The following is a 266,265-nucleotide window of genomic DNA, read 5'->3' on the forward strand; positions in this document are numbered from 1 at the left end:
CCTATCTAATATATTACTTCCTTCTCTAGTTCTATGCAACACTTTCATTCCTTTATGCACCTTATTTATCTTTTCTACTTCTATATGCTGGTGTCTGCCCCTTGTCAATTTAGTTTGAACACTTCCCAACAACCCTAGTGAACACCCCCCTACCCCCAAATGGACATTGGTCCCAGTTCTGTATGGTACAACCCATACCTGTTGAATAGGTGCCTTCTGCCCCAGAACTGGTCCCAATGCCCCAAGAATTTGAAGCCTCCCTCCTGCACCATGCCTCAAACTACAACTGATCCCACCTATTTTCAACCTCCTACTCTTGCTGGCACGTGGCACCAGGAGTAATCTCAACTATTACTACTTTTAAGATCTTACTTTTAAACTTCCTCCCTAGCTCCTGAAAATATGACCATAGGACTTCAATAACTGCCCTTCCTATGTTGTTAGTACCAATGTATGCCACACTTCTGAATCACTCCCTTCCTCCTGTTGAATATTCTGCACTCTCTATGTGATATCATTTACCCTGGCACCAATGAGGTAATCTACCATGTGGGACTCAGAATTATAGTTACAGAAATGCCTGTCTGTAACCCTAACTGTGGACCCTCCTATATCAACCATATTTCTACTCTTTGCCATTCCCTCCTGTGCAGACCCTTGTCCATTGGTGATATGGTCTCAACTGAACCCCTTCAAGGTTTTGTCTGTCTCAGCAATGCTGAGTACTGGATTAAGAGTGGCATGCACCCCGAGGACTCATGCCTCTTCCTATTCTTCCAGATGGTTACCCATCTATTTTCTTGACCGCCGACTGTCTGCAGCATGACCACCTCCTGGAACACATTCCAGGAAACACATCCTCCCTGATGTTCTGTGGTGATTCTAGTTGCCTCTCAAGCTCAGAGCTCGAGCTCAATCAGCTGGAGGCACTTCCTACACACGTGGTCCCCAAGACACATGAAGTGTCCTGAAGTTCCCACATGGTGTAGGAATTGCAAGCAACAGGTCTCAGCTACTCATCTACGATCTAAGAAATCTCTACTCCCTGTTTTAGAATCTGGATAGCACCTTCTTTAATTTAATGCCTCTGGACCTGTTTTGTGCTAATATTTTTATTATTAATTCACTTACTGTTATACTTAACACCCTTCTGCTGGTGTTTTATAACCTTGCTCCCCAACATTCATGCACACTTCGCTGTTGTCCTGTGCCCGAACACCTTTTGCTATGCCCTTCTCATCTTGGGATTCTCCGAACAACCATTCACCTACCTGCTGCCCTGTGTCATCACTGCTCCCTGACTCTTGCTGACTTCCACAGGTTTGTTCTCTCTCTCTCTCTCCCTCTGCTGTTGACTCTCTGTTGCCTCTTTTATCTGTTGGTCTCCGGCATTGTTTTCCCTCAGGCTTGTTCTTTCTAATCTTATTTGAACCCTCCCAATCAGGTTTCTGCCCTTGTCAAGGTAACAAACAGTTCTTACAAAAGTCACAAATAACATCCTAATTGATTATCACATAATTATTGATTCCCCCTCAATTCTCTGCAGTCTTTGGCATGATTGACCACAAAATCCAACACCTCTCCATCACTGGCTGGCTGGTTAGGGCCAAACGTGACTGGATTCATTCTTATCTATCCTGTCACTCTGCAATGGCTTCTCTTCTCGCTCCCACACCATTTTCTCTGATGGGCAATAAATGCTGGCCTAGCCAGTGAAGACCACATCCCTTGAATGAATAATAAAAAAATAGGATCTATCCTTGGACAAAAACAGAATTACCTGGAAAAACTCAGCAGGTCTGGCAGCAGTGGTGGAGAAGAAAAGAGTCGACGTTTCGAGTCCACATCACCCTTCAACAGAACTGAGTATAGTTAGGAGAGGGGTGAAATATAAGCTGGTTTAAGGTGGGGGGCGGGGGGAGAGAAGTTGAGGGTGGGGTGGTTGTAGGGACAAGCAAGCAGTGATAGGAGCAGATAATCAAAAGATGTCACAGACAAAAGGATCAAAGAGGTGTTGAAGGTGGTGATATTATCTAAGAAAATGTGTTAATTAAGAATGGATGGCAGGACACTCAAGGTACAGCTCTAGTGGGGGTGGGGTGGAAAGACTGACAAGGTATTAGTTGTTTATTTAAAAATAATGGAAATAGGTGGGAAAAGAAAAATCTATATAAATTATTGAAAAAAACAAAAGGGAGGGGGAAGAAACGGGGTGGGGATGGGGGGAGGGAGTTTAAGATCTAAAGTTGTTGAATTCAATATTCAGCCCGGAAGGCTGTAAAGTGCCTAGTCGGAAGATGAGGTGCTGTTCCTCCAGTTTGCGTTGGGCTTCACTGGAACAATGCAGCAAGCCAAGGACAGACATGTGGGCAAGAGAGCAGGGTGGAGTGTTAAAATGGCGACAGGGAGGTTTGGGTCTTTCTTGCGGACAGACCGCAGGTGTTCTGCAAAGCGGTCGCCCAGTTTGCGTTTGGTCTCTCCAATGTAGAGGAGACCGCATTGGGAGCAACGAATGCAGTAGACTAAGTTAGGGGAAATGCAAGTGAAATGCTGCTTCACTTGAAAGGAGTGCTTGGGCCCTTGGACGGTGAGGAGAGAGGAAGTAAAGGGGCAGGTGTTGCATTTTCTGCGTGGGCATGGGGAGGTGCCATAGGTGGGGGTTGAGGAGTAGGGGGTGATGGAGGAGTGGACCAGGGTGTCCCGGAGGGAACGATCCCTACGGAATGCCACCAGGGGGGGTGAAGGGAAGATGTGTTTGGTGGTGGCATCATGCTGGAGTTGGCGGAAATGGGGAGGATGATCCTTTGAATGCGGAGGCTGGTGGGGTGATAAGTGAGGACAAGGGGGACCCTATCATGTTTCTGGGAGGGAGAAGAAGGCGTGAGGGCGGATGCGCGGGAGATGGGCCGGACACGGTTGAGGGCCCTGTCAACGACCGTGGGTGGAAAACCTTGGTTAAGGAAGAAGGAGGACATGTCAGAGGAACTGTTTTTGAAGGTAGCATCATCAGAACAGATGCGACGGAGGCAAAGGAACTGAGAGAATGGGATGGAGTCCTTACAGGAAGCGGGGTGTGAGGAGCTGTAGTCGAGGTAGTTGTGGGAGTCGGTAGGCTTGTAGCGGATATTGGTGGACAGTCTGTCATCAGAAATTGAGACAGAGAGGTCAAGGAAGGGAAGAGAAGTGTCAGAGATGGATCATGTGAAAATGATGGAGGGGTGGAGATTGGAAGCAAAATTAATAAATTTTTCCAGGTCCCGACGAGAGCATGAAGCAGCACCGAAGTAATCATCGATGTACCGGAGAAAGAGTTGTGGGAGGGGGCCGGAGTAGGACTGGAACAAGGAATGTTCCACATACCCCATAAAGAGACAGGCATAGCTGGGGCCCATGCGGGTACCCATAGCCACACCTTTTATTTGGAGGAAGTGAGAGGAGTTAAAGGAGAAATTGTTCAGTGTGAGAACAAGTTCAGCCAGACGGAGGAGAGTAGTGGTGGATGGGGATTGCTCGGGCCTCTGTTCAAGGAAGAAGCTAAGGGCCCTCAGACCATCCTGGTGGGGGATGGAGGTGTAGAGGGATTGGACGTCCATGGTGAAGAGGAAGCGGTTGGGGCCAGAGAACTGGAAATTGTTGATGTGACGTAAGGTGTCAGAGGAATCACGGATATAGGTGGGAAGGGACTGGACAAGGGGAGAGAGAAGGGAGTCAGATAACGAGAAATGAGTTCCGTGGGGCAGGAACAGGCTGACACGATCGGTCTGCCGGGACAGTTCTGTTTGTGGATTTTGGGTAGGAGGTAGAAGCGGGCAGTCCGAGGTTGGGCGACTATCAGGTTGGAAGCTGTGGGAGGAAGATCTCCAGAGGAGATGAGGTCAGTAACAGTCCTGGAAACAATGGCTTGATGGTCAGTGGTGGGGTCATGGTCCAGGGAGAGGTAGGAGGAAGTGTCTGCGAGTTGACGCTCAGCCTCCGCGAGGTAGAGGTCAGTGCGCCAGACAACAACAGCGCTACCCTTGTCAGCGGGTTTGATGACAATGTTGGGGTTGGACCTGAGAGAACGGAGTGCAGTAAGTTCAGAGAGAGACAGATTAGAATGGGTGAGAGGAGCAGAGAAATTGAGACGGCTAATGTCACGCCAACAGTTCTCAATGAAAAGATCAAGAGAAGGTAAGAATCCAGAGGGAGGGGTCCAGGTGGAGGGAGAATATTGGAGGTATCCAATTTCTCTATCCTTGGATCCCTCCTTTTATCATCTATATGCTGCCCCTTGGTGACATCATCCAAAATCTTGGCTTCAGTTCCCACATGTACGTAAATTATACCCTGCTCTACCTCTCCTTTGTCTCTGAATTGTCTGACTGCTTGTCTGACATCCAGCATTAGATGAGCAGAAATATCCTCCATTAAAAATATAGAAAAGGTAGAAGACATCGTCTGCAATCCACGCCACAAATTCTGTTCCCTTGCCACCAATGTTGTCCCTCTCCCTGAGGCTTAACTGTACAGTTTGCAACCTTGATATTATTATATTTGACCGCAGGATGAGCTTCCTACATCACTAAGATGGCGCATTGCTATTTTTTTAACATTGTCTGATTTCAACCTTGCCTCAGCTTATCTGCTGCCAAAACCTTCATTCAAACCTTTGTTACCTTTAGACTTAGTTATTCCAATGCACTCCTAGCCAGCCTCTCACATTCTACCATCCACAAACTTGAGGTCACACTGTGTCCTAACTTGTCACAAATCCTGTTCATCCATTGCAGCTTTGCTTGCCAATCTATATTTGATCCCAGTCAAGGAATGCATCAATTTTAAAATTCTCGTCCTTTTTTTCAAATCCCTTCATGACCTCACATGTCCCTATATCTGTAATCTTCTTCAGCCTTACCTCCACCGCCGCACCACCCCCATCCTGATATCTGTGTACCCCCAATTCCAGCCTCTTGTGCATTCTTAATTTTAATCATTCCACCATTAGCGGCACTGCCTTCAAGTGCCTAGGCTGGAGTTCTGGAATTCCATTCCTATATCTCTCTGCCTCTGTTTCTGTTTCTCCTCTTTTAAGAGACTCCAAAAACTTTATCATTTTAACTAAGCTTTTGGTCATCTGGCCTTATAATCTCCAAATAGGGATCAGGAGAAATATGAGTTCTGTCAAATATTGTTCTGCATCACTCCTGTTAAGCACCTCGAGATGGTTTATTACATTAAAGGCATTGCATAAATGTAGGTGGTTTTGTGATAATGCTGGTTGACGGATAAATATTAACCAAGACACCAGGTAAAACTCCTCTTGCTCTTCTTCAAAATAATGCTATGAAATTTTTAACATTCATCAGAGTGGCCAAGCATCAGTTTAACATTTCATCTGAAAGACAGCACCTCTGATAGTGCAACAGTCACTCAGTGGCAGGCTAGATATTGTACCTAAGGGCTGGATTTTATGGGGGAGGGAAAGTTGGTCATGAAGCAAACAACTTTCAAAAAGGCTGCCCACGGCGATAATACGCTGGGGGCAGCCTTAACGAGGTGAAAGCGGGACTTCCATCCCTCAGGGAAAGGAAGTCCCACTCTCAAGAGCTGCTAGCCAATCTGATTGACCGGCAGCTGAGTAGTCCTGGCAGCGCCAGAACTCAGTAGTGGGCGCTGCTCAGACTAAACTGAATCCCAAGAAGAAGATCATGGCGACCGGACTCAAAGGTGAGTCCCAAGAAGGTTCATGGGCGGGGAATGATCGTGGACCCTAGAAAGTGGGGAAGGGTCGGGTTTAGGAGGCCGGGGGGGTGGGGTGGGATAGGCACATAATGGAGGCTACCATCTTGGGGTCGCTGCCCCCCGATGCGCACAAGATAACACCCCCCAAAAGGTGGTAACCCCATTCCTTCCTGCCTCTTCACCAGAGTTGGTGAAAAAGTGGGCTGGCCACTTTCCCCAGCCTTCTACCGCCCACTATATTTTGGCGGAGGAGATGGAATTAGGAGGCCTAAGGGTGAGCAACACACAGGTTGGTAGAGGAATTAGGAGGCCTAAGGGTGAGCAACACACAGGTCGGTAGTGGGTAGGACACTACCCAACACACAGGTTGGTCGTGGGCAGGAAGAAGCGTTGTTGTCACCCGTCCTATTTCATGTGTTCCCCTGCATTAAACATGCCTGGCGGGGGTTGGGAGGGGGGCAAAATATTCCCCATGTCTCTGGGATGGTACTTCAATCTGTGAATTTCTGACTCATAGACAAAAGCCATGGTTAACAAAAAGACCAGAGCCATTGGGCAGAATCATCCCAGATTTTTAAAAATTCATCCATGGGATGTGGGCTTCACTGGCTGGACTGGCATTTATTGCCCATCCCTGGTTGCCCTTAAGAAGGCGGTGGTGAGCTGCCTTCTTGAACCGCTGCAGTCCATGTGGTGTAGGTACATCCACAGAGCTGTTAGGAAGGGAGTTCCAGGATTTGACCCAGCGACAGTGAAGGAACAGCGATATATTTCCAAGTCAGGATGGTGAGTGACTTGAAGGGGAACTTCCAGTTGGTGGTATTCCCATCTATCTGCTGCCCTTGTCCTTCTAAATGGTAGTGGCGTGGGTTTGGAGGGTGCTTTCGAAGGTGCCTTGGTGAATTCCTGCAGTGCATTTTGTAGATAGTACACACTGCTGCCACTGTGCGTCGGTGGTGGAGGGAGTGAAGGTTTGTGGATGTGGTGCAATAAAGCGGGCTGCTTTGTCCTGGATGGTGTCAAACTTCTTGAGTGTTGTGGCAGCTGCATTCATCCATGCAAGTGGGGAGTATTCCATCACATTCCAGACTTGTGCCTTGTAGATGGTGGACAGGCTTTGGTGAGTCAGGAGGTGAGTTACTCGTCACATGATTCCTAGCCTCTGACCTGCTCTTGATTTATTTATATGTATTTATATGGCTAATCCAGTTCAGTTTCTGGTCAATGGTAACCCCCAGGATGTTGATAGTGGGGAATTCAGTGATGGTAATGCCATTGAACATCAAGGGGCGATGGTTGGATTCTCTCTTGTTGGAGATGGTCATTGCCTGACACTTGTGTGGTGCGAATGTTACTTGCCACTTGTCATGCAAGACAAGCTGGCACACAACAACAAGGAGAGGTCACAGACCAGTGGAGGAATGCTTGAAATCAAGGTCCTCATGGACTTTGAAAACAGAGCCATCCAACTGGCCGGCATGGATCTGGACCATTCCTGTGCTGACAGCAAGGTCGGTGGTATTCTACCAAGCGAAGATCCAGCAGTGGAACATCCATCAGACACCCATGCCGTGAGTGATGTGTCCTGTTTCACAGGCCACTGCCATGCACTTATTATCCCTCCTTGTTTTTGCAGGCACATCTGGGAAACTGCCAAGGGAGTCCGCGACCCAGGGCCTCCAATCAAGCCCCGAGGGAAGCTCAGAAGAGGAATCCGTTGAAACCCTCCCTGAAGACCCGTCACAGTGCTCACCCACACCCTCCACTGGCACAGAGACACAGACCCCTGTAGGACCTAGCTTTAGAGTAGCCTCAGGATCACAATCTGGTGAGCACATCACACTGTCTGATCCACAGCAGGCGGCTGCAGGGACGTTCCAGGTATCTGGCACTCGGAGGCCTGCTGGAGGCCAGAAATTTGCTGAGTCCAAATCAGATGATGAGCCTCTGGACTCGGTCATGTCACAGTTGCTGGTGCTGCAAAGGCAAGCTCGTGAACATCTGGAAGGAATATCCACGGCACTCCTCAGATTGCAAGGCTGAGGTGATAGCGCTGGCATGCCAACACACCGAGGTCAACACTGGTGAATTCCTGCCATGGAGGCCTTGATGCAGGACATCACTCCGACACTGCAGAGTGGGCTCAACTTCATCGCTGACACCATAGCTGGTCTCCAAAAGTGTGTATCCGAGAGGGGTGTGGGGAAGCCCGATCTCACTCCAGCTACCCCTCCTCTACAAGGAGTCAGCCAGGGCTCTTGGGCACCCATAGGGAGGAGGATCAGCAGTTGTACCCCTCAAGGCCATCCATGCAGGTGACTCCAGGAGTGTCCAGTCCATCCAAATCCCCTATTCCTGTGACCTCAGCAACTCGAGCTCCACTGGCCAAGAAGGGTGCCACTGTTGCACAGCTGGACCTCGAAAGCAGGCCAGGTCCCTCCAGGTCTCAGCCATCCAGAGGAAGCCCGCCAAGGTCATCACAGACAGGGTGTAGCGGTCAGCAGGCTGCCTCCACTTGATGTTCAGGGAGCACCAAAACGTAGTGGCAGCATTAGGAAGGTTAAGAAGATGTATTTGCACAGCCTTGGTGTTAATCACTTGTCTGTAATCTTCACTATTGTCAATAAACTATCAGGAATGTTTCCCTGCTTATGGTTCCTTGTTCGATGAGCAGTGTTCATGTCACTCAGGTGTGAAACTTTTCTGCACAAGATAAAGGCAGGTGTCTCAGTCCACAGCCTCTGCCGTGGGCCTTATGCAGTCTTCAGACTGAAATGATGGTCCGGCCTCACACTCCCTGGACACATTACTGATGCCTGCACCTTGATGCTGCTTGTCCTTGCTGCCAGAATGTTGTGGGCAGGTGTCACAGAGTTCCGTCATTCTCTCTGTGTGCTCTCAGCATCTTTAAGGTGAGGCTGGCTCCTATCTCTTCAGCTTCTGTGACCAGTGATGCTGTGCTCCTGTAGGACTCTGATGCTGACAGCAGGGAAAGGAATAGATACTTTTAATGTTTCATGGCTGCATCTCTCTGATATGACCCTGGTCACAGAGCGCAAGCGAGCTGCCCTCGGCCAGACAGGAGTCAGACATCCTCAGAGGCTATATGAAGATCTATGGAGTGTTCTCACTGCATATGTCGTCATCATCCTCTTGCAATCGAGCGACTATTAGGCCCTCCACTGCATCTCCATGACAGGAGCATTATCACAGATGGTGTGCGCGCTGCCAAGAGCTAGACTGGAGTCAAACATTCATCAATACAGGTGAGGGTCTTATGGTGTCCCCTCACTGCATGTCGTCATCATCCTCCACCAATCTAGCAGCTCTGAGGGCCTCCCAAGTACGCCTGCCTCATCTGGCCAGTGCGAGGGCCTCATCACTGTCATCATCGCCTTCAAGGACCTCCTCAAGTTCATCAGCATCGACATCCTCTTCATCAGAGGAGACCTCTGGCTCTAGCATCTCCTCCTCAGCCAGCTCCTTTCCCCGTTGAAGCGGCAGGCTGTAAAGAGCGCAGCAGGCAACAATGACGCGTGATGCCCTCTATGGACTATATTGCAGGGCTCCCCCAGACCGGTCCAGGCAGTGGAACCTCATTTTCAGCATCCCGATGGTTTGCTCCAACAAGTTGTGAGTTGCAGCATAAGCCTCGTTATACCTTTGCTCTGCTGCAGTCTGAGACCGCTGCATGGGTGTCATAAGCCATGTTCTGTAGGTAGTCCTTGTCTCTGAGGAGCCATCCCTGCAGTCTCTGTGGGACCCTGGAAGACGTAAGGTATCTGTGACTGTCTGAAAATGTAGGACTCATGCACAATCCCTGGAAACCGTGCACAGACCTGCAGGATGCATTTGTGGTGGTTGCACACCAGCTGAACATTCAGCCAATGGAATCTCTTGAGGTTGACACAGTTGGCCGCGTGTTGCGATGGAGATTTGAGCACCATGTGAGTGCATTCTATGGCACCCTGCACCTGTGGGAAACCTGCGATCTGGGCAAATCCAATCACTCTTGAATCCTGATCCCAGATGAAATGCACAAAGTTGTATGCCCTTGTGAAGGTGGCATCTTTGACATCATGGATGCATTTGTAGGTGGAGGCTTGTGATATCCCACAGAGGTCATCTGTGGAGCCCTGAAAGGAGCCACTGGCGTAAAAATTGAGCATTGCTGTCACTTTCACGGCCACTGGCAGTGGATGCCCTCCATGTCCACATGGCGCTAAATCCTGCAGTAGCTAGCAGATGTGAACAAGCAGTTCCCTGCTTGTGTCGGTGACACTGGTTCTTGGTCATCTGCAGGGATGAAAGGTGGCATCTATCGACCCTGGGACTAGCTAGGCACTGATCAGTGATGGCTTGCCGGGCAGGTGAAAAGGCCAAGCGGCCTTTGCACTTTTTAGGAAACCTCATCCATGGGCGAGATGAGGCTTCCTAAAGCAAATAAAAGTAAAATGAAAGTTTTAAAATTTAATTAATACATGTCCCTGCTCATGTGACAGAGTCACATGAAGGGAGATGTTTTGTTACATTTTTCAATTCTATTTTTTCTTGAAAATTCTTCATCTCCCTGAGGCAGCTCTGTGCCTCAGGGAGATTCTGAAGCGCACACTTGTGCGCATGTGCGAAGTTCACGGTCGCTCCACTCACCCTCCTCCCTCCGCCTGCACAGGCAGTGCTGAGCGCTGCCGCTCATGTTTCACGCTGGGCGGGCCTTAATTGGCCCGCCAGGGCAAAATCGCCTTCCAGCTTTGATCGCCAGCTTCCTGACCACCCCCGCCCGCCCCCTCCAAGCCCGCTCGACAGGGCTAAGTTCTGCCCCATGATCCTGATGTACTCCTCCTGCAGGATGAAAGAGAGAAACGCATGGGTTAGCATGGGTGTACTAAGAACCTCTCTTGGTCAAGTCTGAAGGCCCCTTAACGCATCCCACTTGGATGGCCGGAAATTCGTGCATGGCATGGCTCCCCGAAACGCCACCTTCCTCCACCTCACTCCACCTGACCGATTGGTCGTAGCTTTGCGCATTGGACTGCATGCTGTACGCTCAGCCCAGGAGCAGGCATTCTCCTAACCTGCGCTGCAAGGCTGCACTGTTAGCTTGAACCATGGGGGAGACTGGTCCAAAACGGGATGATGACATTGCAAGGGGCTGTGAGCGCCTCCGCCACTGATTGCTCCATGGCCAGCTTTAGCAGGAGATTGTACAACATGTCCAGCTGTCCAACTGTTCTGCAGTCCACTAAAATGCTCATTAGTTTGCAGTCTGTGCCTGAGGGGTGAAAAGCTCTAGAACACTTGGTGGCGCTTTCAGGGCCCTGCGTTGTTTGAGTGGGCAGATAAGCTAGAGGCCCGACTCCAATCATATCAATGCGGCTGCACCTGAGCTGTCTCAGCTGCAGAGGAATTGTTAATTTATACAAGGGGCAGAAATTTTCGCACGGCGTGCCGTGCCCGTCCCGCTTGAGCGTGAAATAGTGCATGATCACCTCTGGCAAGCGCCATGACGTCATCGCGAACTTGTGCGATATTTCGGTCGGTGGGCACACACATGAGTCAGAAGCACACCCGCCTACAATTAAGAGGCCTTTAAAGGCCTTTAAAGGTGTGATTAACGGAGACTTTTCTTTGTCCGTCCAACATTACGGTTAACGGCCGGGTGAATTGGCCAGGCGGCCTTTGCATTTTTCAGGAAACCTCATCCACGGGCGAGATGTGTCTTCCGTTACCAAATTTTAAAAAAATGTATGGAAAGGATTTTCATCTTGTATATGTTCAGGTGACTGATTCTGATATGTGAGCATTTTTTCCAGATTTAAAATTTTTTTTATTACGTTTAAATGCGTCAGCTCCCTGAGGCAGCTCTCTGCTTTCAGTGAACTTTCATTCTGCGCTCCCCCACGCGTGCGCTGACTTCAGCACTCGCCCTCCACCCACCTCACCCCGACAGCACTGAGCATTTCAGCGCGCGCTTCATGCTGGCTGGCCGGCAATTGGCCAGCCAACGTGAAATCGCAATCGGGGGCCGATTGCCGGCGGCGGCGGCCTGTTTCCCAGCCGCTGCCGGGCCCACTGATCATGCCTGCACACCAACCTAAAAATCCTGCTTCCTTCACCCACCACCCCCAACACCTCGCACGAGTTTGTGCGCTACCTTCAACCACATGGTAGCCTTTGGCCCGCCCCCCCCACAAAGTTGCCTCAACCGCAGGGTAGCCTTTGCCCCCCATAACATGCCTCAATCTTGAAGTCCAACAGACGTCCTTCATGAGCGCTCCACAATGTTACTGTGCATTCACCTCTGACTTCCCCTCAAGGTGCAGCCCGCCAAGTGCGCGCCTTTTACATGCTGTTGTGAAACATGCAGTGTGCGTGGGTGGACAATCCAGTGGGGGGGGGCAGCGGGGGTAAGTCCATAGGGGCTAGCCTTATAATGATATGCTGATGTATCACAATGAGTTTCCCAGGGTCCAATGGCAGGAACTGCGACTCACCAATGACAGGCTGAACTGATGATTGCAAACTGGTTTCACAATGTCATGAAACCAATTTTTGGCCTTCCTGCCATATTGTCTGCTCACGCCACCGAACATGCCCGATGCCAGCAGGCACGGACGATTCCACCCAATGTCTTTTGTACTGCCACAGAAGGCACAATTTTATTGCAATTGAACATCAGTATCATCAAAGCCACTGCCTTCAACGTTCACCACAAACTTCATTCCCTAATCACTGCTTCCTCTCTGTTAGGGGGAAATAAAGGGATACAGTAATTATTAGGGGAAAATATAGGGATTCAGTAAGAATTTACTGAAGGGAATGGATACTTAGAATATCCAAGCATGCAAAACCTGTTTGCATAAGCAGTTAACAGTTAAAGGCCAGGCTGGACAGAGAGAAATCTGAACCTTGCACATTCTCAGGGCTTGTGAGTATCAGCAAGGCCATACTGGACGAAGAAGAATGCAAATATGATAGATTGGGTGTTTTGGGAGTCAGACCGGAGCCTTAGGTTGAAAAACAACTAAGATTGAGCCTGTTTACAGCAGATAGGGAAAGAACAGATGGTCCTAGTTTAGGTAGGAGGGAAGGTCTCTGCCTGGGTGAAAAACAAATAGGGACATATGGTGCATGTACTTGTTACCAGACTTGTCTGTTTAATGTAAACCTATATGTTGACAAGATCGGAATCTGGAAACTGTTCTTGTACGTGACCAATAATGTATAAATATGATGAACACTTGTAGTTTAGCAGAGTACTGTCTCAAGCTGTATTGAGATGGTGCTCTCCTTGCAATTGCTCAAATAAATGATCGAAACCTGTACCTGAGACTCCTGTGGTCCGTTTATCAAAGACAACACAACACACTCCCTCCCTTGCTGTGATCTCAGTCTCAACCAGACTGTTTGCTACCTTGGTGCTTTATTTAATAATAAACTGAGTTTTCATTTCCATATCCTCTCGATCACCATGACTTATACTTCCACATTTATAATGTCACCCATCTTCAACCCTTTGTCAACCTATCTGCTGTTGAATCCCTCATTCATGTTTTATTTAACTCCCGACTCAACTTGTCTTCTACCTTTCACCCTCTATAAATGTAATCTCATCCATAAATTTGCTGTCAGTATCCTAACACGCACTATCCACTTTACCCATCATATCTGTGCTCACTAACCTCACTGAGCTGCCAATGCCTCAATTTCTCTCATGTTTAAATCCCTCATGGCCTCACCTCTACTCATCTCTGCAGTCCCAGCTACACCACCTAGACCCAAAGCTCTAGAATTCTTTCCCTAAACCCCTTTGCCTCACCATCTCCAAGCTTTTGGTTGCCTGTCCCACTGTTTCCTCCTTTGGTTTAATGTCAATTTTTCTCTGATTAGAATCCCCTGAAGCTTTGGGATGTTTTATTACATTAAAGGCACTTGGTAAATACAATCTGATTTGTTGTAAAGCACAGTTCATTGCTCCTCAGTGAAATTCATGTTGGAGAACTGCTCTCTGATTACCGACTGAGTGTAATCCATTGTGCAGTGCCCTCCTCCTCTCTGTTTTTTAAAAATTCATTCACGGGATGTGGTCAATGGTAACCCCCAGGATGTTGATAGTGGGGGATTCAGTGATGGTAATGCCACTGAATGACAAGGAGCGATGGTTAGATTCTCTCTTGTTGGAAATGGTCATTACCTGGCACTTGTGTGGCACAAATGTTACTTGCCACTTGTCAGCCCAAGCCTGGATATTGTCCAGGTCTTGCTGCATTTGGACATGGACTGCTTCAGTATCTGAGGAATCGTGAATGGTGCTGAACATTGTGCAATCATTGGCGAACATTCGTACTTCTGACCTTATGATGGAAGGAAGGTCATTGATGAAGCAGTTGAAGATGGTTGGGCCAAGGACACCGCCCTGAGGAACTCCTACAGCCATGTCCTGGAGCTGAGCTGACTGACCTCCAACAACCACAGCCATCTTCCTTTGTGCTAGGTATGACTCTAACCAGTGAAGAGTTTCCCCTCTGATTCCTGTTGACACCAGTTTTGCTAGGGCTCCTTGATGCCACACTCAGTCAAATGCGGCCTTGATGTCAAGGGCAGTTACTCTCACCTCCCCTTTTGGAGTTCAGCTCTTTTGTCCATGTTTGAACCAAGGCTGTAATGAGGTCAGGAGCTGAGTGACCCTGGCAGAACCTAAACCGTAACTTGTTAAGCTTGCATCTGGTTTCTCCTGTCTTGCTTGCTGCTCCCCAAAATCCTTCAGTGGAAGGCAGTCCTACCATAAACCACCATGATTGTAACAAAACTGCTTGTAATGATGCAAGAAACAGTGCAACACCAACAAAATCTTTTTCACAGCAGACAAACTGAATATTGCAGAGTAAGAAAACAGGCTAAGAAATGCTCAGGAGTTAACAAGCAGCCTGAAATGACAAACCAGCAACTAGATTGTGAGTAGTGGATGACTCCTTCAAACTGCACCGGTGTCGGGCCCTTCCTGCTGGTTAGAATCTAGAATTTCTAGGTTTTAGTAAGTCTCAAAGTCAATTAGGGATTGGCAATAAATACTGGCTTTGCCAGAGACACCCACATCCCAGTAAGGAATAAAAAAATGATAAGTCAGGCACTGGGGCATATCAAAGCTGAAACAGGGCCCTCCCTTGAGCCCAGGGCACCAATTTGAATAAGTTATTCATTGTTTTCAATCGTTCTGGCTTACGCTATGGATGCCTACAGAAACACCTGATCCAATATGTTGGGTAGTGCAGTTTGCAGTTCAGTCTTGAAATGAGCTGCTTGACAACATATTGGATTATGCACCCATTATATATGAAAAGGGAACATGGTGCAATTAAATTTCCAGGCCTTTGTGCACAAGCTATCTTTATGGAACAATATTCACCAAGAATTTTATAGCAAATACATTTTCACTGTTGATTAAAAATGAGTGTGACAAACAAGTGCCCTCTGATATAAGGTTGACAATGTATTAGATATTTCTTTGCATAAAATACTCTAGTCAGTTACATTAAATTAAAATTTTTACTCTGCAGATTATAAATACACACTTTATACAACATATTCCATAAATACGTACATTAAGGTAACTTTATACATTTTATACTATATTTAACTCATAAACTTAACTCAACTCTCACTTATAAAAGTCTACAATTATAGAAAACCATCCACTTTACAATTACGTATATTTTTTCAATTATTTTTGCTTCAACTTGTATAGAATTTCTCTTCACCATTTAATCCAAATGTCAACAATTTCGAACACATTTTCTGCCACCTACACTGTGCCAACTTGTTCATGTTTCTAATCTACTACTGCTATGAGGTGCTCCCTGAATGAGATAAAGTTGAGAAGTAAGTGGTGAGGATGGTACCCCAAGTGCCTTAAAGGCCTTAGATGACTCTAATCTTAGGGAAGCAACTGTCCCAGACTGACCTGATTCCATCAGCCTTCTGTTACAGTAGTAAGGTGTGAAAGGACCATACCTCATGTATCGGCATTGTAGGGTACCTTAAGGCAGCAGACTAATTGCCACTCACAAGAGTGACCATTTCTTGTAGCCCACTGGTTCTGAACATAGGCTCAAATGAGCTACTAGTCAGTGTTGGTACACATCAAATAGTCCTGACCAAATCTTGGAAACCTTGTGAAAGTGTCCTGCTTAAAATGGTTGACTGATAACCCAGATACTACCAATGCCCTTAGCTGTTCCTAATACCTTAATACCATAGAAATCCCCTGACCTTCCAGCGTCTCCAGACTATTCTGCAGATCATGCTACAAGGTTTTGTAACTCCTTATAACCCTCTACTTTCAGTTTCAACAAATGTCAGGTTTTCTCGGCACATATATATCTCCCTCTGCCACCAATCTCCCATAACCATGTTGTTGTGGTGCCAAATATTTGAGCATAGACAGTCCCTGGAATCAGTGGGAATAGAAATACAGCACATGGAAACTGGCTGGCTTCTTGCCCCTTTATGTGTAACAGGGCATGTAAGAGTTGGGTAGCTGAATTCCATGTGATGAGAGAAGGCAAGATACCAAGGTCCTGACAAGGGTGGTGATGTGACAATAGCCAATAATGTTCAAGTAGGTTGGACCAAGTCCTAAGCTCAAAGTAACCATGTCATTACATGGAAAGAAAGTAGGGTGGGGAGGAAGGAGATAGACTGTGGTTAAGGCGTAAAACAGTTACTGGGGGGGGGGTACAAACATCATGGAAATCATGTAGAATCACAAAGAATCAACTAAAATACCAGAAAATTAAATGAACATCAAACTACAAGCAAACCTGCACAACTCATGCAACAGTGCCATCTAGTGACAGAAGGCCTGCATTAAAAAGTGTGACAAGTCAATCCTGATATCTTAATACTACAGAAGCTTTTCCATTGATATAATATTGATGTTGGGCTTTTTCATTATTGTTATCGACTGGAGGGAGGGGGGTTAATTTAAATAGCCTTGATTTCTCCTCTCATCATTCATCCGTAAATAGAAAGGCCTTTTGATTTGCTCCCCACTTTATAAGCAGTGGCATATTTCCTGACCCTTCGGTTTTGGTGTGATCCAATTTCTATTGATAACATTACAGCAAACTTGTGGTAGGATGAACTCAGAGGGTTAATTTATTTGCACACACTCAAATGCAGGAGGAGGGTAGCAACATTGCCTCCTTTTCACTCAGACAGTAAAGAAGGATAGAGAAAAAAAGATTTACAGGGCAAAGAAAATAATTATTGTTTCACGAGTGTCCAGAGTCCAGGATCAAAGTCCAGTATTTCTTCACAGAGGTCAGCAGGCTGAACTGATGCTGGATAATTCACTTTTCCAGTAGAGTTGACTTCCATGATGAGATAGGCACAGAGAGAAGAATCAGTCTTGTAGGCCATGGTACAGAAATTCCAGTTGGAACAGTGTAGATGGGGCCAGGTATTCCACCTGGACATAGCCCCTTTTCTGTGCTGCTGCTAGGTAGATGGAAAGTGGGCAGATTGAGTTTTGCAGCTCCACAAGGCAATATTACTGGTTTCCCCCAGCTAGGGGGTTCATGTCACATGACTCCCACCTCTCCACTTTGACTTTGACACAGGGTGTGTATCCCTTTGTTTGGGTTCCTGAGATTGTTAATGTTCCAACCATTAAGTCTTAAAGGGAGGTTGCAGAGTCCTTTGTTGTAGCAGGCAAATCGGCTCCAGTTGACCAGGCCTGGCTTATGAAGTGTAGATGGCCTCTGAATAGCTCTTTTTGAATTTGGTCTCTGCAGCCCACAGGGAGTCGTTATCTCTTCAGAGATAATGAGGTGCAAATTTATTTGATACTGTCAAATAGCCCTTTTTAGTTCAGGGTCACAGACAGACATAGCTTCAGCCATTTTAAAAAGGGTCTTTGTCCAGTTTTTAAAATGTTAGAAATTAGTCATGAGGATATAGACATATATAATTATAAAAATATACAGTGTGAGGTCTTAGCCCCCTCGCGACCTTGGAGAAAAAAAGAATTCTATTTCATTTTTTCATACATGTGGTCTATTGAAGGCAGAATAGGAAGAAAGAAGAATGCATGCATTCGCTCATTCACACTGGCAAGTCAGACACACAGCTAGCAGAGGCAATGGCAGTTCCCTGCCGCATTTTCTTTTTGAGGTTTAAACCTGGGTTAGAGCATCAGCAAGGGCATTGTCTGGTCCTGGGATGTGAATGTTTAGAATACTTGGGGAAGACCCAAAATCTATCTTTTGGCGATGTCTATTTAGGGCTAGAGTTCTGAATTTTTCTCTGTTGGAGATCAGGCTTAAGCAAAGCGGCTAGTTTCAGAACTCTGCCTGCTCAACTCCTGATATGTGTCCTCCAAAGGGTCTGAGGGCTTTACAGGGTAGTTAGCATTCAGGGGCGTGAATGATGGTCATGTTGCTCGGGGCTATCTGCAGGGGAATGCTGGGTATCTAACTCTGAGTGCCAGGCCCTTTGAGCTTAGAACTGAGCTGCTCTTGTCCAGCTTAGCTCCTCCCTATTCACCTTGATAATCCGTGGTTCAACTGTTCAAACCCAGGGACCATGGGTAGACTGAAGATCAGGGGATTTGGGTATTTTAAAGGGACTTTGGCCTCTTTCAGGGATACCAGTTCAGCGTCCAGCTTGAGTACAAGCACAACTGGGGTGTTCCAGCTTCTGTTGCTAGGTGCTTTCGGTTAGCTGAACTTGAGCCAGGCTTTCTGGGCCCGGATAATAGGAATATGGCCTTTTGAAAGGGGCCTCTCCTACATCCATACTAGATAAGGCTGCAGTGCTGTAGTTTGGTGGGTTGTTATGGATCATTTTAACCGCAGGGGGCACCCTTGTCAGGCTTGCAATTCTGCATTAAGGTGGGTGGGTATGGGATCCAGTCTTGTTGGGATCCCTCAATTTCTCAGTTGGGTGGTAGGTTCCAGGTCTTTTGGGACACTACTGCCCTCTAGTGAATAGTCAGTTCTCATTGTACCTCCTGGTGGCTTTTCAACCAAGTGAGACATCACCCTCAATCTTTCTGGGCTAATCTGGAAATTTTCCTGGTCCACATTTAAATTCTCCATAGAGCAGTCAGCTAAACCAGTCATTGGTTTTCTACCTGGGGCCTTTGGCTTTGGAATGGACACTCTCTTAACTTGTTCCAAGTGCCCTAGAACACTTCTGCCCTCAAGTGGAGGCACAGCTCCAGCTACACTCCAGTTATAGAATTCTTCTTTTCTCCAAGGTCGCGAGGGGGCTAAGACCTCACACTGCATATTTTTTATAATATATGTCTATATCCTCATGGCTAATTTCCCTTGTGGCTTTTCAACTGGGGCGGCATCTCCCTCACTATCCGCTCATCCATTTGGGAACTCCCTTTGTCCCTGTTTAATGTCGGAAAGAAGGTTTCTGCCAGGCATTTTTCAGGCAATTCCTTAACCTTTGTCTTTCCTGGTGTAATAGCTTGCCTTCCTTCCGGGTCTTTGACTACATGGGGCATCTCCCTCACAATCTCTTTCCCTGCTTCAGGACTTCTCTGGTCCCTATTTAATTCTGGGGTACTCTGTGAATCTATTTTAAATTCTAGTGGCCTTTCCGAGACCTCTTTTAACTTTACTGGCCTACCTTCAGCCTTGCTACATTCGAGCAGCCCTTGCTCAATGCTTATGGATGCTATTTCACCTTTTTGGGCCTCTTCCCCAGCTTTCTGCTCTCCTACAGATTTCTGCTGGTGGGCGTTGGCCTCTTATTTTTGCTGGCTAACACTTTGCTGCCAGCCAAATTTTTACCAAGGAGGAAATTAATTCCTGCTACTAGTTCAGGGACAATTCCTACTGTGACAGGGCCTGAAACAAGGTCACACACTAGGTGGACCTTATGGAGGCGTGCAAACACAGATCCTTCTCCCACACCACTGATCAGCGTTTTGGCCTTCATGGAATACTCAGGGGGGGGTAGGTTTAAGTTTCCCTCCAACATTAAGGACTGAGTGGCCTGCATCCCGAAGCAGTTGAATGGACTTGCTCACATTTTAGGAGGGGTGGGGGGGGACACTAGTCCTGAAGGACAGAAGCTCTCTGGGAGTTTGTCCGGCTCTCTGAGCGTACGTTTCAGTAGCAAGAGTCTCTGCCTGCTCTGCTGCACTATCCATTGGAGCATCCTTTGGGGGACTACTCATTGGAGCCCTATTAGCCCAACAGGCATCCCTTGCAATCTCCGGCACTCATGTCTGGAATGGCCTATTTTATTGCAATGAGAACACACCGGTCTTCAGGGGTTCTCCTTTCAGGCTGCAGTAGGGCTTCTTGCACTTCTTTTGTGTTTTCTTTTCTGAGTGGGGGGGCCTTTATTATCTAGATAGCCCTGCTTACCTTTCCAATCCTCATGGGAATAGTTTGGAAAGGGTCTATGAGTTTCCAGGCCTATGAGTGAGATCATAGCTGCCTGCTCTGATGCTGCATCCCTAGCTGTGAGGATTCTCTGCTCCTCCAAGTCTATTTGCAGGTTGGAGGATAGGCAATTTTTGAATTCCAAAACAATACCCAACTCTTGCAATCCCTTATAAGTACATGGGAGTCTTAGGGATCTTACCGATCGGTCGAATGTGATTTGCTTCAGCCATTCAAACTCGATATAGGTTTTTGTGGGGTTTGTACGAGCGTTCTGGAATTACTGTTGAGATGCCTCTGGCACTGACTCATAGGCACCTAGGATGACACCTTGGTCTGCTCATAATTCATGGACACGTCAGGGGTCAGTGTAGACTAGTCCTCTTGGGCTCTCCTGAACAGCTGCCCTTGAATTAAAAATGTCCAAATATCCAATGGCCATTTTAACTGTCCTGCTATTTTCTCAAAAGTGGCAAAAAATGACTCCACGTCACTCTCTTAAAATTTGTGAATGACCTAGCATACTTGAGGGTCTCAGATAGTGGTTCGGGGTTAGAGAGTTAGGGGGTGCAACAGGGTAAAGAGAAGTTTTCCCTTGCAGTTTCCAGTTGTCTGGTCTCCCTTTGAGCTGCCAGCTTCATTTCCCAATTTTCAAAGCTGGAATTCTCATTCCTGTTCCCTTGCTCTCTCTCTTTCTCTCGTTCCTGAGTTTCCCTTTCTCTCTCTCTTATCCTCTCTTGAAATTCTAGCTGCAATCAGCTTTTCCAAATCTAAATTGGCTAGGGGAGGGGATTCAGAGAAATGGTTGAGCTCTACATCTATCTGCTCTACCGGTAACGTGAGATCCAAATGTTCTACCAACAACTGGATCAGTTCACTTCTCTTCACTTTGCTGGGCAATTTTAACTGTACCTCCCTAGCTACAGCTTTTAACTGTTCTGAGCCAAGGGCCGCTAACATTTCACCATTCAAATTTCCTTGTTTAACCCATTTTCTTAGCGTTAGGGAAAAGGAATTTGCTGTGGTAAATTACTTGTGTTTTAAAATTCATTCCAGCCATTGAATTTTCCCCTTTTGGCTTCCAACTGGCTCTTTTATGTCAGATTTGGCTCATCTCTTAACTTGGAATCACGTTATCCTGGATTTAAGCTCCCAATTTCTGTTATGGACAGGAGGGGTGGGGGTTAATTTAAACGGCCCTGATTTCTCCTCTCATCACCTGTCCGTAAACAGAGAGGTGTTTTGATTTGCTTCCCCCTTTATAAGCGGCAGCGTATTTCCCAACCCCTCGGTTTCAGTGTGATCTAATTTCCATTAATAACCCCACAGCAAATGTCTAATGTTTAATCTTGTACAACAGAAATTTCAGTGAATAAAATGATACAAATCATTGTGAGTATACTACAGAAATTTTAGTAAACAGCAGGTGCAACGTGACAAGTAGAAGCTATGTGAAAGGCAATGAGTTACAATTTTAGTCTAGTGAATGCAACAACTTCAGTCATAAAAGGTACAACCGGAAATGAGGACACTTTTCTGTTGGGAAATCCACTAGAACAGGATGACTTAATGGAACCTGTGCCAATGGGACACATTTATTATTGATGAACTTCTCAGTAAAGGTTGTTAAAAATATTAGAAACAAATAAAGATATTTTACCAAAAAGTAGCAGGACTAAACAAAGAACAAAGGCAAAAGAATTGGAGGCATCAGCAGTTTTATTTTTTGTTCAGTTTGAGTCCCTGCAGATTATTCATTTATATATTGGGCATGGGAAATGTCCGAAAACATTAAAAAATAACCTCATTAAGGAAGATGACTGATGAAAATGCTAGGCATAAAAGCACCTGCAGTTTTTCTGGGCATTAATTAAGGTCAGGATTTTAATAAAAGAGAGCTCTTGCAAAATATTTATTTACACACTGCACATTGTAAATCTCTGAAAATATTAAAAGTTACACAGATATACTAAAGACAAAATATATTTAATAAAATTGCTAAATTATGAAAACTTCTCAAAATCGCTAAGCAGAGTGAGGGGTTATAACGAAGAGAGCAGTAAGAAGAGGCAGGAAGATCCAAAATACACGTACAACAGGACCTTGTGGTGGGAAGGCCTGAAATTATATTGCAACAGAGTATTTAACTTGTGTAGATGTTGATATAAAAACAGTATTCAAAAATCATGACACAGGAAAGGTTAACGTGGACAGAACATGTACACCATATACAACATTTTTAGCATGTTACAGATATAATTATTATTCTATTTGGATTAGTAAAGACAGTTATTATTTGTGCTATTGTGCCTCACATCAAAAATTGTAATACTGACTATAAGTAAACCAAATTGGGATCCTTCACGCTGTCACATAAGATCACTGTATTTGAATTTGAAGATTTTTTTTACAGCTTGGTATCAAAAAAAATTGTGCAGAATTTCTCATATTCTCTTGCTGAGCAGCAATGCAAATAAAACTAATGTGTTCCTTAATCACATGATATGACACCACCTTTACAATATTGTATTCAAAATCAGTCAGTAAAGCAAATCTGATTTTTACATTAAATGCATTCATACATTATTGTTTTACGTTCTTACTAATCTTGCAAATGCAAAATCATTGAAGGGGACGAGCACCATCATTAAAAATCTGCAATTAGTCATATTTTGAAGTCTGTATAAAAATTGGAAGATAATACAGCTTGCACATTCTATTATCTAATCCATGATATTGCGGGCCTGAACTTGCTTGAACTGGCAATCAGGGCGGTCAGAGAGAGATCGGGGTGGTGGTCAGAAGTCAGGTGGTTGGTTGGAGGTGGGGGAGTGGTTGGAGGTTGGTGAGGTCAGAGTTGGGGGGTGGTTGGAGATGGGGGAGCAACGTTGGGGGGGTTCAGTGGTCAGGAGGGGTTGGGCCTTGGGTGCGGCAGGGAGGGGTGTTGGGCCAGGTCAGGCTTTGGATTGAGAGTCGCATGGGGGTGGGGGAATCCCGTGGGTTAGGGGGTTTTCATGTTGGGGGTTGTAGTCTCTTGGGGGTTGGGGGTGTCCCGTGGGTGGGGTAGTTGGGGATGGGGGTGGGAGGAGTCCCCTGGGGAGGCTGTGGGGGGTGGAGAAGACCCATGGAGGGGAGTAGTCAGGTGTGTGTGAGGAGTGCCCAGGCTCTGTACAATAGTTGCCCAGAAGTTAAAAGTGGTTTTAATCCTTCCATCTTGTTCTGGGTAACTACTGATGTAACCCAGTCAGAACCATTGGAGTTTGCAATTTAAATCACATTTTTGGATGGTTCCCAGTGCAAGGCAATTGCCCTAAGGGGAGTTTGCAATTCTGGGCAAATGCCGTGCAAACCTTAACTGATAACTTCTGAAGGGGATTCTTTTTCTAATCCATTCATGAAATGTTGACATTGAGGGCTAGGCCAGCATTTTTTGCTCATCCCTAATTAACCTTGAGAAGGTGGTGGTGAGCTGCCTTCTTGAACCGCTGCAGTCCATGTAGTGTAGGCACACCCACAGTGCTACTAAGGATGGAGTTCCACGACTTTGACCCAGTGACAGTGAAGGAACAGTGACATATTTCCAATTCAGGATGGTGAATGGCTTGGAGGGAAACTTCCAGGTGGTGGTGTTCCCATGTGTCAGCTACCCTTGTCCTTCCAGGTGGTAGCGGTTGTGGGTTTGGAAGGTGCTGTGTAAGGAACCTTCCTGAGTTCCTGCGATGCATCTTGTAGGTGCTACACACTACCTCCAACCGCACCCCCAACCTCTGATCCCTCCTGACCCCTGACTTCCAAGCCCCCCACCTTCGACCATCCCCGACCCCTGACCCCCATTTCCACTGGCACATAGATTTGAAGAATTAGCTAATCAAGACTGTAGTTTAAATTGGAATATCAATGATCAGGCTTGTTTGTCTTGTCAAGTGAAGCTGAGACTGCATATATTATTTACCTTTTCTGATGTGAATCAATATTACTTAGACTATTTATCAATTAAAAGATCATTTTCTTTTGATTTCAGAAATAGAAATAATGTAATGGCAAGTTAACAGAATCATATACCTTTGAAAATAAATAGCCAGTACCTTTTTTCCTTCAGCATGCGGGGAAGAACAGCATGGAGACTTTGATGCACAAGCAAATGGTAACGGTTTTAAACAAACATCTGAACTTCGACTTTGTTTGAAAACACGATGGTGTTTTCTGCAAATTAGCAAGAGAAGGAGAATGGCAATATTATTTGTACTAGTTACTGGTATATTTACATTACCAGTGATTTTCTAAAACAGGATACATAATGCACAGGAAAATCTCATACCTTTCTCTATGACAAAGGCAGAAGATGGCATAGCATAAAGCAATAATGAGAATCAGTATAACGAAAACTCCAACAAGTGAAACTGCGGTAAACCATTCTGCAGGGTAAAAAAGAACATAAGAAAGCATGGATAAGAATAGGCCATTTGCTCTTCAAGGTTGATCCTACGCACACCATGTAGAATTTACCTATAATTTATTTTAACCCACTTAGTGAATCGATTGAGGGAAAGCGCTGCAAATGACTCGCTTCCTTCTCTCCCTTCAAAAAAATTAAAGAGTCCCTGATGGGGTGTGTGTGTGTGTCTGTGTTTCCGTACATGCTTCATCTGCATGTTCTTTATGATAAAAATATAAACTCACTTATCAAAATAAATGTATAATTTTGCAACACAGTACACAAGTCTTTAAACCATCAAAAAAGTATTTCAGTGCCTGCAAGCCCATTCCCTGTAAACCATTGAAACTTTAGACTACAGAAAGGTCCAAAAGTGCATAAGATTGCTACATAGTTTCAACAGTCCACAGGGAATGGCCTGGTTGATACTGAAGTGCTTTTCTAATGGTTTAATGGCTTGTGCCGAAACAAGTTGCTTCCAGACATGGGTGGCTGGGTAAGCCTTCCTCTTGGAATTGAACAGGACAGGGAGAATGAAGACAGACCACTCAGAGCACGACATGCTTCTAGAACAGGGAGTAAGGTGGTGTGAGGTTGAGGGGAGAAGGGTTGTCAGCAGGAGGCCCCATCTGCCCATGGTCTTTGGAGAACAATTCTCTTTTCTGAACATTAGCATGAACCAATGCTAATGGACAAGGCATCTTCACTTCACTAAAAAGGCTATGGTTGAAATCTGCCAATTGCTGCAGTTACAACTAAAACCTCAATGCAGGGCAAGTACCGCATTGGCAGCGACTGCCAAGGTGACCCTGCTCTCAAACTTTATGCGCTGGCTCCTTCCAAGTTGCTTCTGAAGATACAAGCAACGTTTTGCAGTTTGCGCTACACCGCTGCATAAAGGAGGTTTCTAAGGGTCTCTATATAAAAATAGAAACAACTTCATCTCATTTCCTTTTGCCAGAGGCAAGCAGGTAGCGTGAGCGCAAGGGTTTGCTCAGATTGCATTCGTCTACACGATGTAGGGTACCACTGACTGCAAACACATTGCTTTGCAAGTGCCTTGTGAGCTCTACCATTTTTGTAAGAACAGAGAAATTAGAGGAATACGTCATACAACCCCTTGAGCCTGCTCCTCCATTCAATAAGATCATGGCTGATCTGACCTTAGCTTCAAATTCACTTGCCTGCCTGTTCGCCAGAACCCTTGACTCCTCTATAGTTCAAAATCTCTCAGTCTTGAATATGTTCAATGACTCAGCCTCCGCTGCTCTCTGAGTTAGAGAATTCCAAAGATTCACAACTCTCAGAGAAGAAATTTCTCCTTATATCAGTCTTGAAAGAACAACCCCTTATTCTGAAACTGTGCCACCTAGTTCTACATTCCCCACAAGGGGAAACATCTTCTTATCCCCTATCCTGTCAAGCTTCCTCAGAATCTTACATGTTTCAATAAGATTACCTTTCATTCTTCTAAACTCCAAAGAGTATAGGCCCAACCTGCTCCACCTTTCCTCATAAGGCAACCCCTTCATTTCAGGAATCAACCAAGGCCAGGATTTTTAGGATGGCAGGGTTTTCCTTTCCACCATCCGAAGAGTCAGCAGGGAACACATCCCCACTGATATTGCCTACCGCAAAACCATTTAACGCTCCAACAAATGTTAATTGGCTGGAGGCTGGACTTCTGCCTCTCACGCAGGAAGAAGACCTGCCTCAGATCTGATTAGCCGGCAACTCTATAGCCCCTGCAGCGCCAGAAACTGCAGTGGGCAAGACTGGGATTGCAAGCAGTCCCCAGAGCCTAAGTCTTGGGAACCCAGGACCAGGTAAATGTGAAAGTCTCAGGGTGGGGGAGGGGAGGTGCATGAGGCCTAGGGGAGTGGGCAGACGGCAGTGGGGAGAGAGAGAAGAGAGGTGGGGAGGAAGGACCTGCAGGAGCCACACCTGGTTGTGGGGTGGGGGGCAGATGTTAAAAAGCAGCTGCTGATGGAGGCACACCCCCCCAACGCCAAGGGCTTCCCCTCTGCCCCTGAGCTCCTTCCGCCACCCTGAACATTGAGGTTGGACAAGAAATGACCCTTAAGTGGTCAATAATTGGCCACTTAAGGGTCTCAATTGGGGCCAGGGTGGGCCTAGGCCCCGCCCGTCCAAGCTTAAAATTACAGAGGTCAGGGTGGACAGGAGCCCAGTGGGAAGGCCATCTGAGAAATTTTACAGTTTACCCTCCACCTACAAACCCACCAGCAGAGGGAATGTAAAATTCTTCCCCTAGTGAACCTTCTCTGAACTGCCTCCAATCTAATTATAGCTCTTCTTAAGTAAGGAGTCCAAAACTGCAAACTGTACTCTAGGTATGGACTCACTAATAACTTGGACAATTATAGCAAAGCTTCGCTACTATTATATGCCATTCCCCTTGCAATATAGGCAAACATTCTATTTGTATTCCTAATTACCTGCTGTACTTTCACGCTAACTTTTGTGTTTCATGGACAAAGACACCCAGATTCATCTGTACTGCAGCATTCTGTATTCTATTTCCATTTAAATGATGTTTTGCTTCTCTATTTTTCCTATCAAAGTGGATAACCTCATATTTTCCCACACTATACTCCTGAACCAAAAGATATTCCATACCTTCAATGAGCAGCTGATTTGCAGCAAGGGGCAGTGCATCATGCAGGTGAGGGCCCATTACCCTGGTAGTAGTCATGACTCCTTCATTTTGTGCAGTCCTCTGTGCCAACTGCATTTGACTCACCACAGCAAGTTGCCCAGTAGCTGACCTTTGGCAAGGATTGTCGAGGCTTGTGACTCCGGTCCAGACCCTACACACATATGCACAACAGGCATACATTGATAGGCATACTGCCACAAGGAACATTATAGAGCACACCACTGGTGCTCTCAAGCAATGCTTCTACTGTCTGGGTTGCTCTGGAGGAGCCTCAGCTGAGTGATTAGCAAGATTTGTGATAATAAGCTGCATGTTATGCAACCTGGCAATTATGAGCGAACAGCCCTGGCCAATTCCTATATTAGTTTCTTTTTGTTTGCAATATGTCATGACCTAGTTTATAAATTTGGACTCGAATTTGCATTTTCCTGTAGTATAAAAAGTCAGGTAAGAAGCTGTGGAGCAGTAGTACGAGGAGGAGGAAGAGGAGAAGTGGAGAAACAGGAAGAAAGAGGAAGAGTTGGCCTGTGGTCAAAATAATTTATTTTGAGGGCTCTTTTTGAGATTTTCACAAGGGCCATTTTTTGACTTTCAAGGGCTACTCTTTGGTTTCAGGGGCTCCATGACGGTAAAGCCTTCATTAGAGGGTATTAAATAAACAAAATACTTTGTGCTGGACAGACGGCCAAAAATCAAACAACTAATCAGTTTTCCTTCAATCACCACCCTCGCCCCCATCATCAAAATTTTGTTTCACAAAAGAAAACATATGAACAGCAGCTGCCAAAAAAAGTTTGTAACAGACTTCTATAGCAGAAACATTTAAAGAAAAACCTAAAAGCAACAAAACAAAACCCTGGATTTCCCCAACAATGGGCGGAATTTTCCATTTTGAAACTAAGTGCCGTGGCAGGCGGGTTCCATGGCATGTTTCCCGCTGGGCGGCGTGGCAAGAAATTGCGCCCGATTTCACGCTTGGAAGCTAATTAATTATGCATAGGTGAGTAACTCTCTGAATAATGTAGTGGATCGGGAACTGATTCGTCTGTCCCACCTTCACCTAATGGGGTCTAAAATCTGGGTGCCACCTGAACACATATACACTCTCCAGCCCAGCTTTGTGAAGGAGGCATCTCCAGATGGCTGCAACCAAGAAGAAAGCTGCACCTAGAAACGCCATACGGTGCAGGAAGAGGATGTATGATCTCACCTGCTCTGTTAGGGAAGTCAACCTTCAGCTCACTCCAATCTCACACTCTCATAACGACATCATGCACTCAAAGGGTTACAATGCACAGAGATCTCACAATAATAGCGTAGCACACATCAGCATTGATTATCTCACGGGCACTTTAACGTCACCAGAATCTCATCCATCATGCTGCAGAAACACCATCCTCAGCCCTTACTGGGAAGGGCTCAGCACAAACAGCAAGCATGCATGCTTCTCAGCCTCTCCTCCATCTCTTCTCATCACATTCCATCCATGTGTCTTCGTGCAGGCCAAGCTTGTCCACAACAAGAGGGAGAGATTCCAGGCTGGAGGAGGGAGGGCCGACATCCTGGAGGTGACCAAATTCGAAAAAGATGTAGCCAAGTTGGTGGGCAAGGGCAGAGATCGCTCCTGTGGGGAAGGCAAGATCAGCCTTCCCAGCAAGTCAGTCCGAATGAGCTCTCCATGAGTTGATCACATCCTGACATTCTCAGTAAGTGCTATGGCACAGTGGATGGTAAATACTGAGCTGCTCAAATCCCAGAGGGAAACTTGAAACAGCTGTCACAACTGTTTTTGCAATTTGTACTTCTATTTCGATATGTGTGCCTTGAATTCAATAATAATACCACCGAGTCTTCGAAGTTTTATACAAAACTAAGTTAAACATTTATTAATAGAGGAAAAGATTTTAAGCAAATTGATAGGTCTATAAATTACTACTAAGATAACTTCTAGCTTCCCTAATTAATCTGACTCCCAGTTACACCCGTTAAGACAACTATAAAACAACATAGATTTCAACAGACCCAGGCAAAGCACACAATACCCTGGAGAGTGATATTTAAAAAGAATTCTCTGAGCTTCAGTTTCTGGAGACAGCAGCTTGGGACATAGGGGCTGGAGGATTTCCACTCCTGTTAGATCTTAGAATTCCTTCTTCCTTACAGAATACCTCATCGCCTTTATACATGTTTCTCCCTTTTTAATATAAATCCCATTGTTCCAATATGTCTTTGCAACTTTCCTTTTCCCATAATATATATCTTTCATAGTACTCATATTATCAGTAATCTCTGAGTAAAATAAACACACTGTTTGGCTTAACCTCTGTTGGGTAGGTGTAACACCATACCATCTCTTTGAAATTCACTACTTGGGCTTATCTAAAAATGCAAATTCTTCATACCTCCCATTCTAAAACTTCAACCAGGTTTACATATTTAGCATTTCAAACCTAGTTTCCCTTCTGATACATCAAAGCACCCAGGCCAGCTGTCTCTAATTCAATTAAAACCCATACACACACACTAATCCAAGCTCCACTATTAACCTATCTTTATAATAAACTACAATAATATTATGAAAATTATTATATTTTCATGACACATCTCTCCTTACTGGAAAATGAACCATCATAATTTAAAAAGACAGCTTAATTTTCTTAACCCATCTTACATTACCTCATATACTTATATACCCACACAATTACATTACCAGCTGCATGTATTAAACATAACAATAAACATACAAATCCTTGGTATCAAAAGAATCCAGGCTTTTAAATGTCCAATTTTCCATTTCAGCTTCAAACTCTTTCAAATGCGAATCAGACTCTTCAAACGCAATCAGGTTTTTTCGGCCAGCCACATGTATAATCTGTAGATTTGGTTGCACTAATAAACTCCATCTGAATAGCCTTGCACTTTTGTCTCGAAATTTGTCCAGAAACTTTAAAGGATTGTGGTTTGTATAAAGAATTGTTTCTGATGAATTGTTTGCAACGTAAATCTCAAAATGCTGCAATGCTAACACCAGACCCAGAATCTCTTTTTCGATCGTTGAATATCTTCTCTGTTGTACATTCAGCTTCCAGAAAAAATACCCTATCGGCTTCTCAATTCCAGTGTCATCTTCTTGTAACAATACGGGCCCAATGCCTATACCACTTACGTCAACGACCGAATTAAATTGCTTGGCATAATTGGGTACTGCCAAAACTGGGGTCGTAGTCAATACAGTTTTCAAACTGTCAAATGCCTTCTGACACTTCTGTCTGAATTGAAACTTCTTGTTCTTTTTTAATAGTTGTCAATGGAGCAACCACGCGGCTAAAATTTGGTACAAATTTCCAGTAAAACCCACTCATGCCCAGAAATCTCAAAACTTCTCATTTTGTTATAGACACTGGGAAATCCATGATAGCTTTGACTTTCACATCTCTTGAAGCCACATTACCATGTCCAATGGTATAGCCTAGATATGTAACTTGTGCTTTCGCTAATTCACTTTTAGCCAAGTTCATCACCAAATTAGCTTCTTATAATCGATTAAATAATTCTTCCAGATGTTGTAAATGCTCTTCCCACGTTTGACTGAAAACTATCAAGTCGTCAATATAAACAGTACAATTGCTCAGTCCTGCAATAACTTTATTTGTCAGTCTTTGAAATGTTACAGGTACATTTTTCATAGCAAATGGCATAACTTTAAACTGATATAGTACATCTGGCGTCACCAAAACCGATATCTCCTTTGCTTTCTCAGATAATAGTACTTGCCAATATCCTCTTAGCAAGTCAATCTTTATGATAAATTTTGACTGTCCCACTTTCTCAATACAATCTTCCAGCCGTGGTATAGGATATGAATCTGCTTTTGTCACCGCATTCACCTTTTGATAGTCCACAGTCTTTGTGTTCCATCCAGTTTCGGTACCAGTACATTAGGTGAACTCCAGTTACTGCGACTAGATTCAATGATGTCATTTTGAAGCATGAATTCAATTTCTTTCTGTACTTGTGATAACTTTGCTGGATTTAATCTATAAGGACGTTGCCTTCTTGAAGATAGAACTTCTACACACACATCATGTACAGCTAAATTTGTCTTCCCCAGCTTATTCCCACAAATAGCTTTGTGTGACTTGCAATAGCTTTTCCAAATTACTTTGACACTGGTCTGGAAGGTAACCTAATATTGCATTTAAGTTTTCAAGTACCCCCTCATTTTCCAATTTGATTAGAGGAAAATCAATTTCAAAATCCTGCATTTCTAACTTTTCTCTTTATTTACCATCACTAACGCTTCCTTTTGGCTCTTTTCCCTGTCAAAGTACTTTTTAAGCATATTTACGTGGCACACCTCTGCTTCTGTTTGGAGTATTTATTAAATAATTTGTTTCACTCAGTTTCTTTTCAATCTTGTAAGGCCCACTAAATCTTGCCTTTAACGAGTCACCCAGTACTGGTAACAGAACTAGCACTTTTCCCCCAGCAACAAAACTATGAGCTGTAGCTTTCCTGTCTGTCTTTACTTTCATCACTTGCAGTGATATCTTTAAACGTTCCCTAGCGAATTCACATCCTCAGTCCAATCTTTCTCTGAAATTTGATACATAATCCAGGGGAGTAGTTTCTGAATTTTGACCCACCAATTTCTCATGAATCAATTTCAGTGGTCCTCTTACCTCGTGACCATAAACTAGTTCAGAAGGACTAAAACCAGTTGATACATTAGGAGCATCCCTAATAGCAAATAACAGGAATGGAATTCCTCTGCTCTAATCCTGTGGATAATCCTGACCATATGCCCTCATCATAGTTTTTAAAATTTGATGCCATCTTTCCAAAGCCCCTTGTGATTCAGGACGGTAAGCTGTTGGCTGAAACTGTTTTATCCCCAAACTGTTCATTACTTCCGTAAACGGCTGTGACATGAAATTTGAACCCTGATCTAATTGTATTTTTTTTGATAAATGATATCTTGTAAAAACTTCAGTCAATTCATCCATAATTCTCTTTGCTATAATATTTCTCAAAGGTATCGCTTCAGGAAACCTTGTAGACACATCCACTATTGTCAGCAAGTACTGATTTCCACTTTTAGTCTTAGGGAGGGGTCCTACACAATCAATCATGACCCTAGTAAAAAGTTCTTCAAATGCTGGAATTGGAATTAAAGGCGCCGGCGTAATCACTGCTTGTGGTTTCCCTATCACATGTGACAAGTGTGACATGCTCTACAGAATTTGACTACATCTCTATACAATCCAGGCCAATAAAAATGTTTTTGTATTTTCGCCTATGTCTTTCTAATTCCTAAACATGCCCCCATTGGAACTTCATGAGCAATCCTAAGGGTCTCATTTTTATATCCAAATGGCATAACAATCTGATGCAATTCCCTCCAGCTTTCATTTGCTGAAGCCATATAAGGCCGTAATTTTCTCTTTAAAATGTTATCATTAAGGTAATAACATTCTGGAATACATTCTGCCTCTGTTTCAGAGTAAGCTGTTTGATATAACTGTCTTATTTGCGTATCCTTTTTCTGTAACTCTACCAACTGCCTTGAGTTAAACAACTCAGCTGCACTGTCCTCCAGTCTTTCTTCCTGAACAATGTTATCAAAACCAGTGCCAGCTAATTGGACTTCCACACCTTCTCCCTGCCTTTTAACATCCTGTTCTTCCTGTTTCAACCTGTGAGCCAGTGATCTTCTTATCACACAATCTGGAAACTATTCAGGATGCTCTTTCTGTAACACTTCTGTTGAAGACACCTCTATAGGCTGCTCAACTACCATAGGCATCGCCCACATCTGTGGCCCAGCTATATCATTACCTAAAATAAATTAAACCCCTGCAATGGCCATTTTTTCCGCTACTCCAACAACCACCTCATCTGTTTTCCACTTACTCTTTAAATTTATCTTCCATAATGGAATAAGTTTAGCATCTCCATGAACCCCCACTTATTATCACCTGTCCCTCTGAACAACAAATGTCACTATCCCACAACACTGAGGATTTATTAGCCCTGTGTCTCTTAAAATTTTAATATCTTTACCTACTCTGCCCTGTATACATGGAAAGACTTTCCTTTCACATACAAAATCTTTAAACATTTTTGCAACCTGTTCCTCAGAACTCCCTTGGGTAAATTGTAAACACATTCCTACATCTTTACCTATCACTGCTTCTTCCTGCCTTATCTGTATGTAAACCACTGGTTTTTCCTGTGCCTGAACCTCAGAACCCACAGTACTTTTACTTCCAGAAGTTTTCTGCACCCCAATAATCCCAAAAGATTTTCCCTGTAATTTCCAACACACTGACTTTGTGTCCAACTTCATTACAATGAAACAGCTCAATTTTCGAGTGTCACTTCTACCCTCAGCACCTTCCTTTTTATTCTGAGAAACAACTTCCTGGGAATTTCCACCTACTCCTTCTCTTCCCTGACTACTCACCTTCCTTTCACCTTCCTACTTTCTATCCTTCCCTGATTTAAAAGGGTGATGAAAAAAAAGTTTAGCTTGATGAACTAACTCATAATCATCAGCTATCTCTGCTGGTGTCTTACAGAAGCAACCCTTTGTTCCTCAATATGAGCTTTAACTACCAAAGGAATTGAATCTTTAAATACTGCCAAAAGAATTCTCTAAGAGCTGCATATGTTAACCATATCTTTAAAGGCCATATCCACTGGTCAAAATTACTTTGTTTTACTCTTTCAAACTCAATATAAGTTTGCCCAGGTTGTTTTCTCATATTCCTAAATTTCTGCCTGTATGCCTCAGGAACCAATTCATGCACTCATAATAGCCTTTTTCAGTTCACATCATAGGTCACTGACATTTCTTCTGACAGTGAAGCATAAAACTCATGTGTTCTACCCACCAACCTGGATTATAACAACAGTGTCCAATTTTCCTGTGGTCATTTCATCTGTTTATCTATCTTCTCAAATGAAATCAAGAATGCTTCAACATCTCTTTCCTCAATCTTTGGAAGAGCTTGTACAGTCTCACACCAACTCCTGAATTCAAAGTACTTCTCGTACTCGTAATTAAGATTCAACAGCTCCAAACCAATCAAGGAATTTCAAATATATCCTGCAAAGAGGCCCCAGTTTTGTTATGTCACAGCAGATGGTAAATGCCGAGCTGCTCAAATCCCAGGGGGAAACTTGAAACAGCTGCCACAACTGTTTTTGCAGTTTGTGTTTTTATTTTGAGATGTGTGCCTTGAATTCAGTAGTAATAAGACCACCAAGTCTTAGTTTTTTAACAAAACTAAATTGAACATTTATTAATAGAAGATAAGATTTTAAGCACTTAAATAAGTCTAGAAATTACTATTATGATAACTCCTAGCTCCCCTAATTAATTTGACTCCCAGTTACAACTTCGTTAAGGCAACTGTAAAACAGCACAGGTTTCTATAAACCCGGGCAAAGCACACAGCACCCTGGAGAGTGATATTTAAAATTAATTCTCTGAACTTCGGTTTCTGGAGACAGCATCTCCTTCCTCAATCTTTAGAAAAGCTTGTGCAAATTTAAACATCTCCCCACTAGCTTTTAGGTTAAAGGTTTTCTCATCATCAGAACTTTCTGCAACATCTGATGACTCCTTTTTAAAATCCAGCTTTTTAAGCCAGTACATAGAGGCTGAAGACTTTTCACACCTGTTAGATCATAGAATTCCTTTTTCCTTACACATAACCTCATCTCCTTTATACATGTTTCTCCCCTTTTAATGTAAATCCCATTGTTCCAATATGTCTTTGCAACTTTCCTTTTCCCATAATATATATCTTTCATAATACTCATATTATCAGTAATCTCTGGGTAAAATAAACACACTGTTTGGCTTAACCTTTGTTGGGTAGGTGTAATACCTTACCATTTCTTTGAAATTCACTACTTGGGTTTATCTAAAAATGCAAATGTTCTTCATACCTCCCGTTCTAAAACTTCAACCAGGTTTACATATTTAGCATTTCAAACCTAGTTTCCCTTCTGATACATCAAAGCACCCAGGCCAGCTGTCTGCAATTCAATTAAAACCCATACACAGACACCTACACACAGAGAAGCTAATCCAAACCCCACTATTAACCTACCTTTACAATAAATTACAATGATATTTTGAAAATGATTATATGAGTGACATGTTGTATTCAGTCTGTTCATGAACTAAATATATCTGCTCTCTCTTACAGGCATCAGCAGCCCCAAACAGACCTCCAGAGCCAACATAAGCCCTAGGCCACCTCAGAGGAGGAAGCTGAGGAGTCATTGGCAGGAGACCCATCATTGCATTTGCCTCCACCAGCTCAGAGAGACACACCCCAGTCCTAGACATGCAAGCGTCTCGATGTCTCCAAGGGAAGGCTGGCGACCGTCTTGGAGACCTTGGCCCAGCAGGACCTGCCAGATTTGCGCTCAGACTGGCACTCCATTGCTATAGGCATTGGTGGGATCCATCACTGGCTAGGCGAGAGGGAGCAGGGCACCTTGACCTCCCTCCAGATGCCCCTTCTCCTCAGAGAGTCAGGCAGAGGCCCTCAGGCACCCACAGGGAGGAGGACCAGCAGCTGGAGACCCTGGGACCATCCACCCAGGTGACACTGTGTTATGATGTGGCAGATGATGTGTGCCAGGCAGTCCAACTCCACAAGGGAAACTTGCCAAGCTATACAATGCTTTTGCAATTTGTATTTATTACGAAAAGATGTGTGCACTGAATTCAGAAGTAATGAGTCCACTAAGATCGTTAGGGAATTTAAAAATTATATTAAAATATTTATTAACAAAAGAAAAGATTTCAAGCAAATACATAAGAATACAATTACTTAATACTATACAAATCCTAAAATTCCTAATTAATCTGACAGTGGAATTCCTAAAAGCTTTTCTCCAGCTTTAGTTACTGGACACAGCAGACTTATGCAGGCATGGCTGGAAGTTTTCTGAAAGCTGTTTCACACACTCCTGTTAGACCTTACATCCACCTTCAACATAGCCTTTCATTCTTCTTTATATATATTTCTCTCTCTTTAATATGTAAATTCCAGGTGGTGCTTCTTTGATGGCATCGTCACGTGGAAGCATAACCTCACCACCCAATTCAGGTTCCTGTCCATCCTGCTCTTCATTGTCCAAGGAGCTCTCAGCCTCCTCCATGTCTCCCTCTGGCAAGGGGCCCTCCCTTTGAAGGGCCAGGTTGTGAAGGGCACAACAGACCATGATGAAGCGGGACACCCTCTGTGGAGAGTACTGCAGAGCCCCACCCAAGTGGTCCAAACATCAGAAGCGCATCTTCAGGATGACAATGATCTGCTCGATGATAGTTCATCTTGCTTATGTGCCTTGTTGTATCTCTCCTTCAAGTGACTCAGAGGATGACACACAGGTGTCATGAGTCATCATTTGAGTGAATACTGCTTAGCCCAAGCAACCAGCCTTGTAATGGCTGAGGCCTTTCAAAAATGTGAGGCACGTGGGAGTCACTCAGGCTGTATTAGTCATGGGAACTCCCAGGGAAGTCATGGGAACTCCCAAGAAGGCAGCATTGAGCACATGCTCCCTAACCCTAACCCTAATCCTTCTTCTTCCTGGGTACTGATAGATGCTAGAGCTGTGTCTGCGCAACTAGATTTTCGCTGACACAGCTTTGCAGCTGAGGCACACACTCACATTTCTAGGCGACCAAGTTGCCAACCCTGATACTTGACATCTTAATCCTACAGAGCTTGGGAGAGGCTTGGACACATTCATGAAATGTGCCACTTTACCAAAGGTACTCCTGCAATTTTAATCATGTATGCTGATCAAACTCAACTTACACTTCAGCAATCATAGGATGCCCATTGGCCCGTCATCCATGCTAATTGGAGAAAGCACGTTGGAAGCCATTGATGATCTGACAGACATGCAGCAGCTGTACTTCCTTCATAGTTACCTGCATTTTCCATTCTCATGTATCTCGCTGAATCATGCACTATCAACATCCTGGGGGTTACTATTGACCAGAAACTGAACACTAGCCATATAAACATTGTAGCTACAAGAGCAGGTCAGAGACTAGGAATCCTGCGGCGAGTAACTCACCTCCTGACTCCCCAAAGCCTGTCCACCATCTACAAGGCACAAGTCAGGAGTGTGATGGAATACTCTCCACTTCTCTGGATGAATGCAGCTCCAACAACATTCAAGAAGCTTGACACTATCTAGGACAAAGCAGCCCGGTTGATTGGCACCACATCCACAAACATTCACTCCCTCCACCACCGATGCACAGTGGCAGCATGCACTGCAGGGACTCACCAAGGCTCCCAAACCCACGAGCACTACCATCTAGAAGGACAAGGGCAGCTGACACATGAGAACACTACCACCTGAAAGTTCCCCTCCAAGTGATTCACCATCCTGACTTGGAAATATATCACCATTTCTTCACTGTCGCTGCTTCAAAATCCTGGAACTCCCTCCCTAACAACAGCGTGTGTATACCTACACCACATGGAATGCAGCATTTCAAGAAGGCAGCTCATCACCACCTTCTCAAGGTTAATTAAGGATGGGCAATAAATGCTGGCCTAGCCAGCTATGCCCACATTCCATGAATAAATAAAGTAAAAGGCTCGAATGGGAACGACTGTATTGTGAAGCCAATGACTCCTGCAGTCTCTCATTAAAGCACAACAAAAGGCAAGTCTTCAACTGCACCTTCTCAAGGAAGTCTTCCTATTTTCTCTCAGCTCTGACTCCATTTCAACGTTGAGACTCCAAACAGTTAAAGGGTTCCAACTGAAAGGGCCCCTGAGTGCAGCCCTGGGCTCCTCCCACACCGACTCAGACCCCTCCCGTACATATTCTTTTCCAGTTTCAATTTCAAACCACGCAACAACTTCAGGCTTGCAAGATTGTCGTGATGCATTTTTATTTTGAGAGCAGCTTTGACCGTCCCCCTGTGGGTGTTCAGGTCCCTCCAATCTTCCTTGAATTCCATGTTTTCCAGGTAGAGCTCCCTCCCATTATTCTTCCACCTCACCCAGTAATCCTGGATCCCACTGTAATTGTTGTCGATATTCCAACCCTCCCACCTGAACCCATCCCTGTTGTTATCCCCTTGCCCATTGTGGTCCTCACCCCTCCACATCTTGAGGCTGTGTGCACGCTCACATATAGAGGATACGCCCCCAGGAGTGTTTTGAATTACGTATTCTGTATTATGTATTCTCCCTTTACAGTCTGCATATGCCTCCCCTAACCATGGCCATCCCATCTGCAGTCCAACATCAAGCCAGACAAGTCCATGGCCACGCCTTGCAGACGAAGCTTTGCCATATCCCAATTGAGCACATAACCCTTGCCCCTCCCTGGAGTGGGACTAGGACGTGTGTGCCAAGCAGAGCCCTGTAGCATAGTCCACAAAGCCCCAGGACTGCCTCTGTCCCTCACCTTGACTATGAGGTGCACTAAGCCGACTTGGCCCCAGACCAAAGACATTAACATTTTTCAATAAGTTCTCCCATTCCTTCTTTACTGGTGACAACACAGTCTCCCTTCCCCAACTCCCTCTGTGAAACCCGTCCCCCATATGCAAGCCTTTCACCTCCTCCACCTCCATGAGTCTCTGTGCAACCCATCCCTCTTGTACCACACTAACACAACTGCCCCCCCACCCACCCCTTCGTATTCTGGAGCATGCTTGCATCCCCTCCCATTCATACAGTTCGATTCCCATCGGCCCCCTTTTGTGTCTGCATTCTAGTCTTCCATGTCAGGCTCCAGCTTCCCCAACCTTGATCTCCCCTCTGCCTGCCATTGTCTCTCCCCCAACCTCTCCAACCCCACTATTGCCCATTGTCCCCCGTCTCCTTCCCCACCCTCTCCAGCCCCACCATAGTCCATTGTCAGTGTCTCCTTCCTCCTCCTCCCTGCAACCCCACCATAGCCTACTGTCCCCTGTGTCTCCTTCCTCCAACTGCACCATTTCCCATTGTCACCCATGTCTCCATCTTCCTTCCCCCCCACTCCAAACCCATCATTGCCCATTGTCACCTATATCTCCGTCTTCATCCCCCTTACCACCCCCCACCCCGGTCACGATGCTGGTCTCTGTCTCGTATGCAACCCTGCCTGAGCCCTATAGAAAATACGCTCCCAGAGAACGAAGGAAGCCAGTGAGCAAACCAACTCTACACCCCCGCCAGTAGAGCGTCTCACTGACATTGGTGAGAACCCAGAGTAGCGCTGTTGCAGGTAGGCTTTGAATGTTGCACTCACCTCAAAGTTATGATGAAAGTGAGGGCCAACAGCTGGACATCATTCATTTCCAAAAGTGATTCAGACTGGTCTAATTTCCTGCTGATGTGGCTCTAGATTGGGAGGAGGAATGCGATTCCGGCGAGTAGTGTTTTTAATGAGCATTCATGAGATGGTAAGGCATGTAAATGGCGTTCCTGCCATGGTTCAGAGGGAAACCCGACCCGGCATAAAAGTGGTGAGGGAAAAATTCCAAACTGTCTTCCATCAGCAGGAATCCTATTTTTGGCATTGCTCCAAATTTTCCGCTCCTACCTGTCTTGAAACAGGCAAGAGGGGAAAATTCTGCCCACGGGTGGAATTTTACGTCAGTGGGATTTTACGGCCCCACCAAGTCAATGGACTTTTGAATGGCTCGCCACATCTCATGACCTCGCCCCTGCCGCGTCGGGGTCATAAAATTTCCCATCTGTCTCTGGAAGAGCAGCAAGAGTTGGGAGGCAAGGAGATTGCGATTGGAGGAGCTGCAGCATCAGCACAGGACAGACAGAATCTGTGACTGAAGGAGCAGTCGCTCACGGATTCTGTCTTTCCCACGCTCACTGCTCCTCCAAACAAACTCTGCATTGTTTTCTTGCTCTTAATGAGATGCCTATGCCTGTAATTGTTCAGCCACGTAGAAGCCATAATGGAAGTAATATTGCACGGGGGTGACCTTTCTTGAATTTTTTGCCCCACCTTTGCATTTTAGGTGGCTACTTGTGACACTGAGGGTGAATTCACCCGCTGCCCCTGTGTATTTTGAGCCCTATAGATAGACCCTTTCTGCCCAGCCTCTATGTTATCAAATAATTCTAGTGATATCAGTAACTTCAACCACAATGCTCCATTCACCAACATCCCACACTCCTACCTTTCCTCTTTCACTAACTATCACATCATCCACTTTGACAGCACAAAAATAAAAGCCAAAAGGAAATGCACATTCCAATCCAAATTTATAAATTAAATCATGACATAATACATACAAAAATAAACTGCCTCTCCTAATGCTCCTAAAAGGTGCTTCCCCAGTGGCTGAAGCAGAGGTGGCAGAAGGCTGCTGACCTTCAATTGAGGAGACTACAGGTGGCCTTGGAGGGCAACCTTGAAGATCGCCTAGAAGGCCTACACTATCTTGCTTGGTCAAGGCTGGCTGACTGACATGCAACAGCAAGGGCACTGGCAAAGTAGCAGGGATGGAAATCACAACTGCTATCACCTTGAGAGGACAAGTTTGTATGCCATGTAGACACTCCAATGCTCTCGGAGTGGTGTGTCAGAATCCATGGGCTATTGTGCCTCCTCTGAACACTGGCATCCAAATCCATAATGGCAGCAGTCTGAGCTTGCATGGTAGCAGTGAAAGCTGCTTGTGCTGCAACGGAAGCTGACATTGGCCATCAGATGCTAAATTATGATGCTAGAGGGGGGCAGCTGTTTTTGGTTGGTAAGGATGGGCGGCAAGCTCTGTGTAAAGCCCTATACCACGTTAGTGTTGGACTCCTCCATGCTCTTTGACATTGAGTGCAGGCTTTCCAGGGCACCAAACATTTGGGTGTGTACACCCATCAGCCTTCTTCTGTAGTCTGGTCCATCAATGTCCTTATCTGTAGCAGTACTAGTGTGCAAGCTTTGGGTTGTGGTGAGTGGAGAGGAGAAAATAATAAATGTGTGCTCACATTCTCTTGCAGCCTCTTACTCAGAAGGATGGAAGGATGAGGGAGAACTGGAATGAGAGAAGGGCAATTAGGCATGCTGAGACCCTAATCATCAAATTGCTTCAGTACTGCCAGTGATTTCAGCCTCAGTGATGTCCCTTCCCACAATTGCAAGCACTGTCTCCTCCACGGGGATAAAATATATTGGCACACTTGTCCTCATCCAGTAATTTCTGTTGCCTGCTGTTATGCATTATCTTCTTCTGCATGAAAGAGTGAAGTGTGTCAGTTTTTGTTGTGCAATATGTTTGGCTGTCATGGTTGAAGAGCTGTGTTCAAGTTGTGAGTGTGTGAAGGTGAGGTAAAGTATATGAATGTTTGGATTGAGTCCTGATTGATAAGATGTTGCTGGCAGGTATGTAATGGAGATGGAGTGAATTAAGCAGCGGATGAGGGTATTGAAGTAGTTGGTATGATATGTCATTTGAAGATGAAGTCACTCACCTTGGCAACTCATGTGAGATCATTAAACTTCTTTCTGCAGTGCCTCCATGTTCAATGAGCAACATTCCTGGATTGAGAACATTCATTGTTCCCACTATCTCCTGAAATAATTTAATACAGCAGGCAACATAAATTTAATGTACTGCCTACAACAGTATGAATGGGCGGGCATGGATTGATCATGTCTCCTTTCAAGTTTTTTCCTCTACGAAAACAAGTTCAGTTCTGCAAGCTGTAAAAAGAGAAAAGCTAAATCTACAAACCTGAAAAGGACCTTCATTATAATCCACTAGATGTTTCTTACTGCTCCTTGATAAAGAAACCCTAGGGGGTTAACATCCACATTTAAAGATAACCGTGTGCCATGCTCACTGGAAAGTGATATAAATTCAAAATATAATGTGAGGTACTGAGGACCTGTGCACCAATATAGTTTGCTGACAGGGTTGTTGTTGATCAGGATTTGTGCCAGGATAGGATGCAGGAAAGACATTTGGATGAACTGAAGCTTACAGAAGGTGGATGATTGAAGACAGCCTGGAAAGTACTGGATAGCCAAATTTGGAGGTGACAAGAACATATGTGAGAGTTTCAACAGCAGAAGAGCTGGGTCAGGGAAGAGGTGGGCCATGTAAAGGATGTGAAATAGACTGTCTTTATGATGGAAAGGACATGGGGTCAGAAGCTTACAAAGGTTGAAAAACATCATGTACTGTGTTATCACAATCAATACTTCAACAATTTGTATTGCAAAAATTTATTATGGGGATAAAGGGTATTTACTCTGGCTGATGGGATGTGACAAGTGCTGTTCCCCAGAAATCTGCTCTGGGGCCTCAATTTTTCATAAGGCTTAACGAAGACTTAATGATGCACTTAATGACTTAGTAGAGGGTGATATGTTCAAGTTCTCAGATGGTACTAAGTTAAAACGGACAGTAAGTAGTGCAGATGGGAATAGGAAGTTGCAGAAGGACACAGGCAGATTGGGCTGCGTTTTTTTCAAATGCCCATAGGGCGAGTTCAGGTGCAGGAAGGCCTGGAAAATAATGCACCCGAGAAATGTAACTGGTTCCCAGTGCCTCAATGTGGTGTTTTGAGATATTCAAAGGGAGGGTGCGGGGGAACCAGCAATTCGCAGGCCTCCAATTAGTTGCCCGTTAAGCTTATTGTCGAGTTATTTGGGAGCATAGGGAGCAACAGTTAACAACTTTCAAAGGACCAGAACAGGGAACATGGAAGATCTGGGACATGTTTCATTATAGCTGTTGTGAACACAGCAGGGAGTCATCAGTGCTCATGAATACAATGTGAAAAAGTTGCGATCAGTAGAACTGAGAGGCCTTATTTTGCAAGAAGAGTGTGCTTGGTCTCTTGAGGTGTGTGAGGCTTCTGGCATCACTTGTGCATTAGAGGTGGGTTGAGGAAGCCCTGTTAAACCAAACAGCAGCAGATGAAACTGTTAAGATAGGAGCAGCCTACATTGGAGAGGCCAGCAGGGAGAAGTATGAGCAGATACAGGAGGAGAGGAGACCAGAGAAGCAGAGCGCGGGGCCACTCACAATATCAGGTGTACCACCCAAGAGTCAGCTACCTGGAAATGACAGATTGCCAGTGTTGTAGGAGACTGCGCCTATTCAGGCAGTTGGTCTGACAACTGACCTTAGGCCTCACAGTATCCCTCGCAGTTCCCTACCTACAGCCATCAAGGTGACCATAGCGCTGAATTTCTATGTATTCAGGTAATTCCAGGAATCAGCTGCCAACCTGGTTGCATCTCACAGTCAGCAGCTCATCATTCCATTTAGTGAGTGATGAATGCCCTCTTTCAAAGGGCGAGGACTACATCTATTTTCAGACAGATGGGCCAGCACTGGAACAGAGGGCATTGGATTTTGCCACCATTGTTGCTTTCCATCAGGTTCAGGGGTCACCAATTGCACCCACATAGCTATCAAGGCACTGATTGACCAGCCAGCCAGATTACTGAACAGGAAAGGCTTCCACTCAATGAATGTCCAGCTGATCTGTGATCAATGAAAGTGCATCTTGCACATGTGCGCATGCCTCCTTTACCCTCGGATAGTCCCAAGTGTCCAACATCTTCAGATCCTTGGGTGGCTGCTAGAGGACAACTGTCCAGTATCCAGCCACAAATGCAGTTAAGTACTACAAGCAATGCTTCTGTTAACATGTACCTGCATTGAACAACCATTGGCATCTTGAAGAGGCCTTTCCAGTCCCTTGATTGGTCGGGTAGTGTTGTCCAGTATGAACTTGCTCGGGTCTCTTATTGTGGCTATCTGCTGCACACTACACAACATGATACTACAGAGAGGGAAGGAGTTGGATGAAGAGGAGGACCTGCAATACCACTCTTCCCCAGAGGATGAAGGGATAGAATGAAGAGGGGGAGGAAGGGGGGCCAGCAGAGGAGCCCAGTATCCAGGCATTAGAGGAAGTCCACCAAGGCTATCCCAGAGCACTCGGTGATCAGCAGGTTTTCAGGTTTGCAAGGACAGTGATTCATCACAGTGGCTTTCAGGTGTTATGGTAGATGGCTCTGTCAGTTGCCTTCCATGAGTGAGAAAAATAATTCCTCAAGTATTCACCTCTGATTCACCCCAGCAGGACCGAGACCAATGTCCATGCTAGTACTGTGGGGGGAGGATTTTAAATAGATTGGCAGGGGGATGGGAACCTGAGTGAGGAGGCACAAGAGAGGGAAACAAAGATAGGAATGAAAGACAGAAAAGTAGAAAGCAAAAGTGGAAGACAGAAGAAACAAGGGCTAGCAGCAAATAGGGTCATAGTACAAAAAATGTGTAAAAATGTTAAAAAGACAAGTCTAAAGGCACTGTATCTGAGTGCACGGAGCATTCACAATGATCAATGAATTAACAGCACAAATAAATATAAATGGGTGTGATATGGGTACTTGATATTTAGGAAGGACAGGCAAAAAGGAAAAGGAGGTGGTGTGGTGTTGTTAGTTAAGGATGAAATCAGTGCAATAGTGAGAGAGGATAATGGCTCAGAAAATCTAAATGTAGAATCAGTCGGGGTGGAGCTAAGAGGCAACAAGAGGCGCTATGGTAAACCATTAGTGGGAGTTGTCTATAGGCCTCCAAACAATAGTGGTAAGGTAGGGGACAGCATTAAAGAGGGAATTAGAGATGCATGTAACAAGGGTGCTAAAGTAATCATGGGTGACTTTAATCTGCATATAGATGGAGGAAACCAAATTAGCAATAATACTGTGGCGGATGAATTCCTGGCATGTGTACAAGATGGATTTTTAGACCAGTATGTCAAGGAACCGGCTTGGGAAAAGGCTATCCTAGATTTGGTATTGTGAAATGAGAAGGGGTTAATTAATAGCCTTGTGTGGTGTCTTTAAGGACACAGTGGCCATAACATGATAAAATTCTTCATTAGGATGGAAGTGAAGTAGTCTGATCTGAAACTAGAGTCTTACATCTAAACAAAGAAAACTACAAAGGCATGAGGCGTGAGTTGGCTAAGATAGATTGGGGAACTTCATTAAAAGGCATGACAGTGGGTAAGGAATGGCTAATATTTAAAGAATGCATGTATGCATTGCAACAGTTTTCATTCCTTTCTGGCACAAAAACACAACAGGAAAAGCAGCCCAAGCATGGCTAACAAAAGAAATTAAGGATAGCATTAGATCCAAAGAGGAGTCATATAAAGTTGCTAGAAAAAGTAGCAAGCCTGAGGATTGGGGGCAGTTTAGAATTTAGCAAAGGAGGACCAAGAGATTGATTAAGAGGGGAAAGCTAGAGTATGAGAATAAACTTACAAGGGACATAAAAGCAGGCTGCAAAAGCCTCTATAAGTATGTAAAAAGAAAAAGATTAGTGAAGACAAATGTAGGTCCCTTACAGTCCGAAAAGGGGAGAGGAGGGGGTCAGACCCCCGGACCGTCTGGTTTGGGGAGGGGAGGGGGTCAGTCCCCGGGACCCCCGTGTTTGGGGAGGAGGTCAGTCTCCAGGACCCCCTGGTTTGGGGAGGAGGTCAGTCCCCAGGACCCCGGGTTTGGGGAGGGGGGATCAGTCCCCAGGAACCCCTGGTTTGGGGAGGGGAGAATTAATAATAGAGAACAAGGAAATACCAGAGCAATTAAACAACTACTTTAGCTCTGTCTACATGAAGGAAGGTGCAAATAGCTTCCCAGAAATGCTAGGGAACCAAGTGACCAGCGAGAAGGAGGAATTGAAGGAAATTAGTATTATTTTTTAAAAGTGCCGGAGAAATTAACGGGTCTGAAAGCTGATAAATCCCCAGGGCCCCATAATCTACATCCCAGGGTACTAAAGGAGGTAGCCAAGGAAATAATGGATGCATTGGTTGTCATCTTCCAAAATTCTGTAGATTCTGAAATAGCTCCGGCAGATTGGAGGGTGACAAATGTAACCCCACTATATAAAAAAGGGAGGGAGAAAACAGCCAATTACAGACCGGATAGCCTAACATCAGTAGTAGGGAAAATGCTAGAGTCTATTATAAAGGATGTGATAACAGGACACTTAGAAAATATTAATGGGAGTAAACAAAGTCAACATGGACTTATGAAAGGGAAATTATATTTGACAAACCTACTGGAGTTTTTTGAGGATGTAACTAGCAGATTAGATAAGGGAGAGCCAGTGGGTGTGATGCATTTGGATTTTCAGAAGGCTTTTGATAAAGTGCCACATAAGAGGTTAATGTGTAAAATTAAAGCACATGGGATTGGGGGCAATATATTGGCATGGATTGAGAATTGGTTAGCAGACAGGAAACAAAGAGTAAGAATAAATGAGCCTTTTTTGGAGTGGCAGGCTGGGTACCGCAGGGATAAGTGATTGGTCCCCAGCTGTTTATGCTATATATCAATGATGTGGATGAGGGAACCAAATGTACTTCCAACAAAAACAAAAATAGCTGGAAAAATGTATTTCCAAGTTTTGGTCTCCTTACCTAAGAAAGGATATGCTTGCCATAGAGGGAGTGAAGGTTCACCAGGCTGATTCCTGGGAGCTGAAGGATTTAAAAATGAAATGTAAAGATCTGAAAAATAAAGGGAACATGTCCCCAAATGTGACTCTGTCACATGGGCCAGGATCTTTAGGTCGGCGAGCTGGGGGTGGGACCCGACGTATAAAATGACACGGGATGACGTCGGGCAGAACACCCGATGTCACCCTGTGTCATTTCAATTTTCAGGTCGGCAGGGGTGCAGCCGAATCAGCTGTGTGCCCGCCGATCTGTCAACAGCCTATTGAGGCCATTTAAAAGCTAATTGAAATAATTAATGGACCTGCCCGTCCAACCTTAAGGTTGGCGGGCAAGCCGAGAGCCCTGGCGAGCTTCAGAAAAAGCATGAAACCTCATCCACAGGCGGGATGAGGTTTCATGAGGGTTTAAAAAAATGTAATAAATGTTTGATTAAAAGTGATGGACATGTCCCAACTCATGTGACAGTGTCACATGAGGGGGCATGTCAGGGAAATTTTTTGCCCCTTCACCATTTTTACATTTGATGCCGATCTCCCTGAGGCAGCACTTAGCTCTCCCGACGTCATCGGCGCTATTTCACGCTTGGGTGTGTCGGGCGTGCACCCACGCACCAAGCTGAAAATCCTGCCCTATGTTGCTGTTAATCGTTTGCATAGAACTGCCTTCTTAGCAGTTCAGAATGTCCCAGAGCCTGTGCCATCACATCATTCCAGTGCACCTCCATCAACACAGACACACTCGTCTCAGTTGAGCTTCAAACAGGAAGTTCTGGGTGAAGTGCACGCCATACATGAGCAGGAAGGTGCTGTCAAAGGAGGCTTGGTGAATTCCTGAACTGCATCTTGTAGATGGTACACACTACTGCTACTGTGCGTCGGTGGGGAGTGAATGTTTGTGGATGTGGTGCCAATCAAGCGGGCTGTTTTGTCCTGGATGATGTTAAGCTTTCTGAGTGTTGTGGGGGCTGCGCTCATCCAGTCAAGTGGGGAGTATTCCCGTCCATCACAAGCCTCGAAAAGGACCACAAGGGGGAGCATCAGAAAAATGTGGCGCAGCTGGGGGACGGCTACCCAAAACATGATGGCCCACTGCTCTATCTGCACATCCATTTGCAAAGACAATGGAAAATGAGTCCTCCAAGTCCAACTCCCGCCACCTGATTGCAGCAGATGCCCCTAATTAGGTGATGAACTCACCTCTGGTTCAATTTGCGGCTGCCGCTTTAAAGATTGCATTGTATCACTGACACTGACACGATGCAGGGTTGGGCCTGGAAAGGGCGCGGGTTCACAACCTCAGAATGAAAATTTGGCCCATTAGGTGAATGGGCAATACCACAGAAAATGGATTTCAATGTGAGCAAGTATGAAAGTATGAGTTCCTCCGTTTTAGACCCAAGAGAGATAAACTGGAGTACTTCTAATGCTGGTGAGAAACAAGAAACTGTGGAAGAGCAGAAATTTTGGAGTCCAAGGGCTTTGCATCACTGATTTGACAAGCTGGTCCTCATCATCTCCAGCCATATCAGCAAGGTTGTCAGACAGTTGGAGAAGACTTAGAAAGGAAAGTTACAGTAGCGGCAGGGGCAGGGCCGTAAAATGTAGTGAGTCATTCAAAGGTCTATTGGCTTCAGTGGGACCATAAAACCCCACCGGCGTAAAATTCCACCCTTAGTATTTGATAGACAGGTTGCGGACTAGCTGTCAGTGCAATTTTTTGTTGTTGCTGGCACTACAATTCTTTTGAGATTTTCTACAGCTTCCTAGTTGGTGTGAGAGAATAAGCTGTTTACGCAATCTGACAAGAGTGACAGAGCATTCACCTTCTGCTACAGAAATCACGGCTATTTCAACTTCCAGGTGGAAAGTAGGCAGTAAGCAGCTGCTGGCCACTGGAAAATTCTCACTCAGGGAAGTGTGAGAAAGAAGAGAGGAAAGGGGAGTATGGGGCAAGGGAAGCCCAAATGTTCCTCGTGATACTTTAAGTACTACTGCTGCACCTGATCCCAGACAAGTAAGTAAAAAAAAACACTTGCCTTCATCTTCCTGACAGAAAAGACGTAACAGCTTCCCTGCTCAGGCCTAAGCTTAAAATTGCATTTGGGGCACAGTGATGTTATCAGGCCCCAATTTCTATATTTGAAGAAAAACTTTATTTGCTTTGGGTGGGCAGTTTAGTCACCCACCAAAAAACCTGCACAGAATGCCGCAGTTGGTAGGAGCCAGGTAGCTCAAGATATGTGGGCAGTTTCACCCTGTATCTGTTAGGTGTGAATGGTTAAAATCCCTATCTATCTCTCGAATATCAATTAAAAACTCATTAAAATGATATAACTAAATAAAAACACATGAAAAAAGTAAGTTCAAGTAAATCTCTAAACATTCAATGGTTTTCACATAATGTGGATAAATAATAAAGGTACTTGAGAAATTATTGAGTACGTTTAACTCATTTAAAGTTCTTACCTCTTGCACGATGTTGACAAAAATCTCCATAATATCCAGGAGGGCAAATACAAAGAAATCCAAGACTACTGAAGGGATATGAAGTACATGTGCCATAGTTCAGACAAGGGGCGAAGTCACAGTCAAGTTTGTCTTTAATTATTAAAATAAAAATAAACAGAATATCTATGTTAACACATAAACCTGATATACTGTGGCACATTAGTTGCACTGTGTTATAAAGCCACGGTTTTATGCCCAGTAACACACACATAGGATAAAGGACAGATAGTTTAAAAGTGACTAAATAAGTTAAATTCTAATTTTATTACACCAGGAATTCTCAACCATTTTGCTTCTGCGAGCCCCATTGTATGTTATAAAAAATCACGGTCCTCCGTAACACATGTATTTTTCTTATTAGTTAAACATTTTTGACCTCTTGTGAAACTTGGATGACTGAATTAAGTGGAGTAGAATGGTCAAATTAATCTGTATTATTATCTCATTATCATGATGCTGAGGAAAGGCCGTCGTAACCCAACTTGTTAGCACTATCAGCTTAGTCAGGCTTGTAATTAGTATTCAACGAAGGAGCTGCAGAGCAATTTTGGTACACCATAACTGGAAAATGTCTGAGTTTGCAGCATGCGGGGAATTTGCCTCAACTTGCATCATAAATTTATAAATAAAATATCTAACAAGTAACTGCATGTTTCTAAACCTACATAACTCAACTGAAGTGAGTTGTCAATAAAAATAATGAATATTCATATTTTTAAAAGTTAGGAAAAAGTAACTAAATTCACAAAGGAGTTCATTAATTTCTTTAAATCATTGTAAAATTTGCGACCAACTGTCAAATTGGATCATAAGGAAGGCCCAGACATTGTGCGGGATAGGAATCGCACTGGTACCCCAGCTCCCGACTTCGATGCGGGGACAGAAGGTGGGCCCCGCCTTCTCCGTGGCTATCGGGAAGTTCTGTTGGCCAGGCCTCCACCAGCAGGTGGTGATGATGTGGGAGAACATCAGGCCCCTCTAGTTCAGGAAGCGGCGTCCATGCAGGCTTGGCGGGGCGCGGGCACTATAGTAGGAACTGAAGAGATCTGCCTGTTGCTTATGCCGGACCTGGAGATCAGGTGAGGCAAACTGGAGAGGGAATCCAGTTGCTAGGGATCCAGGAGGATGGTCTGGACAGCATGAAATCTCCTCTGAGGAGCCCTGAAAAGCTGGAGATATAGTTTGGAGTCTAAACGGCAAGGTAATCTGGTTGACGTATTCTAGGGGAACTAGCAAAAGGAGTGCTACGAGCAAGCTGGCTCTCTATTTTGTTTCACCGTTGCACGTACAGTCCAGTTTTAAGCCCTGCCCATCATGCAAAGATGGGGGATAGAAGAAAATATTTACAAGATCATGACCTGGCACCCCTGCTGAACTGAAGGCACACCGGCTCCCATTGTTTAACAAGGAGGCCTGCAAAGCTGCTGATTCGAGACGAGTTGAGCTTTCGATGGTTTTTCTGTGTTTCGTAGTGTCGAGCATTGTGGAAAAAGTTAATTTCTTTAAGATATGCCTTTACACAAATGTATTTATACGTTTGACGCTGGTGAAATAAAAGATCACTATGCTGGAATATTCATGCATTCAATATGCTTAAATCCTGCATTACAGTGGTATAAAAAGTTGGCAGCCAGCTTTGTAACAGCAAAATGAATACAGCTTTTACCGTCGTCACTTAAAAAAATCAGTATTTGTTGTTTGCTTTTCACTAATAATTACATTAAAATCCAGTTTTAAGAATAATAGAAGTCAAACTTGGTACAACAACACACCACATGTAATCCAATGTTATGGTCAGCATGGCCAGATTCCCTCCCGTGTGTTAAGGACAGGAGGAGGGCTTAATTTAAACAGTCCCGGTTTCTCCTCTCCTCATCTGTCCATAAACAGAAAGGTGTTTTGATTTGCTTCCCCCTTTATAAGCGGTGGCGTATTTCCCAACCCCTCAGATTTGGTGTGATCCAATTTTCCATTAATAACTTCATAGCAAACTCGAGATACGATGAACTCAAAGGGTTAGTTTGTTTGTACACTCTCAAACCATGGACAGAGGGTTGCCACATCGCTTCTTGTGCACCCATACAGTAAAAAAGTGATAGAGAAAAGATTTACAGGGCAAAGACCATATAGAAAAATAATTATTATTTCACATGGATTCCATGAACTTGTTTTCACACTGAACAATTTCTCCTTAAACTCCTCTCACTTCCTCCAAATAAAAGGTGTGGCTATGGGTACCCGCATGGGCCCCAGCTATGCCTGTCTCTATATGGGGTATGTGGAACATTCCTTGTTCCAGTCCTACTCCGGCCCCCCCCTCACAACTCTTTCTCCGGTACATCGATGATTACTTCGGTGCTGCTTCATGCTCTCGTCTGGACCTGGAAAAATTTATTAATTTTGCTTCCAATTTCCACCCCTCCATCATTTTCACATGGTCCATCTCTGACACTTCCCTTCCCTTCCTTGACCTCTGTCTCAATTTCTGGTGATAGACTGTCCACCAATATCCATTACAAGCCTACCGACTCCCACAGCTACCTCGACTACAGCTCCTCCCACCCTGCTTCCTGTAAGGACTCCATCCCGTTCTCTCAGTTCCTTCGCCTCCGTCGCATCTGTTCTGATGATGCCACTTTCAAAAACAGTTCCTCTGACATGTCTTCCTTCTTCCTTAACTGAGGTTTTCCATCCACGGTGGTTGTCAGGGCCCTCAACTGTGTCCGGCCCATCTCCCGCGCATTCGCACTCACACCTTCCTCTCCTCCCAGAAACATGATAGGGTCCCCCTTGTCCTCACTTATCACCCCACCAGCCTCCACATTCAAAGGATCATCCTCCGCCATTTCCAGCATGATGCCAGCACCAAACACATCTTCCCTTCACCCCCCCAGCGGCATTCCGCAGGGATCCTTCCCTCTGGGACACCCTGGTCCACTCCTCCATCACCCCCTATGCCTCAACCCCCTCCCACGGCACCTTCCCATGCAACCGCAGAAGGTGCAACACCTGCCCCTTCACTTCCCCTCTCCTCACCGTCCAAGGGCCCAAACACTCCTTTCAACTGAAGCAGCATTTCACTTGCACTTCCCTCAATTTAGTCTACTGCATTCATTGCTCCCAATGCGGTTTCCTCTACATTGGACAGACCAAACGCAGACTGGGTGATCGCTTTGCAGAGCACCTTCGGTCTGTCCGCAAGCATTACCCAGACCTCCCTGTCGCTTGCCATTTCAACACTCCACCCTGCTCTCATGCCCACATGTCCGTCCTTGGCCTGCTGCATTGTTCCAGTGAAGCTCCACGCAAACTGGAGGAACAGCACCTCATCTTCCGACTAGGCACTTTACAGCCTTCCAGACTGAATATTGAGTTCAACAATTTTAGATCATGAACTCTCTCCTCCATCCCCACCCCCTTTCCGATCCCCCCCTTTTTTCCAATAATTTATATGGATTTTTCTTTTCCCACCTATTTCCATTATTTTTAAATGTATTTCCATCCATTGTTTTATCTCTACCTTTTAGCCTTTTTCAATTCCTTCACTCCACCCCACCCCCACTAGGGCTATCCGTACCTTGCTTGTCCTGCTTTCTACCCTTAATTATCACATTCCTTAGATAATATCGCCACCTTCAACACCTCTTTGTCCTTTTGTCTGTGACATCTTTTGGTTATCTCCACCTATCACTGGCTCAACTTGTCCCACACCCCCTTAAAGCAGCTTATATTTCACCTATTTTTACTTAGTTTTGTTGAAGGGTCATTCGGACTTGAAAAGTTAACTGTGTTCCTCTCCGCAGATGCTGCCAGACTTGCTGAGTTTTTCCAGGTATTTTTGTTTTTGTTTTGGATTTCCAGCATCCGCAGTTTTTTGCTTTCAGCTGAAAACCGATGCTTTATAATTCACTTTTCCGGTGGAGTTGACTTCACATGATGAGGTAGGCAGGCAGTGATGAATCAATCTTGTAGGTGATGGTACAGAAGCTCTAGCAGAAACAGTGTAGATGGGGCAAAGTATTCAATCTGGGCAGAACTCCTTTTCTGTGAGGCTACTTGTAGATGGTAAAATGAGAGACTGAGTTTACAGTACAGCAGCTGGTTCCACCAGCTAGAGGTTCACATCACATGATTCCCACTTCCCCACGTTGTCTTTGACAAGGGATGTATATCCCTTGTCTGGGTTCCTGAGATGGTTAAATGCTCCAACCATTAAGACTTGAAAGGAAGGTAGCGGGTGCTTTGTCCTAGCAGATGAATAGACTCCGGTTGGCCTGGGTTAGGAAATGCAGATGGCCTTAGTATAGTTTTTTTAAAATTTGGTCTGTGCAGCCCACAATGGTGATGTTAGTGTCTTCAGAGTTAATGAGGTGTGAGTTTCCTTGATACTGCCAGAAAACTCCTATTATTCAAGGGTCGCAGACAGACATAGCTTCAGTCATTTTACAAGGTCCTTTGTCCAATTTTTAAAAATTTTAGGTATAGCCAAGAGGATACCTATATATATTTTATAAAAATATACAAGGTGAGGTCTTAGTCCCTTCACACGTGTATCAGTCCCATTAATTTCCAGCAGCTGGATTAATTCCTATACATTAGGCATGGTTACATGTAGAGCAATTAATCTTTCTTTTGCATCTTATTGCAAGGTTCCTGTCAATATGAGGGTCATGGTCAGCACTTCCTAGCACATCTATGTCCATGTTGTCATATTTAACACTGAGTGCCTCCGCCAGCTGTTTGCTCACCTCAGTTGGAGTAGTGATCTTGACCAATGGTGTAAGTCTAAAGAGGTGTTGCGGCTACAATCCAGCCTCAAGCTGCACAAAGTAGCGCATGAGCACGTTGAGATACTACCAACCTCAGATAGGCCAAGAAAGTACAGAGCCTCAGATGTTACGAGTTATTCTGAGTTTTTTCCCATAGCTCAAAAGGTGCAAAGGGCGCTGCTGTCAGTTAGTAGTAAGAGGTGATGCTGGACGGAGGACAGTGTCAGCTAGAACATTATTTTCAAAGGACTGTTCAAAACCTTCGAGGACCCCTAGGGAGCGTGGACCCCTACTGAGAACCCCTGTAATTAACACAATATTCTATATTCTATCATTGATATTTATATCTTCAGTATTTAATTCTGTGATCCTGAACTGATTCTGAAAACTGTAAATCTTGATTATTGTATAATTCTTGCATTTTGTGTAAAATTTTCTCTATTACCATATTTAAATCCCAGGTTAATAGCAAGATGTAGGGTATGTTTATCAGGTTGGAGATAGATATCTAGTTTTCAGCATCAGTATGATGATCATGGGGTACAGGAACACTGAAGGTGTCCTGTACTTTAATAACACTGTATGAGGAAGGGTCGGATGAATTAGAAAGAAAGACTTACATTTATATAGTACCTTTCACAACCTCAGGGCACCCAAAGTGCTTTACAACCAATGAAATACTTTTTGAAGTATAGTCGCTGTTGCAATATAGGAAACAAGGCAGCAAATTTGAGCACAGCAAGGTCCTACATTGTAAGTTGCAATGTATTAATGATCAAATAACCCGTTTCAGTAATATTGGGTGACAGATACATATTGGCCAATATTGAACTGAAGATGAATTACCCATGCCTTGAATATTGTACAGAGACATAATCACAGAGACCAGTAGGGATGCTCCCCATCACCACCTCCCCCACCATACACCCCCACCACCACCGTCATACCACACTGCTGAAAATAAATTACAGGACTGCATCCTAAAAGGGAAATCATCCATTCAGAAGAGCCTTTCAATAAACAACAACTTGCATTTATATAGCACCTTTAACTTGGTCCCGAGAAGTGCCTTGGGACTGTTACCAACCAAAATTAGATGCTAAGACACATACGGAGTTATTAGGTCAGATGACCAAAAGCTTGGTTAAAGGGGTAGGTCTCAGACGACATTTTAAATTGACGAGAGAATTTAAGCCAGGGAGTTACTTAAGGCCCAGGCAGCTGAAAGCATGGCTGCCAAGAGTGGAGTGATTAACATCAGGGTTTGCATAAGAAGCCAGAATTGGAGGAGTATAAAGATTGAAGACCCGTAGGGTCAAGGAGGCTACAGAGATGGGAGGGGCGAGGCCAAGGAGGGATTTGAAATCAAGGATAAAAATTTTAAAATTGAGGCATTGCTGAATGGGTATTAACGTAGGTCACTTTGTGTAGGTGTGATGTGCGAATGGGACTTGGAGTGAGTCAGGAATCAGACATCAAAGTTGTGGATGAGCTAAAATTTAAGTAGGGTGGAAGATGAGAGGCTGCCCAGGAGAGCATACTGCAGATGCTGATAATCTAAAATAAATAAAAACAGAAAATTCTGGAAATAATCACGCAGCATCTGTGGACAGAGAGTCAAAGCTAACTTTTCAGGTCAACCTTTCATCAGAGTATTGGAATAGTCAGACGATAAAAGTAGCTGAAGTGAGGCAGGGGCAGAGTCAGGCGATGTTAGAGATGGAAGTAGGCGATCTTGGTAATGGATTGGATATATGGTTGAAGTTCAGCTCAGAGTCAAATACAACACCAAGATTTCAAACCTGAAACGAGCATCCAACCACATACCTCCACTGTTGAACCCTGCAGCTACACATTTTCATGACGAGATGGATCTTCATAACTGAACATCATTATTCATATAGCCCAACTGCTATAGAACATACATAACCTGCCTTCAGAATAATATTTGAAGCAGCTATTCATTGTTGCTTTGTTCATTGTCCAGTTTAACCACTATCTAAGTAAGGGATACTTAAAGAAAGAACTTGCAGTTACATAACTACCTTTCATGATCTCAGGGTGTCCCAAAATGCTTTGCAACCAATTGAGCACTTTGGAAGTGTAGGCACTTTTGCAATATCGAAAGTGTGGAAGCCAATTCGCACACGTCAAAGCTTCAGAAACAGCAATGAGATAATAAACAACAGATAATCTATTTAAGTGATGTTGGTTGTGAGATATATTAGGACACCAGGGAGAACTCCCTCGCTCTTCTAAAAAATAGTGGCATCAGAGCTTTTACACTCAATTGACAGGGCAGATAGGACATTGTTTTAACATCTCATTCAAAAGATGGCACTCTGTCAGTACAGTGCAGCCACAGTAGTAGAATATAAGCCTAGATTTTGTGCTGAAGAATGGTATTTGAACCTACAAGCTTCTGACTTGGAGGTTAGGGTGCTACCACTGAGCCACAGCTGTCAAACTCAACTTTTGAGTGTTTTTCTCTCTCCAATGGATTCTGCAGGCAGTTCTCACCATTTCTCTCTGCCTTAAGGGACTCATTTTCCTACCCTAAGGTTCTTTGCTGTACCAAATGTCCCGCAATATGCTTTCCTGCCATGTTTGTCTGTTTTTGTGCTATTTTGCTTTTAGAAATCTCCCTCTGTAGAGATTTATTCTACATCTACAGCTATAGGTTTCTGCTACTACTTGGAACTTCATCTATACCTACTACCTACAGCATCACTAGAGCGAGAGGGAAATTCACTTTGTCCTGACTTTCCAGGGGCAACACCATAGGAGATCCAGTGGCAAAATGTTTAAACACCTGTTTACCTGCATTTCATATGAAGGCAGCAAACTTTAGGGGGTGGTTCCATTTTAGGACTGTTAAAGCTTTGAAGTTGCCTCTGCTTTATCTATCATGAACTGCAGCTTCTGAGGCTCTAAGCTTCATGCATGACTTAGTAGCTGTTAGAATTTTTCATTATAAAATGGGTAGCTATGAAAGTGCTACCAGTGGGATGACAAAATGGTAACACCCAAGCAAGGAGTCTGAAATGTACATAACAAATTTTATGGATCAGGATTTGTTGGAGACTTGTGTCATACTTCAAGGGTGACGTACACAGGGGTGAAGGTTTCAGGAAAAATTGAGAAGGCTGTGGTAAAGGCATATGGGGTCATTGACTTTATAAACAGAGACATAGGCCTGGATTTTCATCCTTGAGGCGGGTAGTGGGGGTCAGAAAAATTCCCAGTTCGTCCTGCCCGCCTCTGGGGAAAGTGCCCACATTATGTATGCTTGGATGAGAGCCCAGCCAAACATCAGAGTACTAAAACACCTGTGCTCCAGAGAAAACACTGATTGACAGCTTAGGCTCTTTGATCTTTGCTGTTAATTTCACAATGTTTGTTTACACGATTGTTTTCAAGCGTTTGTGGTTTTGTTATTGATGTTGGATGATTGGCACTTTTATTAGCTTGTAGTGAAATGATTTTTTTTTTCAACATAAGAGAAAGTTGTGAATGAATTACTTTTTTTAAAGTTTTTTTTTACACATATTCCCCCAAGGCTGAGTGATGGCTCCCCGGGCCTGCTCCAGCCTCGTTACCAGTGGAGACTCCCTGCTCTTTTCTCATATTATGATTCTTCTCCTCAGTCTTCCAGAGATGTCCAACGATTGGTGATGGTGCAGCTGAAAGTCTCCCAGTTCCCAGTCACTGGTTCCCTCCATCCTGCTCTTGCTGCTTGAGACAGAATCTGTGATTGCAGCAGCAGAATCCGCTGGACAGAGGGAACCTGTGATTGGAGGAGCTGGAGAAGCACAGGAGAAACAGAATGTGAATGGAGGAGCAGCTCCTCACAGATTCTGTCTCCCCCACATACGTGAGTTGTCCCCATGAATGAATTTTTGAGGGTTTTTTTTTAAAAATCACCTGCTGCCCCCATGTATTTTGAACCCTGGTGGAGTCAACTGCCAGCGAACAGTGAACACTGTGTAATCATCAGTAAATATTCTAGCTTATTTCCTAATGATGGAGGGAAAGTCATTGATGAAGCTACTGAAGATGGATGGGCCTAGAATAATACACTGAGGAACTCTAGCAACCTTGGCCTTTTGTCCATGTACTAAGGTTTGGAGCCAAGTGGACTGGACAGAATCCAAACTGAGTATCAGCGATCAGGTCATTGCTGAGTAAATGCTGCTTAATAGCACTGCCAACGACATCTTCCATCACATTGCTGATGATTGAAAGTAGACTGATGGAGCGGTAATCGGTCAGATTCGATCTGTCCTGCTTTTTGCGGACAGGACATACCTGGGAAATCTACATTGCCAGGTAGATGCAAGTGTTGTAACTATAGTGAAACAGCTTGGCTAGGGGTGCTGCTCGTTCTGGAGCACAAGTCTCCAGGACTGCAGCCAGGATGCTGTTAGAGCCAGTAGTCTTTATTGTATACAATGCCCTCAGCCATTTCTTGTTGTCAAATGGAGTGAATTGAATTGGCCAATTGGCTGAAGACTGACATATGTGATGCTGAGGACTCAGGAGAGACCGAGATGGATCATCCACCGGCACTTCTGGGTAAAGATGGCTACAAGCACTTCAGCCTTGCCGTTTGCACTCACCTGCTGGGATCCGTCAACTTTCAGGAAGGGTAAGTTCATGGAGTCGTCTCCTGTTGGTTGTTTAATTGTCCACCATCACTGATAACTAGATATGGCAGGACTGCAGAGCCTCCATGTAATCACTCTGCCTGTAGCATGGTGCTTCCACAGTTGTAGCTTCATTAGATTGCCACCCCACATTTTGGTATGTTTGGTGCTGCTCCTAGCATTTTGTCCTGCATTGCTCAATGAACTAGGACTGATCACTTGCATTACAGACTGGAGGGGGATTAATTTAACAGCCCTGATTTCTCCTCTCACTACCCATCGGTAAACAGAAAGGTGTTATTGATTTCTGATTTCCTCCTTTATAAGTGGTGGCATGTTTCCCCCAATCCTTTCAGTTTGGAGTGATCCAATCCGCTATTAATAACCCCACAGCAAACTCGAGATAGGTGAAATAAGAAGGTTGGATTATTTTATATACACACAAAACGCGGGAGAGGGGTTTCGCAACATCTACCCATTTTTTGCACTCATACAGTAGAAGAGGGATAAGGGAAAGAAAGAGATACAGGGCAAGGCCATGATAAAAATAAGAATTATGGTTTCACGTGAGTCCAGAGTCCATAATAAAACATCCAGTGGTGTATTCCTTCAGAGGTTAGCAGGCTGAAACTGTTGCACGGTGATCCAACTTTCCAGAAGCTAGGACTTCCACAATGGGAGAAGGCACGTAGAGATGAATTAGTCTTGAAGGCACAGAAATAGCAATGTTCCATTAGGTCACAGTGTAGATGAGGGCCAGGTGCATCACCTGGACAGAGCTCTTTCTGCTCCTACCTGTTAGATGATAAAATGGTAGACTGTCTGGGTTCAGTTCCACACGGCAATATTATAGGTTCCAGCAGCTTGGGGGAGGTCGTGTAACATACCTCCCACTTCTTCTCCTGGGCGTTGGATAAAAGATGTATTTCCCAGGTCTGGAATCTTGAGGTGTTTAATAGAGGAATCAGGGTTCTTTTTGTCCCTTCCATACATACCGTCTCTGTTGGCCTTAGAAATGCAAAGGGGGTTGGTGCATTTCTTTGGATGTTGATTGTTGGCCATCACAGAGGGTATTAGCACCTCTTTAGAGATACTGAGGTCCCTGCTGGTTTCAGAAGGTTAGAAATTCCTCTGGTATGAGTCATGGCTAGTCAGGGTAGAGCCTTACCCATTTTAAAATAAAAATAATTTTATAAAGTAGCAAGGTTAACATAGAGATATATATAGGGGATATGCCAAGGGACGATGTTACAGATTGTAGTGGAATACAATTCTGCTGCTGTTGATGGCTCACAGTGCCTCTTGGATGCCCAGTTTTGAGCTTCTAGAGCTATTGTGAATTTATCCCATTTACCAATTTATAGTGCCACACAACTCATTGGAGGTGTTCAAAATCATAATGGGTTTTTATAAGTTTATTTACTGTTTCCAAAGACAGAGAGTTCCTAATGAAAGGGGGAAAAAAAACAAGGCTTGCATTTACGTAACACCATTCATGACCACGGAAGTCCCAAAGTATTTGTCTGAGGGATAAATATTGGCCAGGATACTGGGGATAACTCCCCTTTTTTTTTTGTGTGGGCTTCGCTAGATGGGCCAGTATTTATTGCCCATCCCTAGTTACCCTTGAGAAGGTGGTGGTGAGCTGCCTTCTTGAACTGCTACAGCCCATGTGGTGGAGGTACACCAACAGTGCTATTAGGAAGGGAGTTCCAGGACTCAGCGACAGTGAAGGAACGGTGATATATTTCCAAGGCAGGATAGTGAGTGACTTGAAGGGGAGCTTCCAGGTGGTGGTGTTCCCATCTATCTGCTGCCTTGTCCTTCTAGGTGGTAGTGGTCGTGGGTTGGAAGGTGCTGTCGATGGAGCCTTGGTGAATTCCTGCAGTGCATCTTGTAGATGGTACACACTGCTGCTACTGTGCGTCGGTGGTAGAGGGAGTGAATGTTAGTGGATGGGGTGCCAATCAAGCAGGCTGCTTTGTCCTGGACGGTGTGCAGCTTCTTCAGTGTTGTAGGAGCCGCACTCATCACATTCCTGACTTGTGACTTGTAGATGGTGGACAGGCTTTGAGGAGTCAGGAGGCGAGTTACTTGTCGCACGATTCCTAGCCTCTGACCTGCTCTTATAGCCACAGTATTTATATGACTAATCCAGTTCAGTTTCTGGTCAAGGGCAACCTCCAGGATGTTGACAGTGGGGGATTTGGTGATGGTAATGCCATTGAGCATCAAGAAGCGATGGTTGGATTCTCTCTTGTTGGAGATGGTCATTGCCTGACACTTCTGAGGCACGAATGCTACTTGCCACTTGTCAGCCCAAGCCTGGATATTGTCCAGGTCTTGCTGCATTTGGGCATGGACTGCTTCGGTATCTGAGGAGTCGCGAATGGTGCTGAACATTGTGCAATCATCAGCGAACATCCCCACTTCTGACCTTATGAAGGAAGGAAGGTCATTGATGAAGCAGCTAAGATGGTTGGGCCTACTACACAACCGTGAAGAACTCCTGCAGTGATGTCCTGGAGCTGAGATGACTGACCTCCAACAACCATAACCATCTTCCTTTATGCTAGGTATGACTCCAACCAGTGGAGAGTTTTCCCTCTGATTCCCATTGGCTCCAGTTTTGCTAGGGCTCCTTGATGCTACACTCGGTCAAATGCGGCCTTGATGTCAAGGGCAGTCACTCTCACCTCACCTCGGGATTCAGCTCTTTTGTCCATGTTTGAACCAAGGCTGTAACGAGGTCAGGAGCTTAGTGGCCCTGGCAGAACCCAAACTGGGCATCAGTGAGCAGGTTATTGCTAAGCAAGTGCCATTTGATATCACTGTTGATGAGCCCTTCCATTACTTTACTGATGATCGAGAGTAGACTGATGGGGCGGTAATTGGCCGGGTTGGAATTGTCCTGCTTTTTGTGTATAGGACATACCTGGGCAATTTTCAACATAGCGGGTAGTTGCCAGTGTTGTAGCTGTACTGGAACAGCTTGGCTAGGGGCGCGGCAAGTTCTGGAGCACAAGTCTTCAGTACTATTGCTGGAATGTTGTCAGAGCCCTTAGCCTTTGCAGTATCCAGTGCCTTCAGCCGTTTCTTGATATCACGTGGAGTGAATCGAATTGGCTGAAGACTGGCATCTGCGATGCTGGGGACCTTCGGAAGAGGTCGAGATGGATCGTCCACTCGGCACTTCTGGCTGTTGCGAATGCTTCAGCCTTACCTTTTGCGCAGCTGTGCTGGGCTTCTCAAGAGGATGGGGATATTTGTGGAGCCACCACCTCCAGTGAGTTGTTTAATTGTCCACCACCATTCACGACTGGGTGTGGCAGGACTGCAGAGCTTAGATCTGATCCGTTGGTTGTGGGATCACTTAGCTCTGTCTATCATCTGCTGCCTATGCTGTTTGGCATGCAAGTAGTCCGGTTTTATAGCTTCACCAGGTTGGCACTTCATTTTTAGGTGTGCCTGATGCTGCTCCTGGCATGTCCTCCTGCACTCTTCATTGAACTAGGGTTGATCCCCTGACTTCATGGTAATGGTAGAGTGGGGGATATGCCGGGCCATGAGGTTACAGATTGTGTTTGTGTACAATTCTGCTGCTGCTGATGGCCCACAACGCCTCATGGATGCCCAGCCTTGAGTTGCTAAATCTGTTCGAAATCTATTCCATTTAGCATGGTGGTAGTGCCAGACAACACGTTGGAAGGTATCCTCAATGTGAAGGCAGGACTTGGTCTCCACAATGACTGTGCGGTGGTCACTCCTACCAATACTGTCATGGACAGATGCATCCGCGGTAGGCAGGTTGGTGGGGATGAGGTCAAGTATGTTTTTCCCTCTTGTTTGTCCCCTCATCACCTGCTGAAGACCCAGTCTAGCAGCTAGGTCACTTGGACTTAAGGACTTGGCCAGCTCCCGTCAGTAGTGGTGCTACCAAGCCACTCTTGGTGATGGACATAGAGGTCCCCTACCCAGAGTACATTCTGCGCCCTTGCAACCCTCAGTGCTTCTACCAAGTGATGTTCAACATGGAGGAGCACTGATTCATCAGCTGAGGGAGGACGGTACATGGTAATCAGCAGGAGGTTTCCTTGCCCATGTTTGACCTGTTGCCATGAGACTTCATGGGGTCCGGAGTCAATGTTGAGGACTCCCAGGGGAACTCCCTCCCGACTGTATACCACTGTGCCGCCACCTCTGCTGGGTCTGTCCTGCCGGTAGGATAGGACATACTTAGGGATGGTGATGGTGGAATCTGGGACGTTATCTGTAAGGTATGATTCCGTGAGGATGACTATGTCAGGCTGTTGCTTAACTAGTCTGTGAGACAGCCCACCCAATTTTGGCACTAGCCCCCAGATGTTAGTAAGGAGGACTTTGCAGGGTCGACAGAGCTGCGATTGCCGTTGTCGTTTCCGATGCCTAGGTCGATGCTGGGCTTCGTCCGGTTTCATTCCTTTTTTGTGTCTTTTTAGCGATTTTTACAACTGAGTGGCTTGCTAGGCCATTTCAGAGGGCATTTAAGAGTCAACCACAGAATAGTGCCAATGGTTCACAGAGGGGAGACAAGGCCTTGTTTTAAACATCTGGTCTGAAAGACAGCTCCTCAGCACTGTCACTGCACTGAAGTGTCTACCTTGATTTTTGTGCTAAGTCCTCAAGTAAGACTTTAACACACAGCGCTCAGACTCAGACGCGTGCTTGAGCCACGTCTGATGCACAACAGATTTTAGGTAATTGGCAAAAGAACCAGAGACAACATAATGAGTTACGATGATCTGGAATGCACCCCCTGAAATGCTGGTGGAAGCAGATTTAATTTAGCTTTTATTAAATTTTAACACTTTTCCCCCCATAGCCCAGGATTTACACCAAGATGGTGCACAGCAAACACCAGATTCGAGAGTAGTGGAGTGCATTAGTTTTAAAAAAAAACTGAAAGTTATATAATTCCCTCAACAAAAAGCCAATAAAATTCTTAGTGCCAAAACACAATTTGACTTATTTAGTCACTATAAATCAGTCCTGATAATATATGTTGTGTAATACAGCATAACTCCCATTAGAACATTAATGGCCTGTAACTTCCAGTGGTGTGGCAATTGAGTCAGATTGCCACTCTGCTCATAGTTACTTGCCTTGAAATCCAGCCACTCCTATCTCACTCAGCCTTCCAACTCAAGCCAAGTGAGATCTGCGCAGGGGGTTCCCGAGGCCTACAGTCGATGTCAGTTTGGTCAAAGGAGATTGGATTGGGGGGTGGGAAATGGCATCGTGTCAGACCTCCAGTATAGGGGCGTTCAGGTCTAGTCGGATTGATGGGGAGGAGAGGGTTGGTTCAGGTCGGGCCTGGAAGCGGGGTGGGGAGGGAGTCAGGTCAGTCCAGGCCTGGGTGGGGTGGTGTCTGGGGGTGGGGGGGGGGTAGGAAGTCCTGTGGGGGGATTGCGGTGGATCAATGCTATAGATACTCATAGGCTACAAGTGGTTTTAATTCTTCTAAATTTTTCTGGGTGACTATTGCTGCAAGACAGTCAGAAATATCCAGTTTACGATTTAAATCGCATTTTTGGATGGTTCCCAGTGCAGGGCAATTGCCATGTCATCCTTACCTGGGAACTTGTGGGGGGTGGGTGGTGGAGGGTTCCCCAGCACATCTTTGGGGTATCCCACAGATATACTGCCCTGGAGCTCGAAAGTTACAGCCCGTTATATCTTTGACCCAAGCGATGCAACAGAAATCAGATTATAAACAAATTAATGGCAGCATATCAGCACATGTTTGTCACATCCCTGTCACGAAATTTGGTTTCACATTAATCATGTCAGACTTTATTCACATTTTTCTGTAGCAAAATTTGCATCCAATTGGATCAATTCATTAAAAAGCAGCAAATCGCAACTGGAGGACTGCAATGTACTAACTAAAAGGAGCGTGCAAAAATAAAATTGATTCACTACAAATCAAAATTAGGCTGACAGCAATAGCTACCGATGAAACAAGAATCAAAATCAGATCACTCTAAACATTGTTATTGTTTTGAATCACCATACAATCAGATCAGAATTTACAGACAATGATATTTGTTTACGTACATGTTATTGGAAACCCAGAAAAAACAATATTTTGTATGTTCATCATTCCTCATATAAGCATAAATCCATGGAAGATATTTTGAGAGAACTACTTCTGTTGTTAGTTGCTAATAAATTACAGAAGAAACAATGAAGACTGATACAAAAAAAATAAGATATGGATAAGTGCTGCAAATTCAAGAAGCCAACAAGTTGACGACTTAAGCCCTCTGCACAGCAGTCTCCTATCAGAACACTGGAATGATGCAGGTAGTAAAGATAACCAGTCTCAAAATCTCTTCTAGGGTGGGAAGTGGTTGTGGAGGTTTCTTGGTTGCTGTTTTGTGTCAGCAGCCAGAAGGCCCAATACTAGTGCACATTACCATTACTGCAAGCATGTTCGGTTTGCAAGATTGAGCCAAGAGTTTGACCTGTTCTGAACTCAGGAATACAGGCAGGTTCAGATACACGCAAGAGGAGTGTACTCCAGCTGCCTAGCACCACAAGGGAGAGAGGGAATTTGGCTCTGTTGTTTCCAGGCACACACACTCCAGTATAAAAGACCAAAAGTTAGGAAGTACATTTTTTCTTGTACTTAAATAGAACCCTTTTGTTGTCTGATTTACTTTTCTTCAGACATCCGTGTTCATTTGTTGTTCTGGAGACAATCTCCTTCCATTCCCTAGTTGATCCTATCTTCCGTCAAGAATATTTTGATTGTGTTTCCTCCAAATGTGGAGGACCGATTTTCAGGGTTAGACATGCTGGTATTAATGATTCTTAGAAATTCTACAATGTTTTTGTAATTCACAGAATGGCTAGACACATAGAGGTCTTAAATTTTACAAAGCATTACCTGTATTTTTTCCTCTATAAAACTTAAAAGTTGCTTTCAAAACAAATTTTGTCATGAGGCATGAATCATATAAAATTCATTAGTGTTTTGAAGTCTTTACTGGTCAAACTGAGCAATTAATCTGTAGAGCATGGAAATTTCCTGAAACACCTTGTAAGACAGGTTACTAACCTGAAGTGTTATCTCTGGCCCAGATTTTGGCCACGAAAGAGAGGCTTTGCATTGTGGCGCAAATCTCGGAAATGGCTGAAAATTCTAAGGGGGGAATCATCCGCTCTTGTTTGCAGCAGGCACCATAGTAGGCGAGAGTGAAAAATATCGGGAGGTCGCAAAAATCAATTTCACATCGTTGTAAATCCAGTTTGTGATTGTCTGCTCCACCCGTCAATGGGGTCACATTTCCCTCCACTGCACGTTGGGAACCTAATTTCAACACTTTAGCATCTCATTATAAGCCCTGCTCACTGGAATCATCCCCCCCCAAGCTGGATCATCTGAGCTCGTCAGCATGATTGCACACCGGCATGTTTCATAACTGTACATAAGCAACATGCACCTGGCAAGCTGCACTTCACAGAATCAATACAGTGCTGAAGGAGGCCATTTGGCCCAATATGTCTGCACTAGTTCTCCAAATGAGCATCATGACTTACCCTGTACTCTTGCACACTGTTTCTATTTGCTCAGGACTTTTGTTTGCCTACCTTGCTTTGGGCAATACTTGTGGTCATCATCACCAGGCTTCACAGGCAGCACATCACTTTTAGGGGGGCTCACGGGCAGGTCTCTATCTACCAGACCAGCCTGAAGGCGGGGGTAGCTTTTCAACAACTGCAGGGCTAAGGCTTGCTTGGGGAAGGGGGAAAAGCCTCAGGTAAGGGAAAAGGCTGCAGGGTGAAGGCTGTACTGGGGAAGGGGAGAATCCCAGGGTGTGTGTGGGGGGGAAGATGTTGATCTGTGGAAGTGGCCTCAAGATGGTGAGGGCTGAGGAGGCAGTCTCCAAAGGAGCTCAGGCCAAATGGAGATGTGTGGGTTTGTGTGAGAGAGTGAGTAGTGATGTCCCTTGAGTTGGAGGTGAGTGAGATGTTACTGAATGTGTGATGGCCATGTGAGTTTAGAGTGATGAGAGGTTGCCTTACCCAGGTGGCATAAATTAGATCATTCATCCTCTTTCTGCACTGGATGGCCAACCTCTGCTGTGCAGCATTGCCACTGACCACAGCTGCCACTGCCTCCCAAGCCGGAGCGATGAGATTGCTGGACATCCTGCAGCCAGATCAGGGGTGGAGGACATCGTGGCGGGCCTCCAATAGGCATTCCAGTGAAGGGTCACTGAACTCTTGGCTTTCAGGGCCATGTCTTCATTGGAGCAATCCTGGGCTGCAAGCATTGAGAACTGTGTTCACAGCTGCAGTTTAGATATGGCACCCAGAGTGAGGAAATGGTGAGGTAACATTATGGCAGGCGATTCAGAGACCGCCCACCAGTGAGACAGATGCTTCCTGCGGCTGCATAGTTAATGAGCTGGGAAGCGGACAATATGGTGTGGAGACCCGCCATTGCGGCCGGCAGGTAAAACGTAGTTTTTCACATCCACTATCTCACTTAGGGTAGAATCATCCCAGAATTACACTAAGTCACGCCCCCATCTTTAGCGTTTCCCATCTTTGTGGGGGTGGGGCTTGGGTTGGGCCTGGGTCCACAAATGCGCGATTCACGGAGACAGCTGGCCATTTTGAACACCAGCTGACTCCACTGAAGTGGAATTTTGGAAGAACAAGAGTTGGAATCTGGAGTGTGCATATTAGAACAGGTATGAGGAGGTCTGAACTCAGTGGATTCTTTGGATGGCCAGGCTGCCCCTTTGGAAAGGTAAGGTACCCTTTTGGTTAGGGTCCTAGGACACCTTTTGGGAAGTAAGGCACCCTTTGGGATTGTTAAAAGTGAACATGATTATGCACTTTTTACGCACAAACCCATTAGAACTGTCAAGCTATAAAAAGAGTTGTCCAGCTGTCAAAGAACTGTAAAAGAAGTGTCCAGCTGTCACACATGTCCAGGAAATGTCAAAGCTGTCCCGGGAGTGTCAAAGCTGTCAACCTGTAAAGGAAATGTCAAAGTTGTCAAAGAGTTGTCCAAGAATATTAGATGAGTTGGCATGGAGGGGAGATGGTGAGGTGGTGCGCATGGGTTGGCACTATGTTGGCATGGGGACAATGGGGGTAGATAGAGGGGCACTAAGTTGCCATGGGGGTATGGGGCAATAGGAGTGGGTACAGGGGCACTAAGTTGGCATAGGAGGTATGGGAGCCATGGGGATAGGTAGAGGGGCATGGGGACCATGGGGTGGGTGAGGGGCATGGGTTGGCATGGATGGGGCATAGGGAGTTGGTGGGGGGTGAGGGCTGGAAGGATATCTTTTGTTTTATTTTTAAAAATTATTTAAACAGTGTCAGAATGTAGCAGCAGCTGGCACGCAACCCACCTCCACACCTGGCAGCCTGAACATTTGTTCTAGGGTCGCGGACTCACTTTGTAGCCTGCTCCCCCCATTCAAAAATCCCAGCTGCGTGTGGTCATTTTTAAAGGTTCAGTTTGCCAAGCCAGGAGTTGGCAAACCTGACCCGGGGACGAAAATCTGGGCCTCTGTTTCTCTCAGGAGTAGGTCATTCGGCCCCTCGAGCTTGCACCACCATTTATTAAGATCATGGTTGATCTGTTTGTGGCCTCAACTCCACTTTCCTGCCAGTCCCACATAACCACATGACTCCCTTGTAGATCAAAAATCTGTCTAACTCAGCATTGAATATGTTCAACAACCCAGCCATCAACAGTTCCCTGAGATAAAAAATTCCAAAGATTAAGGGTCCTCTTAAAGAAAAAATTCCTTCTCATCTCCATCTTAAATGGGAGATCCCTTAGTCTGAAACTGTGCCCCCTAGTTCTAGGCTTCCCCCATGAGAGGAAACATCCTTTCATCCTCTATCTGTTAAAATCGCGTTTCATTAATTCTTCTAAACTCCAATGAGTATAGGCCCAACATGCTTTACCATTCCTCATAAGACAACGTCTTTATCCCAGAAATTAACCTAGTGAGCCTTTTCTGAATTGCCTCCAATGCAAGTCAAGCCCTCCTTAAATAACGAGACAAAAACTGTATGCAATACTCTAAGTGTGGTCTTACCAATGTCCTGTGCAAGACTTCCCTGCAAGAAAAGCCAACAAAGCCTCCCTAATTACTGGACATGTATGCTACTGTTGTGTGATTCATGTATGGGGAGGCGGTGATGTAATGTTATTGTCACTGGAATGGTAATCCAGTGACCCCGGGTTCAAATCCCACTACAGCGGATGGTGGAATTTGAAATCAACTGTCAATTGTCGTAAAAACTCATCTGGTTCACTAATCCCCTTTAGGGAAGGAAATCTGTCATCCTCACCTGGTCTGACTGACAAATGACTCCAGACCCGCAGTAATGTGGTTGACTCTTAAATGCCCTCTGAAATGGCCTAGTAAGCCACTCAGTTGTATCAAACCGCTAAAAATTCAATAAAAAGGACTGAAAATGGACGGGCCACCCAGCATCGACCAAGGCACTGGGCAACGACAACAGCAAACCCAGCCCTGTCGACCCTGCAAAGTTCTCCTTACCAAAATCTAGGGGCTTGTGCCAAAATTGGGAGAACTATCAAGCAACAGCCTGACATAGACGTCCTCACGGAACCTTACCTTACAGATCATGTTTCATCACCACCATCCCTGTCCCACCAGTAGGAGAGACCCAGCAGAAGTGGTGGCACAGTGGCATACAGTCGGAAGGAGTTGCCCTGGGAGTCCTCAACATCAACTCCGGACCCCATGAAGTCTCATGACATCAGGTCAAACATGGGCAAGGAAACCTCCTGCTGATTATCACGAACCGCACCCCACACCTGCACACTCGGTTGATGAATCCGTGTTGAACACCACTTGGAGGAAGCACCGAGGATGGCAAGGGCACAGAATGTACTCTGGGTGGGGGACTTCAATGGCCATCACCAAGAGTGGCTCAGTAGCACCACCACAGACCAAGCTGGCTGAGTCCTAAATGAATGGGTCTGCTGCAGGTGGTGAGGGAACCAAGAGAGTATAACATGCTTGACCTCATCCTCACCAACCTGCCTGCTGCAGATGATCTATCCATCGATAGGAGTGACCACCGCACAGTCATTGTGGAGAAGATGTCCCGTCTTGACATTGAGGATACCCTCCATCGTGTTGTGTGGCACTACCACCATGCTAACTGGGATAGATTTCAAACAGATCTAGCAACTCAAGACTGGGCATCCATGAGGCACTGTGGGCCATCAGCAGCAGCAGAATTGTATTAGAACACAATCTGTAATCTCATGGCCTGGCATATCCCCACTCTACCATTACCAAAAAGCCAGGGGATCAACCATGGTTCAATGAAGAGTGCAGGAGGCCACGCCAGGAGCAACACCAGGCATACCTAAAATTGAGATGTCAAGCTGGTGAGGGTGCTACAATACAGGACTACTTGCTTGCCAACCAGTATAAGCAGCAAGTGACAGACAGAGCTAAGCGATACCACAACCAACGGATCAGATCTAAACTCTGCAGACCTGCCACGTCCAATCGTAAATGGCGGTGGACAATTAAACAACTCACTGGAGAAGAGTCCACAAATATGCCCATCCTCAATGATGGAGAAGCCCAGCACATCAGTGCAAAAAATAACGCTGATGCATTTGCAACAATCTTAAGCCAGAAGTGCTTAGTGAATGATCCATCTCGGCCTCCTCTGGAGGTCCCCAGCATCACAGATGCCAGTCTTTAGCCAATCCGATTCACTCCACGTGATGTCAAGTAACGGCTGAAGGCACTGGATACTGCAAAGGTATGGGATCTGATAATATTCCGGCAACAGTACTTGTGCTCCAAAAAAACAGAAAATGGTGGAAAAACTCAGCAGGTCTAGCAGCATCTGTGGAGAGAGAAACAGAGTTAACATTTCGAGTCTGTATGACCCTTCTTCAGTGCCGCATCCCTAGCCAAGCTGTTCCATTACAGCAGCTACAACACTGGCATCTACCTGGCATTGTGGAAGTTGCCCAGGTATGTCCCGTACACAAAAAGCAGGACGAATCCAAACCGGCCAATTACCGCCCCATTGGTCTTCTCTCCATCATCGGCAAAGTGATGGAAGGGGTCATCAACAATGCTATCAAGCGGCACTTTCTTAGCAATAACCTGCTCACTGATGCTTAGTTTTGTTTCCGCCAGGATCACTCAGTTTCTGGCCTCATTACAGCCATGATTCAAACATGGATAAAAGTGCTGAACTCCATATGTGAAGTGAGAGTAACTGCCCTTGACATCAAGGCAGCATTTGACTGAGTGTGGCATTAAGGACACCGAGCAAAACTGGAGTCAATAGGAATCAGGGAGAAAACACTCCGCTGGCTGGAGCCATACTTAGCACAACGGAAGATGGTTGTGGCTGTTGCAGGTCAATCATCTCAGTCCCAGCACATCACTGCAGGGGTTCCTCAGGGTAGTCTCCTCAGTCCAACCACCTTCAGCTGCTTAATCAATGACCTTCCTCCCATCATAGGGTCAGAAGTGGCGATGCACAATCATCAGTGAACAATGTTCAGCATCATTCACAACTCAGATACTGATTCAGTCCATGTCCAAATGCAGCAAAATCTAGACAATATCCAGACTTGGGCTGACAAGTGGCAAGTAACATTCGTGCCACACAAGTGCGGGGCAATGACCATTTCCAAAAAGAGAGAATCTAACATCGCCCCTTGACATTCAATGGCATTACCATTGCTGAATCCTCCACTATCAACATCCTGGTGGTTACCATTGACCAAAAACTGAACTGGACTAGCCATATAAATACTGTGGCTAAAAGAGCAGATAAGAGGCTAGCAGTCCTCTGGCGAGTACTCACCTCTTGACTCCCCAAAGCCTGTCCACCATCTACAAGGCACAGGTCAGGAGTGTGATGGAATACTCTCCGTTCTCCAAAATCGGTGTCACGCCATCCTACTCACCGGAATCACCCCCCACGCTGGATCGACCAGGCACATCTGCGTGATTGCAGGCCAACGTGTTTCACAGCAGCGTCCATAAGGTGTGCACCTGGCGAGCTGCACTTCCGAGGGCAATTTGGAGGTGTGTGTTCACTAACATTGCTCAGCGCTCGCAAGGGTCTCACATTTGATTTCAAGGTTGAGGCCTTCAGGCAAGGGCACAGACAAGTTGCTTCTTCCCAGCTGGCTGACAGTGCAGCACTGGGGCAAGGGCTAGACTGCAGTTGGAGTGAGTTGGCTCGCTGTGAGGAGAGTTGGGTGGGGGCAAGGGCTGCCCTGCGTCTGAAGCGAGTTCTGGGGGGTTAGGCAGCATGTTGTCAGGCAAGGCAGCACGCTGTGAGGTGAGTTGGGGATGGCAAGGTAGCCTGGTCTGATGGCAAAAGCACATGTGGGGGGAGGCGGGGGTAGGGAGAGGGAGGCAGCTATGCATTAGGGAAACCTTGTATAAAGTGACCATTCCTCCGCAGCTGAGACAGTTCAGGCACAGTCACATTGACATGCTTGGAGTCGGGCTTCTAGCTTATCTGCACAGTCAAGCAATGCAGAGGCATGAAAGTGCCACCAAATGCTCCAGAGCTTTTCACCCTTCGCGCACAGACTGCAAACTAATGAGCATTTTAATGGACAACAGAGCAATTTGGCGAGTGGGCAAGTTGTACAATCTCCTTGCAAAAGCTGGCCATGGAGCAGTCACTGGTGGAGGTGCTCACAACCCTTTGCAATGTCATCATTCAGCCTCCCGCATGGTTCAAGCTAACATCACATCCTTGCAGTGTGGGTTAGGACAATGCTTGCGCCTGAGCTGAGAGCACAGCATGCAGTCCAGTGGGCGAAACTGCCACTAATCGGCCAGGTGGGGTGGAGTTTCAGGTAGCCATGCAGCACACTAAACTCTGGCCATCCAAGTTGTGGCCAGCACTCTCTGGGATGTGTTAAGGGGCCTTCAGCCTTAACCAAGAGAGATTCTTAGTACACCCATGCTAACCCACGCGTCTCTCTCTTTCATCCTGCAGGAGTACAACATCAGGAGCATGGAGCCTGATGATCTAGCTGTATGCCTCATGGCTTACAGAGAGCAGAGGCAGAGAGCAATGGAGGCACCTAGCTGGACAGAAGGAAGAGCAGCACCCTCAAGAAAATGGGGCGGCTGGGGCTCCTGTGCACGCTACTGAAGAACCACAGAAAGCCGTTGCTGGTTGGCGCCTAGCGAGACCCAAGGTCTCTAGATGGCGCTTGTCATTCCTGCAGATGACCGAGAACCAGTCCCGCCAAACACTCTGCGTGTCAAGGGAACTGGTCGGTCACATCTGCCACCTGCTGCAGGATTTGGCGCCACGGGGACATGGAGGGCATCCACTGCCAATGGCTGTGCAAGTGACCATGGCACTCAATTTTTATGCCTGCGGTTCCTTTCAGCGTTACACAGGTGACTTCTGTGGGATATTGCAAGCCTCCACACACAAATACACCCATGAGGTCACGGATGCCAGCTTCGTGAAGGCACACAACTTTGTGCATTTTGCCTGGGATCAGGAAAGGCAGGAAGCAAGAGTGCAGGGATTTTCCCAGATCTCAGGTTTCCCACAGGTGCAGGGTGCTATCGACTGCACTCGTGGCACTTAGATCTCCATAGCAACAGGCAGTCAGCTGCAAGGGCTTCCACTTGCTGAGCGTTCAGCTGGTGTGCAACCACCACAAATGTATCTTACAGGTCTGCATACGGTTCCCATGGAGTGTCCACGACTCCTACATTTTCAGTAGGTCTCAGATCCCTGACATCTTCCAGGGTCCAGAGAAGGCTGCAGGTTTGGCACCTCAGGGAGAAAGACTACCTGTAGAGGACACTGCTGGTGACGCCTGTGTGGTGGCCTCAGAGTGCAGCAGAGAGAAGGTACAATGAGGCTCATGGTGCAACTAGCACTTTGGTGGAGAAAACTATCGGAATGTTGAAAATGTAGTGCCAGTGCCTGGACCAGTCTAGTGGAGCCCTGCAATATAGTCCACAGGGGGTTTTACACATCGTTGTCGCCTACTGCGCCCTTCACAGCCTGGCGCTGCAATGGGGAGAGGAGTAGGCTGAGGAGGGGATGCAGGAGCTGCTCATTTCCTCCAATGAGGAAGACATCGATGGGGATGAGGGTGGAGGCCTTTGAAGGCAAGGACAACTGCGATGAAGCCATCTCACTGGCCAGACAAGGCAGGCATGCTCGGGAGGCCCTCATAGCTGCTAGATTCTAGATGGAGGATGATGACGACATGCAGTGAGGAGAAAGCATAGATCCTTGCATTGCACCTGTGAACATTTGACTCCTGTCTGGCTGATGGCAGTATACATAGCCTCTGTGATAAGGTTCCTGTCATGGAGATGCAGTGGATGCCCACAGTCCCTATATTCCAGGAGGATGATGACAACATGCAGTGGGGACACTGCATAGATCCTCACATAGCTTATGTGAACACCTGACTCCTGTCTGGCTGATGGTAGATCGCTTGCGCTCTGTGAACAGGGTCATATCATGGAGATGCAGCGGGGAAACTTTAACTTCTCCTGATTGTATGGCATCCTTTGTGAGCTGAACCCTTCTGTGACAGTGTGGTCCTGGACACAGATGCTGATGAGATGGGGGAGCCAGCCGCACTTCAAAGATGCTGAGAGCACACAGAGAGAATGACGGAACTGTGTGCCACTGGCCCAGGACATTCTGCCAGCAATGGTAAGCCCCATTGAGGTGCAGGGACTGATGTGTCCAGTGACTGTGAAGGCGCCCCATCAGCATGCTAGGAAGATTGCACAAAGCACAGTGAAGAGACCCTGGACTGAGACACTTGCCTTTAGCTTGTGCAGGGACCAAGGTTTCACTTCTGAATGACACAAACACTGCTGATCATAACAAGGAGCCATAGGCAAAGAGACATTCTTGGGAGTTTATTTACAATAGTGAACATTATGTACAAGTGGTGAACATTATGTACAAATGATTAACACCCATGCCCAGGCTGTGCAACTAGGTGTCAGCTGTGGCTCAGTTCATAGCACCCTCACCTTTGAATCAGAGGGTTGTGGGTTCATGTCCCACTCCCGGAAACCAAGAACTGTGAATGTACTCGAAAGAGTTACAATCTGTGACTGTTGATAACTCGAAAGAGTTACATCTTCTTAACGAGGTGTCAGCTGTGGCTCAGTTCATAGCACCTTCGCCTTTGAATCAGAAGGTTGTGGGTTCATGTCCCACTCCCGGAAACCAAGAACTGTGAATGTACTCAAAAGAGTTACAATCTGTGACTGTTGATAACTCGAAAGAGTTACATCTTCTTAACCTTCCTAACCCTGCCTCTACGGCTTGGTGCTCCCCTGACATCCACAGCGGAGGCGGAAACAGCCTGCCACACCCTGTCTGTGATGACCTTGGTGGAGGACCCCAGGAAGGCCCCAGCCTGCTTTCGGGGTCCTGCTGTGTGGCAGTGGCACCCTCGTCGGCTATGTAGCTAAAGCTGCAGGGTTCACAGGAAGAGGGTGTTCGGATGAGCTGCACAATCCCAGCGTCACTGGATGGGTGGCCCCAGGATGTGCACCTGCGGATCCTCCTCCCTATGGGTGTCCGAGGGCCCCTGGCTGACTCCTTGAGGAGAAGGGGAAGCTGGAGTGAGATCGAGCTGCCCCTCAACCATCTCACGTTGACAATGTCGGATGCCAACTATGGCATTAGTGATGGAGTTCAGCCCGCGCAGCAGTGCAGGACAAAAGTCCTGGACCAGGGCTTCCATGCCAGGGCTGCCACAATCTTGACCTCAGTGCATTGGTATGACAGTGCGATCACCTCGGATAGAATGCTGACGGACTCCTCCATCGTGCCCTGCAATCTGAGGTGTGCAGCTGTCATCCCTTCCTGCTGTTCCTGTGATTATCGCTGCAGCTCCAACAACTGATTTGAGGACCAAGTCCAGAGGCTCATCATCTGACTCGGAATCAGCAGATCCCTTGCTTCCAGCAGTCCTCCGAGTGCCGGTGATCTCAGGTGTCCCTGCCTCCGCCTGCTGTGGAACAGATTGTGTGCTGTGCTCAACACGTAGTGAATCCGAGTCTGCTGTACATGTAGGTCCCACCAAGGTGTGTGTCGCTGCGCTGGTGGAGGATGTGGTTGAGCTCTGTGACAGGTCTTCGAGGGTGCTGCCTTCGGTGTCCTCATCTGAGGTGCTGTTGGCGCTGGAGTTGGGGCCAATGTTGCCTGAGGGCAACATGGCGGATGCGCCTATGAGAGAAAGTGGAGATTATAAGTGCATGGCTGCCACGGTACACAAAACAGTGGACTCACAGTTGAGTTGCCAGAAGGATGATCTGGTGCATGATCCTCACTTGAACGCTTGGCGTCGACCTTGCCATTGCCACAGGAATGGTCCACATCCTCTCCGGCCAGCTCTAATGTGTGGTCTTCAAAAGGAATGAGGACCGTGATGTCTAGCACTCCATCCCTGGTCTGGGACCTCTCCCCTTTACTGTGCACCATGTTGTCCTGCATAAAGACAGATGGAGAGAGTGTGAGCAAAGCGCATGCCTGGTCAAATGAGAAGGATGCCAGGTGTGCTTGTGTGTTGAGTGGAGCCATGGATGGGATGAGGAGGCGATCTCCAGAGGAAATGAGGCCAGATGGAGATGTGAGGGTATGTGTGAGAGAGTGAGTGGTGATGTCCCTTGAGCTGACAGTGAGTGAGATGCCAGTGAATGTGTGATGGGCTTGTGAATATGTGAGTTTAGAATGATGAGATGGCTGAGTTACCCTGTCAGCATAGATGAGATCGTTCATCCTCTTGCAACACTGGATGGCCGACCTCTTCTGGGGAGCATTGGCACTGACCACCGCTGTCACTGCCTCCCAAGCCAGATTAGTGATGTTGCTGCCCCTTCTGTGGCACAGTGGGGGTAGGGGACATCAAGGCAAGCCTCCGTGTCATCCAAAAGGCGTTCCAGGGAATCGGGGGTGGGGGGTGCTGCAGTCTTCTTGCCTTTCGGGGCCATGTCATCTGTGCAGCAGTCCTGGGCTGAAAGCACTGAGGCGTGTGTGCATGGCTGCACTTTAAATATGGTGCCCAACATGAGGAAGCAGCGAGGTGAAGGTGTGGCGTGCGAATCGGAGGTTGCCCGCCAGCAAAACGGCATGTTTCCCGGGAATGTAAGAGGTGCACGGTCAGAAAGGGGAGACTTTGGCCTGAGTGAGACAAAGACCGAGTGAGTATATTTGGGAATTTGGTTCAAAGTGGGAATTCAACTGGTAAACCCTATTCAAGTTCAATTTTAGAGTAAGAATCAGATTCTGACCTAGAACTAGCAGCCTTTAATACTGGAGCGCTGCTTTGGGCTGCATTAGAGTGCTTCAGTTGGAGTTTGGTGTGAGAGGGAGTTCGCTAAAGAAGGGACGAGGAATCCTTTCATTTTCTACCTTTCCTTAGTATGAAGAGCGGTAGCCTTGGTAAGTAGGTAAGTTATTAATATTCTCTAAACTACAGAAAGTAAAAATAAAGGGGGTAATTTAAGAGTAAGTCATAGCAGGGCAGCTCGGCCAAGTGGAATGCACCTTCTGTGCAAGTGGGAAGTCAGGGATACTTCCTGCACACATGGTCACCCTGGACACTGGAAGTGTCTCCAGCTGCAGCTACTCCAAATCAGTGTTTTGGAGCTGGAGCTACGCCTGGAGTCACTGTGGAGCATCTGTAAGACTGAGATCTTCGTGGATAGTATGTACAGTGAGGTAGTTACACTGTAGGTGTATAGTGCACGGGCAGAAAGGGAATGGCTGACTGCCAAACAGAGGAAAAGCACTAACCAGGTAGTGCGGGAGTCCCCTGGGTCCATCTCCCTCTCCAACAGATTTTCCGTTTTGGATACTGCTGGGGGAGATGGTTTCTCACGGGAATGAAGCAAGTGCCAAGTCCATGGCACTACGAGTGGCTCAGCTGTACGGGGGGGAGAAAAAGAGTGGGAGGGCAATAGCAATAGGGAATTATATCGTAAGGGGAACAGACTGGCGTTTCTGCGGCCACAGACGTGACGCCAGGATAGTATGTTGCCTCCCTGGTGCCAGGGTCCAGAATGTCCTGACATTCTGAAGGGGGAGGGTGAACAGCCAGAGGTTGTGGTCCATATAGGTACCAACGACACAGGGAATGATGAGGTCCTAAAAACAGAATATAGGGAGCTAGGAAATGAATTAAAAAGCAGGACCTCAAAGGTAGTAATCTCAGGATTACTCCCAGTGCCATGTGCTAGCAAGATCAGGAATAGGAGAATAGACCAGATGAATGCGTGTCTGGAGAGATGGTGTAGGAGGGAGGGATTTAGATTCCAGTGGCATTGTGACTGATTCTGGGGAAGAGGGACCTGTACAAGCTGGACGGGTTACACCCCAGCAGGGCCGGGACCAATATCCTTGTAGGGGCATTTGCTAGTACTATGGGGAAGGGTTTAAACTAGATTCGCAGGGGGGTGGGAACCTGAGTGGGGAGACACAAGAGAGGGAAACAAAGATAGGAATGAAAGACAGAAAAGTAGAAGGCAAAAGTGGAAGGCAGGGGTAACAAGGGCTAGCAGTAAATAGGGACATAGTACAAAAAAATGTGTAAAAAATGTTAAAAAGACAAGTCTAAAGGCACTGTATCTGAATGGACAGAGCATTCTCAATAAGGTAGACGAATTAACAGCGCGCATAGTTGTAAACAGATATATGATAGCGATTACAGAGACATGGCTGCAGGGTGACCAAGGCTGGAAACTGAATATCCAAGGGTACTCGATATTTAGGATGGACAGGCAAAAAAGGCAAAGGAGGTAGCGTGATGTTGTCAGTTCATGATGAAATCAGTGCAATAGTGCGAGAGGATATTGGCTCAGAAAATCTGGATGTAGAATCAGTCTGGGTGGAATTAAGAAGCAACAAGGGGCGGAAAACATTAGTGGAAGTTGTCTGTAGGCCTCCAGACAGCAGTGATAAGGTAGGGGACGGCATTAAACAGAAAATTAGAGATGTATGCAACAAGGGTGCTACAGTAATCATGGGTGACTTTAACCTACATATAGAATGGGCAAACCAAATTAGCAATAATAGTGGCAAATGAATTCCTGGAGTGTGTATGAGATGGTTCTTTAGACCAGTATGTCAAGGAACCAACTGGGGAAAAGGCTATCCTAGATTTGGAATTGTGCAATGAGGGTTGTTTTTAGAACAAGATTAATTAATAATCTGATGAAGAGTTCTGATGAAGAGTCATACAGACTCGAAACATTAACTCTGTCTTCCTTTCCACAGATGCTGTCAGACCTGCTGAGTTTTTCTAGCAATTTTTATTTTTGTTTCAGATTTCCAGCATCCGCAGTATTTCGCTTTTAATTAATAATCTTGTTGTGTAGGGTCCTTTAAGGAACAGTGACTATTACATGATAGAATTCGTCATTAGGATGGAAAGTAAAGTGATCCGATCTGAAACTAGGGTCCTAAATCTTAACAAAAGGAACCACGAAGGTGTGAGGCGTGAGTTGGCTAAGATAGATTGGGGAACTTCATTAAAAAGTGGATAGACAATGGCTAATGTCATAGACAATGTCAATGCATTACAACAATTATACATTCCTTTCTAGTGCAAAAACACAACCAGAAAAGCAGCCCAACCATGGCTAACAAAAGAAATTAAGAATAGTATTAGATCCAAAGAAGTGTCATATAGAATTGCTGAAAAAAGTAGCAAGCCTGAGGATTGACAGCAGTTTAGAATTCAGCAAAGGAGGACCAAGAGATTAATTAAGAGGGGAAAGACAGAGCATGAGAGTAAACTTGCAAGGAACATAAAAGCAGACTGTAAAAGCTTCTATAAGCATGTAAAAAGAAAAAGATTAGTGAAGACAAATGTAGGTCGCTCACAGTCTGAAATGGAAGAATTTATAATAGAAAACAAGGAATGGGCAGAGCAATTAAACAACTACTTTAGTTCTGTCTTCATGGAGGAAGACATAAATAATTTCCCAGAAACACTAGGGAACCAAGGGTCTAGTGAGGAGGAGGATTTGAAGGAAATTAGTGTGACTAAAAAAATAGTGCTGGAGAAATTAAAAGGTTAGTGTGTAAAATTAAAACACATGGGATTGGGGGTAATATATTGCCATGGATTGAGAATTGGTTAGCAGACAGGAAACAGAGAGTAAGCATAAATGAGTCTTTTTCAGAGTGGCAGGTAGGGACTAGTGGGGTACTGGAGGGATCAGCGCTTGGGCCCCAGATATTCACAATATATATCAATGATTTGGATGAGGGAACCAAATGTAATATTTCCAATTTTGCTGACGACACACAACTTGGTGGGAATGTGAGCGATGAGGAGGGTGCTAAGAGGCTTCAAGGCGATTTAGACAGTTTGAGTGAGCGGACAAATGCATGGCAGATGCAGTATAATATGGATAAGTGTGAAGTTATCCACTTTGGTAGGAAAAACAGAATGGCGGAGTATTATTTAAATGGTGATAGATTGGGAAATGTTGATGTACCAAGGGACCTGGGTGTCCTTGTACACCAAACACTGAAAGCAAGCACGCAGGTGCAGCAAGCAGTTAAGAAAACAAATGGTATGTTGGCCTTCATTCCGAGGAGACTTGAGTACAGGAGCAAGGATGTCTTACTGCAGCTGTACAGGGCCTTGGTGAGACCACACGTGGAGTATTGTGTGCAGTTTTGGACTCCTTACCTAAAAAAGGATGTACTTGCCATAAAGGGAGTGCAGTGACGGTTTACCAGGCTGATTCCTTGGATGGCTGGATTGTCATATGAGGAAAGATTGGGCCGACTAGGCCTGTATTCACTGAAAGTTTAGAAGAATGAGAGGAGATCTCAATGGAAAAATATAGAATTCTGACAGGGATGGATAGACTGGATGCAGAGATGATATTTCCTCTGGCTGGGAGATCTAGAACAAGGGGTCACAGTCTTAGGATATGGGGTAGACCATTTAGGACTGAGATGAGGAGAAACTTCTTCATTCAGAGGGTGGGAACCTATGAAATTCTCTACCACAGAAGGCTGTGGAGGCCAAGTCACTGAATATATTTAAGAAGTAAATAGATAGATTTCTGGACTCTAAAGTTGTCAAGGGGTATGCAGAGAGCGCAGGAGTACAGCGTTGAGATAGACAATCAGCCATGATCATACTGAATGGTGGAGCAGGCTCAATGGGCCGAATGACCTACTTCTCCTATTTTCTATGCCTATGTTTCTATTAATGAGGTGGGCTTGGGTCGATATGGCTCAAAAACCTGCTTTGTGGCCAGCAGGTAAAACGTTCTTTTTTCCACCTGCTACCGCACTTCCTACAAATCTGGGACGATTCCACCCGATGTGTTGCTCAAAGACTGGTGCGGGAGAAGTGGGTTCTGGTTTGTGGGGCACTAGCACCAGTACTGGGGAAAGTGGGGGCTATACTGTTGGGACAGTCTGCACCTGAACCATGCTGGGATCAGTGTTTTTGCGAGCCACACAACTGGGGAAGTAGAGAGGCTTTAAACTAAATAGTGGGGCAAGGGATCAAATGTGGGCAGATGTGATATATCAAAGAGTAGAGACAAGATAGGAGAACAAAGTATTAATATGGGAAATGATAAACAGACCATGACAGGAAGGGACAGAGAATACAAATCTCAGAGTAAATCAACAGGTAAGGCTAGAAGTTACAAAAATAATAGGACAAAAATTAAGGCTCTGTACCTGAATGTAAATAACATTCGAAACAAACAGATGAACTGATAATGTAAATAGAGATTAATAAATACGATCTAATAGCCATTACAGAGACATGGCTGCAGGACAGCATAGATTGGGACCTGAATATTGAACGGTATTTGACTTTTAGGAAGAATAGGAAGTTGGGAAAAGGTGGAGGGATGACTCTGTTAATTAAAGGCGACATTAACACAATAAAGAGGGTTCAGGAAACCAGGATATTGAAGCGGTTTGTTTAGAGATGAGGAATGATAAAGGTAAGAAATCACTTGTGGAAGTTGTGTACAGGCCCCCTAACAGTAATCACATGGTAGGACAGGGTATCAAAGAAGAAATAGTGGGAATTAGTCAGAATGTACAGCAATTATCAAGGGGCATTTTAATCTATATTTAGGCTATAATAATCAGATGGGTAAAGGTAGCATAGATGACGAATTCATAGAATGTTTTTGGGATAGATCAGCATGTTCTGGAGCCAACCAGGGAGCAGGCTATATTAGACCTGGTATTGTGCAATGTGACTAGATTAATTAATGACCTCATAGTGAAGGCACCTCTAGGTAGCAGTAATCATATGATTGAATTTTACATTCAGTGTGAGGGAGGGAAGAGTGGGTCTAAGACTAATATTTTAAACCTAAATAAGGGCAATTACAAGGGCATGAAAGCAGAGCTAGCAAAAGTGAACAATTTAGGTTAAGGGATAGGTCATTAGTGACGCAGTGGAAGACATTAAAGAGGATATTTCAGAATACACAGAATAGATACATTCCAACAAGAAAGAAAAATTCCATGGGGAGGATCCACCATCTGTGGTTAGCTAAAAAAGTTAAAGATAGTATCAAACTTAAGCGTATAACTGCACAAAGGTGGGTGGCAGATCAGAAGATTGGACAGAATATAAAAAACAGCAAAGAATGACTAAAAGATCAACGGGGGGATGGGAATTACAATACGATAGAAAGCTAGCGAGAAATATAATGGCAGATAATAAGAGGTTCTACAGATATTTAAAAAAGAAAGAGTTAACAAAGTGTGTGTTGGTCCTATAGAAAGTGAGTCTGGGGAGTTAATAATGGAAAATAAGGAGATGGCAGATGAATTGAACAGGTATTTTGCATTGGTCTTCACTACAGAGGATGCAAGTAACATCCCAGAAATAGCTCTAAATTAGGAATTGGGAGGGAGAAACTCAAGAAAATCACAATCACCAGGGAAGTGGTACTTAGCAAATTGTTGGAACTGTGGGTTGACAAGTCCCTGGGTCCTGGTGGATTTCATCCTAGGGTCTTAAAAGAAATGACTAGTGAGATAGTTGATGTGTTCATTTTAATTTTCCAAAATTCACTAGATTCTGGGAAGGTTCCATTAGATTGGAAAATAGTTAATGTAGCTCCTTTATTCAAATAGGGACGGAGACAGAAAGCAGGAAATTATAGGCCAGTTAGCTTAACATCTGTCATAGGGAAAATGTTAGAAGCTATTATTAAAGACGTTATAACACGGCACTTAGATAAATTCAAGGTAATCAAGCAGAGTCAACATGGTTTTGTGAAAGGAAATCATGTTTAACTAATTTATTGGAGTTCTTTGAAGAAATAACAGGTGCTGTGGATAAAGGGGAACCAGTGGATGTATGTACTTAGATATCCAGAAGGCATTTGATGAGGTGCCTCATCAAAGGTTATCGGAGAAAATAAAAGCACATGGTGTAGGGGGTAACACATTAAAGCTAGTTGGAAACAAATAGTAGGCATAAGTTGGTCATTTTCTGGTTGGCAACCTGTGGCGTGCTATCGGGTTCAGTGCTGGGACCTCAACTCTGCACAATTTTTATAAATGATTTGGTGAAGGGACTGATTGCCAAATTATGGTTGCCAAATTTGCTGATGACACAAATATAGGCAAGAAAGTAAGTTGTGGAGAGGACATAAAGAGGCTACAAAAGGATATAGATAGGTTAGGTGAGTGGGCAAAGATCTGGAAATGATGTATCATGTGGGAAAATGTGTGGTTGTTCATTTTGGCAGGAAGAATAAAGAGTAAGAGATGACTTGAATGAAACATATAAGATCCTAAGGGGATTTGACAGGGTGGATGTGGAAATAATGTTTCCTCTGGTAGGAATCTAAAACTAGGGTGTCACTGTTTAAAAATAAGGGGTCACCCATTTAAGTCAGAGATGGGGAACTTTTTTCTCTCAGAGGGCTGTGAGACTTTGGAATTCTCGTCGTCAAAAGATGGTGAAGGCAGGGTCTTTTAATATCATTAAGACAGAAGTAGATAGATTCTTGATAAGCAAGCGAGTGAAAGATTATCGAGGGTAGGCAGGAATATGAAGGTGAGGTTAAAATTAGATCAGCCATGATCTCATTGACTGATGGAGCAGGCTTGAGGTGCCAAGTGGCCTACCCCTGCTCCAAATTCATATGTCCGTATGTCTACTGGTTCCCTTTTAACCACCTTGCATGTTATATCCTCAAAGAACTCTAATAATTTTTTCAAAGACCATTTTCCTTTCATAAACTATGTTGACTCTGCTTGATTGCATTATGATTTTCTAAATGTCCTGCTAGTATTTCCTTAATAATGGATTCCAGAATTTTCCCAATGACACACAATATACTAACTGCCCTATAGTTTCCTGCTTCTGCCTCCCTACTTTTTTGAATGGGGCATTATATTTGCATTTGCTGGACCTTTCCTGAATCTAGGGAATGTTAGAATTCATCCACTTCTGTTAAGATGCAGTGCATCAGGTCCAAGGGGATTTGTCAACCTTTAGTTCTATCAGTTTCCGAGTACATTATCTTTGCATGATCATTTTAAGTTCCTCTGTGTCGCCCTTGATTTTCTAATATTATTGGGCCACAAACATTGGCAGACCTGCTGAGTGTTTCTAGCATTTTCTGTTTTTAGTTCAGATTTCCAGCATCCTGTGTCTTGCTCTTGGACGTTCAACGGAAATCATGTCTACTGGTGTACATATTCTTAAATATGAATTTCTTACAATTCTGTTCTGACCTGATTAACGTATATAGAATGTGAATCAAAAACAGAATGTGGGTAATTAAATGATCATAAAAACCAGTGAACTGGGGTAGAAAACGAAAAAAAAATGAAAACGCAGGAACTTTTTGATTTAAAATTAAGTGCTTTACAAGACTACGGTGATTATATGTAGAACATTCTAAACTGATCACGAAGATGTGTTGAATGAAAAATGCCTAGATCAGAAGTCAGTGTTAAGTTCTAAAAACAGACAAACTGCGGGATGGTTTCAAAACGTCCTCAACTCGTCCAGAAAGAAGCCAGCATGCAGGATACTCAAAAACAGTTGAAACAATACATCATTTTTAAAATAAAGATTAAATTTGTTCAGGTAAATATTTGCATAGAGCAAGATATGGAAGTCATCTGAATATTGTAAATCATGAAAAGGTTATATTCAATGATCAGCGTATATAAATGAAATACAAATTCACAATCAGCAACCACCAGTACGAAATGAAGGTAACGCAGCAACTTCTCACCTGCCCTGTTAAACCTGTTGAGTTTGGTTTGGTTTTTCGTTAACATCGAGCTTCCAAAAGTCTCAAAACCGAGGACCTAAAGAAACAGTTTCCCTCCGTAACATTTATGGGTTATTTAGAAATGGCCATTAATAATCAAGAACATTTAGCGGGATCGTACTCTCCAACTGTCTCCTCCATGCCCAGATGGCCACCATGATGGAAGGCTAACGGTCTCTGCACGTGGGCCGCTCGCGACACCCACCCTCCGCTGACGCGCCCCCCAGCTTTTGTGACGCAACAGGTTGAAATCTCGCGACGATTCGCGGATTTTCCTTTTATTTCCCGCCGAAGGATTAGATCACGTGCTTTTGGCTGCGCAGCAGGTTCCAAGTCTGGTCTTGAGTTTTTTGACCAACTGGGGGGTTGCAGGTATCCACAAACTGTGGAATTTGGTGGTTAGGCGGGAATTCTAACCAATGTTAATCATTTAGACCGGTAAAAACTGAGGGATCATCAAGCGGAGACCCTGTCCAGTAAGTTTTTAAACTGACCTTCGTAGGAAACCGGCCCGAGTTTTTCCCCAAGCCACACATGTCAAGTTTGGACCTCTGCTGTCCTGGGCTTATCTCCTCCTTTCCCACACTGTTATGTCGTCGTGAACAATTGGCCAGATTTTCTATCCACCACAACCTCCCCTTTAATCCAACTGGCAGACCTTTTGAATGAATTTTGGATATGGCTTGACTTTGATCAAAAATAGAGTAAGTTGCCAATACTGTCGGGGTGAACAAATGCAGAGTAGTCACTTGAATGAGTTTCTGGAAGATTTCCAACATCTGCATCAGCCTGGTGCCTTCAGAAGAGAAGGAGGTGAGTAAAGGAGAGGAAATTGGAAATAAGCTACATTTAATGTAGTGTAATAAATGGCATACTTTTGTTTATTCATTCACAGGATGTGGGCGCCGCTGGCAAGGCCAGCATTTATTGCCAATCCCAAAGTGCCCATGAGAAGGTGGTGGTGAACAGCTTCTTGAATCACTGCAGTCCATGTGGTGTAGGTGCACCCACATTGCTGTTCAGAAGAGAGCACCACAATTTTGACCCAGTGACAGTGAAGGAATGGTGATATAGTTCCAAGTCAGCATGGTGTGTGGCTTGGAGGGGTAGTGATGTTCCCATGCATCTGCTGCCCTTGTCCTTTGAGGTGGTAGAGGTCGTGGGTTGGTCGTGCTGTTGAAGGAGCCTTGGTGAATTTCTGCAGTGCATCAGAATACTGTTACCACTGTGTGTCTGTGGTGAATGTTTATGGTGATGGATGGGGTGCCAATCAAACAGGCTGCTTTGTCCTGGATGGTGTCAAGATTATTTAGTGTTGTTGAGCTGCACTCAACCAGGAAAGTGGAGAGCATTCTGTCTTGTGCCTTGTAGATGGTGGACAGGCTTTGGGGAGGCAAAGGGTGAGTTAGTCACCACAGAATTCCTAGCCACTGACCTTCTCTTGTAGCCACAGTATTTATATGGCTGATCCAGTTCAGTTTCTGGTCAATGGTAACCCCCAGGATGTTGGTAGTAAGGGTAGTACCATTGAATGTCATGGGGCAATGGTTAGATTCTCTCTTGTGGCCATTGCCTAGCACTTGTGTGTGCTAATGTTATTTGCCACTTATCAGCCCAAGCCTGAATGTTGTCCGGGTCTTGCTGCATATGGACACAGACTGCTTCAGTATCTGAGGAGTCGCAAAATGGTGCTGAACTTTATGCAATCATGAGCGAACATCCCCATTTCTATCCTTACAATGGAGGAAGGTCATTAATGAAACAGTTGAAGATGGTTGGGCCTAGAACACTAACCTGAGGAACTCCTATGTCAATGTCCTGGAACTAAGATGATTGGCCACCAACAACCACAACTGTCTTCCTTTGTGCTAGGTATGACTCCAAACAGTGCAAAGTTTACCCCCTGATTCCCATTGACTTTGGTTTTGCTAAGGCTCCTTGATACCACACTCGATCAAATGCTGCCTGGATGTCAAGGGCAGTCGCTCTCATCTCACCTCTGGAGTTCAGCTCTTTTGTCCATGTTTGGACCAAGGCTGTAATGAGGTCAGGAGCTAAGTGGCCCTGGCAGAACCCAAACTGAGTGTCACTGAGCAGGTTATTGCTGAGCAAGTGCCACTTGATAGCATTGTCAATTACTTCTTTCATTGCTTTGCTCATGATCAAGATAAAAATTATGGGGCAGTAATTGGCCAGGCTGGATTTGTCCTGCTTTCTTTGGACCTGGACAATTTTCCACATTGCCGGATGGATTGTACTGGAACAGCTTGGCTAGGGGCACTGCTAGTTCTGGAGCATAACTTTTCAATCCTATTGCGGGAATATTGTCAGGGCCCATAGCCTTTGCTGTATCCAGTGCCTTCTTGATATTACAAAGTGAATTGAATTGGCTGAAAGCTGGCATCTGTGATGCTGGGGACCTCAGGAGTAGGCCAAAATGGATCATCCACTCAGCATTTCTGGCTGAAGATAGTTGCAAATGCTTGTCTTTTGTACTAATGTGCTGGGCTCCTCCACTGTTAAGAATGGGGATATTTGTGGAGCCTTTTCCTCCAGTTAGTTGTTTAATTGTCCACCACCATTCATGACTGCATGTGGCAGAACAGCTGAGCCTAGATTTGATTCATTGGTTGTGGGATCACTTAGCTCTGTCTGTTGCATGCTGCTTCCACTGTTTGGCATGCAAGTAGTCCTGTGTTGTAGCTTCACAAGGTTAACATCTTTTTAGGTATACCTGGTGCTGCTCCTGGCATGACCTCCTGCACTCTTCATTGAACCAGGTTTGCTTCCCCAGATTGTTGGTAATGTTAGAGAGCAGGATATGCCAGGCCATGAGCTACAGATTGTGATTGAATATAATTCTGCTGCTGCCGATGGCCCAGAGCTCACACTGATGTCCAGTTTTGAGATACTCGATTCATTGGAAATCTATCCCATTTAGCATGGTGGTTGTGCCACACACACAATGGAGGGTATCTTCAGTGTGAAGATGGGACTTTGTCTCCACAAGAATTGTGCGGTGGTTACTTTTACCAATACTGTCATAGACAACTGCATCTGCAAGAGGTAGATTGGTGAGGACTAGGTCAAGTAGGTTTTTCCCCCTTCTTGGTTCCCTCACCACCTGCTGCATATCCAATCTGGCAGCAATGCCCCTTAGGAAACAAAAACAGAAAATGCTGGAAAAACTCAGCAGGTCTAGCAGCATCTGTGGAGAGAGGAACAGAGTCAATGTTTCAAGTCCAATATGACTCTTCTTTGGAACTGCAGAGAGGTAGAAACGTGATGGGCTTAATGTTAAAAAAGGGGGAAGAAGCAGGTGGAGCAAAAATAGAAGGTTAGGGATAGGTTAGGGGGCAGGCGAGATTAAATGACAAAGATGTCATGGAACACAAGACAAATGATAGTATTAAAGACTAAAGCTTTGGTTCAGAGTAGGTGTTACTGACAGAATAAAGGTCAGCACTGTTTGAAAGCAAAAAAGCATGAGAATAAGCTACAGACCGTCACTTAGGGGAGAAAAAATTTAAAATGGAGGACAGAGTTCATGGTCTGAAGTTGTTGAACGCAATGTTGAGTCCAGAAGGCTGTAAAGTGCCTAACCAGAAGATGCTGTTGAGCTTCACTGTAACATTGTTTCAGGCCAAGGACAGAAATATAAGCATTAAGAGCAAGATGGTGAATTGAAATGTGACAGGGAGGTCAGGGTCATGCTTGCGAACTGAGCGAAGGTGTTCTGCAAAGCGGTCACCCAGTCTGTATTTAGTCTCCCCAGTCTAGAGAAGACTGCACTGTGAGCAGTGAATGCTGTAGACTAAATTGAAAGAAGTGCAAGTAAATCACTGCTTCATCTGGAAGGCTTGTTTGGGGCCTTGGATGCTGAGGAGGGAGGAGGTTAAAAAGGCAGATGTTATACCACTTGCGATTGCATGAAAAAGTGCCATGGGATGGGATGAAGTGTTGGGGGTGATAGAGGAGTGGACCAGGGTGTCATGGAGAGAATGGTTCCTTTGAAATGCTCACAGGTGAGGTGAGGGGAAGATGTGTTCAGTGGTGGCATCATGCTGGAGTTGGCAGAAATAGCGGAGGACTATCCTTTGAATACGGAGACCGGTAGGGTGGAAAGTGAGGAAAAAGGGATCCCAATCATGTTTCTGGGAGGGAGGAGAGAAGTGAGGAAAATGGTTGGACATAGTTGAGAGCGCCTCCAACCACCGTGGTGGGGGGGATCCTCACCTGAGGAAAAGGTACCCATAGCCACACTTTTCATTTGGAGGAAGCGAGACAATTTTAAGGAGAAATGTCAGAAGTGCCATTGTGGAAGGTAGCATCATCAGATAGAGACAGAGAAACTGGGAAATGGAATGGAGTCCTTACAGGAAGCAGGGAGATGTTGTTGAGGCAATTTTGGGAGTTAGTGAGTTTGTAATGAACACTGTTAGACAGTCTATCACCAGAAATGGAGACAGAGAAGTCAAGGAAGACAAGAGAAGTGTTGGAGAGGGGAGGAAATTGGAAGCAAAATTGATTAGTTTTTCCAGTTCTAGACGAGAGCACGAAGCAGCATTGATACAGTCATTGATGTACCAAAAAAAGAGTTGTTGGAGGGGACCTGAGTAGGACTGGAACAAGGAATGTTCCACATACCCCACAACGAGGGCCCATGTGGGTACCCATAGCCACACTTTTCATTTGGAGGAAGCGAGACAATTTTAAGGAGAAGTTGTTCAATGAGAGAACAAGTTCAGTCAGGCAGAGGAGGGTGGTGATAGATGGGGATTGTCCGGGCATCTGTTCAAGGAAGAAGCGGAAAACCCTCACTGTCCTGATGGGTGATGGAGGTGTAGAGCGACTGGACATCCATAGTGAAGAGGAGGCAGCTAGGGCCAGGAAACTGGAAATTGTTGAAATGAATCACATGTAGGTTCGACAAAGGGAGAGAAAATAGAGTCAAGATATGAAGAAAAAAGTTCAGTGGGGCAGGAACTGCCTGTCCTTTAGGACTTGGCCAGTTCTTGGTAGTGGACATTGAAGTCTCCAACCCAGAGTACATTCTGTGCCCTTGCCACCCTTAGTGCTTCTTCCAGTTGGTGTTTGATCTGGAAGAGTGCTGATTTATGAGCTGAGGATGTGGGGGGGTGGCAGGGCGGGGTGACGGTAGGTGGTAATCAGGAGATTTCCTTGCACATATTTGACTTTTTGCCATGAGACTTCATGGGGTCCAGAGTCAATGTTGAGAACTCCCAGGGCAACTCCCTTCTGACTGTATACCACTAAGCCATCACCTCTGGTGGGTCTATCCTGCCGATGAGTGATTAAGCTTGAATAAGAATGTGTAGTTAGGGAAGTTTCCTTATCACTCAGATCAAGAGAGTTTCCCAGGATAAAAATCTTGATGGTATAATTCAAACAAGTCAAGAGTTGAGTTTTGGTAATAAAATTTTACATTACTTGTGAAACTCCTGTGATCTTGCTCACAAGTAGTCAGGGGCCTGTAGAGCACTTTACAATTTTTATAAAGGTTTTGTGGCATTCTAAGGGTAACAACAGTTTACCTATCACTGTAATACAGAAAATTTACCGATGCAATATATCATGTGATTAATATAAAGTGAAAATAATACACACCTAATAAAAAAGGCACAAATCTCACGGACATAATTGTAATTTGCCTGCCACCTACAACACTTGCTGAAGATTCAAATAACTTTGAATTGTTTTGTCCTCCCCAATCTCATATTCTCTGTTATTTGAATGTCTTTACTTGAATAGTAAGGAATACTCAAGTTTATCTACAATATGAAACTGATGGACAATTGTGATAAAACTGTAGTAAAAACAAATTCAACTTCTTCATTATTACTTAGTAAACATAATTGATTTGCAGTTCATGTTGAAACTTTTGTTGTTCCACCACTATACCATAAAAATATTTTCTCATTATTAAATCTTTAATGACCAGCATCATGAATAGATGGTTTTGTGCTATGCTTCAGGCCATACTATCTGAGGTTAATGTCAACAAGCAACACAAATATCCCCTTCGAGCCCAATTGCAACATTGGTTCTATTGAATGACAACATCTATAACTCAGATCAGCGACTTTTCAGTAGACAACGTGTGGAGCACCCTTAAAGGTAAACTCAAGGCATGCAGGATAAATATATGCACAAAGTTATGAAAGGTACACTATATGCCCTAAATGGATGAACAAAAAAAATGTCAATTTAAAAAGGGAGAAAGATCAAACTCTACAAATCATATGCAATAAAAGGCAATTTATAAGTATTGCCACTATCACTAACTCCCTAACCAGACTAGTCTTTTCCTGTTCACTCTATGAAAACTCATCATAATTTTACAAACCTCCCTTTGAACTCCTTTTTGCTTTCTTTGCTCCAATGGAAATAGTTCCAGCATCTCAATCTTTTATATTCATTCCAGTCCCACTTTCTCATTCCTGACATAATTTTGACAAGCTTGTGCCCTTTCTGTGGTTTTAGAGTTCCTTCTATAATAAAACATAAAACTACACACAGCACTGTAACTATAGCCTTAGCATTGGCTTATACAATTTTATCATAATCTCATAAGTCCTTGCACTCTTCACACTTATTTATAAAACTTAAAATGTTATGGTAACAGGACCCTTGGAAAGAACAGAGGATTTGGCATTTTGGAAGTGGTTACATACTTAAAACAGGAGGTTTTTACACAAACATGCAGACATGTATGCATGAATAAAAAGAAACAAAATAATCTGCAAAGTGGAAGGGCTGATTTTAGCTTAAGACAGTAGGGGCATAATAAGCAAAATCAAGAAAAGAAAATATATTTATAGCATTGATAGCATGCTTTTAGCAATCTAGTCATAAAGCTCTGGAATTCTCTCCCTAAACCTCTGCCTCTTCACCTACCTCTCTTCCTTTAAAATCTTCAAACCCAACCCTTCGACCAAGCTTTTAATAACATACCAGAGGCTTTTCAGTTTTTCTTGCATCTGAATTAATGGTAAGAAAATTGGGTGTGCTTTCCTGCAATTGCTAGCCTCTGTTAAATTTCAATTTTTCTGCTCCATCCAGCAATTGTTTTTTGATCAGGCTCTACTGACAAAAATCTGCTCTGTGTCCTGTGATAGCACAGTTCAATGTTTAGTGTACAAGGGCTGAATTTTACATGGAGGTGGTGGCCCCACCCACCAGCTAGAAAGTCAGGGGCGAGCCCGCCTCTGCCAGCCCAGGAAGCCACGATACAATTTTGCCTAGTTCAGGCAGTTAAGTACTGAGGTCATGGCTTATGCCGCCTTGAGGGAAGATGTTTCGCCTCCAAAATCTGCCGGCCTACCAGCTGGCTTGCTGCTCTCCAGCCCCAGCAACACCATTGGGAGCCTTGGCCACTTCTGGGACTACTGCCAATCCCTGAGCAGGAATGTCGCTGGAGGCCGGAGTTCAAGGTTAGTAGGGTGGCCTTGCCAGGCCAGTCATGCCTGCTCTGGCAAGGGGGAGAATAGTACATTGATGGGGTGGGAGGTGGTGTTCAACTGAAGCAGCCATTTCCGTGGGTGGGGGGTGTCTCCATTGGGCAAGGGGTGCCTGAACAGGAGGGGACACCCACCCCAGAACTAAACTGGCACTTGGTGTGAACTCCTTCCTCTGCTGATAAAACACCAGTGGTGGTGGCAGGTGGCCACTAATTGAATATTTAAGGGCCTCAATTGGCCAAAGATTGGGCAGGCCACTCGACACCTCCATGCCACTGGTAAAATACCAGCGGAAGTGGGTAGGCAACAGGCATAGCGCCACACCTACCATCCCACCCAATTTTATGCCCCCCTCCCCAACAACCAGCCAGCCTGCTTGGGGTGGTGCGAGGGGAGTGTAAAATTCCGACCAAGTCAAGAAAACTCTCATTCAGTTGAAAAGAAAAGAACTTGCACTCATATAGTACTTAGCACATTCCTAAATGCAGTCAAGTTTTCAGGACACTTTAAATTACATTGAAATGCTGTGACTGCTGTGGTAACAGATTATTCAAAGTCCTGACCACAAAGTCCCACAAACAGAAAATCTGACGAATGACTGGCAGATTTTCTTTGATAATTTTAGTCAAAAATGAAACTTTTGAAAAGCAAGGATATCTGTAAAACTCCCTGCCCTTCTTCACATTTTGTCATGAGATCTTTTACTTCAAACCTGAAAAGCAGTTTAATATCTCATGCAAAGGCAGCACTCCAGCAGTCATATGTGCTCATGTCCTGCCATGGAGCTTGAACCTCAGAACCTACTTGGAAGTGGAAGTGCTAAAACTGAGCCAAGGAGACACGGGCTCGTTAGTTATAGATTTGACCACTTAGAACAGGCCACCACTGAATGGCTCTTTGCTGTTTGGTTGAAAGTTACCACAAGATGGTGCTGACACCCACTCTTTAATTAAAGGTCCCAGCTGTGGAATTGGGCTCTTTAGCACCCAGTTTTTCTACACTATAAATGCTGTTTTGTCGTATGTAAAAGTCTGGTGGAGCTATGTTGGATGGCATTTTGTTGAGGGTATCAGTACTGCAATATCAGTAAATGCACCCCAATTCTCCAGCGGGAGAATGGGGTTGAGAAACTTATCAGCCATGATTGAATGGCGGATCAGACTTGATGGGCCGAATGGCCTAATTTCTGCTCCTATGTCTTATGGTCTTCACCACAAATCGCACATCTTATCGTTCCTTTCTTAATGATTGTCCACTTGGTCATAATGCTAAAGCAAAACCCATCAACAAAACAGACATTCCAAATCAAGTTTATGAATAAAACCATGTCACATTGCATATAAAAGTCAACTAAGAACCTTTGTGCATTCCCTTAGTTCATGTTTTCACATGTCTTTGCCTCTCCTAGTGCTCCTATGCAGTGCCTCTCCAGTGGATGGAGCATGGCAAAGCTGCTACATTGAGGGAGGCAGCAAATTACCATTACCACTCCCTCTGAGGCGGCATTTCAGCAATCCTAGAAATCTGTTGACAGAGAAAGGCTGCTGGATTGTTGTGATACCTTGCAGGCCCCTTTGAACACTGGTATCTGCAATCATGATGGCAGCAGTTTGAGCTTCCTGACACTGGGTGGCTTCTGCTTGTGCTGCAATGAAAACTGAGACATCAACTATCAAATGCTGCATCATGTTTGGGTCTGGAAGTGTGCTAATGGAGTCGGCCACCACTTTCAAGCTGTGTGCAAAGCCCAATGCCAAGTTGGTGCCAGACTCTTCCAGGCTTTCTGGCAGGCCTACCAATGAATCAAGCATTTCATTGTGCATAGGGAGAGACCGTAATGTAGCAGTAATGTCACTGGACTAGTAATCCAGAGACCCAAGCTCATGCCCTGGGGGCACGTGTTCAAATCCCACCAAGGCACCTGGTGGAATTTAAATTCAATTAATAAATTTGAATTAAAAGCTAGTCTCAGTAATGGTGACCACGAAACCATTGTTGATTGTCGTAAAAGCCCATCTGGTTTACTAATGTCCTTTGCGGAAGAAAATGTGCCATCTTTGCCTGGTCTGGCCTACATGTGACTCTAGACACAGCAATGCGGTTGACTCTTAATTGCCCTCTGCAATAGCCTGGCAAGCCACTCAGTTCAAAGGCAGTTGGGGATAGACAGCAAATGTTGGCCTTGCTAACGATGCCCACATCCCATGAAAGAATTTTTAAAAACTTTCAGCCTCTCTCTTAGGTTGCCCCAACAAAATCCTCATCTGAGTACTCTGCCGCAGAAGTCATGTGCAACCTTGCCCTTTGTCCCCTACTTTGGCTGTAAGCTATTTGTATGCGGTAGCTTACTACATGCAAATCCCAAAATCTAAGCTTTTCACAAAAATATTCACAGTTTTTATATTCTTTGTGGAATATGGGCATTGCTGGCAATTGTTCCCTAGCTCTAATTGCCATTGAACTGAGTGGCTTACTAGGCCATTTCAGAGCTCTCTTCAGTTAAAGAGTCAACAACATGAGGTAAGGATGGTAGATTTCCATCCTGAAAGGGCATTAGTGAACCAAGTGAACAATGTTTTATGGTCACCATTACTAAAACTAGTTTTCAATTCCCAATTTATTAACTGAATTTAAATTCCGCCAGCTGCTTTGGTGGGATTTGGACCCATGACCCCACAGCATTAGCCTGGGCCTCTGGATTGTTAGTCCAGTGACATTATCATCACTCCTCAGTGTTCATATCTGAGCTGGTGGCTGCAAATGTGAGAGCAAATTATGGTGTTTTTTCGTTGCAGCCTTTCTGATCTTCCATCTTTTTCTTTTCCACCACTGCCTGACCAGGTTGTGGTTTCTGGTTATCTGGAAGGAAGAAGGTATAGGGGTTATGGTGATGGGAGGGGAAAGCAAGAGGTGCATGCTTATACCAACTGTACCGTTGAAATCAGAAGAGATTGTGAGATGTGGGAGAAGTAAGTTGTGAGAAGAGGGTTACGGTCTGAGGATACATCATCTTCGATGTTATTGGCCCTGTTGAAAATGCTGCTCCAATGACAGCAACCACCATTACCCCCCCCCCCCCCCCCCCCCCCCACTGGGGTAAGGACATGCAGTCATGCCAGTCCCCCACCCATTAAGTCCTGCTACCTTCCATTATGCAGCACCTTGTCCTGCAAAAGAGAGGGAAATGTGATGCAGTGTGTTTGGGTGAAATGACTCTAAGGTTGAATAGCTGGCAGAGTGCAAGCTGTGAGATGTGGGTATGAGGTTTGCAGCATTGCTAAGTGTTTGAGGGTGAGGTGAAGCCATGTATCTGTCGTGATTGATAGAGATTTTGTTAGCTGAGTAATGGTGAGTGTGGTGCACTGAGCAGTGTGTGAGGCTACTAATGCAGTTGATGGAATATAACATTTGAAGATGCATTTTATTACCATGACCACTCATTTGAGGTTATTGAGCATTTTCTTTACTCCATTGCATCCAGGTCCATGGGGCTGGACTCCTGGCATTGACCTGCAGTGCTATCTGGCCCCACTGCCTCTACAGAGTTTGACTGGGGTGGCCTCCTGGCCCCCTGTAATTACCACTCCTCCTGTCCACCTCCTGCACCAAGGACTCCAAAGCAGCATCAAAGAATCTTGAAGCCTGCTATCTGCCAGGTTGCCATTATTGAGTGTTTCCCACATGAAAATCATTTTTAGAACAACCTCCAGAACCTGCTGAAGTCCCAGTAAGAGGTGCAGCCTACTTTTAAGTAACTCAGTCTAGCTTTAACTCATGTTAGCCTCTCAGGCAGACATTCAAAATGTGTGCTGCATGCTGCAATCATTTAAATTAGTAGGCAGCACAAAGTTTGTGTGCTGCCTGCACCAGAAGCATTGGACATGGAATAATCTCACGTCATGACCCCGAACCCATTTTTGACCATGTTTAATTTTGCTCCCATTGTGTTTTTCCTGAAACATTTTGCAAGACAGAAATAAAACTAATTTTAGTTTATGAATAAATTGCTAATTTAATTCTAAAGCCATAATTTTAGGAATTTAAAATTGTTTAGATGTCATAGAATATTAAGTGACAGTGCTTTCCAATATTGAGGAAAACACAATCTGGGCCCAGGAAAATGAAAATTAACCTTTTATTTTAGTTTATTGATTTTTTTTAAAAACTGCAATACTTATCATAGAAAATGTCTTAGAACTATATTAAGTCAGAGTTTGAGATCAGGTATCTCTACACAGATTCTATAAGGAATTTGTAACATTACTTACATTGGGCAGTCAATGTTGGCTGAACATTGTTGCTTTTCTTAGCATCAGAGAACTTAACAAAGCTCTAAATTCCAGCAATCCTAACCATGCAGAGGGGATGACAACATTAGAACAGCTCTCAGACTGAACTATGTGTGGCACAGCAAAGCATAAGAGGAAAAAAGTGAAATAACTTAAAAATGGAGAACAATGAAATATTTAAACTTTATGCTTCTGGAATTGCTATTTTTCACTGAGTCATCACACCCAGCAAGAACAAGGTGCCTCAGATACTGAGACAAGGAGAATCAGCAGGCGTCACCTACAAAATGATCACAGAATAACATTGGCAGAGGTCATGAAAAGGTCTTTAATCACCCACATTCTTTGTCAGTCAGACTTGAGAATGCTTGACTCAGGATGCCACAAACAGGAAACAAAGCGAAAATAAAACACATACAAATAACATATAAAATAAACCAAAAAAAAATGATTGAACTATGTCTTCTGACCCTTGCTCTGCTTTCCTGTTCTTGATATTCTCTCAGCCTTTGTTTCCCTGTTGTATTATGGTTTTATTTACACACAAAAGGATGCAGGATACCATTTTTCTACCATGAGTAAAACTTGATGGATTTGATTATTATCGCTTTGCTCACAAGCATGGTAAAAGTGATATGCCGGTACTGCAGACACGTGTTGTGCTTGAATAGTTTTCTTAAGTATTCATGCTTCAAATGTTAAGATTGTTTACACTGCATTTATATCACATCGGTTCCTAAGCAAATTATGAGGAAGTATGGACTATTTTCAGATTTAACACTTTAAGCAACAGCACAGAAATAGAAGATTTAGATATGTGGAAAATAAACACCTAGACCAGGATTTTATAGCCCTGCTGCAGCATGTCTCCCCCTGGTGGATGCTGCGAGCCATTTAAATTTCCATTCAGTTCAGTGGGACTGTAATACCCTGCCAGGCGAAAGGGGCCGTAAAATCCTGGCTCTTATTTTGAGAAACTCCTGCCCTGATGAATTTCCTCTGACAGCCACAAGCATCTTCCTTTGTCAAATATGACTCCTGTCACTGGAAAAATATGTCTACGACCCCTATGGACCTTAATTTTACTGGGCCTCTTTGGTGTCATGCTTGGTCAAAGGCTGCCTTGCAGGGTTGCCAACCCTCCAGGATTGGCCTGGAGTCTCCAGGAATTGAAGATCAATCTTCAGGACACTGCTGTGTGCAATCATGGAGAAATCATAAGGACAATAAAAGAGGTAGATTTTTAAATTTTTTCTTTAAACATTCCTTTTAACTAGATATAAAAGTATTGAAAATGGTGGGGGGATGTGGAGGGAAGGCCATTGGCTGACAGTCAAGCACCATCTAATTGAGTAATAAGTCTTTTTGCTTTCCAAATGGCGTCAGAAGGCAGTATGTCACAAGGATAGATGTATTGGCCAACCAATGGCTGGAGCATGGGGAAAAGTCATGTGATGAAACCTCCAGGAATACACTTAATCATAGTTGGCAACTTTCCTACCTTGGCCTCAAGGTAAGCGACTCTTCCCCCCTCCTCTGGCACTCAGTTGCTATGTCCATATCAGGATCAAGGCTGTGATGAGGTTGGAGCCATGTGGGCACTGGTGAAATCCAAGCTGAGCTTTGGTGGGCTTATTAACAGTGAGTAGGTGTTGATATATGGTACCAATGATGATTCTTTCTATTACTGTACTAGTGATTGCAGGGTGGTGTGGAGAGAGAAATAGAGCCACATAAGCCTGTTTGGATTTATTGGAGAAGAAGTTAGACCCAATTACATCCACAATGGATGCAAGGACACCTGAAATCGTTCAATCCTAAATTGGAATGATCCAGTTTTTAGGTTGCACTGCCTGCCCCCTGAAACAGATGTCCTGTCTCATTCTAAAGCAAATGAGAGCCTAATGCATGTTTTGGATCTCTTGACAGAAATTGGGCAACTACGAGTTGGACAGGTCAGGCCTGCCCTGTTTGAAATTTTCAGTGACAGCTAACTAAAGGTTATTTTAATAAGTTTTTTTTTCCAAATGTTCTTGCGGAGTGAGAAGGAACACAACTGCTTCCCTAACTTCATAGTTGTCATGATCACTGTCCCTGCGCTAGTTGCCTGCTCCAACCCCCATCCTAGAACCTAATTTTGGGATACTCAATGCCAACCACCCAATATTTCCTGAAGTAAATGTGTGAGTTACCTGTGGAGGCACGACAGGTATCATCAGTTTGTGCAATAAATTATTGCCTGCACCACCTCTTTTTGTGGATAGAACATACCTGAGCAATCCTCCACATTGTCGGGTAGATATCAGTGTCATAGCTGTACCGGAGCAGCTTTACTAACTCTAGTTAACCCTATAATATCTCTTATAAATGCCTTGGGACATCTTATTACCTTAAAGGTGCTATATAAATAAAAGTTATTGTTTGGTGCACAGGCCCTCATCACTCAAACTGCAATGTTGTCAGAGCCCTTAGCCTTTGCTGTAGTAATCTTCAATTCTACAGGACTTGTAAAGTCATCTGCAGCAAGTGGTACAATTCTGTTAAATTCCGCCTTTTGCAAAGTGGAGACAGCAGATACAAGAAGGGTTCTATAAATGTGGTCCTTAGGATAGTGAAGGGTGCAAACAACAGCTCAGATGTCATTGTATCTGTATTTGTTGGCTTCTTAGAAGTTCCTCCTTCTCATCTAAATCATATACAGTAGAATGTTCAAAATGCCGAAAGGAATAAGCATCCTCATAACTTTGTATTGTGTGATATAAATGCAGGCAGTAACCAAAAGCAAGAATTGCCAAATTAAAAGTTTACTTAGCAAAACCAACTAATCCTGGGAGCAAATTACAACAAAATATAACTCAAAATCTAAAAATAATCAAACAGCCCTTACCTCAAGACTCTCATAACTATTTTATTGCGACTTGTTGTAAACTATAAGCACAGCCTCATCCAAAATTGTTAGATTTGGAACAAGGCTACATCCTTACAATTTATTTGCTTAAATAAGGCTCCCCATACATGTATCATGGGTTAACTTTGTGCTCAGACATCAAGTTTTTTTCCCAGATAAAAGCAAAAAACTGTGGATGCTGGAAATCCAAAACAAAAATAAAAATAAAAATACCTGGAAAAACTCAGCAGGCCTGGCAGCATCTGCGGAGAGGAATACAGTTAACGTTTCGAGTCCGTGTGACTCTTCAACAGAACATTGTCTCTTTGTGGCGGGGGGGAGCTTCCGATCAGGTGCAGGGAACAAAATATACCATTAAATATTTATATTTAAGTTCTTTCCCAGGCCTTCCTCATAGTGTGATCTGCATATCAGCGAGGTACTGAAGTTATGAACCATTCGTGCCCACAACATGTCTCCCGATTGCAGTGACTCGAACCTTCTTCATAAGCTTTACAAATTGCATCATGCTGTGAATTGGGTGCACAAGATCACTCATTTAATTGGATCCTACACCTGTCATCATTATGCTTAGAAATTAGCTGCCCTCAATAGTTGGTATATTGGTCTGTGTCATATATTAAAGCCAGCTGTGACAGAGTGTGAGCAGAAATAGTTTGTGCTCCAGTGGTATTGCTGATTGCCTGCTCGTGTACATGCAGTAGATCAATTCACCAATTTACTGCAACCAGCAGCCTTAACCCAATGGAATAATTTTATAGACATATTTTAGTAGCTGTACAGTGCAGTCATTGTCCTGATCATTGAGGTATTTAGAGTGCAGATAATCAAAGAAAAATTATGGGCCAGATTTTCAATTCTGGGTCAGGAAACCGGGTGCAGGTTCAATTCCAGATCCCAACCCTGTGTCATGCCTGCATCATTGACACAACACAATTTTCAAATGGAGATTATATAATTTTTCCGGAGCAGGTTCGATGCCCTATTGGTACTAGCGAAAAGAGCCTGGGAGTGAGACACAGTCACTTTAAAAAGGTGAGCAGCAGCCAAATTTGGGCCAGCCACTCACTGTGAAGATGGTTGCCCAGGGAGGAGAACAGGATTGGGCTGGCACTGCCAGCGTGGGCAGGTATGGGCAGCCCCTAGATTTTTTTATGCCTCCCTGGAGGTCCTCACCGAGGCTGCGGCCAAGAGATGGTATATTTTGTTCCCTGCACCTGATCGGAAGGTCCCCCCCGCCACAAAGAGACAAAAAGGGTATGACTGGATTCATGGAGGAGGTGAGCAGCCATGGCATCATCAGGAGGACATGGGTCTGGTGCCTCAAGCACCTCAATGTCCTCATACGAACTGGGAAGGTGTGTGGCAAGCGGCACCTGGGTGACAGTTCTCCAATTCTGTACACAGGAACATGCACATAAGCTAGCTGCCTGTGTGCCCTAACATTGTCAGAACAAGTGCTAGTCACATCATTCAGGTATCAGCCACCCTCATATGTGGGGAGAAAGTTAGTAGGGGGCACCACTGAGGAGCCCAGCAGCTCATGTCAATGTCATCCTGCAGGAGAAGCACATGTACAATAGCCGGGAGATGGTGCAGACAGGAGGTGAAGTGCCTGACTTGGTGGAGATCATGCAGGTGCCATCGTAGCAGACCATCGGCGATGATGAGGCTGGAAGCCAAGAAGAGCAGGGTCATTTGATAGCTCCATCCTCAGCTGAAAGGCATGTTGGAGATTCTGCCCAATGCATGCTATGGCTCGTCAACCATTGTCACCTATCAGGTTGATTGGGATGATGTATCTGCTGAGTTGTCCAAGTTCTGATCAACACCTTGTCTCTACCACCCAGCTTCATGTCAACTGCAAATTTGGAGATATTACAACATACAAACGTAGGAAGTAGGCGCAGGAATAGAGCATTTAGCCCTCATGGCTGATCGGATTGTGGCCTCAAGTCTACTTTCCTGTCTACCTCCTACAACCTTTGACTCCCTTGTTAATCAAGAATCCATCTAACTCAGCCTTAAAAATATTCACAGACCCTGCCTCCACTGCTCTCTGGGGAAGAGAATTCCTCAGATTAATGGCCCTCCGAGAGAAGAAAATCTTTCCTCATCTCTGCCTTTACTGGAAAACCCTTTATTTTAAACCGTGTCCCTTAATTCTAATCTCTCCCGTAAGGGGAAACATCCCCTTGGCATCCATTCTGCCAAGTCCTGTCGTATATGTGTCAATAAGATTGCCTCTCATCTTCTAAACTCCAGTGGATATAGGGCCAATCTGTTCAACCTTTCCTCATAAGGTAACCCCTTCAGCCTATTAATCAGTCACATGAACCTTCTCTGAGTTGCTTCTAATGCAATTATATTCTTTCTTAAGTAAGGAGACCAAAACTACACAGTACTGCAGACGTGGTCTCACCAATGCCCTGCACAACTTAGCAAACTTCTCTACTTTTATAATTGATTTCCCTTGCAATAAGCGACAACATCCCTTTTTTTTCCTAATCACTTGTTGCACCTGCATGCTAGCTTCTTGTGATTCATGTACCAGGACACCCAGATCCCTCTGTACTGCAGAGTTCTATGATCTCTCTCCATTTAAATAATATGCTGCTTCTCTATTCTTCCTGCCAAAGTAGACGATTTCACATTTTCTGACATTGTACTCCATCTGCCAATTTTTTACCCACTCACTTAACCTATCTATATCCCTTTGCAGACTCTTCACAACTTACTCTCCTGCTTATCTTTGTGCCATTAGCAAATTTAGTAACCACCTATTAGGTCCCTTCATTGAAGTCATTGATATAGATTGTGAATAGCTGAGGACCCAGGACTGATCTCTGTGGCACTCCACGGGTTACAGCTTGCCATCCTGAAAATGACTCATTTATTCCTACTTTCCGCTTCTGTTAGCTAACCAATCCTCTATCCATGCGATTATTTTATCCCCTATACCATGAGCTCTTATTTTGTGTAGTAAGTTTTAAGTGGCACCTTATCAAATATCTTTTGGAAATCCAAATACACCATATCTACACGTTCCCTTTATCCATTAAGATGAAAGCAAAATACTGCGGATGCTGGAAATCTGAAATAAAAATAGAAAATGGAAGAACTCAGCAGGTCTGGCAGCATCTATGAAGAGAGAAACAGAGTTAACATTCTGAGTCTGTATGACTCTTCTTCAGAGAAGACTCTGAAGAACATTTGGACTCGAAATGTTAACTCTGTTTCTCTCTCCATAGGTGCTGCCAGATCTGCTGAGTTTTTCCAGCATTTTCGGTTGTTATCCCTTTATCCATGTTGCTTGTTACTCCGCAAAGATCTCCAATAAATTAGTCAAACCTGATTTCCATTTCACAAAACCATGTTGACTCTGCCTGATTACATTAAGATTTCCTAAGTGTCCTACTATAAACTCCTTAATAATAGGTTCTAGCATTTTCCCTGAGACAGATATTGGACTAACTGGCCTTTAGTTTCCTATTTTCTGTCTCCCTCATTTCTTGAATGGAGGAGTTACATTAACTATTTTCCAATCTGATGGGACCTTTCCAGAATGTAGGGAATTTTGGAAAATTACAACCAATGCATCTACAATCTCGCCACCCACTTCTTTTAAGACCTTAGGATGCAGTCATCAGGTCCTGAAGATTTGTCAGCCTTTAGTTCTAATAGTTTTCTCAGTACCTTTTCCCTAATGTTTGTAATTGTTTTAAGTTCCCCTGTCCCTTTCACCTCTTGATTTATAAGTATTTGTGCATGTTATTTGTGTCTTCTACAGTGAAGCCAGACACAAAATATCTGTTCAATGCTTCCGCAATTTCCTTATTACCCATTATTAATTTCCCATTCTCACTCTCTAGAGGACCAACACTCACTTTAGTTACTCTCTTTTTAAAATACTTGTGAAAGTATTTAAAAAGACTGGGCAACCAAGAGATACTGTGGGCCATCAGCAGCAGCAGAATTGTACTCAACCACAACCTGTAACCTCATGGCCCAGCATATCCCCCACTCTACTATTACCACCAAACCAGGGGATCAACCCTGGTTCAATGAAGAGTACAGGAGGGCATGCCAGAAGCAGCACCAGGCATACCTAAAAATGAGGTGTCAACCTGGTGAAGCTACAACACAGGACTACCTGCATGCCAAACAGTATAAGCAGCAAGTGATAGAGCTAAGCGATTCCACAAACAACAGATCAGATCCAAGCTCTGCAGTCCTGCCACATCCAGTTGTGAATCGTGGTGCATGGTTAAACAACTCACTGAAGGAGAAGGCTCCAAAAATATCCCTCGCCTCAATGATGGAGGAGCCCAGCACATCAGTTCAAAAGATAAGGCTGAAGCATTTGCAAGAATCTTCAGCTAGAAGTGCTGAGAGGATGATCCATCTTGGCCTCATCCAGAGGTCCCCAGCATCATAGATACCAGTTTTCAGCCACCTTGATTCGCTTCAAGTGATATCAAGAAATGGCTAAAGGCACTGGATAAAGCAGAGGCTATGGGCCCTGTCACTATTCTGGCAATAGAATTGTGCTCTGGAACTTGCGGCTCCCCTGCTTCAGCCCAGCTACAACACTGGTGTCTACCCAGCAATGTGGAAAATTGCCCAGGTATGTCCTGTACACAAAAAGCAGGACAAATCCAACCCAGCAAATTACCAGTCTGTCTGTCTGTCTGCTCTCAATCATCAGCAAAGTGATGGAAGGGGTCATCAACAGTGCTATCAAGTGGCACTTGCTTCGCAATAAGCTGCACTCTGACTCTCAGTTTGGATTCTGCCAGGGCTACTCGGTTCCTGACCTCATTACAGCCTTGGTTCAAACATGGACAAGAGCTCCAGAGGTGAGGTGAGAGTTACTGCCCTTGACATCAAGGCAGCATTTGACTAAGTGTGGCATCAAGGAACCCTAGCAAAACTGGTGTCAATGGAAATGAGAGGGAAAGCTCTCCACTGGTTGGAGTCATACCTAGCACAAAGGAAGATCGTTGTGGCTGTTGGAAGTCAATCATCTCAGTTCCAGGACATCACTGCAGGTGTTCCTCAGGGTAGTGTTCTTGGCCCAACCATCTTCAGCTGCTTCATCAGTGACCTTCCTCCCATCATAAGGTCAGAAGTGGGGATGTTCGCTGATGATTGCACGATGTTCAGCACCATTGACGACTTCTCAGATACCGAAGCAGTCCATGTCCAAATGCAGCAAGACCTGGACAATATCCAGGCTTGGCTGACAAGTGACAAGTAATATTCGTGTCACACAAGTGCCAGGCAATGACCATCTCCAACAAGAGAGAATCCAACCATCGCCCCTTCAATGGCATCACCATTGCCGACTCCCCCACTATCAACATCCGGGGATTACCATTGACCAGAAACTGAACTGGACTAGCCGTATAAATACTGTGGCTACAAGAGCAGGTCAGAGGCTAGGAACCCTGTGGTGGGTAACTCACCTCCTGACTCCCCAAAGCCTGTCAACCATCTACAAGGCACAAGTCAGGAGTGTGATGGATTACTCTTGGAATGCAGTTCCAATAGCACCCAAGAATCTTGACACCATCCAGGACAAAGCAGCTCGCTTGATTGGCACCCCATCCACAAGCATTCACTTCCTCCTCCATCGACGCACAGTGGCAGCAGTGTGTACCATCTACAAGATGCAGGAGTTCACCAAGGCTTCTTAGACAGCACCTTGCAAACCCATGACCACTACCATCTAGAAGGACAAGGGCAGCAGATAGATGGGAACACCATCACCTAGAACTTCCCCTTCAAGTCACTCACCATCCTGACTTGGAAATACATCACCGTTCCTTCACTGTCGCTGGTTCAAATTCCTGGAACCCGCTCCCTAACAGCACTCTGGGTGTACCTACACCACATGTACTAAAGCAGTTCAAGAAGACAGTTCGCCACCACCTTCTCAAGGGCAATTAGGGATGGGAAGTAAATGCTGGCCTAGCCAGCCAGGCCCACATCCCGCAAATGAATTTTAAAAAAACCCTTACTCTTTGTTTTTATATTTCTAGCTAGCTTTCTCTTGTAACCTGTTTTCTCCCTCTTTTTTTTAGACAATATTTGCTGGCTTTTAAATTCTATCTAATCTTTTGACATACTATGAATATTTTCAGAATTATATGCTTTTTATTGCACTATCTTTAACTTCCTTGGTTAGCCACATGTGTATCCTTCTCCTAGAGTCTTTCTTCCTCGCTGGAATGTATCTTTGCTGAGTGTCATGAAATATCTCCTTAAATGTCTGCCATTGCACCTCTACTGTCCTACCCTTTAACCTAGTTTCTGTGTTCACTTTAGCCAGCTCTGTCTTCATACTCTTGTAATTGCATTTATTCAAGTTTAAAACAGCAGTCTTAGACCTAGTCTACTCACCCTCAAACTGAATGCGAAATTCAATCATAGTATGATCACTGCTACTGAGAGGCTCCTTCACTAAGAGGTCATTAATTAATCCTGTCTCATTACCAGGTCTAGAATAGCCTGCTCTCTGATTGGTTGTAGGACATGCTGCTCTAAGAAATTGTCCCAAAAACACTCTATGAACTCATCTTCCAGGCTACCTTTGCCAATCTGATTCATCTAATCTATATGTAGATTAAAATCACCCACGATTATTGCAGTACCTTTCTTACAAGCCACCATTACTTCTTCTTGTATACTCCATCCTACAGTGTAGTTATTGTTAGGGGACGTATAAATTAATCCCACAAATTACTTGTGCCTTGGATCTTGAGTGACAAGTGACCGTTGCTATTTCTTATCTCTATTCAAACTGATTCTACATTTTGGTCTTTAGAACTAAGGTCATCTCTCACTATTGTACTAATGTCATCCCTAATTAACAGAGCTACCCCACCACTTATCTTAGCTTCTTGTCTTTCTGAAATGTCAAGTACCCTTGAATACCCTGATCCCAGCTTTGGTCATCTTGCAACCCTGTTTCTGTATTGGCTAACAGGGCATTCTTATTTTTTTATATTTGAGCTATCAATTTATTTGTTTCGTTACAAATGCTATGAACATTCAGGTACAGAACCTTTAGTTCTGTCTTTTTACTACTTTTACAAACTCTGACCTTATCTGCTGGTGCAGCCTTAAGTTTGTATGCTCTATGCCTTCCTGCCATGCCTCATGTGATCCTTCCCCCCCACAACTATTTAGTTTAAAGCCCTCGCCACCATCTTAGTTATACGACTTGTCAGAACATTGGCTCCAGCAAGGTTCAGGTGAAGACCATCCAAAGGTGTAGCTCCCACTTTCCCCAGTACAGGTGCCAGGACCCCATGAATCAACACCCATCCTTCCCACACCAATCTTTAAGCCACGCATGTATCTCCCTATTCCTAAACCAATTTGATCGTGGCTCAGATAATAATAGAGATTATTACCTTTGAGGTTCTGCTTTTTAATTTGGTCCCTAGCTGCTCACACTCCCTAAGCAGAACCTCTTTCCTGTTTTTGTTGTTACTATTTACAGGAACTATGACAACTGCATCCTCCCCATCTCACTGCAAGTTCCTCTTCAGCTCTGAGCAGTTTCCTGAACCCTGGCACCAGACAGGCCACACAGCTGTCTGGACCCTTGCTCTATGCTACAGAGAACTATTTCTATCTCACTGACTATAATGACCACAGCTACCACTACTTTCCTATTTACTCCCCCCACTTGAATGGCTTCCTGCGCCATGCCATGGTCAGTTTACTCATCCACCCTACAGCCCCCGCTCTCATCCATGCATGCTGAAAGAAAGGTGTTGGATAATTGCAAGGGTTGAGGCTCCTCCACTTCTGTCTTCTTGATCTCCTTACCTGCCTCACTCACAATCACACCCTCCTGTCCCTGACCACTGACCAAGGGGCTCATCCTCTGCAATGATGGTGGAGCCCAGCACATCAGTGCAAATGACAAGGCTGAAGCATTTTCCACCATCTTCAGCCAAAAGTGTTAAGTAGATGATCCATCCTAGCCTCCTCCGGAAGTCTCCAGCATCATAGATGCCAGTCTTCAGCCAATTCAATTCACTCCACGTGATGTCAAGAAACAACTGAGCCACTAGATCCTGCAAAGGCTATGGGCCCTGATGACATTCCAGCAATAGTACTGAATACTTATGCTCCAGAACTTGCTGCTCCCCTAGCCAAACTGTTCCAATGAAGCTACAACACTGGCATCTACCTGGCAATGTGGAAAATTTCCGAGGTATGTCCTGTCCACAAAGAGCAGGACAAATCTAACCTGTCCAATTACTGCTCCATTGTCTACACTCGATCAGCAGCAAAGTGATGGAATGGGTCATCGAAAGTGCAATCAAGCAGCACTTACTTAGCAATAACCTGTTTGCTGATGTTCAGTTTGGGGTCAGTCAGAGCCAGTCAGTTCCTGACCTTATTACAACCTTGGTCCAAACATAGACAAAAGAGCTGAACTCACGATGACCTTGACAACTGCAGGTAGGGGATAGCCAATGGGGGCACAAGGCATCAGGTCACTGTGTACATAGCGCAAATCTCTGAGACTATCTGCCTGGACAAGCACAGTCTCCTCCGACACTGACATGCTGAAATCTGCAGGAATCTGACTCTTGGGCAGTACACCCAATATCATAAGTGGTGCCTTCCTCTCCTTCCAACCCCGTCTCTGCTCCTCTATCCTCCTCTTGACCAGGAGGATATTTTTGCTGAGGCTCCTCCTTGCCTCTCTGCACGATGTCAGAGTAGCCTAATCTCATCTCCGGTCCATGAGCTGCTGGTGGTTTGAGCAGCAGTGCTTCCTCTGCCAACCCCTGCTGCCCAGGCAGCCTGACCCCTCTCACAGGACACCAAACTCTCTCTGTTGAGAAATACATGCCTGTCAGCACCAGCAATGGAAACTCTGCCATTGGTTGAGCAGCTGAGCATGATTGTCCATCTTGTATATGAGTTGACCAGTGTCTTCATTAGCCCTAAAATGAAAGCAAAATACTGCAGATGCTGGATATCTCCATTAGCACTGATGTCTCCCCACTGGGTGCAAATACCAAATGGCGCAGTGAGACCTTATTGGGTGGTCGCAGAGATTTTTTCATTGATCCCATTGTACTTTTTTCAGCCATGGCAACTGCCACAATAAGATGTTGTGTCTCTTTCCAGAACTATAGACAGTCACAAGCCATCTGGTCACATAGGTTTCCATGGCAGTGCAGTATTTTGCCAAGAGGGCTGTGAAGTTTTCAACAGAAAGACTTTCAAGCTCTCAAGGAGGGGAAGGGCTTCAAAGAATGTAGGGGTAGGGTTATATGATAGCATTGTGGAGTTAAGGAGGCAGACTCAAGTGCAAGCCTCAGTAAGAAAAGCTGTCAAAAATCAAGTTTGAAAAATGTCTTTAAAACTAGAAATCAGTGTGTTAAGTTTAGGGATTATTCAAAGGTCTCAAAGTCCTCACCTCCATCTGAATTAAGTGACTGGAGGAGCAGCCATGTCTGTTTTATATCGGTCTAACTTTTCCAGCTATAAAAGAAGAAAATTCCCTGGGCATAGTGGCATCAGGTAAGTAATATTCCTATGCATATGGGCCCAATAATTTGGGAAAGCAGATAATCAAAGCTGCCAGAAAATCAAGGAAACTTGCAACTATTGCATGGATGGAGTGTAAGTGGCATAATATGCTAAATATGAGTTTCCTCAATCTTTTTAGTCCAATAATTACCTAAGTACTGCATATTCCAACAAAATTCACAGTACTCAATATCTGTCGTCTTCATGTCTCCTGGACAGATGGAGAGCATCAGAAGTGGAGACCTGCCAAGGTCTGTCCAGGCCAAGTACATCCAAATTTAGTGAATCAACTAACATGAGCTGTTTACATCCCCAGCATAGGCCCACTTTCTGGCAGGGCTTAGTCTCAAGAATTGGTATCTGAATCAGGGATGCATTAAGGCCTGGAGCTGCAGGTTTGGCTGTGCATTCTGGCTGCTGTTGGCATGGTGCTCAGTGCTTGGTGTTCAGGAAATGTACCCCAGCACGAATCAGAGCATCCAGGGCACAAAAGGAAAATAACTGGAGGAGCAAACTTAAAAAAAAAGAAACTTCTATTGTATGCTGTTGTATGTTGAGGAGCCTGAACTGACAGGTAAGTCTGAGGATGAGGATCGTGACAAGGGGAGCAAGTGGGGGTGATGGGGTGGCGGGGGAGGGGGGGGGGTTGAATGGGACAGGCGAGGGGTAAGGTTTAACAGGTTAAGGGTAGGTTATTAGGAGAATAGCCTTGTGGGAGGGGTACCTCCGATGGGTTCAGGAGGCCCCCAAAGAAGGTTCCCCCACACTGCCCGACACCAGCCCACTCAGCTCAAACTGTTGGGCTTCCTGCATAGCATGGCAGGTAGAATACCTGTGACAGCGGGATGAGGCTCTTAAGTGGCAATTAATTGGCCGCTTTCTCCATAGACCCAAGGGCGGCCAGGCCGCCTATTGCTTCTTCCGCCTCCTGTAAAATTTCAGACAGGTTGATGCCCTGTCTTCACACTCATTGGCAGGAGAGCGTAATATTTAGCCCTATGATTCTTTTGAGAGTAAAATTAGATTGATTAGCAATGTGCTATATGAGGACATTGCTGGAAATTTGTTTATGTATTTATTGATTTTGTATATTTGTTTTAAGGCACAAGATTCATTAGGTCAGAGGGAGTGATAGAAATTCACCCTCCCTCTTTCTCCCTTCCTTTTTATTCCAGTGAATCAAGATAATTGAAATTACAGTGCAAAAAAAACATTGTTTGCACCAGGATTTAGAACTTCACTGTACATCTGAAATACACAGACATTGTTTATGATTCTGTACATGAAATAATGACAAGATTAATACAATGAATTACTAGATGGCTTGATTACACTGGCAAATCACTGCATGACTCATATTGTCAAGAGGAAGCAATTAAGGATTTTATTTCCACCCTGTAGAATAGAGTTCTGAATGTGGTTTGTAGACAATTGCTTCATTTAGTCTCTTTCCTGGATAATGTGGTTAGACATGAGTGTTTCACTTTTGGTTGTGCTTGTCACCATAAACTTAAAGGAATAAAGTTCTAAGAATAAAATGACTGATAAATATCAGAACATGTGGTTTAATTTACAGTCATACATGTAATGTTATATCTGAAAATATTTTCATTTTTACATCCAAGTAAGTAAATTAGTTAAAATAATTACAAGTCAGCTGTAGCATCCGTGAACAAAATATATTCAAATTTAATTATGATAAACAATTTCGTAGTTTACTTTGACCACAATCAAAAATTAACAACAATCACATGTAGTGTTTGGCAGCATCGAGCAAGCTATGGGCCAAACAGCAATAATGTCCTGGGAATGGGCCAGACAGTGGCTGAGAAGTGCCATAGAAGACCATAGAGGAGGCAGCAGTGTCTGTAAGGGAAGTAGGTTTTCAGCTGGTGACAGGTCAGGGACAAGCCAGGTGGCAGCAGAGAATGGGAAAGGAGGGGTCCCAAAGGCAAACCAGCAACAGAAAAGCTCTGGGCAGCAAAGAATGCGCAACAAGAGGTTTATTGATGTTGGGAAAGACTGCAGTGCCAACACTTGTGGTGGAGTTGGCAACAGGACGCAGAGGCACTCTAATGTCATCAGCGGTGGGAGGCTGCAACTGCTATAGTTGCTGACCTAATTAACTCCCAGTTCTGCACACCTCAAATTTAAACTTTTCATCCTTTCAGTTTAAATCCCTTTATGACTTTGTTCCTTCCTATCTCTGTTGCAATGCTACAGTCTCCCAGCCTAACCACTTGGTACCTCTGACACTCATCCCTCCAGCCATCCAGACCCCTCACTCTGAAATAACTTTTTTACATTTTTCCATCTCTTCATCTCCTTTAAGATCCTCTAATCAAAAGTGATACATGCTGTTTATAGATTTGGGATAAAGTAGATTCTCTTCTTAAGCATTCTTTTCCAAATAAGTTCATTAATCTCCTCATAGCTCGACAGCATACACTTGGGACATAAAGCTATGAAGTTCTTAGATTTGATGCCCGATTTGTGCAGTTACCCGCTATCATCCTCTGTGGCAATATTAGCACCAAAGCTGATATGTGAGTTAGGGAAGTTAAAATTAGGTAAAACTCCTGAATACCATCCAGCTCTATTAGATTTGTGTTTCTGGAAATCAGGTGAAAACAGAATTAGACTCAAATAGCACTGATAAGACAACCATTTGGGTGAGGTACTGTAAGCATACTTCAGCAAGGAGCCAAAGCTTTCAGAAAAGCAGGATAGAAGGGAGAACATTGAAAAATGGATTGTTTATATTTGTATTTTGAGATAGGATAAGTTGTTGCCTTAGAAATTAAATTTTCACCTGTTTAGTACATTGTAATCTCTTCAGTCTGGAATACTTGGGACCAAGGCATTCCTGGATTTTGAATTTTCTGGATTATAGAATAACGTTAGAAAGTCTAACCGCAAGTGTGTGAACTGGATACACCTGAGATATAAAACAGTGACAAAACATTATAAATCATATATATAAATTGTTTTATTTATCCAAATACTGCATCTTCCATGATTCCAAACTACTGTACAGTACTAAAATGATGGTGATGATGTCAAGGGAACAGGTGATTCTAGGTGACCTACAATTAGCACTAGCAACAGACCTAGGTTGGGGAAAGTAGGGTAATAATTATTTACTAAACATTCAGAGACAATTTGACAACTGGGAACAATTTCCTTTCCCAGAAAAATTGGCAATGTAGTACCAATGTGAAAGACTTTAGATTTTTAATTTTAATTCTGTTACAATCATCATGGGGATCCATAAACCAAAAGCACCAACTTTACTGAATGACCCCCAAATTAAGAAATTACCAAACATTATTTCACCTTTACAACTTTTACTTTAATCCAAATCAAAATCAACATAAATTAAATGTAAATTAACAGGCAAATCACAGTATGAATTATAAATTACACGTGGAATAGCATTTAGCACAAAGGCTATCTCATGGATTTTCTAAGTGGTCCACCCCACCTGTATGGCCAACATTTTCAGCCACGAACTTCTTCCATGCTTGGATCTTCCTAGGACAGGATTCCAGTCTCTTTCCTTCAAAGACTTAGCCAATTCTCCACAGGCAGCAGTGCCCAAGTAAACATGGTCCCACCCATGCAATCTTCCACACAATTACACACTTATTTCTGGAATCCTCTCAACTCTCAGGTTTTCACCTCCTCTCTCCAACACTGCTCTTTCCTCTGTGCTGGTATCTACCATGTACACGGTCTATGTGTTTAACTTACTCTTGGTACTGCTTCCAGATCAAGGGTCACCAGGTCAAATGGACCAGTATTTCTTATGATCCAAAGATTATAATTGACCCCTTTTTGAGTGATACAAGCTCTTAAAAGTCCTTTTTAACATTTTAAACAATTACAGATTCCCAAACATTTTAAAGTAATTATGAATTTTTCTTATTGTTACTGCTTCCGGGTCAAAGGCCTTCACAGTTCTGACCTAATTAGTCACTTTTTTCCTTCTGTCATCCATTTTGTCTCTCTCCTGCAGTCTTCCCACTGAAACAGCTACCACTCTTATCTTAAGTAGAAGCAGGACCATTAGAATAACTGTAAAGACCATCATATTCACTATTTCGTCATTTGTTGCAGCGCTGCAAGTGGTGAGTCTGTGAGTTGTGTGGGCCTGCTCAAAAAAAATTCCATACAAATGGTGTTTCCAGATTTCAGATTTCTGAGCTGGAGAGGTAACAGTGTAGTTAAAATACAGTCACAACCAACTGAATAATCTCTTCATTTTTATAGTAAAGAGGTCTTTGTTGATGGTTGTTCAAATGGTGTGATTTTAAGTACTTCAATATGGCACTGAATACAATTTACTTCAGCTGTATTATATTGTAATAGCACAACTGAAGTATATTCAAGTATACCCTGTACATATGGTCCTTAGCAATGGGCCTATTAGCACAACAGGAACTAAGAATCATTCCAAAATACACTCACTTACATCAGCCCCAGATAAACATTCATTGTTTCTACTTTGTAAAATTTTCACTGATCCTGAAATATCATCTTAATTGATCATATCTTTTGGAACTGAAGCTATTTAAACTGTTTACTCCTGCTCCAAATTCATATATTCCTATAAGAAAGGGGGTGAAAGGTTAAATAGAAACATAGAAAATAGGAGCAGGAGTAGGCCTTTCGAGCCTGCTCCGCCATTCAGTATGATCATGGCTGATCCTCTATCTCAACGCCAGGGGATATTCAGAATGCAGAGGAGAAAAACTGGCAATGGCAAGTAATGAAGTATCAACTGATGACGAGGATATATCAGACAGTAGTATGAAGGTATATAGAATACTTGGAGAGTTTGATAGAATTAGAGTAATTATTAGATGGGATCAGAATAAAGGAGAAAGTAAAAAAGCCTAAATCAGGGCTAATGTGCATGTATGCGAATCCACGGAGCATGACTAATAAAATTGGTGAACTGCAGGCTCAGGTTGACAAATGGAATTATGATATTACTGCAATAACAGAGACCTGGCTCAAAGGAGGGCAAGATTGGGCGTTAAATATTCCTGGGTACAAGGTATTTAGGAGAGACAGGAAAGGAAGAAAAGGGCAGGGAGTGGTAATATTGATTAAAGATGGCATTACAGTACTGGAGAGAGAGGGTGTTCCAGAGGGGTCAAGGATGGAATCTCTCTGGCTAGAGGTAAGGAATGAAAAAGGTGCAATGACATTGGTGTGGTATACAGACCACCAGCTAGTGAGAGGGATGTGGAGAAGCCAATTTGCAAAGAAATTACAGAGAGGTGCAAGAATTATGGAGTAATCATAATGGGGGACTTCAATTATCCAAATATAGACTGGGATAGGAATAGTACAAAGGGACAAGAGGGCCGAAAGTTCCTGGAATGTGTCCAAGATAATTTTCTGCAACAGTATGATTCCAGTCCAACAAGAGGACATTCACTTTTGAACCTGGTTCTGGGGAATGAGTTGGCCCAAGTGGATCAAATGTCAGTGGGAGAGCCTCTAGGTGACAGTGATCATTGTATCATAAGATTTAGGTTAATCATGGAAAAGAACAGGGAACAATCCAGAGCAGGGATAATTAATTGGGGGAAAGCCAACTTCAATGGGATGTGAATGCATTTGAGTTGGAATCAAATGTTGGTGGAAAAGACTGTGGCTGAACAAATGGGCCACCTTCAAAGAAAAAGTATTGCAAGCAATGCCAAGGTATATTCCCTGGAAGGGGAAAAGTAGGACAAATAAATCCAGAGTGCCCTGGATGATGAGAGAGATAGAGGTAAAGATGAAAAGGAAGAAGTGCATGTACGATAGATGTCAGGTAGAAAATTCAATAGAGATTCATGCTGAATACAGAGGGACCAGAGGGGAAGTGAATAAATTAATAAGAAAAACAAGGAGAAAAAATGAAAAGAAGCTGGCAACGAACATTAAAGGGAGTCCCAAGGTCTTCTATAAGCATGTAAATAATAAAAGGGTAGTTAAAGAGTAGGGCCAAATAGGGACAAAAAAGGGGTCTTGCATGTGGAGGCAGGATAACCAGAGGAGGTGTTGAATGGGTACTTTGCATCTGTCTTTACAAAGGAAGAAGATGCTACCCAGGCTGAGCTGAGAGAGGAGGTAACTGGTACATGAAGAGAACTTACAATTGAGAGGAAGGAGGTGTTAGAAAGGCTATCTTTACTTAAAATAGATAAGATACCAGGAGTGGATGAGATGCATTCAAGGGTACTGAGGGAAGTAAGAGTGGAAATTGCAGAAGCACTAGTGATAATCATCCAGTCTTCCTGAGACACAGGGGAGGTGCCAGGGGACTGGAGAATTGCGAACGTTACACCCTTGTTCAAAAAGGGATGCAAGGATAAAGCTGGCAACTACAGGCCAGTCAGTTTGACCTTAGTGGTAGGGAAACTTCTGGAAACTAAAGTATGGGATAAAGTCAATAGTCACTTAGACAAGTGCAGGATAATTAAGGAAAGCCAGCATGGATTCATTAAGGGAAATCATTTTTAAGTAACACTGTTGATGTGGTGTATATGGATTTTCAAAAGGCATTTAATATAGTGCCACACAATAGACTTGTGAGCAAAATTCTAGGTCATGGAATAAAAGGGAAAGTAGGCACAAAATGAATCACCTGACACTTCTCAGCATTGAACTTCATCTGCCACCTATCTGCCCACTCCATCAACTTGTCTATGTCGTTTTGAAGTTGTTATGACATTCTATACTGTCCTCCTCACAGTTTGCAATGCTTCCAAGTTTTGTATCATCTGCAAACTTTGAAACTGTCCCCTGCACACCAAGATCAAGATCATTAATATACATCAGGAAAAACATGGGTCCTAATGTTGACCCCTGGGGAACTCCATTACAAACCTTCCTCCAGCCTGAAAAATATCAATTGACTATTCCCCTCTGTTTCCTATTACTCAGCCAATTTTGTATCCACGTTGCCACTATCCCTTTTATTCCATGAGCTATAACTTTTCTCACAAGTCTGTTGTGTGGCATGGTATCAAATGCCTTTTGAAAGTCCATGTACACCACATCAACAGCATTATCCCTATCAACCCTCTCTGTTACCTCTTCAAAAAACTCCAGCAAGTTAGTTAAATACGATTTCCTCTTTATAAATCCATGCTAGCTCTTCCTAATCAATCCACATTTTTCCATGTGACTACTAATTCTATCCTGAATAATTTTCTCTCGAAGCTTCCCAACCTCTGAAGTTAAACTGAGTGGTCTATAATTGCTGGACTTTCCTTACAACCTTTTTTTGAACAGGGGCGTAATGTGTAGCTGAGCCACTCGTGGTGCCACGGACTTAAACTTGCTGCATTCCCCTGAGAAACCATCTCTCCCAGTTGTATCGAAAACAGAAAACCTGTTAGAGAGGAGATGGACCCAGGGAGCTCCTGCATTAGCTGCCTAGTGCTTTTACTCTGCCTGGCAGTTGCCCATTCCCTTTCTGCTTGTGTACTCTCTACTTGTGGTGTGTTACTGTACATGCTATCCACGAAGATCTTGTGGATGTTCCACAGGACTCCAGCCACAGTTCCAGCTCCGAAATGCGGATTTTGAGCAGCTGCAGCTGGAAACATTTCCTGCACACGTGGTCACCCTGGACACTGGAAGTGTCCCTGATTCACATTGCATAAGAGGAACATTCCATATGGCCGAGCTGCCCTGCTATGACTCACCCTTAAATTACTCCCCTAACTTTCCTTTCCTCTAGTTTAAGGAATATTAATTATATACTAGGGACCTTACTTCTTATACTTAAACACTACTTACCTAAACTAAAAACCAATTTTTACTTTAAAGACTGGACAGTAGAAATACTCATCAGCTCCACTAGCACTGGCTCCGGATCCCACTCTGGTCTCGGGCCTGGTTCTCTTGCACTTTCAGCCTGCCGCTCCTCTTGCGTTATCAAATGCCAAAACAAAGGAGCACCTCTTTCCCTTCCTCCTCTAACTCCTTTAATCACCCTACTCCCTGCACTCTATTCTAAGCTACACTTAAGTGCTAAATCGCACTAAGTTGGCTGGCTTCATATGCTCCTAAGACAAAGGCTAGCTGGCCCAATTACAGAGGAACCAGTTTCGGCTACTTCTTTAATTAACTAAGCCCAACCGCTCACTCAGTGACCTTGTTAAAACCTTGCTTAAGGCTGGGAACTTTAGAATTTAAACTGCTGTGGATTTCAGTTAAATGCTAACTACAAACAAAATTAGATTTTTACAATTAGATTTTTAAAAAATTAAGTCTCTCTACTAGGTTATCAGGTGTGTATGGGATGTGGAGCTGAGGTTACAATCAAATCAGCCATGATCTTATTGAGTGGTGGAGCAGGCTTGAGGGGCCGAGTGTCCTACTCCTGCTGCTAATTCGTATGTTTGTATAAACCAATTTAAATTATTTCCGCTTCCCATTCCTGATTTTATATCACTGATTTCTGTGATAAGGTCTCAGGCATGAAATGTCAATGAATATTTGTCAGGGCACATTAACGTCCTTTGTCAAAGGGCCCGGTATCACACAAAATTTAGGCTCACAGATAAAGAATGGCCTGGCCAGTTGGGCAAGCCCACGTCGAACTGTACCCCAAGAATGACCCAGCACTTTTAGAAGAGGAGGGGAGAAAATTAGAGAATCAAAGAACCATTTAAAAAATGCTGTTGTTAACATGACCATTTAACTGCTGGTGGAAGACTCCATTGGAGCCTCAACTAGTAAAACAATAATAGGTGCATAGAGCAGGAAGAGTTGAATTTTGTGGAAGATGCCATCAAAGCCTCACGGCAGGGCATGAAGAAGATGTAGAAAAACTTCAAGAAGCTTCTGCAGATCTTCACAAGTTTGGCTATTTAGTCTTTAGGCATAGGCAGTACCTGAGTATCATATAACTGTAATACTTTATGGTTATATCTCGCTGAATGCAGTTGTTAAATTTGGTCCCTATATTTTCTGCAGACTCTGCTTAATAATATGCAGGATGATATGGGAATGATAGTGTCTGGTGTCAGTGAAGAGTATGATCTGGTTTACAGATTAGATCAAGCAGAGCATTTACTTTATGGCCAGAATTTTGTGGCTCCGTCATGGCAGGGATGGGGCTATAAAATGCGGCGAGCCATTCTAAACTCCAGGCTGGTAAATTTCTGCCCTATGGCTTCAGTCAGTTGTTGCAAGTTTTTATTTTGAGAATTTCTGAAAAAAGAGACATGCCTAAGCTTTTTGTCTTGCACTCATCAGGACACTCGCAAGAATACCAGTATAAAAAGGGGAAGACAATTTATATGTGAAGAGAGTGCTAATTTTTTGGCAAGTGGTGATGCCATGGTGAATGCACCAGTGATGTTGACTGACAGTTAACTGCCACGTATTGTTTGAAATTTAAACCAGGCAGCTTGACCTTGATTGGTCAAGGCATTGTCCTGAGGAATGAGGCAGCGAATGGCTGTCACTTATTTGTTTAGCTGGAACAGGTGCAATGTGTGTACATGTTCTTTCTGTCTGCAAAGAACAGGGCCCTGTGTATTAATATATGTAGCTTCCTGTACATGCAAATGCGCCACACTGCAAGCCCAATTGATAATCTTAAATTCGTTGTCAGCGTAATTCTTAGCAAACTGAGGATTATTTAGTAAATGTTGTCCAATCGTGGAATCACATCTAATGTTGGACACTGTGTTTTGAGTTTTGTAAGCATGGGCTGGTTGGGTACAGCCTGTACCCTGCCTGTAGCAAACAATGGCTGGGACATGCAGTTTGATACAATCTGCCAGTCTTTGGGATGTACGGCCTACATACCTAGCATCACACTGGCACTGAAATTCATATACCACATTACTCAGGATGCATCAAAGACATCCTGCAAGATAATGGCTACCCTGGTCAGATCATTTCGTACTGAAAAGTGCCCGGTCTATCTCAGATTACCCTGGAAGGGCAAATTATCTAAAAAATTTGAACAATAGGTGAAGCTAGCTGTTTCACGCTGCTACTTTGCAGTAGCAACACAAGTGGTATTCACCACAAACAGGATACTACTATCAAGCCAAAAAGACATTCTGCCTATCACACAAATGAGTAATGTGGCATATGAATTTCAGTGCCAGTGTGATGCTAGGTATGTAAGCTGTACGTCCCGAAGACTGGCAGAGTGTATCAAACAACATGCCCCAGCTGCTGTTCACAATGGGCAGGGTACAGACCGTACCCAACCAGCCTGTACCTGCAAAACTCAAAATACAGTGTCCAACATTTGATGTGATTCCACGATTGGACAGCATTTATTAAATAATCCTCAATATGCTAAGTGTTAGGAAATAGAGATAGTTTAAGTAAGTTATATTGGTATTTATGGGTGTTAGGAATGAGTTTTAGCTTTAATGTTTAAGTTTGATTTGTATTTCTGTATCTGTGTGTTAAGAAAATGTCAAGTTGAGTTGCAAGTCCCAAGCTAAAAGAGAAAGTCTCCAAATCCAGGGGAGTGGAACAGGAGAAAGTCCCAAGCAGACCTTCTAGACAAAGGAAGCACAGGAACTTGGAAAATGTCCTGTTAAGTGGAGTTAAGAGTGAGAAACAGAGAAAGGCTCCAAGCTTAAAGCTTAATGAGATAAAGGCTTGTGAGAAGCCAGAAGGTCCAAAGAGACAACTGAAGGCCCGAAACTCTTTGCTATGGGTGTGTGAAGTAGCGGTGGGCTGTTGACAGCTGAGTTGGCAAGAGAGAATGCATGGAAGATAGCTTGAATGCATATGGTGACCCAGGGGAGAGGAATATCAGAAGTAGAATCGAAACCCTGGGGGTGGATCTTTGCGGAAGGCGTCTGAGAGAAGGTGTCGGTTTGGGAGAAGATTCCAATGTGAGTTCTTGGAGAGTGGAAACTGGAAACCCTCACGTGAAAGACAGAGTTCAGTGAGACTGGTTGGCTCATGGTGTGACAAGCATCTGGGTGGAGTTGAGGGGAGACCCATAGCATCTGCCTGGAGTGGCATCGGTCACTTGGCTTCAGAGTGTGCCTGACCACAGATCGCCTATTGGTTTACATGGACTGTGTACTTACTGTGGACATTAGACTATAAGACAGCTTTTGTAACTTGTGTTACCCTTACAAATCTGTATATATCTGTAAAGGTATAGTTGTGGGTAAAGGAGAATTGTAATATAGTTCATCTTTTCTTGTTAAATAAATGTTTTATTTTATTAAAAGTTCATTAGCTGACTTTGGTGACTCTGTTCAGAAGCCACTCTCCACGTATCTAAACAAACAAATAAAAGTTACGACCTATCAAGCCAGGTTCCACCCTGGGATCAGGCTTGTCCAGTTGTAACACCAGCTGGGATCATAAAACTAGGAATTATGCTGACAACCAATTTAAGATTGTCAGTCTGACTCGCAGTGTGGTGCATTTGAGTGCACTGGAAGCTACATATATTAATACACAGGGCTCTGTTCTTTGCAGACAGAAAGAACATGTACATACATTGTACCTGTTTCAGCTAAACAAAATAAGCAACAGCCATTCGCTGCCTCATTCCTCAGGGCAATGCCTAAACCAATCAGGGTCAAGCTGCCTGGTTTAAATTTCAAACAATGCTTGGCAGTAAACTGTCAATCACCATCACTAATGCATTCTCCATGGCAACACCACTTGCCAGCCAATTAGCACTCTCTTCACATACGGTATAAATTGTTTTCCCCTTATATTGGTATTCTTGCAAGTGTTCTGATGAGTGCAAGATGAAAAGCTTAGACATGTCTCTTTTTTTTATTCATTCATGGCATCTGGGCGTCACTGGCTAGGTCAGCATTTTTTGCCCATCCTAAACTGCCTTTGAGAAGGTGGTGGTGAACTAACTTCTTGAACCATTGCAGCCCATGTGGTAAGGTACACCCACAGTGCCGTTAGGGAGGGAGTTCCAAGATTTTGACCCAAATACAATAAAGGAAATGGGGAAATATTTCAAAGTCAGGATGGTGAGTGGCTTGGAGGGGAACTTCCAGGTGGTGGTGTTCCCTTGTGTCTGCTACCCTTGTCCTTCTCGATGGTAGTGGTCGTGGGTTTGGAAGTTGCTGTCTAAGGAACCTTGGTGAGTTCCTGCAGTGCATCTTGTAGATGGTACACACTGCTGCCACTGTGCATCAGTGTTGGAGGGAGTGAATGTTAGTGGATGGGGTGCCAGTCAGGCAGGCTGCTTTGTCTTGGATGGTGTCAAGCTTCTTGAGTGTTGTGGGAGCTGCATTCATCCAGGCAAGTGGAGAGTATTTCATCACACTCCTGGCTTGTGCCTTGTAGATGGTGGACAGGCTTTGGGGAGTCAAGAGGTGAGTTAACTCGCCACAGGATTCCTAGCCTCTGACTTACTCTTGTAGACACAGTATTTATATGGCTAGTCCAGTTCAGTTTCTGGTCAATGGTAACCCCCCAGGATGTTGATCGTAGATAATTCAGTGATGGTAATGCCACCGAATGTCATGGGACGATGGCTAGATTCTCTCTTGTTGAAGATAGTCATTGCCTGGCACTTGTATAGCGCAAATGTTACTTGCCATTTGTCAGCCCAAGCCTGGATATTGCCCAAGTCTTGCTGCATTTGAACATGGGCTGCTTCAGTGTTTAAGGAGTTGCGAATGGTGCTGAACATTATGGGTAGAATTTTTCCACAGGCGGAATGAGGTTTCCAATGCTTTCTAAAAAAACAATTAAAATGTTTTAACATCCTTTTTAACATGTCCCCCTTCATGTGACTGAGTCACATGTGGGGACATGTTTATCTCATATATGTAAAATCTTTTTTTTTCAGTTCCAAATCTTGACAGCACTGTGTGTTTAGGGAACTGTCACTGAGCGCTCACCTGCGCATGTGCACACTTCAGCGCTTGCGCTCCTCCCACCCCCACCCCAGCATTGCTGAGGTTATCAGCGCACATTAATTGGCCAGCCAGCATGAAATCGCAGTCGGGGCCCGATCACAGGCGACAGGCCATCGCACGGCTGCTCCCGGGCCTACCCACCCGCATCCACCCAACGAGGGGAAAATCCTCCCCTATGTAATTATCAGTGAACATCCCCACTTCTGACCTTATGATGGAAAGAAGGTTTTTGATGGAGCAGCTGAAGATGGTTGGGCCTAGGAAACTATCCTGAGGAACTTCTGCAGTGATGTCCTGAAACTGAGATGATTGACTTCTAACAACTACAAACATCTTCCTTTGTGCTAGATATGACTCCAACTAGTAGAAATTTTCCCCCGCTTCCTATTGACTCTAGCTGCACACTTATAAATCAGGGGACTGTTTAAAACTATCCAGTTGCTTCCAACACAGGTTACACTTTTAAAATAACAGAACAGAGCATTGTGTTTGATGGTTAACTGTATTAATAGCACATGTTTTTTTAAATTGAATGGCTGGTTGGTGGAGACAAGCACCATTTTAAACTACAACATGTGACTAAATCATTTCAGCATTGAAGCAACCTGTTTAACCTCGTTTAAGTTTCACCGACTAATGGAATTCAAAATCTTCTGCTCTAGTTCTTCGAGGATGGACTTGTAGTTAAGATGATAGTTTCCTCCCGTGGTTGCCATTCTTGTTGGTATTCTGAGAAAAACCAGAAACAATAAAGGGAGATGAAAGGAATGGCTTTGCTGGGAAAGTTCCAAATATAAACAAATAATTCAGGGAGCTGGAGAAGCAAGGTTCTTTTGAAGCAACTAATGATATCTAAAGATCTTATTTTCATGTTCGCTGCACAACAGTGAAGTTGTTATGTGGGAGTGGCATATTTACTGACCCTCTACTGGAAATGCCTTGCCTGTTGACATCTTGTTACTCAGTTGTTAGCACTTTTGCCTCTGAGCAAGAAGCTCTGGGTTCAAGCCCCACTCCAGGACTTATTGGCCATGGAGGGAGTGTTCATGATGTGGTTCAAGGAGGCTGATAATCAGCCTGCTAATTCTTCCAACACTTCCCCAAAGAGAAAGAATGTGCTGGAAGGTATGAAACAAACAAACTGCGGTGGCTACAAAGCAATTTCAAAAAACAGAGTGCATGCTTTTACCTCAAGATTCAGTGACATGAGATAAACTTGGAACACAAAAACTGTTTGCTGGTATGGATATGGGATTCAGATTGACCTTGGCAGTTTCTGTCAGAATTTCAGTAATGGAGTGATGTTCTTAGCATTTGATAGCTGTGATCAAGTTTTTCGGAGAGTGCTGGCTCATAATCCATGGTCAAGATCTGCCATTAGGTTTGTCAGATAATGGAGACAATTTGGGGACTTTGGAGTTCATTGCTCAATTTGATCTGTTTTTGGTTCAATACATGACTAAAGTCAGTACAGGGTAAAAGTGGTCCTGTAACTGTCATCAAGTATTAATGACAAATTGATAGACCTGATGGCACAGTGAGTTAAAAACAAAATACATAGCGAGTTGCAACATACAATTATTTTTCAATGATTATCGACTCAATGTCAGTTGTATTGCATGTGTCTCAGCTGATCTTCATATTCAGAATTCCCAATTCAGAGAGGAAAATGTTGAATAATTAATTGGATTTGAGTCAGTGACAAACTGCGAACAAAAATGTACATTTTCCGAATGGCAACGATTAAAGAAAAGAGGTGAGATCAACAGATGCATCAGTGATCGTGTCCGTGTAACTATCAGATTATCATAAAAACCCATTTGATTCACTAGTGTCTTTTAGAGAATGCAATGCCATCCTTACCTGGTCTGGCCTGTCTGTGATTCCAGACCCATAGTGGGGAGGTGGTGGCGTAGTGGTATTGTCACTGGACTTGTAATCCAAAGACCCAGGGTAATGCTCTGGGGGAACCTGAGTTCGAATCCCACCATGGCAGATGGTGTAATTTGAATTCAATAAAAATCTAGAATTATAAGTCTAACGATGACCGTGAAACCATTGTCCCGCTTTAGGGAAGGCAATCTGTCGTCCTGGCCCACGTGTCACTCCAAACCCACAGCAAGCCATTCAGTTGAAACAAACCACTACAACATCACAAAAAAGGAATGAAACCGGGCGGACCAACCGGAAACGACAACGGTAATTGCAATCTTGTCGGCCCTGCAAAGTCCTCCTTACTAACACCTGGGGGCTAGTGCCAAAACTGTGAGAGCTGTCTCACAGACTAGTCAAGCAACAGGCAGAGTGGTACAATTAGGAGGGAATTGCCCTGGGAGTCCGCAGCATCGACTCTAGACCCCATGAAATTTCATGGCAACAGGCCAAACGTGGGCAAGGAAACCTCTTGCTGATTACCACGTACCGCCCTCCCTCAGCTGTTGAACATCACTTGGAGGAAGCACTGAGGGTTGCAAGGGTGCAGAATGTACTCTGGGCGGGGGACTTCAATGTCCATCACCAAGAGTGGCTCGGTAGCACCACTGCTGGCTGAGTCCTAAATGACATAGCTGCTAGACTGGGTCTGCGGCAGGTGGTGAGGGAAAAACATACTTGACCTCATCCTCACCAACCTGCCTGCGCAGATGCATCTGTCCATGACAGTATCGGTAGGAGTGACCACCGCACAGTCACTGTGGAGACGAAGTCCCGGCTTCACGTTGAGGACAACCTCCACCGTGTTGTGTGGCACTACCACCATGCTAAATGAAATTTTGATCAGATCTAGCAACTCAAACTGGGCATCCGTGAGGCGCTGTAGGCCATCAGCAGCAGCAGAATTGTACTCAAACACAATCTGTAACCTCATGGCCTGGCATATCCCCCACTCTACCATTACCATCAAGCCAGGGGATCAACCCTGGTTCAATGAAGAGTGCAGGAGGACATGCCAGGAGCATACCAGGCAAACCTAAAAATGAGGTGTCAACCTGGTGAAACTATAACACAGGACTACTTGCGCACCAAACAGCATAAGCAACAAGTGATAGATGGAGCTAAGCGATCCCACAACCAACGGATCAGATCTCTGCTGTGCAGTCCTGCCACATCCAGTCGTGAATGGTAGTGGACAATTAAACAACTGACTAGAGGAGGAGGCTCCACAAATATCCCTATCCTCAATGATGGAGGATCCCAGCACAGCAGTGCAAAAGTTAAGGCTGAAGCATTCGTAACAATCTTCAGCCAGAAGTGCTGAGTGGATGATTCATCTCGGCCTCCTCCGGAGGTCCCCAGCATCACAGATGCCTGTCTTCAGCCAATTCGATTCACTCCAATTGATATCAAGAAACGGCTGAAGGCACTGGATATTGCAAAGGCTATGGGCCCTGACAATATTCCGGCAATGGTACTGAAGACTTGTGCTCCGGAACTTGCTGTGCCCTTGGCCAAGTTGTTCCAGTACAGCTACAAAACTGGCATCTACCCGGCTTTGTGGAAAATTGCCCAGGTATGTCCTGTACACAAAAAGGAGGACAAATCCAACCCGGCCAATTACTGTCCCATCAGTCTACTCTCGATCATCAGTAAAGTAATGGAAGGGTCATCAACAGTGCTATCAAGCGGCACTTGCTTAGCAATAACCTGCTTACTGATGCCCAGTTTGGGTTCCGCCGGGGCCTCTAAGCTCCTGACCTCATTACAGCCTTGGTTCAAACATGAACAAAAGAGCTGAACTCCTGAGGTGAGGTGAGAGTTACTGCCCTTGACATCAAGGCAGCATTAGACCGAGTGTGCCATCAAGGAGCCCCAGCAAAACTGGAGTCAATGGAAATCAGGGGGAAAACTCTCCACCGGTTGGAATCATACCTAGCACAAAGGAAGATGGTTGTGGTTGTTGGAGGTCAGTCATCTCAGGTCCAGGACATCACTGCAGGAGTTCCTCAGGGTAGTGTCCTAGGCTCAACCATCTTTAGCTGCTTCATCAATGACCTTCCTTCCATCATAAGATCAGAAGTGGGGATGTTCGCTGATGTTTGCGCAATGTTCAGCAACATTCGCAACTCCTCAGATACTGAAGCAGTCCATGTCCAAATGCAGCAAGACCTGGACAATATCCAGCTTGGGCTGACAAGTGACAAGTAACATTTGCACCACACAAGTGTCAGGTAATGACCATCTCCAACAAGAGAGAATCCAACCATTGCCCCTTGATGTTCATCACTGAATCCCCCACTATCAACATCCTGGGGGTTACCATTGACCAGAAACTGAACTGGACTAGCCATATAAATACTGTGGCTACAAGAGCGGGTCAGAGGCTAGGAATCATGCGACGAATAACTCACCCCCAACTCCTCAAAGCCTGTCCACCATCTACAAGTCACAAGTCAGGAATGTGATGGAATAGTCCTCACTTGCCTGGACGAGTGCAGCTCCCACAACACTGAAGAAGCTGGACACCATCCAGGACAAAGCAGTCTGCTTGATTGGCACCCCATCCACCAGCATTCACTCTCTCCACCACCGACGCACAGTAGCAGCACTGTGTACCATCTACAAGATGCACTGCAGGAATTCACCAAGGCTCCTTAGACATCATCTCCCTGACCCACAACCATTACCACCTACAAGGACAAGGGCAGCAGATAGATGGGAACGCCACAACCTGGAGGTTCCCCTCCAAGTAACTCACCATCCTGACTTGGAAATATATCATCATTCCTTTACTGTTGCTGGGTCAAACCCTGGAACTCCCTTCCTAACAGCACTGTGGGTGTACCTATACCACATGGACTGCAGCGGTTCAAAAAGGCAGCTCACCACCACCTTCTCAAGGGCAACTAGTGATGGGCAATAAATTCTGGCCCAGCCAGCGAAGCCCACATCCCGTGAATGAGTAATAAAAAAAAATGTCTCTCTTTAGCAGTCCCTTGAAGCAAAGAATCTTTTAACATGGGGTTGCTGTTGCACTGCAGCTGCTGCATGGTTCTGGCTGACCTGGAAACTCTCTTGCTCGTACCAGCTACAATGGCATATCAGAAGGATTTACAGGTTGACAGTTTGCCTGCTCGGCCACAGCACAAACTCACCTTTCATGGCCAAGTCCTGGGGCGGTACTCAAACCCAGAGGCCCTGGCTGAGGTAGGGATGCTACCCACTGTGCCACAAGACCTCCCCACTGCAATGTTGTTGAATCTTAACTGCCCTTTGGAATGGTCTAACATATTGTCAGGAAGGCAGCTAACCACCATCTTCTGAAAGGCAATTAGAGATGGGCAATAAGTGCTGGTTTCATCTGGAACATGTATATCCTGTGCATTAGTTTAAAGAATGCATCCCATTACTGTGTCTTCCATGGCAGTTGAATCAAAACTGGTAAATGAAATGGAATTTGATGACCTCAACTGACTGCTGTAAAGCTCAGAAAAACAAGGCACTCGTATGTGGTAGATAGCCCATTGTTTGGGCATGAGGATTGCATTTTGGGCGTGCCTGCACCCATTCAGATTGAGGGGACAACACACAAACTTGGTGTATCATCTTACTTGAATCATGGTAGCATTGACCCAAGTTGTTCTTCCCTTCGGGGCACCACCTGCAACCTCTGCGCTTTGCAGTGGGCCAGGCAGCTTTGTTAGCAAATCACATGATCCAGCCAGTGACTGATACACCACTGGAAGTGTTAGTGTTGGGGATGGGCAGAAGAAGAGAAGCCATAGTTTTGCAGGGGTCTGGGAGTTCCTCAAGGAGCACCCTCAGATGGGGATGGGAGCAGGTGGCGAGGAAAGTCAACTTCCAGATTCTGGACCTGAGGATCTGGCAACAGTGCCACAAGAAGTCTAATGACCTTACGTTGGTGCTCAACAACAGTGAATTCATCTTTACATGACATCTTCTATCCACAACACCAGCCTCTCATGATGCTTAATGCAGCACACCCGCATCACTCACCCAGCAGTACTTCCTGGCACTAAGGACTTATTCCTGACAGATACACCACTTCACCCTCACACATCTACCACTGCTGCCAAACTCACATCCACCTTTCACTGCCTCCACGTACCTCCAACTGTTCAGCTAAGGTAGGCATATCATCCAAACACAGTGCTACGTAATCTCTCTCTTCCCTCTCGCAGAATAAAGTGATACACAATAGAAAGGGGCAGAGATTTACTGGCAAGAAACAAGAATGAATGCCTGTGTTTCCTGAGCCCTATGGAGAAAATGGTTATCCACATCATAGTGCCAGCTGCGATGGAACCCATGGCATCCAGTGTTGCTGAGAACATTGAGGATGGCCGTATATTTTTGCCTTATGTCCCTTCTCAACTCTCAGCACACTCTCATCCTGCGATCTGGCATAATGTTGATGATGTGACAGTGGGCCTCTTCCTTCCCACCCCATTCCCATTCCCTCACACTATCTGAGTTCCTGCTTTCAGATATCCAAGAAGTGCCACCTCTCCATCCACACCAATCCCAGGAGGAGGAAAGTGAGCACTAGCACCACACTAATGAAAAGGCCCCCTCACATGATCTAACACTCACTGCCAGCAGCTCAGATATTGGCCCTAAATGTACCTTGGAGGCTAGTATAGAGTTGGGATCAGCATGCAGCGTGTTTTCATGGTTTAAGTGGTCCACAGGTTGATTTGTTTGTAGTTCACCAGAGGGTGAGGTTGTAGACGAGTATTGCTACAGAGGACTCAGATGAGGATTTTGATGGGGTGGTCCGCAGGAAAGCACTAATGGGCATGCACACCAGGATGTCAGTGCTTGTGTAATACTGTATTTTTGAGAATTGTAAGAGATATAACAGGCAGCTGAATCACTATCACCTGTTTTAGGTTAACAGCCAAAGTCAAAATGACCCCTCTAGATTAGGGGTCTATACATCCAAGCTTCCAATTTCCTTCATAAATAATGGAACTGCATGATTCTCCCTACAAACCATTTGACTTATTTCAACCACCAGTGAAGTATTGAATAGCTGAATAATATTTTGACCTAGAGGTCTATGACAAGTACAAACTCATTGACCCAGCTGCACCGAAAAAATTTCAGCTTCCTTGGAGTGACATGACACTTCTGGATTGTCATTAAACAGTTGAAGTTGCATTAGAGCACCACCTAATGGCATGACAGGCCAAACAATGGCGCAAGGCAGGGAACTGAAATTGGAAAAGTAGCAAAGCAATGTAATGATGCTTCCATGGTGGCTGTTAACTATCCATCCATTAAGTAGTCTGATATTCCTGATATTCATAGAATCAAACAGCACAGAAGGAGACCACTTGGCCTATTGTACATGTGCTAGCATTTTGAAAGAGTTGTACAATTTAGTCCCACACCACAGCTTGTTCCCAATAATCCTGCAAATTAATCCTTTTGAAGCATACGTCTAGCTGCTTTTGAAAGTTCTTATGGAATCTGCTTCCATCGCTCTTTCAGGTAGCATATTCCAGATTTTATCAACCCTCTGCATGAAAACAATTTCTCCTTGTTTCCCCTATAGTTCTTTTGCCAGTTATTTTAAACCTGTGGCCTCTGGTTACTGACCCACTTGCCAGGAGAAACAATTTCTCCCTATTTGCTCTGTCAAAACACTCATAATTTTGAATGCTTCTATTATGTCTCTTCTTAACCTTCACTGCTCTAAGGAAAACAATCCCAGCTTCTCCAGTCTCTCCACACAACTGAAGCCCCTTATCCCTGGTATTATCCTGGTAAAATCTTCTGTTCCCTCTCCAAGGCCTTGACATCCTTCCTAGAGCATGTTATGAGAATTGTACAGAATATTCCTGAGGCCTGACTTGTTATATTGAATAGCCTAGTGTAGAGGGAGGCAAATCAGAATTATTTGTTCATACTGACAATGATTGTGTTTTTATTGAATATGTTATTTTTATATTTTATTCAATATTTCATTGAAAATACAGTGTACTAGAGGAGATAATTCATTGAATTTTGTTTTCAGCTGAGATTCTGACAAAATACTGATCTCCATTTTTGGGAAGTAGCAAATCTTGCATCATTAGTTATGGCGGGGGGCAGGCGGCCCATTGCAACATCAGTTAATACACAGCACACAGACAACAAATGAATCAATGGTGCTTTGTTCACCAGCACAAACACCATAATCACTTTGTAGCACTTCTGTCATTAAAACAGATACCTGGATTTGAGACAGCAGTTTATCTAGACCAATGTGTGCCATGCACCTAGCGCTGAGCGCTCTCCCAGCATGCCTACTGATATGGCAGACCTCAAATCAGCAGTAAGGTTTGAGAAACCTTATGTAATGACTGTCTCAAACCATTTCCCCAACATGCTAAAGCAAGAGAAGACAGCCTGCTATACTGCCCATTCCTCTGAGTCGTAGTTTTGTGCATCTCACCAACCAATGATCATTGTACTGTACCTTCAGCTACCTAGATACCACTCTGGAACTTTCTCCCTAAACATCTGCAACTCTCTCTCATCCTTTAAGACAATCTTTAAAAACTGCCTGTATGACCAAAGTTTTGATTACCCCTGCTAATCATTCTTCTTTTGATGTGACATCCATTTTCCCATGTTTACGTGAGGACCATTGGGGCGGTTTTGTCCATTTGAGGTGTTTCTAAAATAAAAGTTGGTGTTACTGTGGCATGTACATTTGAACTCAAGGCCTCCATACCAAAATGTGAGCATTCATGAAAGATACCCACACTGTTCAGAGGACCTCCGTCAACAGTGACCCCACTGCAGATAGTCATTTGTTACCACTTATTCCTTGCTGCACTAATCATAGGTAGTTGTGCATGACTGCACAGATGTAGTAAATATGCACTCCTTCATAATGCTGCCAAGTGTTGCAAGACGTTGTGCACAGTTTAAACAGGTTGCTTTATCCTCCTTTAACCATTTCAGTTGCAGAGTAGGACTACTACATGCCACATTGGGTGGAATCATCCCAGATTTGCACTAAGTGCGGTAGTGGGCGGAGAAAAGAACGTTTTAACTGCCGGCCGCAATGATGGCTTTTCACACTGTATCGTCCAAATCCCAACTCATTAATCATGCATTCCCAGGAAACATGCCGTTTCGATGGCAGGCCGGCTCTCATTCACCTGCCATGCCGTCATCTCACTGCTTCCTCATGCCAGACGCCATATTTAAAGTGCAACCGTGCACACACCTCTCAGTGCTTCCAACCTAGGACTGCTACAAAGAAGACATGGCCCCAAAAAGCAAGAAGACTGCAGTCCCCCACCCACCCCAGTTTAGTGATGCGCTCCTCAAGCACCTTGTGGATGCCATGGAGGCACGCCGTGATGTCCTCAACCTTGGCTCTGACCACAGGAGGGGCAGCAACATTACCAATCCAGCTCGGGTGGCAATGGCAATGGTGGTCAGTGCCAATGCCCTGCAAAAAAGGACAGCCACCCAGAGCTGCAAGAGGATGAATGATCTCCTCTGTTCCACCAAGGTAAGTCACTCTTCTCATCACGCTCAACTCACACACTCACAAACCCATCACACATCCACAGGGATCTCACTGATTGCCAGTTCAAGGGACATCACCGTTCACACTCTCACACACGCCTTCAGTATCCTCATCCCGTCCGTGGGACCACTCACCACCACACATGCCAGGCATACTTATCATCTGGCCTGGCGGGCGTCCCGCTTACACTTTCTCCATCTGTATTCATGCAGAACAAGCTGGCACACAAGAGGGAGAGGTCCCAGACTGGTGGAGGAGTGCCCCACATTAAGGTCATAACAGATGTTGAAAATCAAGTCATCCAGCTGCCCAGCGAAGACCTGGACCGTTCCTGTGCTGACTGTGAGATCGACGGTGCTCAACCAAGGGAGGATCCAGCAGTGCAACGTCCATCAGACAACCATGCTGTGAGTGATGTGTCCTGTTTCACAGGCCACTGCCATGCACTAATTATCTCTCCTTGCTCTCGCTGGCACCATCTGGGAAACAGCCGATGAAGTCCATGACTCATGGCGTCCAGTCAATCCCCAAAGACACCTCAGAAGAAGAATCTGAAGGCACCCTCATTGAAGACTGTCATGGTGCTCACCCACACCCTCCATCAGGACAGAGACACATACCTTGGTGGGACCTAGTTCTAGAGTAGCCTCAGGATCACAATCTGATGAGCACATCACACTGTCTGATCCACAGCAGGCGGCAGCGGGGACTTCCCAGGGGTCAGGCGCTCAGAGATCTGCTGGCAACCAGAAATCTGCTGAGTCCGAGTCAGATGACAAGCCTCTGGACTCGGTCATACCTCAGTTGCTGGAGCTGCAAAGGCAAGGTTGGGAACATTCGGTAGGGATGTCTGCTGCACTCCTCAGATTGCAAGGCACGGTGGAGGAGTCCATCCACCTTCAGTCTGAGGTGATAGCGCTGGCGTACCAATGCACCGAGGTCAACACTGGTAAGATGGCAGCCATCATGGAGATCTTGGTCCAGGACATCGGTCCTGTGCTGCTGCTTTGGCTGAACTCCATCGCTGACGCCATAGTTGGCCTCCAACAGTGTGTATGCGAGAGGTAGCGGGGCAGTTCGATATCATTCCAGCTTCCCCTTCTCCTCAAGGAGTCAGCCTGGGGCCCCTGGGCACCCATAGGGAGGAGGATCAGCAGGTGCACATTCCGGGCCCATCCATCCAGGTAACTCTGGGAGTGTGCAGCCGATCTGAATCCCCTCTTCCTGTGGCCCCAGCAGTTCCAGCTCCACAGGCCGAGGAGGGTGCCACTGCCACACAGCATGACCCTGAAAGCGGGCCAGGGCTTTCCAGAGGACGCCCGCCAACGTCATCACAGACAGGGTGTAGCAGTCAGCAGGCTGCCTCCACCTCTGCTGTGGATGTCCGGGGAGCACCAAGACGTAGCAGCGGGGTTAGGAAGGTTAAGAAGATGTAACTCTTTCGAGTACATTCACAGTTCTTGACTTTTTTTTTTTCCGGGAGTGGGACATGAACCCACAACCTTCTGATTCAAAGGTGAGGGTGCTATGAACTGAGCCACAGCTGACACCTAGTTGCACAGCCTGGGCATGGATGTTAATCATTTGTACATAATTTTCACTATTGTAAATAAACTTCCAAGAATGACTCACTGTCTATGGCCCCTTGTTCTGATGAGCAGTGCTTGTATCCCTCAGATGTGAAACCTTGGTTCCTGCACAAGATAAAGGCAGGTGTCTTAGTCCAGGGCCTCTTCCCTGTGCTTTGTGCAACCTTCAGACCAAAGTGATAGTCCAGCTTCAAACTCACTGGACACATTAGTGATGCCTACAGCCAGATAGTGCTTGTCATTGCTGCCAGAATGTCGTGGGCAGGTGTCACAGCGTTCTGTCGTTCTCTCTTTGAGCACCCCCCACGCCCCCACCACTACCACCACCTCCACCCCCCCCCCAATCTGTGACCAGTGATACTGTGCTCCTGAAGGGGTCAGGTGCTGACGGCTGACAAAGGATCAGGTTCATTTAAACTTTCACGGCTGCATCTCCATGATATCACCCTGATCACAGGGCAAGCGAGCTGCCCTCAGCCAGACAGGAGTCAGACATTCACAGAGGCAATGTGAGGATCTATGCAGTGTCCTCATTGCATGTCGTCGTCATCCTCCTGGAATCGAGCAAATATTATCCGCTGCGTCCCCATGACATGAGCCTGTGCACTGAGGGTATGTGCGCTGCCATCAACCAGACTGGAGTCAAACGTTCACAGATGCAATGTGAGCATCTATGGTACTGTTCACTACATGTCATCATCACCCTCCATGAATCTAGCAGAAATGGGGGCCTCCTGAGCACACCTGCCTCATCTGGCCAGTGCAATGGCCTCATCGCCATCATCCTCGCCTTCGAGGACCTCCTCACCCTCATACCCGTTGATGTCCTCCTCATTGGAGGAGATGATCAGCTCCTTCATCTCCTCCTCATCCAGCTCCTCTCCCTGGCCAAGTTGTAAAGGGCGCAGCAGATGATGATGCATGACACCCTCTGTGGACTATATTGCAGGGCTCCATCAGATTGATCCAGGAGCCTCATTTTCAGCATCTCGATGGTTTGCTCCACCAAGGTGCGAGTTGCAGCATGAGCCTCCTTGTACATTCGTTCTGCTGCAGTCTGATGCCACTGCACGGGTGTCATCAGCCACGCCCTCTGCAGGTAGCCCTTGTCCCCGAGGAGTCATCCCGGCAGCCTTTGTGGTCCTTGGAATATGTCAGGAATCTGAGACCGACTGAGAATGTAGAAGCTGTGGACATTCCCTGGGAACTGTGCCTAGACCTGCAGGATGCTTTTGTGGTGGTCACACACCAACTGAACATTCAGCGAGTGGAAGCCCTTGCGGTTGACATAGTTGACTGCTTGTTGCCATGGAGATCTGAGAACCACATGAGTGCAGTCAATCACACTCTGCACCTGTGGGAAACCTGAGATCTGGGCAAACCCCAGCGCTCTTGCATCCTGGCTTTCCTGGTCCTAGGTGAAATGCACAAATTTCTGTGCCTTCACAAAGATGGCGTCCATGACCTCATGGATGCATTTGTGGGTGGAGACTTGCGATGTCCCACAGAGGTCACCTGTGGAGCTCTGAAAGAAACCACTGCATAAAAATTGAGTGCTGCGGTCATTTTCACAGCCACTGGCAGTGGATGCCATCCATGTCCCCATGGTGCCAAATCCTGCAGCAGGTGGCAGAGGTGACCGAACAGTTCCTTGGAGAACATGTGCAGTCTTTGGCGACACTGATTCTTGGTCATCTGCAGGAAAGACAAGCACCGTCTATAGACCCTGGGTCTAGCTAGGTGCAGACCAACAACGGCTGGCTGTGGCTCTTCAGCTGTGTGTGTGTGAGCCCCTGCGCTCCTTCTTCCTGAGGGTGCTGCTCCTCCTTCTCCCTAGCCAGGTGCCTCTGCCTTTCTCTGTACTTTGTCTCTGCTCTCTGTAAGCTATGAGGCATACAGCTAGGTCACCAGGCTCCATGTTCATCCTGCAGGATAAAAAAGAGAGACGCGTGAGTTAGCATGAGTGCACTAAGAACCTCTCTTGGTTAAGTCTGAAGGCCCCTTAACGCATCCCAAAGAGTGCTAGCAACCACTTGGATGGCCAGAGTTTAGTGCGCTGCATGGCTGTCCGAGACCCCACCCAATTCCTCCCCACTCCACCTGACTATGGCAGCTTCGCCCACTGGACTACATGCTGTGCTCTCAGCTCAGGTGCAGGCATTCTCCTGTCTCACACTGTTAGCTTGAACCATGGGGGAGACTGGTCCAAAACTGAATGATGACATTGCAAGGGGCTGTGAGCACCTGCACCAGTGACTGCTCCATTGCTAGCTTTCACAAGGAGATTGTACAGTGTGTGCAGGCATCCAATTGTTCTGCAGTTCTAAAATGCACATTAGTTTGCAGTCTTTGCCCGTGGGGTCAAAAGCTCTGGAGCATTTGGTAGCACTTTCATGACTCTGCGTTGCTTCAGTAGGCAGAGAAGCTAGAGGCCCATCTCCAAGCACGCAATGTGGCTTCGCCTGAGCTGCAGAGGAATGGTCACTTTATACAAGGTTTCCCTAATGTGTGGCTGCTTCCCTCCCTGCCACCCCGCACGTGCTTGTGCACTACTGTCAACTGTGCAGCCCTTGCCCTACAACTCACCTCAACCACAGTGCAGCCCTTGCCCCCCACAACTCGCCTCAATTGCAGAGCAGCCTTGCACACCCGCCCCTCCCCCCCCCAACCCCCAACTCGCCTCAACCACAGGGCAGCCCTTGCCCCAGCACCACACTATCAGCCAGCCAGGAAAATGCGACTTGCCTGTGCCCTCTCCTGAATGCACGGCGTCTCAACCTTGAAGTCCAACAGTCGACCTTCGCGAGCACTCCGCAACGTTACTGTGCACTCACCTCCGAATTCCCCTCGAAGTCCAGGTGCAAACCTTATAAATGCTGTTGTGAAACACATTGTTGTGCAATCGTGCCGACATGCTCGGATGATCAAGTGTGGGGGGATGATTCTGGCGAGCTGGTCTTTTATATGCAGATGTATTACAACGATGTTCCCGACGTCCGACAGCGGGAAATGCGGCCTGTCATTGATGGGTGGAGCAGGCAATTGCAAACAATTTTTAGCCTTCCAACCATATTGTCTGTTCACGCCCACCATGATGCCCAACGCCAGCAAGCACGGAAAATTTCGAGCATTGTGTCTGCCAGTAATTCAGTGTTTTTTTCTGGACTAGTTCTCATTAAGTATGGGAGCTGGTTTAGAGTTAAAGCACATTCCCCGACAGTGCTGCCACCATTTTCATTTTAGAATGCTCAGTTTTAAAAAAAAACAAACTGCCACCTTGCTGCCACACTCCCCCAACCCTCCTGCTTGCTGTTTCCCCCTACCCAACAATCCCGTTTGCCCCCAACCCTTCGGTTCCAACCCTCCAATTCACCACTCACTCACCCTTCCGCTTGCCTCCTTTCCCGACTCGCCGCTTCTTTTCCCCAACCCTTCCACTTGCCACCACCCCCTCAGACTCTTCCGCTCCCTAATTCTCCTGCTTGACACCTCTCCTGACTAGCTGCTTCCCTCCCAACCCTCACTAACAGTAATAGTTTGGAAGAGGGAAATAGCAAGTGAGAAGGAGCAGGAGAGGGAAGCAACGAACAGGTGGGTCAGGGAGCAGGAGAAGCAACGAGCAGGAGGGTCGTAGAGGGAAACAGTGAGCAGGACAGTTGGCAAGCTGGAGAGGCGGGAGAGGTGGTGAGCTGGAGAGGCGAGAGAGGTGGCGAGTTCAAGAGGCGGGAAAGGTGGCAAGCTGGAGAGGCAGGAGAGGTGGCGAGTTCAAGAGGCGGGAGAGGTGGCGAGTTCGAGAGGCAGGAGAGGTGGCGAGTTCGAGAGGCAGGAGAGGTGGTGAGTTTGAGAGGCGGGAGAGGTGGCGAGCAGGAGAGGCGGGAGAAGTGGCAGGCGGGAGAGGCGGGAGAAGTGGCAGGCGGGAGAGGTGGCGTGTTCGAGAGGTGGGAGAGGTGGTGAGTTCGAGAGGCAAGAGAGGTGGCAAATTCAAGAGGCGGGAGAGGTGGTGAGTAGGAGAGGTGGGAGAGGTGGCAAGTTCGAGAGGCGGGAGAGCTGGAGAATCGGGAGAGGTGGCGAGCTGAAGAGGGAGGAAAGGTGGCGAGCTCGAAAGGTGGGAGAGGTGGCGAGCTGGAGAGGGAGGAGAGGTGGCAAGCTGGAGAGGCAGGAGAGGTGGCGAGCTGGAGAGGCAGGAGAGGTGGCGAGCTGGAGAGGCGGGAGAGCTGTAGAGGCGGAAGAGGTGGCGAGCTGGAGAGGCGGGAGAGGTAGTGAGTGGAGAGGCGGGAGAGGTGGCGAGTTGGAGAGGCAGGAGAGGTGGCGAGCTGGAGAGGCGGGAGAGCTGTAGAGGCAGAAGAGATGGCGAGCTGGAGAGGCGGGAGAGGTAGCGAGTGGAGAGGCGGGAGAGGTGGCGAGTTGGAGAGGCAGGAGAGGTGGCGAGCTTGAGAGGCAGGAGTGTTGGTGAGTGCAAGAGGTGGGAGAAGTGGCAGGTGGGAGAGGTGGCATGTTCGAGAGACGGGAGAGGTGGCGAGTTGGAGAGTCAGGAGAGGTGAGCTGGAGAGGTGGCGAGTTCGAGAGGTGGGAGAGGTGGCAGTTTCGAGAGGTGGCGAGCTGGAGAGGTGGCGAACTGAAGAGGCAGGGGAAGTAGCGAGCTGGAGAGTTGGGACAGTGGGAGAGGCGGGAGAGGTGGCGAGTTCAAGAGGTGGGAGAGGTGGCAAGCTGGAGAGTCAAGAGAGGTGAGCTGGAGAGGTGGTGAGCGGGAGAGCTGGAGAGGCGGGAGAGCTGACAAGCGGGAGAGGTGGCGAGTTCAAGAGGCAGGAGAGGTGGCAAGCTGGAGAGTCGGGAGAGGTGAGCTGGAGAGTCGGGAGAGGTGAGCTGGAGAGGTGGGAGAGGTGGCAAGCTGGAGAGGTGGGAGAGGTGGTGAGCTAGAGAGGCGGGATAGGTGGTGAGTGCGAGAGGTGGGAGAGGGGGCAAGTTCAAGAGACAGGAGAGGTGGCGAGTTGGAGAGTCAGGAGAGGTGAGCTGGAGAGGTGGTGAGCTGGAGAGGCGGCATAGGTGGTGAGTGGGAGAGGGCAATTTGGAGAGGTGGCGAATTCGAGAGGCAGGAGAGGTGGCGAGCTGGAGAGGCGGCATAGGTGGTGAGTGGGAGAGGGCAATTTGGGGAGGTGGCGAATTCGAGAGGCAGGAGAGGTGGTGAGCTGGAGAGGCGGGAGAGGTGGCGAGCTGGAGAGGTGGGAGAGGTGGCGAGTTCTAGAGGCGGGAGAGGTGGTGAGTTCGAGAGGCAGGAGAGGTGGCAAGTTTAATAGGTGTGAGAGATAGTGAGCTGGAGAGTTGGGAGAGGTGGCGTGCTGGAGAGTCCAGAGAGGTGGCGAGCTGGAGGTGTGAAGCGGCAATCAGGAGGTAAGTTGAAAGAACTAATAGTGTAAGTTATTAAGTGTTAGTAAGTTATTAAAAATTAATAAGAGGATTTTTGGGCCAGTTAGGTTCAAGGCAGCCAATCAATTTTTAATGTAAAAGTTCCAGGGTAGGGACATAACCCACCTTTAATACATGTTTTCTTATGGGAAAGTAATTTATGTTTAGCACACCATTTTTTAGGAACGCATTAGGAGTGCTAAAGGAGGGTTCACTGTACATAACAGAGGAGGTGTCAAGATGGGTGTCAAGATTGGTGGTGGTCTGCTGCAGAATGCACAATATTGCTATCATGAAGTTACAACACTTGTCCCAAGTATATAGCTAGCAGCTGATGCACAGGAAGTGGAGCAGGTGGAGAAGGAGAAGAAGGATGGGGAAGAGAGGAGGCAACTGAGACAGTCCCTTTTGGGCTGAACTCTCTGTGAAAACTCATACGATTGCAATACCAGTAAGCACAAATCTAATTCCCCACACCTTAACCTCTGTCACTGACCATCATCACAGCATTCACTTGGCTACAATGCAAAAATAAAAGCCAACACAAAACTAACATTCCAAATCATGTTTGTAAATCAAAGCGTGCCATATTAAATACAAACATCAAATAATTGCCCTTATGAATTCCCTTAGTGCCTATATTCCAGGTGCCTTTGTCTGTCCTGGTGCTTCTATGCAGTGCTGCCCCAGTGGCTGCAGCATGGCTAATGGAAGGCTGCTCTCTTTCAATGGGGGAGATGGCAGATGGCCTTGGAGAATGGCCTTGAGCATCTCTGGGCATAGAAGGCCTGCCTTTGGACTGCACCATCTTTGCATAGGTGGCTGCAATCTGAACTAGCCATCTGACAGGCAACAGCAAGGGCACTTGGCAGAGTGGTAGTGGTGGAAGGATGAATTCTGGTATCCTGATAGGGGGAGAGCACGTTTATGCTCCATGGAGTTACTGCCATTCCCTTGGGGTGGCAGCACAGCAATCCCAGTAGTTTGTTGGAGGATAGGTTGTTGAACCACTGTAATACCCTGCAAACCCCTTTGAACACTGGTAACCACAACATTGTGGCAGCAGTCTGAGCTTGCATGGCAGCACACTGACCTTGCATGGTTTTATACTGAGCTTCCACTGCAGCACCCAGATGTTGGGTGGCTTTTGCTTGTGCTGCAGCGGAAGCTGAGACATCAAACATGAGATGGTGCATCATAGTGGGGACCACAAGTATGCTAATGAAGTTGGCCACCACTTCCATGTTGCAAAGAATGGGCACCAGCCTCTATACCAAGCCCTGTGCATAGTTTGTGGCAGACGTTAACCACAGGTTTTCTGGAAGACCTGCCAAAACACCAGGCATTTCAATGTGTGTATCCATCAGCCATCATCAATATCCTGCCCCATTAAAATGCATATTTGAGTCCTCTGCAGCAGAACTCATGTGCAGTATCATTGTCTGGGAATATGGCACCTCTACCACCATTGACCCCTGTCCTGGCTGCACGACGCTTATGTCCAGTGTCTTGCCATGTGCATATCCCGCCTCTAAACTATTTTCTAAAGTACACACAGTGTCAGTATCTGAGCTGGTGGTTGGGAGTGTGCAATAAGAGGTGTTTCTTCATCGCCCCTATCTTTTTGTTCACTCAAACTGTTGCTTTCCACCACTGTCTAGCCAACTGATAGCTTGGAAAGAAGAAAGACACAAGGGGCTAGGTGAAACAAAGAGATGCATGGTTATACCATCTGCAGCTTGCAAATCAGAAGAGATTTTGGGATGAGGGGGAAGTGGGATGTGAGAAGGAACATAGAAAAATGGGACTTAGGGGCAGGAGTAGGCCATTCAGACCTTCAAACCTGTTGTGCCATTCAATAAGATCATGGCCAATCTGGTTGTGGTCTCAACTCCATTTTGCCATCTGCCCCCCATAACACTTGACTCCCTTGTCTATCAAAAATCTGTCTAACTCTGCCTTGAATTAGGAGGTTTAGATATGAGGAAATCATAATTTTCTATCATTTCATGCCCCTTTGCTGGCTACAGCCTCAGCAATGGTCGCTCCAGTGATGGTGAGTACTATTTCCTCATTAGGTATAAGGCCATGCCACCCCGCCTGTTTCCTGTCAATTAGCACATGCAATCTTTGGTTGTGTGCCGCTTTGTCCTGCAAGAGAAAGAAGTGTGTCATTGAGTGTGTAGCAATATGCTTGACTGATGTGGCTGTCATGGTTGAACAGCTATCAGTGTGTGAAAGCTGTGAGATGTAGGTGTGAGGCTGGCAGCAGGCTTAAGTGTGAGGGTGAAGTGAATCTAGGACTATTAGGTATGAATCGTGATTGATGGAGATTGTTGATAGGTGAGTCTTGGGGATATTTTGCTTTGAACAGTGTGTGAGGCTAATGGCACAGTTGATGGGTTGTGTCATTTAAAGTTGGGTTCATTTACTTTGACCACTTGTGTGAGGCCATTGAACATTTTGCAGTGCTGCATCCAGGTCTTTGGGCCAATCCTGGCATTGACTGTCATGGCCATTTGTTTCCATTACCTTCAGGGAATTTGTCCAGTGGGCCCCATGACCCTGGTAGACAGAACATGGCTGTCCTCTTTTCTACGTCCTTGAAAAGAATCTTGGAACCTACCCTCTTCCATGTTGTGCTGTTCTTCTGTCTTTCCCAGGCTAGCATCAGTTGTAGAATGACTTTCAGCACCTGCTCCATCCACGATGCACCTCTCTTTAAGAGGCTTTAAGTAGTGGAGGCTAGCTTTAACTGGTGCTAGCCTTTCATGATTTTGGACTCCCTGCTGAGGATTGCAACCACTCAAAAGCAGCTATTGCTAACTATGTGCTGTAAACATGTAAATTAGCAGGCAGCAAAAAATTGCTATGCTGCCTGCATTGGAGTAAAAGGCCCAGGTAATCCCACATGGCCCCCCTGCCTGTTTTCAGGGGCTGTCAAATTTTGCAGTGCCTCCCTGCTGTGTCTGAACCCTTACTACTCCTATTGACTGAATGCTGTTGACCTTTCAACCCCCTCCTTCCCCTCCCACTCTCCCCCACCTCCCCCCCTCCCTGCCCTACGTGAGCACAGTATGCACATGATGCACTCATTTACAATTTCTTTTTAGAACTTGCATATGGTATATGGGCACGGAAACAGGCCATAGGGGTTAACCAGGCCATGTTGGTATTTATGCTCCACATGAGCCTCCTCCCATTCTTCCTCATCTAAATCTATCAGCATAAGTCAATTCCCTTCTCCCTCTTATACTTATATAGCCTCCCCTTAAATTCATCATTGCTATTTGCCTCAATTGCTCTCTGTGGTAGTGAGTGCCACATTCTCACCATTTTCTGGGTGAAGAAGTTTCTTCTGAATTTGATGGGCCAAATGGCCCCCTTCTATACTGTAACAAATCTAGGATTCCCTATTTGATTTCTTGGTGACTATATTGATGCTGGGAGGCCAGTTAACTCAGTTAGCTAGATGGCTAGCATGTGGTTCAAATTAACACCAATAGCATAGGTTTAATTCCTGTTCCGCCTGAGGTAGACTTGGGACCTGCCTCCTCGCTCTGCCCCTGAGAGTGGAAGGCAATGGCAGATCACCCCTGACAAAAAACTGCCAAGAGAATCAGCTCAGGATGAAGCATCAGCAGACAGTGAGCCAGCGATTTGCCTTCAGGCAGAGCAGATTTTTTTCTATTCATTCGTGAGATGTGGTCTTTGCTGGCTGGGCCAGTATTCATTGCTCATCCCTAGTTGCCCTTGAGAAGGTGGTGGTAAGCTGCCTTCTTGTGAAGGAGAAGATTTTGATGGCCTCTAATTTTGCTGTCCCCCACATGAAATACTGGTCTGAATTTTCCCAGCCTTTGGAGAGAGGGTTGGAGGCTAAGGGGCTGGGAAAGAAGGGAGGCCACATGGGGACAGTTCCCTGATACAGGATTGCCTCTGGGACAGATCCTGGGGCAGGCAGGGAAGAAAGTCTGCAGCCTGTCCCAATGAGGCGGGCAGTCAATTACACAAGTTAAGGGCCCAGTTCGGGGCCATTTTCCAATGGAGATGGGATCTTACCACCATCGAGGGACCCCACCATGTGTAGAGCCTACCAGCTACCTAGAGACAACCTCCCAGCCACAGGCCAGGAGAGGGGGCTATCCATGCCTCCCTTAAACCCATGCCCCCAATCCACAGCAGTAGTGATCATTGGGTCACAGTCTCAGGCCACCCTGTGGTTGGGATCCAGAAGGCAGCTGAAATATTCTACATCATTGTTTTCCAATATTATCTATTTTTCTTTCCCGGGTTCTATTCTTAGCCCCTCAAAATTGGCTCTTCTCTTGATCTTTGACATGCTTTTGTCCTTTTCAATTATTATCCTAAAATATATCATGTTTCCCTACTTTTACTTCTCATGTGCTCGAGATCCAGTGGTGAATCCACCTTTGTTGAGCTTCTTACGTTCTGGGTTAGAAAGAAGTCCTATACACATTGTAGGAATTCCATTCCACTATCCCCTTTACCTATCTTTTCTGAGTGTTGGTCCTGTAGAAAGTCTGTCTGGGGAATTAATGGAAAATAAGGAGATGGCAGAAGAATTGAACAGGTATTTTGCATCGGTCTTTACTATAGAGGATACAGATAACATCCCAGAAATAGCTGTAAATCAGGAAATGGAAGGGAGGGAGGAACTCAAGAAAAATTACCACCAGGGAAGTGGTACTGACCAAATTGTTGGAACAGCGGGCGGACAACTCCCCAGGTCCTAATGAATTTCATCCTAGGGTCTTAAAGGAAGTGGCTAGTGAGATGGCTGATGAATTGGTTTTAATTTGCCAAATTCCCTAGATTCGGGGAAGGTCCCATTAGATTAGAAAATAGTGAATGTCACTCCTTTATTCAAAAAGGGAGGGAGACGGAAAGTAGGAAACTACAGGCCAGTTAGCTTAACATCTGTCATAGGGAAAATGTTAGGAGCTGTTATTAAAGGTGTTATAGCAGGGCACTTAGAAAAATTCAAGGTAACCAGGCAGAGTCAACATGGTTTTGTGAGTGGGAAATCATGTTTTACCAACTTATTGGAGTTCTTTGAAGAAGTAACATTTGCTGTGGATAAATGGGAACTGGTGGATGTACTGTACTTAGATTTCCAGAAAGCATTTGATAAGGTGCCACATCAAAGGTTTTTGTGGAAAATAAGAGCTCATTGTGCAGAGTATAACATATTGACATGGATAGAAGATTGACTAGGTAACAGGAAACAGACAGTAAGCATAAATGGGTCATTTTCTAGTTGGCAAGATGTAACGAGTGGTGTGCCACAGGGATTAATGGTGGGGCCTCAGCTTTTTACAATTTATATAAATGACTCAGATGAAGGAACCAAAGGTATGGTTGCTAAATTTATTGAGGACACAAAGATAGGTAGGAAAGTAATTGTGAAGAGGACATAAGGAGGTTACAAAGGAATATAGATAGGTTAGGTGAGTGGGAAAATATCTGGCAAATGGAGTATAAAGTGGGAAAATGTTAATTGTCCATTTTGGCAGGAAGAATACAAAATGGCGAGAGATTGCAGAGCTCTGAGTTGCAGAGGGATCTGGGTATCCTAGTGCATGAATCACAAAAGTTTAGTATGCACGTGCAGCAAGTAATTAGGAAAGCTAATAGAGCATTATCATTTATTGCAAGGGGAATTGAATAGAAAAGTAGGGATGTTATGCTTCAGTTATACAAGGCATGGTGAGACCACATCTGGAGTATTGTTCTCCTTATTTAAGGAAGGATGTAACTACATTGGAAGGTGTTTAGCGATGGTTTACTAGACTAATACCTGGAAGATGGAGGGTTGTCTTATGAGGAAGGGTTTAACAAGCTATGTTTGTTTATGCTAGAGTTTAGAAGAGTAAGAGGTGACTTAACTGAAACGTATAAGATCCTGAGGTGTCTTGACAGGGTGGATGTGGAAAGGATGTTTCCTCTTGTAGGAGAATCTAGAGCCAGAGGTCACTGTTTAAAAATAAGGGGTTGCCCATTTAAGACAGTGATGAGGAGAATTTTTTCTCTCAGAGGGTCATGAGTTTTTGGAACTCTCTTCCTCAAAAGGCAGTGGAAACAGAGTCTGAATATTTTTAAGGCAGAGGTAGATATATTCTTGATAAACAAGGGGATGAAAGGATGAAAGGCTCACTGAGCTTATCAGCAGCAAATGCAGGAGAGAAACAGTCAGCAATTGGAGGAGCAGCAAACAATGCGAAGGTGAGTGGCTTCATTCAGCCTGAGGCCTGAACACAGGCACTGGTGAGACTGCTGGTGAGGAAGAGAGGCTTGCAGGGAGGTGGGAAGGGAGACTGCTTGCCGGGGGTGGTGGAGTGCGTGTGGAGGGGGAGTGGAGGGGAGAGAGACTGCCTTCCAAGGTGGGGGAAGTGGGGTGAAGAGAGACTACCTGCCAGTGCGGGTTGGGAGGTGGTGAAGGGGGGAAGACAATGCCCACTAAAGGGGTACAGATGTCAAGATGGCAGAGCTGTGATTGCAGCAACAGCAGGATCTGGGGCAGCCGGAATGTTAGACGGGGTGGGGATGAAGTGTCTTGGTACTTTCACAGCTGTCCTGAATGACTGTTCAATGTTCCTGGGCCAGGTGAGTGGGTGTGAGAGTGAATGAGAGTGCGTGTGTGCATGAGTGTGTGCGTGCGTGCCTGGCTTATTGTCCTCCCTTAGTTTAGTTCAACCTATTGTCAGTATATCATATTATGAACTTTCAGTCAATGCTTTTAAAAAGTGGACACAAACAAGATATTAAGGGCTGTCGCAAACCATGTGACTTTTGGCATTTGGACTACAGACAGTATCAAGTCTCCGGCGAATATCTAATTAACGTAGGTGAGGATACCTCACAGCCATTTGTGGAATTCATACATCTCAATGAAGATGGACCAACACGTAAAGACTATGGAGTTTACAGACTGCCTGTCTCCCTGTTTCAAACTGGACAACAGGGAAGATCGAAACTCAATGGCCACTATCAACTTCCCATTGTATCACAATGGCCTTCCTCACCCAAACTAAGCTGGGCGGGCCTCAGAAGGGTTAACCCAGAGATAATGTGACTGAAACTGGTTTCAGGGAATGCACCGTTATTACCCCAGGACCCAGCAGATCCATCAGTCATCAGCAAGCCTGAGAACCAGACTCTGAAACCGGCTGCAAGTCATCAAGCAACAAAAGTATTTAACTTGTTCCAGTTTCAAAGTTCACCTGAGAACCAACCTCATAGATATTTGACTACAAGAAACCACAAAACCTGCTATGAACCCTTCGCTTCACCAGGCCCCCACTTCAACTTTAAATCATTGAATCCATTCAAGAAACCACAGGCCTGCCACATGGGAGACCAAAAATTGTTAATTAGAGACTAAACTAACTGTAACCTGTAAAAGTGCACTATCTGCATCTATATCCAATCTTTGTGTGTGGGTGTGCACATGCAAAAGACTGAGTGTGCGACGTTGCATTAAATCGGGGTAAGCGTGTGAGAATAAATAACCTTTATTTTAAACTCATGGGGGAGAATTTCAGGTCGGCAAGCAGGCGCAATCGATGGGTCCGGGAGCGGCCGGGGACCTGAACGCTGACTGTGATCGGCCCCGACCCTGATTTTATGTTGGCTGGCCAGTTAACAGCCGGCCAGCATGAAACGCATGCTGAAATGCTCAGCGCTGCCGGGGCGGGGAGGAGGCCAAGTGCTGACGCAAGCGTGGGTGACCGCTGAAGGAAAGCTCCCTGAAGGCAGAGAGCTGCCTCAGGGAGCTGAAGACTTCAAAAGTATTAAATAAAGATTTTAAAATCAGAACAAAAATATCCAAGCATCACAAACAATCACCTGAACATATACATTATGGGCAGGATTTTATGTTCACTGGGCAGGCGTGTGCCTGAATCGAATGGGCGTAAAATCATGCGCGAGGGTCCTGACATCATCGCGCACTCTCGTGATCTTTTGGTTGGCGGGCACACGTGAAAGTCAGCAGCGTGCCTGCCGACAATTAAGAGGCCTATTAAGTCTCTTAAGCAGTTAATTCATTTGGATTTTTCACTGTCTGTCCAACCTTCCGGTTGGTGGGCAGGCGAATAGGCCACGGCCTTTGCATTTTTAACGAAACCTCATCCATGGGCGGGATGAGGTTTCCAACAATAAATAAAAATCCAGTAAATATCTTTCACCATCATTTTAAACATGTCCCTCTTCATGTGACTGAGTCACATGTAGGGACGTGTTTATATCATCTTTAAAATCTTTATTTTTGTTTCTCCAATTCTTCAGTTCCCTGAAGCAGCTCTGTGCCCTCGGGGAGCTTGGAGCGCATGCTCCTCCACGCATGCGCAGACTTCCATGCTTGCCCTCCTCTCCCCCCCCCCCCCCCCCCCACCACCGCTGCCCTGGCAGCGCTGAGTTCCTCAGTGTGCGTTTCACACTGGCTAATTGGCCAGCCAGTGTGAAATCATGGTTGGGGGCTGATCGCGGGTGGCAGGCCGTTTCCCGGGCCAGCCTGCCCGACACGTGGAGAATCCTACCCTATAAAAATTCTGTCCATAGATTTTTTTTTTAATAACGGAAATCTCATTCTGTCCTTGGACAAGGTTTCATGAAAAATGCGAAGGCTGCCTGGCCGATTCGCCCGTGCACCAACCGTGAGGTTGGAAGGACCACAGAAAATCAGGGATAATTACAACTTTAATGGGCTTAATTGCCCTCTTAATTATCGGCGACCTCGCTTCCAACTTTTGCGCGCGCCTGCCGACCGAAATATCACACGAGAGCGGGATGATGTCAGGATGCTTACTTGACAGTATCACGCACTATTTTACGCTTGAGTGGGTCAGGCGCGCGCCCACATACCGACCTGAAAATTCTGCCCATGAAAGCTTGCTGTTGAATTTTTTAATTGGAATACACAATCCAAGGGTATTATTTATTTGTTCATGGGATTCTATAGCTCTGCCTGTAGCATGCTGCTTCTGCTGTTTGGTATGCAAGTAGTCCTATGTTGCAGCTTTACCAGGTTGACACCTCATTTTAGGCATGCCTGGTGCTGCTCCTGCCATGCTCTCCTGCACTCCTCATTTACCCAAGGTTGATTCCCTGGCTTGATGGAAATGGTAGAATGGGGGTTACGCAGGACTATGAGGTTACAGATTGTGGTTGTATACAATTCTGGTGCTGCTGATGGCCCACAATGCCTCATGGCTGCCCAGTTTTGAGTTGCTAGATCTATTCAGAATCTGTCCTATTTAGCACAGTGGCAGTGCCACACAACATGAGGGAGGGTACCCTCCTTGTGGAGGCAGGACATGGTCTCCATAAGGACTGTGCAGTGGTCACTCCTACCAATACTGTCATGGACAGATGCATTTGCGGCAGGTAAATTGGTGAGGATGAGGTCAGGTATGTTTTCCTTCCTGTTGGTTCCCTCACCATCTGCCGCAGACCCTTTAGGAGTTGGCCAATTCGTGGTGCTACCGAGGCACTCTTGGTGATGAACGTTGAAGCCCCAAAACCAGAGTACATTCTCTGCCCTTGCCACCCTCAGTACTTCTTCCAATTGGTGTTCAACATGGAGGAGTACTGATTCATCAGCTGAAGTTGGGGGTGGGGGGGGATAGTTGGTGGTGGGGGGTGCGGTAGGTCGTAATGAGCAGGTTTCCTTGCCCTGTTTGACCTGATGCCATGAGACTTCATGAGATCCAGAGTCAATGTTGAGGACTCTCAGTGCAACTCCCTCCTGACTGTGTACCATTGTGCTACCACTCTTGTGGTTCTGTCCTGCCGGTGGACATACATACCCAGTGATGGTGATGGTGGTGTCTGGGATATTTGTAAGGTACGATTCTGTGAGTATGACTATGTTGGGCTGTTGCTTGACTAGTCTGTGGGACAGCTCTCCCAGTTTTGGCACAAGCCCCCAGATGTAGTAAGGAGGACATTACAGGGTCGACAGGGCTGGGTTTGCCGTTGTCGTTTCTGGTGTCAAGGTCGATGCCTGATGGTCCGTCTGGTTTCATTCCTTTTTTTAGGCTTCGTAGCAGTTTGATACAACTGAATGGCTTGCTATGCCATTTCGGAGGGCTTTTAAAAGTCAACCACATTGCTGTGGGTCTGGAGTTACTTGTCGACCAGACCAGGTAAGGATGGCAGATTTTTTTCCTAGTCAACCAGATGAGTTTTTACAACAATTAACAATGGCTTCATGATTACCATTACTGAGATTAACTTTTAATTCCATATTTAGGAACTGAATTTAAATTCCACCAGCTGCCATGTTGGCATTTAAACCCACATACCCAGAGCATTAGCCTGGGCCTCTGGATTACTCGTCCCATGACATTATCACCACACCACCGCATCCCCCAAAGAAAAGACACGCCTCTTCCCGTACAAAACATATCAATTACAGGCAGTAAGAGAGCATGTACATTCTGTCCATGACATTATGCTCTCCTTTTCTGTTTTGTTTATATTTGGGCTTGTTTATTTCTTGTAGATCTCTCCTCCCATCTTACTAGTTTAAAGCCTTATCACCTCCATATGAACCCCTTCTACTCAGACACTGGTCCTACTGTGGTTCAGGTGGAGCCAGTCTCGTTGTACAGCCCTTTCCTGTTCAGGTACTGGTGAAAGGGAGAAAGACAACTCTGGAGAAGTATTGTGAATAAGAATTATTTTGCTGCTTAGAGACTGTGCAGTTCATTTGCAGGGAAGAAATATTTTGAGATACAATATACTCACCTGATACGTAATATGGTAAATGTAGAATACCTTGGAGAAAGAGGTGGCTCTGGACCTTGGTTCCCAAAGATTTCTACCATTGGAGATTTCCTCATCTTGTGCCTGGGTCGGTTGTAGATTAATTGGTAGAGATTGGTTGCTATGATTCATTTTTGTATTATGTGACTACCAGGATGGTAAAAGGCAAACAAAGTGGGCCTTGGTCTTTTTTCATCTAGTAATTCCTCTGTTCCTAAACTTGAAATTGGTACGAAAAAGGAGTTTAAAGATAAGGAAAAGGAAGAAAGGGAAAATAAATGGAAAATTCAAGAAGACTGAAGGCAGCAACTAGTTTAGTATAAAAAGAAGAAAGTTTCCTTACCTGGTAACTGTGTCATATACCATTACATATTTTGCTTGTTTTGTCTGTTTCACTCTGTTTTAAGGTATATATTTTCCTTCTCCGTTAAGCATGTCGTGGGCTAAGTAATCAATTTGAATTTACATTAGAGACCCAGATATGGCAGTCGAAGGGTGTGGTTCTTTCTGTGCTAGCACCATTTACTGGTCAGGCGAGTGGATATATGATCTATATATATGTATATATGATATTTTTGTTGATAGTAGAATTATTTGAACCTTGATGCCTGTTCCAAATTCAGGATTAGGACTATTCTGCTGTAATATGTTGTCCTCTGTCTGACTCATGCAGATTGTTAAAAGTCTGATTGTCTCTTTTTACCTTTAGTTCCTGTGGTGCAATCATCAGATTTTTTCTGTCATTGAGTTGCCATGTGGGACATGAAAAGAAAGACTTGCATTTATATAGTACCTTTTACAACTTCAGGATGTCCCAAAGTGCTTTACAGCTAATGAAGTACTTATGAAGCATAGTCACTGTTGTAATGTAGGGAATATGTACATGTATGTGTAAGTACTATGGTGAATGTTAGAGCACCAAGGCCATCTCTTTCCACTGTATCTGAACTATTCCTTTCATGAGCCACCTTATCTCAATCCAAACACTTACTCCTCCTTTGACTTACTTGGGACAGGGGAGGTTGTAAGCTTAGGTACTCTGCCCTACTGCAGCACTTTCAGACAGTATTTTACTATGGCACAATTCTGAGTTCTTACTCCAAGATTTTAAATTAGCAGCCTGTCTCTTTAAACTGCTGCAGGTATTTAAATGCTGCACGTTTGTTGAACTTTTTGCACACCACTCGCTCCCCCCCTGCCCACAGACACCCCCCCACCCCACCCACCCCAAAGAGGTGAACTCCTGATAATATAGCACAGACTGCACTGGAAACCAATTGTCGTTGTAATGATCACAAAATTTGATGGAATCCTGCCTAGTTGTCAAATCTGACCTATAGTCTCAATGCAGCCACAAATGTAAAAACCTAAGGATGAGCAAGATTATTTTTGCTATGTGTCACCACTGCCCTTTCCAGTTTTCTCCCCTTCTCTCCTAAAGGTGATGACACATACTTGGTATGATTTCACAGACACTGACAGATCTTTGGTATTGTAACAAAATATTCATTCTTTATTGTCAATACAATTTCTAAATAGGCAAATAACTGAAAAACAAAACACAGAGTTAATCGTTATCAAATCATATTGAGATTTCTTGAAACAAACCAATAAAATATCTAAAATAAAACCAGAAAATTACTTTTTCCTTTTACCTGGAAAAACTCAGCAGGTCTAGCAGCATCTGTGTAGATAGAAACAGAGTTGATGTTTCAAGTCCAAACTGACCCTTTTTCGGAACTGAACAGAGTTAGAAATGTGATAGGTTTTATGCTGTCGAGGAAGGGGGAGGTTCAGGTGGAAGAAAAGGGAAGGTCAGCAATGAGTCAGAGGACAGGGGAGATTAAATACCAAAGATCTCATGGAACAAAAGGCAAAGGAAGTGGTAATGGTTGTAGTAAAGAAACAAAGCATAGCTCCAGATTAGATGTTAATAGTAGAATAAAGGTCAGATCAGTCTGAAAGCAAAAACAAGATACATACTGGCACTTGGCAAAAACAAAATCCAGAATGAAGGACAGAGTTCATGGCCTGAAGTTATTGAACTCAATGTTGAGTCCAGAAGGATGTAAAGTGTCTAATGGGAAGATGAAGCGCTGTTTCTCCAACTTGCATTGGGCTTCACTGGAACATCATAGAAGGCCGAGGTCAGAAATGTGAGCATGAAAGCAAGATAGTGAACAAGAGAACGTAAGAAATAGGAGCATGAGTAGACCACACAACCAATCAAGCCTGCTCCGCCATTCAACACGATCATTGCTGAAACAGTGAATTGATATGACAAGCAACCAGAAAGTCAGGATCATGCTTGCAGACTTTTGGGAAAAATAGTCACCCAGTCTGTATTTGGTCTCCCCGATGTAAAGGAGACTGCATTTTAAGCAGTGAATACAGTAGACTAAATTGTAAGAAGTACAAGGAAATTGCTGTTTCACCTGGTAAGAGTTTTTGGGGCCTTGGACAGTGAGGAGAGAGGAGGTAAAGGGGCAGGTGTAAGTGTGAGTCACCTGAATGCCTTTCAACCAGTCACCTGTAAATAAATCTTAGAGAGATAGCTGAATTTTCATGTGGTGATGTTTAAATACACATTGGGTTATACTGTTAAGAGACTATAACTTATTTTTAAAGACCTTACAATATTGACAGATCCAGAAAAAACAGTCAATGTTCAGTGTGATAATACTGAAATCAAATATTTGGCTGTTGTTTTATGTTTGAAACAGAAACTGCATTTATCATTACAGTGATATAGGAAAAAAACAATAGTATTGTTCCCCGTTTTTTGGCAAAATGTGTCATTGGTTATACAAGGACTATTAGCTCCTTTCAGGCAATTAGTTTGGGCGCAGTCTGCAGTTACGATCACTCAAGTTGATTTCCAAGCACAAAGCAACACTGATCAAAATTAAGTCACAGAGAGACTGTATTTTCCAGTAATTATGCTGGTTCATTTAGATTACAGTAAGTCCTCGCTTTAAGTCACCCCATGTAACGTCGCTTCGCTTTACCATTGTTTATTCTTTAGGGCATGTTTTTTCTAAATGTTTCGCCATTTTTGGTTTGATGTCATCTGCACTCTGGCCCCGCCTTCCCACATGCTGCACTCTGGGCCAGCCATCACCATATTCTGTTGCTGGAGCCATTGCTGCCATCACCAGTGGCCGAGGCTCTGGAGAAAGAGCGAGGCACGGGATCCGGGAGCAGGAGCACAGGGTAGGGATGGGAAGCTGCAGGCCACTGATCAGATGGTGAAGTGTGAGTAATCTGGGGGAGGGGCGGTGACGGAGGGAGCAGGAACCCAGGCTCTCCATTTGCAGTCACCCCGGTTCCATCCGTGACCCCCCTCCCCGACTGCATTCTCAGCCCTCCCACTTTAGCTCCATCAGTAACCCCCGTCCCTGCCGGCTCAATCAGCGGTCTGGGACAGGGACTTAGCCCCTGTAAACTGTAAGGAGGGGGTCCAGGCTCCGGAGAGAGGGAGAGAAAGACAGAGTGAGAAAGGTCAGAGAGAGAGAGAGAGAGACAAATTGGGATAGGAGAAAGACAGAGTGGGAAAGGAGAGAGAGAGATGTAGTGGGAAAGGAGAGAGAGATGGAGTGGGAAAAGAGAGATGGAGTGGAAAGGAGGGAAATGAAAACAGTGGAAAAAGAGAGAGAGAGACAGAGTGGGAAAGGAGAGAGAGAGAAAAACAAAGTGGGAAAGGAGAGAGAGAGAGAGACAGAATGGGAATGGAGAGAGAGGCAGAGTGGGAAAGGAAAGCCAGCAAAAAGCTGAGCTGAGTTTCAGGAGTACTGTGGATGATACAAAGCTGTGCTACTCAAGGGCTTGTTTGGGTGATTTCATGTTATCTAATTTGAATTTATATAGTATTTCTGTTATATTCAGTGATTAATTATTTTGGAAGTTATTCTAGCTGCGAATGAACAGTGCAGCACATGTATGGTACAGTATTTCAACTTGAACATTGGTTTTTCCAGGCAAGAGATATCCGAATATACCTAACTCCGGCTTTAACAGTGATTCTTATGGGAACCCATGATTCACTTAAAGTTGCTTCACTTAAAGGGCAGAATTTTCCAAGCCCGCTGGCTTGCGTAGAAAATATGGCAGGACCCGCTTCACGACAGCGTGAAGGCAGGTCGCGATCTTCCGCTCATCCCTCCAATGGCGGGCCGCGTTTCCTGCCATCAGTCGGCGAGGGGGCTAATTGTAATACATTAGCATATAATTAAAAGGGCATCCCCCCAGGCTCTTGGTACCCCGCTGTATCGTCCGTCCACGTTGGCGGGAAAGCACGCCGATGTGTTTCACAACAGCACACAGTCAACGTGGACTTGGTGGCCTTCACTTTGGGAAACTGAGGTGAGTGAGCAGCAGCGTTCTCCACAGCTCGCACTTTGTTTACAGGCCACAGGGGCGCCGAGGGACAGGGAAAACTGATGCCTGACCCCACAGGCGACTGCTGAGGGGTTGCGGGATGGGGGGGTGGGTCAAGTGCTGCCCTGGCACTGCATCCCGCGCACAGGCAATCGAGGTGGGGGGCAGGATAAGCGAGGGAAATTAGGTCACGGATACCATCTTCTCCATGGCACACAACTTTGTGCATTTCGCCCGGGACTGGGACAGCCAGGATGCAAGGGGCATTGGATTCGCCCTGATCTCGGAATTCCCACAGGTGCAGGGTTGACTGCACTCATGTGGGACTCAGGCCTCCATCGCTACACTCAGTGGACTTCATCAACCGCAAGGGTTTCCACTCACTGAATGTGCAGCTGGTATGCGACCATCAGAAATGTATCCTGCAGGTATGTGCACGGTCTCCAGGGAGTGTGCATGACTATTACACCCTGAGTCACTCACAGATCCCTGCAGTCTTCCAGGATCCACAGAGGTGGCAGGGTTGGCTCCTTGGGATCAAGGGCTACCCACAGAGGCCGTGGCTGACGACACCTGTGCGGCGGCCTCAGACTGTAGCAGAGTGACACTTTAATGAAGCTCATGCAGCAGCTCGCAGCTTGGTGGAGCAGACCATTGGGATGTTGTAGATGCAATTCCGGTGCCTGGACCGGTCTGGTGGAGCCCTGAAATACAGTCTGCAGAGGGTGTCACGCACCGTCATCGTCTGCTGCAGCCTTTACAACCTGGCACTGCAACGGGGTGAGGAGCTGGCTGAGGAGGAGATGGAGGAGCTGCAAGTCTCCTCCGATGAGGAAGATACTGACGGGGATGAGGGTAAGGGGGTCCTTGGTGGTGACGATGACGGGGATGAGGCTCTCGCACTGGCTAGACGAGGCAGGTGCAGTCGGGAGGCCCTCATAGCTGCCAGATTTGTGGAGGGTGATGACAACATGCGGTGAGGTGTCCCTGTAGATCCTCACATCGCAGTTGTGAACTTTTGACTCCAGTCTGGCTTATCTCAGCACCAATACCCTCTGAGAGAATGCTCCTGTCGTGGAGATGCAGTGGAGGCCCTAATAGTCGCTCCATCGCAGGAGGATGATGACAACATGCAGCGAGGACACTCCATAGATTTTCACATTGCCTCTGTGAACATCTGACTCCTGTCTAGCCGAGGGCAGCTCGTTTGCCCTCCATGATCAGGGCCATCTCAGGCGCAACCATGAAACTTTAGATGCATATGATGCTATGTCCGCCTTCAGCACCTCAGCCCTTCAGGAGCTGGTGCGCAGCATCACTGGTCACAGATGCTGATGTGATGGGGACCAGCCCCGCCTTAAACGTGCTGAGAGCACACAGAGAGTATGAGAGCTCTGTGGCACCTGCCCTCTGAGTGTGAGGCCGGACCATCACTGTGGTCTGAAGGCCACACAGAGAACAGGGAAGAGGCCCCGGACTGAGACACCTGCATTTTATCTTGTACAGAAAGGTTTCACATCTGAGTGACAAGAACACTGCTCATCGGAACAAGGAGCCATAGGCAGGAAGACATTCTTGGGAGTTTATTGACAATAGTGAACATTATGTACAAGTGATTAACACCCATGCCCAGGCTGTGCAACTAATTCTCCTTAACTGTCCTAACCCTGCCGCTACGTCTTGGTGCTCCCTGGAAATCCACAATGAGGTGGAGGCAGCCTGCTGACTGTGACGCCCTGTCTGTGATGACTTTGGCAGGTATCCTCTGGAGAGCCGAGACTTGGAGGGCCCCGGCCTGCTTTCAGGGTCCTGCTGTGTGGCAGTGGCACCCTCCTCGGCCTGTGAAGCTGGACCTGTGGAGGTCACAGGAAGAGGGGAGTCAGACAGGCCGGTCACTCTCAGAGTCACCTGGGTGGATGGCCCCGGAGCATGCACCTGCTGATCCTCTTCCCTATGGGTTCCCAAGGGCCCCTGGCTGACTCCATGAGTAGAAGGGGTAGCTGGAGAGTGATGGAGCTGCCCAGCACCCCTCTCATGTACACACTGTTGGAGGCCAACAATGGCATCAGCAATGGAGTTAAGTCCGCGCAGCACTGCAGGAGTGGCATCCTGAACCAAGGTCCCCATGGCGGCCGCCATCCTCCCAGTGTTGACCTCAGTGCGTTGCAATGCTGGCGCTATCACCGCAGCCTGAAGACGGACGAGCTCTTCCATCGTGCTTTGCAATCTGAGGAGTGCAGCGGCAATCCCTTTCTGATGTTCCCAAGCTTGCCTTTGCAGCTGTGCCATGACCGAGTCCAGAGGCTCATCATCTGACACGGACTCAGCAACGTTCTGGCCTCCAGCAGTCCTCCGAGTGCCAGGGACCTGGGAAGTCCCTGCCTCCGCTTGCTGTGGATCAGAAAGTGTGATGTGCTCACCAGATTGTGGTCCTGAGGCTACTGTAAAGCTAGGTACCACGGAGGTGTTTGTCTCTGCGTTGGTGGAGGGTGCGGGTGAGTGCTGTTACGAGACTTCAGGGAGGGTGCCTTCAGATTCCTCTTCAGAAGCTTCTTTGGAACTTGCTTGGAGGCTCTGGGTCGTGGACTCCGTCTCATGCTTCCCAGATGTGCCTGCAAAAGCAAGGGGAGATAATTAGTGCATGGCAGTGGCCTGTGAAAGAAGATACATCACTCATAGAATGGTTACCTGATGGACGTTGCACTGCTGGATCCTCACTTGGTACAGCAGCGCCGACATCACCGTCAGCACAGGACCGGTCCAGATCATCGCCGGCCAGCTGGTGGCTCTGTTTACAAATTCTGTGAGAACTTTGAATGCTGGCATCCTTCCACCTGTCTGCGACCTTTCCCTCTTGTTGTGAGCCAGTTTGTCCTGCATGGACAGAGATGGGGAGAGCGTATCAGGATGCCTGCCGGGCCAGATGATCAGTATAATCCTGCGGATAAGCAAAATACTGCAGATGCTGGAAATCTGAAACAAGAACATGATAAGTATGTCTGGCCTGTGTGGGTGGTGAGTGATCCCATGGACCGGATGAGGACAATGATGGTGTGTGTGAAAGAGTGAATGGTGATGTCCCTAGCACTGGCAGTGAGTGACGGCCCTGTGGGTGTGTGATGGATTTATGAGTGTGAGAGTTGGGAGTGATGAAAAGAGTGACTTATTCTGGCGGAATGGAGGAGATCATTCATCCTTTTGCGGCACTGGGTGGCAGTCCTCTTTTGAAGAGCATTGGGGCTGACCACCGCTGCCACTGCCTCCCAAGCCAGGTTGGTGACTTTGCTACCCATCCTGAAGTCAGAGCGGGGGTAGAGCACATTCCGACAGGTCTCAACGGCATCCAGCAGTCGCTCAAGGGACCCGTCGTTGAAGCTGGGGGGCTGCAGTCTTTTTGACTTTGCAGGCCATATCTCCCAGACAGCGGTGGTGAATTGGTGGTGATGAGCGCTTTGCTGGCAGCTGCCTTTTAAAGATGGCGGCTGGCGTGATGCAACAGTGGGGTGATGGCGAGCTGGCGAATGAGAGCCCACTCACCATGGAAATGGCGTGTTTCACGGGAGTGATTATATAATGAGGCGGGCTGTGGAAGATATGACATGGAAACCTGCCATTTTTATTGGCAGGTAGGACTCCATTTTACCCTCCTGCTACCGTACTTAGTGCAATTCTGGGAAAATTCAACCCAAAGTTGCATTTTTCAGGAACGCAGCCACAACTTTTAAGTGAGGACTTACTGTATTTTAATTGTTTACAACTTTCAATTTGAAAATTTATTAGACCCATGAATTGCTTTTTGTGTACCTAATTTTCTTTTAAAACAATAACAATCTTTTAGCCAGCTCATACATGTAAATATTGTATTGATTTTTTATGATAGTTGCTGACAAAATGATTTTTATAATTAGTGATGAAGTTACCATCAGAGAACTGTGACTGAAAGTGAAAAGCATGATTTTTTGTTGTAGAGATTCAGTTGAAATCAACAATTTAGTTTTGAAAATGTGGCTTATTGGGCTGACACAAACTGAGACAAGGGTATACAAATAGCAGTTCAGCAGTTAGCTTGTATGACAAGTATATAACTACAACTGATCAACCAATTGCAAACAAAGCTGATATCTTCAATTTATCTATTTTGGTTGTATTTTCTCAGCCTCATCCACATGCTTGATTTCAGTTAGTTTGAATTTACAAATTCTGTGGATAGCTTAGGATATAAGAACACTTTCAGATTGATAACATGTCACTGCTTATTTGTTTCAAATGGGCAAAACTGTGGGTGTTGTATAATCTGAGCTTTTTTTTATAGTTAACAGTCACTAATTTTTTTTAGCTTTTTTCAGTTAAATTGGAAATACCAATAAAGAGTTGTTTTTATAAACTCGCAGAATTACCAGTGTTATATAACAAAAAAACGTTTGTGTGCTACAGACTATAAATTTAATCTTGAATTCAGAAAGGACAAAGAAAAAGGATACCTGCATTATGCACAAAATGGTTCCACTCCCACGTGTACACCAACATCTGTGCATTTAAAGTACTTGTGTTTAGTGGAAAATTCTACAGGACCCTTGTAAGAGGAACATTAGAAATTGAATGCGAATTATTTAAGTATTCCTTATACACAGCAAGTAAAATATGTTTTGCATTAGAACAAGTTTTAAGGTTGGTGCACCGTAGCACTGTAATCACACAAAGACCTTTCTCACAAACTATTCAGTAGGAGTTTCAGAGTTGGCAGAAATTCAGTTTGGAAGCTTTCTTTAGTTTGGCTGAATCCAATGGCATAAATGTCCCAGAAACACTGAATTTGCTTCACGTATGCAATAACCATGAAAAGTATCTATCATCGTTCATCTACAATAATCTATATGTATAATTTATTGCTGCATCAATCTACAAATAACATTTCTAATTTTCAAGACAGTTCTCAATTGTTTTTATAGGTTTTTTTTTGCTATTGCCACTTAGGTATTAAACAGCCTTTGTACCAACTGTTGTAGTGCCTTTATTCCCATTAGGTGCAATAATGCCGCCATTGGTTTCCAAATGGTAAATCAATGCTTTTAGGAGGAAGAAGTGGATCACTAGGAAGATACAGGAAGGTCAGGTTTCACCAGGGACATTCTACACCACCCATTGTTACTGCCATTCCAAACAATATGGGCAGAAGCATGCATACTTCCATCTGTCAAAGATACAGTGCCTTTTGATGCTGTGATTTATAAGGAACACCATAACTGTTCTGCCACATACTCAGTGAAACTTGTTCACAGCCCAACCAATGGCTGTCAAAGTCACAATTGCCCATAACTTTTGTGCAGTGGCTTCAACACAGACTACCATTGGGTACATAAGCAGTATAAGTCAAACATCTATATGAAGCAAGTGATCGACTTCCTGTGAGCTTGTGCAAGCAAATTCAAGCATGACAGAGCTGTGCAATTTTATAGAGTGACCAAATTCTTGTTTCCAGAAGTTATAGACTGTAGCCATTGGACCTATATGCTGTCATTACACATTGCCATTATCTACATCATTATTTGGAGGTCTTGTGGTACAGTGGGTAGTGTCCCTGTCTCTGAGCCAGAAGTTCCAGGTTCTAGTCCCACTACAGGACTTGATGGTCAAGGAAGGTGCATTCATAATGTGTATCAGCTTACAAATCCTTCCAATATATACCAATGGCTGGTGGGAGAGATTCCTGGTCAGCTATGTGATGAAAATAATGTAGGAGCCTCTACCATCACCATACATGCTTCAGATTACAACATGCATATAAAAATAAATGCATGTTATCACAACAAATTGGACTCCTTAGGTGAGCTGTAACACACCACCACATCAATATAAAGATTTCCATTCTCTGGCCAGGAAATGGGACTGGGCCTGAATACAAGCACTGGTAATATAATTAACCCGAGCCTTTTGCTTCCTATGCAGACAGGACACAAACTTTGAGCCGTCTGTGGATTTGAACGATAGCTGTGTCAGCAGGGGCCCAAATGTTAGCTCCAGGTAGTGATAACTGGCACCTCTTAATGGGGAGGTGCATTGTGGCTGGAATGGTTGCAGAAGAAGGTGCAATTAAGAAGAACATTGAAGGGCAGAGAATGTGCTCCAAGGTTCTCCGATGTTGTGCTGGATGCCTTAGTGGAGGTAGTGAGGAGGAGGGAGGTCTTTTATCCACAGGACTCTAGATGGCCCTGAAGACAAATTGTGCAAAGGCAGTGGGAGTTGATAGCCTTAGTGGTCAATGCCAAGAATGTAGCCCTCCTTTGAGGACCCAGTGCAGAAAGCTCAGTGATCTCACACAAATGGTCAAAGTCAGTGAATTAATCTTAAGATGTCTTATCCCACCAAATGCACCACTAGCCTCATTATTCAATGAATCACAACCCATCACTAACTTACCAATGATCTCTACCAATCATGACTTACATTCATAGCTTCACCTCGCCCTCACACACTTAGTGCTGCTGCAAACCGCACACGCATATCTCGCAGCAGACCACCACAATCTCACCCATATTTAATCCTGTACAAAAAGTCATAAGATGGCTCATGGGTGATCAAGGACAGCTATTAGATGTGGACAGAGTGCCAGAATGATGATAATGTGGTTCGAGGGTCAACATGCAACTGGTGTCAGGGATTGATAGAGAACAATGTATGTCCATTTTACAGTGTAGGTTCACTAGCATGATGCCAGTAATGGGAAACTATGGTTCAGAAGAGAAATTTGAGATGGTGGGTTGGATTGTCCCGGGTCAAAGGGGACGAGTTGGAGGTGGGGCGGGGGGGGGAGCAGGAGGTTACCAGCTCAATGGAGACGGCCTTCCTATGGCAGCCTGTGGGCTCTGGAGCCAAAAATTCCTCCAGAGGAGTTCCTGTCCACTTTGAGGGCCCTACTGGCTGTTGGCTTCATCATTTTTCATTTCATCAATGCCTCCTCGTGATGCCTCCATGTTCAGGCACCCTTGCAGTCCCTGACCTGCCTTAACAAGGCCCACCTCTCCCAGTGGCGCTGCCGAGGCTCCAGAGCTGCTGACCCTCTAATTGGCTGGTGTGCACAGAGACACTTTGGGACAGCTCCCTGACACATTCCTGCCAATGGGGTAGCTTCCTAAGAGCGGACAGGAAACCAGTTTGGTAGCCTGAACCAAAGATGAGCAGCCAACTAAGGTAATTAATGCCCCAATTAGGGGCAATTTACAGCCTCACTAACATTTTGTCACCCAAGGGATGGCCCCCTGCACCGCATGAGGAGGCCACCAGCTCAGGAGGAGCCCGTGGGATCCAGAGCCAGAATTCCTCCAGAGGCGTTCCTGTCCACTTTGAGGGCCCTGCTGGCTTCAGCCTTCATCATTTTTCATTTCATCAATGCCTCCTCGCGGATGTCTCCATGTTCAGGCAGCCTTGCAGTCCCTGACCTGCCTCAGCAGAGCCCATCTCTCCCAATGGAGCTGCCGAGGCTTCTGAGCTGCCGGCTCTCTAATTGGATGGTGAGCACAGAGCTGGCCTATTAGAGGCTAGCCTTCCGGAAGATTACACCACCAGTCTTGCTACCGCCAAGTGCAGGCTCAAAACCCCCATTTGATCCTGGTGCTGGGGTCCGAAGTCCAAGGGAAAATTATCCTATTGTGACAAATTCCACTGGAACAGAGAATGTCTAGAGGAGATTTATGAGAAGGTTTAGTAGTGGTTTTTAAAATTATAGTGAATTTTGATAAAGTGCTTATGGAAGGACTCTATCCTCTTATTGTGGAGCCATTGATGAGAGGTCATTAATTTAAAATTGTCGATAAAAGTGTGAGGAGAGTGGTAAGGCAAAATTTCTTTATTCATTGATCACTAAATTAAAATAGATGAGCCACATATAAAGGGGTGAGTCATAGGGTGAAATTGTTTCAGAATTGCATTAGGTGTTGTAGCGGTGTAAAAACGACATTTTACTCGCTGGCTACAATGACGGGTTTTCACTCCACTTATCGTCCACTTACCGCCTTATTAATTATACAGCCACAGGAAACACTGGCTGGCGGCCTCTGAATTGCCTGCCATGCCATTACCTCGCCATTTCCTCACTCTGGGTGCCATATCTAAACTGCAGCCAAGCACAGAGTTCTCAATGCTTCCAGCCCAGGACTGCTCCAGTGAAGACATGACCCTGAAAGCCAAGAAGAGTTCAGTGACCCTGAAATGCCTTTCGGAGGCCCGCCATGATGTCCTCCACCCCCACTCTGACCACAGGAAATACAGCAATCTCAACAATCCAGCTTGGGAGGGAGTGGCAATGGTGGTCAGTGAAAGAGGTTGGCCATCCAATGCAGAAAGAGGATGAATGATCTTATCTGTGCCGCCAGGGTAAGGCAACTATCTCATCACTTTAAACTCACACACTCACAGGCCATTACACATTCACTGGCATCACACTCACTGGCTCAAGGGACATCACCACTCACTCTCTCAGACACACCCTTAGATTTTCATCCGACCTCATCTCATCTGGAGACTGCCTCCTCAGCCCTCACCATCTTGAGGTCACTTGCACAGATCGATCAACATGTGCCTACGCACACGCCCTGGGATACACCACTTCCCCAGTACAACTCTCTTCCCTTGCCTGAGGCCACTTTTCCCCCTCCCCCAAGCAAGCCCTAGCCCTGCAGCCGTTGAAAAGCAACCCCCACCTTCTGGCTGGTCTGGTAGGTAGAGACCTGCACATGAGCCCCCCCTAAAAGTGATGTGGTGATGCCTGCAATGCCTGGCGCTGATGACCGTGAGTGCTACCTGAAGCAAGGTAGACAAACAAACCTCTAAGTCCTAAGTGAAGTGCAGCTCGCCAGGTGCACATCGCTTATATATAGTTGTAAAAGGATGATCCAGCGTGGGGGGATGATTCTGACAAGCAGGGCTTATAATGAGATGCTGAAGTATTGAAAATAGGTTCCTGACATGTGGTGGTGCAAAACACAGCCCGCCATTGATGGGTAGAGCAGACGATTGCAAACTGGTTTCAAGACAGCATAAAACCAATTTTTGGCCTTCTCTCCATATTGTCCGCTCACACTGCCAAATACACCCATCGCCAATGGGGGCGGAAAATTCTGCCCATAGAATTTGAAACAGGAAAGGCAGAAAGCCTACTGCAAACTACAACAAGTCCATACTAATAGGGCAAATGCCCTGAAATCACTAATGACAAGTACCATTTTTCTGCTTTGTTGAGGAATTCAATATGTAAAGGGTCACTGAACTTCCATCACAGCTTTTTGAAACACTGTTTCAGACGGTCAGCAATGGCTCAGTTGGTAGCCTCAAAGTCATAAGGTTCCAGGTTCAATTCCCACTCCAGGTCTTGAGTACAAAAGTCAAAGCTGACACTATTGGAGAGATGTTAAACCAAGGCCTCATCTGCCTACTCAGGTAGATGTAAGAGACCCCGTGGTACAATTTTGAAGAAGAGCAGGGAAGTGGTCCCTAGTGTCGTGGCCAATATTAACCCTCAATCGACATAACAAAAATAGATTTTCTGGTCATTGGGTGGAATTTTCTGCACCCACCAGCAGCAGGAATCGTGGTAGACATGGGCGCTTAATTTGGCAGGAGGCAAAAAATCTGTTTCCGCCTTGCCCTAGAAATGGTCTTTGTTTGGGTTTTGAAATGCAACAATACTACATGGTCTGTCTGGCTTGCTACACTCATGTGACCTCTGCCATGAGGCAATCTCTCTGTAAGCTGCCATTTTACATCAGTTCAATAAAGACCTATAATGAGAAGGCACTGCTGTCTTGGAACTCGAAACATGGCAATCAGAAGTGAGATTAAAATAGAGTTTTCAAACCCTGGAACTGCTGCAGATAAGCCACAGCTCAAAAGAGCACACAGAAATGTTCAAATCCACGAAAAGCTACTGAAAAAAGACAAGGAAAAGCAAACTCAAACTGAAGGCTGCAAATAAAATACTGGGTGAGTTAACATAGCTGTAAACTTCCCCTCCCAGCTCCTGTAGAAATGAAAGGTGATATGTGGCAGAGCTGGCAATTGTTTCCACTTGCAATGGCAAAACTACAAAATTGCAACAGCAAAGAATGGCTAAAAGATTAACAAGGAGGGAAAATTAGAGTACAATGGAAAGATAGCTAGAAATATTAAAGACAGACAGTAAGAGTTTCTATAGATGCTTTAAAAAGAAAAGAGATAACAAAGTGAGCATCGGTCCTAAAGAAAATAAGCCTGGGAAATTAATTGAAAATAAAGAGATGGCAGATGAATTGAACAGGTATTTTGCATCAGTCTTCACCGCAGAGGATACAAGTAACATCCCCAAAATAGCTCTAAATCAAGAGTTGGAAGGGTGGGAGGAACTCAAGAAAATTACAGTCACCAAGGAAATGGTACTTAGCAAATTGTTGGAACTGCGAGGGGACAAGTCTCTGGGTCCTGGTGAATTTCATCCTAGGGTCTTAAAAAAAGTGGCTAGTGAGATAGTTGATGTGTTGGTTTTAATTTTCCAAAATTCACTAGATTCAGGGAAGGTTCCAATTGATTGGAAAATAGCTAATGGAACTCCTTTATTCAAAAAGGGAGGGACAGAAAGCAGGAAACTATAGGCCAGTTAGCTTAACATCTGTGATAGGGAAAATGTTAGAAGCTATTATTAAAGTCATTATAACAGGGCACTCAGATGAATTTAAGGTAATCAGGCAGTGTCAGCATGGCTTTGTGAAAGGGAAATAATGTTTAGCCATAGAAATGTTATAGCACAGAAGGAGGCCATTTGGCCCAACTTGTCCATGCCAGCCCAAGGACACCCAGGTGCCCTTTCTAATCCCACCTTCCTGCACCCGGCCCATAGCCCTGCAGCCTACAGCACTTACGGTGCAGATCCAGGTACTTCTTAAAAGAGTTTAGAGTTTCTGCCTCTACCAACAACTTGGGCAGCGAATTCCAGAAACCCACTACCTTCTGCGTAAAAAAGTCATGTCCCCCCTACACCTTCTGCTACTTATTTTGAATCTATGTCCCCTGGTTCTAGAATTCTCCACCAAGGGAAACAATTTTATCCTGTCCACTCTATCTATTCCCCTCATAATTTTGTACACCTCAATCATGTCACCTCTCAGCCTTCTTTGTTCTAAGGAAAATAACCCCAATCTATCCAATCTCTCCTCGTAGCTACATTTTTCTAACCCTGTCAACATTCTTGTAAACCTCCTCTGCACTCTCTCCAGAGCTATTATGTCCTTCCTGTAATGTGGTGACCAGAACTGCACACAATACTCCAGTTGTGGCCTCACCAGTGTTTTATACAATTCCTTACTTTTATATTCTATACCTCTGCCAATGAAAGAGACCATTCCATATGCCTTCTTTACAACCTTGTCTACTTGAACTGCTGCCTTCAGGGACCTGTACTTGTACGCCAAGATCTCTCACTTCATCTACCCCTCTTAGTATATTCCCATTTATTGTGTAATCCCTGTCCCTGTAACCGTTTGACCTCCCTAAATGTATGACCTCACACTTCTCTATGTTAAAATCCACCTGCCACTTTACCGCCCACTCCAGCAACCCATCTATATCGTTTTGGAGATTATGGCTATCCTCTACACTATCCACTACTCGGCCAATCTTTGTGTCATCTGCAAATTTCCCAATCGTGCCCCCCACGTTCACGTCCAAATCGTTAATGTATAACACAAACAGCAAGGGTCCCAACACCGAGCCCTGTGGAACACCACTTGAGACAACCTTCCATTTGCAAGGGCATCCACTGACCGTTCCCCTTTGTTTCCTGTTACAAAGCCAACCTTTTATCCAGTTTTCCACATTACCCTGAATCCCATGGGCTTCTACTTTCCTGACCAATCTGCCATGTGGGACCTTGTCAAATGCCTTGCTAAAATCCATGTACACAACATCCACTGATGAACTACCTTCATCAACCCTTCTTGTCACTTCCTCAAAGAATTCAATCAAATTTGTGAGGCTAGACCTTCCTTTCACAAATCCATGCTGACCATCTCTGACTAGTCCATGCCTTTCCACATGACAGTTAATCCTATCTCTCAGGATTGATTCTACTAATTTGCTCACCACCAATGTAAGACTAACTGGCCTGTAATTGTTTGGCATTTTCTTTGATTCCTTTTTAAACAATGGAACTACATTTGCATTTCTCCAGTCCTCCGGTACCTCTCCTGTATCTAGTGAAGATTGGAAAATCATCCTCAGAGCATCTGCTATCTCCTCCCTGACTTCCTTCAGCAGCCTCAGAAACAATCCATCTGGCCCTGGTGACTTATCGACCTTCAAGGATTTCAACCCTTTGAGTACTTCCTCTCTCTTTATGACTATCCCGTCCAATATCTCGCAGTGTTCCTCCTGGACTATTATATCTGCATCCTCCCTTTCCTTTGCAAACACGGAGACAAAATATTCATTCAAAACCCTTCCCACAGCCTCTGCATCTACACACAAGTTTCCATCTTCATCTCTGATAGGTCCCACTTTTTCCTTAACTAGCCTTTTAGCATTAATGTATTCATAAAACATCTTTGAGTTATCTTTAACTTTACTTGCTAATCTTTTTTCATGCCCTCTCTTTGATTTCCTTATTTCCTTTTTTACTTCATCCCTGCACTTCCTATATTTGTCTAGGCTATCTGCAGTGCTTAGTTCTTTGTGCCTATTATACGCTTCTTTTTCTGTTTGATCTTCCCCTGTATTCCTCTAGACAACCAAGGGGGTCTAGATTTGGCAGTACCACTCTTATTTTTGTAGGGGACATGTCTACTTTGTACAATTAGGATCTCGCTTTTTAGTGCTCCCACTGGTTTTCCACTGTTTTATCCTCCAGCAGTGCTGTCCAGTCCACTTCAGCCAAGTCCCTTCTCATTTCTGCAAAATTTGCCTCCCCCAGTTCAAGACTTTTACTCTTGCCTTATCTCTGTCCTTTTCCATGGTAATACTAAATTTAACTGAATTGTGATCACTGTCCCCGATATGGTTGCCAACTGTCACTTCATCCATTTGCCCTTCTTCGTTCCCCAATACTAGGTCTAGAATTGCATCTTCTCTCTTTGGGTTTGTCACTAATTGGTTGAAAAAATTTTCCTGGACACACTGCATGAAATTTTCTCCCTCAGTGCCCTTTATATTGTTTGAATCCCACTTGATATTAGGATAGTTGAAGTCTCCTACTATTATTGCCTTCTTGTTCTTACAAGCAGAAATTTGCCTACATATTTGTTCTTCTATCTCTCTTTCACTATTTGGGGGTCTGTAGTATACTCCCAGTAGTGTGATTGCCCCTTTTTTATTTCTAAGCTCAATCCATAAAGCCTCGTTTGTTGTCCCATTTAGTATACCATCCCTTCTCACAACTGGAATTGATTCTTTAACCATTAGTGCTACCCCCCTCCTTTTTTTTTATCTCCTACTCTATTGTGTCTGAAGACTCTATAACTAGGGATATTAAGCTGCCAGTTTTGTCCCTCCTTTAGCCAGGTCTCTGTTATAGCAATGACATCCTGCTGCCATGTGTCTACCTGTGCCCATAACTCATCTATCTTGTTTGTAATACTCCTTGCATTGAAGTACAAACAGTTTAACCCCATCAATTTCCCTTGCTGGACACTTTGTAAACTTTGCTTCTCCTTTAACTCTATCACAACGTCCCTAGCTAACGTTCTACCTCCATTTTTCTGAACTGAATCTGACCTATCTGATCCTATTCCTGGGATCCCATCACCTAGTTTAAATACTCCCCAACAGACCTAGCAAAAGCCCCCGCAAGGACACTGGTCCCAGCTCTGCCTGGGTGCAGCCCATCCAGTTTGTACAGGTCCCACCTTCCCCGCAACCGGTCCCAGTGCCTCAAGAACCTGAATCCCTCCTGGCTACACCATCTCTCCAGCCACTTGTTCATTTGGTCTATCCTTTTATTACTGCTGTCGCCAGCACGTGGAATTGGGAGTAATCCTGAAATTACTACATTTGAGGTCCATCATTTTAATTTATCTCCTAACTTCCTGTACTGAGCTTGCAGGTCCTCATCCCTTAGTTTACCTATGTCATTGGTACCAATGTATACCACGACCACTGGCTGTTTACCTTCCCTCCCCAGAATGTCCTGCAGCCGCTCCGTGACATCCTGGACCCTGGCACCAGGGAGGCAACATTCTATCCTTGATTCACGTTTGTGGCCACAGGAGCATCTGTCTGTGCCCCTAACTATTGAATCCCCTATCACTATAGCCCTGTCATTTGTTTTCCTCCCACCCCTCTGAGCAGCAGAGCCACCCACGGTGCCGTGAACTTGGCTGTTGCTGCTTTCCCCTGAGAGGTCATCCTCCCCAACAGTATCCAAAGCAGTATATCTGTTAGAGAGGGGGATGACCACAGGGGACTCCGGCACTACCTTCCTAAGTTTTTTACTGTTCCTGATGGTCACCCATTCCCTTTCTGCCTGTGTAATCTTCACCTGCGGTGTGACCACCTCGCTAAACGTGCTATCCACAACTTGCTCAGCATCGCAGATGATCCACAATGAGTCCACCCGCAGCTACAGCTGCGAAATCCGGTTAGCTAGAAGCTGCATTTGAATACACCTTCCGCACACATGGTCACCAGGGACGCTGGAAGCGTCCCTCATTTCCCGCTTCCTGCAGGAGGAGCATATCACAGGTCTGAGTTCTACTGCCATGATGTCCCTCTCGATTAAGCTAGTTACTCCCTTAAAAAATACGCTAGCTCGGGGCCTTATTTATGTTAGCTAGGAACCTTGTTTCTTGACTAATTATACTTGTACATTACTACTCTATACTTTTTTTTAGCTCCTACCTCAGTATTAAGCAATGAATTACTTTAATAAATTGAAAAAAACTCACCAAGATTTACTCACCAATCAGCTGCTTTTTTAAAAATCCACTTTCAGAAGAGTGTCCCTCGCAGGTCTGGTGCACTCCTGAAAGTACTGCCTCTCCCTCTCTTTTTTTTGGTTTGGGGAGGAAAGAGGGATGGAAACACTACAGCAATGTAATGTTTGGGGCTATTCCGTTCTTTGACAGTGGGTCCTCCTCGATCCCCTTCTGAGCTGTGGTGACTGCGCTGACTTCTCCCAGAATGCTTCTTAGTCACTTCTCACTACCGCTGTCTGTTGGATGCTCTTCCTCCTGTTGAGAGCAAGGGTCCTTCTCCTCGATCCCCTTCTGAGTTGCGGTGACTGCGCTGACTTCTCCCAGAATGCTTCTCAATCATTTCTCACCACCGCCCTCTGTTGGAGTTCTTAAGAAGTAACAGGTGCTGTGGAAAGGGAAACTGGTGGATGTACTGTACTTAGATTTTCAGAAGACATTTGATAAGGTGCCTCAACAAAGGTTATTGGGGAAAATAGAAGCTCATGGTGTAGGGGGCAACATATTGGCATGGATAGAAGATTGGCTAGCTAACAGGAAACAGAATAGACATAAATGGCTCATTTTCTGGTTGGCAGGATGTGATGAGTGGTGTGCCACAGGGATCAGTGCTGGGGCCTCAACTCTTTACAATTTATATAAATGATTTGGATGAAGGGGTCGATGGTATGATTTCTAAGTTTGCTGATGACACAAAGGTAGGTAGGAAAGTAAGTTGTGAAGAGGATGTAAGGAGGTTACAAAAGGATATAGATAGTTTAGGTGAGTGGAAAAAGATCTGGCAAATGGAATATAATGTAGGAAAATGTGAGGCTGTCCATTTTGGCAGGATGAATAAAAAAGAGGCACATTATCTAAACGGTGAGAGATTGCAGAGCTCTGAGATGCTGAGGGATCTGGATTTCCCAGTGCATGAACCACAAAAGGTTAGTATGGAGGTGCAAGAAATTAGCAAAGCTAATAGAATGTTATCGTTTATTGCAAGGGGAATTGAATACAAGGGTAGGGAGGTTATGCTTCCGTTATACAGGGCATTGGTGAGACCACACCTGGAAAACCGTGTAGCATATTGGTCTCCTTATTTAAGGAAAGCTGTATGTGCATTAGAAGCAGTTCAGAGAAGGTTTACTAGTTTAATATCTGGAATGAGAGGGTTATCCTATGAGGAAAGGCTGTACAGGCTAGGTTTGTATCCATGGGAGTTTAGATGAGTAAGAGATGACTTGATTGAAACATATAAGATCCTGAGGGGATTTAACAGGATGTGGAAAGGATATTTCCTTTTGTGGGATAATCTAGAACTCGAGGTCACTGTTTAAAAATAAGGGGTCACCTATTTAGGGCAGAGATGAGGAAAATATTTTTCTCAAAGAGATGTGAGACTTTGGAATTCTCTTTCTCAAAAGGTAGCTGAGGCAGAGTTGAATATCTTGAAGGAAAAGGTAGATAGATTCTTGGTAAGCAAAGGGTTGAAAGGTTATCAGGGGTAGGCAGGAATACGAGATTAAAATCAGATCAACCATAATCTTATTGAATGGCAGAGCAGGCTTGAGGGGCTGAATGGCCTACCTCCTGCTCCTAATTCGTATGTTCGTATTTCATTAACAAGCCGGAGCAAATAAGAATAGCCACACTTCGAACACTGCTGGGAAGGGACTGCTACAAATTGTATTCTACCCTAAATGTATCCAACGAACAAAGGAAAAGATGACAGAGATTTTGAAAGCCTTGAATGCACATTTTGAACCCACAGTGAATGTCACTTATGAATGCTGTGCATTCAACACTAGAGCTCAAGAAAACAATAGATGTGTGTAGAAATGTGGAGTTTGTAAAACATCAGCTAGAGCACATGCATGGCAGAAGAGAGATTCCAGGGAGACTGTAGAGAGAGCAGAACAATTTGGGATAAAGGCCAGGATGCAAATACTGCGGATGACATCATACAACAGAAAAGAAGGATCATCCAGCATGGGGAAAGTAATGTTTTAACTGCAAGAAGCCGAGTCATTTCACACACAAGTGTTTGGCTAAAAAGAAGTAAAACAAGTCCATACAAATGGCCATCAGTATAAGAGTCTGATGAAGAACTATACACAATACAATAGGTTGGTTCTGTCAAATCTATAGGTGATAAATGGTTTGTGACTGTTAAAATGATGACTGCATAAGGAGAGTATCAAGTGAACAAGAAGTGTCAGATAGACACTGCGTCATGCAACATCATGACCTTCATAGACCTGGGTAAGTGGTTCAACATGGCGAGCCAAAAATAAAGCCCTCAAAAGGAAGGTTGAGATTATATGATGGCACGATACTCATACTGCGAGGACAAATTAGTCAGAGAGCCCAATGCAATGGTGAGAAGGAAGATCTAGAGTTCCAGATCATAGATGGGATGCAACAGCTACTCATCTCAGCTGAAGCAAGTCTAAATACCACTACCCGGAAGATCACCTTCAAACCACTCACTATCCTGACTTGGAAATATATCACCGTTCCTTCACTGTCACTGGGTCAAAAATCATGGAACTCCCTCCCTAACAGCACTGTGGATGTACCTACACAACATGAACTGCAGCGGTTCAAGAAGGCAGCTCACCACCAACTTCTCAAGGGCAATTAGGGATGGACAATAAGTGCTGGCTGAACCAGCAATGCCCACATTCCATGAATGAATATTTTTTTAAAAACCTTGGACTGGTAACCCTGTGCCAGCAGAGATTCACAATATGTCGCAGTACACAAAACCTGCTGGACATATCCTAGAGGAGTACAAAGATGTGTTTACAGGGTTGGGGTGTATACCAGGCAAATATCATTTAGAAGTAGATGAGAGTATAAGACCAATTCAGCATCTGCTGAGAAGAGTTTCAGTTGCCCTCAAGTCAAGCCTAAAAGACAAAATAGAAGAGTTCAAAAAGAAGGGAGGAATCAAGAAAGTGACAACTCCTAAGATTGATTAGCAGCATAGTCGCAGTGAAACAACCGGGAAAGCTGCCAGTATGCTTAGACCTAAAGGATCTAAATAAAGCGCTGAAGAGATATCACCACCCCATGCCAACCATCAAAGAAATTTTTGCTGCACCTTGCCAAGGCAAAGATTTTTTACTACCCTAGATGCCAAGGATGGTTACAGGCAAGTGAAGCTGGATGAAAGCACTGGCTTTCTAACCACATGCTGGACACCATTCGGGAGATACAGACGGTTGCACATGCCGTTTAGCATTTCCACAGCTCCAGAAGAGTATCGATGCAGGCAGCATGGGATAGTCAGTGATCTTCCTGGAGTGGAAGCCATAATGGATGATCTACTAATCTATGGATCTAGACTAGATCCATTGCCTCGACCCTGTGAGACACAGTGAAAGAAACCGTAGCTGACCATGATCAGAATTTAATACGACTGTGAGAGAGAGCTTGCCAGATGATCCTGAAGCTGAACAAGAAAAAATTAGAGTATTGTTGAAAGAAGAGACATCTCAAAGCTTTTCGTCTTGCACTCATCAGGACACTTCACAAGAATACCAATATAAGGAAAACAACAATTTATACTGAATGTGAAGAGAGTGCTGATTGGTTGGCAAGTGGACTCTGATTGGTAGAGATGTTGCCATGGTGAATGCACCAGTGATGGTGACTGATAGTTAACTGCCAAGCATTGTTTGAAATTTAAACCAGGCAGCTTGACTCTGATTGGTCAAGGCATTGCCTTGAGGAATGAGTCAGCAAATAGCTGTCACTTATTTTGTTTAGCTGAAACAGGCATAATGTGTATACATGTTATTTCTGTCTGTGAAGAACAGGGCCCTGTGTATTAGTATATGTAGCTTCCAGTACACACAGATGCATCACTCTGCACGCTCAACTGACAATCTTAAATTGGTTGTCAGTGTAATTCAGAGGACACTGAGGATTACTTAACAAATGTTGTCCAATCACAGAATTATATCTAATGTCAGCTGTGTTTTGAGTTTTGCAAGCACGGGCTGGTTGGGTGTGGTCTGTACCTTGCCTATTGCAAACAGCAGCTGGGACATGCAGTTTTATACCATCCCCCAGTCTTTGGGATGTACAGCCTACATACCTAGCATCACACTGGCACTGAAATTCATATACCGCATTACTCATTTGTGTGATAGGCAGAACATCTTTTTGGCTTGACAGCAGCATCCTGTTAGTGGTGAATATCACTTGTGTTGCTAAACCAAGCCTCATTATGTATGTTTGGTTGAGAGCCCAGAAATCCACTAGAGTACTAAAACACCTGAGCCCCAGGGAAAACATTGTTTGATTGACAGCTCTGGTTCTCTAATCTCTTCTGTCGATTTCACAATGTTTACTTACACAAGATAAAGAGGTTTCAAGTGCTTGCAATTTCAGCTATTGATAATTTAAGGATCTGGATGAATGGCACTTATTGGGGTACAATAACAAGGAGTTTTTTTAAGTAAGTGGAAAGTTGTCAATGAATGATGGTTTTCTTAAAAGTTTTTTTTTGCACATCCTAATGTCACTATAGGGTTCATTGATCATATACAGTGTATAGCAGTTGAATGAGCATGGAAGTGACATAGCTTGACATGGGGGGCATGAGAGGCCATTGGAGTTGTTTGGCAGGCATACAATGGCATAGGGGCATGAGGGGTCATAGGAGGTGGGTAGGGGCATGAGGTGGTATAGATGGGCATGGGGAATGTGTTGGTGTGAGGGTGAGGGCAGGAGGGACTGTTTTTATTATAACTGAGAAGTCCCACAGCACTGAGGGCAGGCATTTTAAACTGCCTCCACATGCGGCAGCCCCTATATAGTTGCCTCCAAGCTTTCTCCCTGGTTGGCTGGCCCAATTGCAGCCCACACCCGGCCCCCCAAAATGAAAATCCTGACCTTGCAGGCACTTTCTACCAAGGTGGGCAGGCCGGAAATCCAAGCCATTGTGAGCGGTGACTTAAAACTTGACCATTTTTTTTCATCGGTTTTGTTTTCATTAAATTTTGTGTCAATTGAAGTAATTTTTTTGCCATCCGACAACAGAAATGGCACCAATCAGTTTTGTAATCGCAATCTCCCTATAATAATGGTTTAGATGAAGTGGAATAGCAAGAGACCAATGTTTTTTCTTATTCATTCACGGGATATGGGCTTCGCTGGCTGGGCCAACATTTATTGCCCATCCTTAGTTGCCCTTGAGAAGGTGGTGGTGAGCTGCAGTCCACGTGACGTAGGTACACCCACAATGCTGTTAAGGAGGGAGTTCCAGGATTTTGACCCAGCGACAGTGAAGGAACAGTGATATATTTCCAAGTCAGGATGGTGAGTGACTTGGAGGGCAACTCCTAGGTGATGGTGTTCCCATCTATCTGCTGCCCTTGTCCTTCTAGATGGTAGTGGTCATAGGTTTTGAATTTACTTCTAACTTCAATAGTAAAAATTATTTAATTTTGTTGATTTTGTGGGTTGCATTGAGACATTAACAGGTTAATTAACTGGTTACTTGCACATAAGTAGCATGATTAATTGTGTTCTGATTGGATGTTTTTCACCCTGGGGCAGTTGGGGTTATTTTATAAATAAAGACAGCTGTACACACAGTGCTCAGTTTTAGCATTACATTGGACCACCCAATGCCTGATCTGGATTTGGAAAGCGAAATCCTGCAGACAGAGGAAAGTAAAATGTTTTCTTTTAGGAATTAAGTTGAACTGTGTAGAGGTGGAATTTGGAGCCTGAATATATTGGAGTAAAATAAAGTGATATCAATAGACAATTCACAGATGAAAATCATGATGATGAAAAATCCTTATTTATTATCTACGGGCAGGATTTTGAGCTCAGTGTGCGGACGCAGTCGACGGGCCCGGGAGTGGCTGGGAAACGGGCCACTGCCCATGATCGGCCCCCGACCACGATTTCACGCTAGTTGGCCAATTAACGGTCAGTTAGCGTGAAAGGCATGCTGAAATGCTCTACGCTGCCAGGGTGGGGGTGGGAGGAGGGTGAGCGCTGAAGTCAGTGCGGGTGCTGGGAAGCACTCACAGAAAGCTCCCTGAAGGCAGAGAGCTTCTCAAAAGCCATAAATAAAGATTTTATAATGCCGAAAAAAATGTCCATGCATCAGAATGAGTCACCAAACATATGGATGCTGACAATTCTGCCCATTTTAATCTTTTTTTAAATTAATCTCGGAAACCTCATCCCGCCCTTGGATGAGGTTTCCTCAAAAAGGCAAAGACCACCTGGCCAATTCGCCCGCCTGTCAACTATAATGTTGGATGGACAATGAAAAATCCCCGGTAATTGCAGCGTTAATGGCCTTAATAGGCCTCTTAATTGTCAGCGGACATGCAGCCATCTCATGCATGTGCCCGCCGACCAAAATACTGCGCGCGTGCGTGATGACATCTGGACCCTTGCCCAACTTTATCACGTGCTATTGCATGCTCGAGCATGTCGGCCACGTGCCCGCATGTTAAGCGAAAAATTCTGCCTCTGGGGAGAGGTGAATGAGGTGGACGAGGCTCTAGTCTGTAGAAGTTTAGAAAAATTGTAAGTGCAAGTTCAAGACAATGGGATTGGCAAGTGATAACTAAAGCCAAAGTTAGAAAATTGGTAAGCTTTGATAATAAGCCAAGAAAGATATTCATTAAAAATAAATAAAAGAAGAAGATAAAACACTGAGAAAGTTGTGGATAAAACGACATCTAAAGGAGTGATAGAGGAGGTTTCCCTAATATTACACAGCTAATACTGTGAATTTTGTTGAAGTTCCCAATAATATGGATTTGTAATACAGCCTTCATTAATGCAGCCTTAGATAAAGAATCAGTTATCTCAGTTAAAACAGATGATGCAATCTTCTAGCCACAGGTTACACCAAATGCAACAAGATGAAAAGATTACCACTTGCAATGTTCAGAATCAATAAACACATTCACTTAAATTTTCCAGTTGCAACCTTAAGCATTAGACTGTTTAGAATCTGATTAACATCTAGGGTTAAAGTTCATCCATATCCATTTTTGTCTGCAGATGTCGCAATTCACAATATGGAGGCAGGCAGCATGCAAGCTTTGTAATGTGCAGCTGAGCATGGCCTGTACTGCCAGCTGGCTGCATATTCAACAGGGGAACTAACAGCAGTGAGGCTAGCCTCTGTTCCTGCTATTCTCCAAATTTTAAAGGCAGTCTGCCCCTCTTAAAGAAGAGTTGCACTGATTGAAAGGAAGCTGTTGTTGACTACCAGTACCCTAAGTTGCTGCAAGAAATAAATCAAATGGAGCACCAGGGCAGAGAGTAGGCTCCCAGGTTCAACACAGGGAGCCTTAGTGATGGAGGTCAACAGGAGGAGAGAGGCCATGTTTCCATGTGGGTTGCCTCAAGGAAAGCCCTTCACAGGGAATGAAAGCAGGTGGCTAGGAAGGTCAACTCCCAAAGTCTAGTCCCAAGGACCTTGCAGCAGTGCCAGAAAATGTTCAGTAATCTCATATGGTACTCAAGGTCATGAATGCATCTGCAGATAACATCTCCTACCACCGCACCATTTATTATTCACCCATAAACTGTACCGATTAATTAGGACTTAGGCCTAACAGTCGGATGCTCCACCTCACTGTCACACATCTTCCAACAATACCAACTTCACACCTACCTCGCGTTGCCTCCACATACCTCCAGCTATTCTGCTATGGCAGACTCATTATCCAAACGCAGTGTAATGTAATCACTGACCATTTTCCATCTCTCTCACAGGACAAGGTAGTACATAATAGAAGGAAACAGTACAGAACTGGTGGGGAACAAGCACGCCTCTATCCCATGAGCTCTATAGAGAAGATGGTGCCCCTCATCATGGGGCTGTCTGCAACAGAGCCCACTGCATCTAGCATCACTGAGAACATTGAGGATGATGGTATGTTACTGCCTTATTCCCATTCTCAAATCTCATCTCACCCTAATCTTGTTATCTGACATGAAGTGCAAGCTGAAGACGGTGTGACAATGGACATATTGCTTTTCACCCTACACCCCTCTTCCCTCACGTCAGCCCCCCTTTTTAGATTTTCTTCTGTCAGATATTCAAGAATTTCCACGTGTCCAGCCACTGCAGCCTTAGGAGGAAGGTAAAGAGCAACACCACACTACTAATAAAGAAGCACCAACACCTGATTTGACGCTCACAGCCACCAGCTCATATACTTGCACTGTACAAACTTAAGAGGCTAATCTAGGGTTGAAATCAGTACATGGTAAGTCACTGGCCATGAGTGAGCTGTAGCAAGGCCCAGGGAAAGAAAGAACTCGTGTGTCAGCTCATCAGATGGTGAGGTCATAGAGGAGTTCTGCTACAGGGGACTTAAATGAGGAGTTTGATGAAGTGGTATACAGGAAAAAGCTGATGAGGGTGCACACTAAGATGCTTCATGCATTGGCAGGCCTGCCAGACAACCTCCTGTCAGTGTCAAGGAACATGGAGGAGTCCAGTTCCAACATGGCAGAGGGGGAGCATGCGCTCTCAGACAGTCTGTCCAAGTGAAAGCACCTAGCTGCATCCTCTCTGCCTCCTTCTTTTCCTCTCCTCCTCAGGTGTCCTCCAGATGCCAGATGCCCTCAAGATGGCGAGTTTGAGGAAGATGCAGCAATCCAGCACAAACTTGGAAACGTACTCCAGCAAGAATTGTAGTGCTCTTCCCATGCAGTCTGGACATGTAATATCACCTTGAGAATATCAGTGGTCTACCCAAAGTTTCTGGTAGCTGCATGGCATTTGTTATACACCTATTGACCTTGCATGCTCCTACGGCGGAGGATGGTCATTAGTCTTGTGTAGAGGAGTTGTCTCTTATCTCTGAGCAGCCACACTCTGGTTCTTCTTGGAGACCCAAAGATGGCAGTAACAGCAGACTGGACATCATGAAGACATCACAGCTGCTGCCAGGATGGTGGGCATTCATCAACATAATGGTTTGTGCATCATTATACACCAAGTGCACATTGATGGAATGATAGCCTTGGCAGTTCCAGTACCTCTCCCTGTTGATATGTGGGTTTACAGAGCCACATGCATGCAGTAGATGAGAGAATCCTGCAATTCCAGAAAATCCATCTGTCCATTCATCCTGCTTCCTTCTGCTTAAAGAGAACACAAAATTGCCTTTCTTCACACAGAGGGCTTCCATCACCTCCCAGATACAGTGATGGATAGCATACTGGAGACGTTCGTTATGTCGCCTGCTCCCATCTGGAATGATATGGCCATGTGGAAGTTTAATGCGAATGTTACCTTTACGTCCACTGGCAGTACAATCCTCACCCTCATGGGAAGCTGCGGGTGCTCTTGAAGGAGGTGACACAGTTCTGTGACTGCCTCCTTGTTGAATCTGAGCTACCTCAGACATTGCTTCAGGCTGAAGTGGAAATATGAGAAGTGCTCTTTGAAAACCTGTGGTGGTAGGGCTTTCTGTGGAGAGCCCCCCTCCTCCACCATCTTCACAGAGCTTCTATTCTCTACAGCTTCAGCTTGATTTGTTAGTCATGTTACATATCCAGAGGCATTGCAATTACAGCCCATAGCTCTTGCAGACTTGGTGTTTAGAGGTGACTAAGTCTCCTACCCTCCCTGAATGGCTGCACCAACTCATCAGAAGACTTCCAAAAACAACCCAGTACTTACTTCTGCAGTGGCAAAGTGGGTGCAAGTCAAAAGCTGTCCATATAATCTGTACAAGTAGTAGTTCCCTTATGCAGCTGAATGTGTTCAGCTGTGAGTGATTAGCATAGGAGTTCACTTGACCCATGTGAGCCAGGTCTTGGAAACTGTCAAATCAGTCATAATGAAGAACATACAGGGTATGCCCACACTAGTACCCTTCCCAGCATGGGCACTGCATGGACCATGCCAGAAGTGACAGAAACAGGCTACATGCCTTTTGCAGACTTCAGGGCTTCTGTAGCACTTACACCAGCATCGTTATAGAGCCCAATTTTGTGATCCTAGTGTATTATGCCTCTGAGCTACGGGATGTGTATTCAACTGCTTGATCTCTTCTGGGCCATAGGCAGAGACGCAGAGCAAAGGCTCAGTCCTGTCTGCAGTGAGGGAAACTAGAGGACAAGTCATTATAGCCCAGTTTTTTGAAAGCCCTGGTGGTTTGTTAGCGACAACATTTGCGGAGGTCTGGGAATAAGCTACTTGTTAGCTAAGAGAGAACAAGAAATTATTTAAATAGGCCAAAATACATTATAATATAGCATGTAAGTAAAAAGAGTTTAAGTCATTTCTTTACACGTATCAGCATTTCTGATTCCTTACAAGAACCAAATATTATTCTCATATGGGAGATGATATGGGACATCATATTCTGATGATATTTTTACAACCAGTGATTCTTCTTAAACGTATGTGCAATATATGCAGTACAAAACTTTACCGACTTCCCATTTGGTTTCTTTTCATATTTTGCAAACTTTGCAGCTGTTCTGTGGTGTTACCACAGCTGGCAGCAGTAAATTCCAGACATGGACAGGTTCCACATCGTTACTGCTCCTGATCTTCAGCTTCTAGAAGAAATACTTTGAGTAAGTGTACCTCATGGAATACTGAAAAAGGTGATTTCCAGGGAAAATAACTCACAGATCAACAAAGAAAAATCATATTAGTCAGCTGAATGAAACTTCATTAGAAATTTACAAAATACTAGTATATCTCCCATGCCATTTCTTAGGAGTGGTCTGGAAGCTAGCTGGTGGTTTCTGATAATTACTGCAGTTCTGGCATAACCTGAATGCCCACTCTTGTAACATGGAAAAATTACTGAAGTAATATATAGCATTACTGATACAAAGTAAAAATATTACAACTTATTAATATTAATCATAATAAAAAAATACAAGGCATCATGCATCGAATGTTTGCAATAGTGTTTACCTAAAAATGTATAAAATTTGCTTATGATACCAAAGTCAAGAAGTATGGGCACACCCATTATTTGGCACACTGTGTAGGGATGCAGAGAAAATGAATGGTGAAGTCCAAGATGACCCTTTTACTTGGTCCTGGACCTCATTATAATGGAACTGACAAGAAGCAACAGCCAACCGGTGAATAGGTGTGAAAGATAGGGCTGTTGCTAGCATCACAGCAACCCTCATATATATTCACCTGGGACCAGGGTTAAGGATCGGGTTGGGTTTGAGTCCTGTAATCATTGGGGTTGGGGGATGTTACAGGAGAGGACTGGGCTTCAAGAATAATCGCGATTCGATGGAGGATGGGAGTTGGGAGTGGTGGTGATCAGAGGAGACGGGTCATGAGCACTGGCAAGCATTCTTTAAGTGTGAGATCAGGAGAGGCACACCTGCTCCTCCTGGCTCCATATTCGGGTAAGTAAATATGAAAATCCTAGATCGTAAGTGATTCCAAGCTCTGCTGAATGCGGTTGGCTTCAGTGCAGGCTACCTCCGGACAAACCGGTCTTGAAGTGGGGGCATCAAACAGACAATAGGCCATTTATTTGTACATGCAAAGTGTTACAGATGGGGAGAGATCATAGAATAGTTACAGCACAGAAGGAGGCCATTTAGCCCATTGATTCCGTGCAGGCTCCCTGCAAGTGCAATTCACCTATTCCCACTCCCCCGCCTTCTCCTGTAGCCTTGCAATTTTTTCCTTTTCAGATAATGATCTTTTGAATGCCAAGATTTAATCAGCCTTCACCACACTCTCAACCAGTGCATTCCAGTTACTAAACACTTGCTTTGTAAAAAAAATGTTTCCTCATGTCACCGTTGCTTCTTTTGCCAATCATCTTAAAATCTGTGCCCTCTCATTCTCGATCCTTCCACCAATGGGTACAGTTTCTCCCCCATCCACTCTATCCAGTTCCCTTATGCTTTTGAATACCTCAATCATATCTCCTCTCAACCTTCTCCAAGGAGGACAGTTCCAGCTGCTCTGATCTATCTACTTAACTGAATTTGGGATAATTTCTCCTAATTGTCCCCTCATCACCTCTCGGCTGATTGCAACAGGATGTATTTTAGAGAAGAAGTGTTTAATCCCATGAGTGTTGTGACTTTTAAGAACAGACTCAAAGCAGGCATTCTGATAAGTTTCAATCAAAAAAAAATAAACATTTATTTCTCACAACACCCGAAAATATATGCAACACACACCCACTCCTCATTCATGTAGTCACATACACCCATAAGAAAAGCTGATTTCTAAAGATGTAACATGCACGTAGTTATCTTAGAGTCAAAAACAGGTCACTTCTAATCTGTCCTCAAGATGGTAGTTGAAATATTGCAGGCCTGAAGAATTGCACTGAAGGAAAATGAAGGTCAGAGTTTTCTGGTGATGAATTCACGCTGGTTCACTCCAAATGACAGCAAGCTTCTGGCTTTCCACAAAAAGTTGATTGAGCCCCTGTAGTTTTTTAAAATTTATTTTTGTAATGTGGGCGTTGCTGGCTAGGCCAGCATTTATTGCTCATTCCCAATTGCTCTTGAGAAGGTGGTAGTGAGCTGCCTTCTTGAAACGCTGCAGCCCATGTGGTGTAGATACACCCACAGCACTGCTAGGGAGGGAGTTCCAGGATTTTGACCCAGTGACAGTGAAGGAATGGTGATATATTTTAAAGTCAGGATGGTGAGTGGCTTGGAGGGGAACTTCCAGGCGGTTGTGTTCCCATGTGTCTGCTATCCTTGTCCTTCTAGATGGTAGTGGTCGTGGGTTTGGAAGGTGATGTCTAAGGAGGTTTGGTGAGTTCTTACAGTGCATCTTATAAGACCATAAGACATAGGAGCAGAAATTAGGCCATTTGGCCCATCGAGTCTGCTCCGCCATTCAATCATGGCTGATAAGTTTCTCAACACCATTCTCCCGCCTTCTCCCCGTAACCTTTGATCCCCTTACCAATCAAGAACCTATCTATCTCGGTCTTAAATACACTCAATGACCTGGCCTCCACAGCCTTCTGTGGCAATGAATTCCATAGATTCACCACTCTCTGGCTAAAGAAGTTTCTCCTCATCTCTATTCTAAAAGGTCTTCCCTTTACTCTGAGGCTGTGCCCTCGGGTCCTAGTCTCTCCTACTAATGGAAACATCTTCCCCATGTCCACTCTATCCAGGCCTTTCAGTATTCTGTAAGTTTCAATCAGATCCCCCCTCATCCTTCTAAACTCCATTGAGTATAGACCCAGAGTCCTCAACGTTCCTCATATGTTAAGCCTTTCATTCCTGGGATCATTCTCGTGAACCTCCTCTGGACCCTCTCCAGGGCCAGCACATCCTTCCTGAGATACGGGGCCCAAAATTGCTCACAATATTCTAAATGTAGCCTGACCAGAGCCTTATAAAGCCTCAGCAGCACATCCCTGCTTTTATATTACAGTCCTTTTGAAATAAATGCATTTGCCTTCCTAACTACCGACTCAACCTGCAAGTTAACCTTAAGAGAATCCTGGACTAGGACTCCCAAGTCCCTTTGCACTCCAGATTTCTGAATTCTCTCCCCATTTAGAAGAAGATCTTGTAGATGATACACACTGCTGCCACTGTGCATCGGTGGTGAAGGGAGTGAATGTTCATGGAAGGGTGTGCCAATCAAGCCCGCTGCCTTGTCCTGGATGATGTCGAGCTTCTTGAGTGTTGTTGGAGCTGCACTCATCCAGGCAAGTGGAGAGCATTCCATCACACTCCTGACTTGTACCTTGTAGATGGTGGACAGGCTTTGGGGAGTCAGGAGGTGAGTTAGTCGCCGCAGAATTCTTAGCCTTTGTCCTGCTTTTGTAGCCACAGTATTTATATGGTTCGTACAGTTCAGTTTCTGGTCGATGGAAACACCCCTGGATATTGATAGTGGGGGATTCAATCATGACAATGCCATTGAATGTCAAGGGGCAGATTCCCTCTTGTTGGAGATGGTCACTGCCTGCCAATTGTGTGGCGCGAATGCTACTTGCCACTTATCAGCCCAAACCTGAATATTGTCATGGTCTTGCTGCATTTGGACATAGACTACTTCAGTATCTGAGGAGTTGTGAATGGTGCTGAACATTGTGCAATCATCAGCGAACATCCCCACTGCTGACCTTATGATGGAAGGAAGGTCATTGACGAAGCAGCTGAAGTTGGTTGGACATAGAACACTACACTGAGGAACTCCTGCAGTGATGCCCTGGAACTGAGATGATTGACCTCCAACAACCACAACCACCTTCCTTTGTACTAGGTATGCCTCCAACTGGCGGAGATTTTTCCTCCTGATTCCCATTGACTCCAGTTTTGCTCGGGTGCCTTGATGCCACACTTGATCAAAAGCTACCTTGATGTCAAGGGCAGTCACTCTCACCTCACCTCTGGAGTTCAGCTCTTTTATCCATGTTTGAACAAAGGCTGTAATGAGGTCAGAAGCTGAGTGGCCCTGGCGGAATCAAACTGAGCATCAGTGAGCAGGTTATTGCTCAGCAAGTGCCACTTGATAGCACTGTTGATGACCCCTCCCATCACTTTGCTAATGATGGAGAGTAGACTGATGGAGCAGTAATTGGCCGGGTTGGATTTGTCCTGGTTTTTGTGTACAGAACATACCTGGGCAATTTTCTACATTTCCGGACAGATGCCAATGTTGTAGCTGTACTGGAACAGCTTGGCTAGGGGTGCAGCAATTTTTGCAGCACAGGTCTTCAGTACTATTGCTGGAATGTTGTGAAGAACTGTAATCGTGCAGGTAAAATGAATAAGCCCCACTTCTCTGCCGAAGGTGACTTTTGAGACAGGGTCCTCCCTTACGTTGGATGAGAGACGGCTTCCATCTGTCCTCATATCCCAAACTGACCCATTGGGCTGCCCTTGTGATCAATCAGATATTGGTAATCTCCAGCCACTTTCAGTCATATAACAACCATATTGCTGTATTCCATCGTTCACTCAAAGGATTCAATGTCATTATCTATTGTCATATAAAGGAGAATGAATGGTGGCCATACGCATCTGCTTATGATAAAATGGTTCCTTCTCAAATCACTTTGCTAGATTTCAAGTTTGCAGACACAGAGACTAGTTAATTGAGTTTCTGTAAATATCTAGACAATAGTACCTGTAAGTTCCCAAGGGACCTTGTTGCATCATGATTCTCTTCAATGGGAAGTCTTCCACAAGGACATTTACATTTTAACGACTTTACAGAGGCATGTTCAGACATGGGTTAATCCTTGTCTGTGTAGAAACCACTAAAGAAGTCATTTGACTCCCCCAAATCCAATCTGTTAAGGTAAATTGTCCATTCCATGCTGCATTTTTTTAAAATAAGAAAGGTAGTGTCCATCTTCCCTATAAGTTTTTCAGGCATGGGATGTGACTGTGACAAAAGGCCTAAAAAAGCAAAAGCATGCTTCAGGCATGCATAAAGAGTACTTATTTATTTTTCTTTTTCAATATGGCAGGTGGCATACTTCTGGCAATAAATGTCTTTGTGCATCATGCCTGTCAGATTGAGGGTTTCGTAGACTAGTAAGTGAAAAACAGGCGTTGCATTGTTCAGTTAATAGGACATGCATCTTTGTCCTTCATTCCTCTAAAGGTCTTATTCTTAGTAATTGATTTCATTTTTTTGCTTTACTGGCTTTGTCATAGGCACTTGAGATGCTGGTATTCTATTTGTTTACTCTTTCCTCTTCCATCTTTTTCTAATGCCAAAATTCTAAAAAAAAAAATTCCTTTTTTTTTGGTTGATTTACAGTTCTCTGCTGTGTTCTATTATGGAAAGCAAGTTGGTGAAGGATACTACTGGAGTTAATCTTTATTTGGTCTAAGAGAGAGTGAAACATTACAAGCTTACACCTCCGGACTTAATCATCCCAACTGTGCTCAAGTGAAATTGCAATTCATGACCTCTACCTGCATATAATTAAAAGCAATTGATATACAATTAACATGGTGTGCACTGCACCAGATAGACTGTTGACGAAGTGTGCAATGATTGGTACTGTCAACAAGTTGATCTTTCAATTTGCTGTAAGCCTAGCTGACTGTCAAGGCCAAATTTTCCCAAATTCCAGGTTGCTCACCACTGGGACCAAGAGTGGGTCCCGAGGCCACGCGGACAGATGACAAGACCATGGGCATGATATTACCATCAGCAGTCAATTATGAGGTCACCACTGACACCGCCATCCAATTGAGGATGGTGACTCACCTCTCACAAATGCCGGCCCAATCAGAAGATTGACAGCTCGGTAGCCATTGCAGCGCTACCAATCAAGGTGGTCGCTGCTGAGGCTGCAGGAAGAAGAGAGTGTCTCCATGTTGAGTGGTCCTTGAATTCTATAAAAGGTTTTCATTTACTGTACCGGGGCCAGGCAAGCAAGCCCAGCAATCAGAAGGGTGAAACCTCCAGCAGCGGTGTCCAAGTCATGAGTTTGACCATTGCCACCAGAGACTGCTCCGTGGGCCACTCTGTGGGCCATAGAACGGCCATTAAGGAAGTTTCTCCCAAGAATCCATTGGGAGGCTGCCAAGTGGCGGGAGTCTTTCCCAAGACCAATAAAATGCCAGCAGGGACAGGAAGTGGCTGATAATTGACCGCTTAATTGATTTAATTGGCTGTCTGCCTGTCAGCTGGCCACTACACCACTGCTGTTCCTTATGTTAGAAGTATCTTGTGGCAGCGGGCAGACATCGGGCTTCCTTCCTGATGTCTTCCACCTCCACTTTACGCGTTTGCCTTCCTCGCAGCTCTTCTCCAGAGAGCTGGTAAAATCCAGCCCACTGATTCTGGCATCTGTGTCTGAGATGAGCAAAAATCAATCTCGATCAATGGCTCAAAAATAAATTCTATTTATTTCAAAGTTTAAACTATATCAAACTTTTTTTCTGCTGCTCATGCTTCATTGTTGTCTTTTGTAAATGTCCTGTCTGATTTTCATGTCACACATTCTACACTTCTCATCATTGTTCTTTAACAGTAGATAACAAACAACTCCGACATGCATCGCTTTGATCTCACAGAATTTGTCAACAGAAAGTACAACTCTCTACCTCCACCGCACCTCCCCCAGCTGAGCTATCGAGTCCTTTTGTTTAATCCTGCTGTCATGTAACATGGGTTGTCAGAGCTAGTTCACTCTGGCTATTACTATTTGAACAGAGTGAAACCTACAACTCTTAAGATGGATGGCTCTCTCTCTTTCTCTGTCTCTCACACACACACTAACTCCACCCCCACCCTCACACACACACACACACACACAGACAGGCAAAGCATTTGTCCCTAGTAGCTACAAATCCCTGGCATCCAATGCTCAGATGAAATTTATAATTCTAAAGCTGAAATCAAACTCCAGGCCCAAGGTGGGGGGTGTGGACCTATGTGGATACGGTATTTCTAAAATGAAGGACTATCTGTATTGATATGTTCTTTCAAGCCCTGCTAAAATTAAACGAATAATGGATGGGGTTAGTAAATATTCAGAATTGTATATTTTGGATGTGTTTATTCTATCCAGCCCCATAACCTTCTGAGGCTTCTGCGCTTTGCCAATTCTGGTTTCTCTGCTTCTCTAATCTTTAAGATGCTCCTTAGAACCTATCCTTTTGACTCAAAGGCTGGAATTTTCCAGCCCCTCATGCTGTCGGGATCTTCTGGACACTCTGATGTGAATAGAAATTTCAATGGCTCACTGGCCCTGCCATGGGGAGATTGGGAAATTCCGGCCAAAGATTTTGGTTATCTGCCCTAATTTGTGACTCAGTGCTAAATTTTGTTTGATAGCCTTGGGATGTTTTATAATGTTAAAGGTACTATATAAATAGAAGATGTTGTTGTAATTTTTTTAGCTGAATTGAGTGAAGTAGGAATATGAGGCTGAATTTTCCATTTGTTGGGCAGGCGGAGCTGACCCAATCGTGGACGGGCGCGGACCCGATTACCACCGGCGATCGGGGCTGCACCGCCATTTTATGTGGGCGGGCCAATTAAGGTCCGTCCAGCGTGACATCCACAGGGAAGCGCTATGCGCTCCCTGTGCGGGCAGGGGGGATGCCCTAAAATTGAGAGTGTACTTTCTCGCGCATGCGCACGTAAGAATGCACTCATCTTCCTGAGGCTAAGTGCAGCCTCAGGGAGATCGCCTCGACTTTTAAAAATATTAAAAACATAGGGGAAAAAATTCCTTACATGTCCCCCCATGTGAACATGAGTTGGGACATGTTTATAATTTCCATAACAACTTTATTACAATTTTTAAAACCCTACATGAAACCTAAACCCGCTGCTGGATGAGGTTTCATGTTTTTACTAGTTGCCGCCAGAGCTGCTGGCCTACCCGCCAACCTTAAGGTTGGAGGGGCAGGTCCTTTAATTGCTTAATTGATCCTGTCAATGGCCCCAATTGGCCATTGACAGGTTGGCGGGCCCGCCACCGATTTTGCTGTGCCCCCGCCTTCCTGAAAATTTAAATGGGGTGGGGTGACGTCGGAAGCTCCGCCCAATGTCACCTCCCGTCATTTTACGCGTCAGCGAGTAGGCCCCGTCCCCGCTCGCCGACGGTAAAATCCTGCCCATGGTGTGTGAAAACTGAAGAAATTATTTGATTGATTTTGTTTGCCTCCTCCTCTTGACAGATGTTTATTGGGAACTTTTTTCTGCTTCTTAATTGGTAATTTTCTACCGACTTGTTTCTGGGTAGATTTCTTAACTATTCAACAATATTTAAGTCAACTCACAATGTTCAACAAATGATTGATTTTTTAATATATTTGAGCCATCCAGACGCAAATGTAACATATACATTCCCCATGTGACACTGTGAGGTATCTTGAATACTTTGCATTGGGACATTTTTAAATGTGATGGATACCTTTCATGTGTTGCACTTTAAGGTGTGATAGGCAAATGCTAAATGCAAAACCTTTCATTCATAAAGATATGAAATTAAGAGAACTACTAAAATCATTTTTCATGTAGCCAAGATTCTAATATTCCAAAAATACTGTTTTCAGAAAATACTGCAGTTTTCCACTGATGTAATGTAATTTTTATGTCATTAAAAAAAAACCTGCAGCATAACTTGCGAATTAGTTTGCATATCTGATGGTGCAGCAAATTCTGGCTGTGTAACTGCAGTCAATGCAAAGTTAACTTTAAAAATTCGTATGGCTCAACGCACTGCCTTTGAACTTCCTGTGCCTTTTTAATGTCAGCTGTTCACTAACATTTTAATTGAACTAGTATTTGTGAGTGAAATGTTGTGCATGCATGCATATGCACATATGCAGAACTTTCTTTGCCAGTCTAGAGAGCATGCAAAGTTGATGTGATAGCTCCTATCATTCTAAAGCAGGTGCCATTGTTGAACCAGTACCTGAAGTACAACAGCACAATAAAAATATTTCTTCATTACGTTTTATATTTTGGTACTGAACACTAGGTTTACAATTTCTCCAGCAACACATTACAACATATTTAACAGACTACTGAACCACACTGATAGTTAATGTTATCTTCTAGTCTACATGTTCATTCCTGCACTGCAGCAACAACAGTGAGGTGTCATTTGTGAACACCTGCTTTCAGTTCTTTTCAAACAGGGACCTGTTTCATAGTTGACTGCTGCTGGCATAAAATGCAGCTCCCACAAAGGTCACAGGGACTTGCATTTGCTAACCATTATTCTCTCCCACATCAAATGCTGTACTGTTTTTGAAGATATTACTTCTCTTTGTTTTGGAAGTTTCAATCTACAATAAGTACTTCAAAGCAAATCAGTACATAGCACACAATTCTCTGGATACTGCCATTCCTTCTTCATTCAAGGTGTGTCTGCAATGCAAGACTGTGCCTGGAGAATGGTTAGCAAACAGCGATCTGGCATGCACCTTACATATGGACACACTTCATGTCTTGCTGACCTCTCACAGATTGTGGCCTGCAGTATTCTAAATATACCATAAACTGTGAGCATCGACTACTTTCATTGTGACACATATAGATAGGATGTCATGGATTAAATATGTAGACTTGGAAGTAAAATTTGTCTTTAGCAGAAAAACAATTGTGCACTTTTTTGATTGACTTAACTAAGAAATTCAAACATGCTGACTTTTCTAAAATATGGATCAAAAAGTGACTAGAAAACAACCAAATCAAATGCTGTAATTTGTACCAATCAGTTTACTTTTTCAAAACACCAACTAAAAAATATTCGTTAAAGTCATTTGGTAGTACAGAACTTGAGTATTGCTGAAAAAAATACATTTTGTCGAAGCTTTTTCTCTTGCATTCATCAATATTCTTTATTGTAATACCCTGATGATTATGGGGTGAATGAATGTATAAACTGTACAGGCGTCTTCTCCTATGAAAGAAGAAAATTACCAAAAATAATGAATAGGAAAAAAAGCTGAGATAAAAACAAAGAACTACTGTGGATGCTGGAAATCCAAAACAAAAACAGAATTACCTGGAAAAACTCAGCAGGTCTGGCAGCATCGGCGGAGAAGAAAAGAGTTGACGTTTTGAGTCCTCATGACCCTTCAGCAGAACTGAGTATAGTTAGGAGAGGGGTGAAATATAAGCTGGTTTAAGGTGGGGTGGAGGGGGTGGGTGGGGGGGGGAGAGAAGTTGAGGGGGGGGGGGTGGTTGTAGGGAAAAGCAAGCAGTGATAGGAGCAGATAATCAAAAGATGTCACAGACAAAAGGATCAAAGAGGTGTTGAAGGTGGTGATATTATCTAAGAAAATGTGCTAATTAAGAATGGATGGCAGGACACTCAAGGTACAGCTGTAGTGGGGGTGGGGTGGAAAGACTGACAAGGTATTAGTTGTAGATTTAAAAATAATGGAAATAGGTGGGAAAAGAAAAATCTATATAAATTATTGAAAAAAACAAAAGGGAGGGGGAAGAAACGGGGTGAGGATGGGGGGAGGGAGTTCAAGATCTAAAGTTGTTGAATTCAATATTCAGTCCAGAAGGCTGTAAAGTGCCTAGTCGGAAGATGAGGTGCTGTTCCTCCAGTTTGCGTTGGGCTTCACTGGAACAATGCAAAAAAAGCTGGTCTTGTGAGCTTGCCGCATGCAGTTGTATGCCTATAGCTTCGTGGGGTTGGATTTTACAGCCCCTGCCAGGCATGTTTTCAGCAGAAGGGCACATAAAATATGAGGGGCACCCAGCCCACCATCTTCCCATCCACCCCCGAGCTGTCTGCCTTAATATGTTAGTTGGGTGGACACCAAAATCATATTTAAATAAAGAATTAAAGGTCAATTGAGCTTATTACCAAGCCTATTGACTAGGATATTACATTGCCCATGCCATAATACAGTCAGTCGGCTTGGGCAAGTGGGCAGGAATGGGCAGGCTGCTTTTTGAGGCCGAGTTGAAGAAAGGCAGAAAGGAGGTGGGGGAGACATGATTTGAGGGTGCCCTGTGCACATGGGGGGCATCCACCCCAGGATGTCAATTTGCTTCATTCCTCACCATCTCCCCTCCAAAATCCAGCCCCCACTCGCCCCCCCCCTGCCACGCCCCCCTCTTCCTTCCCTGGGCTCTTGGATCCCTTCCCCCACCTAAAAGCCCAGGACTTAACTGTCTCCGGCAGTCATCGCTCTTCTGTCTGCTTCTCCTTGTAGTCCCGGCAGTGCCCACGACTGAGACCTGGCACTGCTGGGACTGCTAGAGCTACCAGCCAATCAGATTGGCTGGCAGCTCTCAAGATTGGGATTTCTTCCTATTGAGGTCAGAAACCCCATTGTTGCCTAGTTTAGCCCGTCAGCAGCGCTTTATGTCTGTGGAGCGGGCTTCTTCAGGTGCATCAGCTGCTGGCTGACTTTCTGATCAATCCACCACCCCCTCCGGAAAATCCAGCCCGTGTTTCCAAACACCTCTCCACCCACCAGCAGCCATCTAATCTCCTGGGATAAGTAAAAATACTGATTTTAAAAAAAAACCCAAAGTCAATTTAGGAAGGAACAAATGTGAAAAATTCTTCTTCAGTTCTCCTAAGGTGATCAAAACTAATTGTTTTAATCACCTCAATCAAATCTACCCACTGTCCATTTTTCTCTAAAGTAAGCAGACCTAGTTTTATAAGGCTATCAATTGGGCTAATTGTGGTGTTTTATTGTTCTTGTGGCCCTCCTCTACACCTTTTCCAAAGTCCTTACGTCACTTCACCTTATGAGGTGATCAAAACGGGACACAGTATTCTAAGGGAGCCCTAACCAAGATTTTACTCTTGGATAATATGGTGCCTTTTGCTTTATATTGAATTTTCCTAGCAATACAACCTCACATTTGAATTGCTTTGCCTATTGCTTCAAAGCACTGGTCACAAATATTATGTTCTCTGTTATGTTCTACTATGGGATCGTTTTGCTTGTGAACCGGTTGCACACTTATCTGTTGGCAGATGAGTCAATAATAATATACTGCAGACTTGGAGACCAATATGAAATGAAGCACATGCTATTTATTTACACAGACAACAGAGCACGAACATGATGTGTGCTTCTCCAACCAGACCCTACTCTTGACTAACATTAACATGGTAGCCTGCGCCATACAGCTATTAGGTTTTACAGTCACGTGGTCAATCTGCTCACATTCTCTTAAAGGTGTACTTCACCTCAGATTACCACATCCCTTGCCCTTTACTTGAAAGTACATTTTTCATTATATTAACTATTTACAAAAATGAACTATTTACAAACTCAGCCTCTCAGGAGGCTTTTTCAAATGTGTCAACCATCGTAGTTCTACAACTTCGGATGGTTTATCTGAGGCCTCCCTCTCAGGAGTTAGCTGTCCACTAGGCTCCTCAGTAGGAACCTGTAAGCTTGCCTCTTCGACTCTCTCCTACAGGGTACTTCCAAAGCAAGAGGAGTTCCTTCTGCCTGTGGTGCAGACTCCAACAGTGTTTGGCCTACCTTTTCTTGTGGATCTGTTTCTCTTTTCCCGAGGTGATCTACATGTCTCCTGATTATCTGACCTTCAACCGATATATGGTAGGACAGGGGTCCTGTCACAGCACTGACTTCATCTGATAGCCATTTGGGCCCACCTCCAAAGTTCGTTGCAAAAACCCCTTTTCCTACAGTGAAGTTTCTTTCATGACTGTGATAATAATGTTCATTTTTCTGGGCCTCCTGATTTCTCTCTACCCTCCCCCCTAAATTCAACCTTATGAGGCTCAAACGTGTCCTGAAACGTCTCTTCATTAATAGCTCTGCAGGGGCAATACCGTTGGTCGTATGTGGCATAGTCTTAAAGCTGAGAGGGAAACGTGATAACTTTAGGCTATAGAGCCCCCATCTAGTTTTTTCATTCTGGCCTTGAAGGTCTGGACTGCCCTCTCAGCCAACACACTGGGTGCAGGGTGATATGGCGAGGTCTTAACATGTGTAATGCCATTGAGACTTGTAAATCTTTGGAATTCCCCCCAATGAATGCTGTTCCATTATTAGACACTATTATCTCTGGTAAACTAAGTATTGCAAAACCCTGATGCAATCTGTCTATGGTAGTGGCAGATGTGAGTGATCTCACCTCGTATAAATCCGTACATTTGGAGTGAGCATCAATAAGTAAGAGGGAAACTGTGCCCAAAAAAGGCCCCACATAGTCAACGTGGAGGCGGACCCATGGCCTTCCTGACCATTCCCAAGGATGCAGTGGAACAGAAGGAGGCAATTTCTGCACCTGTTGGCACTGCATGCAGCTCTTGACCATGTTTTTGATTTCAGTATCCATCCCTGGCCACCATAAGTAGCTGTGCGCCAACATTTTCATTCTGGAAATGCCAGGGTGAGTGCTGTGCAATTCTATCGATAATGTTTGTCTTTCTCTGGGAGGCACAATGACTCTCGCTCCCCACAGCAAGATGCCATCCTGGCAGGTGAGCTCGCATCTCCTGTTAAAATAGGGGTTCATTTCATCTTCATCTGACTTTGGCTTGTTAGACCATCCCTGCAAGACTTTTTCCCTGTGAGACAAAACTGGATCGCGGTCTGTCCATTCTCTGATCTGTTTGGCATTCACTTAATAACGGTTTAATAACAAGACAAGTTCTTGAGGGATGGGATGTTCACATTGCCGTCCTTTACAGGTAATCGGCTCAGCGTGTCGGCATTGTCAATCTGGCTTCCCGGCCTGTGGATAAAAGTATATTCGTAAGCAGCTAGAATATGTGCTGAGGTGATTGAGGGTATTGCCTTATCTTCCTCAACAAGCTTATTAGTGGCTTGTGACTGGATACGATGGTGAAGAGGCGATCATGGATGTATTGGTGGAATTTCTTACCGCCAAATACAATGGATAAGCCTTCTTTCTCTATTTGTGAGTATCTTCGTTCTGCCACACTGAGTGTTCTTGAGATGTAACCAAAGGGCTGTTCGGAGCCATCTGCCGCCAGGAGAGTACTGCCCCTACTCCGTAAGGGGATGCATCACAGGTTAAAATCAATTCTTTCTTTGGATTGAAATGTACCAACAGGTCCGATGAATGTAGTAACTGCTTTACTGCTGTAAAAGCCTTTGTTGTGGGGCTTTCCAAGTCTGCCTGTGGGTTTTCCTGAGTAACCGTATAATGGAGCCAGTACTGTTAACAAATTTGGGAGAAAACGACCGTAGTAGTTAACCATTCCCAAGAAGGAGTTGAGTTCTGTGGCATTTCTCGGGGCTGGCGCCTCATGAATAGCTCTCACCTTGTCGTCTACTGGGTGAAGGACCTGCAAGTTGATCCTATGACCTAGGTAAATCACATCTTTTGCATGGAAAATATATATTTCCTTTTTCAAGTGAACTCCGGCTTGTGAGAAATGCTTCAATACCTCTTCTAAGTTAGCCAGATGTTCTTCATCAGTTAGTCCTGTTACCAGGACATCATCGAGATAAACCACCACATGGAGTAGACCTTGGGGTAAATTTTCCATAGTACGTTGGAAAATGGCACAAGCTGATGAGACTCCGAAGGGTAGCCTGGTATACTGGTACAACCCCCTATGTGTGTTAATAGTCACAAAATCGCAAAAGGCCTTTTCTAGCTTGACTTGCAGGCAAGCGTGGCTCATGTCGAGTTTCGTAAATGTGATCCCCCTGCCAGCTTTGAGTACAGTTCATCAATTTTTGGTATAGGGTGCCAATCAAGTCTGGCCACTTTGTTAACGGTCAACTTGTAGTCCCCACGTATTCGCACACTCTGGTCAGGCTTTAGTATTGGAACTATGGGTGCTGCCCATTCGGAAAATTGTACAGGTTGCAAGACTCCCAACCTTTCCAGTCCATCCAATTCAATATCCACTTTTTCTTGTAATGCATAGGGGACTGGCCTCACCTTCAAATATCTGGGGGTTGCTCCAGGATCCACATGGATTTTAGCTTGCAGCCCCTGAATCTTCCCGAGCTCTTCCCTGAACACAGATGCATATTTCTTTAATAATTTTTGCAGATCTTTCATTCTGAGTTGAAAAATCTCAGTCCACTCCAAATTTATTTCCTTATGCCAGTTCCAGCTAAGTAGAGTTGGACCCTCCTCTGCTATCATTATCAGGGGTGGGTTAGCAGACTGGCTTCCATATTGCACTGAAACCTTGCATTGTACTGCAACCTTTTACTCATATGTTTTCTCCAGTGCATGTCTTTAGTCTGGCATCTGAGTTTTCCAGCTTTAGTGAGTGGCCTCCTCAATTCAGATACTTAAGCCTGTGTTCCCCAATGATTGTCATGGTGCCTGTATCCACCTCCATTCAAATGGGTTTTCTGTTGACTTCTACTGTCACGTAGATTGGCTCTGCTTTACCCATTTTTAAGTTGTGTAACGAGTAAATATCTAAGTCTGTTTTTTCTGGCTCCTCCATTATATAAATTTAATGACTTCTGCCTTTTTGTTTGAAATGTTACCTCAATCTTTCTTTACAATATCACATATCAATGTGCCCATTGCGATGGCAGTAGAGACACTCGGTTCTTTTAAATTGTCGTTCATTTGCAGGCTGTTTGGTTCCAATTCTGCTATTATTAATGTGTTTTTTATCTGTTAAATCATTGCTCTATGCTGGTCTGTTAATTGCGGCTGTTTCCTGCCTTTCCGTGGAGCACTGCGCATCCACACCATTTCTAGCCTGTCCCTCCCTCCAGACGTGAAGAACGGCGCCATTTTGTGCTCCCTTGATTTCTTCTGAGTCCCTGACTGCGCTTTCCATTGCGAGTGCCAACTCCAGCACCTTGCTGAAGTCTAAATTTGTTTCTGACAACAACCTTTTTTGAATGGCGTCTTCGTTAATCCCACACACTAATCAGTCTCTTAACATGTCATTAATTGATGTCCCGAACTCACAGCGTTCTGTCAGTTATTTTAAGGCTGTTGCATAGCAAGCGACTATCTCTCCAGGGGCACAACACCTCGAATTGAATTTGAAATGCTGCATTGTTGCTGAAGTTTTTGGCTGAAAGTGGCTTTTCACAAGATTCACCAACTCATCAAAGCTCTTGGAACCAGGGGTTTTGGGTGCCATTAGACTACAAATTAGGCCGTATGTTTTACTGCCACATGTTGATAAGAGGATCACCCGCCTCTTCTCCCCCGATATCTTGTTGGCCAAAAAGAAAAATGTGAGGCATTCAATATAATGTGACCAGTGGTCTGATCACAGAATCACATGGTTCGATGTGGCCAAATTGTGGCATACTAGAGGAAGATAACTTCGACGACTTTGGGGAGGGCTCACAATTGTAATATACTTAAAATCACTCTGCAAGGCATGGCTGATTCACTACAGTTGAGTTTTCGCGGCTTTCCTTGGTGTCGTCAACTGGTCGTGTTTTGCCACGTCGCCAATTGTTATGTTCTACTACGGGGTCGCTTTGCCTGCGAACCGGTTGCAAGCTTATCTGTCGGCAGGTGAGCCAATTACAATATACCAAGACCGATATGAAATGAAGCACATGCTATTTATTTACGCAGACAACAGAGCACTAACATGATATGTGCTTCTCCAATCAGACCCTACTCTAGACTAACATTAACATGGTAGCCCACGTTACACAGCTGTTGGGTCTTACAGTCACGTGGTCAATCTGCTCATATTCTCTTAAAGGTGTATTACACCTCAGATTACCACATTCTCTAACACAAAAATCATTTTCTTTTTCAACAGATTCTCATTCTGTACCCTGTAGGCATTTCCTCTGTCCACATGCAAAACATATATCTACATTAAATTGCATTTGCTGAATGCAAGCCTATTCCCCCATTGCATAAAGATCTAATGCAGCAGCTTATTTTCATCAATAGTCTTCACTTACATTGATTTTTGTTTCATACCCATTTCAATAACTCTGCCATCAATGCCTGTCAGACACTAATGTAACTAGCCTCCAAGCAGATATACAATCTTCAATCCTATGGTGAGAGAGTTGCCGAACTTAATAGCAATGCAGAAAGTGAATGCATTAACAATTGAGATGGTTAATTGTTTGTTAATGGCCATTGCAGACACTTCATTAAAATGTCTGCTACTTAATGGGCAGGATTTTTCGGATGGAGGGGTTTCCTTCTCCGCTACCCGAAGAGTTGGTGGGGAACACATCTCAGCTGATACCAGCTGCTCCGCAGTTTTTACTGTTCCATGGAGCCTTAATTGGCTGGTGACAGGACTTCCACCCCACGCTCAGGAGGAAGTTTCGCCTTAGAGGGCAGCCGACAATCTGATTCGTCAGCAGCTCTGTAGTCCCAGCAGCACCAGGTTTGAGCAGTGACCACTGCTGGCACTATAGGCTGTCTCTGCAGAGCAAATGAAGGCCAGACCAGGTAAGTCCAAGTTATTGGTGGGGCCTGGATGGCAGGCCCCAGTGATGGGGATGGGATCTGGTTTGAGAGGCCGGGGTGGGAAGGCTAAGGGTGATGTATGACCTTGTGGAGGGGGCGAGGGTGGTGCCTCCGATGGGTCCCCCTCCCACCCCATTGTCTGACACCAGTTCACCTAGTAAAAGCTGTCAGGCTACCTATTCCTTCACTGTCGCCGGGTCAAAATCCTGGAACTCCCTCCCTAACAGTGCTGTGGGTGTACCTACACCACACGGACTGCAGTGGTTCAAGACGGCAACTCACCACCACCTCAAGGAAAATTGGGGATGGGCAATAAATGCTGGCCTAGCCAATGAGGCCCACATCCTATGAATGAATTAAAAAAAAATTGGCATGGACCTCCCTTGCCACGGGTAAAATAGTGGCAGGTGAGGATGAGGAACGTGGCTAATAATTGGCCACTTAAGGGCCTCAATTGTCCTAAGGAGCCACCTGACACCTCCATGGCTCCCCATAAAATGGGAGAGAGGTCAGGGTGGGTGGGTAGGAGGTATGCAGGCCACGTGCTGCACTTTACGAGCCCCCCTCTGCCTTCAAACCCACCGGTAGGGGTCTATAAATTTCTGCCAATGAAATCTCCTAAATAGAAATTGGCATTAAAGCTATGCTCAGTTTGCTGAGCGAGTTTACCATTGGAAGTAGGGAGAACAATATCAAAATTTGCAGATGATCCAAAAATAGAGAGCCTGGTTAGCTTTGAAGAAGATTGCAAGCCAATTCAATGGACAGGCTAGTAGGCTGGGTAGATAAATGACAAATGAGATTTAATGCAGATAAATGAAAGGTGATACAATTTCAGAAGAAAACAAAGACATATACATTAACTGATAAAACTTTAAAAGTAGAGGAGCAAGAAGCATCAGAGGTTCAGATATACAAATTTTTGAAAAGTGGGAGCCAAGCTGATAAAGCTGTAAAACAAGCATATAGAATTCTAGGTTTTATAAATAGGGGTGTTAAATGTAAAAGCAAAGAGATAATGCTTTTTATAAATCATCAGTTAGGCCACAGCTAGAATACAACATTGAGTTGGATGCCTCCTTTAGGAAGGACATTAAGGCTAGGGAGATGGTGCGGCTGAAAATCACAAAGCTATATGATGCAAAGGATGTGAGGCTTTAGATATGTGGCAAGACTAGAGAAAATGTGACTCATTTCATTACAGCAGAGAGGTTAAGAGATGCTCATTGGTATGAAGGGTTTTGATACTGTAAATGGAAAAACTGGTCATGGTGCACATTTTAGTGGTTCTTGGGCTGCAGGTAGCACTGATAAGCTAGTTGCATCCTTAGTTGCTTTAAGGTGTTGTAATGTGTTGGTTACAGTTTGGTACGGCTGAAGAAGTCTTCGTAGTTATACGTAAGTTAACTGTAAGTCATATTGACTCTTAGAACTAATTTCAAATATACAGTAAGGGGTACAAGATAGGAGCTGTCTCCATGCTTGCTGGTACACATGGCTCTGTCCAACACCAGACTGACTCTGGTTGCAGATCATGTGCTGTCTTACACCGCTGAGTGGATGGTGCGATACTCAGTACCTTATACTACACCTCCGCTCAAGTCTTTATCCAATGTATTTTAAGTGATTATAATTTACCTTATGTCTTACAGTATTATCATACATTTACATTGTCATTACTACATTATCACTACCCCATCTCCCCACTAGAAGTCCTTGAGTTCAAAGGCAGTCTGGAGGCCTTATAACCCTTCCATATCCCGTTCACACTACTGTTGGAGGAATGGTAGGCTCTGTTGCTGCTGGTTCTTCCTGTAGGTTTGGAGCTTGTTTGTGCACCTGGGTATATTTTCATCCTTTTCTTCCATTCTTTCATATTGAAAAGCTCTTGGTCAGTCCAGCTGTTGTGCTGATCGGTGGTTGCTACTCTAGCTCATTTCTTGCAGGTTGGATGAACATTGTATCCGTCTCCTTGTCATTTCTTTTGCATTTTCTGTTGTTGTGTGGGTTGTGGCGATGTCTTCTGTGGCAGAGTATGAGCATTCCTGTATTGAGAATCATGTTTAGTGGTACGCTCATGTCCACATTTTGCTGTCGGCAATGGATGGCTGCTACCAGGTTCCAATGTCTTTTGTGACTTTGGCATGCTCGCTGGGAGTTGCAGCGTATGTTCGGTGGTTGCAGTGTTGACCCGCTGTACCGCCGTCAGAGTCAGAGGTTGAAGCTCATCAGACTGCTGGTCCCTCTCTTTTGCATCCTCCACTGGAGGCGTTGTGGTTACCTCCTGGTTGGTTGTCGGGCCTCACCATTGAAGATTTCCCTGCACCTGAAATGAGAATGGACAATCCTGCTCCACAAAGAGAGAAAACAGTTCAGAGTTGATGTCCCAGTCAGGATATTTGTTTTTGTTTCAGTACCCAGGAAGTTGTAGCTCCATATGATTGATGACGGTAGTTGTATTGACATCTGCCATTTTGAGGAGATCCAGGGCTACACAGACATCTTTGCTCAAGATTGAGAAAGGCTGATTACGAATGACGTACATCAGCTCAAAGATTTGTTTGCTGCCATATCTTAGTGGTTCCAGAATCATGCCTATGACTGTGAGTCAGATTCCTCCGGGCCCATAGACTGGTGGGTCTGTTGTTTGTTGCCAGAGGTCTTTTAGCCATGAGGCTGGCTCCTTTTTTTAAATTCATTCACAGGATGTGGGCTTCGCTGGCCAGGCCAGCAGTTATTGCCCAACCCTAAGATAAAAGCAAAATACTGCGGATGCAGGAAATCTGAATCAAAAATAAAAATAAAAATAGCTGGAAAAACTCAGCAGGTCTGACAGCATCTGCGGAGAGGAATACAGTTTCTCCAGAGAGGAACTGTATTCCTCTCCGCAGATGCTGTCAGACCTGCTGAGTTTTTCCAGCTATTTTTATTTCTGTTTCAGGTTTCCCATCCCTAGTTGCCCTTGAGAAGGTGGTGGTGAGCTGCCTTCTTGAACCACTGCAGTCCATGTGGAGTAGGTACACCCACAGTGCTGTTAGGAAGGGAGTTCTAGGTTTTTGACTCAGCGACAATGAAGGAACTATGATATATTTCCAAGTCAGGATAGTGAGTGACTTGGAGGGGAACTTCCAGGTGGTGATGTTCCCATTTATCTGCTGCCCTTGTCCTTGTAGGTGGTAGTGGTCATGGGTTTGGAAGGTGCTGTCTAAGGAGCCTTGGTGAATTCCTGCTGTGCATCTTGTAGATAGTACACACTGCTGCTACTGTGTGTCGATGGTGGAGGGAGTGAATGTTTGTGGATGTGGTGCCTATCAAGCGGACTGCTTTGTCCTGGATGGTGCTCAGCTTCTTCAGTGTTGTGGGAGCTGCACTCATCCAGGCAAGTGGGGACTATTCCATCACACTCCTGACTTGTGCCTTGTAGATGGTGGACAGACTTTGTAGAGTCAGGGGGTGAGTTACTCGTCGTATGATTCCTAGCCTCTGACCTGCTCTTGTAGCCATAGTATTTATATGGCTAGTCCAGTTCAGTTTCTGATCAATGGTAACCCCCAGGATGTTGATAGGGGGGGATTCAGTGATGGTAATGCCATTGAACATCATGGGGCAATGGTTAGATTCTCTCTTATTGGAGATGATCATTGGAGATGGTCATTGCCTGACAATTGTGTGGCGCGAATGTTACTTGCCACTTGTCAGCCCAAGCCTGGATATTGTCCAGGTCTTGCTGCATTTGGACATGGACTGCTTCAGTATCTGACGAGTCGCGAATGGTGCTGAATATTGTGCAATCATCAGCGAACATCCCCACTTCTGACATTATGATGGAAGGAAGGTCATTGATGAAGCAGCTGAAGATGGTTGGGCCGAGGACACTACCATGGGGAACTCCTGCAGTGATGTGCTGGAGCTGAGATGACTGACCTCCAACAATCACAACCATCTTCCTTTGTGGTAGGTATGACTCCAAGCAACAGAGAGTTTCCCCCAGATTCCCATTGGCTCCAGTTTTGCTAGGGCTCCTTGATGCCACACTCGGTCAAATGCTGCCTTGATGTCAAAGGCAGTCACTGTCACCTCACCTTGAGAGTTCAGCTCCTTTGTGCATGTTTGAACCAAGGCTGTAATGAGGTCAGGAGCTGAGTGGCCCTGGCGGAACCCAAACTGGGCATCAGTGAGCAGGTTATTGCTGAGCAAGTGCCGCTTGATAGCACTTTTGATTACCCCTTCCATTACTTTACTGATGATCGAGAGTAGACTGATGGGGCGGTAATTGGCTGGGTTGGATTTGTCCTGCTTTTTGTGTACAGTACATACCTGGGCAATTTTCCACAAAGCCGGATAGATGCCAGTGTTGGAGCTGTACTGGAACACCTTAGCTAGGGGAGCGGCAAGTTCTGGAGCACAAGTCTTCAATACTGTTGCCGGAATATTGTCAGGGCCCATAGCCTTTTCAGTATCCAGTGCCTTCAGTTGTTTCTTGGTATCACGTGAAGTGAATCAAATTGGCTGAAGACAGGCATCTGTGATGCTGCGGACCTCCGGAGAAGGCCGAGATGGATCATCCATTCGGCACTTCTGGCTGAAGATTGTTGCGAATGCTTCAGCCTTATCTTTTGCACGGCTGTGCTGGGCTCCTCCATCATTGAGGATGGGGATATTTGTGGAGCCTCCTCCTCCAGTCAGTTGTTTAATTGTCCACCACCATTCATGACTGGATGTGGCTGGACTGCACAGCGTAGATCTGATCCGTTGGTTGTTGGATCGCTTAGCTCTGTCTATCACTTGCTGCTTATGCTGTTTGGCATGCAAATAGTCCTGTTTTATAGCTTCACCAAGTTAACACCTAATTTTTAGGTATGCCTGGTGCTGTTCCTGGCATGCCCTCCTGCACTCTTCATGGAACAGGGTTGATCCCTGGCTTGATGGTAATGATAGAGTGGGGGATGCACCGGGCCATGAGGTTACAGATTGTGTTAAAGCACCTCATGGACGCCCAGTCTTGAGTTGCTAGATCTGCTCGAAATCTATCCCATTTAGCACAGTGGTAGTGCCACACAACACAATGGAGGGTATCATCAATGTGAAGGCAGGACTTCATCTCCACAATTACTGTGTGTTGGTCACTCCTACCCCCAATACTGTCATGGACAGATGCATCTGTGGCAGGCTGGTTGGTGAGGATGAGGTCAAGTATGTTTTTCCCTCTTGTTGGTTCCCTCACCACCTGCTGCAGATCCAGTCTAGCAGCTATGTCATTTAGGACTCGGCCTGCTTGGTCTGTAGTGGTGCTACCGAGCCACTCATGGTGATGGACTTTCAAGTCCCCCACCCAGAGTACATTGCTACCCTCAGTGCTTCCTCCAAGTGATGTTCAACATGGAGGAGCACTGATTCATCAGCTGAGGGAGGGTGGAAGGTGGTAAACAGCAGGATGTTTCCTTGCCCATGTCTGACCTGATACCATGAGACTTCATGGGGTCCAGAGTCGACGTTGAGGACTCCCAGGGGAACTCCCTCCCGACTGTATACCACTGTGCCGCTGCCTCTGCTGGGTCTGTCCTACTGGTGGGATAGGACATATCCAGGGATGGTGATGGTGGAGTCTGGGACATTATCTGTAAGGTACGATTTTGTGAGGATGACTGTGTCAGGCTGTTGCTTGACTAGTCTGTGAGACAGCTCTTCCAATTTTGACACTCGTCCCCAGATGTTAGTAAGGAGGACTTTGGAGGGTCGACTGCTTTGCTGTGATTGCCGTTGTGATTTCTAGTGCCTAGGTCGATGCCAGGTGGTCCGTCCAATTTCACTCCTTTTTTGTGTCTTTGTAGAGACAGTTTGGTGGTAGGAGTAGCGGATGATGCAGTCTCTGACCTCATCCTGTGCCTAATTTAAAATTTCTTAACTGGCCATTGCTGAATGCACATTCCAAAATGAGAAACCAAGACCTTCAACCTCACCAAAGAAACATGGCTGTGTCTCTTCCTGGCTTGCAGTCTTGATCTCACGGATGACCTTTGGCCCTTCTGTGCATTTCAGAGCTTTTGTCTTGCACAGTTTACCGTAGTGTCCAATCCTGTTGCACTGAAAACATTGGGCTGAAACTGCAGGACATTGATCTCACCTGTGGGTGCTTTGCTTCACAATGTTGGCATGGTCGTTCTGCTGCCGGTTCAGGTATTGCTTTCCCTGGCCTGGAGTGTCCATTAGTCCTTGTTGCTTAACGAGCTGAACTATGGCCTGGCCTCTGCACCATCGTTTAGTGTCTCCCTGGAAAATGGTTCTGTGCTGTTCAGAGTTCTGACTGCCTAACTATCTAGATTGTATTTTCCGGGACTAGATCTTCCTCTGCTTGCATGAGGTCAGAGAGCGCATCATCCACTTCTCCTACTGCTATTCTGTCTCTGATGAGTTCAGATTTTAAATCTCTGTATTTGTAACCTTCTGCCATCTTTACAGGTTCTCTGTCTGCTGGACTCACTTGTTTAATTTAGCCCTTTCAAGTATTTTATTGCTTCTTAGATTGAAATAAATGTCAAATGACTTTAGTACTTCTTCAAATGTAGCAGATGATTCATTGATTCCCTGTCTTGCAATAACGTCATCTGCAATTGGGCCTGTTAAGTTAACAGTGTGTTAACCTGCTCTGCTTCTGATTTTTTGCCTAACCCTGAAGCAGTGCTGTATCTTAGGAATCTTTTCCTCCAAACTACCCAGTTATGTGATTGATCTGGACCTTGGATTAGTCCAAATTGATTGGAAGATTGAAATTCTGATCCATAGAACCATAGAAAAGTTACAGCACAGAAGGAGGCCATTCGGTCTATCTTGTCCATGCCAGCCCGAGGACACCCAAGTGCCCTTTCTAATCCCACCTTCCTGCACCTGGCCCATAGCCCTGCAGCCTACAGCACTTAAGGTGCAGATCCAGGTACTTTTTAAAAGAGTTTAAAGTTTCTGCCTCTACCACCAACTTGGGCAGTGAATTCCAGACACTCACTACCCTCTGTAAAAAAGTTCTTCCTCGTGTCCCCCCTAAACCTTCTGCCACTTATCTTGAATCAATGTCCCCTGGTTCTAGAATTCTCCACCAAGGGAAACAATTTTATCCTGTTCACTCTGTCTATTCCCCTCATAATTTTGTACACTTCAATCAAGTCACCTCTCAGCCTTGTTTGTTCTAAGGAAAATAACCCCAACCTATACATTCTCTCCTCGTAGCTACACTTTTCTAACCCTGGCAACATTCTTGTAAACCTCCACTGCACTCTCTCCAGAGCTATTACGTCCTTCCTGTAATATGGTGACCAGAACTGCACACAATACTCCAGTTGTGGCCTCACCAGTGTTTTATACAATTCCAATATTATATCCTTACTTTTATATTCTATACTTCTGTCAATGAAGAAGAGCATTCCATATGCCTTCTTTACAACCTTGTCTACCTGAACTGCTGCCTTCAGGGACCTGTGTACTTGTACGCCAAGATCTCTCACTTCATCTACCCCTCTTAGTATATTCCCATTTATTGTGTAATCCCTGTAACTGTTTGACCTCCCTAAATGTATGATCTCACACTTCTCTATATTAAAATCCATCTGCCACTTGACTGCCCACTACACCAACCCATCTATATCGTTTTGGAGATTATGGCTATCCTCTACACTATCCACTACTCGGCCAATCTTTGTGTCATCTGCAAATTTCCCAATCGTGCTCCCCACGTTCACATCCAAGTCATTAATATATAACACAAACAGCAAGGGTCCCAACACTGAGCCCTGTGGAACACCACTTGAGACAACTTTCCATTCGCAAGGGCATCCATTGACCGTTACCCTTTGTTTCCTATTACAAAGCCAACCTTTTATCCAGTTTTCCACATTACCCTGAATCCCATGAGCTTTTACTTTCCTGACCAATCTGCGCATGTGGGACCTTGTTAAATGCCTTGCTAAAATCCATGTACACAACATCCACTGCACTACCTTCATCAACCCTTCTTGTCACTTCCTCAAAGAATTCAATCAAATTTGTGAGGCAAGACCTTCCTTTAACAAATCCATGCTGACCATCCCTGACTAGTCCATGCCTTTCCACATGACAGTTAATCCTATCTCTCAGGATTGATTCTACTAATTTGCTCACCACCAATGTAAGACTAACTGGCCTATAATTGTTTGGCATTTCCTTTGATCCCTTTTTAAACAATGGAACTACATTTGCATTTCTTCAGTCCTCCGGTACCTCCCCTGTATCTTGTGAAGATTGGAAAATCATCCTCAGAGCATCTGTTATCTCCTCCCTGACTTCCTTTAGCAGCCTCAGAAACAATCCATCTGCCCCTGGTGACTTATCAACTTTTGAGGATTTCAACCCCTCGAGTACTTACTCTCTCTTTATGACTATCCCGTCCAATATCTCGCAGTGTTCCTCCTGGACTATTATATCTACATCCTCCCTTTCCTTTGTAAACATGGAGACAAAATATTCATTCAAAACCCTTCCCACAGCCTCTACACCCATGATTAAATTTTTAAATGTGCAGGTTCTTTTTTAAGAGCTTCCTGAATTTCAATATGGCATTGCTGTTCACTTGGAGACAAAGGGGTTTCCTGTGCTTGCCAGTTTTGGTGGGTTCAGCTACAATGGCAATCGTACTCAGCTTGAAAAAAAAATTCAGCAATGGCTGGCTGGATCGACTCAGCGTTTTACTCTAAAGTCACAAAATTGTCGAATCCTGGCTTTTCTTTCTCTCAGCTGAGTTTAGAGTTCACGACTCTTCAGGATTATTTAATTTTATTATTTTTTTCGAGCTTCCAAAGCAAGCTCGGATGCTATGTTTTCAGGTGCCGACTTGGGTATCGGGTTTTAGCGACGGGTTCTTTCAAATTGCACTTCTGACTGAATTATTTAAAGATTTCTTCAGACTTGTTGTCGCCTGGAGTTTTAAAAGATTTAGCTCATCCCTGTTAGGTCTCTGGGATTTGAATCTGGACTCCCAAAGGAGAATCAATGGAGTCTTCTGCTGCAGTAAGAAATTTTAAATTTTTGCCGCCAGCTTCCAAGCCTTTCTTTGAAGTTTTTTCCTGGTGAATTTTCCTCTGCACTTCCGCGTCTGGAGCTTCAGGTCAGATTACTTTGCTGAATTTTTTCTGTCTCCCAGCATTTTGGTTTTTCTCAGCATTTTCTGTGAGGCCTTGGGTTTTGCCACAAGCTGCCACCATGTTGTAGGGTGTTGGTTACATTTTGGTAGTTTGGAAGAAGTCTTTGTAGTCATACTTAGGTTAACTGTAAGTTTTTGTTGACTCTTAGAACTATTTACAAACATATAGTAAAGGGTGTAAGCTAGGAGCTGTACCCCTGTTTGCTGGTACACATGGCTCTCTCCAACACTAGACTGACCTTGGGTGTGGGTCATGTGCTCTCTTACATCAATCCCACATTAACCCTGTTTGTGCCAGACCCTTATACTACATAAGGCATCTTAAACCAACTACATATTTTTGGACTGGAGACAAATTTAGGCTAGAGAAGGATGCTGGGTCCCGCCATGCAACTTTCATGAACCAACTGGGTATCAACAGCAAACCATCAGCTTTCATGGTGATTTTCCTCTAACATCAACCCATAAAGTACCAGATCTATTGAATCCAATTTCACAACAAAATAAGGTGGGATTAAACATTAACAACTTCTAGGTTTCTGGTTCAATATCATAACCACAAGGTCTTTTTTAAGTTTTGCTGGCAAATGAGGAATGGATACAACTTTTTTCTGGAACTGGAAGAGAAGAGCAGAGGCAGCAGTAATTTTGAAATGAAACTTCACTGAAAATTCACCAACCACACCTGGAATTATTCCATCCAATGAGTGCATCAGAACTACCTGTGGTCCCATGCTTAAGAAGGCCGTAACCAATTATATTTCAGTGGCATAAATTTGCAACCACAATTCACTGTCAACTTGGCACTGTTAGAACCAGTTAAGGCTACCTTACCCTACACCACATTGCACTCCCTCACAATTCATATTTGCAGCATTAGTCAGTTTGCTTGCCACCTAAATCAAAAGGAGACAGCAGCAGAAGAATTACTTTATCATATCTGGTTTCCCAAGGATACAGACAGTTATTGATTGCACTCACATAGTCATTTGAGAGTTGATTTGCAATCCACTGGTTACATCACCAGAAAGGATTTAATTCTGTTAACGTACAAATGAAATGTGACAGCATTTTCAGTTATTGCTGTTTTATTTTCTTTTTATTGGATTTATTATTTCTTGTATGGTATAATGAAGCACAAAACCCCATTACAATAACACACTTGATGCACTATAGACCTAAGGACTTGATTTGGCCTGTGCACATAATGAGTTTTAATAACATGTTGAATGATTCACATTCTATTTATTTGTGTAATATGCAATGTCTGTACAGTGTGTATCATAATTCTGCACTGTGCCTGATTTTTATACTCTGTGTAGAAGTGCCTCTTAGGTTACATTGTGTTCTACTCTGAAAAAGATTTTCACAAAGCACCTTATCTCAGTAATCTTTTAAAACCCTCATACTCAATGAAAAACTTTGAAGTTTGATGATTGTTATTTTTTAGACAAACTTGGCAGCTATTTTGCAGGTCGCAAGATACAACAAACATCAATGAGATGAAAGAGCAATTAACCTGTTGCTGTTAATTGAGAGATGAACACATATAGAAATCTGTACTCTTTGAATTGTGGCATGGGTTTTTTAACATCTATCTCAATCGGCAGAATGTGCAATGGACAGCTTGCCCTCAATACTGCATTAGTTTATCTGCTTAAGCCCTGCAGTGAATATTGAAAGTACCAAGGTCTTATTTGGTATCTGTGGGTATGCCTTTAATGTTGAATTGGTGGTCCATACGGTGTCCAAATGCCATGTATTCACTTTTTTGGATGCCATCATGGTGTCATAGTTCGGATGGTAAGTGCAGGGGAGGTTGCCTTTGATTGCATGAAGCAAAGACCTTTGGCCTTCCACGAGATTTATGAAATTGTGTATAGTTCCTCACTTCAAAGGAGTAAAAGATAATTGTCATAGACTTAAGAGCAATCGTCCATAAAGTCATGAAAGCCTCACTGCTAATGACCCTGAGACCACCCTGAATTTCTTGCCAATGTCATTTTCACACACTTCAATTTTCATGCGGGATCCTCTTTATTCTCCTTTTGAAACATGTCCTGAGAAGCCCAAATTGGCAATCAATTTTGCTGACCCTTGAATCTGTGGAACGCTGTGCCACATGTCCCAAGCATTTTTCAACCACTAGCAATGCTCCGTTATTACATAAGACTTGTGTTTCACCCTGTAGTGCCTCTGGTTCCTCACTATCTAAATGCTTTGTAGTTAGGCTCTGAATTGGATCCGATTTGGCGAGAGGATGGTAATGCATGGTGTTGTTGAAAAATGCCCTCCTGCTCTAAGTGGCACATATGGCTCCCCAATTAATCCCGGCCATTCTGTAAAGAAAAACGTTAGCATGGTATAAGCATGTCTTCTTTGATTACTTTCTCCAATATTATAATAACATGCTGGAAATAGATAATATATGCGCTATTGGGGCGTTTTAACTTGAAGGAATGTGTGAGCTTAAGTGGCAGACTGGGGGGTGAGGGAGTGCTCCAGGCAGTCTGACAGGCCCTCCTTGCCTGCCAGTCATTAGCTGCTGCCTACCCTGTGGAGGGGTTCCACATGCCAACCTCCTACCTCCCCCCAGCAATGGTGGCCTGGCTGCTTAATCTATTTCTTATTTTAAATTTAAAATGTTGGCGAGTGCTTTCATTTTGGGGCACCCTCTTTCTCACTTACCTCTGATAGCATTCTGTTTCTGCTTCCTAGCTGGAGAGCCTCCTGTTGGAGCTTCGAGAGGCTGCCCCGTCTCCTTAATGGAACATTAGGGGAGGCAGTGGCTTAGTGGTATTGTCACTAGACTAGTAATTCAGAGACCCAGAATAATGCTGTGGGGGCGCAAGTTCGAAACCCAGCACGGCAGATGGTGGAATTTAAATTCAATAAATATCTGAAATTAAAATGTTTAATGACGACCAAGAAACCATTGTCGATTGTTGTAAAAACCCATCTGGTTCATGAATGTACTTTAGAGAAGGAAATCTGCTGTCCTTACATGGTCTGGCCTACATTGACTCCAGGCCCACATCAATGTGGCTGACTCTTAAATGCTCTCTGAAATGGCCTAGCAAGCCACTCAGTTATATCAAACCACTAAAAACAAGTCTATAAAGAAAGAAACCAGATGAACCACCCGGCATCGACCTAGGCACCAGAATAGACAACAGCAAACCCAGTCCTGTTGGACCTGCAAAGTCCTCCTTACTAACATCTGGGGGCATCTGCCAAAATCGGGAGAACTATCTCACAGACTACTCAAGCAACAGCCTGACATAGTCATCCTCATGGAATCATACCCTATAGATAATGTCCCAGACACCACCATCACCATCAGTGGCTATGCCCTGTCCAACCGGGAGGACAGACCCAGCAGAGGTAGCGTCAAAGTGGTATACAATCATGAGGCAGTTGCCCTGGGAGTCCTCAACATCACCTCGGACCCCATGAAGTCTCATGGCATCAGGTCAAATATTGGCAAGGAAACCTCCTGCTGGTTACTACATACCATCCCCCCTCAGCTGCTGAATTTGTGCTCCCCCATGTTGAACACCACTTGGAGGAAGCGCTGAGGGTGGCAAGCGTGAGGGACTTCAATGTTCATCACCAAGAATGGCTCGGTAGCACCACCACTGGCCGAGTTCTAAAGGACATAGCTGCTACACTGGGTCTGCGGCAGGTGGTAAGGGAACCAACAAGAGGAAAAAACATACTTGACCTCATCTTTACCAACCTGCCTACTGCAGATGCATCTGTCCATGACAGTATTGGTAGGAGTCACCACTACAGTCATTGCGGAGATGAAGTCCCTTCTTCACACTGATGATACCCTCCATCGTGTTGTGTGGCACTACCACCATGCTAAATGGGATAGATTTCAAACAGATCTAGTAACTCAAGACTGGGTAACCATGAGGCATTGTGGGCCATCAGCAACAGCAGAATTGTACTCAACCACAATCTGTAACCTCATAACCCAGCATATCCCCACTCTACCATGACCATCAAGCCAGGGGATCAATGCCTGGTTCAATAAAGAGTGCAGGAGGGCATGCCAGGAACAGCACCATGCAAATGTAAAATGAGGTGTCAACCTGGTGAGGCTAGAACACAGCAGTCAAACAGCATAAGCAGCAAGTGATAGACAGAGCTAAGCGATTCCACAACCAATGAATCAGATCTAAGCTCTGCAGTCCTGCCACATCCAGTCGTGAACAGTGGTGGACAAGTAAACAACTAACAGGAGGAGCAGGCTCCACAAATATCCCTATCCTCAATGCTGGGGGAGCCCAGCACTTCAGTGCAAAAGCTAAGGCTGAAGAATTTTCAACAATCTTCAGCCAGAAGTGCCGTGTGCATGATCCATCTCAGCCTCCTCTGGAGGTCCCGAGCATCACAAATGCCAGTCTTCAGCCAATGCAATTCACTCCACGTGATATATCAAGAAACGGCTGAAGGCACTGGATACTGAAAAGGCTATGGGTCCTAACAATATTCTGGCAATAGTACTGAAGACCCATCCTCCAGAACTTGCCACACCCCTAGCCAAGCTATTCCAGTACAGCTACAACACTGGCATCTATCTGGCAATATGGAAATTTGCCCAGGTACATCCTGTACACAAAAAGCAGGACAAATCCAACCCGGCCAATTACCACCCCATCAGTCTATTCTCGATCATCAGTAAAGTGATGGAAGGGGTCATCAACAGTGCTCTCAAGCGGCAATTGCTTAGCAATAACCTGCTCACTGATGCTCAGTTTGGGTTCTGCCAGGGTCAGTCAAGTCCTGACCTCTACATCCTTGGTTCAGACATGGACAAAAGAGTTGAACTCCAGAGGTGAGATGAAAGTGATTGCTCTTGACATCAAGGCAGCATTTGACTGAGTGTGGCATCAAAGAGCCCTAGCAAAACTGGAGTCAATGGGAATCAGGGAAAAATCGCCGCTGGTTGGAGTCATACCTAGGGAAAAGGAAAATGGTTGCGTTTGTTGGAGGTTAATCATCTCAGTTTGAGGATATCGCTGCACGAGTTCCTCAGGGTAGTGTTCTAGGTCCACCTATCTTCAGCTGCTTCATCAATGACCTTTCTTCCAATATAAGGTCAGAAGTGGAGATGTTCGCTGATGATTGCACAATGTTCAGCACCATTCCCAACCCCTCAGATACTGAAGCAGTCCATGTCCAAATGCAGCAAGACCTGGACAATATCCAGGCTTGGGCTGACAAGTGGCATGTAACATTCACACCACACAAGTGCCAGGCAATGACCATCTCCAACAAGAGAGAATCTAACTATCGCACCTTGACATTCAATGGCATTACCATCACTGAATCCCCCACTTTCAACATCCTGGGGGTTACCATTGACCAGAAACTGAACTGGACTAGCCATACAGTACTGCAGCTACAAGAGCAGGTCAGAGGATAGGAATCCTGCTACGAGTAACTCACCTCCTGACTCCCCAAAGCCTGTCAACCATCTACAAGGCACAGGTCAGCAGTGTGATGGAATACTCTCCACTTGTCTGGATGAGTGCAGCTCCAACAACACTCAAGAAGCTTTACACCATCCAGCACAAAGCAACCCTCCTGATTGACACTCTATCCACAAACATTCAGTCCCTCCACCAATGACATACAGTGACAGCAGTGCATGCCACCTGCAAGATGCACTGCAGGAACTCACCAAGGCTCTTTAGACAGCACCTTCCAAACCTATGACTGTTATCATCTAGAAGGACAAGGGCAGCAGACACATGGGAATACCACCACCTGGAGGTTCCCCTCCAAGCCACTCACCATCCTGACTTGGAAATATATTCCTGTTCCTTCATTGTCACTGGGTCAAAATCCTGGAACACCCTCCCTAACAACACTGTGGGTGTGCCTACAGCAATGGACTGAAGCGTTCAAGAAGGCAGCTCACCAATACCTTCTCAAGGGCAATTAGGGATGGGCAATAAATGCTGGCCTAGCCAGCGACACCCACATCTCATGAATGAATTTTTAAAAAATGAACCCGCCCTCTGACCATTAATTGCCCAATTCAGGGAAAATCATAGGTGAGTGATTGTTTCCCACACAGTGTGGCTTCTCAGCCCCATTTGAGCTTGATGGCAGTGTTCAGAAGCTTGTAGGGAAATTCCTGTCCCAGATTTCTGATGGGTTGAATGCTAGGGCTGGCAATTATGTGAACTTTGTCAGCAGTGATGCCAGTCAGAATCTGGGCGGGTGCTCAGATTTGTGTCTCTGGCTGGCTTCCCACAGGTACTGGGCTTCATCGACTGCATACACGTGGCAATGTGAGTACTCCCAGATCAACCAGGATTATTAATGAACTGCAAAGGATTCCACTCTACCAACATACAGCTGATGTGTGACCATAAAAAAATATTTCTACAGGTATGTACAAGTGTTCTGGCAACTGCCATCTTGTTTGATCACCATGAGCCATCAACTTCCCTGACATCTTTCGACCTGAAATTACACTCAAGGGGTAGCTGCTAGGAGGCAAGGGATAACCACTTCAGAAACCTTACCAATGATGCTAACAGCACTACGATGAATGCCATATGACCACTAAAATGACCATTGAAAAAGCCAGTGGAGTACTGAAGATATGCATCAAATGGCTAGACAGATCTGGAGTTGCCTTTCAGCACACACCAGCACGTTCAGAATGGTTGTGGTGTGCTGTGCTCTGCACAACACTGTGCAACCATAAGATCTGGACCTGCAGGAGGAACAGAATGCAGAGCACAGGACCTCGTTGGAGTTTCCCAAGGAGAAGGAGGAAGACAGGAAGCAGAAAGACGATGAGGCCAGTGCACCAGCAACTGCTCACATTGTTGCCCTTAATAATGCAAATTTCACTTCGGTTGTACCAGTGGGCTGATAGGAGAAGCACATGCAACAGCCACTCTTCCCACCATCCCCCAAGCCACTGACACAAAGCAGACCTGCAAACATACAACCACCCCTTTCAATCCCTTCTTCGGTCTTTGTCAATTCAAGTCTTTCCATTCATCACCAAACAAGCGAAAGCTGACTCGCCACCATGCAGCCAAGAATGGGCCAGACAAGGAAGTGGTGCAAAATCAAATCAAATTATTGACTGAACTAAAGAACAGAAACTTCACAACTTTTTCCAACCACCCATGTGCATAGCCTTGTGCAACTACAAAGCTTTACTCTTCCTTTTCCTACCATTCTACATGGTGAAACCACTGTGGCACTAGAAGAGGTGGAGCAGGCTGCTGAAATCCCTGCTGCGACTGCTGAGATGATCTTAGCTGACATTATCTGGGTTTTGGAGCCTGCAAGGAACCCACCAAAGACTGCTCCACCTATACCTGTGCATGGGCAGACTCAGCCATGGGACTTGAGGCACCATGTTTAGGCACTGACTGGCATGGTGGGGGAGAGGAGGCAACAGATGAGAAGTGGAAGCATTTCCATCACTTTCTTGGCCCAGCTCCATTTCACTGCTACCACTCTGCTGGAGAGGCCAAGGCTCAGTACCTGTCATTCTATTTAAGGCAGATTTATTGGCATCCAGAGCTTGCATGGCCATACTCAAAGCCTCCATGGACTTATGTGATTACTGCGTTTGATGTTCCAAGGAATTGGTCTCTCTATTTGTGCAAGAAGGCAAAAGTGCAAAGATTTGTGACATCAACACATTCTTGAGGCGGACTCCTCCAATCTCCCTGCATTCATGGTCATTGTATTCAGAAGGCCCGGCAGTACATTGCACATTCTTAGCTGCTGCTGAATGATTATCATTTTCATTGATGGCCCTTGGGATATAGCATTTGTGTCCAGCTGAGAGAACTGCACCCTCTGATGTGGACTCTCCATTGCTGTTCCTGCCACAAACCTCTGCTCTTGCTCTCTTATTAAGTATGAGTCATAAGGTGAAAACCCAACTTTACTGGTTCCATTGAAGTGCAAATATCTGAGCTGGTGGATGGTAAGCATAGAATCATAAATCATAGAATAGTTACAGCACAAAAGAAGGCCATTCGGCCCACCTTGTACATGCCAGCTCTGTAAGAGCTACTCAGCTAGTCCCCTCCTCTTTTCACCATAACTCTGTAAATTCCCTTTAGAATACCATGATTCAATCTGCCTTCACCAGACTCTTAGCCATTCATTCCATATCCTAACCATTTGCTGCATTAATAAAATGTTCTCATGTCACCTGTGGTTCTCCTATCAATCACCTTAAATCGGCATCCTCTGATTCTCAATCCTTCCACCAAATGGAAGTTTCTCTCTAGCCACTCTGTCCCGACTCCTCATGACTTTGAACACCTTTATCAAACCTCCTCTCAGCCTTCTCTTCTCTAAAGAAAACAGCTACAGCTTCGCCAGTCAAAGCAGCATTTGATCGAGAGTGGCATAAGGAGCCCTAAAAGAATTGGTCAGTGGAAATCAAGGGGAAAATCCTCCTCTCATACTTAGCTGAAAGGAAGATAGTTGTTACTGTTGGAGGCCAACCATCTCAGCCCCAGGATATCACTGCAAGTGTTCCTCAGGGCTGTGCCTTCGGCCCAATCATCTTCAGCTGCTCCCTCAATAACCATCCTTCCATAATAAGGTCAGGAGTAGGGATGTTGGTTGATAATTGCAATGTTCAATACCATTTGCAGCTCCTCAGATACTGAAACAGTCAATGCCTGCATGCAACAAGACCTGGATGACATTCAGGCTTGGGCTAATACGTGGCAGGTAACATTTGTGCACATAAGTGCCAGGCCATGAATATCTCCAACAACAGAGAATCTAGTCAGCTCCCCTTGACGTTCAACAGCATTACGTTGCTGAATATCCCACCATGAACATTCTGAGGTTATCACTGATCAGAAACTTAGCTGCACTAGCCATATAAATAATGTGGCTACAAGAGCATGTCAGAGGCTGGGAATTCTGAATAAATCATCTCCTGACTCCCCAAAATCTGTTCACCATCTGCAAGGCACAAGTCAGGAGTGTGATGGAATACTCCCCACTTGCTTGAATGAGTGCAGTTGCAGCAGCACTGAAGAAGCTTGACAACATCCAGCTCAAAGCAGGCCATCCATCACAGTGGCAGCAGTGTGTACCATCTACAAGATGCTCTGCAACAACTTGCCAAGGCTCCTTCGACAACACCTTTCAACAACTAACAGCACTGTGGGTGAACTACACTACATGGACTGCAGCGGTGCAAGAAGGCAGCTCAGCACCACCTTGTTAAGGGTAGTTAGAGAAGGGTAACAAATGCTGGCTTTGCCAAAGAGAAAAAAGTCCTGCTTGGCGTACCCTAAAAACGAATCATCTCTTCTGAGGATTGTCGTCCACGACATCCACCAACTACAGCTAGATGAGTGAAGACCCCAGGAAAGATGAAAGTTATGAGTTAGGACGAGCAAAGTAAGAATGTTGCAACGTTTCACAATGAAGGCACTCACATTTCACTCTGTTGAAATCAAATCAATAATACTGAGTACTGTATGACATGCTGATATTTAGTTATATTGCCAGGTAGCTTAGTGTTCCCCAGCTCCCCATCTCCACTGGTCAGGGACGTCAAAACACCACTGATCTCCAGTGGTTCCTCCTCTGTAGTTGTGAACTGCAAAATTTGCGGAGGCCCCCTCCATGTGTTCCATGCTCCTTTCTCTTGCAACAGGGGAAAACACGTCTATGAGCGAGTGTATTAGCATGTGTTCATGTGGATGCAGTATATTCAATGAGGGTGACATTGTCTATCGATGAGGTGAATGCCAGTGTGGATGGATAGATGGGGATGTGAGGAAGTGCATAGACAGAGTAGAATACGTACATGTACAAGGCAAGTGGCTGTGAACAGTGATGTAATGGAGTAGACTTGACAAAACAGAGTAAACGTGTAGGTGAATGTGGAATTGTAGTCACATTTCCCGACTTGCTCTGATTATTAAAGCATCTCCTGCACTGAATCCAGGAGTTTGGCACAAGCAACTGCTGCTGAACTCCTGTCATGGATCACCTTAAGCAAGGTGTCATTAAAGAGGATCACAGCCTTTGGTCTTTCTAATTCCATCTTGAGAGTTCTTCCTTTGTTGCTTCCAAAACCAAGCTCCTGCATTATCTATCTTTGGATTAGCACTTTAAATACTGAAGTTGAGATTGCATAACCACATCCACTGCTGTGCAATTGATACAAATCCAGAAGTAAAATGATAATGAGGTGACTGAATTAAAAAGCTTCAGATAGACCTTATACTGTTTGGGAAACCTGGGAATCAGATAACACTGCTTCAAACGTGTCTCTAAGTAAATATCAGGGCCTGGGTTTCAGTTGAATTTATGATTACTTTTGAAAGCAAAAATTTGAGCTTAGCCGTCATCACACCTTCAACTTCTTATTAACCTATTCCCTCAATGTGTAGGATGTCCATTATGTGTTCAAATGTGCAACATCTTCCAATGACATGGAGCTCAGTTTCTGAGTGAGCACACAAACAAATGCCATCTGCATACTGATGCTCTATGACTGAGGTTGGAGTGGTTTTGGTTTTGGACTGAAGGCGGCATAGGTTGAACAGTTTCCCATCTGTTCTGCAGATTATCTTCATGCCTGTGGGTAATTTGCTGGAGGTGAGGTAGAGTATTGCAATGAGGAAAATGGAGAAGAGGGTTGATGCAATGACACAACCTTGTTTGACCCCAGTTTTCACTGAGATAGGGTTTGCAGTGATTCTACTGGTGAGGACCATGACATGCATGTCATCGTGGAGTAGGTGGAGGATTGTGACAAATTTATGAGAGCAGTCAAATTTGAGGAGGATACTCCATAAGCCTTTGTGGTTGACAGAGCCAAAGGGCAGGATTTTCCGGCCCTGCCTGCAATTGGGATCGTGCTGTCCTGCTGAAAATGAATGGGCTTTTGGCTGGGCCGCCGAATCTCCAGCGGCGGGTCCTGCCACGATGGGGCCGGAAAATCCCAGCCAAAGGCAATGCGCATCTCAATGTACAACAGCGGCCAACATCTCAATATGTGCTGCTGTTGCCATCGGAAGATCCAAGCCAATATATAACTGTAGGATTAGGTTTTCCACTTGGACCAATAGAGAGGAAATACCAAGCTGAATTACAGAATTACCAAATATGGCTTGGTGTCAAATCTTGTTTTGTAATGCACCTGAGAAGTGCCTTTTGACATTTACAATGTTAAAGGCACTATACAAATGCAAGTTACTAGCACTGTTGAATGAAACAGAACTGCCTTTGGCAACAAAATTTCAGAATTCATTCAAAATCACCCTTCTGGTTCACAGCTGTGGAGTAAATGCAACACTTCAACAGTGATGGTGAGGTTCAAGAATTTGTTCAACTCAGTGAAATACCTCCACAATTCACAAACATCCTAATGAGTCGTTTACATTTGTGAAAATTATTGTAATTGTTGGTGAGATACAGCAAACATATTGTAATATATTTTTTAGTTGGTGAACCTGGAAAATTTGTTTATACAGCCATAGAACCTTACAGGACAGAAGGAGACCATTCATCCCATTGTGCCTGTGCTGGCTCTTCAAAAAAGCTATCCAGTTAGTTTCAGTGCCCTGCTCTTGCCCAGGATCCTATAAATGTTTCCTTTTCAAATCCTCTTTTGAAAGTTAGTATTGTATCTGCTTCTGCCATCCTTTCAGGCCCTACATTTGGATCATAACAACTCATTTTGTATAAGCAGTTCTCCTAATCTCTCCTTTGGTTGTTTTTCCCAGTTATCTTAAATCTGTGTCATCTGGTGACCTTGAACACCTCTAGTAAATTTCTCCACATAACTTATTTCTGTTCGTATCAATTTGTGATGTTTTTTAAATCTATTTATATAAATAAAAATCTTATGTCCAACAACTTTGAAGTATCACATATGTAAATTTTATGTTGCACATACACTTAATTGGCTCAAATACCATATTCACAAAACGTTAATGAATCACAAGAGAACCTACCAATGAATGAGTAACAAGATAATATAAAGCTACTAATTAAGTAGTTAGCAAACAATTACCAAGAAAACAAGTAGCAAGGAATCAACGAAGTCACACAAAATTATTTTTGAAAATCTCTTTGGCCACCCTAGCCAAATATACACATGTAAAACAAAATGCAATTTGCAAACATAAAAATGTTTCTGCCTCTCCCTAGCAGTCCCTCGAAATGAGGAGGAACATAAAATGTAATTGGTTCATGAAAAGTAATTTAACTTAGCCAACTAATGTTAGGAATGCATACAGTAAGGAATGCTTCATGACACCTAATGGGCAGAATTTTCCCAGCCCGATGGGGTTGGATTTGGGGACAAATGGTGTGGGAAAGCCTCAGAAAGTAACATCAGCTTTCCCCAGAGCAGCATGGAAGTTGGGAATCCCCTTAGAGCTGTTGGTTGAGTAATTAGGTCATGGAACCTGTTTTTCAACCAGTTACCAGCTTGCCAGGGTCACCGATGTTGGGAAGGCTTACATCAGTTTCACTGAACGGCTCTGCCCATGGACATTGAGACAGCTGTTCAAGACATTTCTCAGATTGTGTTTTCACTACTTGACAGTAGTGAAAATTCTTGGTGCCAACTTCTTGAAAGCACTTCACCAGCCGAGCGCTGGACTTACCTTCGCTGTCCTGCTACCTATCTTCAGGCTGGCATGGGAGCAGCTTATGCAGCTCCACCGTCCACTTCTTCTGAGGATCAGGAGCAGAGCACACATCACCACCAACTGCTCCATTCAGCAGCAGCTACACCAGGGCAGCACCAGCTGATTTCTCCTCAGCCACATGTGCCCCCATGGGGCAGATAGGATGGACACCGAAATCCCATTGGATGGAGGTAAGACCCCCAGTACAGGGTCTGTAAGCAGAGGTTCGGATGTTTCACCATCTCTGAGAGCCGCAGGAGGCTCAGGCTCTTACAGCAGCTCGCTGCTGACAACTACATCCTCCTGGAACAAGATTCCTTCTCAGTAGACTAGATAGGCACACATTGCCAATGGATGGAGGGCAACCACTCCCACCCAGGTTGCTGCCTCTCACCAAGTTCTGTGCTCTCATCACCTGCAAGGAGAGAAAGAGTTTGTAATGGCTTGTGTGGAGAGGAGGGAAGGGCACCATTTGTGGAGGACTTGTGAGGTATAGGTATAGGAATGAGTGGAGCTGCAAGGCATGTTACCCTGGTGGGTACTGTGCAGGAGAATGTTGGGAAAATCAGAATGTGGGACACCTGAAATGTGATGGCACTAACCTGTTATGCTCTCTGGAACACTGTCTCCAGGTTGGAGAGAGCACAATCCTGCTGCTAACTTCCTTGGCCACTTGCATGCACATCTGCTTATTTTGAGACATTGCCCTTCGCACCAAATGGCTTCTCATCCTCAGTGATTCCAGCTTCCATCTCAATGTTCTCTCTCCTCTGCGCTCATTGCCCTCTTATCCTCCCTAAGTCTCTCCCTCCATGTAAATGTTCCAATCCATATTCATGGCCACCCCTTGACTTTGCTATCTCATGTGATCTTGCTGGCCCCATGGTATTAATTACGCCAAAACTGAGACCATCCTATCACCTGCCTCTATCACATCCTTCCCTTCCACTCGCCCACCTGGTCAAACTTCTTATAATTCTCCCTCTGTCCGAGCCCTGAACTCACATTTTCTCTAGTTTCTCTCCTGCTGTTTCCCTGAGCTAATCTTATCCATGAGATTCACCTCCTGCTCTCTTGATCCTATTCCCAGTAACCTGCTGACTACTCCCCACCTGGGTTCCCATGTTAGACAATATTGTAAACATTCTCTCCATTCATGTGTTGTCCCTCTCTCTAAATTTGCTCTCAATAACCCACTCCTAAAAAAAAATCAACACTGACCCCACCTTCCTTGCAAATTTCAGTCCCATTTCCAACCTCCCTTTCCTCTCCAAAGTTTTTGAACTTGCTGCCTCTCAAATCTGTTTCCATCTTTCCCAGAACCCCATGTTTGAATTCCTCCAAACAGGCTTCTATCCCTGCCAAGTACTGAAACAGCTCTTACCAAAGCCACAAGTGTGACTTTGCTTTCCTATGTGACTGTGACAAAGGTAAACCGTCTCTGTTCATACTTCTCAACTTGTCGGCAGCCTTTGATATGGCTGACCACACTATCTTCCTCTAAAGCCTTTCCATTGTCATCCAGCTGGATGGACTGCTCTCATCTGGTTCCATTCTTATCTATCTATTCATAGCCAGGGAATCACTTGCAATTGCTTCTCTTCCTGCACTGTTACTTCTGGTGTCCCCCAAGGATCTATCCTTGGCTCCCTCCTATTTCTCATCTACTTACTGCCCCTTGGAGACATCATCCAAAAGAAGAGTGTTAGTTTTCACATGTACACTGACGACACCCAGCTCTATCTCATCACCACCTCTCTCAACTCCTCCACTTTTGCTAAATTATCAAACTGCTTATTTGACATCCAGTACTGGATGAGCAGAAACTTCCTCCACTTAATTATTGGGAACACTGAAGCCATTGTGTTTATATCCCACTCCAAACTCCATTACCTAGCCACTGACTCCATCCCTCTCCCTGGCAACAATCTGAGATTAAGCCAATCTGTTTTCCCCCTTGGTATCAATTTGAGCCTGAGATGAGCTCCTGATCTCACACTCTGACTGCCATTTCCATCTCTGCAACATTGCCTGACTTTACCCCTGGTTCAGCTTATCTGCTGCTGAACCCCTCATTCATGCCTTCATTACCTCTAGACTTGACTATTCCAATGCACTCCCACATTCTACCCTCTGTAAACTTGAGGTCATCCAAGACTCTGCTGCTGGTGTCTTAACTCGCATCAAGTACATTCCCTTTTACCCCTGTGCTCGCTGACCTATGTTGGCTCCTGGTCAAGCAATGTCTTGATTTTAAATTCTTGTCCTTGTTATCAAAGCCATCCATGGCTTTGGTGCTCCATGTCTCTGTAATCTCTGCCAGCCACAATGCTTCGAGTTATTTATCCTCCTCTAATTCTGGCTCCTTGAATAGCCCTGATTTTAATTGTTCCACCATTGGTGGCCGCACCTTCAGTTGCCTAGGCTGTAAGCTATAGAATATCCTCCCTGATCCTTTCTGCCTCTCTACCTCACTTTCCTCCTTTAAGACACCCCTTAAAAACCTCTCTTTGACCAAGGTTTTGGTCATTTGATCTAATATCTCCTTATATGACTCAGTGTCATATTTTGTTTGATAATGCTGTGAAGCATCTTGGGACGTTTTGTTACATTAAAGGTGCTACATAAATATAAGTTGTTATTGTTCCTGTCTTTGGGAGAGCTCAATTACCGCAGCCCCTCAGATCCCACAGTAGGACATCCACATAAGAGTGAGAGATCTATGCAAGAGCCTTTCCAGGTCTCCTCTCCATTACTATGGTTGCTGGAGCCTGAAAATTCCAAGTCCTAGTGTGTGTTTCTGAAACATGCCCTGGCCACTTTAATTAGAAATCCTTCCTTTGATAGAATGGATGCTTGATCCCACCCTCCCTCCCTAAATGGTGGCTGAGGCAGGCAAATAATTGGTTTGCTCTGGTAAAGAGCAACTGTCAGACGTGCTGTGCACAAAGTAAAGTTCCAAATCCAAAAATGGTCCTATTGCGCCAGGACCTAATTTGGTAAATATCTATCCAATGGGGAGAATTTTTCCTATGGCGGGCAGGCTGGGCGGGAGCGGGTGGGGGCGGGCGCGGAGCCGATCGCCGCCCATGATTGGCTGCATGCTGCCATTTTACATGGGCGGGTCAATTAAGGCCCGCCCAAAGTAACGTGCAGCCAGTAGTGCTTAGCGCTACCTGTGCAGGCGGGGGGAGGAGGGAGAGCCGGGGCCTGCGCTCTTTCACGCATGCGTGCGAAAGAGCACAGCAATCTCCCTGAGGCACAGAGCAGCCTCAGGGAGATTGAATGGGTTACAAAACATTTCAATAAATAAGTAAAAATTTATTTAAACATGTCCCCTCATGTGACAGTGTCAGGGGAGCTGGGACATGTTTGTGAAATTAGGAAAATGTATTTATTTATTTTGTAAAAGCTTCAGGAAACCTCATCACACCTGTGGATGAGATTTTCTGAAAAACGCGAAGGCTGCTTGGGCTCTTCGCCTGCCTGCCAACCTTAATTACTTTTTTAATGGCCTTAATAGGCCATTGACAGTTTGACGGGCGCACAGCCACCTCCGGCGAGCGCCTGCTGAACGAAATATCGAAATGACGCGTGATGACATTGCGTCATTGCGCGTCATTTTATGTGTCGGCGTGTTGGGCCCACCCAATGTCTCTGAAGGCTTGAGTTTCTCTCCTTTATTAGCTTCAGTGGATCCAGGCCCTGTCTTAACTCCCAGCCATTTTGTGCCCCTTTGTGTAGTCATCATCAGTATTTCTGTTACTTACTGGCCCTTGTTCTAACCATGCCTCCTTTCTGGCTCCCTGGCATGGCTTGGTAAATATTTGTTCTCCTGTTGCAGCCACAGCCACTTTCAGCAGTTACAGCTCCTTTCTGCCCTTCTCTTGCCCATTGTCAGAGGTTGTCTTTAGGTTGAGAGTTTAAACCTAAGCCTCATTTACCCGTTGAGATGGATGTTAAAAATATCAGAGCTTAGGGCCTTGGCAGCTTATGTCACAGACCCCAAAGATGAACTGAATAAAACTGGGGATGTGCAAGAGGCCACGATTGAAGGAGCAGAGAGATCTCGGAGGCTGAAGGATGTTACAGAGATAATGAGAGGTAAGGTCATGGAGGGACAAAATCAAAGCTGAGAATTTTAAAATCGAGCAGTATTAAGTTGTAATAATAAACTCGTTCAGTACAAACCCAAAGACCTAATTCTGTCATTATACTGATCGCTGATAGACTGCATAAAGTCATCGAATGATCACAGAAGGAGACCATTCAGCCCACTTTATCTGTGCCATTTCTTTACAAAAGCTGTTCAATTTAGTGCTACTCCCATGCTTGTTCACCATAGCCCAGTCAACCTTTCCCTTTCAAGTGTTTATCCAATTCCTTTTTGAAAATTACTATTGAATCTGCTTCCAAAACACTTTCAGGCAATGCATTCCAGATTATAACAGCACACTATATTAGCAATTGCTTCTCCATTGACAGCAGTGGCTCAGTTGACAGCACACTCATCTTTGAATCATAAGGTTCCAAGTTCAAGTTCCACTCCAGGGCTTTAGCACATAAATCAAAGCTGACACTCTAGTAGAGTACCGAGGGAACATTGCACTGTCAGAGACACCATATTTTAGATGAGACGTAAAACTGAGGTCCTGCCTGCTTGGGTGGATGTAAAAGATCCGATGCACTATATTGAAGAAGAGCGGGGGAGTTATCCCTGATGTCCTCGCCAATATTTATCTGTCAATCAACATCACAAAAAGAGATTATCTGGTCATTATTGCTTTGTTGTTTGCGAGCTGTATAATGTGGGAGCTGGCAGATCCCATTGCGAGCCACAGTGACCACATCTGCAGCAAGTGTTGGTTGCTGGAGGAACTCCAGCTCAGAATTGATGAGCTGGAGTCCGAACTCCGGACGCTGCGACACATCCGGGAGGGGGAGAGTTACCTGGATGCTTTGTACCAGGACGCAGTCATACCTGGTAGATTAGGTATCTCAAGTCCGGTCAGTGGTCAGGGTCAGCAGGGTGTGACTGCAAGTGAGGGAGGTAGAGGGATCCTGTGTTCAGGAACAGAGGAGCCTCAGCTCTTGACCTTGTCCAACAGGTACGAGGTACTTGCTCCCTGTGTGGATGAGGAAGAGGGCTGTAGGGAGGATGAGCCAGCTGACCACGGCACCGTGGCACAGGAGGCCATTCAAGAGGGGGGAGCAAAAAGACAAGTGGTAGTTGTAGGGGATTCTATAATTAGGGAAATTGATAGCTTCCTTTCTAAGCAGGATCAAGAGTCCCGCATGGTATGTTGCCTGCCCGGTGCCAGGGTGAGGGACATCTCTGACCGGCTTGAAAGGATATTGGAGAGGGAGGGGGAGGATCCAGTTGTTATGGTCCACGTTGGGACAAATAACATAGGTAAGACTAGGAAAAAGGACCTGTTTGGGGATTATCAGGAACTAGGAACTAAATTAAAGAACAGGTCCTCAAGGGTTATAATTTCCGGATTACTACCCGAGCCACGTGCAAATTGGCATAGGGACGCGAGAATAAGGGAAGTAAACACGTGGCTAAAGGAGTGGTGCGGGAAAGAGGGATTCCATTTCGTGGGGCACTGGCATCAGTATTGGAACAGAAGGGATCTGTACCGTTGGGACGGACTCCACCTGAACCGATCTGGGACCAATGTTCTAGCGAAAAGGGTAAATAGGGTGGTCAACAGGACTTTTAACCAGAAAGTGGGGGGGGGAGGGAAGGGTAAAACTCCAAAAAGCATGACTAATGGGAAACAAAGCAGCAAGTTAGCGTGTGGGGAAGTGGATTCAACTTCATGGAAAATTATGAAAAAACTGAAAAGAAAGGAGAGCCCAGGAGAGGCTATTAAAGTCTCCAGAACACAAAATAGGACAGAGTGTTTGGAAAGGGCTAGGAATCTAACTTCAAGCACATCAGATAAACGGATGACAATGAGAAAGGGGACGGGAAATACAGGACTGAATGTGTTGTATCTGAATGCGCGCAGTATACGAAATAAGGTAAATGAGCTTGTGGCGCAGATTGAAATTGGCAGGTATGATGTGGTGGGCATTATGGAGACATGGCTGCAAGGGGATCAGGACTGGGAGCTAAATATCCAAGGATATACATCCTATCGAAAAGATAGGCAGGTTGGCAGAGGGGGTGGGGTTGCTTTGTTAGTAAGAAATGAAATTAAATCGACAGCAAGAAATGATGTAGGGTCCGATGATGTAGAATCTGTGTGGGTAGAGTTGAGGAACCGCAAAGGTAAAAAAACCATAATGGGAGTTATGTACAGGCCTCCAAACAGTAGTCAGGATGTGGGGCACAAGATACACCAGGAGATAGAAAAGGTGTGTAAGAAAGGCAAGGTTACAGTGATCATGGGGGATTTCAATATGCAGGTAGACTGGGAAAATCAGGTTGGTAGTGGATCCCAAGAAAAGGAATTTGTGGAATGTCTACGAGATGGCTTTTTGGAGCAGCTTGTGGTGGAGCCCACTAGGGAACAGGCAATTCTAGATTTAGTGATGTGTAATGAGGTAGATTTGATAAGGGAGCTTAAGGTGAAGGAACTCATAGGAGGAAGTGACCATAATATGATAGAATTTACCCTGCAATTTGAGAGGAAAAGGCTGGAATCAGATGTAACGGTATTACAGTTGAATAAAGGCAACTACAGAGGCATGAGGGAGGAGCTGGCCAGAATTGACTGGGAGATGAGCCTAGCAGGAAAGACAGTGGAACAGCAATGGCAGGAGTTTCTGGGAGACACATCAAAAATTCATCCCTAGGAAGAAGAAGCATACTAAAGGGAGGACGAGGCAACCATGGCTGACAAGGGAAGTCAGGGACAGCATAAAAGCTAAGGAGAAAGCATACAATGCGGCGAAGAGCAGTGGGAAACCAGGGGATTGGGAAGCCTACAAAGACCAACAGAGGACAACTAAAAAAGAAATAAGGAGGGAGAAGATTAAATATGAGGGTAAACTAGCCAGTAATATAAAAGAAGATTGCAAGAGCTTTTTTAGATATATAAAAGGTAAGAGAGAGGCAAAAGTGGGCATTGGGCTGCTGAAAAATGACGCTGGAGAAGTAGTAGTGGGGAACAAAGAAATGGCGGAGGAACTGAATAGGTACTTTGCATCAGTCTTCACAGTGGCAGACACGAGTGACATCCCCAAAGTTCAAGAGAGTCGGGGGGCAGAGGTGAGTATGGTGGCCATTACCAAGGAGAAGGTGCTAGGAAAACTGAAAGGTCTGAAGGTGGATAAATCACCTGGACCAGATGGATTACACCCCAGAGTTCTGAAGGAGATAGCTGAAGAGATAGTGGAGGCATTAGTGGTGATCTTTCAGGAATCACTGAAGTCAGGGAGGGTCCCAGAGGACTGGAAAATCGCTAATGTAACCCCCCTGTTTAAGAAGGGAGTGAGGCAAAAGACGGGAAATTACAGGCCGATTAGCCTGACGTCGGTCGTTGGTAAGAATTTAAAGTCCATTATTAAGGATGAGATTTCAGAATACTTGGAAGTGCATGGTAAAATCGGGCAAAGTCAGCATGGTTTCATCAAGGGGAGGTCATGCCTGGCTAATCTGTTACAATTATTTGAGGAGGGAACAAGTAGGTTAGACAAAGGAGAGCCAATGGATGTTATCTACTTGGACTTCCAGAAGGCCTTTGACAAGGTACCGTACAGGAGGCTGCTCAGTAAGATAAGAGCCCATGGCGTTAGAGGCAAGGTATTAACATGGATAGAAGATTGGCTGTCTGGCAGGAGGCAGAGAGTGGGGATAAGGGGGTCCTTCTCAGGATGGCGGCCGGTGACTAGTGGAGTTCCGCAGGGGTCAGTGTTGGGACCACAGCTTTTCACTTTATACATTAATGATCTAGATGAAGGAACTGAGGGCATCCTGGCTAAGTTTGCAGATGATACAAAGATAGGTGGAGGGACAGGTAGTATTGAGGAGGCGGGGAGGCTGCAGAAGGATTTGGACAGGTTAGGAGAATGGGCAAAAAAGTGGCAGATGGAATACAACGTGGGCAAGTGTGAGGTCATGCACTTTGGTAGGAAGACTATAGGCATGGACTATTTTCTAAATGGGGAAAGAATTCAGAAATCTGGAGTGCAAAGGACTTGGGAGTCCTAGTCCAGGATTCTCTTAAGGTTAACTTGCAGGTTGAGTCGGTAGTTAGGAAGGCAAATGCAATGTTGGCATTTATTTCGAGAGGACTGTAATATAAAAGCATGGATGTGCTGCTGAGGCTTTATAAGGCTCTAGTCAGACCACGTTTAGAACATTGTGAGCAATTTTGGGCCCCGTATCTCAGGAAGGATGTGCTGGCCCTGGAGAGGGTCCAGAGGAGGTTCACGAGAATGATCCCAGGAATGAAAGGCTTAACATATGAGGAACATTTGAAAACTCTGGGTCTATACTCAATGGAGTTTAGAAGGATGAGGGGGGATCTGATTGAAACTTACAGAATACTGAAAGGCCTGGATAGAGTGGACGTGGGGAAGATGTTTCCATTAGTAGGAGAGACTAGGACCCGAGGGCACAGCCTCAGAGTAAAGGGAAGACCTTTTAGAACAGAGATGAGGAGAAACTTCTTTAGCCAGAGAGTGGTGAATCTATGGAATTCATTGCCACAGAAAGCTGTGGAGGCCAGGTCATTGAGTGTATTTAAGACCGAGATAGATAGATTCTTGATTGGTAAGGGGATCAAAGGTTACGGGGAGAAGGTGGGAGAATGGGGTTGAGAAACTTATCAGCCATGATTGAATGGCGGAGCAGACTCGATGGGCCGATTGGCATAATTTCTGCTCCTATGTCTTATGGTCTTATGGACTTGCTTGCTATAAATACTGAAATTGGCAAGCTTGAGTTTAAGCCACAGTGGAAGTTTTGTGCAGACAGGATTAATTCTGTTGATCTGAAATCAATACTTACAAAGGCAATTGCAACCTTGTGTACTTACTTTCAAAATATCTTGGAGTATACTAAGCTGCTTCTCAACTTCTTGGCAATCAGACATTACTGCAACATATGAGCAACCTATGCAGCAATTAGGTGGACCTCTAAGGAGCAGCAGCAGGATCTACCACCCCATCTGCCACAGCAACAAGGACAAGCAGCAGCAACAGGAGCAACAGCTACAGGAGCTGCCTTCTCTGCAGTCACCTGCACGGACAGGGGAAATGGACAGAGAGCTCCAGCTCAAAGGCGGCAATAGCCCCACACAAGATAAATAAGCCAAAGGTGGGCTTCCTCAACATGTCAGAGCAACAATGCCTCAGGAAGCTCAGGCTCTCAGGACAGGTCATGGCTGACATCTACAGCCTTCTGGAAGCAGAACCCCAAGAGGACCAGGGGGGCCACACATTGCCTACCAAGGTCACAGCAGTCCTAAACTTCTTTGCCTCTGGCTCCTTCCAGGGACCTGCTGGAGACATAGCCAGGATATCAGATTCAGCAGCCCACAGCTGCATCGTGCAGGTCACAGATTCCTTTTTTGTGAAGGCCACAAATTATATCCAATTTGTTATGGTTGAGACTGCTTAAACTCAGAGGGCTGTCAGTTTCACTGTATTGGCTGAATTTCCACAGAGCCAGGGTGTGATTGACTTGATGCATAGAACAATTAAGGCACCATCAGATCAAACAGCTAATTTATGAATTGGAAGAGCTTCCAATCCCTTAATATCCAGCTAGCTTGTGACCATTAACTAAAGGGCATCATGCACAGGGAACACAGGGTTTAGTGAGAGGGAGGAACGGAAAGAAATCAGTATTAGCAGGGAAATGGTGTTGGAGAAATTGATGGGATTGAAGGCCAATAAATCCTCGGGGCCTGATAATCTACATCCCAGAGTATTTAAAGAAGTGGCCCTAGAAATAGTGGATGCTTTGGTGGTCATCTTCCAAGATTCTGGAACAGTTCCTACAGATTGGAGGGTAGCTAATGTAACCCCACTATTTAAAAAGGGAGGCAGAGAGAAAACAGGGAATTATAGACCATTCTGCCTGACGTCGGTAGTGGGGAAAATTCTAGAGTCTATTATAAAAGATTTAATAGCTGAGCACGTGGAAAACAGTGGCAGAATCGGACAGAGTCAGCATGGATTTATGAAAGGGAAATCATGCTTGATAAATCTACTGGAATTTTTCGAGGATGTAACTAGTAGAGTTGATGAGGGGGAGCCAGTAGATGTGGTTTATTTGGACTTTCAGAAGGCTTTTGACAAAGTCCCACGTAAGAGATTGGCGTGTAAAATTAAAGCGCATGGGATTGGGGGTAGTGTATTGAGATGGATAGAAAACTGGTTGGCAGACAGGAAACAAAGAGTAGGAATAAATGGGTCTTTTTCCGAATGGCAGGCAGTGACTAGTGGGGTACTGCAGGGATCGGTGCTGGGACCCCAGTTATTCACAATATATATTAATGATTTAGATGAGGGAATTAAATGTAATATCTCCAAATTTGCAGATGACACAAAGCTGGGTGGGAGGGTGAGCTGAGAGGAGGATGCAGAGATGCTTCAGTGTGATTTGGACAAGCTGAGTGAGTGGGCAAATGCATGGCAGATGCAGTATAATGTGGATAAATGTGACGTTATCCATTTTGGTAGCAAAAACAGGAAAGCAGATTATTTTCTGAATGGCTTTAAATTGAGAGAGGGGAATGTGCAACAGGACCTGTGTGTCCTTGCACACCAGTCACTGAAGGTAAGCATGCAGATGCAGCAGGCAGTAAAGAAGGCAAATGATATGTTGGCCTTCATAGCCAGTGGATTCGAGTACAGGAACAGGGATGTCTTGCTGCAATTGTACAGGGCCTTGGTGAGACCACACCTGGAATATTGTGTGCAGTTTTGGTCTCCTAATCTGAGGAAGGATGTTCTTGCTATGGAGGGAGTGCAGCGAAGGTTTACCCTACTGATTCCTGGGCTGGCGGGACTGACATACGAGGAGAGATTGAGTCGATTAGGATTAGATTCGTTGGAGTTCAGAAGAATGAGGGGGGATCTCATAGAAATCTATAAAATTCTAACAGGACTAGACAGGGCAGATGCAGGAAGGATGTTCCCGATGGTGGGGGAGTCCAGAACCAATGGTCACAGTCTGAGGATATGGGGTAGACCATTTAGGAATGAGATGAGGAGAAATTTCTTCACCCAGAGAGTGGTGAGCCTGTGGAATTCGCTACCACAGAAAGTAGTTGAGACCAAAACATTGTATGCTTTCAAGAAGGAATTAGATATAGCTCTTGGGGCGAAAGGGATCAAAGGGTATGGGGAGAAAGCGGGAGCAGGCTATTGAGTTGGATGATCAGCCATGATCATAATGAATGGCGGAGCAGGCTCGAAGGGCCGAATGGCCTACTCCTATGTTTCTATGTCTGTGCTGGGTATCCAGGGAGTTGAAATGACTCCTTCATTCTTTGACAATCTCATCTATGACAGGTATTCTCTCCACCACACAGCCTCAATGGGTGGCTGCTTGGAGACAAGGACTACCTACCAGGTTGCTGATCCCAGTGAGGAACCCTACCACTGTGCCACAGTAGAGATATAATAGTATTTCTGGCTGACTGGTCTTTTGGTGCCTTGATGGCTATGTGAGTGCAATGACTCCCTTGACCTGAGAAATCCATCGACAGTGGCCAACTCTAACGCCCTCTGCTCCTGCGCCGCCCCACCTGACTCAAAATTAATGCAGTCCCTTGGTCTCCGGAATAGGGCACCTGAAGGTGAGATTAGTTGCTGACTGTAAGATGCCATCCAGATCCACAGCTGGTCAACAACCCAGAAGCATAAAAATTCAAAGCGATGGTGACCTTGATGGCTGCCAGGTGAGGGACTGCCAAGAAGTCCTCGAGTCCTCAGATCATTGTGGACCAGAACACAAATGTCAGAGACCAAGTCCCTCGATAGTTGCAATCTCCTCCTCGCACTCTGTCATTTGCAGGTTGCTGACTATTGGGTGGTACACCCGAAATCGTGGATAGCCCCTTCTTCCCTCACTATGTTCCTCTGGCTGCTTCCTGACCCGAAGCTCCTACTCGTTACTCTGTCCAAAGGGTAGTCTGTCCGGTAGCCTGCAGCTGTCTCAGCTCGCTCATTCGTTCACTGGGGCTTCCTCTGCTGTCCGAATGATGCCAGCAGCCTCAAACCCCTCTCAGGAGTCCTCCCACTCATTGCTTTGAAATGTAAGCCTCACAGTACCATGGATGGCAACTCTGTGCCACTGGTCGAGCCGCTGAGCATTATTCTCCGCTTCTTAAGTGTGCACCCATTTGCCCTCATGGTTCCCCGCTGTGTTCGTGACAGCTGCAACTTGAGATGTCCCAGAAGCTGCATTTTCTCTGTGCCTGCCAATTGAAAATTTAAAATTGCTCCTCTGAAGGCCTGTCAATGAGCTCATCATGAGTTCAACAACCAGTCAGTTGGAGGCGTGCGGGTTCCCGACCCTTTTGAAAATTGCATTGCATTCTGAAAATCTCGGGATCCAGTGGCGCCCTCCAGGAGCGTGATTTCAATGCGCGCCCGCACCGTGATGCTAATATCCCACGAATGAATTTTTAAAAAACACTAATTTTAGTAGAAAACTCCTAACACATGGGTAAATGTACATTGAGTGTATATTTACTTAACACCGCCATTCAGTGCGAAATTTTGCACTCCTTTGCACCAAAGTTTGGAATTGTGACATAAATTTATCAGACACAGAACATCCTAGTGCAGCTTCTGTTGTTTTTGTCGAGCAGTTAGGAGCGATACTTTTGACTTTATGGGAGAGATTACTGAGAATGTTGACTCCCAGGAGAGTCAGCCCCACATTTACCATTCAAAGATATTCATTGGTCGTTTGCCATGCTGCTGCTGGTTAATGGTCGGGCATACTTGCTTCAGACGGTCTGAAGGGTTATTCTAATCGGCCAAACTAACCGGGATCACAGCTCCCCTCTCCACATATAATTGTTGGCGTTTCCATGATGCTGAAATCTGGCATTCTCACCTGTACAACAGACCATTTTAGCAACCAATAAGCAGTAACTAAGGAAATGAGGCATACACATTAAAAAAGGCACTCAGCTGTTGTCTTCCCATTTTACCAACAAGCCCACAAAAAGGTTATAGTGCACGTAGGTAGATGCGTGCATCCGCCCTGCGAATACGTGTATTGAGATCGTAAATTTGTAAGAAGATTGTAAATTTAGAAATCAAAAACGTGATAAGCAGCTTTTGGATTTCTAATTAGCCACATGTTAACATATTGGACAATACTGCTGCACAGTTAGCATTAGTATCACAAAACTAAACTTCAACTCTCTGGGAAAATCAGCACCCATTGAGTTGAAAATCGGGATTTAAAGCATACCTCTGGGAGGTTTTAGTGGTGATAATATTTGCTTACTTCATTTTGTGATTACGCGACTGCTGTTTTGTTAGAGTGAACAAACCTTCATTTGTATGTTTTCTGCCTTGACGGAGCGGCCAGTGGGAGAGGAAGTGACTTGAGTCAGGGACGGGTTTCTCTCACTCAGGTCATCACAAACTGTCAGCAGTTGTCCTCTTGCAGTGAGCAGATTCTTTCAATCTACGATGCTTTAGTTGTAATACCGATATTCAAGTCTTTTCCTTCACTTTGAAGTGACGAGAAGATTTGACACAGTTTCAATATGACCCAGTGCATCCGAAACGTCACCTCACTCGCCCAGCGCTCAGCCAAGCGGTTTCTGGACGGAAGAATCAGCACAGTATTAATATTTGTCAATATACCTTTAAGATGTTAATCCAAAGTCTAATTTTATTTAAAAATACAACGTTAACTTAATTTTGTTTTGCGGACACTTTTGCAACAGGAAGCACAACGTTTCACGTAGGACGCCGGGAGGTGTGGTGAAATTGGACGTTTTTTTCCTTTCATTTCAGCGTTTTTTTTTTCGAAATCAAATTTGCAATAAAACATTCCTAAAGTTTCACCGAAAAATCAAACATCTGAACTGGGGAATTGACGACCCGAGTGGGCGGCGGGAAAATATTTAAAATATTCAAAGACAAAAAAGAGGAAAAGAAACTCGGCACAAATTATAACGGTTTTTTTTATATTTCAGCAGTTGCGGTTTTTTTTTGAACACAGCTCCCAGATTTTTAAAAATATAATACGTTGAGAAACTTGAGGCAAATTGCAGGATGATGTCCTTAGTTCCTTTACAGAAATATGGGCTTACAGCAGTATCTGAATAGTGTTACTGCAGGCATGTAAACATATTCTCCGTATTCATATTGTAACAGTTTTCATGTTTCCACATTTCGAATCACTTTCACTTATACACCGCGATGATTAATTTAAGCTTCAATTTATCACTGCAACATATCGACAGCATTTTATCCCACTCATTTAATTTTAAGATTTCAATTACAAAATAGATGTTTCATTTTTTCGATGTGCTACAGTTACGATATTACAATTCCTCATAAAAGATATCTTCAATAAACTTGTATTTTATGGGAAGCAAATACTGTAGTTTGAACAAACTGCCATAAAAATAAATTGACCGTATTTTTTTCCAAATACCGTCAGGAATGTCTTTGTATATTGCATACACACGATATTATACAAACTGCCAGGAAACCTTTGGATTTTATATAATTGGTAGGTTAGAATTTATATATTTGCATCTACTAACGTGCTGTAAATTGCCTTACAGCATTTGTGAGATTATCCAAATACTTGTTTCAATAATACTTCGTCAAACATAGTTGTCAATTGAAATAGAAGAGCCTTGCTATTTATTAAAGTGACATGCTCCAACTTTTAGTAAACATCGTTCTTTAAGACTTTTCCTCAAAATATTTACCTGTCACACCACAAAGATTAAATAATTTTGTTTAATAAAGTTCAAAGGTTCTTTTCGATAAAATAATCTAACTGAGTGAAACCACATTTAAATGTCGAAATGCTAATTTGTTTAAAAATTGAACTGCGTGGTGTGAATTTATAGTGTGGAAAAGATTTCCATCTCTATTTCAAGCTTTTTCATGGCTTGAAATTATTGGTCACTATTGAGCTTGAACTACAGAAAACGTAATCTGCCAATTGTAACAATATTAGTAACGCACACGACAATTCAACCATGTTAATAAATTACGGAGCAGTTATCAAGATAAACTTTTTTTATTCCACACATAGTTATTTTTGAATGACACTCTCTATTGTTCAGATCTATTATAAAAACACCCTTTATTATACGATGTGATGTGATTTGTAGAGAGAGCTACGCGTTAAATTGTACCTTTTATGTTACCTGCCACAGTAATAAAATAAATTAATTCAGGAAACACAACGCCATTCACAGCATTAAAATAGATTTTTTTTTACAATTACAAGAAAGCATTTATTGAAATCAAGAGACAGTTAAATCTTTTATAAATTATATAGCCTATTTTGATACATTTCAATACCATGAAAGCAATGCAATATTTACATCGAGTAAATAAAAAGCTTATAACTTAATTTTCATTAAAACAAACCAAAACTTTAAATAATGTTTGTCAGCTCCATCTCTGCTTTCTCTTAGCAAGACAAGTAAAAACAATGTTTCCATACCAGTCCACTTAAAATAAAAGATACACAAAATCAAATGAAACAAACACGAAGTATTAGGCATTAAAAATAATGCAGAAATACAATCGTTTATATGAATATTAAAACAGCTGTGTTGCCCAGAAAGCCAAATGTTCAAAAACTGCATAAGGGCACAAGACTGGTCTCAAGCGACTAATGCAATCAATGCAAATTATCCGTCGTGTTAGCTTCATTGTTTCATGTAACAATTTTATGTCAAATATTACACATTGTGGCATTAAACCTTGTCCTTAATGACCGATGGAACGTCAAACAATAATATTCACCAGATTCTATTTTAATACTAATTTGCAACATACAAAGCAAATTTAGCAACATGGTAAGAAAACTATAAACATGTTTCAAAAAATGCACTCGATGCCAGCATCCCCCCCACCCCACTCAACACACGCACACACACAGGCATTGAACACAGACGAGGACATAAAGTACTTTTTATATAGAATTACAAATAATGGAAACTAATAAACAAATGTATATATGTTAGCTGACAATTACAATAAATACTATAAGACTGCACTTGCTTATCACGTTTGTTCTATAGATTCTGTTCCATCCATTGCACTGTCTCCGTCCTCTTGTACATCCGGGCTAGCTCATAGGGAGTTTGTCCCATTTTATTTTTATGTGTGAGGTTTGATTTCTTTGCCAAAAAAATAATTACATCGGTGTGGCCTTCCTGTGCAGCAAGATGGATGGGCAAATTGCCCTCAGAATTTTCAATATTCACGTTTGCCCCAAAGTCCACCAAGGTTTTCAAAGTGTCTAGAAAGCCTTCCCGAGCCGCATCGTGAGCTGGTGCGAATCCGCCGCGATCCTGCTGGTTTGGTTTAGCTCCAGCTTTCAGCAGTGATTTGGCTATTATAGTATTACCCATTTGCATCACCTGCAAATATAGAAAGGTGGATGGAAAGCGTGTGAAAGAAAGAAAACGTGAAATTCAAGAGTGTACCATCATACACATCTAAAAATCGCCAAATTTTAACATTGCAGGATTAAAGGTCGCAGCGCCAGACTGACATTTTTATTTTAAAATCTAAAGCAATGTTCAACTCTGTTAACCACACATAATGCAACAAACATGCAATCACATTTTCTCATCGTTTGTTTTTTTGAGTATAGCGAATAGCAGAGTGAGTGAATTGCAGCTGCTGCACCTTAAACATTTCCAACTAACATCTGATTTAACGAAATTCGGGACGGCGTTTCTCCACAACTGTCGTTTAGCAATGATTGGACTAATTTGTTTCTATATTTTATCTGAACACTTTCCAAAAGAAAATACTTACTACGAATCGATACGAAAGAAAACGAAATTTTGTGTACAGACATTTTCTAGTTATCTATAGAGGCATTAGAGGATTTAATTAATTAATTTGAATCAAAACGTTTTACGATATTGTATCTTTTCAATGCACACTTAAAACGCGATTCGAGGTAAACCACAAGTGTTTCGAGAGGCAAGACAGTAATGCATAAACAAATCATGAATTCCTATTTTCACAACGTTTAGTACAATCGACGTTTTAATTTAAAAAATCACTTTCTAAAACAATAAATATTTATATGATGCAAAAAGGAAAACCATTATTTTAAATCAGCAGGACGAGCTGGTGTCCTATCTTGCAAGTGTAAGAAGTAATTCGGGGTGGGCAGGGGGTTGGTTTAAAAGTTAATATGTAACAGGTAAAATACGAACATTATAAAATATATTGTTTATTTACTGAGACTTTAAATGTTGGCTAATACTGTCGTTCCAACAAATGAGCATCAACATGTCAAATTAATGGTAACGACATAATGTTTTTTTTATAAAGTATTAATTTATTGTGTGCTGTGCGAGATGAAATATCAAACGGAGTAGTCGAAAATACTGAATCGTATATTGGTGTTTAAAATAAAACAGTAGCTACTTTATCATTTCATTGGAGAGCTTCATTTTTATCAGTTGTCGAATCATAGCTGTATTAATTTCACTGCGATTGACACATTGGAGCAGTAAACACCGGATTTAAACTCAGTACCCCAATTGGTTTTAACCAATATCTACTTATCATAGAATCCATTCAAACCTATGGCAAAAATAGATTTTAATTCCAATAAAATACCGTAGTTTGTTGCACTTTAGTTAAACATTTCATGCAAGTATATAAGCAAATTAATCAATTTATTATAAACTGTTTTTAATGCAGTAAACTACTTACTTATTTTGCTTTCAAGTAATTTCCACCATCCAGAGTTACATATTAGCTGTTGCTTAATCCTGAATGAATGAATCTAACCTAAAATTTGCTACCATCAGAAAGTTGATAATAAAATTTGTTTTATTCGTTCTTGGGGTGTGGGCGTCGCTGGCGAGGCCAATAACGTTTATATGCATATAAATTACACAAATATAAATATATATTTTTGTAGAAAAACAATGCATGATCGTAACGAAGAGAAGTGAAAGTATATAAAGCCATTTATGCATTCTGTGCAATGTACCGTTAATTAAACTAGCATGGGATTATTCAGTATTTATCATGCCTAAAACATTGATGGTATGTTTTCTAAAATATGGTAATGAACCCATTGTCACTAAAACGCATTTGTTCAAAACTCAATTGCCCTCGTTTGCTAATTATCGGATGTTTTTGCTTACTTGAGAGCATTAATACTTATTTACTGAAAGGCTTTGAATCAGTGTCACTTTTGCAATGTTGTATTCTTGTCAGTGCTTCAGTTATTTGGAAACCGGTTAATGCACGGCCATGATCTGAAACATTGCATGCATCCAAATGATGTACACTACAAAATAAAAACGTGCTATCCAAGACAGTCCACGTTGCAATCCTTCTGGATTTCTCTAAGCATCATACAACTGAAAACGTGAACTTTTTTTTATCATTTCTGAGAATTTCACCTTCAGAAGTGGGAAAATCGCATGACCCAAAAGATACTCGCAGAGAATCCTACTGTCAAGTAGCATTGTCATCAAAGTAAAATGCGTTTATTTTTAACCAAAGGTGAAATTCAATGACTATTTCAGCAATGCGTCACTATATCTACTGCTGTCTGATCCATAGTAACACATTGACGAAAATAGGTGCACATTATTGTTTTTAGAAAATAAAATATGCATTATAGTACAGGGGAGATTTTTTTTCTTAAAGACGAAAATGCAATTTGTAGGATAGAAAAACAGAATAATTAGACTAACCTGAAGTGCAGTTCTGCCAAACTTATTGATTGCACCCACTTTCACTCCGTTTTCTAGCAAAGTATTGACTTCTTTCGAGTCTCCTTTGGCTGCAGCGCTTGTTAATTCGTCACCGTCTGATCCATCAGCTGTTTCCATTATTAATACTTCAAAAATGTCGAAATCCGATAAGCAAAGACGCCAACAGGTATGGTGGAGATGAAGAATCTAGTCCCGCTCTGTAGTATAGTATTTACTAACTAGAGTAATTGATGTGTGATCCCTAGTAATGACGTTACCCGGTCCGCCCCTTTTTTCCCATCAATATAATACACGTGATACAAGTCCAGGGATAGTTTGGCTATCTCAAAGTTAACATTTTCAAGTGATTTGCCCCATGTTACCCCAAAGCATAAAAAAATCAAAATACGATTCTCTTCTTCTCAGCCACTGCGTGGATAGTTAGTATCTCACCTTCACAATTGTAAAAAAAAATCTCAAAATAATGTCGGAAAATACAACAGTTGAATCAGTTACTGTATCCCCGATAGAGATGCAATATTTGAATGTTTTGCAGTTTTCCCGCCCATTTTGCAACTGTTACTTCACTGTAAATGAAAGGCTGCTCTCGGCAGCAAACTCCGGCTGATTCATAAATTTCTTTTTTTGGGTTCCACTTACTCTTTCAGTCAAATTAAATTGCAGAAAAATGCCATGAAGCCGTTCCGTTTAAAGAAAGTGGGTCCGCCAGCTTTGACATCTCCAATCCCGGGCTTGGAAGGCAGCTGCTGCCTATTGCGATACTGTGCTCGGATGAAACAGGAAAGTAACTTGCTACTGCCCGGTTAATGTGCAAATGTTCACATTTAAACTAGCCGTTGTGATCCAGTCACAGGATTCGCGCAGTTGTCCTTGCAACAGTTGTCCTTGGCCGTTTTTCTCCTTATGAAAATACTGGCGGTTCCGTAATTGTTGATCGCTTACAGCACTTTTTGGGGGAAAAAAACTTATTGACATCATCAAATTTTAAAAATGAGCGCTTCTCGGCTTCTGCCAGTGCCGCCCACACTCTGCGTCGTAACGGAAATGGCAGCTACGGTTTAAAGCTGGAAGCTCAGCCCAGTGCGTGGATTCTCTCTCCGGGTTTTCTGCTCTCGGTGAACGCTCCCCCTGGGCTCTCTGCTCTGGTATCTCCGTTATATTTGTAGCTGACAGATTCCCACTAACGGACGCGGACGAATTTAAAATTGTACAATGTAAATTGAAAGAGCCAATCCCTACTCCCACTCCATTTATTAACCCACTGATTTGCATTTTGCATGCGAAGGTCAGACCAGAGATTTCTCGTCCGGGCCTTTGGTGTATCAGAACTGGAGGGTTATCAGGCAAAATGCCCTCAAGACTAACGCGCTCCGTTCCTCAATCCAGGTGCCAGCTTTTGTAAATGCAAACAAGATCTGTCGAAAATGACAAGTTGTGTAAACGGCGCGATGTGCTCCGTCCCTTAAGCAGCTGTCATTGCAGGAGCGAGTTCAGCCATGCCTGACGTAGCTGAACTGAATATGTATTCAAGATGGTATCCTGCAAATCATTACATGTATGTATAACAGTATCAGGACCCATACCCCACCTAAATTAGGCGCTGTACTCTGGTGTGAAGCAACGAGAATTTAGACTCAGGAAAAAGTTTTTAAAAGTATGAATGCTATTTTCAAATCAGACATGAAACGCGTTACCCTCGCACGGAATCAGACCAGAGGGCCAAGTCAACAAAACTGAAAGAGCAGCAACCTTTTCTAGAGGGACTGGTCAATTAAACATGAGATGACCAACGAGTGCATCTTACGAACATACGAATTAAGAGCAGGAGTAGGCCACTCGCCCCCTCGAGCCTGCTCCACCATTCAATAAAATCATGGCTGATCTGAATGTAACCTCAACCCCACATTTCTGCCTACCCCCAATAACCTTCCACCCCATGTTAATAAAGAATCTATCTAGCTCTGCCTTAAAAATATTCAGACTCTGCTTCCTTTTGAGGAGGAGAGTTCCAAAGACTCACAACCCTCTGAGAGAAAATAATTCTCATAGAGTCATAGAGGTCTACAGCACAGAAAAAGGCCCTTCGGCCTATTGAGTCTGTGCCAGTCAAACAAGTACCTAACTATTATAATCCCATTTTCCAGCACTAGGCCCGTAGCCTCGTATGCTTATGGCATCGCAAGTGCACATCCAAATACTTCTTAAATGTTATGAGGGTTTCTGCCTCTACCACCCTTACAGGCAGTGAATCAGTTGGCAGAATTTTGCCCCCGTAGGGGGGGAAGTTCAGGAGCAGGCGTGTGGGGGGGGTGCACCGCCATTTTACGTTGGCAGGCCAATTAAGGCCCGCCCAGCATGACATCTGCCAGGAAGCGCTATGCACTCCCTGTGCAGGCGGTGGGAGGGGGATTCCCTGAGCTGAGAGTGCACTCTTTCGTGTGCATGCACACGAAAGAGCTCACTCATCTCCCTGAGGCTAAGTGCTGCCTCAGGGAGATTGGCTCCACATTAAAAAATGTTAAAAATAGAAAAATAAAATTTCCCTGACATGTCCTCTCATGTGACACTGTCACATGAGTTGGGACATGTCCATCACTTTTAGTTACACTTTTATTAAATTTTTAAAAACCTACATGAAACCTCATTCTGCCCGTGGATGAGGTTTCATGCTTTCTCTGAAGGCCATCAGGGCTCCTGGCCTCCCTGCCAACCTTAAGGTTGGACGGGCAGGTCCATTGATTACGTTAAGTACTTTGTCAATAGCCGCAGTTCCGCCTGACGTCATTTTACGCGTCGGCGAGTGGGCCCCCCCCCCACCCCCGCTCGCCGACTGGGAAATCCTGCCCCGTATCTCAGAATCAGAATTCTCCTCATCACTGTCTTAAATGAGCGACCCCTTATTTATAAATGGTGACCCCTTGTTCTAGATTCTCCCACAAGAGAAAACATCCTCTCCACATCTGGGTCAAAATCCTGAATTCCCATTTTCAATGTCATATCCCTTCAATCACAAATTGCTATGACAGTACCTTGAATGAAAGCTTCTTACAACAGAGGCAGTGCCGTTTAAATTATGATTTTTGAAACTTTATTTTTCTTTCCTTTTATACCATGTTTCTTCCCTAATAACTTGAAGATGCTAACCCTTGCTTGGTGCATGTTTCTTTGGACATCAATGGTCCTCTCGTGCTGTACAAAATAACTATTTTTAATGTGTGAGTATTTTATATATTTATTCATGGCAGGTGAATGCTGCACATCTCTAATTGCCCTTGAAAGAATGGTGATGAGCTGCCTTCTCAAACTGCTGCAGTCTGTGCAGTTTAGGTACACCCACATTGCTGGTTGGGAAGAGAATTCAGGATTTTGACCTAATGACAGTGAATGAATGGCAATATGTGACTTTGGTGAGCAGTTACAGGTCCACGCTGCTTTTGTTCTTGTAGGTGGCAAAGGCCACAGGTTCAGAAGGTGCTGTTGAAGGAGCCTTGGCGAGTTGCTGCAGTGCATCTTGTAGATGGTACACACTGTTGTCACTGTGTGTCGGTGGTGGAGGGAGTGAAGGTTAAAGGTGATGGCTGGGGTACTGGTCAAATGGGCTGCCTTGTCTTAGATAGTGTCAGGCATCTTGAGTGATGTTAGAACTGCACTCATGCAGGCATGCGGAGAGTCTTCCATTGCACTCCTGACTTATGCCTTGTAGATTGTGGACAGGATTTGAAGACTCAGGAGGTAAAATCCCAGTCTCTGGCCTACTCTTGCAGCCGCAGTATTTATGTGGCTACTCCAGTTAAGCTTCTGGTCAATGATAACTCCCAGGATGTTGATGGTGGAGTATTCAGCGATGGTAGTGCTGCTGAACATCAAAAGGAGATTGTTTGTTTCTAACTTGTTGGAGATGGTCATTGCCTGGCACTCCTGTGGCGTGAATGTTACTTGCCACTTATCAGCCAAATGTTGTTCAGGTCTTACTGGTGGTCACGGACTGCTTCAGTATCAGAAGTTGCAAATAGTGCTGAACATTGGCAATCATTGGTAAACATTCCCACTTCTGACCTTATGGTGGAAGGAAAGTCATTGATGAAGCAGCTGAAAATGGTTGGGCCCAGGACACCATCCTGAGGAACTCCTGCAGTGATGTCCTGGGGCTGAGATGATTGGCCACCAACAGCCATCTTCCTTTGTGCTGGGTATGACTCCAACCAGTGGAGAGCTTTCCACATTCCCCATTGACATCAATTTTCTTTGGACTCCCTGATGCCACACTCAGTCAAATATTGCCTTGATGTGAAGGGTAATTGCTCTCATCTCACCTCTGGAATTCAGCTCTTTTGTCCATGTTTGAACCAAGGTTGTATCAGGACAGAAGCTGTGTGTCTCTCGTAGAACCCAAACTGAGCATTGGTGAGCAGGTTATTGCTGAGTAAGTGTCATTTAATAGCACTGTCGACGTCACTTCTCATCATTTTGCTGATGATTGAGAATAGACTGATGGAGCAGTAATTGACCATATTGGATTTGTCCTGCTTTTTGTGGACAAGACATACCTGAGCAATTTTGCACATTGTTCTAACCTGTACAGGAGTAGGTTGGCTAGGGGTGCATCTAGCTCTGGAGCACAATTCTTCAGTGCTACAGCCGGGATGTTATTGGGATGTTGACAGTGCCCATAGCCTTTGCTGTAGACTAGCTGGTTATTCAACCATAAAAAACACTTCCATCAAATTCAGTGATGGTTCCTTTAGGTACCTACACATGTACTTTAGATCAAGGTTTATTGGACGGCTATCAGGAGCAAAAACACTGACTGCTTTCTTTCCTTCTGTAGCCTAATTGTAGTATTCCATACTGCTATCTCAGTTAAAATCCACTACTCATTACAGACTGGGGATTAAATCTGGGCCCTATCTAGAATGTAACACTCAATTCCATATTGGACAACTGAGCAATAGGGAAACTCACCAGATTGCTTTCAATGAGTTCAGATTTTTGAATACCACCTAATGGTTCTTTAGTTTGCTCATGCAACTCATTCTCAGGATTTTATTGAGCTTTTAATCAGGATTTAAGGTGGTCAGATAGGTCCAGTTCACCACAACCATTCTTATTTCATTGTTATTTGTTATTTCCATTGACGTAGGGATTTAACAACTCCCATTAGCATCTAATAATTAGCAGCAGTGTTTCTGCTGAGAAAACAATTAGGCCAACTAATAGGTTTAAACTCTAGAATTATGCATATTACATGAATAAACTGATATAGATATACTGCAGTCAGTTGTATCATCAGTCGTCCGAATAGTGGCCTAATACTGATGTTTCCCACTCACAATTTAAAGTACTGAGCCCACACTTCAGGTTCACATATAAAAAGCCAATGTAAAATTATGACAGTGTACAATTATCAAACAATGTTGTACGGCACCACACTGTGAACTGTGACTTCTATGACTCAGGCTAGGCCCAATCCTGCACAGGAACATTCAGTTGACCAGATGAGATGGTTGCAAAAACAGACTGCATCTTACAGAATATTTGTCATTTCAAAGTTCAGTGTGCATCCAAAGAGTATCTTTCCCTTTTTCATTTATGTTGTGTCCATAATTTTGAAGCAGAGCTGATTGAATAAAAATTATTTAATGGTAGCTTGTTAAGTTGATTTGTTATGAATGGAACATGAGGTTAATCATTGGTATGGTTTTAAAATTTACTCCCAGATCCCAAAAAACTGCAGCACTTTTAGTTGGGTTACCAGAAAGAATGTTAAACTGATGATTGTTTGCTTTTTGGAAGTAAAACAATTGCCGTTATTTGGCATTAGTTTAGGATATTGTGTCAACCTTTTTTTTCCATGTTTGGTGACACAGGGAAACACATTCTTTCTAGGAATGTTTGCAGAGCCACTTGGAAAGCTGTTTAAATTAGATTTTAAAAAAACTAAACCAGTTCTTATCTTAGAAATAAAGAATGTCTGCTAAATTTAAAATGTGGATTTTCAATAAAAAATGAAGAAATCTGTCAATGGTGCCATAAGTAGGCCCCAAACAGCAATTAGGTGCAGGACCAGGCTGTATCCTTTATAAAATTATATAAAGCAATTGTCTTTTCTTAAAAAAATAATTTACTGAAGATTTACCTTTACAATTTATTACTGAAGGTTTCACATGATTTGACAGAAAATTTTCCAAGAAAATTATTTCTCTGCACAATTTGAATTTTATAACTAGGTCGTATTGAGTACTGTGTAAAAAGATGATCTGTACTTTTTACATATATATGTAAATTTATTTTGCAATCTGTTGAAAATTCCTATGGAGCTTCAAACTGTTCATAAATGAATCAGTTCAAGTATCATAAAATATTTATAGAGGAGGCAAACCCCATACTCCCCTGTAGAATAATCTCACCACTTCCATTTCCCTTTAGAAATTTCTAAATCTCCATTGGTTATGCCCATTCACTCTTCCTGTTGCTGGCCGGTCTTTTCTATGTCAATTTTCAATAATGTGATTGGGGATTGCTTGGAATATATTGGCTTTTAATTCCCATGGGGCAAGAGGTTCATTCCCAGTGTAAGATTATCAGAAGTGTGACACAATACCAAGGAATCAGGTTGGGCTCATATATGCCAGGTACCAACCCAGATGGCATGTTTACAGTCGGTCAGTGATGTTGGAGAGGCTGGGAAAGAAAGTCCCATGCAGGGACCTTAAAAACTCTTAATACTGAACAATTTGGATACTGAGATGAACTTGCCCTTTGAGCAGCAGATATAGGACCTACCTCATGTTCAATATACTGACAGAATAATTATTTTCAAGTCCCTTATGATTACAACAGTCTTAGAAATTTTTTATGGCCATTGGCACTGGCTCTCGGGCTGGTGACTTCCTACTCTTTCCTCTGGTGGACATCCAAAATATGATTAAAGGGATACTGGAACATCCATCAGGAATAATAAAGAAATGATCCTATCCTGACACTACATACTCCAGTGGGGTCAGGAAAGAATGTCATCATTTTGCACTGCAATGGCAGGATAGACTGAGGATTTTCATATCCTTTTTTAAAATTTTTACACGGGACGTGGGTATCACAAGCAAGGCCAGGATTTGTTGCCCATCCCTAATTGCCATTAAACTAGTGGCTTTCTAGGCCATTTCAGAGGGCAGCTAAGAATCAACCATATTATTGTGGTCTGGAGTCATATATAGACCAGATCAGGTAAGGATAGCACATTTCCTTCCCTAAAGGACATTAGTGAACCAGATGGGATTTGCAACAATTGTTGATAGTTTCATGGTCACCACTACTGTGACTAGCTTTATGTTCCAGATTTATTAATTGAACTTAAATTCCACAGCTGCCATGGTGGGATATGAATCTGTGTCCCTCGAGCATTAGCCTGGACTTCTGGATTACTTGGCCAGTATCATTACCACTACAACTACAATTGGCCTAAGAAGCCACTCAGTTTCTCAAGGGCAATTAGGGATGGGCAATAAATGCTGGCCTAGCCAGCGATGCCCACGTCCCATGAATAAAAAAAAAATGCTGTCTCTCCTTGAGCTACTGGCCTTGATTTTTCAGGCTGCTTCATTTTTTTTATTCATTTGCAAAGGTGGGTATCACTGGCAAGGCCAATATTTTAGCCCATCCCTAATTGCCCTTGAGAATTACCATTGTCAGTGCAGTCCTACTATTTCACTAAAATATTATCAGCATATTAATCTTATTTAATAAAATATAACTGAATCCTGACCACTGTATTTATGCAGCATTGCATCAATTTTAAAATGATTTACTGTGCCATAATAATACTGTAGTTCTCAGATGTATTGAATACTAGTAAAATATTGCAACACCATTGATCTTATTTAATGTTACCTATGTAAAGTAAGGACTCCATAAAGCCAATATTTAATTATTCAAACTTTTCTTTGTGAATGTGATCAAGAACCTCTATATTGAGTTGGTTAAAGCACTATAGAATCAACAAATAGCAGTATGAAGGCCAAAATCACACAAGCTAGCAGCACTAAAAATGTTATGAGATGGAGTCAATAATTATGGGATGGAGGCAACGAGGCATAAAGCCAAGATTCAGTATGTTTTATTAACTAACTCAAATTGAATCACTGCTTTTAAGTAATAGCAGGATCAGAGATCAATTGGGAATCATGGCCTGGTTTTGAATTGTACAATACAGATCCAGATAGGAAGAAGTGAAAATTTAATATTACTGATTCTGTGTATTTTAAGTCTTCTGATACAAGCATAAAGCTAGCTAAATAGGATTTAAACTGGATCAAAAGATGCAGCTAAAAGGGATCATTTCACATTACTAGTGACATTTTGTCTTAGAATTTAAAAGTCTATATTGGCACAGTAGCTATGTTACTGGAATTTTGGACTGCAGACTGATTAGCTTCTTTGTGTTAAAGAGCCATTCATATTCTTGCTTTTGACATCAACTTACCCTTATATAATCCATCCAAATTAGTCAGACACCAAGTAGGAATTGGGAGAAGGGTTAGGGGATGATACTAAAATTGCGGTCAAGGAGGTTGATTTTGAAAAGGTTTTGAAGATGGAGAGAGACAAAAGAAGGCCAAAGCATTTGGGACAGATTTACAGAGCACAGTACTGTGATAACTGTAGTCATTCCATCAACTGCGGGACAGACAAAGGGTGAGGGCATACATTAGTCGAGATTTAGAACAACAAAGGGTGTGAGCTGGGATGTCGGGCTGGAGGAAAGGGATGTTTGAAGGGGAGATGAAAGCCAATGAGCAGCATTTAGGCTGCCCTTCTGAGGAAGACAGTTAACGCTTTTTAAAATAAACAAATTAGCACATGCATCTGCAACCTTGTTTTACAACTCGTCCATTTCCGGACTTAGGGCAGGATTTTCCCATCGGCAAGTTGGGGGCAGGGCCTGCACACCGACGAGTAAAATGACGCGCGGTGATGTTGGGCGGAACCCCCGACGTCACTGCACCCCATTTAAATTTTCCAGTAGGCGGGGGCACAGCAAAATCAGCCTTAAGGTTGGTTGGCGGGCAGGCCAGGAGCCCCAGCGCAAATTAGAAAAAGCATGAAACCTCATGCACGGGCGGGATGAGGTTTCATGTAGGTTTTTTAAAAATTTAATAAAGTTTGTAAAAATCATGGACATGTCCCAACTCATGTGACATTGTCACATGAAGGGACATGTAAGAATTTTTTTTTCTCTATTTTTAATATTGTTGAAAGTAGAGCTGATCTCCCTGAGGCAGCACTTAGCCTCAGGGAGATGAGTGTGCTCTTTCGTGCGCGTGCGCGAAAAAGCGCACGCTCGATTTTAGGGACCCCCCCCACCAGCACAGGGAGCGCATAGCGCTTCCCTGCGGACGTCACGCTGGGTGGGCCTTAACTGGCCCACCCACGTAAAATGGTGCTGCGCCTCTGATCGGGGGCGCCGATCGGAAGTGCGCCCGCACGAGCCCGCCCATCAACTTACGGGGGGAGAATTCTGCCCTTAGTTAAGTCTTCTATTTCATTTAAAATAACAGTAAACATTTTTCTCCATATTACTTAATTCTTTGGAATTTTCAGGATAAGTGAAAAATATAAACTTCTTCTCATGTAAGCATCTTTGGCAAATGATGGAACATGAAAAAATATCCAGAACTGTGCATAGAAGTTAATCAAATCACTGCCACAGTGGGGGCGGGGGGGCACGGTGGTGGGATATGTTAACCCCCCTAAATGGGGGATTGAGAGCAGGTGAGGACTTAAAACTTTTGGGGCAGAATTTTCTGCCTGCCGGGCAGGCGGGCCCGATTCAATCTCCGGCAGGTGGGGAGCCAATCCCCGCCAGAGAAGTGGGCCCCGCCGCCATTTTACATGGTCGGGCCAATTAAGGCCTGCCCAGCATGATGTCCGGCGGGACATGCGCTCCCTGTGCGGGCAGGGGGATTCCCCAAAAGTGAGAGTGCGCTCTTTTGCACATGTGCATAAAAGAGCGCACATCTCCCTGAGGCTAAGTGCTGCCTCAGGGAGATCGCTTCCACTTTGAAAAATAGAAAAAAAAATCCCTAACATGTCCCCTCATGTGACAATGTCACATGAGGGGGACATGTTCATAAATTACAGTAAAACTTTATTAAGCTTTTTAGAACCCTGCATGAAACTTCATCCTGCCGGTGGATGAGGTTTCGTGTTTTTTCTATTTGTCGCCGGGATTCCTGGCCTGCCCGCCAACCTTAAGGTTGGACAGGCAGGTCCTTTAATTGTTTAAATGACCATGTCAATGGCCTCAATTGGCCATTGACAGGTTGGCGGGCGCACAGCTGATTTTGCTGTGCCCCCGCCTTCCTGAAAATTTAAATGGGGCAGGATGACATCGGGGGTTCAGCCCAATGTTATCCCGCGTCATTTTATTTGTTGGCGAGCGGGCCCCACCCATTGCTCACTGAAGGCAAAATTCTGCCCTTGATTTCTGGAGTGTGATGCAACCCAGTTCCAATGCACCCACTTTCTGGGTTTATAGGAGACATATGTGGATGCTGTCAAGAAATGCACATTAAATCCATGGATTTATTATATATGGATGGGTACTTATTGGCACAATTAACATCTTAAGAAGAGGTTAATGAGGTATTTTCAGATTGCTTGTAACTCTGCTCTAAATGTAACTTGTACAGTGAAAGTTTCCCGGAGCTCAGACAACTGACCAGGAAAACAGAGGTGTGCTTAAGCAGTAGTTCAGGTGGCTATTTAAACTTGATATTGTCTCATCTGAATAAAAGCTTATTTATTGTTCAGTTCCGCCTGGAACGTGAATGACAGAGTACTTGTGCAGCTTTTTACAATCTTGATGATTTTAAAGCGATAAGATCAGGATATATTTGACAGCACATCAGATAAATACATGTTATATTTACAACATACATTTCATGTCAAAACATTCTCTGGTGCTTACAGCTCGAGGAGTTTTACATGGGTTTCCAGCCCCTCGGTGTACTATGGCGGGAAGGCCTTAGAATGTGGCCTTTCTCCAATTAACCTTTTTGGCTGCTGCCCTAAGCATTAGTGCATCCTTCAGCATGTAGTCCTGGACCTTGGAATATGCCAACTTGCACCACTCGGCCCTGGACAGCTCTTTGCACTAGAAGATCAACGAGTTTCAGGTGGATCAAAGATCAAGTTGATAGTCCTTCAGAAGCAGTCTTTGGTTGTCTTGATGTGCATCCTGGGAACAGCCCATGAAGAAGAGTCCTGCATTACAGAGCTGCTCAGGGTGAACTTTGACAAAAACCATTACATCTCTTTCCAGACCTTTGGAAAGGGCACATTCCAAAAGGAGGTGGGTGATAGTCTCTTCCCCATCGCAGCCTCATTGAAGGTAGCACATAGTAATGCTGAGACTTTTGGGGGTGGAATTTAATGGGTGGGGGTTGGGAGCCAGGGTGGGGAGGGACCAGAGAATCAGAAGGAGACTGGATTGGAATCATGACATTGTGAGGTTGGTTCCACATTCTACCAGCGGCACAAAATCTCCAAGGCTGTGTGGCCACTATACAGGATGGCAATTGAGCTCATTGAGCAGGTATTTTAGACTCATTTACATGCAATTGTGAGCAATTTAATGTAGCGTCAGGGATCTAATGAGCAGAGCGGGGAGGGGAGGTCACGGACTGTCAGATCCCCATGGTTAAAGTTGGTGGCAGCAAGGCGAGGCCTCAGTTCCACCTGTTGAAGACAGCCATTGTCAGATTGTGGGTTGCCTTGATTTGCCTTTGACCTTAGGTGGAAGAGAGGGGAAAAGAGGCTGTTGCCGGACTCCGGCAACAGACGGCAAAGAGTGGAGATTAGTCTGCTGGCGGACTCTAGGCAGCATGGGGAGATTAGTCTGCTGGTGGACTCTAGGCAACATGGGGAGATTGGTCTGCTGGTGGACTTTCAGCAACATTGGGAGCTGATTGTGGTGGTGGACTCTCACCAAGGGATGTCTGCTACAGGTCAACCTGATCAACCCTCCAGCAGGCCATTGGTCTGCAAAAGGTGAGATTCCGGTGCCTAGACTGATCCAATGGAGCCCTGTAGGATTCCCCAGTGAGGGTCTTTTGTATCATTGTGGTCTGCTGTGTTTTGCACAACCTAGCACTGCAGATGGAGAAAACTTTGCATTAGGATACAGTTGATTGCCATTCCTCATCCAAAAAGGAGGGCGTTTAGGAGGCGGCTGAGCAGGCGAGTTAGCACAATTAGCCCCGGAGGCAAGGGGCATTGAGAGATGCGCAAGGGAGGCTCAAAACAATTCCTTCATGCCCGCTTCCTGCAATTATGATAGGAACATATATGAACATATGAGTTAGGAGCAGGAGTAGGCCACTGAGCCCCTTGAGCCTGCTCCACCATCCAATAAGACCGTGGCTGATCTGATCGTAATCTCTACTCCACATTCCCGCCTACCTCCAATAATCTTTCACCCCATTGCTTTTCAAGTATCTACCTCTGCCTTAAAAATATTCAAAGATTTTGCTTCCACCATCTTTTGAGGAAGAGGGTTCCAAAGACTCACAAACCTCTGAGAGGAAAAATTTCTCCTCACTTCTATTGAAATGTGTGAACCCTTATTTTTAAGCAATGACTCCTAGTCCTACAAGAGGAAACATCCTTCCACATCCACCCTGTCAAGACCCCTCAGGATACCTTCCAATACCTACGTATTAAAGATTCACCCTCACTTTGCATAGATATCGCCTCCTTCATATATAGCACACCATCGCTTAGTGCCCAGCTACACCATGTTGACATAGCTGAGGTGCTGACTAAATTCAAACTACCCCTACACTAGGAGCCCATTGAGGGATTAAGGGTGCAGGCTACAAGGCAGCAATAAATGCATAAATGATCAACACCAGTAACAGTGATTACATTTATTGGAAACACCATATCTGATCTTAACACGTTCCAAGTTCCAACACCTATGAACCCATAGTGTGCTCTTTTTGATGGGTTTATGAGTGCTTCTATGAGGTACCACACCTGTGCTTGCAGCTGGAGCGGAGGCAGGCTGATGATCAGGCTGCTCGGTGAGCTGGGATGACTTTGCCTGTCGTCCACTGGCTGCCTGAGGCCTGGAGGGCCCTGGCCTGTTGAGAATGTCATCATGTGCAGGACCCCTACCCAACACGGCTACTAGAGGTTACTGGTAGAGGAGCTAAGGAACCGCTGTCCACACCCAGCGCACACTGAAAGAAGCCCCAAGCTATGCAAGGGTCATCGAGACATAGAGTTATACAGCACAGAAACAGCCCATCATGTCCGTGCCGGCCATCAAGCACCTATCTATTCTAATCCCATTTTCCAGCACTTGGCCTGTAGCCCTGTGTGCTATGACGTTTCAAGTGCTCATCAAAATATTTCTTAAATGTTGTGAGGGTTCCTGCCTCTACCACCCCCACAGACAGTGTATTCCAGATTCCAATGACCCTCTGGGTGAAAAAATATTTCCTCAAATCCCCTCTAAACCTCCTGCCCCTTACCTTAAATCCATACCCCCAGGTTATTGACACCTCCGCTAAGGGGAAAAGTTTCTTCCTATGTACCCCATCTATGCCCCTTGTAATTTTGTATACCTTTATCAGGCCCTCCCTCAGCCTTCTCTGCTCTAAGGAAAAGGACCCTAGCCTATCCAGTCTGTCTTCATAGCTGAAATGCTCCAGCCCAGGCAACATCCTGGTGAACCTCCTCCGCTCCCTCTCCAGTGTAATCACATCCTTCCTATAGTGTGGCGACCAGAATTGCACACAGTATTCCACCTGTGACCTAACTAGCGTTTTATACAGCTCCAACATAACCTCCCTGCTCTTATATTCCATGTCTCGGCTAATAAAGACAAGTATCCCATATGCCTTCTTAACCACCTTATCTACCTGTGCTGCTGCCTTCAGGGATCTATGGACATGTACACCAAGGTCCCTCTGATCCTCTGTACTTCCTAGGGTCCTATCATTCATTGTGTATTCCCTTATCATGTTAGTCCTCCCAAAATGCATCACTCACACTTCTCAGGATTAAATTCCATTTACCACTGCTCTGCCCATCTTACCAGCCCACCTGGCTTTCCTCCTCACTATTTACGACACCACCAATTTTCGTGTCACCCGCGAACTTACTGATCGCACCTCCTATATTCACGTCTAAATCATTAATGTACACTACAAACAGCAAGGGTCCCAGCACCGATCCCTATGGTACACCACGCGTCACAGGCTTCCAATCGCAAAAACAACCTTTGACCATCATCTTCTGCCTCCTGCCACTAAGCAAATTTTGGGTCCAATTTGCCAAATTGCCCTGGATCCCATGGGCTCTTACCTTCTTGACCATTCTCCCATGCGGGACCTTGTCAAAAGCCTTACTGAAGTCCATGTAGACTACATCAACTGCACTACCCTCATCTACACAACTAGTCACCTTCTTGAAAAACTCAATCAAATTTGTTAGACATGATCTCCCCCTGACAAAGCCATGCTAACTATCCCTGATTGATCCCTGCACCTCCAAGTGGAGATTAATCCTGTCCCTCAGAACTTTTTCCAATAGTTTCCTTACCACTGATGTTAGACTCACTGGCCTGTAATTACCTGGTTTATCCCTACTACCCTTCTTGAATAATGGTACCACATTCACTGTCCTCCAGTCCTCTGGCATCCTCCTGTGGCCAGAGAGGATTTGAAAATTAGTGTCAGAGCCCCTGCAATCTCCTCCCTTGCCTTCCACAGCAGCCTGGGATACATCTCATCTGGGCCTGGGGATTTATCCACTTTTAAGCCAGCTAAAACCGCTAATATCTCCTCCCTTTCAATGCTAATTTGTTCAAGTATATCACAGTCCCCCTCCCTGATTTCTACACCTATATCGTCCTTCTCTATAGTGAACACAGATGAAAAGTAATCATTTAAAACCTTACCTATGTCCTCTGGCTCCACACACAGATGCCACTTTAGTCCCTAATGGGCCCTACTCTTTCCCTAGTTATCCTCTTGCCCTTAATATATTTATAAAATGCCTTGGGATTTTCCTTTATCTTGCCCGCCAGTGTTTTTTCATGCCCCCTCTAATTGCTTTCGTAACTATTTTTTTAAGCACCCCCCTACACTTTCTATACTCCTCTAAGGCTTCCACTGTTCTCAGCTCTCTGTATTTGCCATAAGCCTCCTTTTTTCCCCTTATCCAATCCTCTATATCCCTTGACATCCAGGGTTCCCTGGACTTGTTGGTCCTACCCTTCACCTCTACAGGAACATGTTGGCCCTGAACTCTCACTATTTCCATTTTGAATGCCTCCCATTGGTCTGATGTAGACTTTCCCACAAGTAGCTGCTCCCAGTCTACTTTGGCCAGATCCTGTCTTATCGGCCATCTCCCAATTCAGGACCTTAATTCCCAGTCCACCTTTGTCCTTTTACATAACTACCTTAAATCATACAGAGTTATAGTCACTATTCCTGAAATGCTCCCCCCACTGACACTTCTACCACTTGCCCGGTTTCATTCCGTAAGATTAGGTTCAGTATCACCCCTTCTCTTGTAGGACTTTCTACGTGCTGGCTCAAAAAGCTCTCCTGGATATCACAGAATCACAGTGCAGAAGAGGCTCTTCGGCCCATTGAGTCTGCACTGACACGTGAGAAACAACTGACCTATCTACCTAATCCCATTTACCAGCACTTGGCCCATAGCCTTGAATGTTATGATGTGCCAAGTGCTCACCCAGGTACTTTTTAAAGGATGTGAGGCAACCCGCCTCCACCACCCTCCCAGGCAGTGCATTCCAGACCGTCACCACCCTCTGGGTAAAAAAGCTTTTCCTCACATCCCCCCTAAACCTCCTGCCCCTCACCTTGAACTTATGCCCCCTTGTGACTGACCCTTCAACTAAAGGGAACAGCTGCTCCCTATTCACCCTGTCCATGCCCCTCATAATCTTGTACACCTCGATCAGGTTGCCCCTTAGTCTTCGGTGCTCCAACGAAAACAGCCCAAGTCTATCTAACCTCTCTTCATAACTTAAATGTTTCATCCCAGGCAACATCCTGGTGAATCTCCTCTCCCCGCCTCCAGTGCAATCACATCCTTCCTATAATGTGGCAGCCAGAACTACACACAGTACTCCAGCTGTGGCCTCACTAAGGTTCTATACAATTCCAACATGACCTCCCTACTTTTGTAATCTATGCCTCGATTGATAAAGGCAAGTGTCCCATATGCCTTTTTCACCACCCCACTAACATACCCCTCTGCCTTCAAAGATCTGTGGACACACACGCCAAGGTCCCTTTGTTCCTCAGAACTTCCTAGTGTCATGCCGTTCATTGAATACTTCCTTGTCAAATTACTCCTTCCAAAGTGTATCACCTCACACTTTTCAGGGTTAAATTTCATCTGCCACTTATCTGCCCATTCGACCATCCCGTCTATATCTTCCTGTAGCCCAAGACGCTCAACCTCGCTGTTAACCACCTGGCCAATCTTTATGTCATCCGCAAACTTACTAATCCTACCCCCCACATAGTCATCTATGTCGTTTATATAAATGACAAATAATAGGGGACCGAGCACAGATCCCTGTGGTATGTCACTGGACACTGGCTTCCAGTCACTAAAGCATCCTTCTGTCATCAGCCTCTGCCTCCTACAACTAAGCCAATTTTGAATCCACCTTATCAAATTATCCTGCATCCCATGTGCATTTGCCTTCTTTATAAGTCTCCTGTGTGGGACCTTGTCAAAGGCTTTGCTGAAATCCATATAAACTACATCAACTGCACTACCCTCATCTACACACCTGGTCACCTCCTCAAAAAATTCAATCAAATTTGTTAGGCATGACCTCCCTCTGACACTCTATACTTTAAGAATTCCGTCCTCTCTAAGCCTATCGCTCAAAGACTATCCCAGTTAATATTGGGGAAGTTGAAACCCCCTAGTATTATTACCCTATTATTTTTACACTTCTCTGAGATTTGTGTACATATCTGCTCCTCTATCTCCCCCTGATTGTTTGGAGGCCTATAGTACACTCCTAGCAAAGTGATTGCCCCCTTTTTGTTTTTAAGTTCTACCCACATAGCCTCATTTGAGGAACCTTCTAAGATACCATCCCTACTTACTGCAGTAATTGACTCCTTACACCTTGCCGTTAAGCCTGAAGATTCTATACCCTGGAATATTGAGCTGTCAGTCCTGCCCTTCCCTCAACCATGCCTCTGTGATAGCAACAATAGCATAGTCCCATGTGTTAATCAACTATCAATTTTCATCTGCCTTACTTGAAAGACGCCTTGCGTTCAAATAGATGCAATCCAGCTTTGCATTATTCCCTTGTACCTTAACAGATCTATATTTGGCTGTGCATCACCCCTGACTGTACCTCCACTCTGTATCCCATCCCCCTGCCAAATTAGTTTAAACCCCCCTCAATAGCACTAGCAAACCTCCCCGCAAGGATGTTGGTCCCGCTCTGGTTCAGGTGCAACCCATCCAGCTTGTACAGGCCCCACCTTCGCCAGAAACAGACCCAGTGATGCAGGAAACTAAAACTAACTTCCCTAACTGCTCCTCCTCCCTTACAAGGGTCACATACCTCTCTGCTGACCTGAGAAGGATGGGGACCTGGTGGGGACTCCAGGCGCCTTGTCTCCCTCTCAACTTGTTGCTACCACGTTGAGCTTATGGACATGGTGCTGATATGCAGGTCTGCAAGCCTTTCCAGCATCTAATGACTGGTGTGCTGGATCTGGCTCCCCATGAGACTCGTCAGCCTTCTTAATAGAGGAAGCAATACATGCACACACTGGTCAGCCTTTGGGAATTCCTGGATATTGAACACCTGCAAATCTCGAGGGGTTCCAGGATTGTGCACTGGTCAGCCTTCAGGATGAAGGGGTTCAATCTGGAGCAAGTGCCCTCTCTGGAGTGCTGTGGCGCCTTTTGTAGAGGGCATGGCAGGATTGAATGCAGGTTTGTTAGGCTTTTAAAAATGATATGCCGGCACCTGCCTCCATATCAGGTGACACTGAGGTCGATGCCTCGTCGCCCACCCCTGTGACAGCATTGAATGGGCTCCATGCCTCTAGATCATTAATTAGCTGGTTGAAACTTGATCGTCGTTGGCGTGTCACATTTCACCCACGAGGCAACAGTGTCTGCTCTTGGGGCTGCCACCAAAACCTGTGCCATGCGCACTATTTTCAACTCTGTGTATGCATGAAGGATCTGACAGGAAAGGCCTTGTTCCCCACCACCAAGTGCCTGGTGCCTGTTTGAAAGTTTTGGCAATGAGACATTCTTCCAAGTGACTTTGACAGTCTGCTCAGGGAACCATCCGACAGAATCCACCATTTCCTTTTCCCTCAGAGCCTTGAGGACATAATGTGAAGACGACTGCATGATGGACTTGTGGTTGAAGGTGTTTCTCTGCACAAACTTTTCTGTGAGGGACAGGTGGTACAGCATGGGCTAACTGCATGGATCATTCCACGGCAATATGGCCAGATCCATCCTTCGCAACACCGGGGACTGATAGAGCCTCAGCATGTAGTGTCACTTAGTTTGGATATTGAGGGTCTACGCATAGCTTGATGCAGCCACAAAGAAAGGCGACCCTCAGAATGGGGGCAACGTTGGTTAAGTTTTTCCCCCTTTATCTAAAGATTTGTACATGGTGTCTCTGTATCCATTTTCAATCTCCAGATAAAGCTGAAAATGGCTTAGCCGACTGCTGCAGTGTAGGAGCGAGTTATGGGTCAGACGTGTACCATGAACAGCAACACTGAAAGCATCTCACACCTGAGGAACAGGTTCTTATCTGCAATGGAGAGGGATTGTTGCTCCAGTTTTGTTTCACTTTGGTTGTACATTCTTCCTAGTTTTTGGCGCACACCCCTCCCAATCATATCCCCAGCACTTCCAATTTTTCTGACTTACCGGTGAAGGGGGACAAAGGATCAGTCGGCCCCGTTGCCAAAACACATGGCCTCACTCTTGCCTCGATTTACTTTGGCACACTAGGCCAGTTTGAACTAGTTGCAGATGCTCATTAGTCTGCTAACTTACAACAGATCCAAGCAGAACACTGCAATGTTGGCCATGGACAGGAAGGCTTTCACCTGATTCACCCCTCTGATGGACTTGGCAAACAGTTCAATACAGCACACGAACAAGACAGAGGAGAGAGGACAGCCTTACCTGACTCCAGATTTGATCAGAATTCCGATTCTCACCCATTGTTTGAAACTGCGCTACTGTTGTTGTTTAGAGCAGTTGGATCCAATTGCAGATCCCCTCCCCAAACCCCATTTTGGACAGCACATCCATCATGTAGGTGTCATATTCTATCAAAGGCCTTTGCCTGGACAAAGCTGATGAGGACAGTGACCACCGTCCTGTCTTGTATGTAGGCGATCATATCCCTGAGTAGCGCGATCAGAGACCTTTCTCCCATGTACAATGCAGGTCTGATCAGAGTGGATCACCAACTCCAGAGCAGACTTGACCCAATTGGCTATAACCTTGGACAGTATTTTGTAGCACACATCAAGCAGCGAAATGAGCCAACAATTTCTGATTTCCTCTGTCTCCCACTTCCGCTTATAGATGAAGATGATTTTGATATGCTGATGGCCAGAAGCATATTGTAGTGCACTTCCAGCAGATCTGGGCCAATCCAGTTCCACAGAGTTGAATAAAACTCGGTTGGCAAACTGTTGCTTTTGAAAGTTTTACTTGTCTCAAAGGACCTGATGGCCTTTGTCAGCTCATCCAGAGTTAGCAGCTTGTCCAGACTCTTCCACTTACTGGCATCTTAAGTCCTCTTTGATAGAGGACAGGAAGGGCTGGGACTCCGTGTTGTCTGTGGGCTTCATGTTGTATAGCCTGGCATAAAAGGATTGTCAGATCTTTAGTATGTCAGGCTGTGATGACATTACCAAGCCATCGTCTTCTTCCAGCCTATTGATCATGAAGCACTCTGTGTAATTTTTGGAAGAAGAATTATGAGCACGTCTCATCTCGCTCCATCTGGTGGTCTCTGAACTGGAAGATGATCTTGGCGGCCTTCAGTACAAAGAGCGAGGCCTGCCTGCTCTTCACCTCTTGGAGATTACTTGACATAGACTGCCATCAACTGCAGCAGGAGAAGATTCTGCATACCTTTCTGAGCCGAGACGTTTCTCTCTGTCGCTCTCTCACCTTCTGAACACCTTTGAGAATGAAGAACCTCTTGATGTTCACTTTGATCGCTTCCCACCAGTGTATCAGGGACTTAAAGAAGGGTTTCATGGTAGTCCAACATTTGTAATCCCTTTCGCATTCCTTCATATTTTCTGGGTCAACAGTTTCACATTCAGATTCCATGTCCTGCTGTGGGTGTTCTAGTAGGTGTTAGTTGGCCAGTAGGAGGCAGTGGTCAGAGAAGAACACAGGCTTAAAATCAGTGTATTGAGCCATGCGTGCTCAGAATGCAAACAGGAAGTCTATCCTGCAATAGAAGGACCTATCTGGTCTCATCTAAATGGTTCTCCATCTGCAGGATTATTAAAGACATTGCACATCTTTTACCACTTCCATTAGGTGTCTCGATGTAGCACCGGTTTGCTGTCTGCCCTGCTGCATGTCCAGCCACATTGATGATGTATTTGAAGTCACTGCCTAGAATTATCAGCCAGGGCATTGCCAGCAACCGTGGCAGCTGCTGGAAAACAGCCAACCGCTCATTCTTTTGAGCTAGGGCATACACATTGATTAACTGGAGCAGCATGTTATTGTACAGTATGTCTACTATGAGGAGGTGGTTGCCTACCATCTCCTTAACTTCAGCGATGGTGACATTGTCTTCCTGGCAGCAAAATATCTAGGCCAGAGGAACGACAATATTTTCCTCCTGACTAGATTGATGGCCCATGGAACCATCATTGCAACCATTGCTGGTAGGTTCTGAAGTGCCATGTCTCTCCTATCACTCTGCTGGAGATCAGTTTGGTGGAGCTCAGTGGCACGCTTTAAGGCCATGGATGTGGTATCTGTTGTCATGCTTAAGACATTTCCTGCATGGTCTGTTTGGACTCATTTAAGAGCCATGCCTGATGCTGCATGAGACAGCCATTTTCTCTATGGTAGATATTCTCCCAATTTCCTGAGCCACCAATCCACAAACAATTGAGTTGGACTCCTTAATGCTCTCTGCTGTTGTGCAGGGTGTACGTAGCATGTTTATCAGTACCTAGCTGTGTTGCTGATACAATTTTAGAATTGTCCTTCTCAACGATAGCTCTCCTGGAGTACATCATTTGGTCCAGCTGATTGGAGCTTAAACAGCATTGCCCAGTGAAAGAAAAAACAGACCTGTGAGAGTGAGAAGGTCAGGTATTTACCAATAAATGCAGTGCATTAGGTAAGGGTAACAATGAGATACATGATACACATTGCATAAGGATTGGGATGAGTGTCAACAGTGGATTGATAAATGAGGAAATGATGAAATGAATAGAAAGTGAGAGCTGGGTGCTGCTAAAACTTGAATAGGGGTGATGGGTGATTTAATGGAGAATGCTTAGCAAGATAGCATAGGGGAGGTGGTGATGTCATAGTATTGTCACTGGACTAGTCATCCAGCGACCCAGGGTAATGCTCTGGGGATTTGGGTTCAAATCCTACCATGGTAGATGGTGAAATTTGAATTCAATAAAAAACCTGGAATTAAAAATCTAATGAAGATCATGAAATCATTGTCAATTGTTGTAAAAACCCATTTGGTTTACTAATGTCCTTTAGGAAAGGAAATCTGCCTTCCTTACCTGGTCTGGCCTATATGTGACTCCAGACCCACAGCAATGTGGTTGACTCTTAAATGCCCTCTGAAATAGCCTAGCCTAAGCAAGCCACTCAGCTCTCAAGGGCAATTAGAGATGGGCAATAAATGTTGGTCTAGCCAATGATGCCCCATCCCATGAGTGAATAAAAATGTAGGAGAACTGCAGCAAGATCAGTGCTGCAGCATCATAAGAGGCACCATAATTTAAGAGACAGCTGTCCCAATGAAGACCTCAAATGAGAACATGACCTTCAGTAGAAGAGTGCTACGAGGCAATATGGTGAGCAAAGAGGTTGCTGAAAGGTTCCCTTGCTTCATTTAAGGATTTCTTGGCCATTTCACTCTCACCCCAGGGACTATCACCAAGTGAAGCCTGGTGGGCCTGGGGAGCAGCAGGAGCAGATGGAAAGGCCAATAGTTCAAGAACCAGGGCCCCTTTGCTCTGATATTTGCACATGGTAGGCAGGAAAGGAGTAATGAGCAGTGGTCCCAGCAGGGTCAGGATCAGGTTGGGACAGTGAGGTGGTGCCCAAATTTTTACTGTTATCTCACCTGAAAAATGCAACCCTCCCAGCTCTCTGAAAGCATTAGTGGTGAATTTTTATTTTAATTTTGCTTTTGCTAATAAGTATTAAACTTGGGCAACATCAAGAAGAAAGGAACAGTGACTAGATACCAATGAGATGCCGATGCTGAGATGGATGTGTGGAGCAATGAGAAAGGACAAAATCAGGAACCAGCACATCAGGGGATCAATGAAGATTATGGGAGCATCAAAGAAGCTGAGAAGAGATAGAAATGGTATGATCATCTGTTGTGGAGAGAGAGAAGAAACGTGAGGCAAGTGATAGAGATGGGACTCCCAGGAATAAGGAGAAAAGTCCGGCCTAAGACCAGATGGAAAGATGTGGTGGTGAGAGACTTAGCGCAGAATTTTCCATGCCCATTGGTGTTGGGCATCATGGCAGGCGTGAGCAGACAATATGGTGGGAAGGCCAAAAATTGGTTTCACGACGTCATGAAACCAGTTTGCGATCATCCATTCTTCCCACCAATGGTGGGCTGCCTTTTCTGCCACTGGACGTTGGGAACTTCATTTTAATACCTCTGCATATTATACAAAGACCTGCTCGCCAGAATTATCCCCCATGCTGGATCATCTGGGCATGTCGGCGTGATTGCATGCTGATGTGTTTCACAACTGAACATAACCGACATGCACTTGGCGGGCTGCACTTCACTCGGGACTTTGAGGTTTGTTTGCCTACCTTTCTTTGGGCAGCACTTGCAGTTCTCAGCGCCAGGCTTCGCATGCAGCACCACATCACTTTTAGGGGGACTCACAGGCAGCTCTCTGCTTACAGGGTGGCCTTTCAATGGCTGCAGGGTTATGGCTTGCTTGGGGGAAAGGGGAGAAGTGGCCTCAGGTAAGGGAAGAGGCTGCAGGGCTAGGGCATTACTGGGAAAGGGGGGCATCTCAGGGTGTGTGTGGCGACATATGTTGATTTGTGCAACTGGCCTCAAGAGGGTGAGGGTTGAGGAGGCAGTCTCCAGAGGAGATGAGGCCGGATGGCGATGTGAGGGTGTGTGTGAGAGAATGAGTGGCGATGTCCCTTGAGCTGGCAGTGAGAGAGATGCCAGTGAATGTGTGATGGGCTTATGAGTGAGAGAGTTTAGGGTGATGAGATGATTGCCTCACCCTGGTGGCATGGATGAAATCATTCATCTTCTTTCTGCACTGGATCGCAAACTTCTTCTGTGCAGCGTTGGCACTGACCACCTCTGCCAGCGCCTCCCAAGCTGGAGTGGTAACACTGATGGGCCTCCTGCAGCCAGAGAGGGGATAGAGGACATCGCTGTGGGCTCCAATGGTATCCAGAAGGCACCCAAAGGATAGGTGACTGAATTGGGGGACTGCAGTCTTCTTGCCTTTCGGGGCCATGTCTTCTGTGCAGCAGTCCTAGGCTGGGAGCACAGAGTTGTGCACGCGGCTGCACTTTAAATATGGTGCCCAGCATGAGGAAGCAGTATGGTGATGTCTTGGTGGGTGAATTGGAGGCCACCTGCCAAAGAAATGGCGTGTTTCCAGGGAACATATGACTTATGAGATGGGATCAGGACGATATGGCACGAAAACACGCCATTGCCACTAGCGGGTAAAATGTCCTATTTCCCGTCCGCTACTGCACTTAGTGCAAATCTGGGATGATTCCGCTCTTAAATACAGAGGAATTGGAAGAGGAATGGGTAACTGACAGGAGGAGACGGGTGAAGAGTGATCAACCAGCATTGCAGCGACCCTATATAAAATGGGAGAATCCTCAAGAAGAATAAGTATTAAAGATTTAGGGCAGAATTTTCTGCACTCACCAGCAATGGGAATCGTGGTGGATGGGGGTGCTTAATTTGGCAGGAGGCAAAATAGCTGTTTTTGACGGCAGGATAAACTTTTGGAATTTTGTTCTCCCGACCTTCAAGGCAGATTAAAGGCAGGTCGAGTTTCCTGACAAACAATGTTGGAAGGAAAGTCCATTTGCATGCTCATTAAAAGGCCACCTCGCTGGAATTAAGCTTTCCTCCAAATTAATTTTCCCACCAGCGGGAATTTAGAATGTCCAGTTTTACAGCTGTATGCAAATGGTGTGCACTTGGTGATCTTCACCTCTTCCACGACTTTGAGGTCCATAGACGTTGCTTTCGCCTTCTTGGAGCCCTTGCATAACTTCACTCACATTGAGTGTCGTTAGCAAATGCTGCACCTAGGCTGGACAAGGAAGGCTAGGGGGCTGGCGGTAGGATGGAGTGAAGGCTGGACCTGGGAGGCAGGCTTACAGGGGAAGCTTGGGAGAGTGCCGAGGGGAATGGGTGGCGGGGGAGGCAATGCCAGGGGAAGTAGGGGATAAGAGTGTCCGGGGAAGTGGGCAAGTGGATGGGAGTGTCTTAGAGGGCGGGGCCGGTGGTGTCGACAGTGGGTCCTGGGGAGAGAACTCAGGCTACTCTGGTGTTAGGAGGGAACAGTCATGGTCAGAGGGCGGAGTGAGATGCATCAGGGTGGCAGGTCTAGGGTTAGAGTCTAGTAGGTGAATTTCTCATCGGGGATGGGGGGAGGATCACAGGTGGCTCAGATAATAGGAGGGGGCAGGGTAAGGGTGGGCATAGGAACAGTAATGGGTGTTGGCTCTGAGGGGACGAAAGGCATGTGGAGGTGAATCGTGATAGGATCCAGGGTAATGGGGGACATTCAAGGATGACAGAGGGGAGAGAAATGGTGATATTGGGTGGGTCTATGGTAATGGGGGGAAGTTGGTGCGTGACAGGGGGAGGGTAGAAGATGGTGGAGCGAGTTTGAAAGGTGATGCAATCATTTTTCCAAACTGACCTTGACCATGCAATTAGTCAGTCAGTGAGATCCCTCAAGGTTGGAGGAGGATCTTTTCGGTTGGGCGGAGTTCAAGGTCAGCACATGTGGCCGACTAAAGGGTCGTCCTAATATTCAGAGGCAACTGGATGTCAAAGATGCTCACTTGTGTTCTCTTCTCTCTGGTTAAGCCTGCACTGCAACAGGTTTGTTCCTGACTCATGAATCTCAATATCAGGATCCCAGCAAGGTCTGGAGCTGCCGTTCATCCTGTGCCATTTGCCATCGGCTACAGTCAGAGACAGGGATGAAGAGAGGGAGGGAGGTGGAATGCCTCCAAGGCGCACAGCTGGTGGAGGGCAGCCAACCCGCAACTCCAAACCTCCATCCTCCTGGGTGAATGGTCATGGCTGACAAGGGATCATGCAGTTAGTCTTCCAATGCTGCTGAGGCAATGGTCTCTCTATAGAGTTTCACGGATAGCGGAAAGAAGCGGAAAAGTGTTCACATGAGGCTTCTTGCACATGGCTGTTATCACCCTGGTCAAACAGCAATGTCTCCATACACATTCATGTATGAAAGGGATCTCTGGTCCTCCAGGACGTCCTTTACCTCGAAGGGGTTGGGTGGGGATGCCATGCCTACACGTCATGGGGATGCCATGACGGAGGTCAGGTGAAGGATTTAGCACTTGCCTACTGGCTTTGAGATGGAGGGAAACTTGTAAAGGACTTGCTCATTTAGTGGATCACTTCAATTCGTTCACACATCCACTGGGGCATCGATGATGTAGGCTGCAGACAACCCTGCCTTGGTAATGATTCTCATCCAAATGAGGAGAAGGAGGGCCCATTTCTGGTTGGCACAGGGCCAGGAGGAGCAAGGGCTTGAGTAGCAAGAGGCAGCGGAGCCTCTAAAAGGTCAAGCTGGCGAACATGGAACACTGCAATGGCAAGCATTGGCCTGATCATGGTGTATTGCCAGTGGTGCCCTTATCTAGAAATTAGCAAATGGCAATATCAGAGGCGTCCTTGTATGTCCTTGGATTTGGTTGCTCGCATCTGTTAGCTTCTTTAGTACGAGCTGCAGCTGCAAGGACTCTCAAGGAATATTGTGGAGCTCCTGGCCTGCATTGAATAAAAGTCTGTCCATATGCCCTTCAAATATGGCGCCAGGACCTTTGACCCATGAGGTAACGGCAGGGCAGGCGACTTCCTGCTCGCCCCGCCATAAGATTCGCCAAGCTCCTTGCGGATGTATAATTAATGAGCTGAAAAGCAGGAGATTGCACGTGTTCACCCGCCCTGCCACCCAGCGGGGAGCACACTGACTCTCCCGCTCGCCACTGGACTTAGTCTCCGGAATGGAAAATCCCACCCTTAGTTTGTGTGATGAACCCATTTTATCCTTGGCATTTATTACGGATTAGGGAGGAAGAGGCTATTTAATCTTAAAATAACACAAACCAGAACTTTTACCCATTTACTAATGAAATTGTATTTAACCATAATACTTTACACTATAATGAATGGAAAAGCTCTTGTACATCGATGTTATCACATAAGTACTCATCACATTATAACCTGTGTAATAGGTCAATAGAAATATGTTAAAAATAAAATAACAGGGCCTTTGTGGTTGAAACAGGAAAAGTAACAAATCTACAATCAAGACAGCATTTGTTTTGCCAGTTGCATGCATTTCTTGTTAAATCAGGAGAGTAGGAGTTATATTTTGAGCAAAATAATCAGAATTCAATAACTGAATAATTCTTGATACATAAACATTACAATAAATAAATTTATACCAAAAGTGCGGTTATATAGAGTGGGAGATAAATTCGTGCTGTTGCACATAGTCTTATTTGCATAATTTGTTGAGGTGAAGGAACTGGTGCTTTGCTGCTAGACTGCTCAGTCTCTGCAACATCTACACACACTTAGAAGTAGAATACCTATCCACTGATTAGTTATTCAGATGAATACCATATTCACACCAAGGCCTTGGATCAGAATAAATTTAACCCAGTGCACTCATAAAATCATGTGACTCCCATTTCTAAACAAGAGCTGAATCTTACAAACATTGCCTAATAGCACAGTTATACTTTATCTTTGGAATCAGACCTATACAAATACCAAAGATGCAGTATTACACTACATTTTTAGAAATTGCAACTTTGGCATTGGTAGTGAGACCAATTGATGTTTTGCATGCATTTTAAACTTTATTTTTGAAGAGCAGCTTGCTATGCCGTGCTTAGTTGATCCTTGATGTTCAACAAGAGCTCTTTCCAAACATTAGAAATTTCACTGCCAGTTTGAGTCTGGTAGTGGTGCTTGGTGTATGCATAGTTGAGTATACATGTAAGGAACTGTACCTTCTTATCAACTGCAATGCAACTAGACAGTACAACAATGGCTGACTATTTGCACTGTTTTAAAAATAAAGATGATGTTGCACCACTCAGGGAAGTATAACTAGTGCAGCAAAATGTGTGCCCTGATTAAGAACAAGAAAGAACAGCTGCTTAAATTAATTCACTGAAATAATAGTGTGAGATTCTGGATTGCAGTGGTAGTAGCTGCAGTTTTTTCCTTAGGCAATCCCTCAGGATCAAGGATGACTTGCTTCCACTCTGGTTTGATGGGTTCTGATGGCTGATAAATCCAATATGTGATCTGCCACATGCAGGGCAGGTGGTGCTTGAAGGATTGGCCAGATGAAGTGTTTGGGGATTGGTGCTCTCTTCGATGTCTTGACTTCGCCGCTGCATGGCCCCAACGAAGTCTGTCGTTGTATTTGGTGCTTTCCTGAATGAACCTTCTCAATTTTGGTCAGTCACAAACCAAGGAGTCCTATGAGTTGGCAGGGATGTTTTATCTCCTCAGGGATGCTTTGAGGACACCCCTAAAGCGTTTCTGGTGCTCTCCTGGGAGCCTCCTTCCATGACTGAGTTCTGAGTAGAACAGTTGCTTCAGGAATCTAGTGTCAGGCACCTGTTCAGCCCAGAGCTGCTGTTTGAGTGATTGGTGCCATGATGCTGGGCATGTTGGCTTGGGAGAGGACACTACTATTCAATTGCCTTTCTTGCCACTGGATTTGGAGGATCTTGTGAAGGCACCACTGGTAGTACTTTTCTAGCACTTTGAGGTACCTGCTGTAGGTTGTCCAAGTCTCCAAAGCATTCAGGAGTGCAGGGATCACTGCTGCCCAGTATACCAGTATGTTGGAGGTTACATAGGAAGAGAAGGCTCAAGGAATCCAAAAACATACTTTGAATTTCAAACTCCATTTTCCAGATATCCTGATTCTTTCATCATTTGAGCAGTCTCCTAGTAAAAACAGAAGGGATGATTCTCCTCTAGGCTCAATGCCTGGATGCTAGGCAGGTGGCGTATTCTCAAAGTCCAATCCTCCTGCTATGTGCCGAAATTACTTCAATTTGTAAGTTCAGGTAACGTGAATAGTCCAAATCCTTCCCCAGCACAGACATGCCTTAGTTGGGCCAAGTGCTGGAAGAGGGAGAGGAAATCAGCCACTGGTGCATGCCCCAGTGGGCTGCAGCAGTGGTAAAGGCTGCCATGACTACCGCCTTCTGGTTGCCGTTCAAAGCAGAAGCTAGAAAGTTTCCAGGACTGATCCCTGGCCAGATGTCCCTGTGAAAAAGGAACTTAAGTTTAAATTCTGTGTTGTTTTTATGATCATGATAAATTGGAGCAAGAGTGGGCTATTCGGCCCAT

At 44.8% G+C, this 266,265-nt stretch overlaps 1 protein-coding gene and 2 long non-coding RNA genes across 3 annotated transcripts; all 3 read right to left on the bottom strand.

Annotated features, from left to right (window-relative positions):
• Nucleotides 1-24,220: 24,220 nt before the first annotated feature.
• Nucleotides 24,221-27,252, bottom strand: LOC144692756 (uncharacterized). Its single transcript, XR_013579387.1, has 3 exons — nucleotides 27,202-27,252; nucleotides 24,448-24,544; nucleotides 24,221-24,332 (listed from the first exon to the last, which is right to left on the bottom strand). It is a non-coding gene; the product is annotated as an uncharacterized LOC144692756 (long non-coding RNA).
• Nucleotides 27,253-101,330: 74,078 nt separating this feature from the next.
• Nucleotides 101,331-232,297, bottom strand: LOC144692375 (uncharacterized). The gene is made up of 4 exons (XR_013579312.1): nucleotides 231,885-232,297; nucleotides 122,781-122,895; nucleotides 112,083-112,208; nucleotides 101,331-101,564 (listed from the first exon to the last, which is right to left on the bottom strand). It is a non-coding gene; the product is annotated as an uncharacterized LOC144692375 (long non-coding RNA).
• Nucleotides 232,298-233,795: 1,498 nt separating this feature from the next.
• On the bottom strand, nucleotides 233,796-238,553 carry cdkn2c (cyclin-dependent kinase inhibitor 2C (p18, inhibits CDK4)). Its single transcript, XM_078561138.1, has 2 exons — nucleotides 237,276-238,553; nucleotides 233,796-234,959 (listed from the first exon to the last, which is right to left on the bottom strand). Exons 1-2 carry the CDS (start codon nucleotides 237,411-237,413, stop codon nucleotides 234,612-234,614), a joined length of 486 nt encoding a protein of 161 aa, XP_078417264.1. The 5' UTR covers nucleotides 237,414-238,553; the 3' UTR covers nucleotides 233,796-234,611.
• Between the last annotated feature and the right edge of the window lie 27,712 nt (nucleotides 238,554-266,265).

The sequence above is a fragment of the Cetorhinus maximus genome, chromosome 17 (assembly GCF_964194155.1).
Source record: "Cetorhinus maximus chromosome 17, sCetMax3.hap1.1, whole genome shotgun sequence".
NCBI classification, from domain to species: Eukaryota; Metazoa; Chordata; class Chondrichthyes; order Lamniformes; family Cetorhinidae; genus Cetorhinus; species Cetorhinus maximus.

What these genes read in the sequence shown, in the direction of transcription:
- cdkn2c (XM_078561138.1), bottom strand. Translation starts at nt 237,413, where the DNA reads ATGGAAACAGCTGATGGATCAGACGGTGACGAATTAACAAGCGCTGCA. An exon ending in TTGGCAGAACTGCACTTCAG is followed by an intron (nt 234,960 to 237,275) that starts GTTAGTCTAATT and finishes CTATATTTGCAG; the next exon opens with GTGATGCAAATGGGTAATAC.